The sequence below is a fragment of the Seriola aureovittata genome, chromosome 9, assembly GCF_021018895.1.
Source record: "Seriola aureovittata isolate HTS-2021-v1 ecotype China chromosome 9, ASM2101889v1, whole genome shotgun sequence".
In the NCBI taxonomy this organism is placed as follows: Eukaryota; Metazoa; Chordata; class Actinopteri; order Carangiformes; family Carangidae; genus Seriola; species Seriola aureovittata.
In genome coordinates this window covers 21859678-22148035 of record NC_079372.1, presented here as the reverse complement: position 1 = coordinate 22148035, position 288358 = coordinate 21859678, and the positions used below count along the sequence as shown (strand labels likewise).

The following is a 288358-nucleotide window of genomic DNA, read 5'->3' as shown; positions in this document are numbered from 1 at the left end:
AACATTGGAGTCAGTCACCTCTGTTTGCTCCATGAACTCTGACCTCTGAGTGTAGAGCCTCACCTTCACAGAGTCGACTCCCCTCCCAGGGGAGTCGGAGCAAAGTCACATCAATTAGACAGCTCTGGTTGTTAATTAGCTGGTTAATGCGTCACAGGGACAGGAGGAGGAGGAGGATAGAAACACATTTTCACTGGCTCGTCTTTCTCTTTCCCATCAACTGGAAGACTCATTCAGCCATGTGCATCCTTTGACAAAGCTTACACTGATGTCATGAGAGGACAAAAATGCCTGCATCCAAAAAAAACACTAATTATTATTTTTCACTTTCACTGAGTTATTTTTTTAATCAACATCCATCCTCGTAATAAAGATATATATATACACATATATACATAGGGTTGAAATCCTGTAAACAAATGGATGGATAGATCTTCTAGCCTACTGTAACTCATATACAGAAATGTACTGCTCCTATGAGTGTAATATATTATATTCCATAGAGTTTGAAGGTGTGAGTGTGATGGTTGTGTGAGTGGGTGGTTGGGTGAAAGTGTGTATTTGTGTTAGAGAGAGAGAGAGAGAGCGAGAGAGACATGAGGTGGGCTTTGTGATCTACATTACAATAAAATGTCTATCTCTCTAAATGTACGTGCACACACACACACACACCCACGTACACACCACACACCCACACCATTTTAGTTGCATACATTTATTCCAATGACCCATAACACAGCAGCAATGTCTCTAGTGGACAACAGTGAAAATAGCATGTATTTGCTCCATTGGACAAATATGACAGAAGGAAAAATGTAAAAACTACAATTTTGGAGCCAGGACTTCAGAATAAAATCCTGATAAAAAAGAAGACATGACCTTATGCTGCAGTGGCAGCAGGATCAAATTTGCAGTTTTAATCGTTTCAATGCAATATTTTTGTCCATACCGTCCAGAGTCTAACTATTGAAGTGAAAACAGTGTGTCAACAGTGTTTTTCAACTTTCTGCTGTATGACACTGTGTGACCACACCAACCAAAGAAACCCCAGCGAGTGAAACTAGTTTGCAAAATTTGCTATTTGCAAAATTTGCTATATTGCTGTGTTAATAATATTGCTATGTTAATAATATGTTTTGCATCATTATCATGATGCAAACCATTTTCCCTGTTTTAAGCTACAACCCACTCTATTTGCTGCGTGATGAGATTAGCTTAGCTAGCTGGCAGCAGTCTGTGCTGTACAGGCTTGTAGGATGGTTACGTTGCACTCAGCTGCTGCCTGTTCAAAATACAGAACAAATCACCTTCAGGGACCATGGCAGTGCTGCTGGTGGTCCCTGGTGGTCCCTGTTTCTTTAGCAGTGTCAGTCCAGGTCATAGGTGAAGGTTCCCATCATGCTGTCATCCCTGAGTGACTCACTGGAGTCTGCTGATTGCCTGGCAACTGCTCAGGGCCAATAAATAGTCATATCCATAAACCCACATAAAATGGCAAGTTGTCACCCTTACACTTTGGTTTTTGTATGAAGTAAGCAAATAAGATACAAACAGGTATATGTGTGACTTTTAGGGGTGCTGGTAGGAGGACGTTGGTACCACTGGACAGACTAGCTGCCCCCCCCTGTTTCCAGTCTGTGTGCTGAAATAAGATAACAAGCTGCTGGCTCCATCTTCATATTCAGGGTAGAGACATGAGAGTGATATCATTTTATCATCTAACTCTGCCAAAAAGCCAATAAGCTTTTTTTTTTTCCAAAAATGTCAAACTATTCCTTCAAGTACTGACCACATTGGCTTAAATTTTGTTATAACATTTTGGCATATTTAAAATCCCAAGAGGATGATTTTGTGTTTTGTAAATAAGAACTATCAAATCTAAGAGACGCACTTAATGAACAGATTCACACCGAGGAGATACTCAGGGCAACCTATGCAGTTATTTCCACAGCTGGTAAGGGCTTTACTTCATATGAAGCATATGATGCCTGCCCCTCTGTTTCTCTGGCTGTCTCTTTTGCCTCTGTCCATATCAGTCTAGCACACTGTTGTAGTAGTTATGGGCTAAAACCCTTACAATTTGTGTACAGCAGAGACAAATCTGTGATGCTAATTCAAGAACTAACCACAACAACTAGCTCTGGAGACCAGTGATCCTCACTGGAGTTACACTAATGTGTGTCTTATGGTAGATATACTGCACTTTTCTAATCTTAAACTAGTGGAGTAGTATAGTTCAGTATCTTGCCCAAGGACACTTTAACATGTGGACTGCTGGAACTGGGGATCCATCCACTGACCTTCCGATTAGTGAACGATATGTTAAACCTCCTAAGCCACAGCCTCACTAGTACTCTGTGATATAGTCTCACTGGTTTCTCTCCTTTTCTTTTGCTCTCTCGCTAGATTACATGAAAAATGTTCTTTTCACTATGCAGCAAAATGTCTAATTAGTCTATCTCTTCTGGCCTTGAGCTTTTGTATCCCCTTCTCCCCCCATTTCTTCTTCATCTTCTCCCTCTTTTTCCCTACGCACCCCGTCTCAGGAGACCATCAAGCCTCATCTGTGGCTCAGCCCAAATCCACAGAGTAATGTCTTCATTCCAAAAAAAAAACTCTGCGTATATCCTCTAAAAATTAGGCCTGGAAGTGATTACACCACCATGGTGTGTGGTTAACACCTATTGTTTTCTAGTCCTGTTCATCAAAGGGGACAGCACCAGTTGTTTCTAATGTGACCGCACTTCAAGAAGCAATTTGTTCGCAATTAGCAGCCAGACCAGCAATGATGATGTGATTGTTAGACTGAGAGGAAATCTTTTCTTGCTGCTTTGGTGCTTTTGCATCGATCTAACTGCAGAACTGGCTTGATATCACAGCGTCTTTCATTGGCAAAGGCAGCACAAACAATACATGTCTATGCTGCTGCCCAGTATCTGACAGCTGTGTAAACTCATGTGCATGAATACACAAACGCATGCTAGCATGCCTAAATACACACAAATATGCACAAATGCATGCACATATACGCACAATGATAATTCATTCTCTCAACCACACACACACACACACACACACACACACACACAGACAGACATCTTTTTTTTTTATCACAAAAGGATTTTATCCATGAGAACCTACTATAAACAATTTGACTGCAGCTTTTGTCAGGGCATGACTGCTGGTGTCTAAATATGCAGTCAGATGAGACAAGCACACTGTGCTGTTCTTTATCTGCTGCAAACAATGAGAGAGATGGTTCCCCATTTTAAACCACAGGATCTTCACTTTAATCTTCTGTGAACAATCTTAGTTTATTTTGAAAAAAGAAGCTAAAGAAAGCACATAAGCAGCAACAGAACAGCAAGTTTTAACCAGTAAAGCTGGACCTAAACAATGTTTGTTGAGTTTTATTGGTATCGCTCTAGGCATTTGCTGTCTGTGAAAAAAAAAAAAAAGAAATCACATGGTACGCACCAAAATCATTGCTGAGATCTCGGAACATTTTTAACTAATTTTTGAATAGCTGCAAAGGTTCAAGAAACTCAAGTGGTTGTTTTATATTTCTTCTACACGAGAGAATGGAGATTTTAGCCTGATAGTGGAGCTGAGTGGGAAAATGTGCGGTTAGTAATCATGAATTTAAAATGTATAATCCTCAGTTTTCAACCCCTACTAAATATTTACAAGCAGTGGACAAAGCTTTGCCCAACAACCGACTTCATATTCCTAGATATCATCCTCTGGGGACCATGATTATCCATGGTAGATTTTATGGAGGATTTCACTGCATGGAAAATATCTACAGAGAATTTCATGGAAATCTGGACAGTAATTGTTGAGATATCTTGCAGTGTACAACAGCCTGACATAATCGACAAAGGGGCAACAATGACTAAAGGGATACTATACTGTATAGTACTAGTACCACTATAATAAAAGAGAACTCAGAACTCATGAGAAAAGCTTATAACCCAGTTAAATCAACAATGAAGACTTTGTGTTTACCTCCTCCCACATGTAAGGCCTCTCACCCCCTCACTGCCCTTTACCTGTGTGTGTGAGAGACCTCAGTGTCTATATGTAGGCTATAGGAGGCAAACACACATCTCAGCTTTAGCCAAACGTCTCTATTCCCAGTTTACAGACATCCCACACTGATAAAACTTTGGATAAAACGTTATTTTTTGCTATGCTATGCTATGCAATGTCATGTTTTGTTTTGCTTTGCTATGTTATGTTAATGTGTTGTTAATGAGTAAATGTAAACGTAAAAACACATACAACTGTTTTCACAGGCAGAGTAGCGCTCCTCATGTTGAGTAAACTGACCTTTACATCTACTGTAAAACTGATGAGTTTCATAAAAGTTTGTCCTCCAATTTGTTTGCCTACCTATCTGCCCCTTCCTCTTTTCTATGCTGATCTTTCTCTCCCACCATTTCCCTATCTACCTCTACCTTAACACGGACTGTCCCTGGTCAAGCCTGGCCTTGTGGAGGCTCAGATAACGCTGAGAGGCCCTCTCAGTGTTTATCACAACAGCCTGAGCTCTATCTGCTGCAGCACAGGCTAAGGCAAAACGGATTCTTATCTCCACTTTAGTGATAACATGAAGGACTAACTGGACACAAATTATACAAACTGTTAAACATGGGTGAATTGTCAGCCAGTTTAAAATAGAGATGTTAGTAACCCAAGTTTTTATTTGCTCTCATTTAAAAAAAAAAAGAAAAAATTTACCAGTCCCTATCTTTGACAGTGGGCTGCAATTTAAAGCTGTTTTATTCAAATTTCTTATCTTAACAATGGGTCAAATAACTAGTGTTGCTCATACCTAACCAAACATAACGCCACAGGGAATTATCACTGCCTCTGCAGCTCCCATCAGTCCTCCAGAGCTTTTGGATTCTTTTAGCTCCTTGTTTTGGATTTACACCCCAGAGATTTACTGTTTTGGTTCTTTCATCAATAGCAAGAACCAGTTCAGTGAAAAAGCTCCACCATAATAACACCACTGCACATTAGCTGCCTGCCAGAGTACGATACTCGCTGGTGAACATGGTGAAGCATTTAGCAGCTAAAGATCCATAGAAATAAAGGAGAGTGCATACTTGCCTTCCATTCATTGGGTGGACATAAACATACCTAACAGTTACTATCATCAGTTAGCTGAAAGGCAAAAGTTAAGCTAACAACATTCATCTAGCTAACAACATCTACAGTGTCTGTGTGAAGTAAATGTTTTGTAATATTTAAACTTACAGAAAAGTAGTATAAATAAATGTTTCAGCACCTCTGGACTGTTGTAATTGCCTCTTTTGGGCAGGGGGTCAGACTAAGACACAGAATTGAAAGCCTGCTTAATGATAATGATAATATGGTAGGGTTATGATTGACTGTGGTTATCAGCTATAACCACAGTCAATCATAACCCTCACCTTCAAAAGGTATGATTCAAGATTTAAGCATAGCAATCTAACATTGTGGTTACCTCAGTCTCTTCAGTAGGATTTTAAGCTCTGTGATGTTGAATAATGGATACTTCACACTTAAGTGCTGCATGGAATTTGTAATTGACCTCCTAAATTTTTGAACAAGGTCTACTTATTCTTTATTACTTTGACTTTGACCATTTTCAGCCCAAACACTCAAGTTTTTTCAATCAAAATTTTATTTTTGTCAGAGTAAAAGTATCTGAAACATCATTTACACCTAAACCTTTACATTGACTTATTACTGCTGTTACCACACAGTATTATCAGTCTTAATGTATTCCTTTTTTCCACACAAAAGAGCCTACTGAAACTGGCTCTTTGTCCTTTTGCAAAAGGCTTCTCGACAAGTCAGACTGCACCTGATGCCTAGAAGTTTTCCACATGAAGCCACAGCCTCGTGGTTATGTCACCATCTGATGTAGAGCGAACGGGTTCTCCACTCACTCTGCGATCAGAGGAGAAAACTGTTTCGAGGCATGTAAAATAGAAGCTGGAGGAAATGTGTGAAAATAAAAAAAGGTGGCTGCTGGACCTGCGCTAGTTACACGAGACATGGAATACAGATGTATTCCCACTCGTAACGTTCCTCTCCAGACATGTTTTAAACTATGTTAAATAGTTTAATAGATCAGGCCTTGTGCCCTGCCCACCACTGCTTGCTCTAGGTGGACAGGTGAAAGAGCAGAGAGTATCAAGATGGTTAGAGGAGGAAACATCGGAGAGACTCAGCCACATGTTTGAGCCTCAGTCAGACTCAGACTCAGATGAGGAGTCTTTCGCCGACTAAGGCGTAGCAGAATGCTTAGTGTAGTTAGCATCTTTTATTTGTATGTACTGCCAAGGTTTCTGGTTTATTTAGTCCCCTATCCGCACAAATTGGCAGGATTGGTTCCTTAGTTTTTATGACGTATGAAACCCTTGTATCTGCTGATTGAATGTGTTTTATGAGACTGTCATTGGTTCACTGCAGTTCCAAGGTGGAAATACTGAGTCATGGTGTTGACTGGTTATTTTGCTTTGCTGTACGTCTGTTATTACATAAAAACACCATAGGTACATGTTAACAAGGTTAAAAACCTGATTTTCATTGAAGGTGGGTCTTTAAGAAAAGAGGAATCTATTTCATGTGATTGAAAAAAGTCAAAACTTATAATTTATTGTTATCCAAGTATGTAGTGAATTTCATGTTCATATTGCAGCGCTGTTCAGAAATATGGCTACATCAATTCATTTTGATTTTATTTTTAACCATAAAATATTCTACATTATGTGCTTTATTCTTAGTGTTGCCTAATCTCAACCACACTTTGGTATATCCATTGTGTTAACTATATCTATACTGAAGTTACCATAAGTTGTTATTAGAAAAAGCTGAAGAACATTAGCAGTGAAGGTATTCAGCATTCTAAGGTGACTGGGATGACTATCTATCATTATCATCATCGTCAACAAGTCCTCCAAACTGAATGACTCTTGCCTTCTGCTCTTGTGTCCATATCATTAGTCATTTACTTCCAAAACTGCTACAAATCAACATTATGTAAAGTTCATATATGAATCACAATGCACCATGCAGGGGGAGGTGATCATCTTCTTGATGTTGTTCACAGCCTGCTCAGTTCTAAACCTCAGTGTCCTCCATTTCTCCACACCCACCTCTGGCTCATTTGCCTGTTTACTGCCTCACTGACCTTTTTTTTACAGGTGAGTCCCTTTTGCTCTCCATCAGCACTGCTCAGCTACACACTCAATAATCTCTCTCTCTCTCTTCCCCCTCTCTCTTTACTAGTACCTCATGTCAGTGGCCTTCTTATTTTGAAAAGACTTGCTATTAAGAAATCAATCCCATCTACATGCAGCCTACAAGCACCACAGTGGCCTCTCTTTGAGACAGATAGGGAGGCCTGCTCCTATAAATCAGCATAGCTGAGATATTTGTGGCCAACTTGGGGGAAGATTTATGCTGGCTGGATATTGGAGAGCGTCTATCAGGCTCTCACAGAAGGGCTGAGGGCTGCTGGGGGTGGGGAGGTGAAGGTAGACAGAGGAGGGTCTTGAATGGAGGAGGGGATGGAAGGAGGATCTTTGTCATCAGGGACGGAGAATGTTAGATGTAAAATGAGAGAGGGGACGACTTTAAATGCTCCACACACCCACAGGAATCCTGAGTGGGGAGTCAGCTGAGATGTGAAGTGCCAGGGAGGTGTAGCAGGCAGAGAGATGGATGGGGAGAGGGTTGCAGTAGGGTAAAGGTGGTGCCAGGTTGTAACAGAGAGCCATGAATTAACTCTGGCTGTCAAATACGGATAACCTGAGAACAACCCCACACACATCATCCAGCTGCCAGATCCAGGACATCATCAAGGATGTCAGTTCACTAAATCCTACAGTAAGATACGGCCAACTCTCTGCACCTCATATTATTGACCAACCACACTTTATAAAGTAAGTAATTATCTTAAGACCAAGTAGAGGTACTACATGTGATAACTTACAACTCACTCAAAACATTTTAGCTAAGACTGTATATTTTGTCAATCTTTGCTTCATCTTTGTTCTCCATATTGACCACACAAATTAGAAAGTTACTAACAGATCAATTTTTCCATACTTTGCCTCATCCCTGAGCCAGTTGTAAGGTCTAAGGGGAGTTAGCTACAAGCTAGCTAGGTGTTGCTCACACATCACTTGTCAAGGGGTCATTTAAAGACACCTTATCAAACCTCACAATATCGGTTTCACACGAAAAGGTTGATAAGAGTATCCTACATCCTGGATAACATCAAGGCCAAAAGCTTTTACTGGCTGACATACATTAGCACTGAAACTGCTATGAAACTCTGGCAAGGTACAACACTGTTACGAGCTGTACACGTTGCTCTTCTTCAGGGCCTTTTGGACAAGATGCTGTAGCTGTACGTATGTTGTTCCATTAAGGAGTTGAGCTTAAAGTAAATGTTTATTAAGAAGGTTAATCTCTTGACCTTAACCAGTTAGAAAAACATTAAAACTGGTAGTGGAATGCACATTAAGTGTGATATCAAGTAAAGCTGCTGTAATCATTGTGTTTATATATCCAATATAATCTAATCACATCCACCTTCCAGAACCAGAGATTAGGTTAGCGCCAAAAACATTGTGAAGAGAAGCCTTTAAGTTCCAGACATGTTTTAAACTATGGAAAAAAATACTCCTCAATGATTAATATTTTGTTTAACATGCTTTTCCCACATAAGAGTAAAAAAAAGAAAAAAGATTTAAAGCGCATCTATGCTTACTTCCTCATTGAGAAATTCTGTGCCCTGCCCAAGGTTCACTGCAGTTCCAAGGTGCAACTACTCAGTCATGCATGGTGTGATTGTTTCACTAATGATATGTCTTGTACTATATAAAAAAACACCATATACACATGTTAACAAGGTTAAAAACTTGATTTTCACCAGAGGGGGTCTTTAAGGCCCCCAGTGTTTGTAACTTTCCAAAACAGATAATCTGACAGTTGCAAGATTGTCCATGTTTAATTTAGACAGTATGAAGTCAGACTGGGGGTGAACGTCTTACATTTATCTCACAACTCGTTCTGTCATGTTTCATGTTCACAATCATCTCATGAATACCTCTGATGAGAGACTGTCTGAGGAGGCTTTAAACTCTGCTCCTCAGTGCAGCTATTCTGAACAGATATAAACTCTTTTGCCTTTGAACGTGACCTCACATCATACGATCTAGTTTATTTAAAACATGCTGAGACCTTTACCCTTACTTTACCTCTGCCTGTCCTCTTTGCTATGATGAAGTCTAAGAACCATGCGGGGGGCTTTATCCACAGACTATAACACTACTTTCACACCAAACATGCAAATGCATTCTAAACAGAGAAAGGTCGTCATTTTCAAAGACGAGTGCAGCATTCACACCCACTTCACACCATGATTGGCCAGCTGTGCGGAGGTGAGAAAGTTAGCAGGGTTTGAACTTGAACATTAAGTCCTCTTCTTTTTCATTCTCAACACAAGTAAGAAATGTAACAAGCAGAGCTGCGCTCAAGCATTGATTGCATGAATAACAGGAAGTATTTTGTACTGGCAAGGAGCCACACAGCTGCAACATTCTCAGGTTTTTCTCTAACAAACAGTGAACTGAATGGGACACATCAGGACAATGCTCTTGCTTTTTTATCTTCTAGTTCTGGGAAGACTGTCTGGGAATCAGGCTCTGAGGTATTGTTCCTGTAATGCAGACATGGCACATACAGACAAAAGCCCCAGCAACCATCTCAGCCTATAAAATGTCACACCTATACACCTATACTGTCCTGTGGGCTTTATGTCTACGATGGACGTCAAGAAGTCTGGGGTGTCAGGTGTTCAACCTACATACTAGAACAATGCAGTAAGACAATGCTCAGGAACATCTTGTATTTGTCATGGTTTCAATCAAATCCGGTGCCAGAATCATGTCAGTGTGTCACTTTTATCAAAGGGAAGGGGAACACAAGCTATATGAGAAATAATTAGATACTTGTCCTCTCTGCGTGAAGGGATTTTTCACTTCAAAATATATTCCAATCCACAAACATTTAACGTGGAGGGAGAACCAATGACAGCTTGAGGAGCCAGCGAGGGATAGAGTAATCATATTTGGGAATATCAAATTAAACTCATCTTTTTAGCTGACCCCATGTGTTTGACTTGAAAGTGAGTAGCATTCACTGGAGAGCGCACTCATCGCCAGACAGCCAGCGATTCCATATGCTGCAGTACTCCATCTAATTACACTGCAGTGCTGAGGTGCACTTAAATTCAATCCAAGACTAGCAGTGAATAAATGTAACAAGAGCAGATAACAACGTAATGAATTTCAGAAAGAAAAACAAGGCAACATGTAACATTGTGCCAACTAGAAACGATAGAGTCCTACTTTACACCATTCAGCAGCACAAGTTGTATTGGCTGGTTGTACAAAAATCCTCACAGGGAAGTGACAGTAAAGGAGGTAAATTTCTACTTTAAAGAGTAAAAATACTCTCAAATTCTGCTAGAAGCCTCTTCACCAGCATATTTAAACAATAACCAGAGGGGTGAAGGAGCATCTGGTGGAGGCATGGCCTCATGGCTATGTGGTGGGAAAACAGGAAGCAGCTGATACCAAAAGTCTCAGTTTGCCCATCCAGACTATAACGCAACCCTGGAGCTCTCAAACTAAAATAGGGTCAACAGCGTTTTCCAAAGTCTCCATTTTAGGGCCACGAAAACTCCAGAGTAGTGTGGACGCTGGGCGTAAACATTGCAAAAGTGATGCTTTTCAAAACTTAAACACATAGATGTGGCTGTAGCCTCAGTTTAGCATGGACAGAGATATAGAGCTGGCAGTCTGAGCTTACCAGCCATGAGAAGCTTCTGTCGGACTCTGTGTCTCAGCTGGAAATGCAGAGATTCTGTTATGAAAGGAATCCTTGAAAACTTTGCAGCAATTCTCATCCCATCTCTTACCGAAAGTCTTTTCTAAATACGGTGACTATGACCTCTACCTAACCTTGATTTCTGTTCATATCAAGCGTGCAGCAGGATGTAGTACTGGTTAGTCACTTTAGTAAATAAAAAAACGGCAAGGATCATTGTGTGGGATGAACCTTAATTAGTTATCGATATCATCATTTCATTATCTTGTCACTTTACTGTACCTGTTCACCAGGTCACTACACCAAGCTGTCGCTAAACTTGAGCTGAGGCTACATGTGGAAACATGCTACTATCTTACTGGTTCGTCAACTGGGTACACTACCTACATAAGTGCAGTATGTGAAGAAAATGGTGCGTCTTGTGACAGGGTTTGAGATTTGTGTCTCCCTATTTGACTAAGCAGGGAGCAAGACGCATAGACAACAGCAGAGAATAGGAGCAAACATTAAAAAAAATTTCAGTGAGGACTGTTGTGAAAGATGGAGACAGAGGGAGAAGGAATGAGGAGAAGCATGTGAAAGATAAGGAGAGGTTGACATGCAGGGAGAGAAGTTGAAGAGAAAAGACGTGGGGGTCGACAGAGAGGAAAACTCTGCCTTTGAACTTTTCAAGGTCGACTCCTTTCATCTGCGTATTGAGCCACTGCAGTAGGTTTGCATGGCTTCTAAACACCCACAACTCCTCCGGTCAAGCGTGCAGAGAGGGGGCCAAGTCCCAGTTTGGGAAGCGGGTCTGTTGATGCCCAGAGGCATAGAGTCTCCTTCACCACTGTTTCTAGAAGACAAGGGCCGCGCATTAATCATGTGCAATGTGATAGTCCCACCCCTCCCCCTGGAAAGAGACTGTGACAGAAGGTCCTCTCTCTATAGCAACTAAACACACCTGTACTGCTGTAGGTGGAAAGAAGGTTCAGACTTGTTGTGTGTGGTCAAATGAAAAAGATGGGACAGGAGCAGATGTAGCATGCTAACACTGACTGAGAAATGCGATGCGCTATAAGTAGCCAGTGGCTAGTCTGCTAGTTAACCTAACTGATCTTCCAAGTTCAAACCAGTCCTAGTAGCCTGCAGCCATGCTAACACTAACCAGCCTGATGACCTTCCAAGATCATGAGAGCCACAATCATAAGGAAAAACACAGTGGTGCTGTAACACTAATGTAGGCGCTGTCTACTCAAATCTTTTCTTAATTTTATTTTTGTATCTTACTCACTGATTCATAGAAGTCAAAGAAAGGGAGAAAGTGAAATTATAACCAATGGTAAAAATAAAAACCTCAGAAACAAACACAGCATTTTCACATTATTTATCAACAGTGAATCGTAGCGTTTTGAAGGCTACTAACTAATGATGTCATCCAGCTGATAGAGGCGTCAGATCGAAAACATTTATATGTTCACCTTTCTACAGTGCATGAGCAATTTCATCTAATTTGAAGGACTTGCATTGAGGACACACGAGGTAGTGTCCTCAGTATTGCACAGGGGAATAGACCTTTTTCTCAGCAGACATTTTCATTTGTCATGGCAGGAAAAGCACAGGTGAAACAAATTTCATTAACGACGGCTCAGTTCCGTCAAGTGTCGCGATAAACCGTGACAGTGAGCCGGCAGGCACAACCCCAGGACCCTGGAACTAGCTCACACACTGTATATGTTGACAGTTATACCTGTGCTGCTCCTGCTATGACATGCCAAAATGTCTGAAGTGGTGTCAGAAAGCTCTATTTTGGGGTTTTAACAGCCAGAGAAAGAATTTGCATTCTACAGTAAGAGACAAATGCCTGAGTTTATAAATATATTTATATTTAAACCATGTATCTAAATTATTTAGATAATAAAGCATGAGTTATATTGGACCTGAACGCAAAAAACGGGAAAAAAAAATAAAATGTCACAGGCTTGTTTTAGAAAAGCAAAACTGATACTGATCTTTTACTATCATACTTTCAGTTGAGGCAGCAGGAAGTAGATTAGTGATGGGCTGGGCGTGTCTTCATGTCCCTCAATGTGTAGAGAACATTTGATTCCAGCGCCCTTGAGTTAGCTTCAGTGTCTGTGTGTGGGTGGAGTGAGACTGTCCAGTTCGTAACTTTCACTGATCAAGTGTCTGTTGAAAGGCATCAGAGGAGCAGTGAGTGGGTGAGCCAACACGTGTCCACCACTGCTAGAACCTGGTCAACTTACCACAGCCGCTCTCCAAACCTACTTACTGCTCGCTCTCTCCAACACTGATACTGCACGACATCGCCTACACACAGACACACAGAGAAACCGACACACACAGAATTTGGCCTGCAAACAGCAAACACACAGTTTGAGGTTCTGCGCACACACACACACACACACACACACACACACACACACACACACACACAGGCAAAGTTTACTTCAGCGTACACACAGGCATCATCCATGAAGGAGTGGGGAAAGCAGGAGAACAGGACAACACATAGCGCACATTAATAATGAGTTAACTCTGAGACCGCACAACTCTGCACATTAATAATTCTCCACACAACAAAGGCAGAGGGGGCCCTATAACAGACCCCAAGGTCAGAGTCCAGTGTGTGTGTGAGTTTGTGTGCAGGCATGCTTCTGCTGTATGCTACACCGATTATGTGCTCTATCCCTCCGTACATCAGTTTGGAATCTGTATCTACAACAGACACATACGCACTTTGTCCAACCCACGTGAGCTACTTATCAATGAGAAGACAGCGTTGTCGGCGTGACTGTCCTTCTGAGCCACATTATTGGTCATAAAGTGAACAAAACAAGTCATATGTGTGGTGTAGTATTGCAGGCAGTTATGTTTCACTGTGTGAGACCGAGCAGTGTGGAGCAAATGGCTGATGTACCATATATGTATTATCTCCATGTAGTGTCCATGCCCTGCCCACCAACACTGCTTACTCTAGGTTGACAGGTGAAAGAGCAGAGAGTATCAAGATGGTTAGAGGAGGAAACATTGGAGAGACTCAGCCACATGTTCGAGCCTCAGTCAGACCCTGGCCCTCTTGTGACCAAAATAGGTGACTGGCACATGTATAAGAACAGTTAGCGTAGTTAGCATTTTTTTTATTTGTTTATGCTGTTTTTTAGCTTGTATGTCTTTATTTTATTTAAACTAAAATCATTGAGGGTAAAGCCCTCATTTACAATGATCTCTTAAATAAAAATGCCAGTTAAAAAAAGGAACATTAAATTAAAACAAATAAGAACCAATTAAAACAAGTACAAACAGAAGTTAAAAGGTCAGAGATTAAAAATTAATGAACCAGAGGTACAAATTCATTTTTAAAGTGCTTTGTTGTGGGTTCCAGTTGGATGGAGCAGAAAAGCCAAAAGCAGTTCTTCCAAGCTCAGTGTGAACTCGAGGGACATGGAGCATGATCCAGTCATTACTCCTGGTGTAGTGTGGTTCAGTGAACCAAACTAACACAAAAGTAAAATATGACAGCAGTTTTTCAAGAAGAATAAATAAATAAATATACAAATCCCACCTCTCTGAGAGAGAGGACCATCCAACCTTTTCATACAAGATACAATGATGAGTATTATAGGCATCGCCAGTAATGAACCAAAGAGCAGAGTGGTAGACAGCATCAAGGGGTTTTACAGTTTCAGCTGAAGCATGTCTGTACAAGATGTCACCATAATCTAAAAGAGAAAAGTTGCCTCACTAAGAGTTTTTCTACAGTGTAATGGAAAGCAGAATTTATTCTCACCAGTATTGCAACATGATTTTTGAAGGATAACTTTTCATCAATCCAGATGCCAAGGTATTTGTAAACTCTTTCAATATTATTATTGCCACTTTTAATGGTGATGATGAGGTTATTAAAATCAATATTTCTGGCTCTGGAGAAAAGCATATATTGAGATTTGTCTGCATTTAAAACTAATTTGTTTATCGAGAGCAACTTCTAAATCATTAAAACAGAGCTGGAGAGATTCCATAGCAGACTGTATAGTATCCACAATGCAATACAAAATAATATCATCAGCATAAAGATGGATATTACAACCAGCTGCAGAAGAAAATCATTTATGTTTAAAGTAAAAAGAACAGGTACAAGGACTGAGCCTTGAGGGTTTGCCAGTACGCCTGGCAAGAGCCCAGGCTTTATTCCTTTACTCAATGCTGAGATTTCAGCAGAGAACCAGGTGGTTGACCTGTTCCACACCCTATGCTTTTTAAAGGATGCATGCTTATCAACTATAGAATTAAAACAGTTTGCAAAAGTGATAAAGAGTGAAAGCAACATCAGGGATTTTAGTAGCATCATGAATGTCACTTTCTAAAAGATCTGATAGGAAGGCTTGCTCAACAAAATGTTTACTAGTTTTGTACTCAGATGGTAATTTAAATTTCATGACAATGATGTGAAATAAAAAATTGTCACAAAAATAAAAAATAATAAATATTTCCATAGGAAACCAAATCTTTTCATGGAATCTCTATTGCAGTAAACACACAAAAAAAATGCAAAACAAAAACAGACAGGACCTAACTCAGACTCTAGTAAAAAGCCAATAAGCTGGAAAATGCTGCAGTGTCACATGGCCGCTCTGAATGCAGTTTCTAAGCAGGCGCTAAAATCAATGTCCCTGCTAACAAACACTGCAGGTAGGCAACAGAGGACAAGGGCTGTCAGCTGTCCTTTCATGCTGCATATTCACTCAATACATTGTATGTACAGTTTGCTGTACAGGTGTATTGAGGCTGCTGCTTCCTTTCTCAAACAGAAAACAAAATCGCTACAATCTTCAAATTATTCGTCTCGTCTGCTCATAAAGCAGTCACAGATATGAGTCCCCCAAGGGGAGCTGACGTGAGCAGACTGAGGGCGCATGTCTTCGAATTGATTTTTAATCCCGTTTGCTTCAGTGTGGATCATCAGTGCAAACATTACAGGAAGTAGAATGTGAAAAATATGAGCCATCTATTCATCTGTCTCATATTAAGGTCATTTTATCTTAATGGACTGGGACCTGCATGCGTGCCTCTCATTTGCATGAATTTCCATTATGAGAAAGGATGGCCTGATTGCATGTGTATCTCTCAATTATCAAATCAATTAGTCAGTGAGGCTTATGACCTGTTACTGATCTTAAGAGGACTTACATAATGGCTCGTAACACACTGTGTGCAATAACTGTTATGATTCAAGTGCAGCAGGTATATAGTAATTATTCATGAAACATGAGGAAGCCATTACTGTACATGCTGGACAGGTGCTTAACTCACAGGAGCATCAGATGGACATGCCTTTAGCTGTTTCTATGGTGTGCTTTACCATGGCTATTTGGCCGTCTGGTTAATTAATTCAGCTGGACATGGTGATAATGACCTATTATTTTACATTACACAGAAATTAAATTAAAAAGGGACAACTAAACCTTCAAGACAGCATTTATTCCCAGGTCAAATTTTTTCCCCCATCTGGGGAGTCAGCTGCTTTGGATTTCTGTGATGGTTGGTTGGGGTCCGCCAGTCCTGGAGAGGAAGGTAGAAAAATATGTATGTGTTCGATCTGCGCCCCAGCGATTTGCATCAGAACTGGGGTCAGGGATTTAGGTGTATTATGCTCATAGCAGCTAATGTATCCTAATGCAGTCCAAAACTACTGCCACAAAAACTGATGTTCTGTTCACTTAACTCACCCGCTCTCTCTGAAACTGTCAAAAAAAAATTGTAAGCCTCATTGTAATGTTAGATATCTGAGGGCAGGTTAGGCATAATATTGTGTGATCTGTGACTCCAGTCAGACTTGAGTAAAGTCATGTGACTCGATTCTCCATCTCAGCAGTAACAACCAATGACTCTGGCTGCCAGAGACTCATCGATTTCTCCTGCACCGCCCCAGATGCTGCTGGTCCCTGTCCTTCAGATGCTCCATGGTGGGGCCGGGGGCCACTCAGCAGCCTGGGGTGGCCTGCTGTCAAAGCCAATGCTCACACTATCTGACGAATTTTCCTGTCACTTTAATTATGCAGCCATTCACTCAGTGACTCACTCAGTGTCTCAGTGTGTCCAGGGTTTACAGTTAGAGGACTGTGCTGACGGAACATAAACATGAGGGTTATCAGTCAGAGTTACGGGTTGTTAGATATGCTGGTTTACCAGTGAATGAAAGGCAGATATTGCTCTCTTTGTAGTGTTATTAGGGTGTGGCTACACTGGTTCATTGTTCCTAGATATGAATGTTTGTTCTTACATGTTTGACTGATGATGATGATGATGATGATATGGAATGGCCGTCTGCTATGGATAAGTGTCGGATGGAAAAAAATTGATACTGAAGTTTTTACCTACTAGTCATACTCAATGTGTAATAATGAAACTACTGTTCCACCCATGGGGTGCTACCACTATCTGTTTTGAAATTTTCATCTAGCATGAAAATGTACATGACAATGAACATGTAGTGTATGCCTTAGATTATAATGCACTGTGGAGTACAAGGTTCAAATTATAGTGGGGATTGGGTGGGGGGGTCTGATCCCCCTGATTAAGACTTGGACCCCCCCCAAAAGAGGTAAAATCAACAGTTAGGGGAGTTCAAACAGTTATATATCTTTCTAACCCGTGTAAATGTTAAATACAATTAACAATATATATCCCATATTCATGCCTGAAAGAATCTTGTAATACGATTTCAGACACCCCTATATTGGACCATAACATTCCTTAACCGTGACGTTAGTTGAACGTCTCCTCTGCCTGCCTCACTCCATCAGTGGCGCCATCCTCAGGTTTCTGTTCCTGTGCGTTGCACAGACATTGTAGGTAAATGTAAGTAGCAGTATCTAACTCTCTAGTTAGTTTAACACACTTTACTTTCTTACGTTCAGAGTTTCTGAATTAGATTGTGTCAAGTATCTACGGATGAATGCTAATGTTAGCTAGTTTCTAATTTTTGCCATAAGTTACAGTTTAGCTAATTGATGTTAGCTAGCTGACAGCCTGCTCTTTCCTTTTCCATGCTGGCTCGGCATTTCATGACTAATATAAAATGTTGTTCAATTTTAGTGAACACTGGTGCTCAGTCATGGTCAGTGAGATAGTGGATTGTTGAGTGACTGTTGTAGAGATATGTTTTGACACCAATATAGTTTATTATTTCATTTTAATAGTCTTTTGTGTGGCTGTGGTAGTTTAGTTAGCCTTTTATCTTTTTGATATTAGCTATAAAAAGCATCCCCTTTGTTTTCTCCCAGGAATTCAGGTTTTCTTTCCTTTTTGGGTCATTGAACAATATTAAAATACATGTGTGTTGAAGCTTAAGTAATTGTAGTAGCAGTGGTGGGAAGGAATTAAGTACATTTACTCTAAGTACTGTAGTTAAGTACAATTGGGTGGTAATTTTACTGTACTTGAGTATTTTTTATTTTATGCTGCTTTATACTTCCACTCCACTACATTTGAGTGGGAAACATTGTCCTTTCTGCCCCACTACATTTATTTGACGGCTTTAGTTAAACAACCAAGATACTGTAAAGAGTGTAATACAGTTCACTGAAGCATGCGCATGCACTGTAATGGGTTCTCTTTTACCCTGGAGAAAAAAGTGATTCCCTTGATTGTCATTGTATAATTCATACTCTGGTGGTGTATATGAAAGAAAAGGTACCTGTGTATTTAAAAACATAAGGTAAGAAGTCAGCTAACCCTAACTCTAATCCAAGGTGCATTTCACTAAGAAAGATTCAGTCACCAAGTTTAAAATTCTGTGAAGGGCCACTAATACTGGTGGAAGCTAAAGATTACGCTGCTGATAAAACTGAATATACAGTCTGTACTTTAATTAATTTCACTTTTAGATTATGGGTCAATTTAATTCAGGTACTACTGAACATGATTCTTCCCAACGGTGACAACTAAGTGAATTTTCTGGATTTGCTACAGTTCTGATTTATGCCACTGAATGACCTCGTCTTCACAGCAGCCGAGGCTCATGGGTATCGTGGTATTAAGAGCCAACTGCCGTGCCAAACTGACCGAAAAACTTTATTTCTTACCGTCAGCTCTTGCTCTTCAATATTTAATATTAGTTTAGAGACTGTTCTTCACTTCACCCTAAAACTGATTTGTTTCTAATACAAGAGCTTGACAGGATTTGACAGCTAAGTTTGTAGTGTCTCGACAAAGTAATGTAAAAGTAAATTGTGGTTGGTTAGGAGAGTTTATTTTCCATTTTAAGGTTAAAGATCAAAACTGCAGCTGAAGAACATAATTATATGAATAAACTTAACCATTCAGAGATTATATTCCTCGGGACCTTTGCTGGACCTTTAATGCATATTGAAAGCACTTACCTTGCTTGCCTTTCAGTGAAACTGACTGCTGCTCAACAGGGCATAAGTCAAATGGACGCATGTTATTTTTCATTTTTGAAGAATGTACATTTTTATAGATTGTTCAAACAAATTTCAGACCTATAGGGCCACATTTCACATGGCTTATTATTATGTATGATTCCACCTGGCAAGACAAAACAAAGAACTATGATAGCTGTTTCTGACTGCTAATGCTTCTGTGGATGTGTGTGTGGGCAGAAGCCATGCACTGCAGGCTATGGTAGTACTGTAACTAAAAGTTGGCAGCACTCCAGGTGGATGGAGGCTGAGCGACGCCTCGGCGCGCTGAAATATTGATTCAGAAAGCTGAAGCACCCGCGGGCCACAGGCTGCATTTGGACAATACATGTAGAAGAGTGTTAAAGTTCAATTCCTGCATCTGTGAATAGCGTTACATGACTGTAACATCTGACTGAAGAAAGGTTTGGTTGAGTGCCACCTTAAGACTGCTTTTACGTAGGCCTCCTCCCTTTTCAGTTCCAACTCTGTCAGGGGAGATTAAGGTGTGATGTTCTACTGACATCTTTATACACACGTCATTCACACAGAGCCGTGTGGAGCCTCACTGTCAGCCATTTTCTCTAGCTTGATGCCTTCACTAGACACAATACAGAAATTGGAAATACAGATCCCACTTTAACATGTAACTTCCCTGAAAATCAAAAGTATTTTTAACATTTCTCTTCATGTATATATTAACGAAATGAGATAAAATGGTTTCTCAATTGCAGGTGTATTTTTGAACTTTGCATAGAGTTAGCTAGCTGTTTCCCCCTGTTTCCAGTCTTTATGCTAAGCTAGGATAACTACATTCTGAGGTTCTTGCACATCATGTCATCTTATTCTAAGAAAGAAAGCAAAACAGCACACTTCCCACAATGTTCACTCTTCTTTTAAAGGACTATTCACCCAAATCCGATCTACCCTACATCCAGTGGCGTACCTGTGCAGACACTTTCATTTTGTTTTTGTAGACTTTGATTTGTCCCGGTTTTTAAATTGTTGCCTCCTCCTCGGTACAACAGAGATGATTGGAACTGAAGAAATATATTTTAAAAAGTCAACAGTCACATCTGTTTCCAACATCTAGTGGGGATTCAGACTGAAAATAGCCCAGCGTTGAAATTGCGCATGCCGTGTTTGTGGGGACGTGTTTTTAGTCCTGGTAAGACATGAAATACAATCTTTGAAGTCCAGCTGGAGTAACAGATTCATGGGTTTAAAGGCTTATCAGACGCCAAAACACTGCACAGTGGTTTGTAATAGTCACAGACAGGATTTCACAATTCTCACGGGGGCAGCTATTTTATCTTATGTCGCAATGATCATGAGGTAGGTAATTACAATGTAATCAACCATACAGCCTTTTTTCTTTAACTTTTCCTGTTTGTTTATTGTTTATAGTTTTGTCTTTCATTTTTGCTAGACGACCCTGCAGTTTGTACCAGACTCAGCTGCGTTGGCACCGACCCTATCCATTAACACAGTATATGTTGTTAATTTATGTATTTGGCAGGTCACATTGATACTGATTCATATCAGTAAAACGTTCACAGACAACGTGTTTGTTTTCTGCCAAAATCTCTGATCTTTCACTTCAGTATCCACTTGTAGTGAAGACAGCTTTATTGAACTGTTTTATGGTTCTGTTCAGACTCTCACAGCTCTTGTTTATTTACATTTGACCCAAACCACCATCTTTCCTTTTGTTGCCGAAACCGCAGACGAGCCTCTGGATGTAATCCTGTTCTCTGGTGTTACAGTCATGAGCGTCGTACTCCCACCATCCACCCAAACCATGTCAGGCAAATCTGCTGCTATTAATAAATGACGCACTTCATTCACTCAAAAAATATGTTGCCTCTGTAGTTAATCCAGCCAGCAAAGACGTTTCACAAAACATTTGCTGGTTCTGCATTTGAATGCAGCCTTGCTCTATAATGCATTAATCTACAGTATTTCTTCAAGATAAAGTAGTTCCATGCAATGACACTACTAGTAATAACCCCATCTGTTTCTTATATATATTCATTCATTCATTAGCCATACTGCTTATTCCTCTGGGGTTGCTGGGGGGCTCTAATGGAAAACAAAGGTCTCAGAGCCTTCAAGGGGAAGGGGAAGCCTTCAAAAATTACTAAATGTTCAGAATTGATTATCCTAAAATTGTTGATTTATCAAATAATAGTTTCAGCCCTGTTCTCTGGAGTTTAAGTCAGTGAACATAATTCGTACACAAAGTCAGAAATCTCAAAACCTGCACAAATAAAGCCAAAACTATCTGCATGTTTAGAAACCAATGAGAGCTAAGAGAGAAAAGGTGCTTTTTTAAGCTGCTCCCACTTGAAGAATTCATTCAGTGTGGATTTCAGAGGACAGTTTGTCTAAATGCAGTTTCAGTTCAGCAGCAAGATAATTATGTGGAAACAATTCAGACTGTGATTCAGATCAGAGGGAGCAGGATTTGTCAGATACAGTGAATGGAAGGTTAATTAGAGAGTGTGTTGTTCATGTGTGTTCATGTGCCGCTGTGTGTCTGCTTGTTGAGTGTGTGTGCGTGTGTGTGTGTGTGTGTGTGTGTGTGTGTGTTTGTCACCCAGGTATTACTCATGTTGTGAGGACTTACATCTGTTTATACATTATGGGGACTTTTCTTCCTTACAGGGACACACAGCAAGTCCCCATAATGTAATTTACTAAATTTATTTATTCAAATTTAACCTGAAGACATGTTTTAAGGTTAAGATTAGGTCAGGTTTTGGTTTTGGTTTTGGTTTAAGTAAGGCAAGTAGTTATAGTTAAGGTTAGAGTAAGTCTCCAGGAAATGAATATAAGTCAATGTAATGTCCTCTGAAGTCATAGAGACATGACTGTGTGGGGGGGGGGGGGGGGGGGGGGGGGGGGGGGGGGGGGGGGGGGGCCTGTGACTGACGTGCTCTCACTATGGCTCCAGAAATGTTTCTCTACCTCACTAGGGGAGGTGTGAGCGGGGCTGTCTGTGTCTTTCAGTGGGAAAGCCTTACTGCTTCTACGTGGTAGCCCGTGTAGCACTTTGCGCCCTGTGTGTGATGCGTTCATTTCAAACTGAATAGCAAGGTCCTCCAAGTCTTACTCCTGTGTGTTGGAGCTTATACGCCCCACAGGAGATGCGGTATGTAAATGACAAGAGCTCAGTAAAGAATTGGCAGGCGACACCGTGGTGCCACAACAGCTTCATTTGCGGGCGAGACGAAGGCGCCGGCCCGTGCTCATATTCCTCCATCTCCTCTGAGACAGCAGAGACTGGGTGGGAGGAGGAGGGAGGCAGCCGGCCCGTCGTGTCCCGCTCGTCCTACTTCTCCTTTCGTCACCCTTCCCCCCTTCCTCTCATCCTCCTTTTTTTTTTTCTCCTTGTGTCTTACACCTACGCCAACCATGTTATGTCTCTTCCTGCAAAAGCTCCATGCTGTCTTCTCTGCATGTAAACAAATGCACACAACCAAAGTACATTACAAGAGCTGTACTACATACACGTGACAAGAGCCCGCTGTGCTGCTCTCCCCGCTGACGGGCACGTCACGCCAGCTCAGCCTCATCAGACCAACACTGAAGCATCCCGTCACCCTCCCTCAACTACTGTCAATTACAACCCCCACTCCGCACCCACTGGATGCGATGTGGTGCCCAGCATGGCCGGTCACCCCACGTTGAAAGTGAGCTGAAGCTGTCTTGTTTTCCTTTCTTTATTCTCTTTTCTAAATTCATTTTTTTCTTTTTTTCTCAGCTGCAGCCCCAGGTAATTCCCAAGTTTCTTTTTGTTTTGTTTCTTTTTGAAGTCTCCTGTTTACAGGGTTTACTTGGATCACTGCGACAGCCACATCTCAAGGGAAATCCACCGTACGCTAACCCTGTTTGAAAGAGCACAGGGTGTGGAGGGCTGTTAGCCTCTCCTACCCACAGTGAGAAACTGTGGCCTACATATTTCTCACCCCTGCAGTTAGGATTTTTGTCACTATACCCCAGATGAGGCATACGGCCTTTGTGAGTCACCCACAGGTGCCCACAGTCTTAATGAAATCGTGCCCACACAGGCCTTGATGAAAGCTGCCCACTGCCAGAGGCATCCTGTTCCTCCGTCATGTTCTGTGATGGCACACCCCTACCACCATCCACAAAGCCTCTGCTGTGGAGCTCTTCAAACACTTGCGTTCACATCCTTGACTGCTTTTAGCTGTTGTGGTAATGATTCATAAGCCAGAGACCCAGGATGCCCTCGCAACAGACATGTCCTGAGTGGTTCATACAATCTTGGGAGTGTTTTCTGTTTTGGTTCTCTTCATTTGGACTCAATGAGCCGCAGGACAGCCACACTGAGACATCTGAAGATGTTTCTCTTGAGCTGAAATTTGGTCACTCCACACTCAACAAAACATGTCACATCATAATGCATATTTATACCACAGACGGCAAAGCACACTTTGCACCCAAAAAAATAGAAATGAACAGCAATAAAATGTTTTTTGTTTTTTTTTTACCAGTGCACCCTGTCAAAGGTTCAAACATACATCTACCAACACCTCTAAATCTCAACATCCTTTTTTATTCATAATCAAACAGAAAGGTAAAAATTACAATTTATGCCTTTAGACTAAGTGTCATGTGCAGTGTCTCTGGCTGTAGTGCAGATTACTTGATGGGACTGGTGCGTGCATCAAACCTGACAACCTTACTGTAACAAGACTTCAGGAGGCTGCACACAGTCACTGCACCCAGCTGTTGTCCACCAAGAAGAAATAGTTCCAGCAGGCTGCTCTGCAAAACCACAAATTGTTGCTTTTACATTTCTGTTTTAGTACAAAAGAATCAAACAAGTTACAATTTGGGCTTGCGTGGTGTTGGTGGGTTCTTACTTTGGACAAAGCCAGGCTAAGCCCCCCCCCCCCCCCCCCCCCCCCCCCCACACACACACACACACACACACACACACACACACACACACACACACACCTAGCTTTTACACTGGCATAGGCTAATCATGTCTATGAGGGAAGTTTTTACTACTCTGGAAAGCAGCTATGATTTTGTGCTCCATCATTTGGAAGTTGGAAGAAGATTGAGAAAGAAATATACCAGGAATGTGTCCTTGCATGGATTTGACTGGCCAATGCAGCATCAAGTTCAGTCTGGACACAACCTAATGGTGGCTTCACACCAAACAACTTTTCAAGTGATTTTACTGTCAGATAAATTTCCAGCGTCAGAAATCATGAGTTTTGCTACAATTGCAACGCGCTTCTGTCATCTCAATTGTTTGGTGTACTTTTAAAAGGCTTCTCTAAGTCCTCTAGTGTAGGGTGGCCATAAAAGGTTAGCTCGAAGATGATTTTTTAAAAAAAAAAAACATATTTTACTTTTAACCTCAGCACTATGTATTTTTTTGGTGTGTTTAAGTTAAGGTTTGTCTGAAGATATCTGTATCCACATCAATGTAGCAAAGCATTTGGTTAACACTAGAAAAACCCAGCAGTAACATCAAATTATGAGAAAATCCTGACAAAAGTCCACATCCCTGGTTTTCAGGAGATGTTTTTATGGCTATAGAAGGGACATGGCATATTTGGCCGACTCATCAGGGAAGATTTGCCTCAAGGCAACATTGAAGGAACACTTTAGTGGCAATATTTTCACACAGCTACTGACAGTTTTTTTCTTTTTTCCTTGGGAAATTTTTATGGGACACACTGAATCACCAAATTAGTGAAGCATTTTCATTTGACCTTGTAAGCAAACTGTGCCAATGCCACCCATGATTAAATGTGTGAGTCATTTTCAAGAAGCATGCTTTCAGTGGTCAGTCAAGAGTTGGTCTCTCTGTGTTAAACTGACAGCAGGGTGTCAGGCAGCTCAGCTCAGTTCACCTGGAGGAGTTTGCAGTGTTGCGTGAATGGACACTATACCACAGGTTTACACTGTGTGTGACTTTGACAATAAGTAGATATGATCATGGCTTTAGGTTTGAAATCAGATATGATCCTCCCATTATTTTGGATGGATACCTTTTGTAAATCACATCAGTCCTACACAAGTGTAAATCAATTTCATAGCCCAACACAGACATGTATAATGAGCTGCCATGTGTTTATTATCACAGGTCCAAGCACCACAGCTCATTGACCCGACTCTCTGTCAGGATACTTCTTCTCCCACACTTCTCTGACCTTCTGAACTCCACATCGATTTTTATTGACATCATTTTGAGGTGCACCTGTCGCAATTCTACATATCAACCCTGGGCAGTTTTTGAGAATGTATTGTTTTCACAAATATACCAGTGTTCATGCTGCATCTGCTTGTTTGCTGTTGATGGACACTTTTGTCCCACAGGACACTGAGCATCATAAAGACGAGCAGCTCCTAAACTTTCTTTGTACACTGTTTGGCAAGTTACTTGAAGATTGTCTGGTGTTGTGGAATATCGTCCACGTCAGGAGGAGGTTGTGGGGGATGGATGGGTCAACACAGCACAGGAGAGCGGTGTTCGATTCCCATGTGGAACCAGGAGTTTGTGATGCTTCTTTTATCCATGACCGTTCGACAAAGTTAACCGCGCTGTTATTATTGTAACCATGACAACAAAGATTGTGTAATTTTAACCAAGTAGGGCTACCTTTAACCCAATTCATGCTCTTTTCCCAAACCTAACCAAGCTATGACTGTTTATTATTGTAACCATGGCAACAAAGGTTCGGTACGCCACTGTCAGTACAGTCCGTGTGTTTATTATTGTAACCATAACAACCAAGGTCTGGTACGCCTGCCACCATAGGGGCGCTATTTCAGGAGACACTCGTCGTAGCTGAGGGTTGCAAAAAACGACCTATATGGTTGTTCAGATTGGAGGACTGGTTGGAGAGCGTTTGCTGGTTAGATTTCTGTCTGATTTGATCCTGATTTGTTGTGAAGTCATGCCGACGACAGCGACAACAAGCTCACAAGATCAACACAGCTGCATGAGCCAAACACAAAACCTCAGTGACTGATCTGAAATCTCAGGCTCAGATGTTTGACCAACAACAATGATGTTTCATGAAAACTGCTTGTTTTCTGTTTAATTATGGTGATCTTTTAACCACAAGCCTTGTAAGAGTTCAGCCTTAGTGTGAACCAGAAGGGGAGGTACAATTCTTCCATAAAGTCCTCATTCACTATGAGGTCTGGAATCAGTTTATTTACCTGGAATTCAGCAAAAGATGGTTAAAAAGAAAACGTAGTGAAATGACTGAAATGAGAATAATTTGAAGGGATTGGGTTTGTTTTGGGGGGGTCACTGACATGTTGACGAATCAGCGACATAATATTAGACTGAACAGACAAAACGAGAGGAGGAAAAGATTTCAAATAGGTTTCTTTCTCTTAGAAAGTAAAGTAAATATAGCAGTAATTAGGGTATTCTCATTTAAAATGTGAGAGCTTGACCTGATGGAGCCTCTACAGAGGGTCACAGAGTCACAAAAAATGAAACGCTGTCTTTCCCTTAGGGGTGTGAGTGTGGTCAGCAAATTTCAGACATCCCAGTCACAGACAAACAAAGAAATGGACAGAAGCCGTGAGCTAACCTCAGAGCAGAGGCTGTGAGCACCATGAATCTGTGGTCATTTTCAGGGTGAAAATAGTCGCAAATTTCTCCTGCTAATGGCTTCAATCTAAAAACATTATACATTATATTTATACAGTATAGTACTACTAAGTGGTTTGTCCTGGGGAGGTGGTGGGGCTGGTGGGATGCCATGAAAGTTCAGAATTTTGAAAGCAGAAAAGCAAGCTTCTTATCTTGTGTCTTGTGTGTGTGATGAAGTTTAGGAAGGATTTACACTCCTTCTAAACTGCATGTCCAATGGTCCGAAAGGTGTTGGGAACCCCCTCTTCCTACACCGTCAGATTAGAGGGCACTTCTGTAACTCTATGAAACGGAGAATCCGACATTCATGCTCACTTCATGCTGGGATTGGCCAGCTGTGCGGAGTGAGAGAGGATTAGCTTGTAAAGGCGTAAGGAGAAATTCATTTCTCTCTGTCCCAATATTTCACTGGATCCTTAATCCGTCCAATTATTGGAGAGAAATAAGATCAAAGTGTTGCCAAACTGGAGAAGTGAATGCATCGCTAATACAACCAAGGCACTCACAAGCAAACTGTCAATCAGTGGTATAGACCACAAACTCTGAAAATGCATTCTCTCAGAGGTCTTACGCAGTCGCTCCATAATTTGAACCATCACCAAAAACAGTCACACGGTGCAGACGAGAAGCAAGGCTTCACACGTCAACAGTTATATGTAAAGGATACAGGCGTCACGCGTCACTGTTCTGGTTCACTCTTACTGCTCTCAGACCACATACCACATCCACAGTACTAGGAAAATGATCTCCGTCCAGAAGACCATTTTAGCTCTGTATCACAAATAATCTCCGTCCATATTATTAACACTTGAAAACGCCTATCAGATGACCATTCATGTACAATGGGCATGCGCAAGTCTGTGTTTATTGTGTCTATTCTACAGCTGGTTAGTTGTAGAAAATACTATGAACGAGGAACAGCAAAGGCAGTTGTAACATTAAAATGCAGAATTTAACTGCACAACAGCTGCAAGCAAAGACAACAAGGTCAATAACACTTGTAATTCATTATCCATGCTGCATTCACCACTGGTAGTCATGACTGATAACACCCAATCATGAAGCGACTTTGAGTGTCCACGTCATCGTTTCCAAAGATCTCAGTTTCTGACCGTCCAGACTACAACACAACCTAAGGCGTGGAATGCAGCATTTCCAAAAGTCTCGGTTTTAGGGGCTTGAAAACCTAGAAGTGTGGATGTAGCTTTACACAGGCAGCTGTTTTTACAAAGAAAAAACTAGTCCCTCGGTCCACTACCTGCTCAGCCACAAACAGAGACCAGCTGGTGAACACAGTCCCTCAGGAGTTGGTTTGCAAGGTCACCATATCGACTTAAAAAGTAATGATATGTCAATGTTGTGCTCAGATCTTGTTTCTGCTGCCCCCACGTGGCCAAAAATCAGTTACAGGTTTATGCTTGTGATAAAAAGCTGCGGTGTTGAAGTCTTAAAGTTTAATTTTACATTACATTCTGTTAAGCTGGCTGGTGAGACAGCCAGCTTTGGAAAACAGAGTAAAGAATGCACAGCAAAACACAAAAATGATCCGATGATCCTATATTAATCAGGATTTCAGCTGTTGTCAGTGTTGAATTTAACTGTAGGACAAACAAGCAAAGTCTGTATTAGGATTCACATCCCCCCCATCCATCCATCCATCCCCTCTGCAGACGTCAGGCTAGAGCTGCTTCACTTCTGGATCCAGAGTGATTTATCCTTGGCTGGGGAAACCCATCTTATTGGCTTCCTCCCAGCCACGTCCTGCAGGGCTTACTGCGATGGCAGCTGATGTGATGCACAGAGCTGCTGGATTGACAGGCAGAGTTTCTGAGACGCTGATCATTTTTGTCAAGCGGAGATGGTAAAATGCTGCAAAGACCCATAAATATTGAAGCTGCCTAGGGGCCGATGACCTGTACCGGCTGATTGTGGCCTTTCAGGCAAGGCAAGTGCGTGTTGTGTGTGTGTGTGTGTGTGTGTGTGTGTGTTGTGTGTGTGTGTGTGTGTGTGTGTGTGTGTGTGTGTTGGAGAGAGATGAGTCCATTAGGCTGCAGGGAAGTGTCCATTCAGAAGGTGAAAGGGGGAGGGGGGGGGTCAAGTCTGCTGTGTTTGGTGAGTTGTTTCGTAGATGGAATAATAAACAGAATCAACACATGCCTCATATTCAACCCCTTATATTACACTAAATTACAAATAAGATGCAAAATGACTGTGTGCTGTCAGCGTCCATCATACCAGCACAACACATTCACCATTAGAAACAATACAATACACAAAATCTTTCCTAATAATGTTTGTCCTTTATTTATGGATTTAACATACAGCCACTGGAAAATTGCATAGAAGCCATCAGATAAAACCTAATGTTGTTCATAAGGTTTTTAAGACTTCCTGCGTTTCAAAACTATCAGCACTTTATTAGGAACACCATGCTAACACTGGGTAGGTCCTCCCTCTGCTCTCAAACACCCTCAGTTCTTCATGTCATTGATTCCACCAGATGTTGGAAACTTTCCTTTGAGACTTTGCATCACATGATTTCTGCAGATTTGTCAGCTGCACACTCATGCTGCCAATCTCCTGTTCTACCACATCCCAAAGCTGTTCTATTGGATTCAGGTCTGGAGACTGAGGAGGTCACTGAAGTTCACTGAACTCGCTGTCATGTTCATGAAGCCAGTTTGAGACGACTTTTGCTTTGTGACATGGAGCATCAAGGTTGGACGTGTTGTTCATTCTGATGCTTTTCTGCTTTCCGCAGTTGTAAAGAGTGGTTATCTGAGTTACTGTAGCCTGTCAGCTCCGACCAGTCTGACCATTCTCCTCTGACCTCTCTCATCAACAATGTGTTTCCTCCACTGAGCTGCTGCTCACCGGATGTGATCAGCAGTTTCCGAAATACTCAAACCAGTCCGTCTGCCACCAACAATCATGTCACAGTCAAAGTCACTGAGATCACATCTTTTTTTTTTCCTCATTCTGATGTTTGATGTGAACATGAACTGAAGCTCCTGACTTGTCACAGGATTGAATAATTGGATAATTGCATGAATAAGCAGGTGCACAGGTGTTCCTAATAAAGTGCTTGGGGAGTAACATTCAGGAGCATTTTTCAACTACAATGTAAAACACTTTTCTTAAGATGTAAAAAATGCATTCAAATGTAAAAGACATACGAGACAATATGATAAGATTCATATGAAAAAGATTTTCATACAAACTTAATGATACAAACACGCTGAAATGAAATGAAACAGATTAAACAGAAGAAGAAAAGAACGATATGAGTCATATATGAATAAATACCCCTGAACCTGATTTAGGATAAAGGAGTGTGAAACAGAATTTATTATTTCAACGATTTAAAAGAATTTATGACCCTGATGACAATAAGCAGACCTGTCTCAGACCAGCTGAGAGGTCTGGATGGTTCAGAATGTAGCAGAGCAGAAATGTATTTTGGCCCTGAACCATTTAGTGCTTTATAAATCAGCAGTATGACACAGAGGACATGTGAGCTCAGAACTGGATTGATGTGAATCCACTCTCCTGGTCTTGGTGTTGACTCTGGTAATAGTGTTCTGAATCGGGTGGAGCCGTCTGATCGACTTCTCACAGAGATCTGCAAAGACACCATGACAGGAGCTGAACCTACCGAAGATAAAGGAAGTTCAGACGTGTCATTTTATTATTGCTCTATTTTCACGGTGGCACTAAGCTTACCTTTTAATTGTCTTAATTTTGGTCTGACTCTATATATAACTTATTGTCATGGTCAGTCATTCCTATCAAGATAATAAGATTGTACTCACCACGGAGATCAGGTAACTTGGCAACATCAGACAATCAGACCCCAGATGTGTGTTGGTATCAGTCAACAAACCCAGGGTCAGGGATTTGAGATTTTAACGTGATTTTAAGATGCAATGTGCTCATGACATAAATTATTGGTTAAATAGGACAACTTTTCACTGAACTTCTAAGGTTTCTACTGAGATGTTGACACCATTGTTTACATCCATTTATAGAGTGAAAGTCTATGAACTATTGGGAGTCATAGACCTCGACACTCGTGATTGAGGGGAAAGGTAACCAAAGGTTAAATAAGACAGTTTAGGTAAGCTAAATATCCTTCAGCTAGAATGTTCATTTGTTGATAGAAAACTGCAAAATATATCCCAGAATTCACTGGGTAATGACTGTGAGGTGGATCCAACAACAATACAACAATAACAGCTTAGCTAATGTTAGCTCACATCCTCTGAGGACCATGAATGTCTGCACAAAATTCCCATCGTGTCAACAGTTTACCTTTACTGCACCTATTTTTCACTTTCTACACAATATAAAATGTATATAGAACTGAAGGACGTTAATGAACTGATCTGTTTGGAGTCGTCCTGCTTTATGACACATTGTTTAACTGGTATAACATTTACTCTGACTGGTTTTTCTTGGCTTTTAAAATTTCTCTCTGTTTCTCTCTGTTATTTTCTAGTAGTAAACAGTGATGTGGCAGTGGCTGGGGGCTGGGGATGGATGGGTAGGAGGAAGTTCTACTGGGAGAAAATAGCTCAGAGCAGATTATTCAAAAAGAAAAAAAAAGAGAAATGAACATGAACTTAGTTCAATATTCAAAACTGTGAACCTGAACCAGTTCATTTTAATCTCTATGAACTGAAATTGGAGCTAGCTCTTATGAAGTCAATTAGTGAATAAAACCCTGTATTACAGTAACATGCAGTTTTATATCAGGATATTGACATATTTACTGATATTTACTGATATGCTAAATAAGGCAAATCATCACAAAAATGATTAATGAATGAAATAATCAGACAGAAATGTCCTTTTTGCCTAATACAGCAAAGTAAACACCTGACAACTATTTAATCATGTTAGAGAAATTATATTGAAAATGCTCACTGATTTTCAACATGATCCTCAATGGTCTAATGCATCCAGAGATATCAAAGGGATAAATATAAGTATGGCACAAACAGACAGTGGACAGATTATTATCTCAAGGTACACATAGTTATTTCACTCAGCTCTCATAATTAAGAACGTAAAAATGAGCCTATGAAGACAGAAAATCATCAGGATATGCACACTAACAGTAAAGCAGTGTGTAGTATACAGAAACTTCATTTGCTGAAATTTTCATTCAACTTTGCGGAAAATATTTCAGCCATTTATTGTGTTGTTGTGTTGGATTACATTAGACTGTGGGGTGTTACATTACGCTGTGTGTGCGTTATTTTGGCCACCCATTTACATATAACAAACATGCATCTTTCCCACTTCAAAATATGGTCAAAAGAAGTGCAAGCATATCTGAAAGCGCCTGTCCAACCGTTCATAAAAAAAAAAAATACTTAAGATGTACTGAATGAATTAAACATGACTTAGTAATTGACTGTACATTATAAAACAGCAGGAGCAACGGAGGCAGAGTAAGACTAAGAGAGCTGCAGAGAGACTCCAGAGACTAATGAGCTAACTGCAGGGCGTTCTTCCTCATGTGACTGCTGTAATTGGGTCAGTCAATAGCCCTGTGTGGTGCTGCTGCTGCTGCTGCTGCTGCTGTAGAGGAGCGGAGAGTCTGTCTGACAGGCCAGCCCACACCACGCTGACGTTGTGGGCCACAGTAGCAGCAGCCAGAGAGCTTCCTCCACTCACTGTGCAGGTGGAGCCATGATCAGGCGCCGGGGGAGGAGTTTAAATAAAGGTCCCATATTTGACACTTTTCCTGTGTTTTATTTGAAGTGTTGAACCATAAGAAGATATTAATGGTTTGAAGAATCAAAAACGGTCTCAGTGTCGCTGGAGCGCTAGTAACAACAGGTCGGTGAGCCAATCAGAAGAGAGGTTTCTGAGTTTGAGAAACTTAGGACGCCATTTTAATAGAAGCCGATCAGCATATGAACATTTTCATTGTTAATAAATTAGCATTTAGCAGTAGCCTTGTCTTGAGGAAGCCTCTGACTGAAACAGGGTAGACTAGCTGTAGCTTCTCAGTGGGACATGTTTCTGTGGGTTGAGTCACTGCTGTTATTTTTTGGTTTCTAGCGTCGTCTTCCGTTTTAAAATTTATACTTTACATATTCATAATGGCAGAGGCTATATTCCAGATACTTTTGTCTTTGTTTTAATATGGAATTTAATTTAAGGCAGGGTTTGAAGGTCTGACAGCTAACCTATGCTGTGCACACACTAATGAATGTTTACATCAAATGCTGTCAGGCTGAGTGGGCGTTAACTTCAGACCTAGCGTACATTCCTTTCTAGTTAAGTGTTTGCAGCTCATCTTTTCCATTTCACTGTTTTCACAGTAATTGTGGAGGTTTCTGCAGCAGCTGCTCTAAACCATATCTGTGTATATAAACCGGATGAGAGGGTGAAACCAGAAGAATGTTTAGTGTTGTTTTGGTTGGCTGTAAAGAGGCCGCTGCACTGACAAAGCTCTGCTTTGTTTTACCTGAAAGTAGTTGCATGTGTTTCATTTGTTTATCATGTATATTATTCTGATAGGACTCATTTCTTTTTGTTTTGTCATTGTTGCAGTATGTTCATTTTCTTTTATATTTAGTTAAGTTTTTCTTGTTTTTATGAATTAATTATTAATTATTCTGAGAATTCTGAAAAACAGAAAATGTATGCGATCAAATCAACAAATTAAACAGATGACAGGTTTTGTTGTTTCTAGTAATACATGTCTAGTTCTTGACTCAAGATGAATCCACTGTACAAATAGATTTTAACTTTTTACTCTCATCTTCATGAATCAATTTATGTCTCAGGAAATCCGAAATCAGCTCCCCTGTTTGTCTGCATGAGGACTCACATATCACCCATATGATACACATATGATTATTAATCATCAGAAGAGATGATCTGTCCCGACAGCAGGACACCACCCCCTCCCTGAATTCATCAGTGACATGAATTAGGAGGAAAACGCTCCGTCTGCAGTATTTACAGGATAATTAGGGTTTGGATTGTTTACCCAACAGGCAGTAATAAGGAGAAACTGGGTCAGTCAATCTGGACAAACAACTTTATTTCTGGTAATGCATCTATACACTGTACATTCAGTCACTGTAGTATATAAGCATAGCTATTTTCAAACATAATCTCATAAAGTCCTTTACTTTACAATATAGTCCGTGTCGTGAGAGAAGGGGACGGGTGTCGTCGGAGGAGAGATGAGGGAAAAAGGCGTGAAAAGATGAGGGAAACAAGGAGATAGATGAATAAGCCAAGGTTTTTTTTCATACTGTATATGTGGTATTAATAAATGGGAAAGCTTACATTTACCTCTTACATAAAAATATTTCTAGAATTGTAAGGTTTATATAGTATTAGCAGCAGCACAGGGCTAAAAAGATACATGAGGATTAGGGGGGAAACAATCTGCAAGTGGCATTGTGTGTGTGTGTGTGGTGTGTGTGTGTGTGTGTGTTTGTGTGTGTGTGTGTGTGTGCGTGTGTGTGTGTGTGTGTGCGTGTGTGTGTCTGTCTGTGTGTGTCTGTGTGTGTGTGTGTGTGTGTGTGTGTGTGTCTGTCTGTGTGTTTGTGTGTGTGTGTGTGTGTGCGTGTGTGTGTCTGTCTGTGTGTGTATGTGTCTGTGTGTATGTGTCTGTGTGTGTTTGTGCGACCCATACTGTAGGTCTGTTATCTGATACTGAACAAACTGTTAAAAATATATATGAACTGGTGAAAAAAGTCATTCAATATAAAGACTCTACAGTAAAAAAAAAAATGAAAGAAATGGATTAACATGTTTATGTAGGGAATATTCTCTTACGCACTGCATCATTAACTGTTTTTGAAACATTTCAGTTAAAACACAAATTCAAAAAAAAAAAAAAACAGAAACAAAAACAAGACAAGCTATTGTAAGAAAAGATTTCTTTTTGAAAAAGGAAACACCATGTACATATATTATACAATATTGTAAATGAAAAAAATATTTACATTTGAAAATTCTTATTCAAATCTTCACACTGGCTAGTATTTGTCTATTAATATGGACTGTTATTGCTGCTTTACTGTCCATTATATAGTAAAATGATTCTCCTTTAGAAAACAAGATGTTGTTAAACTGCTTTTTTCTTTTTTACGCGCGGGAGAGTGAAGAGCCAGTGTCGTTGTTGTCTCCCTTCTTTTGTAGAAAACCACGAGTAAAGTAAACTACACAGAGGCTATCAACTCTTTTTGAGTGTAAAAACAACTACAAAATGTACCAATTTTTAGGTCTGCCAAAGTCACAGACGCAGTGTCAGCCATGGCGGATAAGAAACGGGCTCGTCAACATAATGCCCTCTTTATTATCCTCGACACGTCCGCCTCGGGACAAGTCAGCAAAACTGGGAATAAACAATTAAGTCTTTATGTACAACCCAAAGTAACAATTCACCGAAGCAAGTGGGTTTTCAAGATCTTCTATAAAAATTGTTTGAACATGCATATCATTGATTTCAAATAAAGGAGGGAAAAAAAAAGCACTCATTCAGAAAAAAAAAGCCTTAAGCATCTAGCGTTTGTTTAATTGTTCTCTGCATTGAAAAAGAAATTGAGTCTGTAAACTGGTTGGTTTTAGGAACACTGATAAAAACAGCTGCTGAGCTGCTGAACCTGCACACAGGTAGACGATGAGAGGCCCCGCCCCTACAGCTTCATCATCAGTTCTCCTACTCTGGAAACCTTTCGCCCATGTCCAGGCACTTGAGGTTGTCCAGCATTGCATTTTATTTTATTTTTTCTCTCTTTTTTTTTTTTGTCGTCTTTTGCTTTTTGCAAGTGTGAAGTTTTCTTTTTTCTTAAGAACAATATACGGTTTGTTGCATTTTTTTTTTTTTACTTACTTCTTCCTCTTCTAAATAAGACAAATTGCTTTATGTTGCATAACACAATAAAACCCTTACATGTACAGTATCAATGCCCAATAACTGACTATATGTATGGCAAACTTTCTCAAATTTCATGCATAAAGAAAATATGAGTTTTCTATTGAAAAAAAGTGAACATAACAGACAAGCAATAAAATATCTCCACGTTTAAAAACAACATCAACAACCAAAGAAAAATTAGCATTAACACAATGTACATTCTGATTGCATTGTACCCGCTGTGTGACGGCAGAGTCGCGCTCTCCGCCTTCTGAATAAAATCAGATTTTAATCTTCCAACTTTTTGTTCAGAGGCCTGTAAAAAAAAAAAAAATCACCTCGATGATGTGCAGTGTGTCATTAGCGAAGTTTGAACCGGGTGTCATTATATTACAACAACGGGGAGAATTTGTTGCCAGAACCTTTGTAACAATCCCAGACTGCATCAGCAAGCAACAGGTAGAGCCTTTTTTTCTTTCCATTTATTTACAATACTTTGCCTTAAGAAAACAGAGCAACAGCATTTATTCGAGATGCATATAATCAATAAAATGCTCACTGAATTTATATGGTAGCAGTCGTGTATAAGATGATGTTTTCAAAGTAAGATTGAAGACAATAGTGGGAGTACAATGCATTATAACAGTATTTTTGTTATGACAAAGTGCGATTCATTATTGTAAAGTAAAAAAAAAACAAAAAACAAAAACAAAACATATATTTATATTTACATTAATTTAATTAAAATGAACATTTTGTGGTTCTTGCCAAAGTTGCCCCATCCAGTCCACTATGATTTCATACATGATGGTTCTGGAGTCAGCTGGAGTAAAAACAAGGCCACGCACATCTGGAGGATTTTATCTTTAGAAGATAAAGACATCCGGGTTTTGACCCAAACGCTTAAAAACACATATGGCAGCCAGTGTGAGTGTGTGCGTGTGTTTGTGTGTGAGCAACACTTGAGATGGAGATTGCTGGATATTGTTATTGATCATCCGACAAAAGTGCTCACTAAAACGGTACAGCATGTTTTTATGTCCAGCGTCCAATCCAGAGAGAGAAGAGTGAGAAAGATTTCGACCCCGCTCTGAGAAATAAATGATTTTTATAAAACAACAGGAGGAGGAGAAGATGGGTCACTCAAGCTCCTCCCCCTCAGTGGACTGCGATGGCTTCCTGAAAAACCGACAAAACCACGGTGGCACTGTGGAGAGTTCATCTGCTTGTTTTGTTCATCTTCTCATTTATTTGTATCTTTTATATTTTCCGACTCCAAGAGCACAGAGAAACAAAGAAACTGTCTTTCTTTTTGTTGTTACAGTTTTTTTTTTTTTGTTTGGTTTTTTTTTTTTTTTTTTTTAACATATCGCTATGTAGTCTCTTAAATAGCTTATAATGTCTTCAAAACCCTCCTTGTCCTCATCATCATGGCGAGGGACGGCGATGGAGACGTTTTTGGGAACTGTATGTTAAGTGTGAGCCCTGCTCTTCCTGGACCGTCACAACACCTCAACAGCTGTGTAACTCTAATAGAATATGATCATCTTTCAGCATTTATTATCACAGACGTCTGTCCAAAAGTCTCACTTTATTTTCTTGTCAGAGAAAATACAGGCACAACCACATTTTGTGCTATACATCTGCTTTTTCTTTCATTCTCGTGATGCCGTCTGAAGTTCTGTGAGTCTGGAAGGTGCCAGTCAGTGCTTGATTCAGAAACACATGCTTCCTTGCTGCACAATTGTATTTTGCTGTTTCCATTCACTTCACTTTTCATGGGCGTGATGGAGGATACAGGTCCTTGTTTCTTGTCTGTCTCTGGTCCGAAGGTGAGAGTCTTGTATTTTTGTGATCTGGAGGGCGAGCGTGATGGACAGTGGTGCGATGGGGCCCGGCCCGGGACTCCTGGGTGCTGGGTTCTCTGGTCTGAGTTGGGCAAATGATGTTGGGGGATCATGGCGACAGGGTTTGAATGATTGGGGAGGTGAGTTCAGCTGCTGGGTTAGTTCTCAGCCAGCATGTCCTTGGGCGTCCCGTCCTTGTCGCTGCTGGATTTGGGCCAGAGTTGCTGCTGTAGCTCCTTCACCACCCTCTCCAGGTGCTCCCTGGCCTCCCGCTCCTGCAGCAGGTCGGCTCTAAGCTGCTCGCGGTCGGCCTCGGCGTGCTGCAGCTTCATCTGGAGGTCCTCGATCTGGAAAACACATGGCAGGAAAGACCTGTCATCATACAGCAGAACAGATCTGACTCCGGACTTAACCAACCACTGAGCCTGTTCTATACAACCGTGCTGTATATCGCAATATTAGGGCTGGACAGTATGAAGATATTCACTTTTGAATATCACCAAAGCCTGATGTTAACGCTCTCCAGCTGCAAACAAAATGCCTTATTCCTGCGCTTCAGAATTCACACCCTGGTGGTGCAGTTGTCTGGGAGGCCAGCTTCATCAGTGTGGATGTGGTCTGAGTCGGAGTGTCTCCGCCTTCTTGGTCTGGTTTCCCAACCAATTGGGCTTAAACACTGTTTAACAAGTTAACAAATGATATTTCTGTAAAATTAGATTAGAATTACTGTGGAATTTGTATAAATGATCAAATTCTCTGCCGTTGGATCCCAGGATTTCCGCAGCTACAAGAAAACCCAGTGTCAGTTTGAATTTGAATGCAACTGTGTGATCACAATATAATCACCAAACTATTGTCTTAGTCCAGACAAAGGCCAAAAATTGCAAGATTGAGAACAAAAAATTTGTTTCTGCAGGAAACAATCAATCATATGTCCAGTCATATTTATCTCACTGCACTAATTTGAACAAATTTTACTTCTATCTATGTTGATACAATTTAGTGGCATTTATAGCAGAATGATCTTTGAGAGCACAATGATACTGGAAGTGTCTGAAAACTTTCCTGTCCTGGGCTGCAGCAACATAAACGCCTAAAACATCTTGTCTTAGTGACAGCCGTCCAAGGACAATTGCAGTCTCTGCAGGGAGGCACACAGATGCAGCTGGAGAGCATAACCTCCCTCTTGTTTTGTCTAATCTGCATTTCCCATGGTGCCTGGGGGAAGTCGACGTCTCTTCCTGTTTCCTTTCGTTGGAGGACTTATCGTACGTCTGTGCACTTGGCGCTACACCCATTTATTTTTGACTGGGGAAGAGGAAATGTGTTTTTTTTCTTGCCTTCTCCTCTGCTGACCTTGAGAGTGTGTGAGAGAGTGAAACACTGCAATTACTCTGAGGGTGTTGTCTAGACGTTCTGCCACCACATTTGCACACATTGTTAGTCTGGTCTGCCTACATGCTTGGCCTTGTTTGGCTTCATTTATACCCTTGTTCCACATTTCTCCAATGTATTATCAAGAGATTTTAATCTTATCTTTAAAGAGTTTAAACCCAAAGTGTGACCAAGGGACAGATTCTTCCAATCCTTCACCCTCACTGACCTGTGCCGAGTATTTTGCGCGAAGACGTCCAGCCTCGCAGCCCTTGTCGCAGACCCTCAGCTGCCGGGCCTGCTCCAGCTCCCGCTTCAGACGGATCCGTGACTCGTTGGCTTCCTTCATCTTCTTCTCGCTCTCGGCTCGCAGGCGCTCGATTTCCTTCCTCAGGTTTCGCTTCGCCTCGGTCGCCTCCCGAAGCTTCTCCTTCTTGGCCACTCGCAAGAACTCCAATTCCTGGGAAGATGAGAGTGTAGAGGTTAGCATAGAGGCAAGGCACCTATCTATCTGGGCTTTAAATGGTAAATTGACGGCACTTAAATTGTGCTTTTCCAGTCTTATAGACAATTTAAAGCACTTCACCCTACAGTGCTTTTGCTGCACACATTTGTTCACAGATATTTTTTAATATAACTTGAATGTATCATTGATAAAACTGTCCCTAAAGTGTCACACGGTGCTTATGCAACCGCTCTCCACACCAGTGGATGCATCTGTCACATGTCTGTTTCACTGTTGACACCCAAGCGCAGGCTGCAGTGTCCATGTCAGTGTTTACATTAAGCCAAGTCAGGGTTTAGGGCAACGTGTGGGCTGACAGAACTTAGGTTTCCTTCCTCTGAATCACTGAGAGAGTGTGAGTTTGAGTGTGAGTGTGAGTGTCGGTGCGTTCGTGCGTTCGTGCGTTCGTGCGTGTGTGCGTGCGTGTGTGTGTTGTGGTGACACACCCATAGTCTTCTCATGGGAACCCAGCAGTTTGGACAAACATGTCTGTCATCAAGCTTTGTTAGTTCCCTCAAAAAGAGTTAAAAGACACAATCCCATCACACCCTTTACTCTGCTGAGGCTTTACATAAGAACTCAGTGGATACCATCAGGGTTAGCTCAACTCAACACAGCAGGAGTTACACCAGCAGGTTGTTTTAAAGTGAGACCACTGTTCATTCAGCTGGGAGGTCAGCTGCTTGCTTCTGCACACTGACGGAAAGTGAAAGTGGAGTGCTGTCGTGCAGGAATCAGTTTTTCTTTGCTCAGGATGCAGTTTTTGTGTTCCTCACCCACACACACACTCCTTCGTCTGCACTTTCTTGTTCTCGGTCCAAGACCAAAAATAAAAATGGAAGTCTGGCCTTTTCCCTTTGCAGCAACATCCGCTGTCATTGTTATCACTTGCCAACTCATGCTAAGCTTTGCGGACAGTAATAATGACTCCAAATCCACTTCTGCATTTCTATGTGTTTGCTCAAGTAATTTCCTTAGTGCACCAACTCTGAAAAGTTTCTGTCAAGTCTGGTTTCATAAAAAAAAAAAAAAAAAAAGTTGGAGGAAGCATTAGGGTTGTGTGAATTGTCACGGACTGAGAAACCTAATTCTCTCAGCCAACAGTGACACATACCATGGTGCAGTCATTAAAATAAAATCATATACTTTGTTGATACAGCCTGTCAGTGAGAGAATAGAAACACTTGATTGTTGGTTGTAGATCACTATGGGTAACACCGGAAACATTTATAAGTCAGTGTTTGTATGATTATCTGTGTGTGCTGTTCAGTTATTGTACAAATAGACAACCACAGCTTCTCTATAGAGTTACACTGACGCATTTGGTGGGTTGGTGGCCTTGAATGACGCAGAGGTTAGTTTAGGTAAAGCAGCTCCTATGTTTGGTATGATAATTGAAAATACATTACAATCCCTTTTTAAATTGGCCATATTGTATAAAGAGTCAGTATTTGTGCACAGCTCTACTAACCACATCCTGGACCAAGCTCTGTACTTAACGCGCACGAATGAAGCTGATATCAATGTTACTCGTTTAACATGAGGAAAGATGAACACGCGTCATATTATTCTCGCAGTCACGTGAATGGGAGTGTACCTGTTGGAGGTTGCGTTTGGCCTGCAGGGCCGATCCCAGCTTCTCCTCCTGCTTCACCCTCATCTTAACAATCTCGTGCAGAAACTTCTCCTTTGACTCTTTGGAGTCGAGACCGTTGTCCAGCGCCTGCCTCAGGCTCTCCAGCTCCGACTCCAGCCCCAGCTCTGGAGGGGTGATGGGGGCTGCGACGGGCGCGATGGGTGCAATGGCCGCAGCTGAGGGGACAGTGGCCTCGGCTGACGTGACAGTGCAAATGGGCCCTTGGGCGCATGGCGAGCCCAAGTCCTTGGCTGAGCTGCTGGATGAGGTGAAAGACGGTGACGACAGGGAGGACAGGGACGAAGTGACTGTTGGGAGAGACGACAGACGAGAGACTTGGTTGATCTTGTCAAATCAGGACTTCATTTAGGAAGACAGTTGAGATCTATGGATCTAGTTGCTGGTATTGAGTTCTTTACTTACGTTCGTCCCGGCTCTCCACTTCGATCTCCACCTCAGAGTCCTTGTCATCCTGAGGCAGCGGCAGCTTGCTGGCAGTGAAGGACGGAGGGCAGGGGGCCTCTGATGGCGGCGGCTGGAGCTCCCCTGTGGCTCTTCTCTTTCGAGGCCTGGAGTTGGCTCCTTCACCCGGGGGTTCACCTCCACTTGGGTGGGAGGTGCTGGGTACTGACGGGGACATGGGACCCACCTTCCCCAGGGGTAGTGGTGTGAGGGCAACATTGGGGGCCACGCCATTCTCCAGACTCTTGTAGTTGTAGAAGCTGAGAGGAAACCAGACCGTTTAATTGCTCGTCTCATGATGTTTACATGAAATAATCCAAATCAAGACTACTTCATTTACAGGAGCTGCATTCAGGCAAGTAAACACAGCCAGGACCATATTGTATGGTCCGATCTGGACAGTCTATGCCAACCAGGGTAGAGAAACATTCAGATAAAGTGCCTGCAGCTCATTCCTCCCACTTTATGAGAAACTGGGCCAGATTAACTGTGATATGGTGCAGCCTGCACTGGCATCACCATGGCAAGTGGGTGCCCACATTATGAGTGTGTGTCAAATGTGTGTGAATGGTGGAGTGTGGGAGGCTGTGGTACAGTCAGACTTGACCTCTGTGACACCAGCCCACCCAGACAAGTGAGAGTGTGTGCTGGGAATTCATCAGATCCAGCGAAACAAAACAGCAATATATCATCACTCGCAGTAAAAAGCTCCTCTTAGAGTCCAGATATATCACTGTTTGTAATTAATTTTTTTTCTAAGTCAGTTAAGTGCTGTTTGGTGAGAGTATCTTCCATTTTGGATCTGGTTGTCCTGTGCTGTGCTGGGCTCACCTGTCTCTCAGCAGGGCCAGGGGGTGACTGGAGGGCTCCTTATCACCAGCAGAGATGTGGGGGGACCAGGGCCTGAAAGCTGACGGCCTCTGCCGGGGTTGAATGCAGTTAAGCCCCTGGAAAAAAAACAGATGATACTTTAAATCACAAATAATAAGAAATGAAATACCACAATGAACGCATTGCATGGATTAAAAAGTCTAGAGGTTTGATACCTAGAATAGGGTTAGCCTAACCCATGACGTCCGTGTTCTAATAATTATGATAATTATTCTTTTCTCTGCATTTAGTTGTTGAATTTCAGTGTAAAACTGGAACCACAAAGACGTTCTGGCGACTGAGATACTTTAGAATCACTGCAGATGTTTCCTCCTGAAGTTCGGTGTCACAGCTGCCTTTGACCTCGGGTATCCACTTGTAGAATATCTCAGGACTTTCAGTACTGTCTCACTGGAGAGGGGTCAGTATGAAGACGTTCTAAGTTTACCTCCATGGTAGATTTTTTTTTTTTAGGGAATATCGATCTTCACAGGCGACACCCATCATTATATTGTGGTTATATTCTGTTTCACTGCTCCCTCGCACTTCGCTCCATCTCAGTAAGCGACTCCTTCAAGCTCATCGCGTCTACAGTTACGCCCTATGTTAGCACGTCTCACCAAAGTCTAAATTTAAGCGCTACCCTCATCTGAAAACCTCTGTATAGCATTACATGACATCTCATCTCAGGCACCAATGCGTCATCATCATTACCCACATCTCCTTCCTGAGTTTAGCGGCACTGACCTTATTGGAGGCGGACAGGGACTGTAGCCAGTCGTGCTGCTTCTCTTTGTCGGCCAGCGGGGACTGCGATGGGAAGTCGTCATGTTTGGACTTTTTGATCGGGGTGGGATCTGAGGGCTGGAAGAAAAGAAGGACATTTGTTTTAAGTTTTAAAAATGCAGGACAGATCATACAAGTGAGATCTGGTTGTGTTTCATTCAGCGAAAATCTGTTCTATGTCAAACAAGTTTGAAAGTGTAAACACCGCCAGGTTGATTGATTTTCCCACGTGATATGAACGCACCGCAGGTTTCCCAGTTGGCTGCTGGCTGTCGGCTGTCGTGCTAAAATGTCAATGAACTGAAAATGCACCCACTGGTGTCAGACAGACCAATAACTGTGTGTGTGTGTGTGTGTGTGTGTGTGTGTGTGTGTGTGTGTGTGTGTGTATTTGTATGTGTGTGTGTGTATGTGTGTGTACTATGAGATGCCTGATAGGGGAGTGCCAGCAGAGGTGTCTGATAGCTGGAAGTGTGAGTGTGTTTAAATTTAGGTGTGGTGTTGACTCGGTGTGAAGTTGTGTGTCTTTCTGTGGCTCTGGAAGTTGCTACAGGCTTACTCTCTCTCTCTCTCTCTCTCACACACACACGCACACATACACACACACACAATCATGTTTGCTTGTGGGCAGCCAAGAGAGGAGGCAAGAGGTGACTGGGGCAGTGTCTGTCTGTCTGTCTGTCTGTGTGTGTTCTGTGTGTGTGTGTGTGCGTGTGTGTGTGTGTGTATCTGTCTGTCACACACAGATACACCCACACATACAGACAAGTAGGGGTTTGTTTCTCTTTCCCCCATTAGGCTGGCTCTGTGGCCATGACCTCAGCCTCTCCAAGCTGTGGCTGTCACTAGCTGCCACACACACACACACACACACACACACACACACACACACACACAGACACACACACACACACACACACACACACACACACACACACAAGGGCAATTGCAATGCATTTCTGATTGAACAAAGCGTGTGTGTGCAGCTTTCCAAGAAAATCCAAATCGAACACTTTTCTTGTCGGAGGATTTGTAATGTTTCCTGAAGCAGGTGGAGGACAGATGATGCAGATAATGAAACCCAGCAGGGAATGAATTATTATGAGTTAACTACACAGAGATTGTATGACTGTGTATGGCTCTGATGTGGGCATGTAAATAAAAATAAAACTGTTCTTTTTACAGAGAAAATTAAACCTCTTATATTTGGATTTTAAACACTAAAGTAGTTTCTACCGAAGGATTTAAATTCTTCTAGACTTTATGATCTGACAGATACTTTGTTCAAAAGAATCCCACCTCAAATATGAAATTTTGTGAGCTGTATAAAAGCCGCTTCCTTTTGAGATAAATCTTTTTAAAACCTGTGGAGGAAAGCTACATGAGTCTGTACTGACTTGAGCATCAGCTGCTGTTCAGTTCTGCTGTTATCATACATGTTTTTATCAGTGTGCAGAGATCCCGTGTTGGAGTGGAGGTCACACACATGCAACCCAGATCTGAGCCTGTCAAACCAACAATATTTCTAGAGGGGATATATTCACTCACTCACACCGCTCGCTCTCTCTCTCTCTCTCTCTCTCTCTCTCTCTCTCTCTCTCTCTCTCTCTCTCTGCTTCACTCTGTGGTGCTGTCTCGCTCTCATGTTCTCTCTCTGAGGATCTCCCTCAGGAATCTACAGTGAACTGCTGCAGTGTGAAAGAGTGGGCAGAACACACTGACACACGCATGCACACACATATACACACACATCACCCCCTGCGTGGTGTCAACAGGTGGTCATTGGTAATGGGGTTAGGTGCTCTCCCTCTCTCCACCACGCTGGCAGTATGTCATGCTCTGCTACGTGTGTGTGTGTGTGTGTGTGTGTGTGTGTGGTGTGTGTGTGTGTGTGTGTGTGTAACTAGAGCTGCTCTCACAGGAAAGCAGCGTGGCTAGACAAACAAATATGACTGAGGTCTGCTGACGTGACAGCTGCCCTCCATCCACCTGGCAGTGTCACAGTTTCATGTGCAACTCCATGACCATCATTGCCTTTCCCTAACAACGCCAAGGAGCCTCCATGGTCTGTAGGACTCGTCTGAAACCTTCATGTTGTATTTCTTAAAGGCCTCATATTGTATAAAGTGAGGCTTCCATGTCTGTTTTGACCATAAAGCAGGTCTAGGTTCTATATTAATATAATAATATGTGAAAGTATCAAAGAGCTCAGTCCAAAGAGAAACGCACACAGGCTGTTTTCAGAAACGGAGCCTTAAAAAGAGCCGTCAGGACTTCTGTAACTTTGTGATGTCACAACAAAGCAGTCACCGCTCTCCTTCATGCCCCAAGCCCGGTCCACTGGATCCTCCAGCCAACCTGGCAGGATTTGCTTTCTCTGAGTATTTACCTGAAATCTGCAATATTTTTATTCAAATGCTCAGAAAACAGTGAGCCAATCAGAAGAGAGGATCAGAGCCTCTCTTACTGACCCGTTGTTACTATTGCTCCAGAGAGAAGCCTTAGACAGGCGATATAAAACTACATCAATATGGTTTTTGGTTAAAACTACAAATATATCTTCTTATGGATCAATACTTACTAAAACACAGGAAACGTGTCAAATATGGGACCTTTTTAAGGCTTTCATCTCAGGACCATGTTTTTGGTCCCCTTAAAGGCGTCCTTAAAATGTGGAAATGAAATTTATGGATTTCTAGATGTTTCATTTCAAATAAAGGAGATTAGAGGTTAGCCCTCGTTTGAAGAGCTATTTTCATTTTTTTTTTTTTTTACAAATAACCACATCAGAGGAGGTTATTTGTGAAAAGACACATGCTCCAAAGATCAAAGTGAAACATGCTGTCTTGTTTTTCTCATTTGTGTCATGTAGTTTTCTGTGCAGAGTCAGACTATATCTGAGTAATGAGCTGTTTATCTCAGACACAGTTTTTCTAAACACTTCTATGGAAAAAAGGGTTGAAACGTCCAAACATTTATGTCCACTACAAACACCTAATGCAACTCATATAGTACATTTAGTTGTCTATTTTTGCATGCGATTTGGACGATTTTAAGCTTAGGGTAAATATAAATAGGTAAATAGGTTGATTTACCAGATTTCAAAGACATCCACACAATAACTGTCGGAATATTTTAGTCCAGACTGGAGTGATTGAGCAGCCAATTTATTGACCAACTGACCGACTGACTGACTGACTGACTGGACGACATGATTTACTGCGCTGTAACTAAAACACAGTAAGCAGAAGCTGTGCACATGTTGTACATTATTGTTTTTTTTACATTTCAAAACCCCTTTCTTTGTAATGAGAGGATGGTTTTTAATTGCTGTATGTAGTAAAGAGACTGTGTACAATACCAAACTGTAGTACAGAGGAGTCCTGACTGTGGTTGGTAGGCTTGTGTGTTATCTAAAGATGAAGAGATATGTCCTACATAACAGGGCAGCAATGCAGGGCTAGAGGCAAGAGGCTAGTCTCTGCGATTCAGCCCAGAGAGTGGCTGATCATTCACACACACACACACACACACACACACACACACAGCACTGCCTCTGGGCAGAGTGTCTGTGCCACGTGCCAGTCCTCGTCTCGTGGATTACCAGTTGCCAACGCCGCGGCTCTCCATCAGGGCGAGCTCTGGCCCCGGTAATCTTGGACGGAGAAGAGCGTCGGGGGGTCAGCAAAATTGGCAGCTGAGCTCTTTGGGCTCAGCGGTGGGGGCTTCAGGGAGGGAGAAATCTGCATGTCTCGATTACTGAACAGTGGGACTGTGAGACATGAGGCAAACAGACAGCCGGGGTGGGAATTCCTGTTTTTAAAAAAAAGCGTCTCGGTGATGTCTGTGGTGCTGGTTCTCAGGGGATCCAGTGTAAAAACATAGACTGGTGTGATTTCACTATAATTTGATTCACTTAAAATGATCCCAGTAGAGTGAATGATATCTTCCTATGTGGGATTAAACATTATCAAACAGGGTCTGTGGCTGAGGGACACACACATACACACTCAGACCCCGACCGATACACTTCTCATGGAAACTTGACAGTGCTCTCTGACTTACAGCAGGCCTGCTGCAAGTGACAGAACGGGGCTAACTTCAAAGACACACAAAAATATGTGTGTGTGTGTGTGTGTGTGTGTGTGTGTGTGTGCGTGTGTGTGTGTGTGCGTGTGCAAACATCCACGCACTTTGCAGCCCACCCTCTTCATGATCCAGGGTGGATTACGCAGCATAGACAGGATGTCACACTTCTAAGATAAGGCCTTCCGATTAGGTGAGGTGTGTGTCAGACGTGCTCAGACTGCTGCGCCGTCTATGTATGTACTCAGCTGCAACGCCTCACACTGAGAACATGACACCTCATAATATCTACGCAGCAGCATTACACTGGTGTCGGGGGGGGGGCTGGCCTTTTATTAAAAGACAGATATCATTTTATGATTATTTTTCATGCTTCCAGAGAAAAGTAGTACAGCCCCAAGAGCAAAAAATATTGGTGCTGCACCTTTGAAGCATGTATCTGTCAAATGCCGATTTACGGCCCCTTACTTCACACACGGCGGTCAGGAATATCCCCTGCATGAGAAACTCACAAATCCTCCAGTCATGGGGCAACAAAGGTGGAAACAACGAGAGCGTTGGGCTTATCTCAGCTGCCGTAGGGGGACCCCACGCAGGGGCTCATGTGTGAGCACGTGTCTGGGCAAGTGTATGTGTGTGTGCGTATATGTCTATGGCTGTGTGTATGTGAGTGTGTATGTGTGGCAGAGACAGGATGGGTGGGGTGATAACAGTCTTCTCGGTTGAGGACTGTCTGTGCTGTTTGAAACTCTCATGGTTTCGGCATACTTCCTCTGTCTGCAGGCCACTGCTGTTTGTCACTGACTGAATGCTATGAATAGCACTTTTTTATCACAATACAGTGAAGGATTTCGTCAGACTCGTAACTTAGCAAAAACCATTTTTGCCGCCCTGAATCACTCTTTTTGAAAGGTTCTTTACCTCTAGCGCTCTAATCCCTCTGCAGTGGACTTTCATAAAGGAAAAAAAGCTTGTTTTCTAAATGCCCCCCCCCCATGTCTTCCATGTTAAGGAGATTCAAATGAATATGTGTTGAGACAACAAAGCTGCAATCAGAGAAATATTTCACCAAGAACTGAGGACAAAATCTGTGGATATGTGTGGTTGAGAGAAAACTTACTGGGGAAGTGAAACTTGTGATTAAAACTGACTTTGTTACATTTTCACTGTGTTGACCTTTAGGCAGTTTAATTACATTTTTCCCCCTAAAGTTGCGGACGTACAGAAATGCTCTTAAAGACCCTAGTGGTCCCACGATGGGGAAGCGGTGCTATAAAAAAAAAAAAGCCTTGAAGGAATGTATGAAATGTTCCAAATCATCCTGTTGTACCTTTTCTGAACATATCAGAGGCGTTGTTTCTGTTAGCGAGTACGCTGAGGAAGCAAAGGGCCACAAATGAGTCAGTCAGCACAGAGTTCATGTGGAGGATGTGGAAGTCCCGCAACCTGAACAACCATTCAACCCTCTGATACAACCTCGTAGGAATATCTCCTGAAACACCGCACCTACGGCGGCAGGCGTACCGGACCTTGGTTGTCATGGTTCCAATAATGAACATGCGGACTGTACCCAGAGCATCGTACCTATCTTCGTCACCATGGTTACTATAATAACAGTCATTGCTCGTTTAGGTTAAGGAAAAGTTTGTGATTTAGGTTAAAATAAGTACTTCCTCAACATTAGACAATCTTTGTTGTCATGGTTACAATAGAAAACGTGAGAATAGAAACAACATATACTGCCACTTTCACATGGGAACCGAACACCGCTCTCCTGTGTCATATTCCAGTGTTTTGTTGACCCATCCATCCACCACATCCTCCTCCTGATGTGGACTTTATCGCTCTCTGTATTACGTCATCGCACTTTCCATTGCTCCTGTCATAATTACCACGGCTGCTAGATTTCGCCTAACAACAAAATGTAACTATGGGTCATAGTAACCTGCTGCACAGATGACCTATGGGCTCATTTTATACAGGAGCAGATCAATCTCCATCCAGGGAATTGGTGGAAGAAGAAAATGGCAGATTATAGATTAAAGAAGAATCCTTTGTTACATAAAGACCCAAATGGGAAACGCAGCTACAACTACTTTCTATTTCAAGTCCAACTTAATTTGACTTAAACAAAGTCAAGAAGGCAACAAATATGGAGGAAAGGTTGTTCTTGTTGTTACGGGCCTTATGGTTTACACAATCACTCTCTGAAAACTTGATTTCCAAGCTGAGGTGAAACTCGCCTTAGGAAAGTTTAGATGTGAGAACGATGTAGACATCTCATGCTGTTGAAAACGGGAGTGCCCCCCCCAAAAAAAAGCCACCAAATCCTATCGGCTTTAACTCGAGCTGCTCTTGTGACAGAACGCTGAATCTGTTTCTTGATACAATCTGTCAGTTCCGTCTCCTTGTTATTTTTTTTCTGCCACACCCTCCCTACTCCTTGTCCTCCTCCTCCTCCTCCTGCTGTCTGCCCCCGAACCCTCCGCCCAACTCGTCTATCTGTTTGAGAGCGTTTCCTGTGTCATAGATTACCGGATGTCCTCTACAAACAAGCAAGATTCCAGTCGCAGAGAAAAAAAAAGCAAGCAAAAGAAGTTAGACAGAGACTGCAAGAAGCATCATGGGTAAACAAAGTGCCTGCAACTGAAAACTCTCATGGAACAAGATGGCTGTCATAAACCAAATGAGAGCATAACACCAAGAAGAAAACTTTTTTTTTTGATTAACTGTGTTCTTCAGGTTCAGTTTGGCGTTCACCAAGAAGCAGTTATCTCCCTAACGATCTCATGGCTTGCCTCTAAGAAGACTTTCGCTTCTATAAGCAAAATAAACTGCCAGCTGGGGAAGACTGTGAAATGTAGCTGAAAGCTCTGGAAAGAAGATTTCTTTTTGTTAAAGCTGCTCAGAAGTGACATGATAAATTGTTAAAAAAAAAAAAAGAAAAGAAAAGAAAGAAAACTTTTTCAGTGCCGTGTAAATCTTGGAAACACCACTTGTCACTGCAAGAAATCATTTCTGCTTTGACCGCACAATGCGACAGTGTCAACACCGCATGGCTGTCAGAGACCAGCAGCAGTGTAGTGGTATGGTGCTAAACAGGTTGCCTAACCCAACTCCCCCCCAGACTAGGCCAAGATGAAAGGGCAAACAACGTGTTTTCTTTGCTGTTTCTTTGCTCAGGAGGGCGAGCGGAGCCGCACCCTGCCTGTGACCTGACTTTAGCCTCTCTGCATGTCTTGCTGGGGCCCATAGTGGTGGAAAAGGGAGGGGCCCCTTCCTGGAGGCAAAGTGAGAGCTTAGCTCACCTCATACAAAACAGTCACAAAAACCCCCCACACATATGCTGGGAAACAAACAGGTGTCAGACAGCATGTCATTCCACTGCTTATGCAAAAAAAAAAAACAGGCTGACTGACTGGGGACGCTCAGGTTCAAGGCTGAATTCATTAGCTGTTGGCCTTGCAGCAAACAAACAAGCTGAAGCACTTTAGTTTCCCCCTGAGGTCTGAGCAGTGAATTGTTGTGAGCAGTGTTGGGAAGGTGAGCTGTTGAATTTACCACCTGTCTATGCTAATTTCTCAAGTCAGAATGACACTCGCTCCTGTGTGTGTGTGTGTGTGTGTGTGTGTGTGTGAGAGAGAGAGACGGACATACGGGATAAAAATACACCGAGCACCGTGGCTGCTCGCTCAAGTGAGATTCCTCGACTGTGCGTTTGTGGGTTACACACACGCAGAGCTCCAATTCTGGCAACTAGTTCATCCCACCATCGTCTCCTTGGCTGAGAAGTCACAGAGAACAATGGGTGCTCTGTCTTCAGTCAAGTAAATAGCAAAGAAAACACTTTACATAGTTACAGTCAAACCATTGCAGCACTGCACTGCAAAAAGATCAAATTAATGTTATTATTCAAGAGCCTCAGTCTTGCTGAGGCAGAGTTCTGACTTCAAGATAAACTGGTTTGCTGACTGCACTGATCTAATATTCACTTTGATTTAGTGATGAGAAATTTCTCCCATGCTCAGCACATAAGTAACTGTATTTATTCACTTCAAGTTTGGAATTATAAGCGAGTATTAACTTGTTGAGCTTGTTGAGAACAGTGTTAAGACTCGCAGGCAAAGACACCTGCCGGGCAACAGCACAGCACAGGACTGATTGTGCGTGTGTGTGTGTGTGTGTGTGTGTGTGTGTGTGTGTGTGTGTGTGTGTGTGTGTGTGTGTGTGTGTGTGTGTGTGTGTGTGTGTGTGTGTGTGTGTGTGTGTGGCAGATGTTCAGACTATCAGGTAGCTGTATTCAGAGAGGAGGCCCCAGCAGTACCTGCCTGTACCACCTCCCCTCACATAAACCCATCATTTATCCCATTAGAAGGGAAGCTTCTCCTGCATTCCCCTGCTACTTGAAAGAAAAACAAAAAGACACTGTGTTTCCACAGTCCTAGTAAAAAAAAAAAAAAAAAACAGCTTGTATTGATACTGCTGCTCCGACTAAACATGCCAGTTCTCCTGTCACCTCCCAGTGTTTTCCTGGGGGGACAGTGTAATGCTCAGTTCCTTTCTTATTTCAACATTTACATTGGAGGATTTTTTTATTTCCCAGAAAGTTTTATGGCATCTGGGTCTGCTGTTGTTCCTGAGGTCTCCACTTCCAGGAAGAGTCCGGAGAGGCTGGTAGACAAAACACAGGAGAAGCCTCCCGGAGCCGCTGTCACCAGCCAGGCTAAAAGTTAAAGACTTGAAACAACTGATAAAAAAAACAACTGCCAGGAAACATAACCTGTCAATATGTGATGAAATGTGTCTTTGATTGGGTCAAAAGGGTGTAAAAAATATCTATGCTCTAGAGCTTTACATCGAATGAAAGAGATGTGTCTCCAACTGGAATGTGCCTGAGCATCTGAGCACTCTTAAAACTCTTTCCAGCAATGGTGAATAGTGAGTGTTTGTTTCCTATATTTAAACATCAGGCCATAAAAGGAAGTACAGGTGACAGGTGGGTATGGAACATTAAAGTGAAAGTGATAGAGTGCCACAGGGATGATGTATTTTTATGGGCTAACCAGGATGTTAGCATCACGCTGGTTCTCTCAACAAAAGGTCAATAGGGTTTTTTTCTTTTGGATTACTGCAGAAAATAAACTCTGAAGAACTAAAATGCTATCTTATTTCTGGGTTTTAGGATTCATTCCTGTGGAACTCTATGCTAAATTAGCTTAGCAACCACCATTACAAGTCCTCACTAGGGAGCTATGCTATGCTACACAATGCTGTTGTCACAACTGAGAAGACAAGAGGCTAAATAAGTTCCTGGGTCTCAAAAGGAAAGGAGGGCCCTTTCCCAAACACATCGGTGAATATAGAGGGAAGGATTGAGAGGTGAAGAAGGGAAGAAAAAAGAACAGAAACAAGAGAAGAATAAACAGTCTGTGGCAAGGGATCAAGTCTGAGCACAGAGCGACAGTCAGACACACAAACAGAGGATTTCTCAGATAAAACTGCTGCTTATCAAAAAAGGAAGTGAAGACAGGCAGCCTTGTTTTTAGCTCCCCCACCATCTGACGGCTCTTACACGCTTCCATTAGCCACAGAATTTTAACAATTCAAGTCCGAACATGGAAATCATCAAAAGTGTTGTTTCACAAGTTTCACGTGACAGCAGTGATATGCACGGAAAAACAAAGTGTAAGTAAGAGTAATGAGAGAGAAGACAACGAATGACTCCTCTCGTACCGCAGGCCTTCACACTGCTGCCTGGAGGCCATGCAGAACAGTTCTGAATACACATACACATGGGGACACACACACATGAACACACACACACACACAAAGAGAAGGAAAGGGAAGAGATTGGGAGCTTTGGGAAGGGAGCAGGGTCTCCATTTCCTTTCGCCAAATTTGCTTTGGCAACTCTTTCCGTGGGAATGGTGAGAGAGTAGCTCCCCTCAGCCGGAGAGAGCCAGGGATCGGCCCACCAAGTAGACGGAAAGCTCAGAAACGTAAAATGGAGAACGAAGGGGGGAGGGTGGGAGGTGGGGGTAAGTAAATACAGCTGGACTTTTCCATGGCTTTTCCTTTTCCATCCCTTTCTTGGCTTTTGCTGTTTTTATACGGATCATATGCAACTAACATTTATAACAAGCTATACTGACAACTTACTACTATACTGACCCTCCGCATATCTGGCCTGCGATGTGCTTTATCTTTAAATTTGACTATTTTCAGTAGAGGCCAATACCAACATTTAGGAGTGATGATAGTGTATAGGAAAATTATTTAAATTTTGCAGTGTAAAATAAACTTTGTCAGGGCTGTCTGTCTCTGAGCTTCTCTTCTGATTGGCCGACTGTTTACTCAGTGATCAAATAAAATATATATCAGATTTCAGGTAAACACTCAGAGAAACCAAATCCTGCAAGGTTGGATACTTTGTCCAGGTAGGCGGGGGTTGGGGCATGACTGAGTGCAGTGTGCTTTGTTGTGACATCACAAAGTTACGGAGGGCCTGACAGCTCGTTTTAAGGCTCACTTTTTGAATACAGGCTGTGTGCGTTTCTCTGGGGACTGAGTGCTTTGATACTTTCACAGTATAAATATAGAACCTAGACCTGCTTTATAATCAAAAAACATATGGAAAACTCACTTTATATAATATGGAACCTATAAAAGTTCCTCAAATTAGACCTTAAAATAACATAACTATACACCAACACAAATGTATGATCAGCTAATATCAACCTCATCATACAGCATGTTCATGTATTCTTATAACATGGCCGCTTCTGTTTATGTCCGCAACTTTGCTTTTAGACCGGGCCGGTCTCGAAATCGTCAAAAGACGCCAAGAAAAGAATTTAATGTCCCCTTTATGATCTTAGACAACAAATGTTTAAGAGCCATCTAAAAGCAGGATAACTCAATTTGCTCCATTTTTAAAGTTGTTCTAATCCCTGCTTATACACTAATGGACATTTCCCATTGATCTGTGTGTGTGTGTGTGTGTGTGTGTGTGTGTGTGTGTGTGTGTGTGTGTGTGTTCAGTCTCATGTACAGACGTCTGAATGCTTACTAGTTAATAATATTAGATGACAACCTAAACCGTTACACTAACTGGTGCTGATGAAAACCATTTCCTTCAGCCATACTGTATTTCTGTTTGTGGTTAAAAATCAAAGACCTGCTGTTCAGTTTATACAATTCTCACAGTTTTATTATCTAACGCTTTTCATAATTTGGGTTGATTGGTAAAGTCTGTGATGAGCCAGAATTGTGTTTGGCATCAGAGCTGTGGAATAGCAGAGGAGAGAAGAAAATTCCTGCATTTACAGCCTCGTAAACGACGCTTTCTGCGTGGAGGAAGGTCGTAGGGAGGCGCGAGTGAGGAGGAATCTGCTGATGGCTCTTTTCCTTGCATTGGTGCAAAAAGCCGCCCTGTTTAAAAGGAGGCCAGATGTGAATTATGGGTAACAAGGGGAGCAGTGTGTCTGTGTGTGCGCAGGGTCGGGGGAATGCGGGGCATAGGGCAGATTTCTGCTTGGAGTGTAACGTGCCCTGAGGTTGAGGTTGCTTGTGAAAGGGTTAAGTCGCATGGCTGAGCAAATACATAAATAGCACTGGGGGGTGTGTGTGTGGGCATGGCGGCTGCTGCCAGCTGGCATGGAGGGCATACACACACACACACACACACACACACACACACAGACACACACACACACACACACTGGCAGTTTGATTTCTAAGTATTACTTATGGGGCACTGGAACACCAGCAGGCATTTCGGGTACCCCGGTCCAGCCTGCACTGCAGCAGATGCTTTAACATGTGACAAACTCGCTAAGAGTGCTGTGCAAACACACGCGCACGCAGCCACACACACATACGTGTATGTTTCCACACTTGTTTTAAGTCACACTAACTTATGCGCACGTACACACAAATGCAAACACACCAAAAAAAAAAAAAAAAAAAGCAGACCCGCCTGCTCTCACACATCAAAGGAGCTCCCAGCAGCAGAGCGGAGCTGCAGACACAGGCCTCATCCCATAATGATAAATCACATCCCAACACCTAAAACAAACTCTCAACCCTTCTTAACTGCACTAAGATGGACACCCCAAACAAAACAGATGACTAGGTGCTCCCTGACACCCTCATCCTTTGAACACACACTCTCTTCCTGCATGATGTTTTCACTAATCTCAGAGGATTAACAGGTTTAGGGTCTCTGGAATGATGTCAGGTTGTAATTTTGAAATCTGACATGAAGAGTTTGTTGTGTTCCCTACTTGTATCTATCTATCTACCCATTGACATTTGTCGTTTTTAGTAACAGGCCTGGGTGGACTTCCTAAAATGGGACGGGACAGTGGATAATAAGGGTTTGCCATGTTGTGCGTGCATCATGTGTCCTTGTGATCATGTGCACTGGCAGTTTGCTGTGCATGGATCCTCCTGTCAGAGAGGAGGATGAGGGGGATTTAACTGAGGGTGGGGGCTTCAGTCAAATCCCCTCTCATCTTACAGGCATCATTACGCCCGCTAAAGCCTCATCCCTGGAGCCCTCCACTACCAGGGGCCGGGACAGACCACCAATTACAGTCTTAACCTCTCTCTTGCCCTTTCTGTCTCTATCTCACTGACACCTACAGCTGGAGGAAAGGGGGGGGGGGGGTTGATAAAGATGCGGCTTCATAAAAGCTGCCGACATTACATACATTATCTGCTGAGCTGGAGTAAGACGTAGTGTTTCCCCTACATGCAGCCGTCTGTGGTTCACCGCCACAGTTTCACCATGGCGACAATGCATCATAAACAATGAAAATTCCATTATGACATCTTAAACTTTTATTGCAACGCTCCATTGAGTGATTCATGAATAAAGAAGCAGCACCGCTGTCACTGATATGGTGGTGAAGAGTAGTTTGACAAGACAGACAGGTAAACTGTAACAAGTGAATTACTCAGGGCTGTAGTATTCGAGTCCAGCCTTGTTCTTTTGTTGTCTCACTCATCTTGTTTTTCTCTTAGGCCTCATTAAAATGATATTAATACTGTCTGTTGAGTATATAAGAGATGGCAGCAGCTCATCATCATATGAATGCTGAATAATGTGCTGGGGATTAACTGGTTCCATAGTGCAAAGGACCTGTAAGCCTTGATTTTCAGTTCAGTCAAAGCTTGCAGGACACAGCTACAATACACTGTAAATAAAAAGGCTCATGGGATGATAATGCACAGTGGTCTGCTGTGACTCAGTAGCTGTAAATGAATTGTTGATAACATAAACAAGCCTCCAGCACTAGAGACAGCGAAGGTGATATGATGCTTTAGAGGATAATGGAAGGTGTGAATCTAACAATGTGTGAGGGTCCTCTTACAACCACGTCCACGCAAGTGCACCTGCAGGAGTGGCGGGCCGCAGTGAACAATGCAGGTCACTGACTCAGAATGAATGACTCAATATATGTGTGACTATCTGGTTCAGCCACACGCGTCTATGTTTACAGCTCGTGTTCAAGGTTAACACAGTGAGTGGATGAAGGGAGAATTTGTTTTATTTCTAATGTATGAAGTGGAACTTGTTTCCACATTCCACCTCACCGCGCATGTCTGCTGCAGTGACAGGAGTTTGCACAAGTAAATCCACCACTTTTCCTTTTGCAGCTCAACTCTGTAACGCTGGATGTGTTTTGCCCGAAGCATGCTCTGGTCAAGACGTGTGGGATGGAGTGATCGGGGAAGGATGCGGAGGGATTAGGACTCTTTGAGGGTCTGACACCAGAGGAGGTCAGCAATGATAGTTAAGCCCTATGGCCATTATCTGTTCAATCCCTTTGATTAAAAACCACAGCTCCTCGCATATAAGAAAGTTATTTCCCCCTGTGCATCTTGACCAAGGGCCAGCAGGGTTAAAGCTTTGAACCCATGTAATCTACATGGGAAACTCATGGCAAACCACCGGGTGTAAGTGTTTGTAACAGACGCTGCAAGAGTGATTGTTTCTAGGATTAGTTCGTTGGTCTTCGCTTTTGGTGTTCACACTGGAAAAACTTCCTGAGTACGTTTGAGGAACGGTCATTCTAAATCAATTCTCAGTGGTTGTTCTCTCCACTTGAATCCAGTGGTGACAGCTGAGTTTGTAAGATTTTGTCTGTGCATAAGTAGCTTCTATCCAAAAATATCAGAAGTGATAAGATCAGTTGTAGAAAGTAAAGCTTGTAAAGATTACAAGCTCCCCTTCAGCCATGTTGTTTCTCAGCAATTCCTCCTACTGCTGGTCTGGTGACCAACCCCTCGCTATACTCAAAACAACTAGTCTTTGAGAGATCACAGCTCACACGGCCAGAGGCTACACTCCTTTTCCTTCCTGTCTGTGGGATGGGATTAGGTCAGGCTGATTCAAACACCATGACTAGCCACTGTCACTCTCCTCACCAGGCCCTGCCGCCTGGGCCTGCCTGCTGCTTTTTAAGACAAACCACTGAACACACTGGGTCTTCATAAGCAGTCAGAAGCTCCCTGTATGCTGCACAAAACAGTGGCTGTGTCTCCTGATGGCCATGTTTGTTGTAGTAGGGCAGTAAGTGGGCCAAGCACTAATGCATTTGCAGACATGGCGGGTCAATACAAGCACCATGCTGAGCCCATCATCTAAGATGGAGAAACAAGCTCTTACACATGCTGGCTGCTTTGATGCAAGCTGTGGTCTTCAAGTGTTATTATGTGGAGAGACAGAGAAAAACAAGTGTGTGTGTGTGTGTGGGGGGGGGGTGGGGGTGGAAAAGAAAATCAGGTGCTGTCTATTTCTCTTGATCATCTTTGAGATGTTTCTCCATCTTGATTCAAGTCCACCCAAATGCAATCGATTGCAGGTTCCAAAGAACACAGTCGCCTCCATAAATCTTAATTGGAAGAAGTCTTGAACAACCAGGACTCTTGCAAACGGAGCAATCTGGGGAGAAGGGTCTTGGTAAGAGAGGTGCCCAAGAACCCGGTGGTCATAATGTGTGAGCTCCAGAGATCCTGTGTGGAGATGGGAGAACTCACTCCACTGATCTGGGCTTTTATGGCAGAGTGTCCAGACGAGGCTGCTCCTCAGTGAAAGTTTTCAAAATAGCAGCTTAAGGACTCTGGGACTGTGAGAAACAAGCACAAAACCCTGTGAAAAGTACTGCAGGTTCAGTATGCAGACCCCTGCTTAAGAGTGGCAGCGGTGCTACAGACAGCCCCTTCCGGTTCCCTTCACATTCAGAGCACTACGCAGTCAAGCAGCTGTCAGAGCAGCCACTGCCAGCCTGCTGACCTGCCTGTGACAAGCAGCTATAACACAGTAAATACTGTTGTATCATCAGAGCAGACGTGAGTGGCATCAGGATTAGCATTAGCAGCATTTGCATCAGTTAAAAGCTCTTGCAATTAGAGTATCTGTCAAGTGAATACACCTGAGCGTGGCCGGTGATTGCTTTCCCTTCACTCAGACAGTCTAATGGTATGGAGATGAGAGGGTTCATGTATTTTGTTTTTACCACTGCTGGTCCACTTTCAGTTGCTAATACTGCATCTGAGCATGTGATGTTTTAACAGCATTTTACATCTCACTTCCAGACCACTGAAAAAAGATAGAGAGGCTGAACTTACCCAAAACAAACAAGTATGTAAATGGAAGCCTGTCAGACAGGAAGTTAGCAATCCCAGGGGAGAAGTGTTTCAGCAAGAGATATCAGGTCGCGTTCTGCTACAGCTAAGTGTTGCTTGGAGACCTTTAAGAAAGAGACACCAGGCAGCCATGTTCCTGTAATGCTTCAGCAGGAGTAGGTGGCTATTACAAGTCATTAAACTGCAGACTAACACTTCAAAAATATCCCACAGGGGACAGGGCAGAGAGCGCGAGGTGCTCCGTCCACCGCTACATCTGTGAAGGTGTTTTAAGCGAAAAAAAACAAGCGAAGTCCCCAAACTGTCACATGCATTTTTTTTCCGAGGCGAGAGACTCTCCATTGAGAGTCATGACACACTCGACTAAGGTAAGAGAAAATGGTTGCCACTGCACATGTGCTGCATGCACCTAAGACACATCTCAATGTCTGCAGGGCTCAGTCTGCTGCTGGCTTACTCGAGCAGAGGAGGCATAATGGTCTGGGTTGTTAGTGAGCACTCCAGTTGTGCTGTGATGGGAATGTTTTCGACAGCTTTCAGACACTTGGCACTAATGATGTTCTGCATGCCCTGTGGCCAGCTGGGAGTTTTTTTTTTCTTCTTCTTCTCCCTCCAATAAGTGTGTTGAACAATTTCACCAGCAGCCACACGAACACATAGAAACATGCCAACTCAGCCACATCACTGCTGATTGGGTTTATACAAGTTAAAATAGTAACACACTAAATAGAAAAAAAAGTCAATCTAAAAATTTGCATTCGAAGGCCCCATATTGTATAAAGTGAGATTTCCATGTCTGTTTTGATTATAAAACAGGTCTGAGTTCTTTATTAATAGTGGGAAAGTATCAGAGCTCAGTCCACAGAGAAATGCAATTTCGCAGTTCCAGCTAGAAAGGTCTAGTGGATCTTTCCTGAGAAAGGCCAACCATGACTCTACTGAAATCTAGCAGTGAATCCAATCTGTGTCATGTTGAAGTAAGGTAGCCAATGATAGGTGAAAGCCTCGTTAGAGCCAGTCAGACAGAGAGTACAGGAGGAATGAATCAATGAGCACCAGAGGCTCCCTGAGGGCCCGCATAGTGGAGGGGACAGTTATTGTAAATCAATTGTCGGCCAATTCATTTCCATTGATAGCATCAAAATAATGACATGCCGTAATAAAATGGTAATCAGGGCCTTTAGCTGCAGGCGGCGGAGAGTCGTTTGGCAATCTGAGCTGCAGGGAAAGTGGCAGTGGCCCACATTCGCCGCTCTTGCATTGCTGAACATGTGTGCGTTCATTCATGTGTATGCATTGGCAGTATCTGCTCGACAGAACGTGTCATTTGTTTTTGTTGTGGCTGGATAAGTGCGTGTGTCATGGAGGGTATCTCACAGTGTGGCGGCGTGCATGAGGAGCATCTCACGTGCAGCACAAACCTCTGATTTAATCCCCGAGATATGCTGCCCCAACGACAGCAGCAGATGGCTCGGTGAGCAGATTAAAATCTCAACAGCTATAACCTCGCACCAACCCAAACAGACGCACTTTAAGTAAGTAAGAGGAGCTGAGACAATTACCGCATATTTCCACGCAGAGCTATGGGGGAAAAAGACAGAATGATGGTCAGATGATTTTGTTTGGCTCTTAAGGAACCACAGACACCCTAAACTCCCTCCAATCAATGGCATAGGGAAGCGATATTAAAACCGTGGGTCACAGCTGAGGTCAGACCTCATGAATCAGCATAATTAAATGAGATGAGGGAGCGAGGGGAGACAGTAATAAACTGGAGATCTGGTTTGGTCAGAATGTTCAGACAACTGCTCCTTCAGCCCTTCTTTATTGTTGTGGTGGGTAATGAAATGTGGGGCAGATTAAGGTGAACTAGTAGCCATGTTCCACTGCTGGAACTTAACAACGCATAACCAAGGCTTTCCGCAAATTGAACGTTCAAAGTGTAAGGCTTTGGCACCAGCAATTTTTCTTTTCCAAAATATTCCACAAAACCAGCTTGTTTCTAAAAACGCAAAAGCTGCTGCCAGACTGAGCGCCCACTTCCACCCATAAACCACGCACACACGCAATCGATGTGCCAGCCTCCCCAGAGCCAACCACCACCATCTTGGCAGAGATTTCACAGCACCGGATGATACCACTCAATGCCAGTCATCATCCCAGCTCACCTGTGATCTGAGTCAAACTTTTTTATCCTCAAATATGGACTGTCACCCATCCAAACACACCAAGATCTTCAGCATTATGAGGCCCCACAATTCAGCTGGGAAAACATTTATTCAGCCGACAATGTGGCATAAAGCTGTGTCTTGTGGCCTTGCCTGGGCGTACCTTGAGAGTTAATAATATACTGACAAGGTTGGATTTATCAGTTTGCCAATATAGGCAACTCACACACAAAAATCGGCGCAAAAATCATCAAATACTAACTTACTTTGGACCCTTTTACACAACCTGTTCAAAGCAGGAACGTTGCACCTTTATTCCGAATCACTGTTCTGTATAAAAGGTACAAAGCAGAACGGGAGGGGCGTTGTTGTTCCACCTTTATGTTGTGCTACACATCAAGCCTCTGATTCCTGAACGGCAGCATGCTATTTAAATATCACACATGGCAGTGGCATCATTGTGTAAACAAGCAAAGGCGGCTAATGAGGGGTCTTCTTAACGGCAATACAGTGGGATCTCTGTTTAAAATGGGTCAAACCATATGGACAATAGGCTGATTAAATCAGATAAATGGAGTGGTAAACTGGGGAATGGAGGAAGTGTTGAATGATACTGCTGTAGACTGCAGTTGTGTGAGAGTAAAAAGGACTGCAGTCCCATTGAAGTCGTCCAAAGGGCTGGTTGGGCAGGGTGAAGTTGGGGTCGCGTTGCCCGATTAGAGGGGACAGTGGTGTCTGTTGCAGGGGTTCACTAAGAGGTGAGCAAGCAGACCCTTGCCATAAACAAGTCTGAAGTTTATAGCCACTATTTGGGTTTGTTGTTCCGCCGCATTCTGGCCCTGACGGCTCAGTGGTGGGGGGTGGGCAGAGACACAACAGAGACAAGCAAAGCGAAGACGCCGTAAAAAACAAAGGTAAATTTACTAAAAACCATGTGGCTCACAGGGAGACCGAGTGGCCACTAAAATGTGGGGTCATTGAAAGAGCAGCTTCAGGTCAAACTCTCCAGGTCAGTCTTGCTGCCATCTTGGTTTTTAGTTCTTGCTCTGGCTACACATGCACAAACACCTCCAGCAAAACAAGAACAGGCGCTGTGAAGGAACAAGAGAAGCTTCTAGAGGAGGAATAAAAAAGAAACACGACGGGAAGGGAAAAGAAAAGGGAAGAAAAACAAATGACAGGATGTTGCGGTTATATGTGTGTGTGTGTATGTGTGTGTGTGTGTGTGTGTGTGTGTGTGCGTGTGTGTGTGTTTGGATGTGGGGGTAGCAGTTCTTTCCTCACTAGAATATGTCTTAATTAAAAAGGATTGGTTTTATAGTAAGTGTGAGCCTGAGGGGAGCTGGCTACACTGCTAACATATTCTGAAACGAACCAGCAATGAGGGGAGCGACGTGGTGTCGGACACTCTCAGTTCGTTTCTTATGGCAGAACTTTTATACTGTGCAGTGGCGCAGGGTTCTCAAACAGAGAACCAAATAAGACCATAGCTGTTGAGGCGACCGCCATTTACAGAGCAAAATGAACCCTGTTTTTCTTGAGGCTTCATCAGCAGCTGATGAAAGTTAAATAAAAGCCAGTTTGGAGGCTGATGAACCTGGAAACAACTTGATGTATGTTCTTCAGCTCTTGTTGTTGCCACAGCAAAGTGGAAAACCCTCTGTGTGTGTATGTGTGTGTGTGTCTACACTGGGCCTGCCTCCAGCTTCTGTCTAAGGGGGCTGGAACGGCAGATCGGCTGCTGTCTCATCAATCAAGGTTTGTTTAGTGGGATGTGTTGGGATGTGTTAACTGCCGTGCCTTCCTCGGATACAGCTTCACTCACACACACAGACACACACCTGGGCCAGCAGCCATGCCCTTGTGACCAGCAGACAGCTCTGAAGTTACAGTCGATTAGTTTGAGAAAAGTCCCCTGGAGTGTCTCAGGCCTGGAAACGCCACATGACTGACCATCTCACCGACCGGTTTACTGCCTGACTATACGTCTAACAGCTTAAAGGTCCCATATTGTATAAAGTGAGATTTCCATGTCTTCTTTGATTATAAAGCAGGTCTAGGTTCTATATTAATACTGTCACAACAAAACAGTCACTGCCATCAGCCATACCCCAAGCCCCGCCCACCTGGACCCACCAGCCAACCTTGCAGGATTTGGTTTCTCTGAGTGTTTACCTGAAATTTGCTATATTTTTATTAGATCACTCAGAAAAAAGTCAGCCAATCACAGAAGAGGCTCAGAACATCTCTTCTGATTGGCTCACCGACGTGTTGTTACTAGAGCTTCAGAGATAAGCCTTAGAGAGGAGATGTAAAAACTACATTTAGATGGTTTTTTGATTCTTAAAACCACAAATATATCTTCATGTGGGTCAACACTTCATACAAGAAGTGCATACAAAAAAGATCATTTCTGGAACTAGTGCATATTTGGCATTTGTGCTTGATAAATGACTATAACAAAGGCATCAATCAGGCTCTCGAAATTTATGTTAATTTATTTTCTGCATATCAGTCATTTAATTTTATTATGATGAAGAATGAAAAACAATGTATTACTACTTCTTAGAGGGTTTTACTCTCACAACAACGCCAGAGAAAAGTATATGAATATACTGTGTGTGGTAGAATAAACAGAATAAAAAAACATCAATATCAGTGTAAAGCAAAGTCAGTCGAGGTCTGCTGTGTCACTGGGGTCAAGGCATTCATCCGTGGATGTAGTAAACACTTCTAGCTCACCGGCAGTGAACGATGGAGGTAGCCAATCACACAGGAGAACCAGAGCCGTCACCGTGGCAACTGGTAAACCCATGGCTTTTGTAGAGAAGTGTAGACTAAACTGTTGATACAGAGTCAAAGCAGACCCCGGTGTGACTGATCCTATGTGACCTGAGTCACCTGACACACACATACATGCGCGTGTGCGGGTGTGCGCACACACATATAAACACACATACACAGAGGGTGCCCACAGCGGAGAGCAGGGATCACCACGACCTGCCAGAGACAAGCTGTACACTGTTGTTGTTTTTTCGGTCAGAGTGACATCTGTTTGCCCATGGATTTGGCTCAATTTTTGGTGTGTTAATGTGTGCGTGTGAAAGTGTGTGTGTGTGTGTGTGAATGCGTGTGTGCGTGCGTGGGAGAGTGCTGACTGCACACACACACACTAACAGCATGAGTGGAAGGGCAAAGAGACTGCGAGTGACTCACCTCACCTCGCCTGTTTGTAGAAAGGCAATACTAGGCATGAGAAGTGTGAATGTGTGTGTGTGTGTGTGTGTGTGTGTGTGTGTATATGTGTGTGTGCATGTGTGCGTGCGTGCGTGTGTGTGCGTGCGTGTGTGTGAGCCAACGTGCATTTCTGTAGCACTGTGTGCCAATATGTGCTGACTACCTTACTTCTGGACTCAGTAACTGTGTCTGAGCCAACACACACACACACACACACAAAAACATGTGTGTGCTGGCACAGTTTGTGTGTGGGAGTTCTGTTACTGCAGGTGAGCTGCATACCATGAGCTAAGCTGCAGATAGATGGACTGATAACAGACGAGCAGGTACGGGCATGAGACACACACACAGACACAGACACACACACAGATGTGAAATGATGAACAAAGAGACTCAATGCAGCTGCGTGTACAGCAGACTGACAAAAAAAAAAAGAGCGTCTTGATTTAGTCTAAACATTTTTGAACACCTGCAGACACACACACACACACACACACACACACACCAATCAAGGAAATGGCAGAGTAGTAGCAGCAGCCTTGCACTCACAGCTGACCTTTCACTCACTTCAATCTGTTAAATAAAATGAACCCCATCAATCCGACTTTGACACTGCTAACATACCTCATCTCTCATTCACACACACACACACACACACACTGCACACACACGCACTATCAATCACATGTCAGCATGCGCTAATGCACCTCATCTTTCATTCATGGAGAGGAAGCGGCATGAATAAGCAACAGCTCTGTTCATGCTGAAATGTGGGATTAGCACTGTTAACTGAACTGAAGCTCGCTCTGTCTCTGAATGGACTTCAGGCAGGAGAGCGAAGCAATTACAGCACAGTGTCTGTGTGATGCTGCATGTGTTAGCGTCAATGGTTTTACCAATGTGACAGGTTGATGCTACACTGAACGGCTGTGGCCAGGGACAGGTATCTTTCTGATGCAAGTGTAAAACCTGAATTTTGGTACGGATACAAACACACAAACACTCTTTGAGGAACATAGATGTTTTGGGTTTTTTTTCCAAAATATGTCTCAGCCCATATTTGGCCTCTGTATTGTTATGGGGTCGGATGTGGGCCGCCAATATTTTCAAGTGTGCTATGAGAAAAGGTTGTGAACTGTGCTGGTCTATGAAATGTTGTTCATTTTATAGTTATTTTATCCTGAAAATAAGCCTTAGCTGTAAATCTAAAAATCACCCCTAATTGCTTAATTTGGTGATTTTTACAGACAAATCAACCAAGCACACCCCATGTGTTTAGTAAGACTGTGAAATGTATATTAAAGCACCTGAACAAAATAGTAAAGAGACCTTGAGTTAAGGTGTTTTTGTTGTTGTTGTTGACCAGTACACAAGCTGTGTACTTTCAACATCCGGTGAGCTGTGTCCTGCTTTACCTAACCTTCCTCTATTATGCTAAGAGCAGCTCATCGTGCACTCATGTTATTTGCACACTTTAGAAGGACCTATAATGAGCCAAAAGAACTGAAATGGAATTCATCTGATTCACCCTCTCCATTAAGTGAATAATTTCAATTTTGCATAATGCACTATTGAGTCTTGAGTGCAGTGGCTCATGTAAATGCCTACGAGCTCTCAAACTTTGCTCTGCAGCTTGATTTTGTATGAGCCTTTAGAGAGTCGAGTTTGTCAAACCCTCTTGTTTCTTTGTTTTAGAAAGGTGCAACTTCAGAGACGGGACTTTTCTGAGCTGCCAGTTTATTTCTATTTGACTCAGTTTTTTCACTGAGTGTCGAAAGAGGCTGTTGCTGCTCTGCCTTTGCTCCTTTTTTTTTTTTTGCTCTGCAGCACATATACTTTCTGTCTGTTGTGTCTTGCTCTCTGTGATTCCACACCCTCCGAATTCTTGGAATCAAGTTTCCCTCGTTACCCCGCCGCCGCCCCTCTCCCTGTCCTTGCACATGCTTTTTTATTTTTTTATTTCTTGTACTACTTGGAGTCTGGCATGGCCTGTGTTTTTCACCATAGAAACCGACATAACAGACCAACACAGCCAAGCTCGGGCTCAGCAAACAGAGACCAAATAAAATCCATCATTCAGTCGGTGTGTGCGAAAGCCTTTTTTCTTTCCTCCCCTCTCTCTCTTCGTGAGGCACTCACGCCTTATTTTAGAGCGGTTCCAGCAGGACGAGGAGGGTGGGGGGGCTAGAACAAAGTTTTGAACATAGACGTCATTCGGCAAGTCGCCTGCTAAAGGCAATAAGCATTTCAATCTGCAAGAATAATAATCCAGAAACCCTATAATAATGTTTCCAAAACTGGCAAATGGAATAATATGCCAGACAATACATCTTTAGAAGAGCCCTGTAAGACTGTTACTCATGACAACATCACCTGGTGAGACATGACATGATGTGCTCAACACATATAATGTAATTTGATCATCAAATTATTCATATCAGCTGCCACACAGTGATTTTACACAAATCTTTTGCTCTGACAACAGTGTGCAGCGATGCACCTTCCCAGCACATAAACACAACTAAACCTACCAATTTGATCCCATTCTTATGATGTAATCCCCTAAAATGTTGGATATTTGTTTTAGTTATGTAAGCACCCTCGGCCCCTCCAAACCCTCCACTGGGTCTGCCAGATGGAACAAATGACGAATCTCAGACGTTTGGCGTTTCCTGGCCAGAGAAGCAGGGGGAAGGCTGACTTCCAAGCCATTTCCTAAGACGCAAATTGTTCAATGAAACCCACACATATCAGAGAGCGTCTGAATCGGTGGAAAACAGCAGCAAAAGAAGCAACTTGCACAGCTCGACCTTCTTTTCTCTCTCACTGCAAAGTGGGGACGCACATGCAGTGATGCCACTGTAACCATCAAATGATTGCAGGCTTGGTTTCCCAAACCAACTTTAAGACGGTATTTTCATCAATGCGCAATTGAAGTGAATTTAAAGGTCCCATATTCAATAAAGTGAGATTTCCATGTCTCTTTTTTGATTATGAAGCAGGTCTAGGTTCTATATTAATACTGTGAAAGTATCAAAGCCTCAGTCCACAGAGAAATGCACACAGCCTGTATTCAGAAACGAAGCCTTAAATCGAGCCGCCAGGATTTCTGTAACTTTGTGATGTCACAACAAAGCAGTCTTCGCCCTCAGCCATGCCCCAAGCCCCGCCCATTCAGACCCCCCATCCAACCTTGCAGGATGTGGTTTATTTGAGTGTTAATCTGCTATATTTTTATTCAATCACTGAGGAAACAGTCAGCCAATCAGAAGAGAGGGTCAGAGCCTCTCTTCTGATTGGCTGACTGACCTGCCAGAGAGAAGGCTGAGAGAGGAGATGTAAAAATACATTGAGATGGTTTTGGTTCTTAAAACCACCAATATATCTTCTTATGGATCAACACTTTAAATGAAACAGTGGAAAAGTGGAAAACATGTAACCTTTGAAAACAAAAACGAAGAAACAAAGGCGATGTCTGTGCAGGATGTTTTTGAAATTTTTAGCATTGACAAATTGATTTCCAAATAACCAACCAACAGAATAAGTAGCTGATGGTCACTAGGCAGTGTGTCCTGAAGCTGATAGAGATACGCATCATAAACACATCAAAAAAATAAGACCATTAACTAAAATCTGAACCATGGATGGATTTGCTGCAACTCTCCCGCCATTGGGAAAGCTCTGGCAACCTACATTCTGAATGCCAGGTCTCATAAATAATGTGATTTTTCTTTATCTGAAATGCACACATTCATTAGGGAGGGCATACATTACATACACACACACACATACACACACGGTCACTGTCAGCTGACACTGGCCAGCACCAGGCCAATCGACCAGCCGTCTGTTTCTCTGGACAATCAGCCCCGCTGCCCTGAGCAAACCCCCACGGCCCTCTGGGATATCTAGGCTGAGAGAGAGAGAGAGAGAGAGAGAGAAGAGAGAGGGAAAGGGAGGGAGGGCGAGCACCGGTGGTAGCTATGGGAAAAGTGTACGTGACACACAGACAAGAGCCAGAGAGTCAGACTGTGGCAGAAGACGTCACAGACTCTCTATCAGCTGTCTCTGGACTCTGTCAACTGTCTGTTACTGTCTCTCTCTCTCTCTCTCGCTCTCTCTCTCTCTCTCTCTCTCGCTCTCTCTCTCTTTACACATCCTTTAACCTCAATCACTCAAGTGTTTTGTCCTGTCTGTCCCTGTCAATTTAAAACCCTGCACCATGACAGAGACCCTGCTGATACTATTATGTGCTATGAAACCTATAAACACAAAAAATAGGAGCCAAAACTTGAAAATATTATTGTTTTTTATGTATGTTTTTAGCCTTTGCGTTCTTTATCTATATATTTCATCTTAAGAAACATCACATCTGGACTTACTAAGAGGACGTTTTACCAGATTCCTCAATGATCTGAGGCTTTTCTTCCTGTTAAGTACAAGGTCTTTTCTCTTGTCCAGACGCCTCCCACCCTCCTCATTTCCCCATCCTCTGCAACCATGACACAGTTACATAATTGCATTTGGTAAACTATGTAACACCCCCACCACCTCCTCCTCTTCCTTCTCCCCCCACTCAACCCCCCTCCAATCTCAAATCGCACTCATCTGTTATGTCTGAGGCCGAGGAGACAAGGTTTCCAGACAGACTTATCACGGTCTGTTTTGTTACTGCGCTGTGGAACACACAGTTACTTTCATCTGCTCCCTCAGAAGAAAAAAACTAATTCCTCTCAATCACAGATTGAATTTGCGGGCCGTCGTTTCAATGCTGAGAAACTCCAGATAAAACTGCCCCGGCTGTAATCTCCATTTTATCAGTTTAGCACAATGCTACACAACTTTTGGTATCGGTTGCATGTGTGTTTGTGTGCGTTCTTCCCTCAGTGAGCTCATTGTTTTTTGGGGCAAATGAGGCTTTATCAGTGCTGGGGACTTGGCTGGCTTTTTGCTGCGGGTACAAATGCTAATGCTAATGTTCACAGCATGGCTGACTTCATAAAGGATGGTCCACTTGAAGAACTGATGGATTTAAAAACAAAAAAAATGTGTCAACGCACATTTGGGAACGGCTGAGCCAGATTTCCTTTTTAATAAACACAGTAGAGCTTAAATGATTAATCATTTAATTTGTTGATCAACAGAAAATTCTGATGATTGCAGAAACCGCTAGCATAAAGCTACAATCGTATTTTCTATATTCCCTCTCCACCATTTAGCTCCTCTCATCCCAACCAGTCACCTCTGGTTCACAGTGGGAACTGTTGGGTTTTTCTCTATAATATTGTAAGGGTCAAGGCCTGACCCTGTAAAGTCCATCCATCCATTTTCATCCGCATATCCGAGGTCGGGTTGCAGTGACAGCGGTTCAAGCAAAGTAGTTCAGACATCCCTCTCCCCAGCAACATTTTCCAGCTCCTCCTGGGGGATCCCAAGGCGTTCCCTGGCCAGATGAAATATATAATTTCTCCAGCGTGTTCTGGGTCTACCTCGAGGCCTCCTTCCAGTTGGGTGTGCCTGGAAGACCTCCATTGGAGGGCGCCCAGGAGACATCCCAACCAGATGCCCTAACCACTTCAACTGGTTCCTTTCGACACAGAAGGGGCAGCAACTCTACTCAGAGCTCCCTCCATTTATACCCACGATTTCATTCTTTCTGTCACTTCCCAAAGGTCATGACCTTAGGTACCTTAGGTTCCACCCAGTGAGGGAACAAACAGTTAACTGTTCCTGACCTCTTTTGTCCACTTTGACAATGAGTTCTGGAGGTTGCAGCAATGATGCCAAAAACTTTTGGGGGCTTATCTGCCCACTGGGACACCTCAGAAGGTTGTGAACAGAGGGGAAAGAGCTTAAGTTGGAGAGTCTTTCTCTTACAGGGCTGGAGAAATAAAAGTGTTGTGTCCACAGTCAAGAATGTACCAGTTGGAACTGGCAGGCCTGGAGATTTTCCACTGGCTCTACTTCCCTGAGAGGTCTCCCTCTTTCCTTTCTCGTGCTCTGTCCCAAATGCTCTTTTTTCTCTTCATTCTACAGTCTCATCATTTTATCTCCCCCAAGACAACATGTGAAGATAAGCCTTTCATATACACACTAAACAAAACAGAGTAAGGAGAGAGGGGAAAAGGGAATAGGATGTATGAAGCCAGTGTGGTAGCAACAAGAGGAAATGGCCATTTCCTCCACTTCCCTATTTCCTTTATTTTGTCCAATCATGAGGGAGGGAGATTACAGTTCTGCACCAGAGAGGAGAAAGTAGGAAGACAAAAAAAACACAGAGGCAGAACATATAAGAAGGACAGGAGAAAGGGGTAGGGGGAAGAAAGGCACAAGAAAAATAAAAAATGCATCAAGTGCTGAAGCAGGCAGGAAGCCGCCTGTGGGCTTAAGTGCAGGGAAATTAACATCAAACTGTCTTTAACTCCACTGCTCGCCACAAACAAGGGCCCAGCCTCTCCCTCTACAGCCCATAAAAAATACATTTAAAGGAAGGGAAACTTGCACGTCTCGTCACTGCCATCGAGGTGAAACCACGCACCGCTTTGAATTTCACAGAGAATACATTAATACAAGGCCAAAGTTTACCGGTGTTGGAGCAGGAAGCTGTAACAGGCCGTCGTGCTCACAACTGCAGATAAGCGCCACGGACTGCAATTAGACGTGGTGAGTTAGAACGAAGCTGAGGTGCTAATGGCCCAAGACTAATGAGGGCACTTAAGTCAATTAGGGGGGAGTACAACTATCATCCCTCAACTGGCTTCATCACTCCAGTCGTCTAGTTTTATGTTCACTCCCCTGCAAAGCCAACAGCTCTTAGTTATTTAACTGGATTAGTCATGAAAAATGACTTCCAACACAGTGTGTAGGACTGTGTTCCAGTGATAAAGAAGTGTGTGTGTGTGTGTGTGTGTGTGTGTGTGTGTGTGTGTGTGTGTGTGTGAGTGTGTGAGTGATTGTGTGTGATGGTATCAAAAAGGTTGTGTAAGAAGCCTATCGACCACTGCCATCACACTGCAACACTGCTCCATATTTGTCGCTTCACTCGCAACCACCATATGACCACACGCACTCAGCCTAGGTTTGTGTAACCATAGTTGGATGTAAAAGTATGTGTGTGTGTGTGTGTGTGTGTGTGTGTGTGTCTGTGCGTGGGGGCTGAAGTCCCCCAATGTGATCTGACCCAATCCCTCCTAGGCGCTGTTGAGGTGGGGTGGGGGGGCTTAAGTAGGCAACCCAACACTGGCGAGTCTGCATTGGCTGCAGCGAGCAGTGACGCCGATCGATTTCATTGCGTAGATTAGATTTGGGGAGTGCACTGGGATAGGGTTGATGGTGCTCTGAGTGGGGGGGTGGCAATCATCAGGCGCCTAGTTGGTCTTTTGGAGTCTGCCAGGGCCAACACACACACACATGCACACATAGAGGCCAGGGGGGGCAATATCAGGCTGGCTGGGGGTGCAGTTAGGCAGCTGTTAGCGTTTCAGAAAAGATTAGCACCAGGTTCAACTGTAAACAATGAGCTCATTCTCTCTGCTAGAGTGCCGCGCAACACACCACATCTGTTTTGGAACAAGCAGTCTTATTCAAGGCCCACACTGAGGTAATCCACACCACCGCTGTAAAAATCAAACTGGGAAAAGCACTTGAGAGGGAAGTCATGTAATGTCCTGCAATGCCATGAATGGTATTTCTAATATGCGTTACTACAGACGACTGAAGAAAAGATTGATATTAATAAAGACTATGTATGATAATCATCATGGTGAGATAATCATCATGATGATACGAGAATAGCCTCAGTCAACTTCAGGGTGTAAACAAGCTTCTTACCGGAACATCCACCACAAGGTTTTGGTGGCTTTCAGTGAGTCTGAGCCTCAGTTCTGACGGTTAGATACATTAAAACTGTGCACAACAATGATAGGCTTTTTTTTTTTTTTTTTAAATGAACCAATTTGTTAATGCCAGGGAATGATTTTGGTGGTTAAAACAGTATTAATATAGAGCCTGCTTTAAAATCTCACTTTATACAATATGGGACCTTTAAGTTTCCCACAGCAGCTCAGAGCATGTGTGGGGCGTGCGAGGAAGACAGCTGCAGCATCCACTGGACATACACAGAGGCTGATCCAGACAGTGGTAAAGGCTGTAATGTGGGAGTTAACCTTCACCACGCATGAATTAAATTTTATTTGTATGAACACACATTATCTCAAAGCGCTTTAAAGAGTCAGGGCAAGACCTGACAAGATTATAGAGAGAAAAACGACAGTTGCCACCATGAGCAGCACTTGGTGACAGTGGATAGGAAAAACTTCCTTTAACAGGAAGAAACCTCCATGCATATTTGAAAAAACATGAGTTTATTTATATTTTTGTCTCTAACTTTCAACTTTTCAACTGAAACAACAGACTGAGAGAAGAGTAGGCGCAGCGGTGTTGGTGGAGCGCAAAAATAAAAACAAGTGTAAAAGCTACTTCTTTCTCCTCAGTTTTTAGTCATGTGGTCCATGGTGTGTGTGTGTGTGTGTGTGTGTGTGTGTGTGTGTGTGTGTGTGTGTGTGTGCGCGCGCGCACACATGCGTGCGTGGCTGGCATGAGGGTCAAACAGACAAGTGGAACAGGTGGCACCCAGGTGGGTGCTGCCGGGTTGGTGGCTGAGGATTGGTGGGCGCTGCCCTTTCACGATCCACGTGCCATCTGCCTCGGCCGACAGTGACTGCGTCCCGGTGACACGGAGGCAGCAGAGGGACGGAGGACGGAAAATACAGAAAACCTACAGATCATTTGCTCATTTTCATCGCCACCGCCATCCACCGCGTTCTCACTGCAGAAACAGCTCTGACTGACTTGGCTCCGGTTCCTGTAGTAAACCACACCGCTCTTACACTGGTGTGGTATCATGCCAGCAGTGCCTATATTAACAGTGGCAATAAATTTATTGTGTAAACCCTTGATTTGAGTCCAGTTTTTTTTTTTTGTGTCAACTTACACAAACCTACATCTGTTTTGCAGCGTGGAGTAAAGTGGAGGGATTCGACCCGTCTCCAGAGACTCGATGTCACACTCTGCCAATTTAATTTGGCAAACTAATTTATGGAATAGTTAATTGCAACACTGCTCTATTTAACAGTCAAATGAGCTCTGGAAGATGTCCTCGGTCTTGTGACCTTAGAAATGTCATATATTTTAATCAGAGCTGGGAAGTGGCTTGAGCAATAGTTCACCGTGTGCACTGTCCTCTGTGATAAAATCCAACTTTACATTGAGTTTCGCCTAATGTGGTTTCTTCTTCTGTAGCTTTTCATCTTCCACATCAGCAACGGATGATTGAGGGGGTCAGCGTGTCCGTGCGTCTGCTACACCTGGCTTTCTTGTTATAAAAAGGGACACTGGGAGAAATAAAACGGGGGCTTGTTGCGGTGCTTAAATCCATCTCAGCTTTCTCTATCTTCCTCCCATCGGAATGAGAGGGGTATGGGGGGAGTCGTATGAGCTATTTACGAGGAAGGTCACACTGAGAGGGCATGGCAACGAGCCAGCAGTCTCTCTCCTCCTCCTCCTCCTCCTCCCTCCCCTCGTCTTTCTTTTATCCTCTCCACTCCACCTCTCCTCTAGTAACTCTCTGAATGCTAAAACTGACTCTTTTATTTTGAGACTGAACCTGTAGGTGGATATTTTGCTGCAGTTTTTAGCATCTTCCAATGTGGGAATCGTTATAACTAAATTTACAAATATTAGAATATCATTAGTTTAGTTTTCTCTCTAACTGGAAAAAAAATCTCTGGACAACATTTGGATCACAGACACTGCTATATACGTAATGATTGTTGAACAGCAGCCACTGTGGCCACATGTGGCAACTATAGGATGTCAGTACATTGGATTTTCTTACATTTCCCATTTGCTTTAAAAATATCATCATGAAGTGAGAGCAAGTGGAGTGAGAACACAAGCAGGAAATTATGCCAGCTGTCAAAGTAATGTCATTTTTTTTAAACTTATTTCGGGGGGTGCAGCTCACTCTTTCATCCCCAAGTGCAGTGTAGCCACAGTGTTTCTGATATTTACAGTGTTTGTGTTCTGAAAGACGGAAAAGGAGTGAAAATTAGCATGTTCACAGGGGTGTGTTTACATCACTGCCAATCAGAGCCGGAGCTGATTAATACTCGTATCATTTGACCTGGGTGTGAATGCAGATTGAACAACAAAATCTAAAGACCCAGCAGCAGATCCATCATGTTACAGGTTGAAAACCCAAAAATCAATCTTCACAGCTCCACATTTTTGCCCTGATCTGAAACAGACTCATGGGAAACCTCCACAAACTTAAATCTAACAGGGATCCAGACACACAGACAGTATCAAGAATCAGGTCTTGAATACCAGGAACTGAGCGGACCTCTGAAGAAATAAGTGCAACAGTCAAACTGTTGCTGTGTCTTCATCAGATCAAATATTTCGGGGCTGAAAGATGCGTTTAATAGTCATCATTTTCTCACCAGGTGGCTATTGTTCTTAAAAAGAAGTACGTCCCCACAGCTGTTCGAGAACAACCCCTTCTCCCTTCTAGTAACAAGTCAGTTTAACTCAGTCCCTTCTTTGCTCGTTCTGTCCCTGTCTCTCTCTGCTGTCAGTTAGGGATGGAGGGATGGATAGATGGAGGGATGGAGGGAGTCTGGTCAGGAGCTCAATAATAACTTTTAGCAGTCTAGCCAGGAGGCTGGAGGCCCAGACTGCAGCTGTTCCATCCTCCCGCCTTCCCTCCCCTCTGCACTAATACCCATCTTTCTCTCTCTCTCTCTCTTCCTCTCTCTGAGCTGCGCAGCTCCTCTTCCTCCCTCTCTCACTAGTTTAATTAGTGCAACCCACAAACTAGAAACAGGGGTGTGTGTTCTCCAGATATTCACGGCCAATAAATGGGCTTTAATTAAAGCTCCAATATCATCTGCTAATGGAGAATGTGAAACAGATATTTTATCAATCAGATCAATGCTGCTCTTGTTGTATCACTTAACCTGCACAAATTGATTATGCTACTCCTCATATTGCTGCATCCAAATGTGTTGGGATTTTAAAGGGTCAGTTCACCCAGTTAATGAATTAACCCAGTGTGAGAATGTTTAACATCTGGGTGAAAGAACCTTTCTGCTGCTTCAGAAGATATTGAACACCTTCCACTGCTGGCGCAAAATATCGGTCCACACTTTCACTTGAACCCCAATGTGTTATCTCTCTCTCCTCAGGTCTTTGTACCTCCAAGGCTCAGCACCACCACCAGTGATCCCCACCCACCCCCATTCACACACTTGAAAACTCAAGAGAGCACTCCAGTAGGAGTAGGCAGTAGCAGAAGAGGGTTAGATTGGGTGTGAAATACGTTCTGCGACTTTCAAACAAGGAAAAAAAAAAAAAAAGCGCCATGGCATCGCTGGCGGTGCGGGCGAGCGAGAGCACCTAGTGGAGGGCTCTCCCTTTGATGTTTAATTTAGAGAGGGAGGAAGGGAGGGAGAGGCTGAAAGGGTGGGGGTGGGTTGGGGGGTGATGCAGGGAGAGACAGTGGAAGTGTTGAGTGTGCTGAAACTCCACTGTTTTCCATCAAAGGCTTTGGGTTTCCTCTCCTTTTCATTTATTCACCAACAGTGATGGAGGAGATTGCAGGCTGGGATACAGTAGTTGAGAGAAAAGGCTCGGGGATGGTGAATAAAGAAGGAGGAGGGAGAAGGAAGGACAGAAGGAAAGAAGGAAGGAAAGAAGGAAGGAAGGAAGGAAGGGAAAAGGAGCAGGAGGAAGCAGGGAAAGTGAAATGATGTTCTGGAAAGTGAAGGAGGTTCTGGTGGAGCAAGATCTGGCTCACAGAAGCAGTTTTCTCCACCATTTCCCCTCTCCTCCTCCTCCTCACTCTGTCTCCCCTCCTCCCCCTCTCCACGTCTCCTTCCCTTCTCCTCTGCTGGGGAGTCCTTCCCTCTTTCTGCTCACTGAGTGAAAAGTGGAGCTGTGTGCCAGGCGGAGGAAGCAATTAAAAATTAATGGAAGCTGAGTGATAGAGAAACCTGCAAGGGCGTGCCGCCCGCCACACACACACACGTGCGCGCACGCACGTCTGCTGTGCACGGACACAGTTTCCCTCCTCTTTTCCTCTCCCTTCCTCCATCTCTCTTCGCCTCTTTCTGCTTCGATGTGTCTGTGCTGGAGCGACGAGGTGACTTGGAAACACCGAACACATCAGAGGCCAAACCAAGACACCTGCTGTCCGATGGAAGCTCCGGTGATTTGTACAGAATTTCATGTGAAATCAGGCACATTTCTTCATGATAAATATGAAGTTTTATATCCAGTCTGGGCCTAAGGTATGTTGATGTGCACAGCTTTTGGTTGGTGTTTGCTTCTTCTACTTTGCGCTCTGATGTGGTGCTGAATGGCGGCTTTGCAGTCAAAACAAAGCGCTGCTTCTGGTTTGGATCGTGGCTTGAACTTGTCAACATTTTCAACAGCTTTGTTGACCGCTCCCCAGAACATAACACCACCCGGAACGCCTGCAGCTGGTCAATATGTGATTGGCTGCCTTCATGCATCATTGGGTTGTGTGTTTATTACTTAGCTGTGGACTGACAGAGGCGATCGCCCACTGCAGGGAATTCAAGACAAAATGAGATGGACCATGTTGGCTGATATTCTCCAATTCAGACCCTGGCAACAGACATGCTCGTGGTTCTGTTTACACTGCACTGGGGGGTGTTGCACGTGTGCAAATTTCCACAAGTTGTATGCATGGTTTCTTGCAGGTGACAACATTTACGTCACACCGACCTCCAAGGCTGAATGGTATCCATCATGCCTTTCTCTTCATTCTTTGGTTAAGCTGACCTCAGTGAACATGTCCTTATACTAATGTGCCTGTGGTGCAATAGAAGTTTCATTAGGTCCTTACTGTGCTGCAATTTATTAGATATTTGTGGTTGTAACTTTTACAGGCTGCTTATTAATCATAAAGCTGGCTAAGTACTCCAATAATAATCACATTTACAAGGAAAGCAGAACTAAATTTGGCCACATGTGCGCAGCCCGAAAATATCAGATATTCATGTAGGTAACCTTGGTCTGCAATACTGCGGCTGTGGTTTTTATGTTGTATGTTCCCTCTTTCTTTTCTTTCTCTGTTGACTCTTGTGTGTGTCAGTTGTAAGCTGCTATGGTCACAGACGACAAGCAAGTGCATCAGTAGTGCAAAGCTGGTCGTCTTATTTCTCAACGGCACCTCATCTCCCTTCCTCTCTGGTCCTGCTTGTCAACTCAGTGAAGGACGTGACCTCTCACCCCTGTCCTGGGACAGCCCCTCCTATCTTCAGCGGCGCCGAGTGACCATGCTATCATGCTTATTTGCATTCTGAAAAGTAGTATGTAGACCATGCTATGCTGTACAGACAGAGACCCACCCACCCTGACCCTTGACTTCAACACCCTCCTCCCTCCCCAGGTCTCCCCCGCATCCCACAGATGAGCTGATGCGTTCTCTAGAGGTGGATGACTGGCCGTTTGTACTGAGAGGGGGAAGCGAGAAGAACATCCTCCTCTTTTGTGGAGCAGGACGAGGGTTTGAACCTTAAAGACGCCTGTACAACATGAGTGCAGAGTGTCTGTGGTATCTGTGGTGGAGGTGGCTAAAGCCGCCTCCACCACAGATAGTATTCGTACTCAGCCTTCTGAATTTGAAAAAAAATGTGATGCTATGTCGTGTAGCAAAAAGTTGAACCTGGTTTAACGTTTGCGGCAATGCAACATGACATCATCCAACAAGTCACCGCATTGACCAGTCACACACGTGCAAGGATATTCCTCCACCTGGACTTCGCCTGGAGGTATCTCACTGTCTCACTGGTACATGACAACAACAACACTCCCACCAACGCAGCCGGTTGCGATGTTTTAACAATCGCGGGACAAACTCCATCTGTCAGACAGTGAAACCTCTTTAAAAAAAGGCTCATGAAAAGGACAAACTCGTGTTTCAACGTCAAAATAAACTTTTACTCTCAACTTTTTTTTTTAAAGAGATGGTCAGTGGAAGCTAAAATGGGTAAAAGGTACCAGAGTACAAAACATAAAATTGCACAGTAGTTACTTAACTGTTGGCAAACCCGCAGAGCTCTGTGGCTTTGAGGAGCTCTGTGGAGCAGGTTGATACTTCACTGAGACATGGTAGCGGGCACAGATGTGAAAGAAAAAGCTGTGAGATATGGGGTTGAACAAAGCAAAGCCTTGTTGTGTGCACACTTAATAGTTAGTAGGTCACAGCATGCACTGCTGCTATGTGGAAGATAGCAGAAACATGTGGTTACACCCTGCTCCATCTCACAGAGGCCTGTGGTAGGCGGCCATTTTGGTTAAACCCATGTCGGTCTGCGCTGGGGGTTTCACTACCGCACCCTTCTCCTCCCCCTTCCTCCTCCACATTGCAGCTCCTCCCTCCTAAAACTACCAGACAAAATCTCACTTTACAAAGCATGTTACATTTAGGTGAGCGGAGCTTTAGCTGCTGCTACTGCTGCTGATGCTGCTGCTGCTGCTGCTGCCACTGTAAAATCACAATTACGCAGCACATGTAACATGACGAACCCGGACAGACGGCGTGTTTTACTGCAGCTGTAGTGTAAAGCTATCATCGTGTGAAAGACTTGCAGTTTGTTATCAAGGTGAAAGTGGACAGCCGCTGCTGCATCTAACACCGTGTTGTGAGTGAAGAGATAGAACGTATGAAAACCACAGACAGTGACACTCACCTGTAGATGAAGAACAGGAGCAGGAACAGAACCACCGAGCCATGAAAAGGAGAGAAAAGAGAAACGTTAGTCACATCATCTTCAGGCGTTCAGCATAAAATCATTGCACAATGGTCGCAAAATGGTCTTTTAGGGGGATGGACTTTGTACCTATGGGGCCTCTTCAGGTCTGGGGCCCCACTGTGCGACCACTTTGGTATTCGGAACATGAAAAATATTTAAGATCTTCTCGTATAAAGCAATCAGAATATCATACTTTACGTTGTTATGGGCAGAGCTTTCAGAGTTTATTTGAGTTTATTTGCATCAGCGCACAAATACACATGTGAAAGGTGATGGGTTTTTTTTGTTGTTTTTTTCTTCCCTCTCTTTTCATCCTCCCATCTCAAGTCAGGCGGCTTCCTCTCTCAGTAGAGGTTTTATATTTTTCCTGCACTTGGCTTAAGTGACATGGCGGAGGGGGCCTGTGAAATTCCAGACAGCCTCATTAAAGCACAGTAATTGCTTTGCGAACAGCAGCTCATAAAAAAGGCCCCGCTGCCCCATCTCTTCCTATAAAAGGCAAGGCAGTAGGGGGAGTCGGGGGTATGGGGTGGGGTCGGGTGAACTGTAGGGGTGTAGGACAATGGGGGACCCCGACTCTGGAGGTGTTGATGGAGAAGGTGGGGGTGTGTTTAGAGCAATGACACCTCAGGTTACCTTCCTTCCATCTTTTAATGTGAATACATGCTGAGTTATCAGTTTATTATTATGGCCAGGTGGATCAATACCACATTAGTCGTCTATGGCAAGAAAAAACGTTCAACTCTGGGCACCTTCACTCCAGAAATGTCAGTATTGGTTGTGTTATCAGGCTCTTTTAACCCCACCCCACCCCACCCACCAAGTCCCCACACAAGCAGATACCTACACATGTGTGAGCACCAATGATTAATCATGAGTGCAGGCTCCCACACAGACCGGCTACTAACATCTAAAACACAACACACACAACTAAATATCCTCTCCTCTCTGACCCCCAGCACAATATGCCCTACTTGTACTTCTCTCTATTATTTTTTTCTGGATTTCCCTCTAACACACAGCCACAGGCCTGTGGGCGAAAAAAGGCAGTTTTCTTCATTGCACCACCTAATGAGGTAATAAGGGTGAAACTTCACCAAATGTGTTTGTTTTTCACACCCGAACCCTGCTAATTGCCTTCTCCAGCAAACCCCAGTTTGCATAATGATGTCAGTTGACAAACCATTCTTCCCATGCTAATAATGACTAAAGCCATGTCAATGCTGTGTCAGCTAAATTTGGAAATGCATCTTTTGCTCTCGCTGTGTTGTTTCCATATTTTACACTTCTCTGGCGTTGATCCATAAGAAGATATATTTGTGGTTTTGAGAACCAAAAACTTCTAAATGTAGTTTTACATCTCCTCTCTCAGGCTTCTCTCTGGAGCTCTAGCAACAACAGGTCGCTGATTGTTTTCTGAGCGATCGAATAAAAATATAGCAGATTTCGGGTAAAACACTCAGAGAAATCAAATCCTGCGAGGTTTGATGGTGGGTCCAGCTGAGGCAGAGCTTGGGGCATGTCTGTGAGCGGAAACTGCTTTGTTATGACGTCAAAAAAGTCCTGCTCGTTTTAAGGCTGAGTTTCTGAATACAGGCTGTGTGCATTTCTCTGTGGATTGAGCACTTTGATAACTTAACAGAATGAATGTATAACCTAGACCTGCTTTATAATCAAAACAGACACGGAAATCTATCTTTATGCAATATGGGACCTTTAAAGAGGCACTCTTGAGTGAAAAAGATGAAAAACACCTTGCAAAAAAAGTTCTGATCAACCGATTTGAGTTTAAAACCTGTTTCAAATCCAGACGAGACATCTCTCTGTGGTGGTACAATGCAGAATTCACATCATTTTACACTTCATTTTCAAAGCATGGCTGGGTGAGAACTGCTTTTTCTAAGGTTTGATGAAAAAATGTGTCTAGGAAAGAAAAACAACAGAAAAATGAGGGTAGTTGAAATTTTATAATGGAGAAATCCCTCAGTGGGTCTCACTTTCACATGCTGATTAATCACTTAAGAAGATTGTGCCCCCCTCCCCCCTCCTGTAGCCCCACTCACTTCCCCAGCGCTGATGCTCATAACAGGATTGGTCTGGCTAATGTCTCTCCGCTTAACATATTTCAAGCCTTGGCTGAGAAGTGGCACGTTTTCATCTCAAAAGGCAGATGAATCGCAAAGACAAAAGACAGATGATAGTTCTTGACTTTCTCTTCTCCGGAGGGGGGGGGGGTGCCTCCCCCTAATTCACTTGGTTTTCCTCTCCACATAGTTTACTCTGTGTAGTCAGAGCTCGCTAGCAGGGGGTCCCCACTTTCTCTGCAACTAAAGGGATTATGTGTAATTGGGACAAAAGCACTGTCCTCAAGCTTTTTCCAACCGGGGGCCTCCTTCTTTAACGGGCCGCTAACTACAGTCAGATCCTCTGCGGGCGTCTTATCAATTTTGACTAGTCAAATTTGTTCTGCTCGAAGTACTTTTGAATTCCAGTTGCAGGGGAAAAATGTACTCTAAGAAGCTTGCAGACTAATTTCATACACACACGTTTTTTTTTTTAAAATGCACAAATCTAAAATGCTCTGAATGTGGCAACCCCAACAGCATTTTCCTGAGGCACTACTTCTGCAGAGATTCCCTCAGTGGTTTTGTGTTTGAGTTTAAGAATACATGTCAGAGTGGGGAACCATTTCAATTATCTGTGACCTTTCCACTGTCCCGGCTGTTATTTCTGCCTTGTCTAGTTCTGGTGGCGCTGAGAATGCTAACATGTTTCCTTTCTCACTCTCTTATCTGACATGTCTGCGAGGCCACTGAGACCAGTGTGGAAGGCTTGGGAAGTGTCAGAGGATCAGAAGAAGATGCAAGAGAATTCCTTTTTCTTTCCCATGAAACAGTTCTTCACTGTTGTCAGCTGACGTCACCCAGAGTAAAAGAGAAACTGGATGTGTGTTGAATATTGCAGCAACACCCTCCATGTAACCTTCAGTGTGCACTCTGCTGCAAGAAATCAATAAGTCATGAAGGAGAGCTGGCCATTTGGCAGGTTACTACCATTGTGAAGATGCTTAGGTCAGTTGCGCTGACAACCTGCTGACAATTGTTGCAGCTCTTAGCACCAACAGTTAGCGCTTCCTGCTGCAAAACCCTCCCCATGTATACACAAAGAAAAGAACAGTCAACAAACCGTAAGGTGAAACAAAAGCATGTCAAAGGCCAATATCTGACCTTATCCTGTTCTGAGGAAGAAATAAACTGAAGTCCTTGAGTAAAAGGTGAGGAGCGAGGAGCAAAACAGAAGTCCTAGACCCTCTCCCACCTAGGCTCACCCCCAGAGAGAGCCCCATTAAATGGTGCAAAAGTCAGGCTTGCTGGGCTGTCTTTATGGCTGCCAGATGGCACGAGAGGGGCCTGTGCTGCCTGTGAACTCGCTTCCACCCCTGTAAAACAGTGACCAGTTGACCCTGGAGCCATATAAACGTAAAGTCTAAGACAACAAGGCTCCAACCACCAAGATACGTCACTCCAGTCGAGTCACCTGAGGAAGCCAGCTTGTTGTTTACACTTGCCCCCCACACCCCCACCCCCCTCCCTCTGGCATTTGATTTCCGGTCCACAGAGTTCAGCTTATGAGCATAAAATGGTGGTGCAGAGGAAAGATCTTGATGGCTGCTCTTCTAATCATAAGGAGTAGTTGTAGCCTTGGAATCTGATTGTAAGGACAGTTGCCAGGTTTTTGCATCGTGCAAATTTGTGACTTTCACCATTGTTCTGCTTTTAGTAGAGAAGTCGTTCATCCTGCAGTGTCAAGATGCTCATGTAGCCGTGTAGTCAGGTAATAAGAAAGAACCACACTGTTGGGTTTGCTCCGTAGTACGAGCCCTAATCACACTGATTGATAAGGAAGTGTATTCCACAGTCTGGCCTCAGAGGGCTCATTTCTAGGTGTCACAGAAGGTTCACGACCTAACCCTAACCCTTCATGACCTCCCTACGAAGCAGCCAAAGCCACCTCTTGACTGACTTTACGGTCTGGACCACTGTAAAAATAGAAAAAAAGAAGGTGGGGGGGGCGCAGGGAGGTGATCACGTCTGGCCTTTAAAATGCAGCTTCACTCTACAAACACTATCTTGAGAAGTAATCAAGGGAGGGACACTTAAGGGCTTAATTGCACCAAATGTCCTTTAATGACCAGAAGTCACAGCCCCGTCTTTATGTCTTTCAGTTTTAACGGCGGGAGGACCGAGGCCACAGAGAGGTCAGGGAGGGGTCAGGTTGAATAACAGGCCAACAGAAAGTTTGGGCTGCATCCAGGGCAGCCAACAGCAGTTCAGCCCACTTGGGTAGGGACTGAGGAACTTAGAAAGAAGCTGTTGTGGCTTCTGAGAAAGGAGTTTGTTCTAGAAGAGGAGGTGTGGAGGCCAGAGTATTCAAGGCCAAGGGTATGTCGAGGAAAAAAAAAACAATAGTAGTGTTTAGAAAATGGATTCCTTTGCAGTGCGAGCAAATGAGGAAACTGTGGTTTGAGGATGGTGTCAGGCAATGCTGTTGGGTAAGTTATCATCTGGCTGCAGAGGGTTTAGCATAAGTAAAGGTGACAGGGAATCCACCACACTGACAGACACCACCGATCGCTAGACGAACTGAAACCGCGATCAGGATGAGCCTTTACGTCGATGGTAGTCCGGTTTTTGTCGTCACACTCTCCTTTGTCCATTCTGTTCTCCCCATTTCCCTCCTTTCTTCTCACATCTGGAAAGCAGAACTGGTTTCCCTGCCATTCCCCGTGCATCTACACACACACACACACACACACACTGACGTCATGCAGACCATTCTGCTTGATGGGAAGCATATGAGCTGAGAAAGGAACATTGGAGGAAGGGGGTGTTGTCACCAGAACACACAAGTTATCTGCCAGAACTCTACAAAAACTCACTTTTTCCAGGACTTTTTTTCTTACATACAAAGCTGCTGCTGTCGCTGCTGCTGCTGCTGCTGCTTTAAGATGACCAGACATCAGATTCTCCCCATATTGATTGCAATGTAATCCCAGACTCTAAACCCAGTAGATACAAGTGTTTGTTCCCTTGGTTTCAACTACAGATTCTCCTATAAATATGACCGAGTCTGATACCTCTACCAATCGGTCCGTCCAATCCATGGTGGGTGACAATGATTGTACTTAGTGGCTTCTAATAAAAGGCCAGCAATCTTATTAATTTGGCTAGAAGTCACTAGTTTAAGAAGCAGGAACTACTTGCTCTGCATGTGGAACTTCAGATCAGAGTTATTTTTGCACCCCTCCTCTTGCAAAACAGTGCAGGGGGGATGTTGACGAACTCCTCCTGGCTCTGGCAGGACGATGTGTTGCCTGCCTCCCCACCATTCACTGGCTAACTCTTTCCATAGCTGCAACAGTTATCAGCGCCAAGACAAACCCCCTTGTGCTGCTCTCCGGTGCAGCTCTCCTCTGTTTGGTTGTTTGCCACCACCACCACCAGCACTATCATCACTAGGTCTCCATGGTTGCTATGAATAGGAGGGAAAAAAAGCACCAAGGAAGAAGAAAATAATATAATTAGAAGTGGTCTGCGCCTGATCTTTTATTGATTTAATATGATTCTTTATTGTTAAAAGTTGTTAAGAATCTGGTATTAACTTCACCTCTTAAAGGTCCCATATTGTAAAAAGTCAAGTATCACCAACCTGAATATAATATAGGATCTTTAAATGTCATGTATTATCTATTATTTCTGCCATTTTATTAGAGATAAACTCAGTTGTCATGTGAAGTTCAATTGTAATATAATAATTGCTTGATGATAGTTTTGTTTTCCAACAGTATGACAAAAATGCGCCATGTTACAACTGATTCTAATCTTTTTTTTTGTTGCATGTTTCTCTTTCCCTCCTCCTTCCTCTCATGTATCTCTGATCTCTCTCAGCACTGTAACACCAGACTGACGCCACCTGCCACCAGGAAAAAGGTGAGAAGGCTTGAAACGATCAGTCACGCAAACACACACAGCCTACCACACGGCCCACTCTCATGTGCACCAGCATTAAGCATAAGTGCTGTGCATCCAAACAAGAACAAGGGTGGTAAACAACAGCACCCACTCGCACAATAGTGAGAACAAAACAGCAAAAACAAGAATCCGATTAAAGTAGCGAGCAGGGCAAGGTGGCGCTTGGAAATGAATTGTGCGTACTTTGCAGTTGGTATATAAGCCCTTTCGTGCTGAGGAGCGATTACCTAGTTTGCAGTGCTGGTAATCTGAAAAGCAGCTTGGAGGGAGTTTTTAAAGACGCAGCAGCGGTGGCAGCCTGTCCTCTCTCCCCCCCTGTCCGACACGGGCCGGCTTCTCACAAGGCTGCTATAAAGAACCACATAGAGGTGCAGCTCACTGAATTTACAGATCCAATACGAGCACAATGTGCTTTGAGAAGTAGGTCAGCCGATACAAGTAGGTCCCCCGTACGCATAATGAGCCTCCCACAAAAAGCGCATCAGTAGTGTTCACACTGAACCTCCCAGTCATAAAGTAAAAAGATAAGAATGTGAAATGATAATGTTGTGAGCTTTTCAGGTGTTGTTTCCACTGCAGACAGCACCAAGTGACTATTCTGAGCTCCAGCAGGGCATACCCAGAGGACAGAGAGCAGGCACTGCTCTATTTTTGAGGCTGCTGACCTTCCGTCTCTTTTCTCCTCAGGATAGTAAAGACGAGTCCGGAAATGACACCAGACTCCCTGTAAGCTGCCTGTGACTCCGAGGAGAACTGGAGAGGGGACTGAGGAGATGAGTGCGCTTCGAACAAACCAGGCAGCATGACGTTAATTTGAATGACAGCTTGATAGAGAAGTACAGACATACCTGGCCAATTACTGCAAAACACTGTCAGATCGTCCGTCAAAAAGCCACAAAGATCATTGGATGCAGACAGAGGCTCAGGGCCTCTCGTCTGATTGGCTGACTGTTTTCTGAGTGATGCAACAAAAATATATCAGATTTCAGGTAAACACTCAGAGAAAGCAAATCCTGCCAGGTTGGATGGTGAGTCCAAGTGGCCTTGGCTTGGGGAATGGCAGACGGCAGTGAATGCTTTGTTGTGACATCACAAAGTTCCAGAAGTCCTGACGGCTCGTTTTAAGGCTCAGTTTCTAAATACAGGATGTGTGCATTTCTCTGTGGACTGAGCACTTTGATACTTTCACAGTATTAATTTGGAACCTAGACCTGCTTTATAATACAACAAGACATGGACATCCCACTTTCATACAGTACAGTACTTTTAAAGGTTGTGGCATGCACTTTGTATGAAGCACTTATTACTATACCAATATTTTTTTGCCGCAGCTACAAATGGATTCGTTTTTGTACACCATGCAGAGGGCCTTACAGTTTTTTCACCTAGTACTGCCACCAGCGTTTGAATTTGCAAAACAACCTTAAAGAACATTATTTTTTACAGTGTTGAGGTTATTTATGGACTCACAAAAACCCCTCTAATGAGTCTATTTGTGTTGTGCACCTTAATAAAAATGATACGATGACGGAAAAAAAAAACCTTGCAGGATTATATAGCATGCATACATATGCCTTAATAACCCTTACATAAGACTACCAAACAATTGCGTTGCTTGCCCCTCTGGATTTTTGTGTCCAGACCAGAAGAAAAGAGAGGAAAGAGAGGGAGAGAAAGGAGGGATTAGTGGGAGGGAGCGAGGCTGAGGCCCACATCTGGTTAATTGGGGATGACAGGGCCTTGGATCATCCCTCCCAACAACAGGACCTCTGAAAGATGGAGTGTGCGAGGGTGGAGAGGGGGGTGTACCTGTGACCCTATGGAGTGTGTAATGAGAATAGGCTCAGCTTGAAAAAAATAGCTGATAAAGGACAATGCTGGTGTTTTTTTTTTTAATCCACTTGCAAAGACTTGAAACTGTGTTGAGAGAGTGCACACCTTGTGTGTGTGTGTGTGTCTGTGTGTGTGTGTATGTGTGTGTCTGTGTGTGTGTGTGTCTGTGTGTGTATGTGTCTGTGTGTGTGTGTTCGTGTGTATGTGTGTGTCTGTGTGTGTATGTGTGTGTGTATGTGTGTGTCTGTGTGTGTGTATGTGTGGACAGGGGTTACAGTTTACAATGCTAGAAATCTTGTATGTGTCAAAGTGAACAACAGCATCGTTTACATCTCCAGGTTTCATCATCATGGTGTGTGTGTGTGTGTGTGTGTGTGTGTGTGTGTGTGTGTGTGTGTGTGTGTGTGTGCACGTGTGCATGTGCGCTTCAGTGCACTGAAAATTTACTGCCGGTGCAGGATAGTACACTCACATGCACGAATGCCATCTTTCCACCTGCCCAGTGAAACATAACTCGAAGCAAAGTATTCAGGCCCTCTGCTCCACGCTGGCAGGGCTCCAGCAGCAGGCTGGTGTGTTACACTGGGTCTTAGAGACTCCACAATGATGATGATGAACATAGTTCTGCAGCAAGCAATGCAATTTACAGGAAACATATTTTATCATGTTAACATCTGGCACGCATTAGCATGTTTTTTTTTTTTTTAAAGGAGCAGATGCAATAATATTGTGGTTTAATGTCTTAAATGGTAAAAGATGATTTCCCATTTAATCCTAAACTTTAACCCAGATATGTAAATTGTCATTCCCCTCCCAGTGAGCAGCGTGGAGGCAGACAGAGCCACTCTCATTCTGTCTGCCGTAAAGCCGCTGTGAAATTGTTCAGTTCAGTTCTACTGAGGTAAGCATGCTGGGAGCCTGTGGGACCCTGTGTGTGTGTGTGGGAGAGTGTGTGTGTGTGTGTGTGTGTGTGTGTGTGTGTGTGTGTGTGTGTGTGTGTGTGTGTGTGTGTGCACGTGCACAAAACAGTGTGTTCACGAGGACCGTGCAGCATGGGCAGTGAGGCACACTGTAATGCGGGGGGAAAGGAGAGAGAAAAAGAGAGAGTGAGAGAAGAATGGATAAGAGAGAGAGAGGAGCAGAGCGAGCAGGCGCGAGAGCGAGAGAGGGATGGATGGATGGATGGGAAAGAGAACGAGAGAAAGAGAACAGAGAGACGCTCTGGTCAGGCACGCGATGCTTGGCTGGAATCAGGTCAGGCCCACATGAGGCCTCCCTCGCACACACACTCTCAACAAAAAGGGTTCCACACAGCAGCAGAGAACACTCCTGCAGGGTCGTACTACATTACGTGGTTCTGTAGAGAACCTTTTAAAGCAGCACTTCACAACATTCTGCTAACACATCCTCCGCTGTCTGCTGACCCCGAGTCAGTTAAGATTAGATAGACTGGAACAGGGCGCGGTATGAAGGCTCAGTCATTCTAGAGTACAGACAAAAATGTGTGCATAACATTGACTATTATAAAGTGTCATTATGTTGATATAATGAATTAATATTAAATGCAAAAATGTCATACCGCAATCACAATATGATTTGTTTTGCATACCGTTCTTTTAAGCAAGCAAGGTTAGAAGTTTCCTCCTGCTTCTAGTCTCTGTGCTAAGTTAGGCACAGAGATGAAAAAGACATTGGTTCTTGTAAGAGGAGCATTTATTAAACTATACAGGCACAGGGCAGCAACTGATGATGCTAGATGTGTTACAGAACTGTGTCTCATGTTGTGTCTTGTTAGCTAGCAGGCTGAGATCACAAGGCTGGTCAGGCTTAAGGTCCAATGACAATATTTTTGCGAGTGAAATAGGTCCAAAATAAAAAACAGAGAAATCCTCACATTTGCGAAACTGGAACTGATATTTTTGCTTGATTGTAACGATTAATTGTTGATTAAAAACTGCTTTCACGTCATTTTTTGTGGTTTCAAAATGATGCAGAGCACATTTTATAGGATGTTCTGTTTTTTCAGTGGTGAACAAAGAGCTGTGTCAGTGTGTATCTCCACTAGCTTAGTTTCCGTACTGTAAACACACAGTTCAGCCACATCCATCTGGACAGGTTTTGTTTCCTGGATGTCTCTGCTGCACCTAAACTGAATAAGCAAATGAAATGTGAATTACTTGATTGTGTCTGAAATGTTTACTCCGTCTACACTGGCTGCCTCACAGAAAGTCAGGGCCATGTGTTAAAGGGACTCTCACACTTTGGAGCAGCTCAGACGTAAGGTGAGGAAATGTGACACTCCACACTGTGTGTGGAGCTAAAAGTAGATGACACCTTGCTCTCACACACAAACCCGTACACATATATAGACAGTACTACTACCCCAAACATGTTTGAAAGTGGATCCTTGCATGCACCTTTGGGCCCTCCACATTACCACCTCTTGACCTCTGCACAGGCTAATTACTGGCCCCATCGCTCTACGGTCTCCTGACAAGAATGTGTCGTGCTGACCGCTAACCTAACTGGCTACTGCTTTAATTAAAGCCGTCTTCAGGAACTGACCTGTCAGCCCGCCACCCCCACCTTCCATCTCCAGCTCACTCTTTGACAGTTGACCCCGAGCTGCCATATTGCCTTAACGGAAACACGAGCTAGCGACTGGCGGGTGATCGGCAACCGGAGAGCAGGTAGTGTCTTAGTCTAAACTCATCAACATCACACGATCTGCCTTCAATGACAATAATGTGATTTATTTTGTGGTTGATATTGGTTGTAATGTGGCATTAATAGCCTTTGTTTGCTTTCCACAGTAACTTGTACAGTTACTATTTCAGTTGCTAATAATCTGTGATTAATGGTTTTGATTTGGGAAAAATGGGAATTTTTGACATTCTAGAAACTAAACAGTTGATTTATCAAAAAGTAATAATCAATCGGTTAAAGCTAGCATAATACTTAATTATGAAATAAACATGTCTCCTACTGAGGTCAATGTGTTAACTGTTTTGCTACCCTGAGCTACTGCTGCTAGTCATACCAGACCAAGTAAAACTGTGGCAACAAACAAAACCTGTGAGTGAACTGAATTGAAAAAGGGTGTGTTTAGTTTCAACTTCTCATTTGTAAGAAAATGATAAACTGCAGCTCTGTGTGAAATGAAGCATTCGTAGTATTACTTTTCTTTTCCAAGCAGCAGCGTCCGGCTGCAGTCGTGCTACTAGTAGCAGCAGCTTTCATTGAATCATGTGAAACCTTTTGTTGTGGTCCACCACTGCTCTCTGGTTTGTTGGTCATCATGTTCTCGCCCTGAACCACTAATATGAAAAACTCAACTGCCTCTGGGTGGAATTTATCTCACTGCTGCAGCTTTAAGAAATGAATGAGTGTTAAGATCGTTTTTAAAGAAACGTGTTGGGTTAGTGTTGATTTTTATCCAGTGGGAATGTAAAAATAAAATGTATAAAAGCTTCTTTCGGAGGTTTGTCTGGTGCTACAGTGAAGCAACTTTGCCATGTGCGTGTGTGCATGTCTCCGTGTGTGAGTCATGTTAACACGCAGCAGCAACAACAGCACCCAAAGCCCAGCCCACCAGCCAGCCAGCCAGGAAGCAGTCTTTGCCCGTTCCGATTTAGTCCAGGAAGACTGCATTTGCTTAGCAACCACATTACCGCTCCAATCACAGCAGCAGCATTTGGGATAATGTAGGGCCAGAGCGCTATGCTGTGCTGTGCTGTGCTGTGCTGTACTGTGCTGTGCTGTGTGGAGGCGGTGCATTAGACTCACAAGCATGCACACACACACACACACGCACACACGCACACACACACACACTATTCTGATGCCTCTCTCACTTAATGCTGCAGCTCTTTCCAAGCATAAAAGGAAGAGGGAGAGTAGTTTTTTTCATACAAGACTGCCTTGATGCTCGAGCTCCTGCTTAGCCCACTTTGAGAGAGAGAGAGAGAGAGAGAGAGAGACACTGTCTGGCACCTTGAAACACACACTGAAGTAAATCCATTATCGCTTTTCCCCTCCCTCTCTCTTTACGCCACAGAGGTGTCTGACTGTCTGCGGCTCCCCATCAGACTAATAGACTGAAATAGAAATTTCCGTGGTAGCTGCTGCTGGTGATGGCTGTGTCCACACACACAAACACACTGAACACACTCACTATATAACACATTTTAAACCATCCTCTCTTGGACCTCAGTGCTATTTCTGTAATGAAGCGTGAGTCTCTGAACTTCAAGTTGAGCCAAATTAACACTGTGAAAGGGACTTTGTACAACACGCCCAGCAGTCAACAATTAGGTGGCCCACGCTGTGTGTGTGTGTGTGTGTGTGTGTAGCAGGTACTGAGGCATATCTATGATGCTGTAAAGAGTCAGGGTGGAGTACTCAGGTCAGCGCAGTGGGTAGCTCCATTATCAAGGGCAGAAAATAACATTCATGCGGCTGCCAACTATGTTTTTACTATCACAGACGGCTGCTGAGGTCTCAAGACGAGGCTCAAAGTTCAGTAGTGCTACTGTAAGGAAACACACACACTCGGGTTAACAGAGTCATAGTGGCGTGCAGACTGTGTCTGGCTGTTTATGACTGTCAGAGGCAGTGATAGTCATCAGAGTTTGTTATTTCTTTCAAAACACTGTCCCTATTTGTCACTGTCTCCGCTTTAAACGACATTTGCTGTGGAGCACAATTACCAGAGGACCTCATGTGATGGAGGAATCTCACCACACACACACACGTACACACACACAGAAAACCAAGTCTGTGTCTCAACTCAGATTTAGGACCAAATCCTAATAATTATTGCTGGTTGTAAAACACACTTTAAACAGCTAATCAATACCTAAAAGAGATATCAAAGCTCTCATTAAAAAATTCCACAACAGGCTCTATCAAAAAAAAAAATCACTCAAGGAAATACACACATACAATACGTACAGACGCTGACTGACAGGACAGTAATTTTAGATTACCACTATATTTGGTATTTGTAGAGCTGGGTACAGTGTTACACTACAATAATGTTGTTTCTATACCAGTACAAAAACATTACTTTCTTCAGTACCTCACTTTAATAAATATAAATATATTACATGACAAGAATCACAACATCTCCAATGATAAATTTTGTCTAAAAACAATCAGCTTTTCGAGCACGTCACGAGGATAGTGATGAAATCGATTGGTTAAAAGATAGAAATTTACTGGATACAATTCTGCTAATCGATAAATCGCAAAAATAATTTATCAATAAAATTCCTAAAACACTGACTAGTTCCAGTTTGTCAAACATCAGGTTATTTTCATGTTTTAGATCATTTCAAGTTTGGGACTGTTGGTCGGACTGAACATCTTATGGGCGTCTAACAGTTTTTTAACTTTGTGCAGACTAAATGTTTAATTGAAGTCAACAGATTATTTTGAAGTCAATAATGATTATTTGCAACCTTCCTTGACAATTTTTGACACTCCTTGAGGCTGGAAAACCAACCCTATGAATTCATGGAGAATTTTATAGGTTAATACAACATTAACAAGTATCATCCCATGCAAATGGCGCATTCACTGACTGCGAAATGCTTTCAGAGATGAACGTGAGCATTTGCAGAGCCTTCACAGCTTAGTGCACGAGAAAGAGGAATGAAGGGAAGCCGACCACGTGGGGCTTTTTTAGCACAAATGGAAAACTTCCTTCCTCTGTTTTTCTCCGGCTTATTCACCAGGTTTTATTTGTAACCTCCAATTCTGGCAGCTCCTCCAGTTGGACGCTGCGTGTAGTGCTGCAGGAAGCGCCCCCCCCCCTGGCTGGGACACTGCTGTTAGTTTTGTTTTTGGAGGTGTTTTTTTTTTTTTTGCTGCTCGGGGTATATCTTTGTGAGGGCAGAGCACAAAGAGGCCCTTTGGTTTAGTGCAGGGTGCTGGGCAGCCTCAAATCGAGCTGGCTGGCTAGCACATACTGGCGCTTTCCACTCCAGAGCCGGACATTTTGTTCCACTGTTGAACTCTGGGAGAGGCTAAGTGAGTGAAAGAGACATAGGGAGAAAGAGAGAGTGAGAGGCTTCACTCTGGAGCCAAATCACATGGTTTCCAGCGGTGAGGGAGGAGGGCTGAAGTGAGGGGAGAGAGTCTGGAGTTTAGTTTGACACATACAGGTTTTGGACGTCTGGTCTGATACTGGAGACAAGCTGCCTTCAAAGGTCCCATTTTGGTCATAGCCAGAATGGGGAAAAAAGGCAATCATTTATAAAGATACCAGGACAGACAGTGTAGACATTTGGGTGTGTTACGTCAGGAGCTCTTAAGATGCATCCGACAGCAGGGCGGAGACGCCACAGGAAGCCAGTGCGGTGTCGAAACCAGAAGTCTAAGTTGCTGCCTCTGCGGTAGGAGCTCAGACTGACAGTCTGCAGGGTTGTTGTGACTGACAGCCGACACACTTCTCACCCTGGCTGTACTCAGAAAAGGGGAAGTACGAGAGAGTGCACTGCAGCAGGTGAACATGTGACACCACATGGGTTCACTTGTTCAGTGTTCAGTTGTGTGTGCATTTACTGTGTTTTCATTTTGTACAAAAAAAGGCCCCATCCCTGCGCTTCTGGCTGTTGTCCACCGACAGTCACCCCACATGGGTCACATGATGAAGGGGGAGGGGGCTTCCATTGGAGCAAACTCTGGTATCAGCAACCTCTCTGACCCCCAGTGATGAACTGTTGGCCAGACAAGGAACAACATCCCCCAGTTTGCCCCCAGTAGCAAACATTTACACAATCACAGAGGTGGTCGCTCACGGACGTGGATGTTTTTGCCGGAGCTAAGACCAATATATGGAGTTTTATTCTGGTTTCATTCAGGAACTTTGAAAGACATGACAACACTGGAAAGAATATTTTTCCAGTTAACTACTAACTTGCTCACATTAGCGCCAAAGAGAAGGTGAACTGAGATAAAAAAGCAGCTCAACAAATGAGGATGAAATTGAGTCCAGGCGAAGCTGTGAGCTGAGAGGAAAGAGAGTTGTGTGTCGTTTCCTGTCCTCCAGCTCATCCCTCTCTCTTTCTCTCTCTTTCTCTCCCCCTCTATCTTACTCCCAGCCAGGTTGGTTTCTCCTCTGGCAGAGGGAAGGCTAATGGACACATTAGCCGCCGGCTTGTCCCTCCGCGGCGATTAGGTGGCTGTGAGGTCATCCCTTCACTTCTGCTCCCATCCAGATCAGGGATCTATCATTTCATTACTGCCATTGGGGAGGTGGGGGAAAGGCCGAAGCGTCCATCACCCCTCCATTCATCTATCCCTCCTTTGATTCATCCATCTATCCATTTCACTGCTGCTTCTTTACGGAGCTAAAATCAACCACGGAGGAGAGTTTAGCAAAATGTGGCGAGAGTAAAAGATTAAACTGTCAGCTGAGATCAGATATCAAGGGTGACAATAGAACCAATGGGTCCTAACTGTAATTATTTTACATCTTCTAATTGGGATCATTTCAACTTGACTGAATCACAGTGAAATTATTATCTATTTTGTTTGTGGGATATCACTGCTATGCTGACGATGCCGAACTCTCGCTGTTCTTCCTTCCAGACATGATTAGGGTAAGGCATGCCGTTCCCTCCACAAAAAGCTAATGGGATTTTTACATAATCTTTTGGATTACGTAAAATCTTAAAGAAACCAGGACTAGGGTATTTACTGACATCATTTAAGTCGTAGAATAAAATGTGAAAATGTCCTGAGCTTGTGTTAACCACAGACCTTATTTCAGTCATCTAACTAAAAACCCAGAGACTTCGGGATAAGGGAACAGGAAGTGCTAAAATGCTAACTAATTTCCAGATTTCAGGACTAATTCCTGCGACACTCTATTGTCTGAGTATGAATCTAAGCCTCCTTCACTGATATCTCATAATGGATAATGGACGCCACCTTCAACTTGGCCTCTCTAAGACTGAACTGCTGATTCCAGACAGTAAATCTGTTCACAACATACATTACCAAACTCGTTTCTGTCTTCAAGAGTCTTCTGACTTTAAGACCTTCCTCTCCCAAGAGTACTTACTTACCCAATATGCTCTCTCTCTCTCTCTCTCTCTCTCTCTCTCTTTCTCTCTTTCTTTCTCTGTCTTTCCAGCTCTTTCTCCATTTAACTTTTACTTCATGCACCTGCAAACTTTGTGGCACTGTGGAGTGTTTAAGCATTCATTCTCAAAAGCTTTGCCTTGATCTGCTGCGGCTTGGAATGTACCTCAATCAAGTGTCTGCCAAATGAATAAATGTAAATGTAAATGTAAAGTCCTTTCAGGATCTCCTTGAACAGTTTCAAAGAGCCCCAGAACCCCATTGACAACATGTTTAAAGCGTTTAAGTTTTTTAAGATGGTAGTTAACTGACTCAACACCATTCATTTGATTCATTGGGATAGTGACAACCAACAGCTCATGATTTGATGATGTGAAGGACATCCAGGCATTTTACTACCTTTCTCCTTTATTTTAAGGCTCAGGAACAGAGTCTGATCCTGCTGTTGTGAGTTGCTCTGAATAAAAGCTCTTCTTACATGCATACAGTGTGAAATCACACCAGGTGTGTGTGTGTGAGAGAGAGATAGAGAGAGAGAGAGAGAGAGAGAGAGAGAGAGGGGAAAAGAACATGTGTGCATTCTCAGCTGTGGATGCATGTCTGCTGGACCTGAGATGTATTGATTACTGCAGGAAGTGGAATCTGATGTTTCACAGCGCTTCCTGAGCTGGATGGCTACACCGCGGATGGTGAAAGCAGTGAGAGGCGGGGGTCTGGCAGGGTAGGGGAAGGGGTTTGACACAGGGGAAGTAACCAGTTCAAGAAAACATGAAAGGTCGAGAGAGAAAGAATGAAAAGACAGAGAGACATAACACCGCTGGCTCTGTCCTTGGGCTGAGACTAAACACTGGCCCCCCGTCTTGGCTTCTTCTCGGAACGCCAACTCTGCTGTGTGGTAAATCAAGTGAACCCTCAACGCACTCCTCAGGCTCAGACCCGCTGTCTTGTACCACCATATATCCTGATAGAGTCTAAATCTAGATAAGAGGGACCGCAGTACACACCTCAACCAGGCTGTAAAAAGCAAATATATCTGGGCCGACCACTTGTGATTGGATCTAACCTACTTGTTCGCATTCGATTGTATCTATGAGAAATGTAACCACTTCTGAAAGAGAAAAACAAATAGGCCTACTCATTTACATTCGGCCACGCTGCCAGAGAGGATGTGGCAGATATTCTATACCTCACCTTGATTATGATCTTCATAATGTCCTAGGTTTTCTCAGAGTGTCAATCTACTCTATGGAAAGAGTGTTATTATAATGTGCATAAAAACGGTTATTTTCAGTCAAGTGTCATGTAGCTGACTACTTTAGTTATTACTTAAGTTTATGTACTCGACTAAGAAACATCTAATACTGATAGTCGTATGGAATAACCAGTATTTTCGGGATATGCTTTATGGAGACACTCTTTCCATATTGTTGCAGTGTTTTTGCATTTGTTCAGGAAAAGTGAACCTTGAATAAAATTGTGAATTGTCAACAAGCTTGAAAGGGCCTAAGATGTCCTTTATGCACAGGCAAATAGTTGCTTTCAGACATGCACTGCAACACTGAACTTATCAAGACATTGCCCGGAGAAGCTGTATGAGGGAAATCAATTGGACCTGACATTAAACGGGCTTTACCACGCAACGACACTGTCCGTAGAATTCCCAGCGAGCGAGGTGGCGTATTGGTTTTAATCCTGCCTCCTGCACGCCCTACCCAGACGCCAGCCCCCTCCTAAACTAGGGCTGAACAATTAATAGAAATATTAACAAAATTAAAATATGGACAAGTGCAATATCCAAACTGATTTCTTTTGCATATCGTTCAGCCGTCACCTAAACCAAACCAAACGGGAGTATTTCCAGTAGTTGAAAATGCGTCTAACAACCTCCTTTATGTGAGAAATCGGCTTTAGAATTAAATCAGTTCAATGCGGGCTGCATTTGCGGTCAAGCTGAAATATCAGCAAATCAAGTAAGAAAAAAAAGGGGGTTACGTTCAACACAAACAAACATCTTTGTATGAATCATGATAAAACAGGTGTAAATAGCGAATTCTGATGGTCTGACTCTGTAGACCTGAGGCTGGAGGCAGTCTCAGTCCTAGACAGTGGTTCTATATGGGAGGCATAATCGCCGGTGCAATAACGGCGGTGGGAAAAGTGTGACTGCTGTGCAAACCACAAGTGCTTACACACACACAAACACGCACGCACACACATCTGGCTTATTCCTTTGCAGAGCCATGCAGAGGACCAGCAGCCATGCCTGGAGAGAGGGAACTGAGGGAAGAGTGTGTTCGAGGGAGGGAGGGTGGGGAAGCAATGGGAGTGGAGGTGGCGTGGCAAGGTTCAGCTGCAGTGTGTGTGTGTGTGTGTGTGTGTGTGTGTGTGTGTGTGTGTGAGAAGATAATTAAACAGGTCAGACAGATGAGCCCAGTGAGAAGGCTAGAGGTCACATGGGATAAGTCAGCTTGTCCAACCCCCCTCCCCACACATGCACATATACACACACACACACACACACACTGACAGCAGACATATATAAATGGCTAGGGATTTTATATAAACAGATGTCCTACTGAGCTTCTTTGAAGGACAATGCTGAGAATAACGTCTTTGTGCTCACAGTGGGTCGGAGGTGGTTACACACTCCACACATTACCTTGTCTTGGAGATCTACAATTACATTAATTATAATCCAGGGGCTTCAAGAGGCCTATTGTCTTCTCTGCTGGAGTAGAAGGAGTGTGTGTGCATGTGTGTGGGATGTGAAATCAATTGCTTGATTTTGGGTTGGGGGGGGGGTAGTCGGAGCCCAGTGGAGGCTCAGACTGAGACCTGAGAAGCAGGCGTCTCTGCCATGAGGAGGGATCCCCTTTCAGTATATTGTTTTATTTAGCATCTGCATGGCCACTTCATTTGCCAGAGTGCAGCTGGGATGGATTAATTCAGGAGATTGGTGACTTGGAGGGGAGGAATGGCCCAGCTAGTCTAGAGGAAGGATGTTAACCACATTATAAGCCTTTGTTTCCAACACTTCATTCCTGAGGAGTAAACTGAGCCTACTGAGCTCTACCCCTTCACTGCCAATACCAAGAGAGGCCCTGGTTTGCTAAAACATACACACACACGCCTTCCACCTCGACTTCCTGACAAGCTGTAGCTGAGGTGTGGCCGCAGTTCACCGACTGTGTTTCTGTTTCTGCACAGGCAGCCTAAAAGAAAGCCATCGAGCTCCACTCAGCCAGTCGTAGTTGCCCCCCAGTTTAACCCTTGCTCTTCGGTCTGCACCAACCCACTGCACTCTGCCCCATCACTAACTGGTTTCACTTCTAACCCAAATGTCACACTCACTCACCCTCCAAACTTGTGTGTTTGTCACACACACACCACTAACACCAAATCCTCTTTCGGTTGTGTGTTTCAATTGTGGCACACCTGGCCTCACACCACTTCTTATAAACGACCGTTGTGATAAACAGAGAAAGGTTATAATGGTCAATCAAAGATCAGAGCAGAGTTGTTTTGTTGGATCAATAGGGCAGCTCAATCAACCTCCTGATTAATCCAGTTTAAGATTAACCCGTCCCACACAGCAAGACATAACTGTGAGTCAGAGCGGACTAAACAAAAGTAAACATCAGAGGTGTGTGTGGACTTTACTGCCAGGAAGATACACCTTTTCCAAGAAGAGACGTGCACGAGACTGCTCTGAATCTAGTCAAAACTTTGCTTTCCAACAATAAACCCTGCAAAAGCCTGTGAAGGAGTACACACAGCCTGCAGCTTCTGGTATATTCCTCTCAAAAGTCTTCAGTTTTGAAACAGAATTTTCTGAAGGCATGTTCATAATCCTCAAAAAAAATCCTGTCGGTTTAAATATATTCCCTCAAGTCTGCAATGAAGTAGAAATGTAAGGCACCAAACAAGATCTACTATAATTCCCTGACCCGAAATTATTTTATTATTATTTTGGACCAAACTGTACTTATTTTCAGAGCAGGACTGAACAATATGTTCTTTTTATATTTGAAAATTGGGGATATCCCAGCAAACTCTCAGACAGTCCCTCCTCCTCGGGTGTAAATGACAGAGAGATGGTGGTTAGAGAGAAGTCGCTGCTGATCTCCTTAAATCGTACCATATGATTGTAATCTAAAGTTTAATTGTGCCACTTTTATGTGTATTATGAGGATGTCAATTATACTTGGGATTGTTTATACATGTTAATAAAAAGCAGACAGTGTGGTGCGTGGCTACCTCATGTCTTTGTGCTGGACAGAAGCACACATGATGCTTCCAGGAAAGATGAGCTAAAACTCACAATTAAGAGGATGGAGGGGTGGGTGGGTGTGTGTGTGTGTGTGGGGGGGGTGGTAAACAATGAGCTCTAGTCCATGACTCAGGCGCTTTGGGAACACTGATCATCCCACAGTGGAGGGGGTGGAGGGATGTCACCTACTATCTGTCCCACAATCACAGATCCACAGCTGATACCCACCACAAAAGAGGTGACAATGGCTAGCCAGTGGACAGCAACCATCCCCCTCCCCACCCCAGACACCACTACCACCACCTCCCCGGACCCTCACAACAATACCTCTCAGAGCTCCTGGGAGCTGCCCTTCCACATGGCTGAGGCCAAGCCAGTATGACCTCCAGTGCCCCCCCCCCTCCAACCTTTGAAAAGGATGCTTCCCAGGACCCAGCCTGCCTTCACAACAGAACATAGACCTCTGCCTTTGGACCAAATGCTTGTTCACCATTATTTCAAATGGGGCACTGGAGTATTTAATGCCCCTTGCAAACAACAATTGTGTTCAGAAGGAAAAAGGAGAAAGGCTTGTGAACTAGACTGGACCTCAATGGCGAGGGCAGCCCTATAAACGCAAATGTCACTGACTGACTGGGTGAAGTTACACCATTGGTTGGCTGGCTGGGTTACCACATTGGCCATTGCTCTTTCATAATTAATTGTTGCAAACAGTTTCTGTTACGTCATCAGGGGACGTTTACAGGCAGCGTTGCCAACTTAGCACCTTTGTTGCTAGATTTACTGATTTTTTTAGACCAATTTTTTTTTTTCAAAAAGGCACCGAAGACAGATCTAGCGACTTTTGGACAAACCTTAGCTAGAACAGCTAAGTGTATAAATAAGAATAGTAATGTAATATGCTAATTAGCATATTGCATTACTATTCTTTCCAGTAGCTTAAGCTACTTTCCACTGACAGTAGTTCTTTACAGCGGTTGCACAACAGTTTTCAACTACATCTTGAATTTCCAACATTGACCACACATGGTTCAGCTATAAACTAGGCTACACAAAACAAAGCTGATCATGAACCCAAACGTTTCTTCTGCCCCAGGTTTCCAAAAACAGAATTCTGAGTTCTAAGAAATGTGATTTTTAGGATCAATAATAAAGGATATATGAAAAAATCACTTTCTGCACCAGGAGACAATTTTATTTTTCTAGGTGGTCAATTTGTGTAAAAATTAAGCTTTGCTGCTGTGCTTTTTAGAAATAAAAATCCCTATTTCTGACTGTTATTACCATCCCATCCATTTGACAGAGATCTTGCAGAGCTGCTGAGTTGACTTGGCAGCTTCCTCCTCAGAGGTCTCACTCTAGTTCAATCAGAAATCAGATTAACGCAGGTTATTAGCTCAAATATCTTCATGTATCTGCTTCTCTGTCTCTGCCTCCCAAACTTTGAGATGATTATTAAGGAGATGCCCTTCAGAGAAAACAGTCAACACATGGATTGTTGTTCCAACAGTCTGAGATAGACCACTTGCTTCTGACATGACACTATGGGAGGATATTTTAAGCCAAGCCTGGTGGATGTTGTGTTACACGCTGGCTGTACGGCTGACAAGTCTGTGTATATGTGTACGTGTGCACGTGTGTGTGTATTTGCACACGATTCTGTCTGCTTCTGTATTCATTATAAGAATGAGGAGGCATTGCGGGGGTGGGATCTGGATGTTGTGTAGATGATGTCCATGCTCATGTATGCATGTAGTTTGTGTGTGTGCCTGTGCACGCACATGGTGTGGGGCAGGGGTGGAGCTGGGGGGGGGGGGGGGGGGGCATCACTGTGGGAGCCAGGCAGATGGGGATGGAAATGAGTAGGCAGTGAGCTCATGCTAATCTCCTCCTACAGCTCCTACAGCTGATCCAGGCACAAAACAAGCATGCACACGCACATACACTCACATACTCTATACCCACACAACTGCAAATCATATGCTCGAGCAGCCCCATGTACAATCACACACCAAATGAGGCGGAGGATACCTCTGCTATTCAAATGTTCCCATGTGTCTCACGTGCACATTTTGCGAGGTAAGCCCGAAATCTTAAATGCATCTGAGCGTAGCTTTTATCACACAAACATTCATTTCATTACATTGTGTTGTCCATGGATAATTTGTTGGATTGTAGAGTGTGTGTGTGTGTCTAGCTGCCTTCGTCAGACAGCCATCTGCCCCCTGGGAGTTGCACAGCAGCACGCGATTGGCAGACTGTGCTTCAAGAGAGGCAAGGGGTAAGGTCGGTCACCTCTTTATTTGGGGTAGGAAAGGTCGTGTGGTGCTGGCTGCTCTTCCAAACATATGAGTGCAAAGAGAGAAAATTGGTGGGGGGTGGGGCAACTCCAGAGGACAACAGTCAAAGCGTGCTCCTGGGCTGACGCAGCACAAAGTAAACCCCCCATCCCACCATCCCAGCTTGCAATTAAAACTGTCCTGGCCGTGCTTTCCAGGTTTAAACCCAAATCTTTAAAATCAACCAGTGCCGTTTCTCCTGCTGTTCACTGCCAAACATTTACATGCACCATTAATTATTACATCTTTACTTCTTTTCCCATTAACAACATTTCTGGGGCTGAAAGTTCTGATAGCAGAGACAGAGCAAGACAAAATTAGGACTTTTCTAAGTAAAGCGTGTCTCACATGGATATCAGATGCAAGTCAGACACTGTATCTCTCTCAACACTTCATAAAGACGTGTGGAAAAAATCTCACTTTCAGCCTCATGATGCAATGCAAGCCTTCACGTCAAAACAAACAAAAAGAATAACTCTCAGATATGACTTGAATGTTTATCATGCGTGCAATCCATACACAAATGGTGGAGGAGCCGCCCCTTCCAGATCCACATTGTAAACTCGCCAACTGAAAACAGCTGTGGCATGTAGGTGAGTAAACATCTATGCATCTCGGTTAAACCCTAAACCGAAACCTAGTAGGGCTTAAAGGTCCTACATTGTCATATTGTATCAAGTGAGATTTCCATGTGTTCTTTGATTATAAAGCAGTTCTCAGTTCTATATTAATGCTATGAAAGTATCAAAGCACTTTGTGAAGTCACAACATACCAGACTAGCCATGCCCCAAGCCCAGCCCACCTTGCAACCTTGCAGAATTTGCAGGATTTGGTTTCTCTGTGTTGAGTGTTTACCTGAAATCTGCAATATTTTTTATTTAATCACTCAGACAACAAGTCACCACCCTGTTGACGAACAGTTATTGTAGCTCCAGAGACAAGCCTGTGAGAGGAGATGTAAAACTACATTGAGATGCTTTTTGAATCTTAAAACACAAATATATCTTCTTATGGATATCAATTCTTCAAATAAAAAATAAGAAAAGTGCCAAATATGGGACCTTTAAATCTTGTATTCAGTAGCACTTCATTTATATTATTGTAATGTGTAGGTGGTGGAATGAAAGCAGTTGCAACTGTACTTAACAAAACTGTCTAAACATTTCAAATTTTGAACAGTGATAGTCTGTGTGTAGCTTGAAGCATTTTGCCGCTTAGGAGAGACAAAAATACAAATGAAGTGCGACACTGGCCTCACATCTGAGAACCGCTGCTACAGAAGCCGTGTGGCAGGTTAAAGGAGGCGAAAGGTTAGAGGTTGGTGCTTGGGGATGTGTAGTTAAAGCAAAAGCTGGACTTACAGTGCCATGTGTGATGATGAATATTTCAAGGACCCTCTCATTAAATAAACACACCGGACCTCGCTGCCTATGGTAACCCTATCATCAATATTGAATGCCCACACAAAAATTGACACTGTCGTTCACAAGCCAGTGGCCAGGCCAGACATCGAATCGCACCATCTGACTGAGGAGGGAGCTTCTATTCCACGCAACACCTGGAGGAGGTCACCGGGTTCCTCCTTCCGTGCCACTCTTACAATAATCCCAAAGAGACACGCTCAAGGTCCCTTCATAGACTTAAGAATAGCCACCGCGAGCTGAGTGTGCTTGTTAGTTTCACGCTTTATTGGGAGACTGTGAATATTATGACAGGGAGGAAATACTTTATCTCCACACATGCTCTCGGCTCCTCAAACGCATTTGCTCTGAGCTTTGCGTGCGCTGCTTTCACAGATAACTTGCATGCATGGTTGCCTACAACCACAGCAACATGGACTACTGCTCGGGAACCTTTTCTTTCCTCCATCTTCTTTGAATGGATAGTCGGGTAGGTGGGAGGTATTGTGGAGAGACCCTAGAGAGCCTTGTTTTCCTTTCCCTGCCCCTTGTCTCATCCTCCACACAAAGACTGACTACAGCAGCCCCGTCCGAGCAAGGTATAGTAATACACCGTCCGGCCCCCCCACCACCACCACCACCACCCCCACCCAGGCATTTCATGAAGCGCTCGGCCAGTCGCTTCGTCCATTTGTCACATGAAGACGCTGCTGATGGATGAAGAACCCAGTGGGCCAGGGGAGACGGGGGATGGGAGCGCAGCAGAGGGGGTGGAGGGCAGACAATGGCTGGCATGAGGGCTTAAACTTCTCTTTTTCTTGGTCTCCTTTAGTCCTTCTCTCCTCCTGAGAGAGGATTGTGCTATTTGTGAAAGATATCGGTAATGTCCAGGTTTTTGAACTCGAGAGAAGCTGAATTTAATCTCTGACATACTTTTTGCTACATAAAAATAGCGTTGGGATCAAATTCTGCATCTAGCGCCAATGTGATTCCTGAGTTTCATTATCAATACTATTTTCAGTTCCTTACTTTGAAGGATACGAACATGTTTTTCGAGATCAGATCAAAGTGGGCTCCTGTGCAAACCAATGACAGCTCCTTGAATGGTTTATAAAGTCTAGCAACATTGGTTTGTATAGAAAATCTAAAGTTATCATGGGGGATTTTGAATGCTGTTTTAAACACACACACACAAGGTGGCCATGGCTTGGTCTGTCGAATGACAGTAAAGTCAGAAACCCACAGCAAACAACCACAAATACATACAGAGCAGCTTTCTAGATGCTTTCATCCATTGTGCACAATCAAGCAGCAACTGGGAAAATCCCCTTTTGTTCACAGAATTTTAAAGGCTTTGAAATAAACAGCTTCTGGCAGGGAGACATTCTGTATGGGAAGAATCACTGCACTTAATTCATTTTCCACCACTACTTCAATGGCAGCCTTTTGAAAACATTTTCCAGACAAAACAACAAGCTATATAACCTGCTCTGCCACTCTCTCTCTCCCTGTCTCTCATGTTTGTTACAGTGCTTTCCTGCCTATGGCCGAGACAGATGTTTAAAGGCACATCAAAACCACTGTACAGACCTTTCATCGCACGACACAATTGTTCCTCAAAAGTTTTTCATCGAGGAGCCTCAGAGCAAAGTCGCTCCTCGCTGAATGTCTGCTCCAGAGAGGGAGAAAAGAGCAAAGTAAATGTTTGCAGCTGATTTCCTGCAGCATGAAAGGCAGCGTCTGTGCAAAGTAATTAGCAAAATTTTCAACTCACCTACTGACTGAACACCTTCATTTTAAAGGTCCCACATTTTACACTTCTCCAATGCTTAATTGAAGCGTTGATATGTGAACCAAAAACCATTCAAATGTAGTTTTACATCTCCTCTCTCAGGCTTCTGTCTGGAGCTCTACTTTCACCGTATTAATATAGAACCTGCTTATGATCAAAAAGACGTGGAAATCTCACTTTATAAAGTGTTGTTTATACATCATTCAGGCTGAGAGTCACAGGCCAAATCATTAAAAGACATTTTTCTCATAATGTAGTCCTTGCCTTCACATCCACCCAAGATATAAGACACAATTTATCTCAGAATCAACTAGCCAGTGAAGTTTCTGTGTCAGGCTGTCACTTTGGTTTGATTCAACTCAAGAAGTGATGGATTTTTCAATCACACTCGACATAAAGACGCTTACATGTCAATAGAGCATTGATCTCCCTGACCCTCAGTCATGCCTCACAGCATGGACTGACTGTCCTTCATTAGATTCCCAGACTGGCAGCACGGTCAGGCAAAATAACTCATTATACACACCTAATTCAATCAGTGGCTTCCTCCTTTTCAAAGCATAGAATACAAATTCTAAATTCTACTATTTGACAGGCAAAACAGAGAAACATCAACACAGAAAACACATGCTTCCTCAGGACAAAATCAAACTCTGCAGCAGACCTTATGCAACTGTCACAATTTGCCAAACACTCGTAAAAAAAAAAAAAAAAAGGGGGAATAAAAATATTCCCTCAGCTGCCTTTGCAGAGCACAACCACCAGCTGTTGTCCTGTCCACTGTGTGGACATGGCTGGCTGTCAGCAGGCTTATCCAACACTGCGCCTTGCATATGAAACAGGACATGGGCCTATATCCCCTTGGGGAGTTTACTTCCTCTGAGCCCCCGCCACCACCACTGCCCCACCTCCCTCCTGAAACAAGCTGCCCCTTTTGCTGGAGGCCAGATATCCTGAGCAGCAGTGAGCGCATCTCAGGGGTGGGGGTGGCTGCAGTAAAAGGGGAAGTTTGAGCTCCTGCGCATTAGAGAATGGCAGCCGAATATTTAAACACCACAAATGACAAATGTTTTGACTCCCTTTTTTCCATTTTCAAGGTTTAATAGTTGTGTTATAACACCGGTCAGCTCTTTGTACAGTGAGCCATAGGATAAAGCATGGAAACAGTGTGCAGGAATGTGCTGGGAGTCAGCAGCACACTAACATATGTGTTGCATAAATACAAAATGGCTTCTACTCTGCGTTATTGTTCTGACTTGATTATTTATACAGGTCTGTCTCTAAACAAATCACTTTCCAGCACGTCAGAATGAAAATGAAACATTGGCAAAGAGCAAATCTGGATTTTCAACTGCAAGCAGCAGGGTCACTGTTGACTGTAGGGATATGCATGAAATGTTTCAGTGTTTTCATGCAACAGCTGTGGAAAGCATGTTCACCTCTCCACAGGCGTGTACTGTAAGCAAAGACTAACTCTGCCCTCTAACAAATGAGAATCCATCAATAAAAAAACATCTTGTATCCAATCCAAAGACTTCAACAAAGAGAAGCTGTTTTATATGTAAAACTGAGAAGACTGTACTGGATCCTCGCCATTTAGGAAGGCACCAAAAAAAGAAAGTCTGATGTAAACTTGCTGGTTTTGAACCAAGCGTGACTCAAGCTCGAGCTGGCTCAACGACAAGCACCGCCCCTCCAACCGCCCGCCCCACAATTCTCTTTCTCATATCTCCCTTAAACAGACGGATTGTGTAGAAATCACATCATCTTGAGGGCAAATTATAAAGTTAGCAACATACTAAATCTGCAGCCACAATCCTTATCTAAACATCCTGATGCGGAAAGCCACTGATTATGTGTGCCACCCACATGTGCACCAGCCAGAAACCAAAAGACTTGAAGCCCAGGGCTGGCATGAGCAACTTGGAGAAGTGCTCCACACCCAGCGTATAAATTAATTTAAACAATTCAATAGTTAACTGCATTTGCTGTTCACAATCAGCACTGTGGCTCACATCCTTTCAGATAAGAGCAGAGAATGAACTTTTACTGCAAATTCATGCTTCTTCTACAAACACACACAAGCAGTAAGAAAAAAGTGAAAAGTTGTTTTTACTCAAACAGTGTGTGATTCAGATATATGCCAGTGTGCATCTCAGGAGGAGGCTCTCAAAAGAGCGTCTGCAAGGAGGGAAGTGCGGCAATATCACTTCCTGTGTCTGTCTGCATGTGAGACTGCTGCTAACACTTTTGTAGCACGCTTATTAATATTCACAGAGTTCCTTGGCTGACAGCACACAGACGATGGCATTTTCTTGTGCGCTGAGAGGTAGAAGCCAGCGCGACGCAGTCTAGCACTTTGCCTCGCATCCTCCAAGAACCCTTTGCCTGGGCTGTGCTAAAATGTGCTGACAACAGGGAGCTATGTTGCTATAAGTTTAGCAATATTCCTCAACTCCTACCCAGCATGCATTCCCTCATTAGCGTTTCTTGAAACAGGGTACTTGAGGGGAAAAGAAGGAGGAGTCGAATTAAAAAGCAGGGTAGAGGCTCAAATGAGCCTCGGGCTTAACACTTGGGTGCCCTGTCGGCACTTATAAAAATAGAAGAGGCCCCTGAAAGTGGGGGTCCTAGAGGTGTGCCCACTCAAGTCTGAATGAAAGTGTGTGCCAAGAGTGGGTATTCACCATGCATGGCAGGACTCTGGCACTCTTCGGGACTTCAAGGGTTTCTCTGATTTCTCTTTCTTTAGCAGATTCCCCCTGAAAGAAGCCTCAGTGGGGGCTGGAGGGAAGCTGCTTGTAAACACTTTTGCAGTTGCTTTCTGTGCCTCATCAACTAGTCTGCTGCCCCCCGAAGTCCCCTCTGGTTTCAATTAGATTGGAGTAAAAAGTAGGTAAGAGGGGCAGGATGAGTGCGAGTGCGTGTATGTCAGAGGTGGGTGGCTGGCCTGGGGTAAAGTGGATGATTTTGGGGGGGAGGAGGTCCCGATGTTTGCTGAATGCTCTCCTTTGTTGGGATCATATTATGTTTCCACCACAATACTTCTAAACCCTGCTTCATCAACTCCATTCATGTGTAACAGTTCATGCAAATGGCCACACTAGCCTTTTTTTTCTAGAGGTGGGGGGGTGGGATTCTTTTTAACAGTCTACCACCCAACTACCCTCTCTGCAAACTCCTGCCTGCACACCAAAGCTCAGATTATAATCCCTTCATACATCTTTACAGTCAGTTAGCCCAAAAAGCAAAGCTAGGGGGGCGCATTGAAAACCACATTCAAAAAAATAAAACCACAGGAAACATGCAGCGCTGAAACCTGCGCAGACGCTCCAATTCTTATTCTTTGTTTAAATCTCGTTTTACTTTTCTTTCTTTTTTTTTTTTTTTTTTTACAGAGAATGTGGTTACAACCAGAGAAAAAGAATGACAAGCCTGCAAAACCGAGAGTAGGTGCCGATTAAACCCACTTACAAATCTTACATTTACTGTGACACATGAGGTTCCACAAACACAAACACACAAGAAATGTTGTCAAAATAACAACAATCTCACTGCTGACCGAGTGTATCCCTCCCAGTGGGAACACACACACACTGAAAGAACAGCATGAAATGTAGACGGAGCAGGAGATAACTTCTATCCCACTGAAGTGTGTGTGGCCCTGTGCAGACCTGGTATTAACATCCGTCTCGGGTGATCCGACCACAAGTGGACAGCTCCATGTTCAGATGTGAACGCACCCGAGACGCATTTGAGATCCGATCACTCAGACCACATTCGGAGGTGGTCTGGGCCACATGTGTTCACATTCATTTAGCAGTGTGAACGCGAACTCGTCCTGGGCCACATTGAAGGACCTCCTACTCCACTGACGTCCTCTGCCACAGTCTGATTAGTCCCGCCACAGTTTCATAATGAACGGAAAACATTTTACTATTTCAAATGGCTAAAACTTTGTTTCACTGTAAGAGCTGTGCGCAGCGCATTTATTCGCTCAGCACCTCCGTGCCCCACTCGCGCTCTCTCTCTCTCACACACACACACAAACACATTGACAACAGACCCGCCTGTCGATAACCTGCAATAACTTATACCTGTTTATTTGCATATAAAGCGGGGAAGTGAGGTCCGATCACAAGTGGTCAATGGAGACGCATTTTAAAGCCAGGTGTGAACTGACTTACTTCGAGCTGACCACTTGTGATCGGATCACTGAAGACGCATGTTAATACCAGGTCATAACAGAGCATTTATGTGTGTGTGTGTGTGTGTGTTACCTCTTTGGGGCAGTTTCCGGTATAAACACTGACCTTGCCGGGACCTGAGGGGTTAGGGTTGGGCTGTCCACAATAAATGGAAGTCAGTGCAATGTCTGTCCTAACAACTTGTGTTTGTGTGTAAGTGTAAAAATTGATCTTTTAATCTGAAGTGTGGAAGAAGAATTATTTCCCCCCTTACACCTCATGTTTAATCTCTTTCAGCCGGTTGTGGTGAATGAGGTTGTATTTACAGTGCAGGCCAATAAAAGTGAGTCTGAGGGGTGTTTCACAGGCAAATAATGGCTTTATTGCCACCAGAGGCGTTTTGTTGTCACTGCTGGATGAGGCCCAATTAGTAACAATATGGCAATGATGACCAAATACTGAATGGTTTCTCTACAGGAGGGGGTCACTGACCGCTGGATATGACACATGAGAGATCCATGTGATACGATTTTGACTGATGAATTTTAAGAATGTGTAGGTAACCCTTCTTTAACTGGGACAAATTTCACTTTTGGGAACCCTCTCTAGGGTTCCCAACAGGGATTCCCAGAACCACATGCGGAGAAGCAAAACTATGAAACCAACATCTACAACACAGCCTCTATCTGGAGAAATTGTAAGTGATATCCAGCTCCACGCTGAGTTACAGCACAATGACCAACTCACCCTGGATGAAGCTTTCCTCTTGTACTTGTTGGCGAAATCAAATTTCTCCTTGATCTCGTCCAGGAGCTGCTCCAGACGGGCCTTCTCCTCTTTCCCCGTGTAATCCTGGCCCAGGAGGATGTACGCCCTCCAGTTTGCCGAGTCGAAGCCCCAGTGGCAAGTCCTGTTCTCCTGCGCCTTGTGACTGTGCACCACGAACTTGTGGGTCGGATACATTAGTCTGCAGTCCATGCACTGGATGCACGCTGCGTTGGGGCTAGTGTACAGCTCCGGCACGAACAAGCCCTTGCACTTACCGAAGCACTCGTGGTAGACTTTGAAGCTCCCCTCGGTGAGCTCCAGCTCCAGCGAGCCTCCGCTCAGCTCCTTCTTGCACCGCGGCGGGTAGGCGCCTCCGTAGATCAGGGCGTTGCAGAGCCGCTCAGCGTCCGTCTTGGTGATGAGGCCGCAGGACGGCGCCGAGAAGGGCAGGATCCCCATGACTTTGAGGATCTCCAGCTGGTCCGCCGTGCACCGGGAGCAGTAGATGTGCAGCTCGTCGCACACGGAGTTGATCTGTTGCAGGGTGAAGTCCCGCAGCACCGTGTTGAGGATCTGCGGCAGGCACAGTCGCTTCTCCCCGCCGACCACGAAGCACGAGATGGTCTCGCCTTCCAGCACAGTCTCGCACCTCTCCGTGGAGCGGTCCGACGGGATGAACAGCGGGCCCGGCATTACCGGTGGCGGCAGATGCTGCAGAACCGGCTCCGGCTCCTTACCGTCCTTCTTGAAGAGGAGCTCATGTTGCCACCGGGCAGAGAAAGCCGCCGGTCCGCCCAGAGAGCTCATAGAGCTGAGGTGAAACTGCTTGAGAGTTTGTTGCAGTCCCGGATGAGGCTGGAAGCTTTGCCGACTTACAGTCTCCATGTTTTTCCTGCAACTTTAGAAGCGTAAATCCTCCTCGTCGTCGACCGGTTATCACGAATATCTATCCGTCTCTGAACCTGGTAAATCCACGGTGTGCCAGAATTGACCGAAATGTCGAAGCGCTTCATCAAACATCCAGTAAAAAGTCCCAGACGGCGAGTTTACAATTTTATTCCTGCCACTACTGAGTGAACACCGGCCAGTCGCTCCCTGCAGCGGGTCGCCGACTGTCCATATCCGACGAACACGGCTCTCCAAACTCCACAGAAGCGAAAAGTTCCTTCTGTCGAATTCCTCAACAAATCGGGAGAAAATGAAACAAAAGTGCGCGTTATGAGTCGATACAGCTCGATAAAAAAAATCCTTATTTGAGTCTCTTTCCGCTGTCGAGGACTGCTGCAATCCACTCCGTCTGCCCCCGCAGTTCACTCTGACTGTATGGAGATGAGAAGTCTGAGAGCCAGCCTGCTTGCTCTCTCTCTCTCTCTCTCTCTCTCTCTCTCTCTCTCTCTCTCTCTCTCTCTCTCTCTCTCTCTCTCTACCCCCGTCTATGGCTCTCTCTCCCCCGCGCTGTGTTTAGGTCTCTCGCTCTCTCTAACGCGCCCCTCTCCCTCCCCCCCTCCCTCTGTGTTTGTGTGTCTGGCTCAGTCATTGAATCCCAGCCAGGAATGTGAGTGACTCTGCAGGCAGGCTGGGCTCTTCCAGGAACAAGCCGTCACCCCCCTCTCTCTCTCTCTCTCACACACACACACACACACTACCCTGCAGAGAAGAAGAAAAAGTCAGAGGGGAAGACTGCGTTCATTTTAAACTTTCTTACAGTCATTTCTGCAGTGGTGGCAAGTAACTAAATACATGAAATTTGTCCTTTTACTCCATCAGAACACAGAGGGAAATCTACATTTATTATTTATTTGACAGCCATAGTTGAAAACCTTACTGAGGCTACAGCATCTACAGTATATAAAACTGTTAGAATAACCGAATGGTTTAGGCTAAACGTTAAGGCACCAGTGATAATAACACATATATAATCATATAATGGCATAAAATGGGTCATTCTGTCTAATGAGTATTTTTACTTTAATACTTGAGCACATTTCTGCAAAAAATGAATGAAGGACTGTAATTAGCTGTCAGTGAGCAGCCTATTAATGTTTTATTTTTTTAATTTATTCTTTTACATTGAACTAATACCACTACACTTTGGCAATAGGCTACTTTGGTAATTTTTAAAACATTATGTTGGTTAAAAGGCAATGAGTAACTGAAGCTGTGTTCATGTTATGTGAAGTTACAAGCCATTAAGTGGTATTTACTTGTGATAGAATACATATTCTTCTCATTGACATTTTTCCATATGTGGCTGAAGATGTGTTGACGTCGACGTCAGAAACGTGGTCATTCACGACCCGAAACTTGGAGGTGAGCGGAATTTCCACACAGGGAGGCCATATTTACCAATCTTTCCCATGGGCTTTGAATGTTGCAGAAGGATAGGGTTTGAAAGAGAGGGAGAGAGAGAGAAAGAGAGGGAGAGGATGGGTGGTGTTTTGCGAGACAGGACAAATTTAGCTTTGGAAGGGGAAACGCAAATTGCACGACTGACTGCGGTTTATTTATTTTCCCTTCTGCTTGAATGTGTCAAAACTGTTTGGCAAGTGGCGGCGAATAAACAAGTTTCATGTGTTGGCGACCTTGAGAGACAATCCTGCTAATGAAATGACGCGAGAAGATTTCTGTTGTTTTTGTTTTTCACAGATCAGCTAGTAGAAGATGGTAGTAGGCGGTCAAATCACCAGCACAGTCAACAAAAATAAATATGTATTTTATTTATTTTAACTTTTACTCATAGAAATTGTAAATTATTTTCTTTTTTTGCAGAATAGTAGTAATAGTTTCATAGCTCAAACAGTTGCAGAGCTTTATATTTTCAGTTGGATGTACATTATTAAAAGAAGGCTATGCTTGATTGATCATGCTTTGTTCAAGGATGAGTAGGCTACATCTTCAGTTTCTTACATTATGTAAAACTGTAACAGCCCACTTGTTTCTAAGGTTGACTTGTGTACAAGAAGACACAACTCTGACACATTATCTCAAAATCACATTTTAAGAAGAAGTAAAGCTGATGTAATAACCACACTAGTGCTTCAGGAGCCCCAGGAGGTCATGTGTCCAGACCAAGTTCAACTCCAGCAGTGAGGAAGCAGTTTGCTGTTCCTGTGGCGTCCCCTAGCCAAACACTGCTGTAACTGCAACACAATGGCAGGGGCCAAGATTTGGATGACTCTTCCACTATCAGGCCAGCAGAGAGTCTGGGGGTCAAATTTAGTAATACATTTGTGAATGCACATATGAAAATACAGTAGGCCTATACTCCTCTTAAATAGAAATTCAACAGAAAACACTGAGAAAAATGGGATTTCCAAGCAAGTCAATAATAATACTCAAAAAGAAAAGCGTGGAAAGTGCGGTGAGTGGGTTTGATTCATCATGTCTGCTGATGTTGCTTTTATGTTTGATTATCTAGCTGGGTGCACTGAGTTTTACCAACAGACAGTTTAGGGTGGGGGCACTCAGTGGCATATGTGACCCCTCAGAAGCACATGTAGTGAGGGTGAATAATGGAACAGGACTGGATCATGGAAGTCCTTGAGGAGTGGGGTCAGAGTGAACCATGCCTACCATGTTGTTGTCCTAAGGAGTGGTTAATGTTCTGCGAACTTACAAGTGTCAACAAAGTCAAAATAAAGTCATGGTATATGAAGGCAACAATTTGTAAAAAAAAAAAAAAAAAAGTGGTGTAGTAAGGCATAAACATGTCATAGTATACTTAGGCATAAAAATGTCGAAAAATGTCATAGTATAGTAAGGCATGAAAATCAAAAAAAAATGTATTAAGGCGTCATAAGGCATAAGAATGTGAAAAAACTTCATAGTATAGTAAGGCATAGCAATACCATATTATATTAATAGTATATTAAGTTATAGAAATGTAGAAAAAAAAGTATATATTAGTAGTATAGTAGTATAAGTAGTATAGTAAGATATAAGAATGCCATATTATATTAAGGCATAAATCATGGTATAATAAGGCATAAAAACGTCATACTATAATATGGCATAAAATTGTCAAATAATGTCATGTTATAATAAGGCATAAAAATGTCATAGTATAGTTTGGCATAAAAATGTCAAAAAACGTCATAGTATAGTATGGCATAAATTTGTCAAAAAACATCATAGTATAGTATGGCATGATAATATAAAAAAAAATCATAGTATATTAAGTCATAAAACACCACAGTATAGTAAAGCATAAAATTGTCAAAAAAACGTCATAGTATGGCATGAAAATATCAAAAAGAGCCATATTATATTAAGGCATTAACACCACAGTATAGTGAGACATCAAAATGTCATTGTATAGTAAAGCATAAAATATCAAAAAACGTCATAGTATAGTATGGCATAAAACATCAAAAAACGTCATTGTATAGTATGGCATGAAAATATCAAAAAGATATCATAGTATATAATGGTAAAAACAAATGTCAAAAAACATCATAGTATAGTATGGCATAAAATTTTCAAAAGAAGATCACAGTATAGTATGACATTAAATTGTCAAAAAAAACTTCATAGTATAGTATGGCAGAACATTTTCAAAAAAACGTAATTGTATAGTATGGCATAAAACGTCAAAAAATATCATAGTGTAGTATTGCATAAAATTTTCAAAAAAACGTCAAAGAATATTATGGTATAAAAATGTCAAAAAACGTCATAGGATAGTATTGCATAAAAATGTCACATTACGTCATATTATAGTATGGCATAAAACTTTCAAAAAAAAATCATAGTATAGCATGACATAAAATTGTCAGAAAATTTCATAGTATATTATGGCATGAAAATATCAAAAAACGTCATATTATATTAAGGCATTAACACCACATTATATTGAGACATCAAAATGTCATAGTATAGTAAAGCATAAAAATGTCAAAAAACGTCATAGGATAGTAAAGCATAAAATTGTCAAAAAAAACGTCATAGTATAGTATGGCATAAAATTTTCAAAAAAACTTCATAGTATAGTATGGCATAAAATTGTCAAAAAACATCATAGTATAGTATGGAATGCAAATATCATGAAACATCATAGTATACTGAGACATAAAAAACCACAGTATAGTAAAGCATGAAATTGTCAAAAAAAACTTCATAGTATAATATAGCATAAAAATGTCAACAAACGTCATAGTACAGTATGGCATGGAAGTGTCAAAAAACGTCATAGTATAGTATGGCATGAAAATATCAAAAAACGTCATATTATATTAAGGCATTAACACCACAGTATAGTGAGACATCAAAATGTCATAGTATAGTAAAGCATAAAAATGTTAAAAAACATCATAGTATAGTATGGCATAAATTTGTCAAAAAACATCATAGTATAGTATGGCATGATAATATCAAAAAACATCATAGTATATTAAGTCATAAAACACCACAGTATAGTAAAGCATAAAATTGTCAAAAAACGTTATAGTATAGTATGGCATAAAAATGTCAAAAAAAGTCATAGTATGGTATGGCATGAAAATATCAAAAAACGGCATATTATATTAAGGCATTAACACCACAGTATAGTGAGACATCAAAATGTCATTGTATAGTAAGGCATAAAATATCAAAAAAAAACGTCATAGTATAGTATGGCATAAAACGTCAAAAAACGTCATAGTATAATATGGCATGAAAATATCAAAAAAATATCATAGTATATAATGGTAAAGAAAAATGTCAAAAAACATCATAGTATAGTGTGGCATAAAATTTTCAAGAGAAGATCACAGTATAGTATGACATAAAATTGTCAAAAAATGTCATAGTATAGTATGGCATGAAAATATCAAAAAGACGTCATATTTTATATATTTTAAGGCATCAAACACCACAGTTTAGTGAGACATCGAAATGTCATAGTATAGAAAAGCAAAAAGATGTCAAAAAATGTCAATGTATAGTATGGCATGCAAATATCATAAAACATCATAGTATATTAAGGCATAAAACACCACAGTATAGTAAATCATGAAATTGTCAAAAAAAACTTCATAGTATAATATAGCATAAAAATGTCAAAAAATGTCATAGGTATGGCATAAAATTTTCAAAGAAACGTCACAGTATAGTATGGCATGAAAATTGTCAAAAGATGTCATAGTATAGTATGGCATGAAAATATCAAAAGACGTAATATCATATTAAGGCATCAAACACCACAGTATAGTGAGACATCAAAATGTCATAAAATTTTCAAAAAAGGTCATAGTATAGTATGGCATAAAATTGTTAAAATACGTCATTGTAAGGGATAAAAAGTCATTACAGTTACCAATAAAGGTAATATATTTATTTATGGACTGTAGTGTCCTCAGAGAACCCACAGAGTTCCAGGGGTAATATGCAATTTCCCTTCAGAAATGCCCCAGACCAGCCTTGAACCCACAACCCTCTGATTGGGAGGTGGTAGCTCTAACCACTGACCCTCAGAAAAAGCTTGTTGTTGTGCTCTCGTATGTGAGATATAAAAAAGATATAGTATTTAAGGCATAAAACAACACAGTATAGTAAAGCATAAAATTTTCAAAAGAACATCATAGTATAGTATGGCATAAAAATGTCGAAAAACGGCATAGTACAGTAAAGCATAAAACACCACAGTATAGTAGAGCATAAAATTTTCAAGAAAACGTCATAGTATAGTATGGCATAAAAACGTCAAAAAACGTCATAGTATAGTATGGCATAGAACGTCAAAAAACGTCATAATATAATATGGCATGAAAATGTCAAAAAAAGGTCATAGTATATGAACGCATGAAAATATCAATAAACATCATAGTATATTAAGACATAAAACATCACTGTATAGTAAAGCATGAAATTGTCAAAAAAAACATCATTGTATAGTATGGCATAAAACATCAAAAAACGTCATAGTATAGTATGGCATGAAATTGTCAAAAAACGTCATTGTATAGTATGGCATAAAACATCAAAAAACGTCATAGCATAGGATGGCATAAAGCGTCAAAAAAGGCCATGATATACTGTGGCATCAAATTTTAAAAAAAACGTCATAATATAGTGTGTCATAAATTTTTCAAAAAACGTATTAGTATAGTTTAGTGTAAAATTGTCAAAAAAAACATCATAGTATTGTATGGCATAAAACGTCAAAAAAGTCCAATCATTATATAGCGTAAAATTGTAAAAAAAACTGTCGTAGCTTAGGATGGCATAAAAACGTCAGAAAAAAACGTCACAGTATAGTAAGGCATAAAAAGTCATAAGAGTCATCAATGAACGTAATATGTATAGACTATATTGTCCTCAGAAAACCCATGGCATTCCGGGGGTAATATGCAGTTACCCTTCAGAAAAGCCCCAGACTAGCCTTGAACCCACAATCCTCTGGTTGAGAGGTGACAGCTCTAACCCCTGACCCACAGAGGAAGTGCATCTTCCTCCTCTCGTATGTGACGTATAAAAACGATAAAGTATTTTAAGGCAGAAAAAGTCAAACTAAAGCAAGGCATAGAAATGTCAAAAAGAGGTCATAGTATAGTATGGCATAAAACATCAAAAAAACGTCATTATATAATAGTGTGGCATAAAATTTTCAAAAAAACGTCATAGTATAGTATGGCATAAAAATGTCAAAAATGTCATAATATAGTATGGCATTAAACGTCAAAAAACGTCATAGTATAGTATGGCATAAAGCGTCAAAAAAGGTCATAGTATAGTGTGGCATAAAATTTTAAAAAAAACATCATAGTATAGTATGGCATAAATCGTCAAAAAACGACATTGTATAGTATGGCAAAAAACGTCATAGTATAGTGTGGCAAAAAATTGTCAAAAAACGTCATAGTATAGTATGGCATAAAACGTCAAAAAAGTCCAATCATTGTATAGCGTAAAATTGTCAAAAAACGTCATAGTATAGTGTGGCATAAATTTTTGAAAAAAAAGGTCATAGTATAGTATGACATAAAACGTCAAAAAACGACATTGTATAGTATGGCATGAAACGTCATAGTATAGTGTGGCATGAAACGTCAAAAAACGTCATAGTATAGTATGGCATAAAATTGTCAAAAAACGTCATAGGATAGTGTGGCATAAAATTTTCAAAAAAAAGGTCATAGTATAGTATGGCATAAAACGTCAAAAAACGACATTGTATAGTATGGCATGAAACGTCATAGTATAGTGTGGCATAAAACGTCAAAAAACGTCATAGTATACTATGGCATGAAATTGTCAAAAAACGTCATAGTATAGTATGGCATAAAACGTCAAAAAAGTCCATCATTATATAGCGTAAAATTGTCAAAAAAACCGTCATAGCGTAGGATGGCATAAAAACGTAAAAAAACCGTCATAGTATAGTGAGGCATCAAATTAAAAAAAAAAAACGTCATAGTATAGTATGGCAGAAAAATGTCAAAAACGTCATAGTATAGTATGGCATAAAATTTTCAAAAAACGTCATAGTATAGTGTGGCATGAAATTTTCAAAAAAACATCATAGTATAGTATGACATAAAAATGTCAAAAAACGTCATAGTATAGTGTGGCATAAAATTGTCAAAAAACGTCATAGTATAGTGAGGCATCAAATTTAAAAAAAAAACTTGATAGTATAGTATGGCATAAAAATGTCAAAAACGTCATAGTATAGTATAGCGTAAAATTGTCAAAAAACGTCATAGCATAGGATGGCATAAAGCATCAAAAAACGTCATAGTATAGTGAGGCGTCAAATTTAAAAGAAAACGTCATATTATAGTATGGCATAAAAATGTCAAAAACGTCATAGTATAGTATGGCAAAAAACGTCAAAAAAAGTCATAGTATAGTATGGGATAAAATGTTATAGTATAGTGTGGCATAAAACGTCAAAAAACGTCATAGTATATTATGGCATGAAATTGTCAAAAAACTTCATAGTATAGTGTGGCATAAATTTTTCAAAGAAAATGTCATAGTATAGTGTGGCATAAAACATCAAAAAACGTCATAGTATAGTATGGCATGAAATTGTCACAAAACGTCATAGTATAGTGTGGCATAAATTTTTCAAAGAAAATGTCATAGTATAGTATGGCATAAAAGGTCAAAAAACGACATTGTATAGTATGGCATGAAACGTCATATTATAGTGTGGCATAAAACATCAAAAAACGTCATAGTATAGTGTGGCATGAAACGTCAAAAAACGTCATAGTATAGTATGGCATAAAAATGTCAAAAACGTCATAGTATAGTATGGCATGAAATTGTCAAAAAACGTCATAGTATAGTGTGGCATAAAATGTCAAAAAACGTCATAGTATAGTATGGCATGAAATTGTCAAAAAACGTCATAGTATAGTGTGGCATAAATTTTTCAAAAAAACGTCATAGTATAGTATGGCATAAAAATGTCAAAAAACGTCATAGTATAGTATGGCATAAAACGTCAAAAAATGTCCATCATTATATAGCGTAAAATTGTCAAAAAAAACGTCATAGCGTAGGATGGCATAAAAACGTAAAAAAACCGTCATAGTATAGTGAGGCATCAAATTTAAAAAAAAAATGTCATAGTATAGTATGGCATAAAAATGTCAAAAACGTCATAGTATAGTATGGCATAAAATTTTCAAAAAACGTCTTAGTATAGTGTGGCATAAATTTTTCAAAAAACGTCATAGTATAGTATGGCATAAAACGTCAAAAAACGTCATAGTATAGTATGGCATAAAATTGTAAAAAAAAGTCATAGTATAGTATGGCATAAAATTGTCAAAAAACGTCATAGTATAGTGTGGCATGAAACGTCAAAAAACGTCATAGTAAAGTATGGCATAAAACGTCAAAAAACATCATAGTAAAGTATGGCATAAAATTGTCAAAAAACGTCATAGTATAGTATGGCATAAAATTGTCAAAAAACGTCATAGTATAGTGTGGCATAAAATTTTCAAAAAAAAGGTCATAGTATAGTATGGCATAAAACGTCAAAAAACGACATTGTATAGTATGGCATAAAACGTCATAGTATAGTGTGGCATAAAACGTCAAAAAACGTCATAGTATAGTATGGCATGAAATTGTCAAAAAACGTCATAGTATAGTGTGGCATAAATTTTTCAAAAAAACGTCATAGTATAGTATGGCATAAAAATGTCAAAAACGTCATAGTATAGTATGGCATAAAACGTCAAAAAAAGTCATAGTATAGTATGGCATAAAAATGTCAAAAACGTCATAGTATAGTATGGCATAAAAATGTCAAAAACGTCATAGTATAGTATGGCATGAAATTGTCAAAAAACGTCATAGTATAGTGTGGCATAAATTTTTCAAAAAAACGTCATAGTATAGTATGGCATAAAAATGTCAAAAACGTCATTGTATAGTATGGCATAAAACGTCAAAAAAAGTCATAGTATAGTATGGCATAAAAATGTCAAAAACGTCATAGTATAGTATGGCATAAAAATGTCAAAAACGTCATAGTATAGTATGGCATAAAATTTTCAAAAAACGTCATAGTATAGTGTGGCATGAAATTTTCAAAAAAACATCATAGTATAGTATGACATAAAAATGTCAAAAAACGTCATAGTATAGTGTGGCATAAAATTGTCAAAAAACGTCATAGTATAGTGAGGCATCAAATTTAAAAAAAAAACTTGATAGTATAGTATGGCATAAAAATGTCAAAAACGTCATAGTTTAGTATGGCAAAAAACGTCAAAAAACGTCATAGTATTGTATGGCATAAAACGTCAAAAAAAGTCATAGTATAGTATGGCATAAAAATGTCAAAAACGTCATAGTATAGTATAGCGTAAAATTGTCAAAAAACGTCATAGCATAGGATGGCATAAAGCATCAAAAAACGTCATAGTATAGTGACGCGTCAAATTTAAAAGAAAACGTCATAGTATAGTATGGCATAAAAATGTCAAAAACGTCATAGTATAGTATGGCAAAAAACGTCAAAAAAAGTCATAGTATAGTATGGGATAAAATGTTATAGTATAGTGTGGCATAAAACGTCAAAAAACGTCATAGTATATTATGGCATGAAATTGTCAAAAAACGTCATAGTATTGTATGGCATAAAACGTCAAAAAAAGTCATAGTATAGTATGGCATAAAAATGTCAAAAACGTCATAGTATAGTATGGCATAAAATTGTCAAAAAAAGTCATAGTATAGTGTGGCATAAATTTTTCAAAAAAACGTCATAGTATAGTATGGCATAAAAATGTCAAAAAACGTCATAGTATAGTGTGGCATCAAATTTAAAAAAAAAACGTCATCGTATAGTATAGCATAAAAACGTCAAAAAACGTCATCGTATAGTATAGCATAAAAACGTCAAAAAACGTCATAGTATAGTGTGGCATGAAACGTCAAAAAACGTCATAGTATAGTATGGCATAAAATTTTTCAAAAAAACGTCATAGTATAGTATGGCATATAATTGTCAAAAAACGTCATAGTATAGTCTGGCATAAAATTAAAAAAAAAAATGTCATCGTATAGTATGGCATAAATCGTCAAAAAACGACATTGTATAGTATGGCATGAAACGTCATAGTATAGTGTGGCATAAAACGTCAAAAAACGTCATAGTATAGTATGGCATGAAATTGTCAAAAAACGTCATAGTATAGTGTGGCATAAATTTTTCAAAAAAACGTCATAGTATAGTATGGCATAAAAATGTCAAAAACGTCATAGTATAGTATGGCAAAAAACGTCAAAAAACGTCATAGTATTGTATGGTATAAAACTTCAAAAAAAGTCATAGCATAGTATGGCATAAAAATGTCAAAAAACGCCATAGTATAGTATGGCATGAAATTGTCAAAAAACGACATTGTATAGTATGGCATGAAACGTCATAGTATAGTGTGGCATAAAACGTCAAAAAACGTCATAGTATAGTGTGGCATAAATTTTTCAAAAAAACGTCATAGTATAGTATGGCATGAAATTGTCAAAAAACGTCATAGTATAGTGTGGCATAAATTTTTTTAAAAAACCTCATAGTATAGTATGGCATAAAAATGTCAAAAAACGTCATAGTATAGTATGGCATAAAATGTCAAAAAAGTCCAATCATTATTTAGCGTAAAATTGTCAAAAAAAAACGTCATAGCGTAGGATGGCATAAAAACGTAAAAAAAAACGTCACAGTATAGTAAGGCATAAAAAGTCATAAGAGTCATCAATCAACGTAATATGTATGGACTGTATTGTCCTCAGAGAATCCATGGCGTTACAGGGGTAATATGTAGTTTCCCTTCAGAAAGGCCCCAGACCAGCCTTGAACCCACAATCCTCTGGTTGAGAGGTGACAGCTCTAACCCCTGACCCACAGAGAAAGCTCATCATCCTGCTCTCGTATGTGACGTATAAAAAGGATAAAGTATTTTAAAGCAGAAAAAGTCAAACTATAGCAAGGCATAAAAATGTCAAAAAAAGGTCATAGTATAGTATGGCATAAAACGTCAAAAAAACGTCATAGTATAGTATGGCATTAAATTGTCAAAAAACGTCATAGTATAGTATGGCATAAAATTGTCAAAAAACGTCATAGTATAGTATGGCATGAAACGTCATAGTATAGTATGGCATAAAAATGTCAAAAACATCATAGTATAGTATGGCAAAAAACGTCAAAAAACGTCATAGTATAGTATGGCATAAATTTTTCAAAAAAACGTCATAGTATAGTATGGCATAAAATTGTCAAAAAACTTCATAGTATAGTGTGGCATAAATTTTTCAAAGAAAATGTCATAGTATAGTGTGGCATAAAACATCAAAAAACGTCATAGTATAGTATGGCATGAAATTGTCAAAAAACGTCATAGTATAGTGTGGCATAAATTTTTTTAAAAAAAGGTCATAGTATAGTATGACATAAAAGGTCAAAAAACGACATTGTATAGTATGGCATGAAACGTCATAGTATAGTGTGGCATGAAACGTCAAAGAACGTCATAGTATAGTATGGCATAAAATTGTCAAAAAACGTCATAGTATAGTGAGGCATCAAATTTAAAAAAAAAACATCATAGTATAGTATAGCATAAAAATGTCAAAAACGTCATAGTATAGTATGGCATTAAACGTCAAAAAAACGTCATAGTATAGTGTGGCATAAAATTTTCAAAAAAACATCATAGTATAGTATGGCATAAAATTGTCAAAAAACGACATAGTATAGTATGGCATAAAATTGTCAAAAAACTTCATAGTATAGTGTGGCATAAATTTTTCAAAGAAAATGTCATAGTATAGTATGGCATAAAACGTCAAAAAACAACATTGTATAGTATGGCATGAAACGTCATAGTATAGTGTGGCATAAAACATCAAAAAACATCATAGTATAGTATGGCATGAAATTGTCACAAAACGTCATAGTATAGTGTGGCATAAATTTTTAAAAAAAAAGGTCATAGTATAGTATGACATAAAAGGTCAAAAAACGACATTGTATAGTATGGCATGAAACGTCATAGTATAGTGTGGCATGAAACGTCAAAAAACGTCATAGTATAGTATGGCATAAAATTGTCAAAAAACGTCATAGTATAGTCTGGCATAAAATTTTCAAAAAAAATGTTATAGTATAGTATGGCATAAATCGTCAAAAAACGACATTGTATAGTATGGCATGAAACTTCATAGTATAGTGTGGCATAAAACGTCAAAAAACGTCATAGTATAGTGTGGCATAAAACGTCAAAAAACGTCATAGTATAGTGTGGCATGAAATTGTCAAAAAACGTCATAGTATAGTGTGGCATACATTTTTCAAAAAAACGTCATAGTATAGTATGGCATAAAAATGTCAAAAAACGTCATAGTATAGTATGGCATAAAACTTCAAAAAAGTCCAATCATTATATAGCGTAAAATTGTCAAAAAAAACCGTCGTAGCGTAGGATGGCATAAAAACGTAAAAAAAAACGTCACAGTATAGTAAGGCATAAAAAGTCATAAGAGTCATCAATCAACGTAATATGTATGGACTGTATTGTCCTCAGAGAATCCATGGCATTACAGGGGTAATATGTAGTTTCCCTTCAGAAAGGCCCCAGACCAGCCTTGAACCCACATTCCTCTGGTTGAGAAGTGACAGCTCTAACCCCTGACCCACAGAGAAAGCTCATCATCCTGCTCTCGTATGTGACGTATAAAAAGGATAAAGTATTTTAAAGCAGAAAAAGTCAAACTATAGCAAGGCATAAAAATGTCAAAAAAAGGTCATAGTATAGTATGGCATAAAACGTCAAAAAAACGTCATAGTATAGTATGGCATTAAATTGTCAAAAAACGTCATAGTATAGTATGGCATAAAATTGTCAAAAAACGTCATAGTATAGTATGACATAAAACGTCAAAAAACGACATTGTATAGTATGGCATGAAACGTCATAGTATAGTATGGCATAAAAATGTCAAAAACATCATAGTATAGTATGGCAAAAAACGTCAAAAAACGTCATAGTATAGTATGGCATAAATTTTTCAAAAAAACGTCATAGTATAGTATGGCATAAAATTGTCAAAAAACTTCATAGTATAGTGTGGCATAAATTTTTCAAAGAAAATGTCATAGTATAGTGTGGCATAAAACATCAAAAAACGTCATAGTATAGTATGGCATGAAATTGTCAAAAAACGTCATAGTATAGTGTGGCATAAATTTTTTAAAAAAAAGGTCATAGTATAGTATGACATAAAAGGTCAAAAAACGACATTGTATAGTATGGCATGAAACGTCATAGTATAGTGTGGCATGAAACGTCAAAGAACGTCATAGTATAGTATGGCATAAAATTGTCAAAAAACGTCAAAGTATAGTGAGGCATCAAATTTAAAAAAAAAACATCATAGTATAGTATAGCATAAAAATATCAAAAACGTCATAGTATAGTATGGCATTAAACGTCAAAAAAACGTCATAGTATAGTGTGGCATAAAATTTTCAAAAAAACATCATAGTATAGTATGGCATAAAATTGTCAAAAAACGACATAGTATAGTATGGCATAAAATTGTCAAAAAACTTCATAGTATAGTGTGGCATAAATTTTTCAAAGAAAATGTCATAGTATAGTATGGCATAAAACGTCAAAAAACAACATTGTATAGTATGGCATGAAACGTCATAGTATAGTGTGGCATAAAACATCAAAAAACATCATAGTATAGTATGGCATGAAATTGTCACAAAACGTCATAGTATAGTGTGGCATAAATTTTTTAAAAAAAAGGTCATAGTATAGTATGACATAAAAGGTCAAAAAACGACATTGTATAGTATGGCATGAAACGTCATAGTATAGTGTGGCATGAAACGTCAAAAAACGTCATAGTATAGTATGGCATAAAATTGTCAAAAAACGTCATAGTATAGTCTGGCATAAAATTTTCAAAAAAAATGTTATAGTATAGTATGGCATAAATCGTCAAAAAACGACATTGTATAGTATGGCATGAAACTTCATAGTATAGTGTGGCATAAAACGTCAAAAAACGTCATAGTATAGTGTGGCATAAAACGTCAAAAAACGTCATAGTATAGTGTGGCATGAAATTGTCAAAAAACGTCATAGTATAGTGTGGCATAAATTTTTCAAAAAAACGTCATAGTATAGTATGGCATAAAAATGTCAAAAAACGTCATAGTATAGTATGGCATAAAACTTCAAAAAAGTCCAATCATTATATAGCGTAAAATTGTCAAAAAAAACCGTCATAGCGTAGGATGGCATAAAAACGTAAAAAAAAACGTCACAGTATAGTAAGGCATAAAAAGTCATAAGAGTCATCAATCAACGTAATATGTATGGACTGTATTGTCCTCAGAGAATCCATGGCATTACAGGGGTAATATGTAGTTTCCCTTCAGAAAGGCCCCAGACCAGCCTTGAACCCACATTCCTCTGGTTGAGAAGTGACAGCTCTAACCCCTGACCCACAGAGAAAGCTCATCTTCCTGCTCTCGTATGTGACGTATAAAAAGGATAAAGTATTTTAAAGCAGAAAAAGTCAAACTATAGCAAGGCATAAAAATGTCAAAAAAAGGTCATAGTATAGTATGGCATAAAACGTCAAAAAAACGTCATACTATAGTATGGCATAAAAATGTCAAAAACGTCATAGTATAGTGTGGCATGAAACGTCAAAAAACGTCATAGTATAGTATGGCATTAAATTGTCAAAAAACGTCATAGTATAGTATGGCATAAAATTGTCAAAAAACGTCATAGTATAGTATGACATAAAACGTCAAAAAACGACATTGTATAGTATGGCATGAAACGTCATAGTATAGTATGGCATAAAAATGTCAAAAACATCATAGTATAGTATGGCAAAAAACGTCAAAAAACGTCATAGTATAGTATGGCATAAATTTTTCAAAAAAACGTCATAGTATAGTATGGCATGAAATTGTCAAAAAACGTCATAGTATAGTGTGGCATAAATTTTTCAAAAAAACGTCATAGTATAGTATGGCATAAAAATGTCAAAAAACGTCATAGCGTAGGTTGGCATAAAAACGTAAAAAAAAAGTCACAGTATAGTAAAGCATAAAAAGTCATAAGAGTCATCAATCAACGTAATATGTATGGACTGTATTGTCCTCAAAGAACCCATGGCAATACAGGGGCAATATGCAGTTTCCCTTCAGAAAGTCCCCAGACCAGCCTTGAACCCACAATCCTCTGGATGAGAGGTGACAGCTCTAACCCCTGACCCACAGAGAAAGCTCATCATCCTGCTCTCGTATGTGACGTATAAAAAAGATAAAGTATTTTAAAGCAGAAAAAGTCAAACTATAGCAAGGCATAAAAATGTCAAAAACGTCATACTATAGTATGGCATAAAAATGTCAAAAAATGTCATAGTATAGTATGGCATAAAATTGTCAAAAAACGTCATAGTATAGTGTGGCATAAATTTTTCAAAAAAAAGGTCATAGTATAGTATGGCATAAAACGTCAAAGAACGACATTGTATAGTATGGCATGAAACGTCATAGTATAGTGTGGCATGAAACGTCAAAAAACGTCATAATATAGTATGGCATAAAATTGTCAAAAAACGTCATAGTATGGTCTGGCATAAAATTTTCAAAAAAAATGTTATATTATAGTATGGCATAAATTGTCAAAAAACGACATTGTATAGTATGGCATGAAACGTCATAGTATAGTGTGGCATAAAAAGTCAAAAAACGTCATAGTATAGTATGGCATGAAATTGTCAAAAAACGTCATAGTATAGTGTGGCATAAATTTTTCAAAAAAACGTCATAGTATAGTATGGCATAAAAATGTCAAAAACGTCATAGTATAGTATGGCATAAAACGTCAAAAAACGTCATAGTATAGTGTGGCATAAAACGTCAAAAAACGTCATAGTATAGTATGGCATGAAATTGTCAAAAAACGTCATAGTATAGTGTGGCATAAATTTTTCAAAAAAACGTCATAGTATAGTATGGCATAAAAATGTCAAAAAACGTCATAGTATAGTATGGCATAAAACGTCAAAAAAGTCCAATCATTATATAGCGTAAAATTGTCAAAAAAAAACGTCATAGCGTAGGATGGCATAAAAACGTAAAAAAAAAAACGTCACAGTATAGTAAGGCATAAAAAGTCATAAGAGTCATCAATCAACGTAATATGTATGGACTGTATTGTCCTCAGAGAACCCATGGCATTACAGGGGTAATATGTAGTTTCCCTTCAGAAAGGCCCCAGACCAGCCTTGAACCCACAATCCTCTGGTTGAGAGGTGACAGCTCTAACCCCTGACCCACAGAGAAAGCTCATCATCCTTCTCTCGTATGTGACGTATAAAAAGGATAAAGTATTTTAAAGCAGAAAAAGTCAAACTATAGCAAGGCATAAAAATGTCAAAAAAAGGTCATAGTATAGTATGGCATAAAACGTCAAAAAAACGTCAATGTATAGTGTGGCATAAAATTTCAAAAAAACGTCATACTATAGTATGGCATAAAAATGTCAAAAACGTCATAGTATAGTGTGGCATGAAACGTCAAAAAAACTTCATAGTATAGTATGGCATAAAATTGTCAAAAAACGTCATAGTACAGTGTGGCATAAAATTTAAAAAAAAAACGTCATAGTATAGTATGGCATAAATCGTCAAAAAACGACATTGTATAGTATGGCATGAAACGTCATAGTATAGTATGGCATAAAACGTCAAAAAACGTCATAGTATAGTATGGCATTAAACATCAAAAAAGCGTCATAGTATAGTGTGGCATAATATTTTCAAAAAAACGTCATAGTAAAGTATGGCATAAAAATGTCAAAAAACGTCATAGTATAGTATGGCATAAAACGTCAAAAAAGTCCAATCATTATATAGCGTAAAATTGTCAAAAAAACCGTCATAGCGTAGGTTGGCATAAAAACGTAAAAAAAAACGTCACAGTATAGTAAAGCATAAAAAGTCATAAGAGTCATCAATCAACGTAATATGTATGGACTGTATTGTCCTCAGAGAACCCATGGCATTACAGGGGTAATATGCAGTTTCCTTTCAGAAAGGCCTCAGACCATCTTTGAACCCACAATTCTCTGGTTGAGAGGTGACAGCTCTAACCCCTGACCCACAGAGAAAGCTCATCATCCTGCTCTCGTATGTGACATATAAAAAAGATAAAGTATTTTAAGGCAGAAAAAGTCAAATTATAGCAAGGCATAAAAATGTCAAAAAAAGGTCATAGTATAGTATGGCATAAAACATCAAAAAAACGTCATAGTATAGTGTGGCATAAAACGTCAAAAAACGTCATATTATAGTATGGCATGAAATTGTCAAAAAACGTCATAGTATAGTGTGGCATAAATTTTTCAAAAAAACGTCATAGTATAGTATGGCAAAAAACGTCAAAAAACGTCACAGTATTGTATGGCATAAAACGTCAAAAAAAGTCATAGTATAGTATGGCATAAAATTGTCAAAAAACGTCATAGTATAGCATGGCATAAAATTGTCAAAAAACATCATAGTATAGTGTGGCATAAATTTTTCAAAAAAACGTCATAGTATAGTATGGCATAAAACATCAAAAAACGTCATTGTATAGTACGGCATGAAACGTCATAGTATAGTATGGCATAAAACTTCAAAAAACGTCATAGTATAGTATGGCATAAAATTGTCAAAACATGTCATAGTATAGTGTGGCAGAAATTTTTCAAAAAAAAGGCCATAGTATAGTATGGCATAAAATGTCAAAAAACGTCATAGTATATTATGGAATAAAATTGTCAAAAAACGTCATGGTATAGTATGGCAAAAAACGTCAAAAAAGTCTAATCATCGTATAGCGTAAAATTGTCCTAAAACGTCATAGCATAGTATGGCACATAGCGTCAAAAAACGTCATAGTATAGTGTGGCATAAAATTTTCAAAAATGTCATTGTATAAAATGGCATAAAACGTCAAAAAACGTCATAGTATAATGGTATAAAATTATCAAAAACATCATAGTATAGTATGGCATGAAATTGTCAAAAAAAACTTCATAATATAGTATGGTATAAAAATGTCAAAAAACGTCATAGTATAGTATGGCATAAAACGTCAAAAAATTCCAATCATTGTATAGCGTAAAATTGTCAAAAAACGTAATAGCATAGGATGGCATAAAGCGTCAAAAAACGTCATAGTATAGTGTGGCATCAAATAAAAAAAAAACGTCATAATATAGTGTGGCATAAATTTTTCAAAAAAATGGTCATAGTATAGTACGGCATAAAACGGGAAAAAACCTCATAGTATAGTATGACGTAAAATTTTCAAAAAAACATCATAATATAGTATGGCATAAAAATGTCAAAAAACGTCATTGTATAGTATGGCATAAAATGTCAAAAAAACGTCAAAATATAGTATGGCATTAAATTTTCAAAAAAAGTTATTGTATAGTTTGACATAAAATATAAAAAAAACGTCATATTATATTAAGGCATCAAACACCACAGTATAGTGAGACATCAAAATGTCATAGTATAGTAAAGCATAAAACCATGAAAAAATGTCATAGTATAGCATGGCATAAAATTGTCAAAAAACATCATAGTATAGTGTGGCATAAATTTTTCAAAAAAACGTCATAGTATAGTATGGCATAAAACATCAAAAAACGTCATTGTATAGTACGGCATGAAACGTCATAGTATAGTATGGCATAAAATTGTCAAAACATGTCATAGTATAGTGTGGCAGAAATTTTTCAAAAAAAAGGCCATAGTATAGTATGGCATAAAATGTCAAAAAACGTCATAGTATATTATGGAATAAAATTGTCAAAAAACGTCATGGTATAGTATGGCAAAAAACGTCTAAAAAGTCTAATCATCGTATAGCGTAAAATTGTCCTAAAACGTCATAGCATAGTATGGCACATAGCGTCAAAAAACGTCATAGTATAATGTGGCATAAAATTTTCAAAAATGTCTTTGTATAAAATGGCATAAAACGTCAAAAAACGTCATAGTATAATGGTATAAAATTATCAAAAACATCATAGTATAGTATGGCATGAAATTGTCAAAAAAAACTTCATAATATAGTATGGTATAAAAATGTCAAAAAACGTCATAGTATAGTATGGCATAAAATGTCAAAAAATTTCAATCATTGTATAGCGTAAAATTGTCAAAAAACGTAATAGCATAGGATGGCATAAAGCGTCAAAAAACGTCATAGTATAGTGTGGCATAAATTTTTCAAAAAAATGGTCATAGTATAGTACGGCATAAAACGGGAAAAAACCTCATAGTATAGTATGACGTAAAATTTTCAAAAAAACATCATAATATAGTATGGCATAAAAATGTCAAAAAACGTCATTGTATAGTATGGCATAAAATGTCAAAAAAACGTCAAAATATAGTATGGCATTAAATTTTCAAAAAAAGTTATTGTATAGTTTGACATAAAATTGTCAATAAACATCATAGTATAGTCTGCCATGAAAATATCAAAAAACATCATAGTATATTAAGGCATAAAACATCATAGTATAGTATAGCATAAAATTTTCAAAAAAAGTCATAGTATAGTATGGCATAAAAATGTCAAAAAACGTCATAGTAAAGTATAGCATAAAACGTCAAAAAACGTCATAGTATAGTATGGCATAAAATTTTCAAAAAAACATTATATCATAATAAGGCATCAAACACCACAGTATAGTGAGACATCAAAATGTCATAGTATAGTAAAGCATAAAATTGTCAAAAAACATCATAGCATAGTAAGGCATGAAAATATCAAAAAACATCATAGTTTATTGAGGAATAAAACACCACAGTATAGTAAAGCATGAAATTGTCAACAAAAACATCATAGTATAGAATGGCATAAAATGTTAAAAAACATAATAGTATAGTATGGCATAAAATTGTCAAAAAACATAGTTGTATAGTATGACATAAAATTGTCAAAAAATGTCATAGTATAGTATGGCATCAAACACCACAGTATAGTGAGACATCAAAATGTCATATTATAATAAAGCATAAGATTGTCAAAAAACGTCATTGTATAGTATGACATAAAATTGTCAAAAAACATCATAGTATGGCAAGAAAATATCAAAAAACGTCATATTATAATAAGGCATCAAACACCACAGTATAGTGAGACATCAAAATATCATAGTATAGAAAGCATAAAAAATGTCAAAAAACGTCATAGTATAGTATGCCATGAAAATATCAAAAAACATCATAGTATATTAAGGCATAAAACACCACAGTATAGTAAGGCATCAAAATGTTGTAGTATAGTAAAGCATAAAATTGTCAAAAAAACGTCATAGTATAGTATGGCATAAAATTGTCAAAAAACATCATAGTATAGTATGGCATGAAAATATCAAAAAACGTCATAGTACAGTAAGACACAAAACACCACAGTATAGTAAGGCATCAAAATGTTGTAGTATAGTAAAGCATAAAACTGTCAAAAAAACGTTACAGTTTAGTATGGCATCCAAATGTCAAAAAACGTTATAGTATAGTATGGTATAAAATTGTTAAAAAACGTCATAGTATAGTATGGCATGAAAATATCAAAAAACATCATAGTATTTTAAGGCATAAAACACCACAGTATAGTAAGGCATCCAAATGTTATAGTATAGTAACACATAAAATTCTCAGAAAAATGTCATAGTATAGTAGGGCATAGAAATATAAAAAAACATCATAGTATTTAAAGGCATAAAATACCACAGTATAGTAAGGCATCCAAACGACATAGTATAATAACACATAAAATTATCAAAAAAAAACATCATAGTATAGTAAGTCATAAAACCATGAAAAAATGTCATAGTATAGTATGGCATGAAAATGTCAAAAAATATCATCGTAAAGTATGGCATAAAATTGTCAAAAAAACGCCATAGTATATTATGGCATAAAAATGTCAAAAAACGTCATAGTATATTAAGGCATAAAACATCATAGTATAGTAAGGCACGAAATGTCAAAAAACGTTTTAGTATATAGTAAGGCTATAAAATGTAAAAAAAAATATTATATTAATCTAAGGCATAAAACATCATATTATACAAAGGCATAAAAATATCACAGTACAGTAAGGCATAAAAATGTTAAAAAAGATCATAGTATAGTAAGGCATAAAAATGTCATAATATAGTAAGGCATAAAAATCTCAAAAAATACCATAGAATAGTGAGGCATAAAAATATCATAATACATCACAATATATTTAGGCAAAAAAATGTAAAAAAAAAAAAAAAAAAAGTCTTAGTATAGCAAGGCATGAAAACGTCGTAAAAAGTCTTAGTTTAGTAAGGCAAAAGAAATGTCAAAAAACGTCAAAGTATGTTAAGGCATAAAACATCATACTCTAGTAAGGCATAAAAATGGCAAAAAACATTGTAGTATACTAAGGCATAAAAAGTTATTGGAGTTGCCAATAAATTAAGTCATTGTGTGAGAGGCATAAAAATGTTATAATACATTAACACATAAAAACGTCATGTTATAGTTAGGCAGAAAACATAAAAACATCATAGTATTACAAGGCATAAAACATCATAAAAATGTTATAGTATAGTAAGGCATAAAATTTCATAAAGAAAACATAGTATACTGAGGCTTAAAAACGTATTAGTACAGTACGGCATCAAACGTTATGAAAACATCATAGTAGAGTAGACAGGCATTAGAGTTGCCAATTAACCTAGTGTGCATTTCTTTGGACTTCAGGAGGAAGTCTCGGAAAAGTACTCGGAAAGAATGCAAACTTTACACAGAGGGGCCCCATGCTGAGGGTTCAAACCCAGATCCTTCTTGCTGTGCGGCAACAGTTCTAACCACTGTATCACTGGGCCACCCCATTAATAAATCATTGTATAGTAAGACATAAAAATAGCATAGTTTACTAAGGCATAACAATGTCATTGTATAGGAAGGCATAAAAAAGTCACTATTCATGGTAACATTTTCATGGGATTTTTCAACAGAAATTAAACTCATACTTTGATATATCCACCATTTTATGCTTACTCCTGCTAGCAACCTGACTACTAGCCAACAGAAGACAGAAGCCAGGGTTAACTTGCTCAATAACGTTAGCTAACATGGTTAAATAACACCATGCCTAAATCATAGGCATGGTAGCATTATATATATATATAATATATCTGAGACGTAGCCTCTTGTAGGGCACATTGGAATGAACTAATATGACTTCACTCAAAATATAGTCTAAACAAGTTCCCTCAAATATTGGTAGGGACAATTCCCTACCATCCATATGCAAACCTATGCCGTTTCTTGATAAACAACAACCAGGTGCAGTGACTGTGTGCAGCTTCCTCACATCTTGTTATGATGGTGAGGTTGCCAGGTTTGGTGCCACAAAACCTGCTAACTGACCATAGTCATCTGGTTATGTAGCTGGAGACGCTGCACTGAAGTGTTAGTCACTAACTTAGGGGAGTTGGTGGGTAATCTTTTCAAACAAGCTACCGCCAGTCTTTATGCTAAGCTAGGCTACTCACATCCTTACTCCACCTGAGATTCCATGAGAATAATATAATTCTCCTCATCTTACTCTGGAAAAACGTCTAAGCACAATTTAAATCAACTTTATGTGCACATTATATTACTATAACCCAATAGTGTATTGAGTAGATCCCCATGAAGAAATAGCATGCAGTGGTCAGTGATGGTGCCAGTGCTGGAGCCACAGGGCTGGGCTTTGTCCCATTCGGTGGGCAGATAGAGATCAGAGACCAGAGCCTCTGCTGGGCCTATCAGTCTGGCACAAAGCCATTCTTTCAGCCAGCACTGAGCTGACAGTGTGGGCCTACAGTACCACACTGACATAATCTATCACTGTCTGTGTGTGTACATTAAGTGGTAATTGAGACAAGTGAGATACAAAGCTTGTGCTTCCTTCAGGCTTCTCATCCTATCAAGGCCAAAGCTGCTAGACAGTATGGAGTGTATGCCAAGCCTAATTTTCAATGATTCACAATGTTGCCAGCATGCAGTGCTTGTCCTCTTGCTCTCCTCTTCTTTCTCCTCATCAGCTCATCTGTGCTCATCATTTACTTGCAGTCTTTTTTTTTCTTTTCTTTTTTTGCCGTTTGCTCTGCTTGAGCTTTTGAAATTCTTCTCTTGTCTCAAACATGAAGGTCCTCATTGTTGCTATGTTCAGATAATGTCCATTTCACAGCTAGGACAGGAACTCAAGGCACTTTGTCTGTTTTCACATCTCCAAACTCTGGGCCAGTTGTGGCATAAAGTGTTGTCAAATTTTCTCTTTGGGACAGTTACAAAAATTTTCAGACACATCTCTGAAATCCCTCTTTCCAAAATGTTTTGTTTCAGTCCCTGTTAACTGTAAAACAGCCGCTAGAAGAAACAACACGATCAGTAACACTTGTTATCCATGTTGCTTTCACCACTGGTAGTCGAGACTCAATGTGTTGATGAGACCCAACCAGGGAGCGGCCGTGGGTGTCTACATCACCGTTTCCAAAGGTCTCCATTTCTGCTTGTCCAGACTATATTGCGGGGCCAGTAGCGTTTCCAAAAGTCTCAGTCTTAGAGTCTACAGTTAGAGTAGACTAGCCAACAAATTTTGTTTGTTGAGTGTTTGAGAGTGTATAAATAACCTGATCTGCTAAACCCTTTGAGTCTGAACCTCTGTTTTAGAGCAGCAAGGTTGGACTGGAGAGGTTCTGGGTACACATGGTCAAAATTACAACATGCTAACAGTGAATTTTCACTCTGGATGGAAGTCAGTATGTGGTCTCTCTCCTATGTTCCAAAAAAAAACCCAAGTACATCATCATCAAGTGTTAATTAGTCAGTTTTAGATGTATTCTTTCACCTTAGGTAGAGCAAGTTGAAGACCTGCTTTCAGGCTTCTTGCTACACTAACCTAATTATCATTAATTATATTTTTGGGCATTTTGCCTTTAATTCAACAGTTGCAGTGAGAGAGAAAGAGGAAAGTCAGGGAGAGAGAGTGTGGGGGGTGACATGCAACAAAGAGCCGTGGGTCAGACTTGAACCCCTGCAGTTAGGACTAAGCCTTCATGGTACGCCCTCTGCTAACCACATCTCGACTCCAGTTTATTATATAAGGATAAAGAGTTTTAGCCCCATACAGGGTTCTGGTGTGGACAGAGGGACGCAAAACAACATGAAGACAAGTTTGTGGAAAACCCAGGGCATGTTTCCCAAACTCTGCAACATCTGGTCCGAGCAATACAGCCTAAGTACCAAGATCCATTTACATAACAACAACATCAGGAGCACGTCAGGTGGAGGCAGATCATGGATAGATCTTCCCAAAGGTCGCACTGAGATGGACCAGGCAGAAGAACATGACTTGGAACAGAGCTGTGAGACGTAGGCAAGATGAACAGGACCTGGGGGGAGGATCAACATGTTACAGAGGGTAGGAAACAATGGAGGAAGCTCAGAGGATGAAGAGAATTAAGTAGGTAAATAAGTAACTGGTTTGACCCAGAGAACAGCAAAGTTTTCACTTAAAGGCCAGTCTTCTAACTGGCTACAGTTATCACCTGAATGGTTTTGGGTGTATGTTCTCAACACACCATGGAGAAGCTGACTGGTGGTATAACTTCCCAAACACTCTGGTGTTTTTTTTTTTTTTGTTCTACTTAAATGGTTAAGGCTGCTGCTGCCTCACTTGTATTCTCGTCATCATCTTCACCATCTCCATGGTAGCAGAGCACAACACAGCATCACGTGGGATGGGTGACATAACGTTTCTTTCCAGGCGCCGGATTGCTTTTTCCCAGAGTAGCACTATGTACCACAGGCCTGGCCCACTGCTCTGCTTTTGTATTTCTTCCCATCTGCGGTTGAGGTAGAACAAACTGATTGGCCAATGTCAGCATTTCAGCAGCAGTCCTTCTGGAATACTCATCTAACAGGGCACTGTTTCCAAAAAAGAAAAAAACAATGCTCTCACCTTATTTCAAAGTGGCAGGTTTTCCCATAGTGCTGTTTTCCATTCTTTTAAATAATGTTCTCCACTTTCCTTTCTTTTCTTTTCCTTCCGTTCAGTCCAGCTTTCCCTTGTCTTTTTCCATTGCATAATTGTAGCCACTCTCCGTTGGTCCCTCTCTTCTGGCCAAAAGCTTAAAAGGCTCAGAAAGTCCCACCATTATTATGACTTCAACTTTCCACTTTATGTGTGTCCTAGCCGAGGGAACAAAGTATTATCATTACAGTTAGCATTCTTGCATGATGTAACCTGCTTCAGTGTGCACTGAGTAGAAATCCTTATGCAAGAGTGACATAATATAAGTCTATTAAAACTGAGAGTTGATGATTATGTGATACGATCAAACAGTGGATCATAAGAAGCTCCTTATCATGTTGTTTCATTTGGAGAGAATCCTACACTTCGATGAACTCCACCATCCATCCATTTTCCTGGCGTTACTGTAGTTTGTTTATTTTATTTCCTTTCCCTGATTTGAATTAAGGACTTGGCTTGTTTTGCACATTGCAATGTTTATTTTATCTGCTAACCAGTTGTTTTGTGGAGGAAACAGTGAAAAAAAAAAAGTTTTTCTCTTCTAAACACTGGATTCAGGCTTTGTTTACATCACGTTCCAAATTAAACTATTGTTAGTTTTCAATAGCACTTTTAAGGAAATCTACACAGCAGTAATTTACAGTTCCCTCCTGTGTTTTTAGAACAAATTGATCTGGGGGCCAAATTCTTATTAAGGCCACAGAAAATCTTGGCCCAGCCCCTTCAAAATTAGCCAGCAGTCATTTTCCATTTGTGATGAGCTGTTATGGAAAAAGGAGGGACTTGAATTACCTGAATATAACAGTATTTTTTAAGTTTAAGTTTTTTTTTTTTTTTTTTTTTTTTTTTTAAAGCTTTCTAATATCTGTTGCTGATTTAAATTCACATCTTTAGGACTTTAAGGCTAAGTCTGTAAATTAAGATTAATTAGTGGCTTAGCAACATTGTCATTCACAGTTACTTGGTCAGCATCAAAAAAAGATCTTAAACCAATGTCAGTTTACTTGCTTTTACTGAAGCTTTGAACCACCTTTCATTGTCTTGTTTAGTTGATTTATTTTGTTCTGTTTTTAAAGAAGATAATGAGATTTCCATTACTTGTAAATGAAGTAGAAAAAATCAGTGGATCTTTCCTTTTTGTGTGTATTTTTTTTATTTTTAGTTGATTAAATACCTGTAGTCATCCAGCAGCAGGTATAGTGCATTGCACTCACAATCTATAATTATAAATAATTATATAATTATACAGCTGTGGTGTAATTGTGCAAATTTGTCCAAATGAAAATTTAGACACATAGTAATAATGAAATCACTTTTTTTTTTTTGTAGTTTAGCATACTGTAAATGACCCCCAACTGCACAGGTTTAACTGTCTTTTCCTAAATAGCTTTGTGCACATCAATGAGCACTTCCAAGAATTTCAGGGGTCTTTTAAAAGACAGAGGGGGGTGTGGGCAGGCAGGGCTGGGATCACTTTTTCAGATATATGGATTTGGGGGCCACCCAGGCTAGAACAAGTAATGCAACATTTAGCTTCATCAAAGATGGAGTTTACCTATAGTAGTCTAAATAATGTGAAATTTATTAAAAAACAGAAATGGATAAATACATGAGTAAAACGTACTAAATGTAACAGAAAAATTCTATTTAAATAGACATCGGCCATTGATGTCTTTGTTTGTTTCCTTATCCATTTATTTCTATAGGCATCCTTATGATAAGCTATTGACACTGGGTCAGTCAATCACAGGCACATATGTTTGGTGTTTTCACATGATTGGTTGATCACTGTCATGGTGCAACTTGATTGGACTGAGAGTGCTACAAGCAGGAAGAGGTGTACTCCCTTACCTGTCACATCCAGTCCAGCTGAACACAGGTGTACAGGTGTTCTTACTGAAACAAGTTATTTACATATTTTGGGGAAGTAAACAATAAAGCAGAGTGTCTACAGGCCTAAACTATCTTCACATTTCCACATGAGCCTGTTCATGAAGAGTATGGTGTGTGCGTGTGCGCGCATGCTTGGGGAATCCCCGCAGAAAAGGACTTCAGTCTGATTGGATGGAATCAAGTGACGTAGGATTTCAGGAACAAGGAAGTCCCAGTTACTCAGGCTAGCGCGAAATTTCGAAGCTGTTAGAGCGATTAAACGACATGGCTGAAAATTACCGTAAGTCCAAACTTAAACGAAAGAAATCCTCTGTCGAAAAGCTGAATCTGGAGGTGTCCTCCAGGGACACAGTGAAGACGGGCCGTTTGACAGTGTTCTCCGGTGACAAGACAGCAGACACCGATGGGTGGGTGCGCTTTTTATAGCGTCAACTTTCATGTAGGGTTAGCGGTGAAGTTTATGGATAAAAACATCAAAGCTCAAAATATAGCCGCAGATTATGTAATACATAAAGCCTATTCTATATATTTTTTTTTCATACACAGTCCCTGCTCCCCCGCGTTATTCAGTGACTTTTATAAAGCATTTGCCCGGTGAGAATACGGAGCGCCAAACGATAAAAAGAACCTCATTTAAAATCATAACTCTTTAACATTTTCTTGCTTATCCGCTGAAGTACATCGCATATAAAAGATAGGTGGAGATGTTTTACGAACAAGTGGCTGCCACTTGAAAATTCGGTTTATTCGTTAATAAAGTGTAGTTGTTCTATTAAACACAAAGTTCAACTTTTAAACCTGCCTCACGATGACGGTTCTCCACGCTGTGTGGTGTTTTGGTTTGGACCAAACTCAGCGGAGCCAAAACAGAAACTTAGGAATAGTGTTTTAGGTTGCAGTCAGCAGATCTGATGTTGACTTGAGCTTTTACTTCTCCCTACTGAGGAAAGCTCAGACCAAATGCTGATAATAAAGGACGACAAAAGCAAATGAGTGGTCAAAACCAGGTCCTCATTGAAAATAAATAAATAAATGCTTAAAGCACAGTTTGCCGGAAATAGTATGTAATAGTCAGATTTAACTTGGAAATTTGTATGATTGATTTCAAGCAAATTAGGATTTCATCTGTTGTTTTTATCTTGAAAATGTAAACTAAGCCTGAACGATGTGCAAAAAATAAAAATAAATAAAAACGTGTATGTTCCTTTACATCTGGAGAATTTGACTTACAGGCTGAGGCATCTCTGTAGCACCACAGTGCTCCGTTTATAATGGTATGTTGTGACACATTTTACCTTTATCTTAAAATTGCAGCTCCTGAAATTTGGATATTGCAATTTCGATAATATTTTTTGATTAATCGTTCAGCCTCAATGTACACCATTACAATTCTGTTTTGTTTGTTTGAATTTTTTTTTTTTTATGTCAGAGCTCACAGGAGATTCTTACACACCTTTAAACACATTAGCCTCCCACTGCACCACGAAGCTCCAGATTTACAATCAAGGACATACACAAGTACCAAAGAAAGGGAACATCATAGGCATAAAAAAAGGGTTGGATGTATTACAGGGCTGGCATATTATGCACGTAATGAAGTCGTAACTAGTGTAAGGCTAAATGCAAGCTGGAGCAAAGAGATGAGAGATTTTAGGAAACTTTTAAACCCAATAGAAACACACGTGGGAGCACACTGGTAGATGTCAAAGTAAAAACACAGGAGAGAAGGCAGATGTGGGGCAGACACAGTACATTAAATGAATTACACAAAATTTCACAGAATCTGTGATGGAGGAGAAACATGGAGAAAGTGGGCACTTGTATATCACATCATTTAACACAACTGATTAAAAAAATTCATATTCTTGTTTCTAAAAATCCAGGTGCATTATAGTTTTCACTATTTTAATACACAGGGTAGGCTCATTTACATTTATGTATCTCTGTTATTTACACAAGCAGACACTGTGTGCTAGATCAAAGAGCTGTTTCATAAATAATTTGATTGACAGATGAAAAATGCATACAAAATAATTCAAAAATGGAAAACATCATCACCATATCCTGCTCTCCCCTATTGGCTGTTGGAAGATTAAATCTATTTTTTAAACTCTAATATTCAACACATTTCTCATGATGTGTGATATTCAGAAACAGGCTCCGTGCGAGCTTAAAGAAACAGAAACAGACTGATCTTGTGGTGGTTGTGTGTAATATGTGGTGTACAGGTCAGTGGTTCCTGCAGCAGCATGGTGGAATAGACAGCCGCTGGCTGCTGTGGAGAGTCTGTGGGCGTTCACACTGAAGTCTGCTCTGCCGTACCTGGAGAACCAGCACTGGGACCTGGTTCCTGATCTTCCACATCCATCTACAGCGGTGCGTTACCATCGAGTGTACCTCATTACACCGTTCCTGTAGTGATGAAACTGACAACAAGACTCACATCAGAGACACACATCAACACACGAAGTTACACATCTTCAAAGTTCAGATGTTCAGAGACATTCTCACTGTAGTGATCTCCTTCAGACTGAGAGGTGTAGATTAGGCCTCCAGTTCTGTTTAGTTAAGCAATATCACACGAGAGGGAGTGATGTCGTTCTGAATATCAGCACGGCTGTGAGTCGGTCATACCTGTGAAGCCACAGGCCCGTACCGAAGACAGTCACAGCTGTGCTCTCGTGTGATATTGCTTAACTTTTTTTAGATGTATTGCAACTTCAATCCAATCATCTGTCTTAAGTTGTAGAAACGGTCTCTCTTAAATTCAGATGTTGCTGCCACTGACTCTTCCATCTGAATTTCTTTCACTGACATTTTAGAGGCCTACAGCACTAAAGCCAGATGAACAGCAGTGGTGTGACCTCAAAGAAGAGGTCGCTCCCTTCCCTGAACCCTCAACTTTGTCAAGTCCCGATCCTGTCAGGCTCAGCTCCTCTGAGCAGGACCTCCCAGCGAAGACCGAACCAGCACCACCCACCTCTGACAGACAGCTGTCCTCTCACAGCAGGCAAAGTCATGATGGAAAAACAGCGTCTCTTCAAGCCCTCACCAAAAGACGACGGCCGTCCCTCCACAGCTGGGAGGAGGCGGTATCATCAGCAGGATGCTCAAGAGCCAGAGGAGAAGAGGGGATGAAAGGAGGAGAGGAAGAAGAAGAGGCTGGACCAGTCAACAGAAAGCATCTCACAGACCAGGTGAAGGTTTCTGACAGTCGAGTGTCTCTGCAGAAGGAGGGTGGAAATAAAGAGGAGGTGGTGAAGGATAAAGAGGAAGAGGAGGTACAGGGGAGTGTCAGAGGAGATGGACGAGTAGCAGGAGGAGGAGAAAGAAGGCTGCAGAGCTGTCCCATGTGCCTTCTGGTGTTTCCTGTGGGGTAAGAGATGCAACACAGTTTCTGTTTTTCAACTAAAACTGCACTTATGTGAAAATTCTCTCTCTTCCATCGACATCTCTGTCCTGAGAGTTTCAGTCCTATTCACCAGCTCATTGTTCAGCTGCCTTTCATTTCTAGCTGTTTCCATGAATGTTGTTCTCCTGCTGCCCTGACTGTGGTAGAAATTTAAAAGAAGCAGTCGCACAAACATCTCTGAACTGCACCCGTGCTCATTCTCTCCTGCACAGCCCAGAAAAAACATTTCTAACACGTTTTAGTTTCTATCCTATTTTCCTTTCCTTTATTCCGCTCCTTCATTTATGTGCTAGATTGGTTTGTTGACTTCCAACTCCTTTAAGGTTATTAGTAATTTATTGATTTACAATTTGGGATCAATGGAAAATGCAAACAAATATAAATTCATCTAAATGAATTAATAATAAAAACTAATTCAGGTGCATTCACTTGGTCACTGGTTCGTTTAGACTGGTGTGAAAACTGTTGATTCAGTTCTAGTCTGGACTAAACAACCGGACTGAGACATGACGTGAGATTTTAGAGATGATTTCTAGATGAACTACATTAAAAGACTGATCAGGATCTGGGCCAAAAAAAACTTGAACTCCACCCCTCGTGGAGACAGTCAGAAGCACACTCACCGGGTCGAAAAGTCACTTTGGTGCTGTGGAGTGATGAGGACGAGGGGAAGCAAGCCAGCTCTGTCAGTGTGTGAATAATCCTCTCCTTGTGCTGCTGTCGGTCTGGTCCTGGTCTGACCTGGTGGCTCTTGAGCTGGACTCTGTGTATGTTGGCCTGGGCTGCTGGACCAGGCTGTGCTCACTCTGCAGGTCTGCGGCAGAAACAATGATCACCTCTGTAAGAGTGGACACAGCGGAGCTGAACTCTGCTGCTCTTACTCTTCGTCCTCCACTCATATTCCTCTCATGTGCAACGCCTCTGTTATAGTATTAATCATTCATTTCATTTCATTATTGTTTATTTGTTTTCTACCATCAAGTATTGTAAAGACTTTAAATGTGTTTACCTGAAATCTGCTATATTTTTTATTAGAACGCTCAGAAAACAGTCAGCCAATCAGAAGAGAGGATCAGAGCGTCTCTTTTGATTGGCTCACCGACCTGTTGTTACTAGATGTAAAACTACATTGAAATGGTTTTTGGTTCTTAGAACCACAAATATATCTTCTAATGGATCAACACTTCAAATAAAACATGGGTAAGGTGTCAAATATGGGACCTTTAAACAACATTCGGGTGAAGCTTGAAATGATTTGTTTTTCATTTCAAAGGCCTAATAAACAGGATTAACAGTATATGTCAATAAACTAAGTTTTCTAAGTAGCAAAAACCCTACACATACGGTATGTATCAGCATGTAAAAGTGTGTGTTCACCGTCAGTAGCAGTAGTGGATCTCCTTGTTCATGTCACTCCAGGTTCACCCAGATGGACTGTGACGGCCACCTGGCCCAGTGTCTGTCGGAGATGAATGTGGACATGACCTGGTGAGTCCACAGGATGCTGCGTTGGCTGCTGTCCAGGAGCTGCAAGCGGCCCAGATGCCCCACACTCTCCAGGATCATACTGTATGGAGGACACACCCAGAGAGCAGCTCGTACAGTGAGGATCATTTACACTGGCTGTCCACTGAGAGAGGCCCTGGTGGTGGGAAGAACATTCCTGTTAGGGAAGAGGGTTAGTTTTGAGCTTTGAGAATTTTACACGCGGCGTATTCTGAAAGCTCTAGTCACAATGACTCTGATGACTCCTCTCAGACGACCCTGCTGTCGTTTCAAATTACCCTCTTTAGACACTAGATCCCAAGTCTGGCTCCACTCGAGTCCATCCACTTGGCCGCAGGCGCCTTTGATTCCAGCTGGTCGAGAGGATCTCCAAACTGAGATGACAGACGAACTTGCCTCCTCCTCTGGCAGATGAAAGACCAAACTTGAACCAGTGCACATCCTCCTCACAGAGCTGCTTTGATAAAAATCTATTACACTGATTGATAGAGGATTATTATTTTCTTAGAATTGGAAAGCTGCACAGAAATAACAACTGACTCATTTTAAACCTAAAAGGTTACACAACCTGCCTTGTGTTTGTGTGCAGATAATAAGAATATAATAATAAATGTTAATCAGGGAGCTTTAGAGATGCCGTTCCAGTCATTATGCTAAGCTAGGCTAACCATGAGATTGATATTGACCTTCACATGTTCATATGTTGCACGTTTGAATTACTTGAAATGCATTAAAAACCATTTGAACTAACAGTGTTTTCTGTTTGTTGGCTCTGAGTCAACTCCACCTCGGTGAAAACAAGCTCTGGCTCGTCACACAAACATTGTAGTTATTACAGTTTCTGGAAAAAAAAACATTCACATATCGTTAACAATTTCTCTTTTCACTCTAAAAATATATTCAAAATCATTTTTCTGTCTTTCTCCAAATGTGCTCAGCAAGATGTGCACTGTAGATGATAATCATGCACATGGGGCAGTAAATAAATGAGTACTCTCGCCTTCATACAGGCGCTGTGGAATGCGACTGAGCTGATGAAATCCACTAAAGACTCCACTGCAGCGTTTTAATATTAATTTCTCGTAAACAGTTCAAGTTTATTTTCTCTGTATCAACTAAACTGTACAGAAAATGGTTTTAGTTGATGAATACTGGTTAATTGCCTTTTCCAGTCTCCCAGTATGAAAAGAGTAAGTACTGATCAGAGGATGTGAGGACGTGTGAGGCCAGCTCCCAGGCAACACACACACACAAAACTGTAGCATCTGCAAAGATTTTTCTGCCGTCGTCTGCAAAAAGGAAAGACTCAATTCACGGAAAACCAGTATCATTTTTAATAATTACACATATTTACAAAGATGCGGTGAAGCAAAATGAAGCGTATCCCACCAGCAGTATGTTAAAACAAAAACCATGGACTAATTCAGTTTTAGAGAAAGAATCTGTTCGTCTCAGGTGTCTGAACGGCCTTCACTGTTCTGTATTGTGGTTTCAAGGACTCCCAGTTCATCCATTGGTCCCGTAAGAAAAAAAGAAGTAATGCATCACCTGGTGTGCGAAAAGATCGACGAAACATGACATTAATAAAATGCTGCAGAGGAAGTGGAGTTTAGGGGGTTGGAGGACGAAGCTTCCTTGGATGTTGAAGTGATTTCCAGCTTCTTCAAGTGTGTGTATGTGTGTGTGTGTGTGTGTGTGTGTGTGTGTTTGTGTGTGTGTGCGTGCGCGCATTGTGGTGGACTAATTGGTGACTGTGGAACTGCTTCATTATCTCTCCTCTCTCTGTTCCTTGCCTGCAGCTAATTGAGACCCTTTGACTCAGGATCATCTCATAAATCCTATTATGTGGTTATCAAATTAGCACGGGTCAGATTTCATCAAATAACTCCCACCCAATAGAGAGCTTCCCTTGAAAGTGCACAGACGTAGAGATCAACACGCAGCTTGTATGAGAGGCGGGGAGTTTAATCCGTGCTCAGAGTTGATATTCACAGATGTGCTGTGTCTTTTAACAGCACAAGGATCCTACATTTGTTTAAAAAGATGCTGCTTGCTGTGTAGGAATGTGGCAGTACATGAAGTTAAACAGCCTCAAACTTCCCTGTATACAAATAAACTCATGGCTTCTTATTGTTGTTGTCTCTGCACCGGCGTCTGGGGAAATGAAAACTATGGTTAGAAAACCTTTGATGAATCAGAACTGAGCCTCCAAACCAGTGATGTTAGAGAGCTGACCACTATGTGTCGGGCTGACTTTACACTGGGCAGCTGTCAGCTCAGGTGACAAAAGCCCATTCTTGATCAGGGCTGAGTATTAACTCAAACTGTTCATTGCTGATGCTCCAGTTTCAAAACCAGTGCTGTTTGTTGATACCTTTAAAAACAAGTTTAACCCTCATGCTAAATAACTAAACTTTGTAAAAGAATTATGTCTAAATAAAATATAGTCTGACGTGAGAAATGTTCCTGACGTAGCTCAAGGCGTGTGACCAGACTAAGAATCTGGGAGCGGTTGCACAAAACACCACAAGTTTTCTACTCAAGTATAGCTGAGGGAAATGCACAGAATCTTTTAAAAAGGTTTCCTTAGTTAAGGAAAAACATTAAGGCATTTGCAGCAGTGAAAAAGATTTTACAGTGGTACAACTCTACTGTTTCCATGGAGACTGTTGATTTGATGCCATTAGCTTTTGTGATCCCTGTTAATCACTTTTGGGAAGCCAGTCACATTAAAGAAGTGCACCAGTATCTCATCCTCCTGTTGTTCTGATGGGAACGTCACTACTGTGTTCAACAGACATTAGAGCGTTTGAAATACACCGTAGATCTGTGGGCATGAAACATCTCGACTATACCTGACCGGAAAGATCTTATGGTATAAAACCGTAGAACAACCTTTAAGCTGCGAAAGGTAGAGATGGTCAGACAAATCATAAACTGACCTCCTCATCGTTAAAGGCGTCTCCTGGTCGCAGAACAATTTTCTTGAGATGCGTTCATTTTTTTCATTTATCGCATAAAGCTGGCCATCTTGCAGTTAAGATAGAGTCAGTTTAACTGACTTGAAGTGATTCCTACAGTATAAGAGCAAAATAAGGAGAAAACCTTAAATACTTAGAAGACATAAGGGTGTTTTGTGCAACTGTTCTTATTTTAAGGAAACTTTAACTCAGACTTTTGTTTTGTGCAATCGGCCCTCTGATCTGAAGCATTTGGCGTCAACTTTTGATGTATGTCCGTTTTCAGTGCTACAGATACATTTCAGTTGGTACCGAGTTCTGTTAATCGGCCAGCAGGGGTAGATACAGTCCAGACACACAGCTGATGCACCTGAGGTTCTGTTTGAACTACATTGCGTAAACAGATATAGTCACGTTTGTCAGCATGCACAGTCCGTCACACATTTTGAAATGAACACATTAGCTCTGTGCAGACATGGACAGGTATGAAATAATTTTAGTGCTTGAGTGCTGGGGAGAGTTATTGCATCATTTTCCTGGACCTGCGGCCTGGCTAGTTCAGTTCATGTGGTGAAGTGTAAGAACAGTTTATAAGTCCAGACCCGGTCTGGAGCAGCGTACCTGGGTCAACAGCAAAACACTCAGTTTGGATTTTGATTAATTTTCAGCATGAGTCAGTCACACACATCTGTCGGTGGTTAGAAGGGTGAGGCTCATCAGAAACCTGTATCTGAGCTGCTGCCAGCACCTCTCCACATGAATATGTTGCTTTAGTACACTTTAAGTTGAATTACTTCATTCACTTGAATACAATATGACACATGAAGGTGACGTGACTCGGGTTGTAATTCGCAATTATTATTATCAATAATCTATCAATGCTTTTTGAGTTAAGTGTTAAATCTTTAAAATGTCTAAAAATGCTCTAGGTGAAATGACTTCTTCAATTTGAGGTGAAGAAATATCGATAAACAAATGTGTGAAGTATCAGAATTAAAAGAAGTAGCGACACAGCGTACTACAAATGAAATATATGAAACTAAGTGCTTTGTTTTCCTGTGAGTAAAATAATAATGATCCAGTCCAAATGAAACAGCAGATCTTCTCTGTGATTTACATCCTGTGCCTTTAAGGAAGAATAAGTACCATCACAGGAAAGTTTTATATTCTTGATTCTAAAAAAGGTGTGGTTGTTATTATTCAACACCACTGCTGACAAAATGCTGTCTGCCCTTTGCACCTTTGTCACCAGGGCAACATTGTGTGTCAGTACCCCTGTCAGTTGAGCTGTCCATCAAACATCAGCCCGCCCACTCAGAGGCTAAAGGAGCATTTCGGATGGATCTCTGAAAACCTTATTTTTCATTTAATATGACTGTTGGTTGCAAACAGAGACTGTTTCTGTCGTTTCATCTGGACTTTTATCACTAAAGGAACAATCTTACGCTTTAAGTGGCACTCAGCTGTAGTTGCACCATGTAAAGCCAGCCTCAATGCGGGGATGGAAACACACAATGAGCCCAAAATAGAAATGGAGACACGTTTCCACAAAGCAGAACAACCAACCGGTCACATGAGACTGTCGACCGGCCGCAGATGGTCACGCAGTGGCAGCTGGTGTGGAAGAATCCGAGCTCGGCCAGCAAGCCTGTGCACACTGTGGAGGCCAGAGCCAATGAACTGCTTTCACTCTCAGCTGAAGTCCTGATATAATGTTTTTTTAAAGCTGCCAGACTGTAATTGGCAGAAAGCACACCGTGGCCTTTTTCTACACCTTTATACAAGGTTTTTATCCTAAATACAGGACAGTGTGGACACTGTCTGCTGGATGACATTTCAAAATGATAGTTTGGCTTTGGAAAAACTCGATGAGCAGGACACAATCTTCACTATTAAATATCTGAACATCAAACTTTATCTTTGAGCATTTTGTCTCTTACTGCCACCAATTTCAATGATTTCTGATGCTGGCTGAGATGCTGCTCTTGTGAATCTATAGACCAGTCATAAATAATCAGTTCTACACTGACTATTTGAGTTGATTCGTTAAAAATGAAAAGATTCACTCGTGTATCAGGACTGAGGCAGGTTACTGTGCTCCACATGTATAGATTCCCCTCAAAATTTGAACAGTTTGGACCAACCCTGGCAGAGTCTGGCCATGGCTTCAGTTGGTCTGATTTAATGATGGGTGAAGAAATGTTCACTAAGAGATAAGTGCATTCAGAGACAAGGTAATTAATTTGATCTTTGAGGCACTTCTTAAATAAAAAGCCGTCTCCCACTCAGCTATTTTTTTCCCCCATTGTTTGTGAAAATCATAAAAGATAACAAAAAGAAGTTTGTGATTACAGATGAAAATGTGCCACTTGCATCAATAAAAAGGCATCGTCAATTTTGGATTCACTACCTACAATATAATACACAATAATAACTTATTTTTTTCCTTTGTCATTGTACATTCTTGTTTCGTGTGAGGCGTCGCCCCCTCCCCCCTACAAGATAGAAAGAAATTTTTAAAAAAAAGAAAAAGAAAAAAAGTGCACATAAAATTTCAAGTTCCTCAGCAGAACTGTCATATTCATCCAGGGATGCGAGTCGGGTTGAAATAATGTGTTCATGATGGCAGGCACAGAATTAACAACAGCTCTCTGTTCAAATTACAAAGCCAGTCATGCTTTGACATGAGGATGGACATTCTGACGGGAGAAAGGAATGAAGCCGAGGGAGAAAAAGAAAAAGAAGAGGGGAAGACGATGTAAGGACAGGGAATGGTCTTGTAGTTCAGTGTCTTCAGTTTCCTTGTAGATACCAAGAAAGAAGAGTGTGGTACCCCGACAAAACAATCTGAATCGTCCAGGAGGGAAACTCTCCCATTCTCCTGTTTGCTTTGCCTTGTTGACAGATCCAGAGAGGGAGTTCATCCTCCATGTTGTCCTTTACTCCTCCTCCTGCTTGCCTTTCAGAGTTGGCTTGCGAGTGGTTTTTGGCTGAGACGGCAGCTTGGACAGACAGTAGGTGGGCGAAGGAGGAAGCTCGTCTCTCCTTCATACAGACTCTTCTGTGGATAGCAGCAGGGGGTTGATGTATTCAAATCCCTCAAATTCTGACTGGTCTATTCTCTTGATGACGTCCCTGAGGAAGGGGAGACGAAGAGAAGAATCAGAGGTGTTGTTTCATCACAAACCCAGAGCACAATGGCATCCGCAGCAACACCCCAGATCAGGTTCTGAACAAAGGCGGGGACAGATTTGAGTTTCACAGCAGCAACAGAAAGAGACACTCTCCCTGCAGCTCTGCTTCATGTTTTTTTTAATCAAACCGACCCAACTTTTTCTGCCCATTTCAGTACCTCAACCCACAATACCTGCCAGGACCAAGCACTCATCTAAAACCTGGTAATGTTATGTACTGGGGACTGTCGGTATCCCTTTATGACTATAGGGTTGAGAGCAGAAAAACTTAATTTATTACAAAATTTTAAGACATTGACAAAGACGGACGCCCTGGTACTTCACCTGGTAGAGCGCATAGCAAATCGGAGTCTTTACCGTAGGGTTACATGCTTAAAGGACCAGCAATTAAAATGGTGAGTTCTCACTGTATTCACTTTATTCCAATGGATTTACTCATGGGGGAAAGTCATTCATTATCCATACTGCTTATCCTTATAGGGTTGCGGAAGGGGCTGGAGCCAATCCAATAGGGTGGGGAACACCCAACATACAGACAAACAACCATCACATCTACAGGCAATTTAGAATCGCCAATTAACCTGCATGTCTTTGGACTGCAGGAGGAACCCTGAGTACCTGAAGGAAACCTGCATAGCTGGCTGGAAGGTTTGAACCCAGAACCTTCTTGCTGTCAGGCGACAGTGCTAACCACTGCACCACCATACCGCCCACTGTTGACTAAACAAAGAGAAAATAGAGGGAAGCTCTGGGAGTAGTCACTATGTCACCAAGTTTCTAGAACCAAGACACACACATTAAAGACGCACAGATTAATTTTACTGTATAGATTTGAGTCTGACCTCGCCTTAGCATCGATACTGGCTGTAAATCAGATTGTGGAGCCCCTATAACTGCTATTCATCATGCTTCCAGGAAGTGTGTACCGCTACCTCTGTAGCTTTCAGTGATGCAGGTCATTGCTCCTTATTTTGACAACAAGCTTCTCGCTCCATCTTCAATGGAAACCGCTCAGAAATATATCAAACTACTTGTGCCCAATGTGTCATGGAAAGGATTGAGTTTTGGAATGGTAATTGAGGTACGTGTATGACAGGTTGAAACTCAACAAGAAATCAAGTCATTCCCTTCAAAAGCTGAATGTATTTGTCATAAAAATGTGTATTTCCATTGGATGTAGACCTGGATATCACAACTAAAGTTACTGTACTCTCTGCTTTTGGGAAAGTGCCTGGTGACGTGTGACTAGAATTGGGATTATGTTTTTTTCTGGTTATCTAACAGCGGCTTGAACAGACTTGTGGTGAGTTTTTCTTGGAGATGACATCTTGAGGACAATAAAACAACAGCAGCACAACACCTTTCTGCAGTCTGCATTTCTGCTTTTAATCCTTTAAAAACGTCCCATTTTGATTAAAGTGAGACTTCCATGATTTCCATTCCGTATATTAATAATGTGAATGTATCAAAGCGCACAGTCCACAGAAAAATGCACACAGCCTGTATTCAGAAACTGAGCCGTAAAATGAGCCGTAAAACAAGCAGTCATGCCCTATGACGCAGAGCCTCTCTTCTGATTGGCTCACCGACCTGTTATTAGCCGAACTGTTATTAGCTCCAGAGAGAAGATGTAAAACTACATTGAGATGGTTTTTGGTACTTAAAACCACATATATGTCTTCTTATGGAAATTAACACTTTAAATAAAACACAGGAAAGGTGTAAAATATGGGACCTTTAAGGATGCAAATAGCCATTGTTTAGGTATTTATACTGCTATATAAAAGGTTTACAGTGCAAGTTGGTCGCTTCCTTTTTAAATATCTTTAAAATGATTAAAAATAGCTTTAAAAATACATTTAATTAAAGTCATTGTTTTTAGTTGTAAAACCTACTGCTACTGTTCTGCAAAAATATCTAAACCTCAGCTAAACCTTCAGCTGGAAACCACCTGATGAGCTCTTCATCAGCTTCTCTGAGCATAAATCCTTCAAACTCTGTGAAATGTCATGTCTTTGTGCATGATGTAAAATGAGACAGAAGGAACATTGTGTAGACTAATCAGTGGAGAACTCAAACTGCTTTTTTGTTTCCTGACTATGTTGCTTCCATTGACAAAATGTATAATCACAGGTAAATGGAGCGGAACCCCATAACTAGTGGGCTCAGAGTGGCTGGGTAAAAATAAATGTACTCCCTTAGCAACACTGCTGGCTGCTTCTCCTGCAGCAACAGGCTGTTTACTCATCTGTCTCTCTCTCGCTCTGTGTGTGTGTGTGTGTGTGTGTGTGTGTGTGTGTGTGTGTGTGTTTGTGTGTGTGTGTGTGTGATGAGGAACTGAAGCCCAAAAAGGAGGCCTCTCGCTGGGAAAGGCTGAGAGGCTTTCTCCCTGCAGACACTGAGCAGAGGGCTTTGAAGTTAAAACAATAGGTGTGTTCACTGGACTTTCCCCTGCTGTACCAGGTGGGTGGGGGTCTCACTTTAGGGGCCACCAGCAGTGTCTAACAGGTTGCAGATCCCACCCACATAGAGCGCCGTTGCAAGTGAATAAAATGGTACACCGTCAGTTTGCCGACCAGCATACTGATGAAGCGAATCTTTCTCCTCCATCTGATCTCATGTGAAGTGCTCTCACTGTCGGAACAGGTCAACCACCAATACAACAATTACATTTAGAAAATGGTGTTTTTTCTATTTTGGAGTTTTGGAGAGTGTAGAGAGGCAGAGAGAGAGAGAGAGACCACAGAGAGGGACACATAAAAGAGAGGAGAGAAGGTTTGGGAGGTGACCAAAACAAACAGTGTGTTCAACCAACGTAAATGTTGCTTCTTTTTTTTTTTTCCCCTGGGCTTGGACAACTTGAAAGCATTACCAGATACAGACTGAAGAGGAAAGAACGAGGAAGGGACAGAGGAGGAGGGAATGAAGTGGGAGAGACAGAACAAGCATCAGGCTGAAAAACATGAGGATACCTGAAGAGCATTTCAACTGGTTTTTGAAAAGAACATCTGGTGCCATAAATGAACAGTGTAGAAAACCACCTGACCAAAACCACCAAGACTTACGGTTTCTGACCTGTAGACTGTTATTTGTTGGAAAGAAAAAAGGAGAAAATAAATTGGTTAATCAATTAATTGATGACCCAAATTACAGGATCTATGCTGCTAAAATGAGCAACAGGTTCATTAGAAAGACTAGAGCGGTGTTGTCGTCCTAACCATCAAATTCAAGCCCCTGAAAACAACCATCAAGGACCAAGGCTAGAGAGGACTAAAATATGATTCCCTAGGCCCTGGCTGAGGCTGCCATTTTCTAAGACAGGGAGCTGGCATAGCAAAACTAAAGCCTCCCCCTCCCTCTCCACTCACCACGCTGGCAATGGCCCCCAGCAATCCTGGCTTTTAATGTTGCAATGTAAATCTCTAACACAGAGGGTTTACCCTTCTCTCCCTACACGACTCTCACTTCTCTTTCTTCTTGTGCCAAGCCCATCACGAGTGGGAGAGAGGGGAGACTGGAGAGCTTTTTTGCATCACCTCCTCCTAGCGGGAGTGGGCGACGTCAGCCCCTCTCCTTGGTAACAGAGGGAAAAGAAAGGGATGGGGAGATAAAGTGCGAGACGAAGGGAGGAGGCGTGCGTCTTCTTTTGATGTGCCGTGGTGTTTGATGCCAGGTTGATATCTCCACTACTGAACTGGCATTGTGCTCCCCACCCCATTCTCCCACTCGCCTCCTCTCTCCTTTCAGTGTAAAACCCAAACTCCTCCACACTTGCCTCCCCAAAAGTCTGTCAGGGACTCCCGTTGTTAAACCCTGTCACAAATGAGCTGGTACGAGCTTCAGAGCCATCTCGCTGCAGCCCCTTAATGAGCTGCGAGTCTCACCCACTCTGAGGCTGGTTTGAAGATCAGCATCTAGTGAGCACCACCTTCACATGGAGGGAGAGCCACAGTAGCTTCCCAAAGACATCTGTCATGGGTGCAGAGCATGATGGGCATTTAATAAGGCTCCAATTAACACCAGGGAGCTCCTGTTGCTCCGTGCCCTGCCATTTCATAATGGTGTAGTTATTGCTGCACATGTTCCTGAGTCGCACATGCAGGGGAAAGCCACGATGGTGCCTCTGTCAGTCTTCACCCAGCTGGTGGAGTACTGAACTGATGGTGATGATACCACCGACAGCTTGAATGTCACATTTTATTTTGGAGAGAATCCTAACTCTGCTCGAGTTGAAGTCCAGAGTGAGAGGTGGTAACGCTAACACTAACAACAAGGCTGTGAGCAGCAGAACTGCTTTGCCTCAGCAGGATCTATTGTTCTCCTGTGGAGAGATACTCTGTGATACGTACCCTAACCCTGTCTGGATCTTAAGTCTTCATTATGCTTCAACTAAGTGCTTGTGAGATCGTCCAACAGTGTCTGAAAGGGGGGGCTGCTTGTTTTTTATACCTTCCCGAAACACTCAATCATGCTCAACTTAAAACCGGCCAAGAAGCAAAGGTAAGGCAGATTGGACTTCTCTCTCATGTTGTCTGTTTTTATACTTGTTCACAATCAAGTGCAACACTGAACACTCAGTGTGGAAAACGTATAATCATGTTGAGACTACAGAGACCAGGTTCTTGGAGAGAAATCACTGATTTGAAGCCCTGCCCAGTGTGGGCAATCAAATCAGGTACAAACACCTTCAGATGTGGTCAGATCACATGTCATATGACCCAGGTTTGTTTTCCATGTTCACTGAATCCTTCAAGCTGTGCTGCTGCACTCAGATGAGACACTCATCTGGTCAGCTGACAGACAGAGATTGCTTCAGCCCATAATTGAGGGCGTGGCCGCTCTGAGTGACAGGTTGTGAGTGTATGCTTGCCACAAACTGGAGTGTCAGCTCCACACATGCCCCACCTCTTTGCCCATTTTTGGAATAGCTGGGAATTAGGTTAGCAGCAATTAGTCAAGCAGTGTCAAGATGGCAACAGCAGGGCAGCCCACTCTGAGCTTCAAAACTGCTCCTCAGAAACATGTGGGTGACATCATGGAAGCTACATCCATCCATTTACAATCTATGGTTTTCCTCCAGTGGCCTGTACATGATCTTTCATTGATGAAAATGATGAAGAATATAATCAGGTTTTTAATAATCAGGTTCTTACCTTTTGTCTTATGGAGTGAATTATCATTCCATATTTTCCCATGTATAGGACTTTATTGAGGATGATTGGCTACAATCCTTTTTAATAACCTTAATACTAAATGTTAATAAGGGTCCAGATTCCTTTAAGTGGGGAGGTGCATGTTGTACTTCATTTTCAGTTTAGCTTCTTTTGAACAGTGTGGCTGTTGGGAGGCTAAAATCAGTCCAATAAAAGCTTTGCAGGAAAAATATAAATGTTGGAGCCTGAAAAATCAATCCAGCATGGATTTAAATGAAAATGTTGTCTAACATGGGCCCGGTAATATCTATTGGCAGGGCCGGCTAATGCCTTATGGAATCCATTTTGTGACTGCACAAAGAGAAAACAGGCTGCGCTTGTGTTTTCGTGCAGCGGATGCAGACGGTCTGCAGCAGCGGAGCCTGCGCTGTGTCTGTTGTTGTGCCAGATCTCTTCAGCTTTCTCTCTTAAACGAGGGCTCCTGTCAGATCCTGAAAGCTACATGTTTGCATTAATCAAAACAATGTCCCTGATGGATAAAGACGTCAATGTTGGGAACTCGCAGGGGGGGGTGGGGTTTGTTCTTCTTTATTGGATGCAGAAGTCTTCTGGGAAGATGGCACATTACCCACTGTTTGTGTGAAAATGTTCTTTTTCGCACTCGGTTTGATCATGACAGGATCTACTGATCACATGTACACCTTTAACACCTGCCAAGTATAATCATTCATGTCTTGTCGCAGTCTGATGCTCTGTTTTATTCACTGATTCTGACACAATTCAAAAGAGAAGATTTAATTTGCAAGGCAGAAAATACACTGAACAAAAATATAAACGCAACACTTGTTGCACTTGTTTTTGATCCCATTTTTCATGAGGTGAAATGAAAGATCTAAGACTTTTCTGAGACACATTTTCTTCACAGGTGTGTTTAAATGTGTTAGTGAGCCAAGATCATCCATCCACTTGACAGGTGTGGCATATCATGATACTGATTACAGAGCATGATTACTGCACAGGTGTGCCCTGAGCTGGTCACAACAAAAGGTAAGTAATTTATTAGGCACTGAGCTGTGGATTTCACATGACCTGCTACAGATCTGCACTTTTGGAGGGAGGGTCGTGGATCAGGAAACGTGTGACCGTCATTTGCCTAATGCAGTGCAACACATCTCCTTTGTACAATGTGGAGGTGCTGTGTTTATATTTTTGTTCAGTATAGAAGACAGTACTGAAGAAAGAAGGAAAAGAAATGAGCAGAGGTCAAATCGAAATGTATTCTTGCAAAGAAATCAATGTCTTTTTGACTATTTTGATGCAGTGATGGCATTATTATTTTTATTCCACTGGGTGTAAACCTTTGGGATAGACTAACGATGTCAGTGCTGTAATATGGTTTGTCCAATGTGTGTGTGGCTGAGGACTGGATCAATTCAATGTCAACAGCCCAGACAGTTATATTTACACCACTGTAGACTTAGCTGTTTACTGTTGCTCATTGCTCAGCCCCATCTGCTCAAAGTGCTGAGGTTACAAGACCATCACCACATCTGGACCCATGACACAGAGACCGCTGACACTAGCTGGCCCCTCTCTTTTCTATAACATGGGACGAACAGAGCTGTGAGAGTGCGGGAGCTGATGACTCAGCAGGTGCTGAATGGAAATCAGGCTGGAAAATTTTGTCAGTACAGTGAGTATTATAGTAATATTCATGTGAAATAACTTCAGCAAACAGATCATCATATATAAGTGTGTATCTTTCTCTTGACTAACACATGTGAAAGAGGGAAGAGGGCTCTAAATCATTCACATAAAGTTGACTTTAGATGGCAGTGATGTGACTGGAGAAGCTGTACTCACTCATCATCTGGCGTTAGCTGCACTGGTTCATTAGTAAACTGCGTGTCGAAGTTTTCGAGGCCGTAGTCATCAGAGATTTGAGGTTTGAAGGGTGGCGTCACCTCTTTCTTCTCCAGCTGAGGAAAAACAAACACATCAAATATATTGTGTATAACAACTGTTTTTACTCAGTGAGGGAGAACGGAGATCATGTATAAAAAAACATCATACGCTCCAAAGTCTGTAAACTTGTTTTTACAATTGCAGGCAACTGATTTCCTTGTTACTCCCAAATAAAACTTACTCCCCAGCTTCTTTGGAGCATTTCCTTCTTTTTTGTAAACAGATGATTTCTTTTACTTTGATGTTTATAAGCTGCTTGAATTTTGCAACAGTCCCTGTAAATACACAACATGATCACATTTTACAGACGTTACGTTCTCTGGACAAAGAATTTGATTTGTTAAATTTGATCCTAAATACAATGTAATCTTCAAGTTGTGAACGTCTGTATGACAAAATTAAATCTATTTATCTTAGTTTGAGCAGTTTTACGAGTAAATGCTTGTACACATGGTCGCACGGAACTAACATTTGTGCAGCACGTCTTCCATGATAAACACAATCATCAGCATTGACATAGAGTCGCTATTGGAGGGTTTCGTAACCCACTTCCACCCCCCCGTTATTTGGTTTGGGTAGGCACTTCATGTGGCGGGCCCTCCATGCGAACATGCAAACACATTGTTGCTCTTGGTTTTTATATAAGTACTCTGAGACAAAGTCAAATGTTTAATTTGATAAATGGTGTTATTGACTCATCTGACCTACTAACCGTAAGGAAAGGAAGGGAACCTCATACACAGTGAGCCCATAACAAACAGTGTGATATACAGTACATCAGGCCCTGTGGCTCTTCTCCATATGCTCCTATCTGCTACGGTAAGAGATGAGCACCTTGTTGCTGTGTTTCTCGGTGGCAACGAAGACAGACAGGACTGGGGAGTGGAGAGAAAAACAACAGAATGGAAAGGGTTGAGGCAGCAGAATAATTGTGCCCGAGTGATTCAGCCAGGAGAGTTTTTGTCTGGTTTGTTTCCATGGTTTCACATCGGTCCCTCATCCTGTTAAAATGTGCACTGAGGACATTTTCTGAGAACACAATGAAGTCAGATGGGCACAGAAAGACCACAGGTACACAGCTCTGCTCTCCATGATGTTTCCTCAATCTAAGAATGTGCTACTTTAGTAGTAGCAGTAGCTCAGAGGAAGCTTAAAATAGAGCTAAATCAATAAGGTTTTTGATAGCTGATCTGTGTGCTGTCTGATTGTGTGTGTCATGTATATAAAACTGTTTAGTGATTCCTCCAGAATCTGGAGAAAAGATATTCCATTCCATTTAATAATAGAATAGCAATACATGATAAAAAGGATCCATACATACATACAGGTATGTACGTGCTGAAATCCCAATGTTCCATTATAGTGAAATTATTTAGAAAATGTCAACAGTAATAGTTGTGTGTGTATGTGTTTGTGTGTGCGTGTAGCCTGCCCACAAATAAGACAGAAGCTTCATGTTTGTGTGTCTGCTCTCATGCGCTTGTCAAACCTTTTCTTCTCTGTTGAAAACGACTGAAAATAATCAGACATGATGGACAGTACTTAGGATCAATATGTTATGGTTTTTATGGTAATCATCTTCATCATCACACCATTCCCAGTGCAGACACAAAAAACCTTTTTTTGTTTTGTTAAAACAAGGCAAACATGGAGTTATATTTTGTATGTGGATAATGTGGTAATTTTAAGATGCTAAGAATGGGGAAATATGTTACTATGAAGTAATAATAGCAAAACATTTTCAATATAAGGTTGAATTGGCTTTTTTATTCCCCTTTTTTTTCTTGTCAAAAACCTCGCACCCACATTACCCACAATGCATCTTGACCGCCAACAGTTGAGTCAGATGCTGTGTCTCGATTCATATACTTCCATACTTACACTTACTTAGAGCATCAGTATGTTCACATTGACCAGTATGGCAACATGCAGTGCACTAGAAGTACCCAGATGACACACTCCAATCTCTTCCTCAACAGTCGCCATCTTGGCTACGTAGCGGAAGGGTAGGGATGCATGTTTTGGAGGAGGACACATGATCCGATTTGAGACACACCAAGAGATTCATGTGAGTTCTGCATCAAACTTCATTCCTTTAGTCACCAAGAGCTGTCTCCAGTGGCTGGAAACAACGCTAATGTTAGCTCTTGATTTGCTTCTATTTCTATCGCTTCATTTCTTCTACTAAAATTAGCATGCTAACCAGCTAGCCCCAGCCAGGCTGGCTCGACTTTCTGATACTGAGTCACTGTATAATACGGCCTCTGAGCGCTGCGCCCTCTTGTATTGTAAACAACTCAAGTCAAAATTATTTACATAGCTCCAAATCACCACATAAGTTATCTCAAGGCACTTTTCATATAGAGCTTATCTAGGCCGTACTCTTTATAATATTGATTCAGAAACCCAACAGTTCCCACCATCAGCAAACACTTGGTAGCAGTGGCAAAGAAAAATGTCCTTTTAAGAGGCAAAAACTTCGAGCAGAACCGAACTCAGAGTGGGCGACCATCTGCCTCGACCGGTTGGGTTGAGAAAGAGAGAGAGAGAGAGAGAGAGAGAGAGAGAGCAGGGGGAAGGACCACCAAACGCTGTGATGGCTGAAATTGTTGGCAAGCGACCATTACCACCACCCACCTGACAAGAATTCAGATTCAGGGGGAGAGAACGTACAAATAGCGGGTGGCAGATTAATGAGAAAATGTTTATATGAATCAAATGTTCAGGTGCTTTATTTTGAAACGCATTGACAAACAACCTGTTTTGTTGTTTAGGTGTGAACACTGTTGAGAAATCTATTACACACACCACGTTAGCCAGTTGTTTCCTGATTGTGTGTGCGTGTGTGTGCGTGTGTGTGCGTGTGTGTGCGTGTGTGTGCGTCCGTGTGCGTGTGCTTAGGTCCTACAAAGCTCCTGGTTCTCCTGCTGGTTTTTGCGGCAGTTCCTCTGCTTCATTAGTGTTATTGGTTCAAAGCTCTTTGTGAGAACAGCTTCAAATAAACAAACAACACAAACAACTCACTTTTTCCCTTTGTATCTCTTCGTCTCATTCCCTCATCACCAAATTGGCCCACCTTCCCCCAAACTCTCTCTCTCTCTCTCTTTCTGTTTGCTAATTTCTTTTTCAACTTTTTCAGTGCCTACCTACACTCCTCTGTCAGTTTCACCCCCTCACATCCTGTCTCCATCTTCCTCCTCTCCGTTTGTCTCTGTCTTACTCATTGTCAATTCTTTTATCTTTTTCACATCCCTCTCCTCTCTCCTCCTACTTTCCCCAGTCTCTCTGATGTGTTGTTGGGCAGGCTGAAGCTCTGTGTGGTGGTAATGAAGTGCACTGAAGGCCAGAAACGAGCCCCGCACCTTTACACACACGCGCGCACATACACACACACACACACAGGAAGTGCCCCTGAGGCCAGAGGGGCACATGAAAGAGGTAAGTGAGGCGCCAGGCCGATACAGGAGAGCCATGGGTTCTCAGATCACAGCACCTGTCAGAGTATGTGTGTGTGCGTGTGTGTGCGTGTGTTCGTGTGTGCGTGTGTGTGCGTGTGTGTGCTTGTGTGTGCGTGTGTGTGCATTCCAGTGGCATCAATGCTTTCAGGACAGGATTGGACGCTGTGACAGTCAGCCTGATCTGAGGCCTGCGTTAATGTGACTGGAGACGTACCACAGTCAACAGATGTGGAGCCATACATCACACACTTACATACACACTCACACTATATCACTTAATCACACATTCTGTGCTTTCTCTTTGTCTCCACGTTGTGGTATTAGAAGCACATCTCCATAAGAACAAGGAGATCAACATCAGAGAGGCCAACTACCTGCACTGCACCTGCCGCTTCTTCTGCTGTCGGACAGTGAATGCCTCTCAAAGAAACACGCTGATGTTTACGTACGCAGCGAGCTTCAGTGGACAAACAGACAGCTGGAATCAAACCTGGTGCTGTGTGAACAGGTTTTGTGATTGCTGGGATACGGAAACACGGTGACGCTGTGACAACGAAGTGAGACGGAGCAAGAAACACGAGCAGCCAGACAATCAGACTAGGTTGTAAACAAGCAGCAGTTCAGACAGATTACCAACCAGAAAAATGTGTGCTCGCACTGAAAGAAATTCAGGGGCTCCAGCAGCACAGGACAAATATGAGCACACATAAATAGAGGAAGTAAAAAACTTATTCTTAAAAATAGAAACTATATAAGAGCAATTAAATTAAAAGGCAAGCAATATGCAAACAAGTTTATATAACGTGCTCGAGATTCATGAAAAAGTTCAAAAGCATGAAACAGTATTAGGCCGGGAACAAACTGGCTGCGTAGGGCAGTGTGTTCCATGGTGAAACAAGTACTGGCTTTTCCATACGTGCAGAAGTGAGTTCTCTCTTCTCTCACTCTGGAGAGATGCAAACTTCACAAGCAAAAATAAACCTGACGGGCGATAGCGGCAGAGAAAAGATAAAAATCATGGCAAACCAAAGAAAACAGAACATGTGGTCACTGTTCGACAGGTGAAGTTGACACAGAGATACACTTCCTCCTAAAACGTAACATATTCAAAGAAATAAGGAACATTCACTTGAACCAATTCAGGTCTGTAATCCCAAATTTCAATGACTTGAGGGACACACACACAAATAATAGACTGTAAATATGTAATTAATATACACATTTATATCGATCTTGGTGTTTGCTGCATTTTGTATTTTGTACTTTTGGAAATTGTATTTTGATGCTTTGGTAATATTGTTTTTCTGAAACTGTCAATAAAGCACCTTTGAATTGAAAAGAACCCGAGTGAGATGCTGCGGCCACACATCTGGTGGACGTCGGCACAACCAGGACACAGCTGGAACATGACACGGCCACATCCAGTAAACATAAGAGGTCAGCCTGCACACTTCAAATATGAAGCTCAAATCAGTCACAAGACACGAATACAGACAACTGTGCTGTGGAGGAGAAACTTTCTGCTGTTCAACAACATGATCCACAACATGGATATATAGGTGAGCTTCAGTGAAAAATAATTAATAATAGTGAAATCAGTACTACTCGTTTCCAAATGATCGACTTCTTCTCCATGTTCATCAACCTGACAGTTCTCTGGCAGTAAAGAACTGTGCATTTGGAGAGAGAATAAAAGAGGACAGCAGGTAAATGATATTCAAATGTGTCATCTCTTCAGAGAGAAAACTCGACGCTCCCTCAGGAACTGTCTGATGAATATTAATACGTGGTAACAACAGTAGCGGCATGCCAGGCCTGTCAGGTCTGGAGACAGGTTTCTAGTTTGAGGGCAGAGAGCGTCGCTTCTCCACCTCTCACAGCTTTGTCAACTTGTTTTCCCTCTGCGCAACATGGGAGCTTTGTCGCTGGGCTCAGGATTTCTCTTTGCTTTGATATCTTTCCCCAGTTTGCCTTTGGTGTGTACTTCACAGGCGCAGTGGCAGCACTCATTAACACACTCTGACAATTGTTTTCCTCCTCTTTTATACCACTATACTACCTGCTATCTCACCTAATTGTCCCATGAGGGACATGGTAACAATGAGGACATAAAAATGGCCTTAATTAATCTTAAATTAGCATTTGCACTAATGTCTGATGAAGTTACATATTAATGGTGCAGTTTCAACAACGAAGCAATTTTCATATTGGGAAAATTTTAATTAGAATTCAGAAAAAAAGAGCTCTATTTGAATTCAATTTTTTATGGATTAAAATACATAAATTAGCATCACAGCTGTAAATTATATTTCTAATATTAATATTTGCCAATACAATAAACAATGCCAGAGGAATAGACGCAACCAGAATTTGATTATATTATCTGAAAAAAAACCAACTCCAACAGTTAATATAATAATTACTTTACATTTAAATGATAATACAGGGATGATATTTTTGTAGGCCAACCAGGAAGTTGTGTCACCCTGGTTCCCTCCACAAAAAGCCAGTGGGATTTTTACTGTTGTGGCTTATAGGTGAATTTTTCTTCTTAAAAGCCAGGAAAATAATTTAAACTAAAAAGTAAGTATTAAAAGAATTAAATCACAGTACGACGGGTCAGAATGAACTTTTCAAAACTATATACTGTACATTGATCAGCCACAACATTAAAACCTTCAAAATGACCATTACGTTGAATCAACACCTCTCTGAAACAGCTGAAAGAGAAGTTACTTATAGGACTGTTGGATGAGACTACACTCGTCTTAGCTAGGTGTTCCTAATGAACTGCCAACTGAGTGTAGTTTGGTGCCGTAAAGACCCTTAATATTGTACGGCTTCTTTCATGTCGGTTTCAAATAATTTTGTGCGTCAACCTCAACACACACACACACACACACATACATACACACACACACACACACACACACACACACACACACACACATTGACTTGCAATGCTTCAGTTGATGTGAAAATGTGTGTGTGTGATTAGAAATTCACTTTAATTTGCCTTGCAGCTCCACAGAAGGGGGGGGGGTACTTCACTGCATGCAGCAGTAGTCTACGCACAATGTCTATAACTATATCATCCATTTTTTATCGAATAGACAAACGCACACACAAAGGGCTCCACCTCGCTCATGTGCCTGCTCAAATCGTAAATAGGAGGGTGTGCTGTGTGTGTTGCTGAGGCTCTTGAAGTTTACAGCAGACACATACGATCAAGCCTGACAAAGGCAGTTCACAATATAGAATGACAGCTGTGCAGTGTTCTCCGAGCTGATTGGCATCAGATGTGGGCGTGCCGTGTTTATTCTGTGTCTGTTGTTGTTACATTAGTTCTAAATGAACTGACAAGTTGTAAGAGTCAAACCCCAGATCGCCTGTCAGCCGCTGTCTGTCATGAAGCAACGCTCACCCGGATCTCACCGATGACGAACTGTATTCTGGAAGTGTAAGTGGAACATATGGCGGATCACCTTCCACCTCGTAGTTTATCCGTATGAAATGAGTCATGAGACAATAGGGATGTCATATCACGCCATAGCTGTCCCTTCAACCGTCGATGCTTTAATCCTCTAATACTCTGGAAGTGGCAACCGCATTTTTTCATCTTGTCTCTTTTTGAGGTATTTTCAAACCTATGTTTGGTTTATTCCAGTTAATCGGTTCATGAGTCGGTAGTGCCTTTCCCTCTGGTTCTTTTTACACAGAAGATAATTCAAGCTAGTGATGGGTGAACTGGCAAAAAGAAGAATCGCAATCCACGATCTGAATGAACAAATATGTTCTACTTGATTCAGATCTGGAGACTGGGGAAGCCACTGAAGTTCAAGTTTGAGATGACGTTTGGAGCATTATCCTGCTGGAAATAGCCATTAGCAAATGGTAAACTGTGGCCAAAGAGGGATGCATATGGTCCTCAACAATACTCAGACAGACTGTGGTTTTCAAACCGTCACTCATTGGTATTAAGGGCCCAAAGTGTGTTAAGAAAACATTCCCCACACCATTACACCGCCACCAACCTGGACAGATGACATAAGGCAGGCTGGGTTCATGGATTCATGCTCTACCATCTGCTGCCTCAGCAGAAATCCTGATTCATCAGACCAGAGTATGTTTTTCCGGTCTTCAACCGTCCAGTGTTGGTGAGTCTGTGTCCGCTGCAGCCTCAGATTTCTATTCTTGGCTGCCAGGAGTGGAAGCTGACGTGGTCTTCTGCTGCTGTAGCTCATCCACCTCAAAGTGGGACTTTGCTCACCACAGTTGTAAAGAGTGGTTATGGTAGCCTTTCTGTCAGCTCCAGCCAGTCAGTCCATTCTCCTCTGACCTCTCTCATCAACAAGGTGTTTCTTCCACTGAGCTGCAGCTCACTGGTTGGTTTTTATTTTCAGCTCCTTTCAGAGTAAAAACTCGAGGGGTGTGAAAATCCCCCAAAATACTAAACCAGCCTGTCTGACACCAACAATCATGCTACGGTCAAAGTCACTGAAATCACACTTTCCTCATGCTGATGTTTGATGTGAACATGAACCGAAGCTCCTGACCTGGATCTTCAGGTGTTTATGTATTGAACTGCTGCCACATGATTGGATAATGGCATGAATAAGCAGGTGTACAGCTGTTTCTAATAAAGCGCTCGGGGAGCGTAAAATGTAGGTGATTCATTCTGACAGAGACGGGGGAACGGGGGATCCTGTTTTAACATTCAGGAGCGTATCAGTTCACAGACGACGGAGGTCATTGAATGAGATTTTGCATTTTTAATTTACTGACTAAAACTGAAAGGAATTCCTTTGTTGTTTTAATTAAGGTTATTTCTGATTTAGTTTTCATCTTGTTTTTGTCATTGAGAAAAACATTTTTCTCATAGTTTTTGTCGACAAACTTAACACTGGCTGAGTGTTGGGATGATGTGTTTTTGTTTAAGGATCATATTTTTTAGCAAACGGTTGTTGTCATATCAGACCATCTACTATGTCTGTGTCATCAATATACTTCTACATATAAAAGTTTTTGGACATTTTGAAAGATTATGGAAGAAACACACAAGTGAATGAACGATAGCAGGATGTTTTTTCCTGTCCTCAGTCAGCTCTTACCTGGTCCCAGTCTATACTGCGGAAAAATGTATGTGACTTGATATCTGTGAAGCCTGTCTGGACCTGGCAGCCCAGCCGCTCCTTGGGATCCTGTTGGAACCAAAACAGCTGGTCAGGAACATTAACAGAAGCAACTGCATTTCAACAACATTTTAACAACGTGAAATTATTCTTGTAATTTGGCATGTAGGTGTAGACAGTGCAGGTTGATTCTACTTCATATGGGCAGTAATAAAAGCTTATTATATTTCAGATGTTACACAGCTCCTCAGAGAATGAAGCAACTGCCCTATTCACATGTACAATTAAAAAAGATCAATACATGTGGACAATTAGTGATAATGTTGGCTCCACATGTTTCTTCCTGCGCTGCATGTGTTACCCCCTCTAACTGCTTCACTTGCACTCTGCTTTTTTAATCACAACAATTATGGTGATGACTTACAGAAGCTAAGTGCATGTGAAAAGCCACAGGGCTATCTGAATAAAAAAAGAAATACCCGCCTGCATCAAAGCTACACTAACATGTCACACACATCGAAACCTGTAGCAAAAACATGAAACTGGCTGAAATACATGAACACACACTGTTCTGTGAATGAACACACAGAAAAAATGTGTTCATGTTGATTATAAACACATATATTTAAAAAGGATCATAGCATTTCTTAAAGGGTTGCACCAGTGTTTCAACAAGTTATAGTTAATTTCCTAAAAGTCATATGTGCTGAAATGTAGATATTCAGAGTTTTTAATTGTTGTTTTCCACCCTGTCTCAGGCTCTCCGCCCCAATCCCACTGGTTCCTGCTGAAGAGGGAAAACACCTCACAAATACAAATATATAGTTTCATTTAAAAAAAACAAAAAAAACAAAAAGCCTCAGTAATTTCCTGAAACAGCTGGACACTGCAGCTGTTAACCAACATTACTCAAACAGGAAACAGTGCATTCGTTGGGGACTATTTTCAATGGCGGATTAATCCAGAGTTGGTGCTCTAGTGAATATTTGCAGCAGCAGGAAAGTGTGTGTGAGTTTGAGTCAGGATAAACTACAGTGTGTGTGTGTTCATGGTAAAGGAGGAACATGTCACCCAGTGATAACAGTGTGACTCACTGATGTGTTTTTGGAGACAACAGTGGAGCTTCAGAGGAATAAGATGGTAAATGGCCTGCATTTACATGGTGCTTTTATCCAAAGTGTTTTACAGTTTGATCAGTTCATTGTTGGTCTTGATCTTTTCATGGGATATGTTGACTATAAGAAAAACACAGAATATCACCAGACTGATAATTTCATCCATCACAGAGAATACTGTCTAGAGATAATCTGTTTCAGCATTTTGTTAAATATGCTTATTTGTTTTCTTTCTGGGAGTGAGATGCCTAAATTGATATGTACACACAGGATGTGTAGTTTGCCCAGTATAGCATAAAGACTGGAAGCAGGGGGGAAACTTACAACAACGTCTACCTCTCACCAATTCAGTTACATGCTGGAAATAATTTTCTACTTTGGCACAGTGACTTCTGGGAGTAACAGTAATGTTTCACAGAAAACCAGTGGAGACGTTGCACATAGGCACTGGCAGATGGATAACCTCCTTGTTTTTATGCTCAGTGCTATGCTAAGCTTGGCTAATTGCGTTGTGGCTCTAGCTATTTACCGACAACACGGACGGGAGGTTCATAGTGATCTTTTTATCTCACTCTTTGAAAGGAGGCAAATAAGAGTATTTCCCAAAATGTTGAATTATTCCTGAAAGTCCTGAAATTTTTCTCATCTCAGCGATTAGGGTTCGATATCGTCATGTCCGTACTTCTGTTTTTAAACTCATCTCATCATAAACTCAAACCTATTTCATTAAGTGACCAACAGCGAGTTTCGGCCCCCGAGGCTGCAGCACAGACTGTGTGGCTGAAACATGCAAATCCTGCCACAGATTGTTTCTACAGTTTATTCTGTATTTCTCTCTGTATACTAGTTTTACTATTGCAACACAGGAATAAACAGACTCTGGCAGTCTGAGCCAAATAAAGAGGCCTTCCCTGGCTTGGCAATGATCCCACACGTGATGATTTGACTGAGCAACAGTGCAAACAGACAGAGAGAGAGAGAGAGCGAGAGAGAGAGAGAGAGAGAGAGAGAGAGAGGCTGATTGGGAGTGGACGGCTCTCACCTTGTTTAGAAAGCCCTTGAGCACGCTGGCAGCTTTCACCGACAGAGACCTTGGGATGCGAATGGGCTTCTCAAGAATAACTGTTGGCAAAAAGAGAAGGAAGAAAAGCAACAAAAAAGATAAAGAGAGAGAGGGGGAGAGAGAGAGAAAGAATGAAAAGGACAATCGTGAGTAGGGAGGAGGATGATTCACGGTCCAACCTGCCTGTGGGTGCCCGTGTCTGCTGTGTGGGAGTCAAAGGGAGGGAGAAGATGCAGAGGACACTGTTCTGTTCTTTCACTCACTTTTGATGGTCTACACACAACCTTGAGACTCCCACAGCTCAACGATGTCACACGAAGGAGAACAAAAACACTCTGAAAACTCATTTTTCCCTCAAAACCTAAATCCAAGGATGCAGCGCTGCTTCACACATTAGTGCTTCACATTGAGGTGACCAGGGTTTCTCTTTTTCAATCTCAGTTCATGGTCATGTGACCACTGTGTGTTCTTACATCTATGTGGTTATTTTCCATCAAACGTTTCAGGGTAAGACAAGTGGCTGTTGCGCCAAAAAACGCCAGAACAAACCCAGAAATGTCAAATATACGATTTAGATCCAGTTCATTAATTATAAAAACACATAAAACTAAGAACTGTACAACAAGCTTCATTCAAGCTATTAGTTCACATTTTATTTGAGGAGAACTGCTTTAGAAACAGGGGACAGGGACAAGCTGACCTAGTGCCATCTCTTCTCTCTCTTCTTCTCAAAGAGCGACCCCTGGTGGTCTGCGAGTAAATTTGGTAAAATATCATGTTTTAAATTTAGTATCTCTCAAACTGTCTGCGAGTGACCACAAAGCCTACTAGTAAGTGGTCTATAAGTGTTGTTTTCAGGATTAAATCTATTCATATGTAAATTAAAACATTATTATTTGAATTGGCTGTTTTGCAGTGTAGTTTGACTTCAGCCATGTAATCGACTCATGTAGCTACACCAGTTCACAGATTATGTTACGATTTTAAATGTGGATGAAGCCAACTGTACGTTCACACCGGAAAGCGAAGTTGGTGGGCGCTAAAAAAAGACAGCTAGCAAGTTTGTTTGGGATCCTTGGTCCTTCAAACTGTATTTAAAGCAGACAGACATGTCAGCTGGTATCTTTGCGCCATCTGACCACAAGTAGGGTATAAGCTAACTGCAAAGAACTGCAAGAAATCTTTGAAATTAGCAACGTTAACGCTACCGAAGTGGTCAACACTGTGGTGCTGGTTAGCAAGCCATTTCCTCCCTCCTGTTGTCTAGAGCGGAGCACTTCTAAACTGTTATTGGTTGCTGCAGAACAAGACTGCTCGCCGGCAAGAGACACTGGCTCACATAGAAAATGAATGATTTTGACGTTCTCGCCACTTTTGGTCTGAACGTACAGTTATGGTTAACCTGCCCGTGGATACTATATAAATGTAATAAACAGCCTTAATTGTAATTCAACATAATTCTTCTTTTTACTTTAATCCATCCCACCTCTGAGACCTAAACCCGCTCGGTCCCTTTAATCTCATTAAAAACACATCCGATCAGGTGAAATTACACCCAAAACAGAAACGTGGTGATGCTCAACAAGCTCCTCTCTAGTGCTCTACGTCATCGCAGCTGAATTACTATTGGCTGTTGGTACAAACTGGTGAGACGAGAAGGCAGTCTGATGTTATTCTAACCAGGTCTAATCGATCCATTGGTGTGGCTGTTGTTACCAACCTGACCCAAGACTTTGAGATGTGTTGAAAGATCTGGACAAAGCTAGTAGATTCAAACAGTTGATAAAGTGACAGTTTAAATCAGTTGCTTCCATTATATTTCAGTTATTAAAACCTTGTGGCTGGTTTCGCCTCTGAATCTTATGTTTGCCAGTCTCTCTCTCTCTCTCTCTCTGTCTGTCTAAAGCCTTGGGACTGGCATGTGGAGCCCTGATACCCAAAGCAGGGCTTAGCACAGGGTCTAGCAAGATGGCATATGGCTGGGTGGCTCCTATAGCGACAGGGTTGGTTTCCGTTGGCAGGCACTCATCCAGAAACCTGGTGCTCTACCGGTGAGACCGCCAGGAGGATGGTGCTAGTGGCAGATGCTAGCCACGGAGCCACGCGATGCTCCTGACAGTCACAGCAGAGACGTTATGCGTCACACGAGGCTTCTGTAGTATGGAGGAATGTCTGTCATGGAGGACTGTGTGGGTGTGAGGGAAGGGGGAGTGGGTGAGGGGGTGAGCTATGTATGATTACCATATGGATTGAGGAAACACATATGTATAATAGTAGGACAGATACTGGATACAGCCACGTTGAAATCATCTCATTTATGTGGTTTAGGTTGTCACAGTGATGTTGTGAGGTTGTCACACACAATCAAAAAGACACATCCACACTAATGTCATAAATGACCCTGATTCATGTTTGCTTCAGCATCTTACAGAATTAAGTAAATGTGCATGGGTGTCATTTCTTGGCTGCCTTCTTTCTAACACCCAGATCCATAAAAATTATTTACATGTAAATTTTGCAGAATTATAATTTGCTCATCATTTGACACCTGGAGCAGACAGAAGAATTAGATGAAGCAAATGGACTGTACTTATATAATGCTTTTCTAGTCTTTTCGATCACTCACACCACAGTGCATCTTCTACGCTTTTCTATCACACACACTCACACACCGATGATACATTAGCAAATCAGGGTTCAGTATCTTGCCCCAAGGAGCCGAGAATCAAACCACGACTTTACAATTAGAGGACAACCTGATCTACCTCCTGAGCCACAGCCGCTCCAGTACAGCAGTCGGAGCAAATCCAAGGAGCGGAGATGCACATTAATGCTGGGAAATATGAAAGTGGCGAACATGCAATCAAGCGTCAAGCCAAGATAATACATGTCTTATTGTCGACGATACGTGTTTTCGTTTTTTTTCAGCAGGATGGTTTCTACTAAACACAACTTTGACAGTTTTGATTGCATTTACTTTCTACTGAAGACACAACTGTCAAACAGAGCCATCTGTGGACACCACCCCATCCGTACCCAACCCCCCAACTCCATGGCACAGTGGTCCCCCCTCCTCACAAATGTATTATCTTTGCATTAAGAAGATATTAGAACATGCAGTAAAACTGGCTTTTTGGCTGGGGAAAGTAACAATGACAGAAACTGATTATTTAAGAGACACAGGCCAGTCTGTGCTTCACAAAAAATGTAGCAGCACATTAAAAAAATACCCATATGTAAGCATGAGTCCAGACTGAGGTCATTCTCCCTCAGTTCATTTTGCTATGTGAGGCTTTCCAAGTACCAGTAACCGCTGGCTTTAGATGTCTACATCCATCTCCTTATACTATTAAAATCATCACATAAAAAGTTCCAGCAACAGGAAATGTGCTCATAAAACAGTAAGTTCTGGGTGATATTTCCTGATACTCTAATCCTAACAGTTACTTTGCAGTTTGACTGATGGAGGACGGAGACCTGTGTTATCAGCTGCCTCAGTGTGGTTATTTGGCGACGTATCGGTTCAAATGAAAATGCTGTTAGCTGCCAACTAATGTAGAAATGCTGAACTGTTCCTCTCATGCATCCTAAATCTCATCTGTAAGAGAGGCTGTGATGTACTGCCAGATTTTCCACAGTTCATGAGGGGTGGGGGAGCAGCCATTACAGCATGTGTAAGCAGCAGTGCATCATTACATGAGTTCTCAAATATTAACCCATTTCTCACACAAAACAAACTGTAACAGCATAATGTCAATTTTTAGTCAAGTTCCATGTGGATACAGCCAGCTGTCACAGTCTGGTCATGCTTTAAGACATTAAAACCAGAGTGGTTTTTAGCCAGGTCACTGTGCATATTTTCACTCATCTAATGGGCTTTGAAGAGTTTAATTAGTAGAATTTCCTCTGACTATGTGATCTGTCAAATGAATTTGCACCACACAAATCACTAAACTGGATTTCCAATGAGGAAATAAGGTGGAGATTTGTGAATTTACAAAAAGAAAAAAAGAAAATAACACAGGAAAAACATTTTTATCAACAGGAAATGTATGTTTTCCAGCTGTTAATTCCCTTACCAGGCTTTATACTCACTAATGTGATATATGACAATGTCATGTATGAACAAGTAAACTGCTAACTAAAACAAATTAACATTTGAGAGAAATAAAATTAGCCCTGCTTTCTGAGATTCTTCCATTTTAATGAAGCATGCTGTGCCCATCTAAGCCTGGATTTACACAGACATAAATCCTTTACAGCCTGGAGCTGATTGTTATTCCATTACATGGAGTCTATTTTACCTACTCTCAGAATATCAGTTATGCGTCACAAAGGGTTAAATTAACATGTGTTTGTTTAAATGGCACCAAACATGTGCTCTCAATATTCATATTTGATTTCCCACTACTCCTCTATACTCCCAATCCCTTTAACCATAGAGAATGGAGTTAGGAGCTGGGTACATTCCTGCTGAAGGAACAGGGACAGATGTGGGACAACATGAAGAGAGGATTAAAAAAAAACTGTCGGCAGGAATTTTCTCAATAAAAAGCTCTTTTTAAAGTGAAAATTTGCTTTTAGTTAATACCTGTCAGAACTACAGTCACTGACAACTTTCAACATTTAGAATGATTAAAGTATTTACTGTTTCTTGTCTTTACATTTTGTAGAAAGCATTCACATAAGTGTTGTGGCCATGACATTCAGTTGGTCATTCCACCACTGTTGTTCAAAGTGAAATATCTTGACAGACATTGGATGGATTTCCCCCCAGAGGATGAACTCTAATGACTCATGAGACACTAGCGCCACCAGCAGGTTAGTGTTTTTTTTCTTTAGTTAAGGGTTAAATGTCTCAACAACTATTTGATGTGTTGCCATGAAATCTGATGAACATTCATGTCCCTTTTGGATGAAGCGTGTAATCAAATAGCTCCACTTTGTCTTTAGAGCTAACTAGCAAATGTTAGCATGCTGACTAAGATGGTGAACATGGTAAACATTATACTGTACCTGCTAAACATCAGCATGAGAACTTTTCTGATGTTAGTGTTTAGCCCTGAATACAAAGTAACAAAGCTGCTTGTGTGGATGTAACATCTTGTTTGCCTTGCCAGCAGAATGGCCTAAGGTTAGCAATGCCTGCATGTTGGTCGATCAGTCTATTTGTCAGCCCAATACTGGTTCAGAGCCAGGTTTGCTATGGGATTTGGTACTTAAGGTGCCCTGAGGATGACTATGATGTGGTGACCCTCTAATAGTTCATCTAACGTCATCAGGTCAACATTTCCTTTGAAAATAGTTCCTTTGTACGCTTACAGAGTGGTCTTTTAAATCTGTGGTCTCTATATGATTCAACCTTTTGAAAAACATTTTGCTAGCCAAGTTGACCTTTCCTGTGGAGGACACTCGCGGGTAATTGAAATTTTCAATTTCCACTGGGCAGATGCTTACAAAATTTAAAAAAAGCACATTCCTTCTACGCCAAAGAAAAAACCTTTTCAATGTGGTCACTTGTTTAAAACCCCTGATAGCTTTTTGAAAATTACGGTTTTGGTACTGTTGCTTTTATGATACGGAACAATCCAGACAGCTACTTGTTGGTAAACCACATGCAAAATTGTTCACTAAAAAGAAAAAGAATTAAATTCCTCTCTCTCACCTTGAAAGAGGTACTCCTCTGTGTTCATGTCAGGATTGTCAGTGATGATGTCAAATGGAGACCTCCCAGCCATCATCTCAAACATCAGCACACCCAGAGCCCACCAGTCCACACTGAAGCCTGAGAGGGTGGGAACGATAAGACATTCAGATATTTATTCAGATGAGTGTGTGGCATGAAAAGACATTTGGCAGGACTGCTTTCCAAACTTCTCCCATCACACCAGAATAAATCACAATCTCAGGCTGGTCATTGTTGGAAATTGTCTGCGTGAATGTGTGCTGCTTTGCATCTTGGCCCACCAAAGCCCAGTCTTTGTTTTTTCATGAATCTTTTGACTATTGGGAACCCTTAAACCAAAGATATGGTTGTTGGCATCAGTGTTTAGACATGAACTGATCCCACCCGGCACGACTCCCGTGCTCACCGTAATCCTCTCCTCTGAGGATCTCAGGTGCGATGTAGTTGGGAGTTCCACAGAAAGTACTGGTGGTGTCACCTGGTCTGATCCCTTCCTGGGTAGAAGAAGAAGAAAAGGAAACAAGTGCAAGGGAGAGTACAGCGGTTGCAGAGATGGAAGAGTGTGGAAGATATGATGAGTACAAGAACATGAATGGTGGAAAAAAAAAAAAAAAAACACAGAGGCCCTGTTAATACTCCCAGTCGATTCTGATGTACTGCATTATTGATAACCCTACGCCAGCAGTCCACAGTCTACTGGAAAAATCAATCCATCTCTTACCTTGCACATGCCGTAGTCTGTGAGCTTGATGTGTCCCTCGTGGTCCAAGAGAACGTTGTCCAGCTTCAGATCGCGATATATGATGCCCTTTTCATGTAGGAAGTTCAGAGCGATACAGATTTCAGCAGCATAAAATCTGTGAAGAAGCAGGGAGAAATGAGGCGTCAGACCTATCCTCTACCGCCTCCACCAGGCCAAATATTCCCACCTGTACACCAGGAAATATCAATATCAACAGCCACTCGTAGCTGTACATGATGTTTTGTCAAAGTCACAATGGAAATTTTCAGACCTAATAACATATTTGTAATATTTCCTGCACAGCACATACATGAAATGAGCATTCTCCCATTAATGTAAAAGCACAATATAATAATGTAAATGTACAAAATTAATAACCATCAATCTAACAATCTATGAATGTTCATCTGAGTACATATAGTACATGCCAGAGAAGTGAAATGAACCCACTTGATTCTATTACAGGTCCCATATTGTATTAAGTGAGATTTCCATGTCTTTTTTAATTATAAAGCAGGTCTAGGTTCTACATTAATACTGGGAAAGTATCAAAGCGCTCAGTCAACAGAGAAACGCACACAGCCTGTATTCAGAAACTGAGCCTTATAATGAGCCGTCAGGACTTCTGTAACTTTGTGATGTCACATCAAAGCAGTCACCATATTTAGCCACGCTCCAAACCCAGACCCACCATCCAACCTTGCAGGATTTGGTTTCTCTGAGTGTTTACCTGAAATCTGCTATATTTTTTTATATTTTTCCTCCTCTGATAAGCTCACTGAACTGTAGATGCTAGAGCTCCAGAGAGAAGCCTGAAAGGGGAGATGTAAAACTACATTGAGATAATTTTTGGTTCTTAAAACTACAAATATATGTCCTTATGGATCAACACTTAAAATAAAACTTTGAGACCTTTAATTTTGTTAATTTAATTTGTGCATGACAATGTTAGCCCCACTACTAGCAAAGCTCGAAGAACAGCAAGATTCTCCAGTATGTTGTTCATTCTATCCAACACATACATATTGAGGATTTAATGAACAATGCAGGATCTAGGGGGCACTTATGTAACTTTTATTAAATGTTGGGAAACTGTCAGCACACTGTCACTGTGCTTCGACGTAATTTCCCTGTATTTGGTTTGTTATAAAGCAAACAAAATACAGAAATACAAAAATATATAATGAACATGCAACACATTTGTTTACGTCTAGTTTATCAATGAGTTCTGACGTTTAAAGGACTTTAAATCAGTATATTTAAGTTATCAAGATTATTTATTCTGATCCTGTGAAAATATTTAAAGTCAACATTACTCTTTACATACTAATGCTTTAACAGTGACTAGATGTACTGTGTGCCTCTTCGGTGAGTCAGTAGCATGTTTCCTCTCCATGTGTAGGTAGTGTGTATTCTGTCTCTGGGAGATAAGCCTTCATTAACACTGATGAGCCTCTCTCTCCGTCTGCCTGTTGTAAATCCACGATTGTCAAACACTGAGGGAAAGACTGTCGTGAAGCAATGTTTGACAGAGAAATCACAAATCCCACATTGCTCCCCCACGTTTTCACTGTGACAGCCCTCATTGTACAGCGTTGTTTCGTTGCTGGCATCAGACTGATAGAAGCTGCGTCCTATCGGCAGCACCATCCGTCGCCCACCGGCCCGCCTCCCCCACTGCACGGGGGAATGCAGCAGGGCTCTCTCTAAGAGCACTGCTCATGAATATGTACAATCATTATGAGTGATTAACATGCTGCTTTGCATATGTACAGCCACTGTCTCCAGAATACAGATTGCAGGGGCCGATTGGGGCCCAACAGTGCCTCTCTAAATTACCCAGCCTTTGATCCTGCATTTATCAGAGCCGCAGTTGGAGTGCCCTGCAAGTAGACTGGCACAATGAATTATGGGTGCTCATTATATTTCTCAGAGTTGGGAAAAAAAGAGTGTTAAGTTGGGTTTTGGCAGCATTGCCACATCCATGCTGCTAAAGGTTCCCATTAAGCCTAGGTTTGTGAGGAGTACTTAGAGGAAGTATGCTGTTGAGGAACAGTTTAGACTGAGTGCAAAGAAGGTGAATATAAAAGCATCTTCAGAGATGCACACCCACTACAGCTGTCCCACACTAAAAAACAACATGCTTTCAAACTGATGCTTTTTGTTCTAACTGAAAGACAACAACTACAGTGCACACACTCTGCCCTTCACATAACACTGTCACGTGAAGTACAGAGGAACCACCTGGAGGAAGTTCAGTCAGTCTGCCCAAATAGCATGGATGTGTTTCCTGTGTAGCCGGCTGACTCTGCCATGTCAACTCAACCAAGACCCAGTTATAAATTCACCCTCTTGTCTGTCATGCCCTGGTCATGCAGCCAATTCCTGGAGGCCTCACTGCAGTACCTCAACTTAGTCCTGCTATCTTTAAAACAGTCTGAACATTTGAGAACAGCACTCCACTTCAGTTACATTTAAAGGATCGGTGTGTAATATTTAGTGACATCTAGTGGTGAGGTAGCAGATTGTAACCTACTGGATACCCTGCCCCTCAACCCTCCCTTTCCAAGCATGCAAAAGAAAATACGGTGGACTTCAGGCCATGTGACAAGGCAAAAGATCCCGTCTAGAACCAGTGTTTGGTTTGTTCATTCTAGGCTACTGTAGAAACATGTGCAACATGGCTTCCATGGAAGATGACCAGCTCTTCATGTAGATACGAAGGGTTCATTCTAAGCAAATGAACCTACAATGATTCTTAGTTTCAGCTGCTTATACACTAATGAAAACATAATTATTAATATTATATTCAATTCCGCCTCCCTCAAATCCTATACACTGGTCCTTTAAAAATGCTACTTATACATGCACCTCTGGTATGAGTTAAGATCCTTTCCATGTGAAAGTAACACAGTTAAAGACTATCTACTTAAATACAGATGCTTGAATTCTGGACTGGGACTTTTTAATCATGTATGTAAACAGATGTGCTAATATCTGGATATTTACCTCGCATGTTCTTCTGGGAGCTTCCTTTGTCGTTGCATATGAAACATCAAGTCCCCGCCATTCACATATTCAATCACCAGAAATAACCTGGACACCAGAGCATAATGGGAAAATGCATCAGTATACAGGGAATCTTTTAAAAATGTTAACACTAAAGAGTTTTGAAAAATTTTAAAAATACACACATACGCAGACAAAAAAGGTCTTCAGTATAGTAGATATAAAATGGGACATGTGCTTTGTCTGTTTATGTCTCTTTGATTTAAATGGATCTGTTCCTTGAGAATTATTCTGTATCTTTAAATATGATTCTACCAACAAAAATGTCTCTAATGAATGCTACAGAATGAGTGCTAGAGGGAATTATGGGTTGGTTCTTGTTAAGTTATTGAGTTATGGCCTTAACATGTTTTGTAAGGTCAAAGTGAACTTGACCTTTGACATTTGATGATCAAATTCTAATCAGTCAATCTTTGTGTCCAAACGAATGTTTGTGCCAAATTTGAAGAAATTCCCTCAAAGTATAACTGAGATATCACATTTATGAGAGTGGGACGAATGGACAGACAGACAACCTCAAAATATAATGCCTCTGTCTCGCTATGTCTACTGAATGTCTAGTATTGTTCACTATTTCATATGGCTGTTTTATATAATAGTTTTTGGACATGCTTTTGAGAAGATTGCAGCACGTCTCTGCAGCAGCACATTGGCTAAAAATATCTAAAATGGAGAATAGAACACTCTGCACACTTCCAAGGCAAGTATTTCATAATGAAGCCAAGCTTTTGATGAAGAGACCTTCATCAAGGCAAATGTTTGACAAAGAAACTTACAATGACATCAAACAGAGCACACCTGTGTTTTTCCATGCATGTAAAAACCGAGGGTAAAGCAATGTAGAAGCCATCAGAAGATCAGAATAATACTTCTATATACTATACTTATAAGTATAGGATATAAGGGGAAGAAACATTGTTGAAACTGTTGAAGTGCACAAAATATGGCCTTAAAGCATATTAAAGGTCCCATATTGTATAAAGTGAGATGTCCATATCTTTTTTGATTATAAAGCAGGTCTAGGTTCTATGTGAAAGAATCAAAGCGCTCAGTCCACAGAGAAATACACACAGACTGTGTTCAGAAACTGAGCCTTGAAACGAGCCGTCAGGACGTCTGTTACTTAGTGATGTTATAATGAAGCAGTGACCACCCTCAGCCACGCCTTAAGCCCAGCCCACCTGGACCCACCATCCAACCGAGTGCTTACGTGAAATCGGCCATTCATAAAACAGTCAGCCAATCAGAAAACAGGCTCAGAGTCAGAGTGGTTTATGATTCTTAAAACCAAAAATATATCTTCTTACGGATCAACACACAGGGAAAGTGTAAAATATGGGACTTATAATATAATCCATCATAGCAAAGTGCTGCTACAATCCACATTTTAACAGGATGTTCTAAGCTCTTAGATTCATCATGCCCTGATGAAGTACAAGTAACTGAAAGCATCACAGTAGTTTTAGGGCAGTGGAGCTCCATGAGACAGAGGCATAGGATGTCAGGCTTCTGTTACACAAACAATAGTTAACAAGAGACATTCATTTCCATGGGATTTGTTGATGATAATAAACTCATAAAAAATACACCAACCTCATGCATTAATGAAGTGCAGACCCTCATCAAACTAATATGTTACATTACTGTAAATTTCTGTCACGTGCTGTGAGCTGTGTGAGAAGTAAAGTGCGAGCTCTCACAGAGTTTCACCCTTTTCAGGCTCTTACCGACTTTCTGTCTGGAAACAGGAGTGCAGGCCTACTAAGAAGGGATTGGTGGACGCCTGCTCAAACACATGCTTCTCTGTCTGCACCCAGTCGATATCCTGGTGAGATGAGGCGAGACAGACGGAGACAGAGATGGCATGAAGGAAAGATAATGTATTAACAATCAATTTGTCTGATCAATACACTTCCACAGACAGATAGAGAGAGACCACAGCGCAGATAAAGAATGCAGTTACTCCAGACAACACTCCTCTCACTCAAGATTATCCTCAGACTGTTTTGCTGCATAAACACCAAGCCTGTCTTGAAAACCACCAGTGAGTGTTTGACGAAATGACATACAGACAGAGCTGCTCTTTTATAACCTTAATGTGTTCTAAGTGTAGAAGGACAACCTTGAAGTAAACCCAAAAGCAAAATCCACATTTGTCGAGGCATTTGACTAAATGTTTGGACACAGTCAAATACAGTAGTGGTATTACACTAGTATTACATTAATGGTAAGACCTGAGCACCTCACCTTTAGGTTTGGAGCTGGACACCTACTTGTCTTACTTCCTGAGTCTCTCGGCACAGTGTGTGATCACACACTCACTCACTTGCCTGTTTGAGTTTTTTGTTGTGATTAAAATTGTAATGTTTGATATAAAACATCAGCTCAACCTCAGTGTGATGATTGCTTTAAACAAGTTGGATTTTTCCTGCAAAGGTGTAACTGGGACTGTATATCATATGTTATTGGATTATTATTAATACAAATAGATTAATATGCAAATAAGTAAAGTAAGAGTATTATTTAACAAATTATATCAAAGAGGGGTTTCTAGATTTCTAGTGAGAATCCTGGTTTTCTGGAAATTCAGTATCTGGTCTGTTCCATGTGAATATCTTGGCTTCCCCAGCAAAAAGGGAATCATTTATTTCATTTAAATTCCATCCATCAATAACACAATGACAGAATGTGTGACTGTTTTGGTCATGGGTTTCAAACACTTCAAGGAAGTCCATGTGTCAGTATAAAGGTCCTTGATGTGTAAAAGTTTGAGAACCACTGCTCTAGATGCCTAAATGTAAATGTCTGATTATTGTTGTTTGTTTTGTTTTTGTGTGGATTTCTTTTTTTCCTCTTTTCCTTGAGCTGTGTCCTTAATAATGAATGAATGAATAAAGTTTATTCCTATATCTCCTTTCCAAATCAGATGTCACAAAGCACAAAGAGTAATACGTAAAATACAGATATTTATAAACCTACAGTATCTTTATTCAGAAATCCGTTCTCTGGAATATCCAGAGTGTATCATTATTATGAGTCCTCTGTGGTTTTAATTGCTCATACTTCAGTTGCAGAGAGCTGTTCAAGTTTAGCCTGAGGTGAGGATGTTTGATGCTGATTTAAAGTGTCATTAAGTTGAAGATGGTTTATGTTTTATGTAAGCTAAAACAGAGAGTGTCTGAATTCTGAGCTCCCCATGCTGCGCTCCGACACCGTATGCTTAATTTATAGCACCACAATAGAGACCCCATATTGTGAACATGATATCAAATTCCTTCTGGTCAACTCATTACTAATTAAGGAATTTATAATTATGCAGAATTCACCATCACAACACATCTCCTGTTGGTCATTTCATCTCCTTTAATAGTTTGTAGTCAGCTCTTACAAGCTTCCTTTGATGTGAGGCATTAGACTACTGCAAAGATGAATTATTAAATTAATGTACACGAATATAGCCATTAAAAATGAAAATGGGATGTTCACTCAAAACACTGATAGAATACAATGATTTCCTCAAATCTTTTATGGAATCAGTTTTGTTTTGTTCATAGAAAATTTGGTTTTTAACACTGGATTTAAGTATCAAGTGTTTCTCTGTGGAAACCAAAAAAAGATGATGATGATGAAGCCTGCGACATCATCTATGTCGTCCTGAGTTAGTTGTGCAGATGCTGGATGATGCAGTTCCCCTGGACAGTGTGGATACATGAGTCCATGGGTCCGTGTTTTTTTTAAGGAGTTATATGTTGAGCAACAGCACCATCTAGTGGCAGTATACGCTTCAGCTCTCTTCTTTTATCAGGTCCTATTCATCTCCGTACAATCGCTCTCATGCAACTTTGTCTTTGATTCTTTTAATGTGTACACAAAGCACATTGTGACGAGTTCAGTAAATGAACTGTGCAGGATAAACACACTCTCCTTTCCTTTATACTATAATAGTGAACGATCAGAGGTGCAGCAGCCTTCACGTAATTTCACAAGAGGTACAGATGATTAAAATGCCCAAGATCACATACTTCAGTTCTGTTATTTCATTATTTTTTCTCAATAAACTTTTTTATGGTGTTGCTTTTCTTCAGTGTCCAATAATAAAAGATGATTTGAATTCTTTCCCAAAGTGTCCTTGCAAAATGAAATAATGGAACGGAAGCGCGGCCTGACTAATTTGGGATGAATAGTATGACCATCGAGGACACACTGAGTCTGAAGATGTCTTACAGAAGTTGTGTTAACTTAAGTTCACAGACTTTTGCTTTCCAACTTATGAGTTTTGAATTATTTGGTTCAGAAATACAACTCGCAGCACCTCTTTAAAGCTCATTAACATGTTGCTCAATAGTTTAATCTGTACACAAACAGGAATGTGAAAAATTCATTTTTTTAACATTTGGATGCAGTGACTGTGTGCAGCATTCAGAGAGAGAGGGGAGGGGGAGGGAAGGGGTGCAGGAGGAAAGAGAGCAGATACAATACATTCACTGCATCCAGCAGTGCTAGGTGGAAGGATACACTGCTGCTTGACAAGAAATAGTTCCAGCATGTAACTCCCCCTAAAACTGTAAATTATTGCTGTACATTTCTGTTTGTGTGCAAATTAAACTAATGCAATGCAACATGTTCATCAGGGAGCTGTAAAGGTGTTAGTACGTGCAGGCTAGCTATTTCCCCCTATTTCATTGGAGGAGGCATGTGAAAATGTTTAATTGTAATTTGGGTGAATTCACCCTTTAAGAGACTAAACATGGAAGTGTTGTAATAGTTTTTCTCCATGAACACTTCCAAATAAATTGTTTCTTAAACCATGGAAATAAGGACACACTGCGCTCTTCCAGCTGCACTCACATTAATAATAAATATATAATGTGAATGATGTGTGTGTCTGTGTATTTCCTGCTGTAAGAGCATGATGCAGTCTCTTCCTCTTTAAAATGAAGTTCACGTCATGTTCATCTGGCGATTCATCACTCCAAAAAAGATACCCGGATTTTATCATCTCCTGTGAGTCACCCACTCACTGACTCCTGCTTCCTCCTCAGCCTTTTTTTTCAATTTATGAGCTCTCTGCCACGTTTGTGTCATTTCCAACCCTAGTTTGCCCCCCCCCCACCCCATTCTTTTTCCTCTTTCCTTTCAGAAGCTCCAACTAGTTTCTGACTCAGTCTTTTTCACTCATTCCTGCTTTCCATCTCCCCAAACATCTTTCACTGTTATATTTCCATCCTCCTTCCACCAACCTCTGCCCTTCACATTATACCTCGATCCTTCCTTTCCTCACTGATCGCTGCACTTAGACCTGTTAAATAGCCCCAGCAGTTCTCAATCCGTGCCACCCCCGCCCCAGAGCTGCTGCTTTTCATTCTGTCCGGCTGATCAGGGGCTGCCTCCTTGAGATGCAAGGTCAAAGCAATTAAATAGACGATGTAATCCAAAACCAGCAATCCTTTAAGTCTAAGAGCGTGTACTGAAAGCGTGATTCAAAAGGTATTTAAAATTCATCTCCTCACCTATAAAACACATTAGACTCACTGATTTCCCTTTCACCCATCTTGAATCAGTGCAGAAGCCCTACACATCATCACCTTTTGTGTCTTGAAACGAGTTCCACCCCCCAGTGCAACTTTCAGTTTCACTTGGAAATAAGGTGGTTTTGATAATGTGGAAGAAAACTGTCTGATCGTTTAGCTGCTCCTGTTTCTTCACCTGTTGGACTTTGTTGTAGTAATGTACTTGTGTTTGCAGAACTAAGCCATTACTTTGGCGAGTACAATGTTATTGTAATAGAAATAATGGAAAAATGTCATTTAAAAAATAAAACCCAGAATTATCTTCTGGTGAGACAGCACTCAAAGATTCCTCAGGTTCAGTCTAACCGCTGACCTGAGTGAAGCGGCTTCCACTTTCTCTTCCTTTAATGTTGTAGATGAGCCATGGTCTCACACAGTGACCACTTACACTAAGTGTCTGTATTGTCTGTCCATTTCAAATGAAGCCTAGTTGTGATCTTTTATCTTGTTTATCTCATTTAAATGAGAAAAATAAAGACATATTGGCAAATGCCGCTCTGAGACAGGAGCAGAGATGGTTCATGTTTAGTGTGGTAACAAGTGTATCCACGATCTGGTCCGTCTGTCAGCATCAAGCAGCTCTAAGTACCTTGCGTGTAGCTATGTCCCTGTTTCATCAGTGCCTCACCTCGTCATCGTGGACGAGCTCCTTCTTCACCACCTTCATGGCGTAAACTTGCTCGTTCTTCTTTAGCCGAACCAGCAGGACCTTGGCGTAGCTGCCACGCCCGATCACCCGGATCAAGTCAAAGTCACCCAGCCCAAGAGCCAGGCCCTGGGACAGCTTGATGCCGTCAATGCCGTCCACTACTGCTTTGATGTCCTGCAGGGGGAAGAGGAGTGTGTTGATACAGTCAAAATAAATATGAACCTTAAGAGTTTTAGTTTGAATTAGACTGAATTTATTTTAGGCAGAAGAATGATCACACATAAAAATACTTTTTAAATAATTTCAAACACAAAATGATTTATGGCTTTTTCCAAATATGTGATGTGTGTATGATATTCAAAGGATGATTATTTTATCAACTCTAAGAAACTTCAGATTATTATCTATTATATGAATGATGAAATAAATTCCATAGTGGTGTTTGTTGTTGTTGTAGTGTTGTATCTGTTTAAAATTGTTTGGAAAGTATGAATTGAAAGCCAACTAGGGCCAAGAGTTAACAATTAGCCACAGCTATAAACCCTCTGTGCAACACATCAGTGTCATGCTCTGTATTGGAACTATGTTAAATAGCATCTTCTCTATTAAATGAATAGATAAAATAAAAAAAACCTTCTCACCTCTGTATCTGCATCTTCTGTTTTATCCACTGTACAGTTGTGCGGTAAAAAAGGTACTGCAAAAAACAGATACACACAGTAATTGAATTATGAGACACTTGCAATGGAACAGAACTGAACCTGCACTTATTGCTTTAACATGTTGTTCATCTCCTGGCCAGCAGAGGGAGGTAGAGGACACAATAAAGTCTGGCCATCCACAGGAAACACCAAACTAGGTCAATCCGCATGGGGTCCCAGAACATCTCATAGCAGGGACCCCCAAACAGTCCAGCACATCAGTCCTCAGTCTCCTATAATAGGATTTAAGGCTCTGTTCTATGGGATCCCATCAGAGAGCAGTAATGTGGTTAGATAACAGTGGAGAGTCAGTGTTACATAAGCAATGATAGTGAATGTGAGCTTAAGCTACCAGGGTCTACAGTGAATCTTTTCAACAAAGTTCTATTATTCATTAGTCTGAGACTCCAGGATTTACATCAAGAGTCCCTGACGGCTCCTTGATCCCACTCTGGTAGCCATGCACTGCTGTATATACTGTACTGTGCATGGAGTTTACAGTACACACAGTGTCTTCAAATGTACAACTACGGAAAAAAATACTGCCATAACTCTTCACTCTAAAGTCACAGGAGCTGTGTTAAGTCACGTATGCCTGTGTGTTTGCTGCTGTGATACAGGTGTCACTGTCGTGCTACTTCAATGTGAAGAGCAGATTGTGGATTGCGGATGTAAATGGCCACCGAGTCAGAGATGTCTGTGCCGTTTGGACAGTTTCACAACAATAAAGTCTGACTTATTTCAATCCTAAAAAGTTAGCAACACTATCCCCAGGCTGACTCTGAACTAAAAGCCATGTTTTCATGGTGATAGTCGTACTTACTGACTCCCGGCTCCATGTAACAAAAAAGAAGGAAAAGATCGCTCATAATAAGTGGTTTGCTGAAAATGCTGTGGTGTGTGCATGATAGATCTGAGACATTACAAAAAACTGGAGCCAATAACATGGCTGCTGTCAACTCCCTTGTTCAAAAAATAAGAAAGAAAGTGTCTTACTTCCATCTGTGTCCTCTGTATCATCTGGTGGAAGGTCCACCTCTTCACTCTTAGCATCTGAAGGGGGCTCCTGCGATGGCATGACTGGATCCTGAAGAAAGAAGTCAAAAAATCCACTTAAATATCCCCTAACACATTCCCCCCAATACCCGCTGAAATATCCACTCAGGCTTTTACACTCCTGGAAGAGCTTATAATGAATCATGTTTGCAAGGACGAAGGAGAAGTCTGCTCTAAGCTAATGTAGAGAAACGCTGTTGCTCCGAGACTCTAATGACAAAGTGTTAGTTTTACTGGAGAAAGAATTCATCTTATCGAGCTGCAAAGTCACTTATCAGGCGCTGAAGATACCGAGCTGAAGCTGTGATCACTTCACCCAGTACCAGAGCAAGGATTGTATTGACTGCATTGATTTCCTTGTCAGGTTTGAATTCTGGATGTTTGTGTTTTGCCTTGTGGTCAGATGGATTGATTGCATGGAGCACACTGATTTGCTGTCACTAAACTTGAAGTCTCATTTCAATAGAATGGGAGAAAAGAACAGGAGAACGAGCTGCAGAAAGACAGGAGACGTTCAAAGACTTGTGCTTGAACACATTGATCTCTTTGATTTTTCAGCAGCTTACAGCACGTACTCAGGGGAACAATTACACATTTCCTAATTATTCGTTAATACAGCTGTGTGCTGCCAGTGACTGTGAGATGCGGGTCACAGAGACACTAAGGAGGTTAAATGATGTAAATCAAAGTGCAAACTATTTTTCAGACTAAACTAAAAAGTACAGTGAGCAACACTCAGTGCAGCGTGGGCGCTTTAGGGTTCTGGCCACAGAAAACTGTACAAAACTGAGCAGGTGTTGAAATGTAATTAATGTTTTTCGTGCACAGAGGGTGAGCTACACTCATTTCCCTTCAGTAAAACTTTACATGAAGATCACTTCACTTCACTTAAGTAGTAAGAGCAGAACAGATTTTATGTCTGCCTCTGAAAAGAAGTAGAAGAGTCTGATTTTCAGTTACCTGAACAACCCTGAGCCCACTGCAGGATTATTTCAGTTTATTACAACGCAGTTTATAGACTCACTTCAGGCTTCAGCTCTGACCTGCTGAACTTGCGCACAAAGTTTCAGGTGTTCACACTTTGGAGTTTATCTCTGTATGAAGTGGTTAATCTGGTTAAACTCATAGTCATATTTTCTTTCCTATCTTTACTCAACACCGTGATCTTTCACTAATTCTTCATTTCACATTCAGATTTTGCTTTCTTTCAAAACACTTTCCTCTCTGTCAAATAGTCTCTGTTTATGTGCACAAAAGCATTTGCCTGCACTCAGATACTGCTGCTCATTCTCGGATATTTTGCGAAATGACTCAAATGTTAAAATCACCCAACCAGGTATGACATTGACCGATTAAATCGTCACTGTCTCCCTGCAGGTGCGCTCCCTTTCTGGCTGTTACTGTTTAACCAGCTTCGAGGACAAGTCAGGCCAAGGACCTCGGGTCAGTACTTCATTTTAACCGAGCTGTCACTCTCTTCAGATTTAATGGGTATCCATAATAATATGCTTGGCTTTCAAATGTGAATTTCGCTTGATTATGTGAACACTGTTGCTAGGCAACAAACAACAAAAAGGACGCCGGGGTGTTTCTAACCCTTAAACTGAAGTGCGGGATGTTTGTGCAGCAACAGTGTATCTGAATGCAGGTGAGCAGGATTTCTATAGGAGAGAGAGAGGGCAGGGTTAACTTTACACAGTCTGAGGATGAGATGAAGGGTTAATGAAAGACCACACTCTTGAATAAAGACAGGAAAGAGACTTCATAAGCCTGTGCTTCTTTCTCATTTCTATAGCAACTGTAATGTTCAATAACTAACAGTGATGATGACCAGAACTATGAATATAAGGCCAAAATGATGCTTTAAACCCAAATAAATGGTTGTCTAAAATGAAATATAAAGGAGAGTCATGAAAATGTATAGTATATATATGTGAGACATGTTTTTACCACATAATACTCTCCCGCTGGGGGAATCAAATCTTCCATCCTTCACGTGGACTATATGTAAGCTTGATTTAAGAGGCTGTGTTGGTGTTGCTGTGACAGGCTGACGCTGTGCTTCCCGCTGCTCGGGACATGATGAGATACTCACCATAAGCCTTTGGCAGGTCTGAGGGATGAGTCTGTGACAGCGCTTATGGACCAGCAGTTTGCAGTTGATACACTTGTAGCCCTGCCTGCCCAGCCCCCATATCCTTTCACTACAGTGGCCACAGTAGGCTTTCTGTAAGACAGGACACACACGGAAAGGTTAGTCTTTAACTCGCACACACAATCACTGTTGATTCGTCAAGGGTTAATTAAGAGGGAGCATTGAGAGATATACGGTGGAAGGATGTGATGGACAAGCTGTGACAGTGTTGAAGCTCAAAACATCACATATCATCATGGCCTTATAAAGTTGATCCAGTGAACGTGATAGCTTAATCAGTTTCTATTTCACAGACGTGCACATTTATATTCTGCACTACCTCTATGACGTGGAACATTTACTGCTGAGCAGGTGATTTGTTTCTATTTAATTATTGATGCCGGTTTCTATTCTGTTTTTTTACCTTTTGTGTTCTTGTTTCTGATTTTTGATTCTTTGTTTCTTATATTGTGGTAGGTGGAGGGTTTTATGTGTATCATGTAAGCAACTGGATGCCTGCATGTCCTTCTGGAATCATAAAGTACCTACCTGCTTACCTTCACTCACACATCCAGCAGAGACAGAGCAACAGTAACATTCATTTGGAGTCATGTTTATGGCCACCTGACAAATGTAAATACACTTTGAGGACAACTTGCAAAACGCAGCCTCCACATTCATTTGAATGGAGCAGGTCTGGTGATACAGAGGGGTCAAACTAAAACAACTCTATTAACAAGTTCACTTATCAAAAATAAACAGGTATTGTTTTGGTAATGACCTGTTCTGCACTGACAAAGACTTTGAATTACACTGTTTTAAAAGTTAATTTGATTGATTCATTCATTCAGATAGTACCAACTGAACACTGTCTGTATTTCATATGGCAGCCCCTAAGGACAAAGCTCATAATGGAGAAAAAGCACAAACATTAAGAAGAATGTGCTCCAAATACAAAAACGCTGGGCTCAATAATCAGAGATGTACACACAGACTTTTTCAGGGGAAGAAATCTAACACAGTGACAGTGAGTGTAGTAAAAGATAAACCTATTTTCCAATTTGTAATATACGGTATATTAAAAATGTAATATAGACCACATTGCCTCTGTTCATTTTCATGTACATATATTAGTTCTTACTGAAATGTGGTGATGTATCTGCGAACATAAGAACCCAGAGTCCACAGAGGCAGTGCTGCTGTGAAACTGTCTGGTAAAACATAAAAAGTATTCATTATGTTTTCAGCCTCAAACAAACCAGCAGCAACAGATTATTATATTTCAACTCTGAGACTACATTTTATCTTCCACAAGGAATTATAACATATTTCAAAACACTACAGACAACAGAGGCGGCGAGAAAGAGACTGTTCTCCTCGGGATGACGGTGCTCATTGAGTCACCTTGGGATTCAGACTGCAAAGCGCCAGTCTCACCCGGCAGGGGGTCCTAACAAGCTACACTACACTACACTAAACTGAACATATCTATTTTTATGTTTACATTTCAGTTGTTACTGTATCCTACTATCCTGTATTCACTATATTATTGTGTGTGGTGAAGGGCCCGGGCTCCTCCCTTTCCTCACATACATCTATAGTAAAGCTGAGACTTACTGAAGTTCACTCTGTTACATAACGTGGTCTCCAGACTGTTTGTTCTTTGATTGGTTCTTTCTTTGAGGTTATTTTTTTAGCTCATCTCTTACATGGCTATATTAGTACCAGAGGATGTTTTGTTTGCAACTGAACGTCCCTGGACATCAAAAAATATGTCGCTAAAATGTTTCACTGGAGACCGAACACTTAAGATGCAGCGTGTGTACTTCGGTGCATCGGCTACATTCATTCACAGGCTGTATATGCTGACAGTGTAAAGAACAAAGAGTCCTAGTCAGGGCTCTGTTGCCATGGAAATGCAGCGAGACTTCAAAGGCTTCCCTCAGTCTTTCTAATCTAACTCTACATAGAGGTTAAGGCGAACATTTATAAATTAATCACACTTTTGCTGCGTTCCCAGTTCCCTTCCACACACACACTCTCACACCACCTGAAAATAATAAGTAATGTGAGGTAAAAAGAGCTGCTGAGGATGCCTGTCACTGCATCAAGCTTTGGACAGGCTTGAAAACACCAGGGAGTGCTATTAGCTATGCCTTTTATTCCTCAGCTTAGAAGACATCCAGGCGCATGCTGCTTTACCCTGAGTTTCAGGTTACAGATTGCAATCGAATCAAGTCAGACTGACGTCTTTAAGCTTCTCCTTTTATGACTATCAGAGATCTACAGCAGCAGCTTTGCAACTGTGTAAACAGTAAGTCTAGAACCATGCTAACAGCTCTGTGAGGCTGCACTCAGGCAAAGTGGTGCTTTGAGTTAAAACACTCACATGTGATGTCACAGTGATATTTAGCATGCATAATGTCCAAGTTTAACAAATCACAGACAACACTGTTTTCTAGTTTTGTTAAAGCAGTGATTCACAGGAGTCTGGAAAGAACCAGGGGCTCTGAGTGACCGGGAGACAGTGTTTCACTCAGCTAAAGTCGTTAATTGCCCAGGGGCCCCCACCTATCAGCATTCATTACCATTATGTAATAAATAATCTGATACAAACTAAAAATGTAGAGTTACAAATGTTTACATTAGTAGCATTTTCAAAATATAGATCATGAAGAACCATTAAAACCTAAAAAAAAAAAAACTAAATTACGTCAGATCGTAAATAACCCACATTATAAGGCCAGTGCTCATCAACACACAAGCCCCTTCAGGGATGTTTCCTACTGAGCGGTGTTGGTAACTTAACGATTGTATGTGCAGGCTTTACTAAAAATAGTTTGCAACACTGCTTCTGAGACGTCGTTGCAAATCGTTCATTGGTTGTTTAAGAGGAAGGGAGATGCATTTTGAGACATTGCTGTGGAGTTAAGTTTGTCAGCCCCTCGGGGCCCCTTAACAGCCACAAAAAAACTAAAACATTCAACGCCATAAGAACCATCAACAGTGGAGGTATATTAACTTGATGCTCTGACTGGGATCAGAGCAGTTGAGTCCGTCAGTGACGTCCGTGACGGAGCTGGATCTCCACACTGCTTGATGCTAAAATGTAAATTTAATCCCTGAATCCCAGAGTCTGCTCCAATGTGGAATTTCATTAACTTCATGATTTACCACATTTTCATCTAGAGCTGTCTACATAACCTGACATGAAGCGATATTCCAGCCTGACCAGTGCAAAAGACTTCACCACATTTTAGGGTAAACAGGAATAATGTAATTCAGTCACTGGAACCAGCAGAGATGAGGAGTATGTTCTTCTTCCATCTCTGTTTGTCATGTGGAAGCACTTCCTGTGTCTCAGATCAGATAATACAGTCACTCGGTAGCCAAGATTAAACTAAACCTTTTGACCATTTTGAGTGCACCATCCACGTATTTCTAGTGCACTTCATGTTGTCATGCTCAAAATATTAGGTGTAAGTAGGGAAGTGTGTGAGTTGAGTCTTGAAAGGCTTGGGAATAAAGGTACAAGTGTGACATTCCACCTGGCCTCTGTTAAGTGTCTTTCTGTCACCTGTCACTTTCTCAGTGTGTATGTAAGTGTGTATGTATGACCTGGTCTTCCCCCATTTCAGCTGTCAAAACGTGAAGTCTACTGTGTGTGTCCTGTCCTGCCTGCCGTCCCTGTGTTCACTGTTTCCCTGTTCGTGTGACTGTGCATGTCTGCCTGCTCCTCACTGGATTTGTTTCCCTGATTGGACAGCTCTCTCTGGTTTTGACCTTAGCATCCCTCGCCATCCCATAAGGCTTTTTGTTCCTCCTCACTGTAAATACACCACTGAAGTGCATCAGCTCTGCCTCAGGTTCTGCGTTTGGGTTCTGTCCTGTGTTTTTTGGTTGCCCTGCTTGCACTGGTCGTGACAACGAGATGATGATGAAAAGCTTTTATCGATTGACAGCCTTCCCTTCAGCCCAGCAGGGAGCATCACAGATCATACGAGTGCCTGGAAGCTGACTGGAATAATATTCTGAGAAGTGATGTTTGATTCATCTGTGACAAAGAAAGTGAACTGACCGATGACATCTGCAGTAACCAGTGCAGTGAAATCGGGTCATTACAGCAGATACAACAAAAACAGCCCCAAGTTCAACCATATTTATTTCCATCATAACCGAATGCAGTATCCACAGAATCAGAGACAAGACAGGCAGCAGGGTGTAAAGGTTAGAGGCTCCATCGCTAATCATGAAACTAGGAGAAATAATATGTAACCTTTTCTCAACATCATAATCCCCTTTTAAACAGATATCCCACTACATGGCCGTTATGAAGAGCACTCATTAACCGCCTTTGCTTGTTTACACTGAACCAAACACAGTCGTCATAGTGCGGCTACAGTGTGAGACTTTGGAAAACATGTTCAGGAATCAGAGGTGTGACATGTAAGACAAAAGCATTTGGCGTCTGTCCCTCCATGGCGACTCTCCCTTTCCACAGACATCGATCCTGCTCCATGACTGCCTCCACTACCGGTTTAATACCAGAACAACACTAAGAAGCAATTCAACTAAAACATTACCACAATGTGACATATTCTTCTTCTGTGTCATTTTACAAAATATCTACTTCACATCGACAGTAAAACACATGGTCACATGGAATCAGGAATGATTTTACCATCATTTTTTTTTTTTCCTATTACAGTATGACTGAATGGATATTTAAAAAAATACAAATAGAATACTCACTGTTTTCTAATCAATTATCTTTGTTCTACATTTGAACTTAAGGCAGGAAATCCCAGTTCCAAAGAAAAGAAACAATGTGTTCTCAGGAAGTAAAAACAGCAGCTGAGTCTGAGGCCCAATCCCAATGTCCCTCCTGGGGGACGTCACCTGGTAAGCGATTGAGTGTGAGAGGCTGCGAGGGCTCAAAATGGTATAAAGAGGAATGGGAAAGCACTTTCTCTGTCACATATCAAGTTACCCCGACGACGTCAAAGCATGTTGCATACAATTGTGGGTTCGGGACTTTTGATTATAAACATAATGGTGATGTTGGATAAGAGCTGTTGAAAATAGATTTGGAAATTCATCATCATACTCTGAATCTTGCTTGATATCTTGCTCTGAATCACCAGTGACCTGTGCGTTTATTAGTGTTTGTTCCATTCATGCTTGTTTATTAACCGTTCTTCTCCTATCTTCTTTTTTTCCGTTTCATGGTGGTTGTTTATCAATCTTTTAATCAACCAATGTCTGTAGAGTTCCTGGTTCAAGATTTTTACAAAACGTCCTTTCAATCCATCCAATAATTGTTGAGATATTTCAGTCTGGACCAAAGAGGAGCACCTACCAACATTGCCGTCTCTAGACCCACACTGCTACTGTAGCTAGAAATAATTATAGTAATTTTCAACCAATCAAATTAATTCAAAACATAAACCTAATGTCTGATCCCTGCAGTAGCTTTATGTGGGTAAAGCCCAATGCTTGTTCTCCCTGCTGTGAACCCCAACAACTCTCTCCCCCACCCAACCACATCGTTGCGGGGCTAAGTCATGGCAAGGGCTTCAAAAAAGCCTAAACTGGCCAAAGGTGCACCGTGTTATTTTAACATTTTTAAACCTAATGTGGATCCAGACGGGAAGTTTCTGCCAGACAAACAGGAAAAAAACATGACATTTAAAGATAACTGTGTAAACGTGTTTCCTGAGCGTCACTGGAGATTGATTTTGATGCGCATCCACTTCACCTCAGCTCTTATTCTGATAACACATCTCTAGTCAGTGGTGGAAATGATTCCCTCTCAGCTCTCGGCAGCCTGCACGAACCAATGAGACTTCTTGTTTGAATTTCCTTGTCTCGTACTATGAGAGGCTGGTGTCAGTCATCTCCCTAATGGAGCGCTTGTGGAGGCAAACAGCCAGTGGGGACGACTGTATTCTGTTTCATCACGTGGGAGACAGGGGCTAAAGAGACCCCATTATGTCTGATGGGAGGGGATCCACAAAGCAGCTTTCTCCACTGCAACGTCAGGGGGAGATGGAGCGGGACCGAGTGGAGGGAGGAGAGAGATGGAGACAAACATGTAGAGAGAGATAGAGTGAGAGAAGGGAGGAGAAACCTGACCTACTTCTCCTCGGCTTATTTATATGCAGAGGACAACATAGTGAACCAACCAGAGTCTGAGGAGCTGGCATAGCAACAACAGTCAGAAAAATCCCTGTCTGAAAACCAACTGGTTAACAATACCAACACGAAATGCTAAATTGTGAATTTATGTGAAGACGTCTATTGAAATAATCTGTAATAATCTATTTTATAAATCTAATGATTAGTTTATACATTAAAAAAAAAAATCAGAAAATACTATAATTTCTCCCTGAACTTGTATTTTAAAGAAAAGCCTGGTGTTATTCTATATTTTCTTATTGACAAGTCTGCCTGTGTCTGCCTTTCTGACTTTCCTACCCTGTCTGTGACACTCACTGGTTCCTAATGAGGATTTACATGTTTAACAAGAGTTGCATTGCACTGCATGCTAATATCAGCATGTTAACATGTTTAGCATGAAAAATACAAACATGCTGATGTTTAGAAGGTGTAATGTTCATGTCACCATCTTAGTTCAGCTACTTGGTCATAAACTTAAGTATTATTGACCCGATGGATCATTACTCCATCCAATAGGGGAAAATGAATATCTGTCAGTCTGTTTTTTTTTTGTTAAGTTATTTTTTTGGCCATTTTATGCCTTTATTTGAAAGAGACAGACAAGAAATGCAGGGAGAGAGTAGATGATTGACATGCAGCAAATGGTCTGGCCGGCTGGGAGTTGAGCCAGGGACTCATTTGAGCCCATGTGGTAAGTGCCCTATCCATTCGGCCATCAGGTCGCCCCCCTCCAACTGTAGTCACCACTGAGAAGAGGGATGAGATGGGATGCAATGATTTCTTAAATATTTAAACAAACCTCCACCCAGTGTTTTAGCAGCTCATCCCTAACAATGAGTGGGATGTACAACATGAACCACAGTCTACAGTGTCCATCTCCTCGCTGTGGCTGTGTCTCAAATCACTCTCTGTTTACCACATAGTGCACTGTGTCCAGACTGTCACATTTTATTCACTTAAATGGGGAAGTGATCTCAGGCTTTTGGACCCCACTTTATGTGACGTTAATTGAATAAGTCAGGCCCCACAGTGCTTCAGTAGTAATGACACCATCATGTGGAAGCAAAGTATGACTCAGCAAGATGCTGGGGCACTGAGCTTATCCATTCTCTGGTTTAGATATTAAGACTATGGCACCCATGGGACATGTTTCGTCCCAAGAGTTGTTTTCATAACCAGGAAGACTCTATCAGTGATAATATATTTTTCTTTAAAACTTCCCTCTTGTATCTTACATTGGTGCCGTCTTTAAAATCTTAGTATGCCACCGACAGGAATTATGTCTATGTCACGATCCGCCCCTCACTTCCCCTCTGCCCCCTGTCCCATCTCCCCAGACCTGCCATTATTCATCTGCCCACTGTTGTTTTCCTGTTTCCATACACACCTGTTTCTTATCTTCAAGCACCTGCACACTCACACACCTCTCTCAGTTACCTCATCACCCAAGCCAGTATTCAAACCTGCCATTGTCACCAGTTCATGTTTACTTTCCCTTGTTGTCTGCTCCTGCCTGCCTGTCTACCTGCCTGTCTACCTGCCCCTCTGCTCGTCATCCTGTCCGCTTTAAGCCTTATTTAACCAATTAAACCTGGTTAATCATGACCTGTATGACTGAGGATCTTATGACATCTTTACCTATTAAACTTCCATCATCACTGAACTGGTCCTCCTGCCATGGACCCAGAAGATGAACTGCAGGATTTGTCCTATAATCACATGTGCCTCTATGGTGAGTGGAAACGGGAGTCTAGTAGGAAGTACAAAGAGGCTGCTTTGAAGATGCAGCCGTTGCCTAAGAGCTCCTGAAGTGGATGGCTTAAGGACTTTCTGAACAACCCTGATTCTCCGCTTGCCTCTCAGTCGGCTAGCCTCCTTTCTTTTGCTGGGAGATATCTAGAGGTTGGAGTGCCTAGAAGAAAGCTTTGGTCTAGTAGATGTCAGTCCCCTATGCTGCCCAGTGCCACAGAGCCTCCACTGCACAGCGCTATGATCAAGGGCAGCCCCTGGTGACACACTGCCAGACCTCCCAGACCTTCAGTCGGCCAAGCCGGCTCCCAACGGCAGATCATCATCATCCGCCCGCCTGCTAATCAACCCGTGAGCCTGTAAGTCTTATTTTATCTATTTATTATGATTCTGTTTTCAACAACCTTGACAGTGAAAGTGTTGAACTAGACTGAACCGAACGCTGTACTACACACCTCTTAGGAGGAGCTGATTTTAAAATGAACTGACAGAAGCTGGATTCTTACGCCCTACAATGAATATGAAGCTGCCTCTCCTCGTAGGTGTTCCTGTCACTTCTTATTTATCTGACAGCTGTCTCAGCTTAAATGTTCAACCATTTAACAAGGGACAAAATCATCATACAACAATACGGCACGATGTGCTTCACAAAAGCAGTTCAACAGCACGAGAACCTGATCTTCTTTCTTCCCCTTCAGAGGAAACCCATTAGGTACTTAACGCCAGTTTGAAAAAAGCATTAACGTCTTTCTTCGTCTGACTTCCACAGTGGACATACAGTATTATGGAATAAAAACACTTAACGCTTAAGTCCTTCTCTCAGACGAGCTGGCAGCGTGAGCAGGTGCAGCCTTTTAACATCTCGGCAGGGAAATGATGAGAGCCCACATGTGCATTCAGGTGTGTGTGTGTGTGTGTGTGAGTGTGTGTGTGTAGCATGGAGCTGAGAGAGACAACTGCTAAACAAGCCATAACTAGGACACCATGAATTATGCATCAATATCCAGATAGCTTAGCTGGAGCGGTGACTTGATTACCTGTCATATATAATTTAACTGCAGTATGTTTATGACAGACTCTACTGTAAACTCCACAGAGAAGCAGAAAGACACTCATGCACAGGTTTAGAAGCACACACAGATATGGGTACAGAAAAAGCCAGTTGTTTATGAGGAGTTTATCAAATAATAGTAAATGACTATTTCCTGGAGTAGAAATAATCATCAGTGTTGCCCTGTGATTTAACTGAACTGACTGAAGCATTATTCAGGCATCAGCATGTGTGCTCCCTAGTCAGGAGTGTGTGACACTCACCCTGTTAAAGCGCTTGGCCTGGAAGAGGTGTCCGTTGACTCGGTAGAGTTTCCTCCATCTTCTGGCCCCGCGGCGATAGATCGATTCTAGGAGAGAGAGTAAACAGTTGTAGAGTAGCAGCATGGTGAGGGGGTGAGGGACTGATGGGGGGGGGTGGGGGGTGAGGGTGGGGGGGTGCTGCACTACCACATGCACACACACTTACAGACACCCTTAAAGTGCTTGACCCCCCCCCCCCCCCCCGTTCAGTCCACTCTCTTTTTTCACCCTCCCTCTTCATCTTCCTCCCTCTTTCCCTTTCTTCATCCCTCCTTTTCTTTCACTCCTGGTGATGAATGAACTCCATAACGCCTTTTGTTCAGACTAGACTGTGAAGGTGCAGCCGTAGCTATTTATAATAAGAGCACGTAGTCAGCTATTAATACACTGCATGGCATAAACAAGTGACTAGCAGTGTGCTGAATCTGGGAGGTTCTGTCACTATTTTAAAATGATGAGGAAACTTTATACACTCTTACGGAAGCTTTACTTGGATTCAGCAATATTACATTATTTATCTTCATCAGGGATGGGATTGTGATAATTCAATGTGGTGCTAGATTTTTTTTAATTTTATTTTTATTACAATTCTTTGGATATAAAGAGATGATTAAAGAAGACAAGAAGAATGATTACCTGACCATTTTTTAGTTTTAGTTTTTTTAGTTGAGTGTGCGGTTCTGCTAGTGGTGATGTTCCAGTTTCTGTTTTGGTCTGGTATTCTCTTTGGACCTAGTCTGGGTTTATAAATCCTCCTGGATCTGCCTCAGTTCTTCTGGGTTTAGCCTCATATTTGCTAAAAGTTTCTCTGCAAACTTTGATTCTCACCTTCCACTTGTAATTCGGGATTCAATCAAACAGTAAAGGATGCAAGTTTGTTGTCATACATCTCCTCCTTTGTGAAACTGATGTTGTGATGTGATCTGACAAGAAGCTTGAATCTAAAATCATTCTCGCCATGTACTATGAGCTGCCAAATTTACCAGTCACCAAATAAAAGACAGTCATCATATACCCTGAAGTGCATAAACATTATGACCACCCCTGGCAAATATGCTGTTGGTGCCACCAAAAGAACTGCGAACCGATGAGGCCTGGACTCTCCCTCTGCAGGACCTCTGTAGGTGCCCTGTGGTACCTCGCACCAAACCATTTGCAGGCAGGGTCTGTGAGGGGGATCGTAATTGTTGCAACACCCTGTGACTTGGGTAGACTCACCACTGCTGAGCGGGAACCCTGCTGTTTCAGAGACTCTCCGACTCCGGCATCTGGCCATGAAGGTTTGTCCTCTGTCACAGTCGCTCAGGTCTTTATCCCCTCCCACATCCTACACAGTGACTACGAGAACCGACTGCTCGCTTAGAGCCTAATATATGTTGTAACAAGATAATCAATGCTATTCACTTTCTCTGTGAGTGGTCATAATGTCTTGGCCCATCAGTGTACTGCACTGCAACTAGATGTTTAACAAAACATGCCCACAGTCCAGCGCCCCTGTCAAACGCCATAATGAGCACAATTACTGTTTGTTTAACCATTATGCATCATGTCTGTTGTTTATATTACTTAGTCATGGTTCAGACAAGTGTGCAGATGAACTCTAAAATCAAAGTGTCAGGGTAATCAGTGATTACTGTGGGAAATTATTATAGACAACCATTATATTTCTATTAGCAGCAGGAAATTTGGATTTCGGGGTGTTACGTAAGACAGAGTTGAAAGAAGAACAATTTCATTTGGTGCACTACCACACAGCAAAACAGCAGTGGAAATCAAAAGCAGTTGGGTGACTTCCTGCTGAATTCTGGGCATATTCTATATCCTACATCTAATACCCTATATCTAACCTATATTCTATATTTTTCATATTATCAACTAATCCTGTGAAAAGGCCCAAATCAACAATCAATGTATCCTACTGACAAACATTGTGTGTCTGTGTCCTAGGCTTGATGTACAACACTGTACATTTTTATCCGTCAAAACAATAACCATCAGGAGGCGTCTGATTGGTCCCAGATTCATTCTGCAGCAGGAAAACGAGCCCACAGATGGTCTGGTCTCCACAGAGCCCTGAACTCAACATCATGGAGCCAGTCGCTCATGAAGACAGACTGAATCCACAGATGAACTGTGGCAGGTTCTCAACCTGACTGACAAGTACCTGAGGAACTGTGTACAGGTTAACTGAGGAGGACTGCTGCTGTTTTGTTTACTGCAGTTTGTATGTAGTGAACTGATAAATAAAAACTACTTATGGCAATATTTTTGAAAGGATCCTCAAAACACACACCGTCCTGCTGCCAGAAATACTCAGTAGAGGAGGCGTCGTGTGGCGTAGTGGTCTAAGCAGGCGCCCCATGTGTAGAGGCTACAGTCCTCGCTGCAGTTGGCCCCGGTTCGAGTCCCGCATCGGACGGCCTTTACTGCATGTCATTCCCCCTCTCTCTGCCTCCTCATTTCCTGTCTCTCTCCACTATCCTGTCCAATAAAGGCACAACAGCCCAAAAACATATCTTTAAAAAAAAAAGAAATACTCAGTAGAGCACTAAATCTGAATTCACCCGCCACTGAAAACAGTCCCCAGCACATGCTCTATTCCTCCTTTTTGACAATTTAAGAAAATAATTCTCAGACTTTACCTTCTCATGCTTATTTTCACAGGCTGACACAGTGCTGACAAGTAAACTTGTAAAACTGGTGCAGTGTCCCTTTAAAGGCCATAAAGTGGCGTGCAACACCTTTTCAGTGTTGACTGAAAAATCAGCAATACAAATCATACAGATCAATAAATTATCAGCATGAAGGGAACTGGTTGGCTGAACCACATCAGGCGCTGCCCTCCTGACTCCCTCTGATTATTCAGTAGCTACTCTCACAGAGTGGCCCGCCCCCTGTCTGCACCGGTTTTCCAGTCTGGTTGGTTGCTCCAGTGATGGGTGCGGCTGCGATATACTCTTCGACTCACTCATTTTTTTTGCCTCTGTTGCTATGGTAGCCACAGCCCACCATATACTGGCTATTATTGGTTGGTTGTGAGGATGTCGGGATGATATTGTCTGCAAATAAGAGTATATCTTAACAGCGATAACCCTTCTCCTCTTCTGAGAAATGACTCTACCACTGCACACAAGCTGAACATACTGTACATCAGATTTACTGTTTATCTCTTGAGCACTGGGTGCAGAGCTGTGCTTAAATTTGCATGCCCCGTGGTGAACTCTTGTTCCAGATGGTTTTAACACAAATGGGTCCTCACACCATCTTGAACATTTAAGCTAAGAATCAGCATCCTTGTCTATTGTCTGCAATGTGCAACACTTACATTATTCAAGGCAATATATATATATATATATATATCTGTCGCTTTAGTTTGGCAAGCAACACTGACAAGCAGATTTAGTCTGGTCCCAGCCAACGTTTAAGTTGTGTTCATCTCTGTATGCAAATCAGCAGCCATAGAGAATGGGATTTAAACACTGTACCAGACACTTGGTACATGAGGTACTGACTGGGATTAAAGGGCAGCACTGCAGCAAAACTCCTGTCACAATGGTAGTGTATGGTAGCATAGAGACTTCTGCAGCCTTGAAAATCTATGCATTCTGCCTTTTTTTTTTGCATGGCGATGAATGTTTTTGTGATTCTTGTATCTCTGAGTCGGGGCAGCGGAGATCAGAGAGAAAGCGAAGCAAAGGGGAGACACAAAGAGGCCCTGCTCTTCAGGGTCTCATCTGTGAACTCCCTCTAATCCTGTTAACTCGAGGCCTCTGAAGGAGAGTGCCGCCTGCCTCAGAGATTCACTACACTGTGTTTCCATAGTTACCCAATATTTCTTCCTCCGCGCCCATACTGTTGGCTGAGTGAGGGAGTTGGGAACGACACAATGCGCTGGTAAGTCTCTGAACCTACACGTCATGTTACACGTTCTCGGTGCCCACATCAGATGCTAAACACAGTGTATGGGATTAAATAATTGATGTGCAACAGATGTTTTGTTGCAGCTCTTAGCTCAGTGTCTTCAATCAGAGTGCTGATGAATAAATGACTGGTTACACAGAAGAAATGTAAATGGAAAGTGTTTCCTCTTAAAGACCTCCACCAATAAAAATCAAGTGTTTAACCTTGTTGACATGTCCATATGTTTTTTTTTAAATATATAATACAAGACATATTATGAGTGAAATAAGCAATCAACACCGTGACTGTTATTTCAACCTTGGAATTGCAGTGAACCAAGGACAAGAACTAAGGTTTCATACGTCACAAACCTAAGGAACCGACCCTGTAAACTTGCTGAGATGGAGGGCGGGGCAAAATAAACCTAAAACCAGTCAGGTCAGAGAGCGAGAGTTTGTATTAGCACAACCATTAACACTGTGTCAGCTGGAGCCAGTTACAAGCTCAGGAAGTAAGAGTAGATGTGCTTTTTTTTCTTTTTTTTTTGCCATACAAATCATCAGTCTCTGGGTTTAAGTGGTGATTATACTGTTAGTAATCTATCTGTCTCTGATGTACAAACACATTTTGACATTTTTTATTGGAAGCATCATGGCCAGTATAAACTATTCCATAGAGAACACTTTAGCAATTGAAAGCAGGACAAACATTCGAAACTTAATACTCAAATACTCAAACTAATTACTACATGTATAAAATAATTCAGAAAGAGACTAATTCAATCCACACTGGAAAACAAATGAATGGATGATTAACATCTATACTTTAAATGTTTGTTTGTATGTCAGTAATATTCATAAATGACATTAGATTAGATAAAATTAGATTAGTTTAGATAAGATTACACTAAATGACATCAACATGTAAAAAAAAAAGTGTTGCTCTGTGATCATTATAACGTTGTGAAAACATATGTTCTCCTTCTGCTTCTTCCTGTGAATGTTGAGGTTCTACTTGTGCCAGAGTTGGAACAGTTGTTGCTCAGATGGTTGTTGGACATTTTTTCACTGCTTTTAAGTGGGTGGGGCCCAGTAGAGAAGATGTGATGTCATATGTTTTCATGCACCAATCAGAGTTTAGCAACATTTGAAGCAAGATGTGATGATAGCTGGGAGGTTGTTTGCTTATGTTAACAGCATTGTTAGACAGGAACACACCCACACGGTCCTGATGGAGCTGATTAGCTGAGATTTTGACCAGTAAGCTACGTAATGAATAAGGATGTTTTTTTCTAAACTTTAGCCCTGCTTGTTGCTCATTCATTCCTAAATATTTAATATTATAGAGAAATAAATTAGGATTTTAAACCAATTAGTCATCCTGCTTGTCAACATGTCATGGATTATAATGAGCAGATTCAGATCTGATCATCATCACATGACAAAAATGTGCAAGACAGAAAGTAAAACCTTTTCTTGCTGCTCTTTTGACCATGTCCACTCTTTAATTGGTGGAGAACAATCCTTCAAGTGTTGGTGCTCTTTCTTCTGTCTGGTTTGTTCATGTTGATCTTGCACAGAACTGAGTCTAATCAACCTTGAGTATATTTGGTTTGGGTCTGACTGTCTCCAGTTTATTTCCTTTTTGGGTAAATTTTCTTTGGATCTGTTTCAGATCAGGACTAAATCTTTGAACCTCTATAAACACGTTTTTAAAAAATTTAAAAACTGAATGTGTCAAGGATTTAACTTTCAGATACTGCTATCTGCATGTTAAAAATGTTTTCATTTCTGACTGATTTAATTGAATTTCTGAACACTACCCATATTCTAAGTCTGAGTTAAGTCTGCATTAGCTTCAAAGAAAAAAAACAAATTTTTAACTAACAAGAACAGCCTGAGTGTGAAGTGTGAATTCACACATTAAATAAGGCTCAAGTGAGGAAGAGTGTTGCTGCAGGAGAGTGCAGGTGATGTTAAACCTGAGGTGAAACCAGAAGCGATTGTGTGATGACCAGTCATTTCTCCTCAAAGACACCTACTGCTGCGAGTCGTCATGACGCTGTAAATACTGCCACAGTATTGGCTCAATATCAGTCAGTGTCAACCACAACTAAAGATAAATACATCAGAGGGATTTCCCAGCCTCATCTATCCCTTCATGCTTTACCCACAGATAACAGCAGCCTCTTAAATCCCCTCTGGTTATAACAGATGTTATTTCTTACTGCATCTAATTAAAAAGCAGTGTCTGGATCAGTTCTCATTTACATCTTGCTAGGACCGTCCCGGCAGCCTGAAGGCGATGCGAACTAGAAATGCCGCCACTGCTTCAGACTTGCTGCAACACACCGCTTGCACTTGACTAGCAGACCTTCAAACAGCTGACCTATTACAACATTCCCCTCTGAAATAGCACGAGTGTTGCATTGCCCCATTTTTATGCCAAGGTGCCAGAATGAGAGTAAGAAAGACACGGAGTGAAGGAACAAAGCAGGCAAAGCAAGTCAAAGCACTTTTTTAAACTATGAATCAAAACACAATACTACACCTCCGGATGCAAAGGCCAACGCGCACAGTCCCGCCATTTTGTCCGTGGAAGGTATAAAGAAGAGCAGACGGCCTGCTGGTGTGGGAGCTGTGTAGCAGGAGGACAGGGTGGTACTACCAAATCCCTTCAGGACAGGACATTTACAAGGGCTTGACTCATTTCCAGACATTGTTCCTCTTACTCACAGGGAAGTAGCAGCATACAAGTTGCTACCAACAACACCCGCCCCCTGCCTCAATTACCCCTCAGAAAAAAAGAAAAAAAAGAAGAGGAAAGCACAAGGCCTCAGGACTGGGAGTACACTGTACTGTATGTTTTCAACGATCAGCAGCAATCAGCAGCGTGTGACTGCACGTATCCCTCTGTCTACGGCACTTGTCAACTTTTGCAAAGTGTCAAGTTATTTTCTGGACACTCTGTTCCTGCTGCCAACTGTTGAGAGTCATTACATAAAGCAAGGTTATTACAGGCCTTCACTTCCAAAGGAGCTGAGAGGCATCAATGAAACAACCCTGAGGCTTTTCTCAGACACAATTAGACCTCTGTGATAGATGATGCTCAACAGAGGCATGACTAACTTTGTTAGTTTTACTTTTAATTAAAGCGTTTATTCAATTGTCCTTTTAATCAGTGTGTTCCAGATAAAAGGGGGAGAGGACGGACGTTGCAAAGTGCATGAAAATTATAAAACAAGTCCAATTTAAAAGTAGGGATCACTGAAATTAGATCCGGATTTAGGAGTCGTGTAGAGCTTTATGAGGACCGTAGGGGTTTTGTGAAAGTGACAGGGTAGGAGGTAAACACGGACGTACTGTACGACAGGCACACAATCAGTGTGTGTGGGATTCCCTGGGCTGCAGATAAGTCAGTGTCACATGGTGATGAGTCAGCCGCTCTAGGTGACACCATTGCAACAGCTCCATCACGTCTTACACCTACATCCATGTCAGTGGATGCTAACGTCTCTCATCCCTTCTGACCTGTGTGATGTGTCTCCTTCCAGAGGGGGAATTTACTGTTTGGCCATAAAGAGCATGAATACAATACTTTAATCTCACAACACAAAATATCGACTAAAGACAAGAGGAGAACATTCAAAGACAAGATAGGAAATCCCTCAGTCAGAGTCAATGAACCTGAATAACCTCATTAATGGCATCAAGGTGAGAACTGATCACTATCAGAAAAAAAAAATCAGTATGATACTGAAAAATGTGGTGGTGTCAGTGTTACAAGACTCTTGTTATCAATACCTACATTCTTTAGTTATTATTAGTAGTAGTGACCTCAAGTGTTAACAGTAATACGTGGGTTGTAGTTTTATCTTTTCTTTATATAAAATCAGCATTTTCCTACAAGAAATAAATAATAATTACAAAAATTATCAAAATAATAATAATAATTTCACCAGAAATGCAGAACCCTGCACATCCCTACTCTTTTTGATTATTGTATGGTTTAAGCTGCTGGTGTGAGCCACATATTCTGAAATGAACCCAAATCAAAGGCTAAAGTAAAGTAGGCCACCACTGAAGATCCTAGTGTCACAACGACATCAACCAAACACTATATTGATGCTTTTTCTGTCCGTTCATTTATTTTATCTGTTAATTTTTAACTCTCAGACTTTCCATTTGGCTACGTCACATGCTCACAGTGTTACATGAAGAAAAACAATGAACCTTTCACTTTTCCAACCTTCTTTACTTCTATTTTCTCATATGAAGTTGTTCTAAACTGTCCTCACCGTCTGTGGGTTCTAATTTACTGATCATCATCTGTCCTCCTGCAGCTCATTGTCCACGTCCCTCTCTTACAGTGTGTGATAGTCCTCACAGAGCAGGTAATGTCATCAGCTTTCAGGACTGCACCTGTGCTCAACTGTGACTATCTCCAATCCTCTGGTGACGCCTCTCTAAATAACCTGCTTTATATGTTTAGGTGCTTGATTCAAAGAGCAACACTTCAACATGCAGTGTGTTACTGCTGATACGGTGATGATAGTTTTGATGGTTTTTCTCGTGTATAATCAGACATCAGTATTTATATAGAGCTGATTTATAGCAGGTTAAGTCTTGCTCACACTGCCATTAGATTTCTGTGTGCACTCGTAGTGAGCTGGTTATGAATACTGCAGGTCACCATGTTTTCATGTTTTTGCTGGGTTTTTTTATGGGTGCATCAGGAGGGCAGGTAGTTTGATGAAGTAGTCTTGGAGCACGCCGTGACCTGATCATCTAATATTTAGGTCCACACACCAAAGAAAATCTAGGACCTAGCTTTTGGGCAGGTACGGAAACTGTTTTAAAAGTCTGTCAGCGCACTGGTCAACCAATCCTGACCATCTGAATACTAACTGACAACAGTAAACACATGGCGAGCCTAACTGAGGTACTGGGGAACTGAGATCTTAGCATCCCATCAGCATATCTACAAAGCAACTGTTTCCATTTCTGCTCATGTTCTCCAAACACACTCATGGACCACTAAATAAAAGCTGTGCATTGATCTGGAGAAGCCAGTCTCATCAGTGTGGTTATATAATCTATGCAACATCTGCAGTAGCTTATGAACCCATGAAACATACGGACACATACAACATAAACAGAAAAGTGATGATATGGAAGCATCTGGAACATTTCTACCTGCCTCAAACAACCAGAGTACGTCAGAAAACAATCTTACTTCTTAAAGATTTCAAACCTCATTAACATCTATTAAACGTTGCTGTTTGAGATAACAGATGACAGTTTTAAACGTTGTGATTGTCGATAGTTTAGGAGAAATGCGACAAAGCTTCCAGAACTGCCGGCATGTTTTTCTTTTAGTTTGGAAATCAGAAGACCAAAAGAAAGAGAGTACATCGAGTCCATCCACTAAAATCTGAGAGAAGGCAGTATGATCAATCATCCACTGAAGAGTCTCAGGATAATTCCTCCATGTCTATTCCTTCAGTAAGAGAGGAGAAAACTGTGCAATGACTCTGAGAGGTCGGTCTTTTACAGTTCGATTATCTGGCTGAATGTGGTGATTTACTGCCTCTTCTGTCTCCATCTCATGTCAAACTGACAGGTGGATTAGTTTAAAACAGCCTCCAATCACTGTAAGTGACAGTTGACCTTATACAAAGACTATCCAGATATAATATATTGTACATGTTTGATCTGCAAAACAAGTCACAACTGATTTTCTGTTCTTTTTTTTGTTTGTTTCTCCTTTGGTTTTTGTGTCTTTAGTCTGTGTGCATCTGCACTGATGCAACTAATAATTGCTTTCATTATTGATGAATCTATTGACTTCTTTTTCAAATGTTAGAAAGAATTTTTTTTTCATTTTATTTATTTTTCATTTTATTTAAGTACTGAATTGAGGGTTACATGAAACAGAAAATTCACATTCCACGCAATTCTCCACATCTTTGAGGCTGTAGCCAAACATTTAGTACTTTTAATTGTGTTTGATGAAAAGCGCAACACTAGTGTTTCTCCGCAGCGCTTGAACTACCATCGAGGACACTGAGGTCACGTCTTTAAGGTTTCTCTCTGAATACTTTACATCCTGCAGTAAAGAAACACAGATGATTTCAGTATTTCTACACCAACAAAAATAAAAGGATGCAGGGTTTCTCAGCAGAATTAGACTCCAGCAGTGTTGAGTAGGTTTTGAAACAGCATGTAGACCTTCACCTTGGGAAAACATCCACCCAGTGGAGTGAATAAATAAAATAAGAGAAATCCAAATAGTAAAAGTGTTGTGAGACTTCTGTGAAAACGTCTGTGTTGTGGGTTCATGACCTCAGTGTTTCTATGGCGTGTTTCTCCTGATTTTAAACTTATCACAGGTTTCTACACGAAACCAGCAGCTCATGTTATTGATTGAAGAGTAAAGCTGAAGTGATGGCTCAGTTTATTGACTGATGGAAATCACAATGAGTCATCAGCTGCTTTCAGCTGAGGATTTGCTGCTTTGTGTTGTATGACTATAAATTCAGTCTCTTTGGATTTTGGACTGTTGGTCGGACAAAACAAGACGTTTGACATTTAACTCAAGGTCGTCTTACTAGTTTTTTACTGGACACTTTTACCACATCACATCAGCTTGGATGTGATGTGGTAAAAATGTCAAAAAAAAAAAAACTAAACAGTGAATTTTTTTAACTTTTGATTTTTTGAATTTCAAAACACTTTTTTTAACTACTATTAAGCAATGCACAATGAACGTATAATTTGTCGTCTTATTGTCTACCTGGTTGTGTATTTGAATGCATATCTAAATGCATTTAAATATGCACTGATCATTGTTCATAAAAATACATGTCTGCTTGTTTATATGAATATACTGTATATCTGAATATATATTTAAATAATTGAAATTTTGTATCTGCAACATTTCTATTTGGAAATAATCATAATTCAGGCCTCATTCACTGCTTTAGATTTGAAGTTTATATTTATTGCTGTTGTCTAGATCCATGTAATCTAAAAATAATACGTACTAAGCTTATCAAGTGCAGTTAGTATATTATTTTAATCTCTGAATGGCTCCTATAATTGAGTTTTCAAACACAATTCACTCTCTCCATCAGCTGTTATGATTTTAAATAACTCATTTGCATGATTGCAGCAATAAATATGTAGAGTCGTGTTGCTTCAGACTCCTGGGAGTGGTTAACAGAAGCCAGACTATCCTTAAATCAACAGGGACATACAGTATCTTGACTATAACATTGTTACTACTCACTTGTCCAGGGAGACAGATAGACTGTGGGTCGTAAATAGGTTATTTAGATCCTAATCATTCGCTGCTGTGGTACTGAGAACAACCAAGAGGCACAAGTTGTCAGGGTTGACAGTCTGCAGATGACAGAGCGGAGCCTCACATGCTCCCAGCGAGGAAAGAAAAGGGGATATTCAATTTAGATGCAGCTGCTGATGTGAAGACGAAACACACACACACACACTCTGTCTAATAGTTACTGAGGAGTCTAATTGACCTTGTGGAAAATGGATCTAGTTCAAGCTCTCTTTGCATATAAACCACAGGACGCATGCAACAAGACAGTGGAGCAGTTTTGCATGATTAGTATAAAAAAGAAGAAACACGCTTCAGCAGAGTAACCTATTTCCTTAACCAGCTGATACTTAATGATGTCATCGCTGGCAAAGAAAGGCAAAGCAGCTCACTTCAACTTAACTCACTTCCAGTGCAACCTCTCTGCTGAGCCTGACATGCTCTGTGGCTGACTGTCTGTCGCTGCACAGACCTCAGGTGACCTAACGTTGTCCGGATCCCGGCGGCAGAGCCGTCCATGCTGACCCAGGATCCCCTACCTTTGAGTCGAAGGTAGAAAAGCAGCGTGAGTAGCATCCCTCCAGCTGAACGGTACCGCTCCCTCGCCTTCACACCCTGGATCTCATGGTAGTCTCCCGTACATCCTCCACCACTCCTCTCCTCATCCTGTCTTCCTCCTCCTCCTCCTCCTGCTCTCACCAAACAGCTTCGCTTGTGTCTCTGTGTCACTCTCTCCTCCCTCCCCTCCCTTCCCTCCTTATTTGCTTTCACTCCCCTCCAGGCTGCTTCTCTTCATCTTTCTGTCACACTAAACACACACTACTGATAGTACACATCACAGAGGGATTATGCAAACATGCGCAAATTACAAAATACGCTTTAAAAAATAAATTTCTTCATGTGCACGTCTGAACAGGGATCACGCCACATGACTGAGGTTTGTCACAGGAACCCATCGTCTGCTTTGTGTTGCAGTTACACCATGTTGCCCACAAGATGGCAGAAGTGGCTCTGAATCCGAAAGCAGCATCTTCTGCACACAACACATTTGAACCTAAATTTAAACCTTGAGGACTATTTTTAGTGTCAGTTCTATGCCTATTGGAGTACATTGTGGATGACAGCTACACTGTCCTCAACACCTGTATCTGGATGGACTCAACATACTCCATCAAACTGAGAGGAAGTTTGCTGCTCCACTAATATTCCAACCTGTGATGCTCTTACAGCACACTGCACATCTCCTGGACAGAAAACTGGGCAGATGTCTGTGTGTCGCGCCCCAAAAAGGAATGAATGAATGATTCCTAATTAATCACAGTTTAAATTAAATCATACAACTGTTAACCTTAGCTCCACAAGTCTTACAGGATCCGTGATCGCTAACCTATATGACGTTATCCTTGCTGTTAAAACCCAAACTTCCTCTTTCTAAAAAACACATTAAGGCACTGGCTACATCAAATGAATCTGTTCTTTTTATTGACCAGGCCTGGAATGTTAAACATGTTTATTGGCTTATTGCAGATGTGTTGTTATGGGTGTATCCGTCAAAACAAGGTGTGGTCACCCCTGTTGTTATTTGTGTGACACCTGGGCCCGGTATTCACCAGCCAATAAAATCTAGGTCCGGTTACTCTCTCTCTCTCTCTCTCTCTCTCTCTCTCTCTCTCTCTCTCTCTCTCTCTCTCTCTCTCTCTCTCTCTCTCTCTCTCTCTCTCTCTCTCTCTCTCCTCTCTCTCTCTCTCTCTCTCTCCTCTCTCTCTCTCTCTCTCTCTCTCTCTCTCTCTCTCTCCCTCCCTCCCTCCCTCCCTCCCTCCCTCCCTCCCTCCCTCTCTCTGCAAGCAGCCTGTTGGCGCACCACACACCCTCTCCGCCCGCACTTCATCCACCTCACACTGATCTTACTGACGTTCACGCTCCACGCTTTGTGATTTTTTTTGGGGGTTAAAATGTATTTCAGGGATTTCTGTTAAATAAATAAGTAATGCTAATCTATAAAATGGTATGTGGCCCTCCCTGTCATGGCTGTAAGAGCCAGGCTGTGACCCTAGGTTTGAGGTCATTTATAACCAGTGTCTCTATTACACAGCCTGTCCACCAGAGAGCACTCACAAGTAAAAGGTCCTGCTCAGTATCCTGGTCACAACTCTTTAAAAACACAAACATAAGCTATGCTATGTGATTATGTAAAACATTAATACTATCATCTGATATATCATCAGATTTTTAAAACTCTTAAATAACAATATCAGCATCAGCCTCAAAAATCTAGCAAAGTATTCATAGGAAAATCAGAAAACTAAAACCAGAAGATGCTCCTTCAGTAAAGTTCAGGCCTTAGATGACGTGATGATCAAATCCTGTAAATTCCACCATGAAAACTGATTGTTTTCGGACAGGCACGCCCAGAGCTCTCTCCCGCTCTCCCAGCGCCAAACACAGACTTGGACAAATTTATGTCTATCCTTGCCCGCCAGTGTTGCAATACCGGGGAGGTTGTGCAAGCATTTTCTGCATTCCTTCACAGTGAGGGTGGAAGGCTATTCTCTAGGCTGGACCCACAGCTTTATCAAAGCAACTTTCAACACCTTTTAACTTTATCAGCGCTACCAGGAGCAGGTGGTGTAGCGCAGCCACTCGCTCACTGTGAATCGACACTGTGGCTGGGAGCAGTGTCGTGCATCGGAAAAACACAGGCTGACTGGTTTTAAAGAGGTTCTCCACTGGGAGGAACTGAGTGATTGGAAGTGGAGATACAACATTCCCTTTACTCTATGTGGTTATTGGCACTCACTCAGTCCTTTCAGCTACACCAGCTAACTTCACTCAAACAAACATCTTCCTCTTTAAGGCACCACTGCGGCTTGTTTTTACATTCTTGATAGTAGTAATAGTGTTTTACAGAGGTTTTAAAATATCAAGCTTCTCACATTTAATATCTTTTTTTTTTTTACTGCAATAGTATCACTGCCATGATCAAACAGTTTGAGACACTACTTTTTTCTCCAAATTCTGAACCCTTTTCCTCCTGGATCCTCTGGATCCTTTAGTATGAGACATTCATCTCAATTCAGTTCAATAAAACTTTATTTGTACCTGTGGGGCAAATGTATTCAGACATTCTATGTTACTATATTTTCTATATAAGCTATAAATATCTATATAGCTTTTTTTCTTTAAAGGTCCCATTATTGTATAAAGTGAGTTTTCCATTTCTTTTGACTATAAAGCAGGTCTAGATTCCATATTGATATGCACACAGGTTTTGAGCCTCTCTTCTGATTGGCTCACCAACCTGTTGTTACTGGAGCTCCAGAGAGAAGCCTGAGAGAGGAGATGTAAAACTACACTGAGATGGTTTTTGGTTCTTAAAACCACACGTATATATTCTTATGGATATCAACACTTCAAGTGACTGCATCATGCATTAGTTGTCTTGCTATTTCATGTCATGTCCAAAATTATTTGGGGAGGGTTTCTCACACTATCATAACTCTTGACCTACAGGTGAGGCTTATAAATACCTCCTGTTAGAAGCTTGGGGACAGTCACCACTCGCAGTGCTAGTTGACTGCACTATTGTACCTGACAAGCTAACCGCTACACACTAGCCAGCTGTGACATAACAGCCTAGGTCAGTCGCAATAGCTCCCCAAATTAAGTGGGTGCTAGCTAGCTCTGTCACTAACCGCACAAAAATCTCCAGCCAGTTTATTCAAAAGACGCACTTGTTCCACTGACTCCTGCCTCGCGTCTGTCTGCAGACCATGCCTCTTTTGTGCCGTTTATGGCCCAGCACAGCAGGGTTATTTATCACACAGCTGATATGATTGCTTCCTCTATTTGTCAAGACAGCTATTGATCAACTGCACAAATATGCATGACCACAAAGAATATATATATGTATATAATTACATGTTTTCACCAATATTGTACAGTTTTGCAAATGATTTGTCAGCTCACTTGCAATACCTTCGCGGTGCACCAGTGGGCCCTGGCCCACAAGTCGGGAACCACTGATCTAGTCACTGAAACCATGCACCTTCACTGGATATCAAAGGTTGACTTTGTAGCTTGTACTGAAATGTAACAATGGTGCTCCACACTCAGCCAACTTAGCCAGAATAACACACACAACAACCCACAGTGCTAGACCCAATATATTAAAGTTTGGCTAAGTCCTAATGACCCAACTAAATCCTAGTTTTCCTGCTCATGATAGAGTTTCAGCTCCTTTGTCTATAAACCATTCACAGGCCATTGTGCTGTATTACTGTATTATGTAAGATTGCAGGGCTTTGCACAAAATGCTTTGACTTCAGAATATCAAAAACAACAAAGAATATCAGGGTGACCTGGTCAGGCATGTGGCGCACTGAGCAGAGGAATGCAGACTAAAAGACAAATGCAAGAGAGTGGGGTTAAAAACAGAGATGAGAGGAAGAAAGCAGAGGAGATTGACAGATGAGGAGGGGTTATAATATAAGAAAGAGAGGACAGTCAGACAAAGGGGAAAAGCCGGGGAGAGGCCTCTGAAATGAGGACAACAACTCTGCCACAGACAGTTAACAGCACTCAAACACGAGTCAGCTCAACGTAGCAGCTTAGTGGTCCTTCTCTCTCTGCTCGGCATGTAGCCACACCGAGGCTAGCGTGAGCGGCGGCATTGTTGTGTGGCTGGTTTGTGCCAGCGTAAGTGGTTGCCCAGTGGGAGCATTATGCAAGGGACCCTAGCCCTTTGTGGATTAGCCTTCTGAACAGATGTGCTCCGGGCTAACGCTATTCACTGCAGAGGTTCAATAGTGGGACATGCCAACCACTCCAAATCCAGCTGCACAACAGAATGAGGTCAGCAGCAGAGGTAGAGAAGAGACGAGTGGCTTTAAGGCTGTGCTGAGTACTGAACACTTCTAAATATTGTTATGGAACAAACAAAAACTGTTTTATTTCTTGTTGCAATCGTGCTGCTAGTTGTAAGGATGCTTGGGTGTCGGGTTGCTCATGTGACAGTAAACAGTACTGATATCTGTCTAGATCAAGCAACAACTAATGCTGGATATCAAACCTCTGATGCAGAATGAAAAGTAAAGTGTGAGCTCTAAAATCAACTAATGAAGCCAATCTAAAAGAGCTATACCTTGCATTTCCTCCTGTGGCCACAGATGTTGGCTCCAAGAAAACATCAGTATTAGATAACAAAGTTAATCTTTTTTTTTTATTTCACGAAAGCGTAAGGTCCAAATATTTCACTTTTTTATCGTGTGTCTCTATAGTATCTCCTCAATGGAATGATTCTCACAATGAAATATAATGTCAGGTGTTGGTTTGATTGACAGCTTGTCACAGCCATGTGGGCTGCCATCACAACAGCCACTTCAGTTCCACTCAGACTTCCTCCAAGATTTAGATTTTGGCCTCAAAAGCTCAACTCCAGCAGGGATGGGCACTGACTAGCCAAATAATGGCCACTGCTGACAACTGACTACAAGTCTGCAACCAACTAACCACAATGAGACTGGAGCTGTTCTTTGTGTGTTTTGCTTGTTACTGAATCAACCAATTCAGGTGTTAACATCAGAGTCTACACAGCAAGTGGTCCTGCTGGAACTTGCTGTCCCCTCTGAAGACAAAATCGAAGAGGCTGATGAGCAGAAAAGGGCAAAATATGTGAACCTGGTGTCAGAGTGCTGGACAAAAGGCTGGACACTGTGCTGTGAGCCAGTCAAGGTTGGGTGCTGTGGTGCAGTGAACACTAACACTCCATGGAGTGAGACGACTGCAGCGCATAAAGGGGGGGGTGGGGGTGGATGAGCACGCCACTTGGACATAAGTCAGAGGCTAATCACTCTAGGCTGGGTCGGCCAGGTGAGGGTGTCTGATGATCCCCCGAAGCACCCGCTGACCCTGGGTTCATCACTGAAGACGTGTCCAAGTAGGACCAGAAGGAGTATTTTAGAACTAATGTCTTCTAAGATTAGTGTTTTACCCTGATCTGGTCCCTCTGGTACAGAAACACGACCACCTTCCTAACAGTCCTGCGGGAAATCAGACCTATTTTTGTAGGTAACATGTTTCCTCTCATCTCAACTCATCTCTGAGTCACTGTCTTTGTTGTGAGAAGAGGAAAAAAAAAAACAGCTCTCTTTCAATTTTGCATGAACCGTTCAACACACTGTAAGCTCATAAGCTCTTCCCAGAGAGTCCTCTGCTGGACGGGCTAACCCATCAGATGTGTCAGAGAGGAAAAAAGCTTCTGATATAAATTAACTGCAATCCATAAAGCCAACCAGCAGAGGGGTTGTCTTTATATAAAACGCCCCAGTTCTCAAAGCTCTAATCGTTTCTTTCCTGCGGATTTGGGGGACAGGGATTGGTCTCGGAGGCACAGGTTAAAGAGAGTTTGAATCATCGGTCCTTAAGTAAAACATTTCTTCATCTGAAGGTTGATATGACCCACATTCAAGTTGGATAAGACAACTGCCATGTTACTTAAAGGTTTAGTTCCAACCCAGTTAGTAAAAATAGGAGGAGAGGAGAGAAGGCTCTGCTCCCAGAGGACTGCTGACTTTGTCGAGGCTGGGCTTTTCCAGAAACCAAGTCACTCTCACAAAAGAAGAATAAGAATAGTTCAGGTCAGATTCTAATGTAATGTGAAGTCATATCAAGCGTGAATAACACCAATCAATACATCTGCAAAAGAAATCTGGATTACACGTACTTATAAAGACCTGTACAAAGCTAAGATAAGTGGTCTGAAAGAGGACATAAACAATGGGACCTGCTGCCCCTCTCTCTGAGTGGAAGGATCAATACCATCAGGATGAATGTTTACATAAACCTCTTTATCTGTTTCCTATATTTCTGACCAAATTCTTCTTAAGCTCCATAGACAAGCTTATATCAACCTTTGTCTGGAACAAAACAGTCCCACGTATACAGAAAAGCATACTGCAGAGGCCTCGCCTCCATGGCGGTACAACACGCCCTAATTTTTTTTTGTTTTATTAATGGGCGGCCGACATCAGGGCGTTCACATTCTGGATGAGTGACTTAGATAACTCACATACCCCTAAATGGTTCATTTTGTAGGCGTACCTCCTTACCAGCGTTACTGTGTACTGAACCTCCACGACTAAAGCCCGTTTCTTATTATACCACAAACCCTGCTGTGACACATTCAGTGAGAATTTGGAACCAGTTCAGGAAGGTCTTTTTCTCTCTTGAAGTGTCTTACACTGCACATACTGTTTACTGTAGGTAAAATGAAGTTGGCTCCAGTGGGAATGTACTGTAAGTAAAGAGGTGCTACCAAATCTGACCTGCATCAGTGGTTGATTTGGGTTTATATCAGCACCAACATCTGTCACTGAGGGAACAAATTAAGAACAAAGCTGTTCTTTGAGGAAAAATCAAACACGCATACATGAAGATGTTCTCAATTATGTGCGATTCATTATGAGTGGACAGCAGAAAGTTCTAATGACTCAGTCTCGGGCTACGAGCTCAGATCTGTGTTTTTCTGTTCATCCTCCTCTGCTAATATCTAATGATATACAGTATGATCCAAAAGAAGACACAATAGCACAGTTAATGGTACACTAGCGCAATAAAAAAAAAAAAGAAAAAAGATCTGAAGCAGTGGAAGTTTGCATTTGGTTCTACTTTGACAGAGCAACCACAGAATGCTTGGAAAGGCCCAAGGAGCTGGAAACTGCCAGAAACACAGTCTGGCATCTCTTAGTGCCCAGAGGATGTGTTAGACAGTCACTGAACTAAGTAATGTTTTCACTGCCTGCAGCATAAAAACATTTAGTTGTGAAGCTGAAAGAGTTTCAAATAAATACCCATCGACCAGCAGTTATTTAGGCAGGTGCTGACGTCGGCATCCAGCAGCAGTAGTGTGAAACAGCACTGGAGAATTTTTCTACAAACTACAAAAGAATCTGCCATCAGGGAAACTTGAATGATGAGAAATTAACATTTAAATTCCACACATAGTGGCTTGAAGTAGACAAAGATTATTTTCCATTCTTGCATTGCCTATAGTCATTAACAGGTCAACGGGGATATACAAAGCAGAACTCTCACTGTTGGTTTGACTGCTGGCTGAGTTGAATCTCCTCTCATCAACTCCTATAGGCATCTGTTTACAAAAAAGGGAGCTCTGATCAACCTGCTGTAAACTAACTGTCCAGCACTAAACAGCAGACAGACGCAGCCGGAGCATTTAGCAGCTAAGGAGCCAGGTATTTTCCTCAGGAGTTGTTGGAGACTGAACCAGAAGGTTCTTATTATTGTGTTATTGATTGCTTGAACACACTGTGGTTCGGGGTGGGCGATCTGGCCACAAAGATCATATAACAATCTCCTTAGATATGATCACGATCCACAGTCAGAATCACGAGTCTCCCCGCAGACCTTGTTGTGCATATGTTCACTTCAACTCAAAGGCCCAACTCACAAATCGTTGCATACAGTTTCCACTTCTTTCGGATGTTTGTCCGCTCACTGCTATTCTTCTGTTTACAAATTGTGTCGCAACCAATTACACCTTAGCTTAGATGGAGTATTTGTCTGGCTGTTAGACCTTTTTGTGTGTGTTATATGTAGCTGCAGCGGTGGTGACGGTGGTTCTTCTTCTGCTCAGGTGCAGAACTGGTGCATGTGACGCTACACTGATCTTAGTCAGTACTGCCGTCACCAGCTACAGTTAGCGGGCTAGCTGTTTAACCGTTAACAATGGGCTGGTTAGCAGCTACTGAACTTTTAAAATGAAAAATCTAAATATAGAAACGTTTAATGAGGCAACCTGTGCAATTAATCTGAAGTAGATCATATGCCAAAGTAAGATACTCCGGGATATAAGATCGTCTGATCGCCCACCACTAACTGTAGGTGCCTCTGACAGTTAAAATGTGTAGCTCACCAGCACACAGCTTACTGACAGCACTTACGGTGCTGCCAAGCAACAACAAGATGCCTTTCAGTGCAACAAATGTTCCACTGAAATCAGAATCAGAGCAGCGGGGGGAAGCTTTATGTTGAGTGCACTGTTTCATTCCACGACTCCCAAGCTTTTATGTGATAACTGAACTAGAGCTGAAACGATTAGTAAACAATTAGTCAATTAACTAGGCAGAAAATTAATTGGCTTATTTAGATAATAAATATGACTGATTCATACTTGTTCTGTTGTTTGACAATAAAAACAGAAAAACATTTAAATGAGAACAGCTTTATTGTGAATTCAGCTGTATTAAAATACTGTATACGTGAGCACAGAGAGGAGGAGAGAGGCAAACAGATAAAGAGCTGAAACCAGCTGACACCAGGCAGAATGAAAATAGCCTATGATGTGGTTCATCCATAAACTAGGGTTTGACCTAGTCTTGTTTTCTAATTTTAATGTCATCCAGCCACTTCCACAACACCCACCACCTCATTTTTACTTTTACACTCTAATTTTACTTTCAGCATGTATGTATGGTCACTTTGAGCATGTCAACACATCCCAGTATTATTAATTTAATATGATATGGAACAATCCTAGACCAAAGTGTGGTCAAGGGGGACTGTTTGCCTGATGGTGGCAGTACATGAAAGGTCAAGGGGTCACCAAAATCATTACAAGTCTTCCTTTGGGGGCTGTGACTATACAGACAAAATCCCACAGCAATCTGGCCGATAGCTGTTGAGATATCTTGCTCTGGACTAAGGCGTTGGATGGACAGATATTGCCATCACTTGGTCCTGCTTTGAAGGAAAGTGTTTTCATCTGTGTTATGAAAACGTAAGAAAAAGAATCCATCTGACTACTCAAGCCACTGAATGACCCTTTTGACCCCGCAGGCGTATCAGCAAACACTCTGCAAAACGATCTTCCTTGACAGTTCAGTTCAGTGCAGAGATTTTTCAGTATTGGTCCAGCTAATCCAAAACCTACAAAGTCCTTTGTGCCGTGCATCCACAGGCCATCTCAAGGAAAAAAGGAATCTAACCTTTCTCCAATCTTGTGCACTTCTTAAAATTAATGAAGGGGTTTAGAAATAGAAAGGATATATGGCAGAGGCAAGGCTGTAACCTGTCAAGCAGTGAGTTACTCACAAAGCAGCCTGTTCATGGACTTTTTAAATGGAAACCACGTAGGTCGAACTCCCCCCCATTGAAGATCACACTGTAATGTCAAATTCCTGCTTCTTCTACATCTTCAACAGACTGAAATTAATTTGGGCTCAGCTGTACTTCATTATGGTTCATTATTGTCTTGGAGAGAGATTTTCAACTCTTGAAGATGAGAACATCACATCAGCAAAGACAAGTAAGAATATAAAAAGGCCTGGCTAAACCTGTGTAATAATAGTGTCAATGCATCAGACGTATAGCAGTGATTCCTCACAGAGGCCAGAAAGTGGTTTTTTTCATCAACTCGTGCGGGAGCCTGTCTCGTATTGACTCGCAGGCCCACACAGCACACACAGCTCACTAAGACAACATAATGAGAAGTCAGTCCATTGCTTCTTGAAGCTGAGAGCTCAGAGCAATCACTCCTGGGAAATCAGGGATTCCTCAGTGGGCAAGAGACCAAGGATGATGTCCTGCTGCCGGGGTTAGGGTTGGCTTTGATGTCTCCTGCAGTCACGGCATTATGTAATCAGTGTACAAACAGGGACAGACACAAAATAAGTGTTGTGAACTACATAAACACACAGATAGTGATGTGAAAACAAAGAGACGACCAGTTTCTACAGCTAATTTCTTGACTCCTTCACAGTATGTGTATGCTCCGATAAAAACTATTGTCTCCATGTCAGACAACATATTATCTATGGCAGTCACAAGTTACACGATGTTCTGATGCTCGTACACAGCGTCAAACCTACAGTGTGCTCCTGTTAATGAATCATAATGCTAGCATTCTTTGTTAAACCTGCTCAACAACAACATGCTGTTCTGTTTACAATAATCCAGCTGAACTCTCACTCTGAGAAACCCAAACTATCTCAGCTATGCTAATATTAGCTGGGACACTGAGGAATGTAGTGTTTGCCCAAGGTCAAGCTCCACCTAATCATTTAGATTATTCTGAGATTTAATAAAAACAGGAGTGTAGTGAGCAGTACAAGATGTCAACTTATTTTAAGCTGCACTACTCTTACATTCAAAATGGATCAACTGTCTTTATATAAAGGTGAAATGTGTGACTTGTAGTGACAAAGGCACAGAGAATTATCACTAATCTCTGCAGTTGTCCTCAGTTCTTTCGCCTCTTTTAGCTCCTTGTTTTGATATAAAACCAGAGATAAAAACAGAGGGGATTTCCTGTGTACTCTGGGTATTCATCACCATATTAACAATTTTATAAAGTGATTTATGTACCTGACAGCATGAGCACTGAATTGTAAAGTAACACTGATGAAGAGACTGTATTTGATGTGGCTTAGTTGCAACTGGCTGATACCTGCTTAATAAGTTTGGTATTTTTGCTGGATCACTGCTTAGTCTTAAATGCATCAAAATAATAAGATTATATTTTTGCCACTCATGAACATTCCTATGCGGCCTCACACCAGACGACTCTCCAAGCGATTTCACTGTCACAGACAAACTTCCATGTCAGAATAAAATCAGTTTTGCTAGAGTTGTGGTGCCTTCCCCTCATCTCAATTGTTTGGTGTAAGGTGTTCGTCCGAGCTGTCTTAAGTTGTTAGCTTCTCCAGCACCAAACAGGAAGCAGCAAACTGAGCTTATTGTGAGCATGGAGGCGACATCAGGGAGAGAATGTGGGTGTTAGTAATAATAATAATGATGTACAATTTTAAAGAGAAGAAAAGTTTTTTTTTTTCTGGTAAATGTCCACCAGGAGCATGATGGGAAATAATCTGAAAGGAATCTAGTCATAGCTTTGCAAATAGTGACCCTGCAGATCCCCAGTCTTTACAAAATGTTTTCGTATGTGAACATGTCAGGAATCCTCCCAGCTCCATCCACAAGCAGGCAATGAAGACAACAGTTGTTTTTGTTTTGTGTTGCATTTTGTATTTCCTTATTTATACAATAAATAATTGATCACAAAAAAATCTTATAGTTCATTCATTTTCTACCGCTTATCCTCTAGTAGGGTCGCGGGGGGGGCTGGAGCCTATCCCAGCATCTTTTCGGGCGAGAGGCGGGGTACACCCTGGACAGGTCGCCAGTCCATCGCAGAGCAAACACATAGAGACAGACAACCGCCACACCTATGGTCAATTTAGAGTATCCAATTAGCCTAGTCCCCATTTTGCATGTCTTTGGACTGTGGGAGGAAGCCGGAGTACCCGGAGAGAACCCACACAGGCACGGGGAGAACATGCAAACTCCACACAGAAAGATCCCACGACCGAGCCGGGACTCGAACCCGGAACCTTCTTGCTGTGAGGCGACAGCGCTAACCACTGCACCGCCGTGCAGCCAAAATCTGGCTGGCAGGTATAAGTGTTAAGACAGCAAATATACGTATTTCCCAAAATGCTGCTCCTGTACATTGGTGATGTTTGTAGAAGCAATGTTACACTGTATCCAGCCGATGGTATTCATCACCAAAGTTTAAATGCCATTATTTTCTTATCATAAATCGCTACTTACTTGTTTGTTTGGGAGAGAATTGTACATTAAGTGGAAGTGATAGATTATTTTTAGTTCTGTCACTGTTTGCATGCCAACACATGAAAACCAACACAGTCCCACTGGATTTGGCAAAATTTCCAGAGAAATTAAATGGGTCAGTGAGCGAGACTGGATGGGAAAACCCCTAGAGTGAAAGTTCACTGTAGCTATAGGTGCATCATAATCAAAGCTGTATTACCTCACTGTGTGCTGCTCTCTCAACATCTCATGCTCTGCTGAGGCTTCATCTGATTTATCACATCATACACAGCCACTTTACACTCCTCTCCCTCTCTGTGTGTGCCTCTCTCTTCTGCACACATGAGCAAACTGCAGTCACCAAACAATCATACTCATCTGCATGGCAACTGGATCATCCAAGCCATTACAGCCTGAGGGGGAAGTCAATTGAGTGGTATGTCATCAGAGATGTGATAAACAGTGTTGAGAGACTGGGAGTCTGTGTTGGACTGGGCCGATGTGTGTGTGTGTGTGTGTGTGTGTGTGTGTGTGTGTGTGTGTGTGTGTGTGTGTGTGTGTGTGTGTGTGTGTGTGTGTGTGTGTGTGTGTGTGTGTGTGTGTGTCGTGTTGACAGCTCAGTACCTGTCAACAGCTGTGACAATACACAGGAAATGGGTTGCATTTCGACAGCATCCACTGCAATGCCAGATGTACAAAAATGAGAATAATATTTACTGCAGAGCGTCACATCCCTCTGCCAGTGAGGACCTGCAAACCCTCATGTGGGTGTAAGCAGCACCACAACGAGTCATTACAATTCCTTCTTTACATAAGCAGACACAGCTCACTCAACGGAAACATTACAGCTACGAGGGGAGACAAAGTGGAACGATTTTCCAATTGGTCTTCATTTCTGTTCATTACTATTTTCAATGCCGCACATGATGGTCTGAAACTCCTAGAGGATACTGCTGAGGTCTGTGTAGCACAGATGGAAGCTTACTCACTGAGCACTTTATTAGGAACACCATACTCATACTGGATAGTTAAAAACAGCCTCAGTTCTTCATAGCATGGATTTAACAAGATGTTGAAATGTCTGTATCACATGATTTCTGCAGATTTCTACCACATCCCAAAGCTGTTCTACTGGATTCAGGTCTCACGCCAACTTGAGACGACTTTTACTTTGTGACATGGAACATTATCCTGCTGGAAGTAGCCATTAGAAGATGGTAAACTGTGACCATAGAGGGATGCACATGGTCAGCAACAATACTCAGATATGCGGCATTCAAACCATGAGTGATTGGTATTCAGGGCCTAAAATGAGTCAAGAGGACATTCCCCACACCCTTACACCAACACCAGCCTGGACTGACACAAGATCGTGGATGTTTGTATCGTGGTCTCGGTCTCAGAAACCGCCATTACACACAAACTTGAATTCTCAGTAGTCATTACTACAACATTAAATGAATACTCAACAGTTATAATTGCATTGTCCCATGAGTACTCAGCACACATGCGTCGGACCACACCCATTTTCAATCTCAGCCTTCATTTCGATCTCAACTATACACCTGTAAAGTTTCGTGACAGCGTCTTGCACAGCTGTGACGCTGAACACCTGCCAAAGTACTGAAAACCACCTCTGTGGTAGTTCCTGCTACAGTAGGTGTCTCCAGGACCACATCTTGCCATAATGACTCACACACACACCAACTCACAAAACCAGCCCTGCTGTCATGGCTGATAACAAGACATGTTCTACGTTACCTAGCTCCTGAAAGATTTCAAATTTTATAATACTAATTATTAACTCTACGATGCTATGGTCTGCTTTGGGGAGTGTTTTTGGGAAGAATAAGTGATTTGCAGTGGACTAAACATTTTATATTACTATATGATAAATATTTGTGCTTTGACAACGCTCGCAGCATTAGCCCCAAAACCTCTTATATTTCGACCAAAAAAGAATCTTTACTCAAAGTCCACTTACAAGCTTTTTCCAGAGCTTTGAAGTCACTCTTCCACTAAAGGAGAGCTCAAAGGACACAAAGCTATTTATATCTAAGGTCTTCACGCCTAAGTAAAAATCTTATCTCTTGCCTATCTGCCCAAATTTAGACAGAGTATCACAATTAAATTTAATACAGCAACTAACAGACACCATGCTACAAAGGTAGAATTTAATTCAGCTTTTTAAGATAATTAAATAAACTTTATGAGGAAACATGTAATCATTATCCTTTTGCTTATAACCAACAGTAATTAAAAAAGAAAAAAGAAAATCCAAGAGCAACTAGTAAAATATTTTACTTGTGTGTTTCAGTGGAACGGCCCATTAAAAGACAGCTTTTAGTCAACATATAGTCCGAACACAAACCCAGTGCTGTCTCAGGAGAGAGCCTCTGTCATCCACGATGCATCATTCCGGTCAGTATAGAAACCAATGTGTTAAAGGCAGAACAATGGCACTCTGCTGTGCCACCGTCAGCGCTCCACTAACAAGGCTACCATTGACAGCTTCAAAACTATGTTAGCTCTGTATTGGAAGCTATGCTGCTGCAGAAATAAACCTATCGAGGTCCAGATGACCTCACAGGATATAACCATAGGGGTGCAGGAAATGCCCTGACCAGGATGGGCTTATTAAGGCTGCTACTGAAATTCTTACAGATGCTAAATGTATTATCAAGGTTTCCATGTCTTTGAAATGTGTTGTTTTTCCTGCAACAATTGCTGTGAGCGAGATTAAGAACAGTCTGATTCAAGATTCTCCCTATTTTTAATAGATCTAGATAAATACAGCCAACTATTGATAGAAAATGACATCAGTTATTTGCAAATCGAATACATCCTCACAGAGCTGGCTAGCTTCTGCATTCAGATCAATGCTAGAAAGCTTCCCAGCTGCTTGGTTATCAGCAGCAGGGAGAACATGTGGGTGTGCTGCAGTGCAGCAGGGAGGCCTGACACATTACAAAACCACTGTTGCTATTTCTGGAGCGTGAGATGCTTATAAGTCAAGAGGTGTGCTGAGCATTATGGGTGTGGAGTCTGAATGCATGTCCAGCTGCTCTCATTAGTGGTAACCACAAATGACACATGGCATATGACATTCTCATTCCTTCTAAATGAGCAGTTGACTCGCTAGGGGCAATTAGTCAAGGTGAGGGAAATAATGTGTGACATATCTGCTAAGTTCTGAAAGGTATCTCCTGCTGCTGATACAGGACTTCACCATGAGCTGATGGATCTCACAACAGCTATGGTTTCTAATAATCTCTAGACTAGTTATGTTGAGACTGAATGATTTAATCATAACGTTATCAAATAAGTTTTGCCTTGATGTCTCTATTCAAGGGAAGATTTACAAATTCTAAGTCAAACCCGCAAGTCCAAAACTTTGTTTCTAGAACTAGTCGTTTTTTACATTTTGCCAAAAATGAAATGCTATTTAAAAAAATTAACTCTGATTCACCAAAAATACTGAACCCTAAAGTAACACGGTCATTAGCTGGAAAGAAGCTTGACCAAAGTAAGAGTTCAAACCATGTTGTGCTTGACATTTAGTAAAACTTTTACAGATGCAACTTACAATGTAACTGGAAGAAAAGTTGTGTTTGAAGGAATGTGACCTGACGTGAACGACCATGAGTTACACTTATTGACATGACACATAGATGATACAAAAATAATTTAATCAGCAGTGAGTCATGACAACAGTGATGAGTCAAACTCTTTCTATTCCTGTTGTATGAGGTTATTTTAGACAGCCAGAACTAAAATTACTTGTTTAATCCAATGGAGTTTTGTAGATTGTTCAGTTATTTGTTTGTCACAAAGTAGTGGAGCAGCTTATATACAGAGCAGCTACAGCCACAAATAGAGGCTAATTCTTTGGGGAACACTGGAATCAAATCGTAAATACAGAGCAGGAGGAGGCATTGCAACCGAGCCAAGATAAGGCAGAAGAACTTGTTAGTAAAAGGACCGTACCGTATGGTTATTTTAAACCATTTCTTAATTGAATTCAAAGAAAAATTACTGTATTGTGCTATAAACTGTCACGCTGATATAAAATTACATATACTGTGACATAAAATTTTGGCCATATCGCCCTTCCCTGTTGACGGAGGCAGGGGTCATGAACTTGACCCCTGCCTCCATCAACGAGCCAGATGCTGTGCAGGTACAAGATGTGCGAGATGTAAAAGCGGCACACCAAGCCCCCCACAACCGCCAGTGAACTGCAGTGCAGACCTCCACCCCCATAGCAGGAAGAAAAGGGAAGACAGCAATAACCTCCCTAAGGGAGGCCAAAGACAAAGTTGTTCTGCAGCCTCCTGGATTATTAAACCTGATGTCTCACAAAGAGAAACATGTGCTTGTAAGATCCACAACAACTAAGATGAAGAGGCTTCACCAGCTTGGCATCTTGCAACCTCATCTACAACTCAGACATTACATGTGTTGTATGCATGTTGTATTTGTTTTTCTATTGTTTTTGGTGATTAGTTGCAGTAATGAGATTTTTCAAGCACTTGTTTGATGAAATAGGAATAAAAATGTCATGGACTGTCAATATATGTCATGAAATTAATAGTCCAGATTACCTAAGACCTTGTTTTTATGTTTTAAAAGAAAATAACCTTATTTATGTCCTTTTTAAATGTTTCATGTTTGAAATCTTTCAAACATCAGAATAGCCCTCACACCGAGGGTCTCATCTCACTGGACAAAGACCTAGAGGCATAAATACATGACTGGTTTGATCCAGTCTATTAACATTCTCCCTCTGTGCCCCCCCACCCCTCCCTCTTTGTCTTTCAGTCGTGCCCGGCGTGTCCCAGACTAAAGTAAGTCATCACTGCTGCACTGGCTTCCACACTTTGACAGCTGAGTCTTGTGATGCGTGAAGGACCTCCATGCTGACTCGTGTCTCTCGCTCGCTCTCTCTCTCTCTGCCTTCTTTCAGTCCCCCAACAGAGCTTAACAGTGCACCACGCACTCAACAGCACCAGTCCTTACTTACCTAGCTGTGTAAAAAAACACCCACCCACAGCCAGGCGTAGACACACTGTTAGATTTAAAAAGACACCTGAATTTCAAACAGGATGTAAAACCAGTGGTTTGTTTCCATTAGAAGACATAGATGAAGGCTTATTATCCAAAATATTTCAGTTTCGTGATGACTCTAATATCTTCAGTGTAATGTGATTCATCAATCATGTTGATTTTTATTTCTATTAGAGCTGCCTTTTCCTCCTTTTGGGAGATCTGTAGAAATCACAGCAGACTCTTTTTGCCTTTATTTGACAGCTGACAGTAGAGACAGGGGGTGGGGGGGTGGACGACATGCGACAATGATCCCCATTAGGAATTGAACTGAGGATGCTGCAGTTGTATGACCTTAGAGCTCTAGGCCACAGCCTACACCACTTGCTTGTAGTTTTGGGAATCATTCTAACATGTATATTTTTTACCAGTGTCACATGTCCCATTGTCACTGGTGCTTTTCCACTGAACTGAAGCTACACAGATGCTGTACTGAAAACTCAACAGTCAAGCAGACAGTCTGTCACACAGACAAAGCTGGGCATTAGTTTTAAGACCCTCATCCTTTCCCTGCTATCATGACATGTTTTGACTCCTATTTGTCATAAAAGCTAAGCTCTGACAGCTGGAGTCAGACCAGGAGCTGGTGAAACACTGACATGCTACCAGCCAACAGTGGAGGTAAAACCCAGGCCAGCAGGAACAGCACTGCGCTGGACACAGATTCAGCTCAGTGGCCACAGCAGAAACTGGAGGTCACGTGACAGATTCTGACCCAGAAGGAATGTCACATATACAGCCATTACTGAACAAAAAGATGAAAAACAGCAGCACACACACTCAGGTCCGGTGTAAAGCCTTATCAGGATATTTCTCTGCCGTTCATGTGCGGCCAGCTAGCTCAGCCAGAGGAGGACACTCATGCTCATGTGCAATTGGCTCAAAAATGTGGAAGCCTGAAGAACATTTTCAGCTCAGTGCTCAGTGAGCACCTGAACATCCAGGCTATACACCTGACATGGCCTGGTAGTTACTCGAAGTGACGTTAACTTCCATCAGCTGGAGGTAAGAGTGCAAACATCAGGGATTAATGAAGCCACTATTTGGAATTAGTGGTAGTAGTAGGTGTGCCATGGCAGTGGAAACTTAGCTTCATGTTAAAGACCCCCTCAAATGAAAATCAAGCTTTTAACTTTGTTAACATGTCCATATCTTGTTTTTTATATAATACGAGACAAGAATACAAGATATAATACCCCACCTTGAACTGCAACGAACCAATGACAGTCTCACAAAAACAGATTCAGACAGCCGGGGTTTCATTCGTCACAAACCTAAGGAACCAATCCTGTCAACTTGCAGGGACAGATCCTCAATACAGCTGTTGCTTCATGTCCTTTCTATCGACTTGTTAGAGCTTGTGTACAGAGGATTTCAATTTTTTTTTTTTTTTAGTCAAGTATTACTTGTGCTAAGGGCGCCATGTTGGCCCAGGGATTAAGGTGTCGACCATCAACCACAGCAAACCCAGTTTGTGTCCGGCTGTGCACCTTAGTTGCATGTTATTCCAATTTCTCTCTCCCCTCCTTTCCTGTCACCTCTCTACTGTTGGCAAACTTATTAAGACAACAGAAAATTGATTTTAATTCTGTTCTGCCAACAGTCACACATTATAGAGAAAGTAAAGACATCCGTCTTTTTTTTATATAGACACTAATATAGTTACAAATGAGCAACACAGAGAATGTATGGTTAAACCAAGGTGATCTAACCCGTGTGATGCAGTGTTTACATCAAGTCAAGCAAAATTCACCCCTCCTGTGTTTCTGAACAACAGTACAGAGCAGATCTGCTGCCCTCAGAAGTTCTCTTAACACCATGATTTCAAATTTCAACACGTGAGAACTTGGGCCAACAATCTAAAGAATGTCATTTAATTTTAATTTCACAGTTTTTCAGTGCGTTCGTTCACAGAGATTTAGCTTTCCTTCTCAGGACAGATCTTCGATTCCGAGCACAATACACACTTATGCACAGCATGTTCTCGCAACGGGCACAAGAAACTTCAATTTTGAAGAGCTTTACACTTTGTTAAGAATAAGTAACAGAAATCACTAACACACTGCCAGAAGGAAGGAACCCTGTATTCTGGTTGCATTTTAACCAGACTTACAATGATCTGGATGTGAATTATTGATATACATGTACATAATATATACTATAAATTATGAACTAATTTCTCTAATAGGGATGTGGACAGAAGGCAGATGATGAGTATCAGTTTGTTAATTCTACACAACATAAATAAAATCCATAAAGAAGTTCCAGTTCACACTGAGAGAAGATTTGGATCGAGTATAATAAAACAAAGCATTCACAACTTGTTACCCATTGTCGGCATATCATTAAACAGACTTTAAGGGTCTGCCATGTTAAATAAAGAAGATGGCTTTGGCCCTAAACAGTCATTAAATGGTATTGGGTATATGGGAGCTGCTGTTGCTATGCTGAAGTAACTGGACCAATCCTCAGCCTACAGTATATTTCAACTCATGCTCTGCTAGGTCAGCGCAACATACACTGGGCTAAAACCATCTCCCTGGATTACTGCACTTAGTAAGTGTATAAAACAATTTTTAGATTTAGTTCAGATTTAAATTGACTCTAATCAGTTATAATGTTCTCAAAGATAACACTCCACAAAAACTCCCTTTGACCTTCATGGTGATATGGAGGGAATCAAGAAACATTTACGTAGGCAGAACGTGCTCAAAGGCTTAATTTAAAGAAGGATGAGGAAAGTGGAGAATGACTTTATTCGCCACTTGTTTTGTTCACATCTGGTAGTGCTGGATTTCCTCTACGGTTCCTCTAAAGATAAATACTTGAAGCCACGACACTTGCGGGTACCACCCATGTCCTCAGTGACATGTCTTATACCAGTGGGTCCTTCATCATTACAAGAAATGTTGCAGCTTGCAGGCAGAAATATTTACCTGAGGACTTAGCATAATGGTTCATGTGAGGTACATTAACAACAAACATGTTGAGTGTTCTCCACAAGCCTTTTGTTTTTACATGTCAAAATTAATTTACTCATCATGGGGAGTGACATCATTTGAGGAATCTTGGGTTGGACTGGGAGACTACATTACAACCTGAACTGTGAAGTTTGAAAGACATGGGTATTTAAATGGTAAATGGTGAATGGACTGCACTTTATACAGCTATTCTAGTCTTAGAAATCACCAGAAACGCTTTAGAACACGTGCCACATTCACCCATGCACACACACGTTCATACATCAAACCACCGAACTTCCGATTAGTGGACGACCCGCTCTCCCTGCTGACGCTATCAGGTTGTGAAGGAAGCTACCTGTATTCTGTCAAATGAATGCAAAACCAAGGAGAGAGGGACATCATGAAACCAAAGAATATATAAATTTCTCCCTTTCTGATTTTTTTTCTCAATGGAGACCACAGGACACAGGATTTACAGAGCAGATATGCACGCTGTAAATACATGTTTTTTGTCTGCTACTTAAGTATATTATCCATATACCCCTGGCCAATGTGCCCAATTAATTTTTCGACATGATTTGTATATATCCACTGGAGGCTACAAGGTTCAGTACACCCTAAAATATGAAAGTGTTTCAATACTGTGCTCAAAGAGAACTGGGATTAAAATAGCTGTGATTTTGAATAATCAAAATCAAAAGAAATTCAAGTGTAAACGTGCTCAGCAAACGTAATGGTAAACTGTTTAAAGTAGTTGCTGTGGTGGAGTTCAAGGAGAAGATCAGGAGGTAATTAAGACTGAGGTGTTCTTCAAATAAACTATATTGCTCAATTTTCAGCCAAAAAAGTGATGGAGATAGTTGTGTAAAGAATGAAAACAGAGAGCTTGATGAGGTTTCAGATGCTGTTGGACAATCTTTCACTGATCCCTTTAGGATTCCTCTTGTTGGGATAATGTATATCCACAGTAATTTCAGTCAGATAACAACAAAATCAGACTATGACTATCAAAACCAAAGTTTTAATAGTAGTTATTCTGATACCTCCGGTGTCTGCCTGTCCAACACTAGCAACCTGCTCTAGTGACATGCAGACAGACACACAGACAGATGGACATCTGACCAACAGTGCCTTTCTTGGGTCCAACTGTTGGAGGAGCATCAAATACTCCACCATAATTTAAATGGTCCCAGAAGTGAAAGGCAAACAGGCAACAGCTCCTAACAGTGATCAAGTGTTTTAAAATGAATTGCTCTTGTTGTCACACTTGATACTTATGTCTCACAATGTCGACAGCTGTGATCAATATGCTACCATAAAAAACAAATAACAGACTTCTCCTTTAATGTCACAGAGGAAGTTATTGGTCTCTGGCTCAGCAATGCCTGTGGCGCCACTGCTCATACTGTAGCTGTAGCTACTGCATAATGGACAAGTTACATTAAAGAGACCAGAGGTGTTAAGCTAGGAAGCTGTGCGACATTACGTCCCTAAACAAGGCAGCCGTTCTTGCCTGGAAGCTACTATAGTTTGCACTGTGTTGTTGCTGGAAGCCTGTTGTATTTTCATCCTCAGGGTTGGTCACAGTTTCATTGCAGTGATTAATTCCTGTTAGTACGTTACATAACACTACTGTTACAGATGCAGCTGATGAACTGGTCCCACTTTATGTTCAGCATGTAACAGTAAAGTAATGCTGCACTGCTGCACTGATGTGATGCAGTCACTTGTCTATAAGACACCATTAACCTCAATTGATTCTATTCTATTTTAGCACCCCATTGTATAAAAATGGTTTCAATGCTAATGACTCTGTATTTGAGTTGAATATCAGGGGGGAAAAAAAGCAAACAACTCTTTGTATAATATACATAAAAGCCACGTTTGGTGGAACACTTGTTTTTATAAAGCACTGAAATAGAGGATGTGTTTATTTTTTGGGACTCTTTGGTTGTGGCACAATTTATAAATAGAAGACAGCATTGTGGATGAAAACTAGCAGCGTGCGGACAAACATCCAAAAAAAGTGTGAAAGTGGCGGAAAGAATCATAGCTTCTGGTCAATTGGTAAGAGGATGCAGAGATATGTGGGTCGCGCTTTTGAGTTGAAGTGACAGGTCTTGTTTCCAGGCAACCATGCACAATTACTCATGTGATCACGAGTTAAACTAAATCTGAGTAGAGACTCGTGATGAAGATCGTGGATCATGATTCGACCTGAAAAGATTGTGGTATGATCTTTTTTGCCAGATCGCCCACCCCTAGTTACCGTCTATGGGCAATACCACAGCTCCTGATGCACTGAACAGACTGTATACAGACTGTAGAAACAGATGAACATAGAGCTGTGATATCCCCTGTTGGTTTCAAAGTGACTTTTTTAAAGTCTTGGGTTTCCCTCAGGATTTGAGATGTAGTGAGCAAGCTACTTGCTGGTTTTCTTGTTTAGATTATGTCTCCTTGTGTTTCAGATTATATGGTGGTTGGTTTTTTTGGTAATTGTCCCAGTATACACCCTAACTTGGTAGAGTCAACCTACCCCCATGAAGATTAACTCCACCCAGCCACTGCATCACCAACAGCGGGTGGGAGTCCATAAATAAGCACACCCTCTCTTTGGCCCTCTTTCGATTTCTAAGACACTAGTGTACACTGTTGGCTCTTGCATCATAGATCCCATAGTGGATCTGTGTGGGTGTCAGGGAACCAAGACAAGAAAAGGCAAAGTCCAAATGAACAGCATGAGTGTGTAACTGCCACCCAAGACGCCATCAAAAAGCCACTTGTTTCCCTGAATAGTGAGTGTGAGTAAATGAGTGCAGGGACTATGAAAGGAAGAAGAAATCATTATCGTGGGGTCAGGGGAGTTTTTATGTTACTCCTTGAAGTCTCCTCTGACTCCTCAGTATTTACTGCTTTTCTGATACAACTGACAAAAGGGAACATTGTCTGACTCAGTTCCCAGTGCCAGAATAATTTCTCTTTTTTCTGGAGCTCCGCACTCACCTGCAGCCTATGAATGAGGTCATCTGCTAGTCTTAACGACAACTTGGGTCTTAGTTCTACAGTTGTCACCACATTTTTCTATAAGTTATGATAACATTGTGATCACCAAAGTTACTGCTGAGGTCTGGGAACATGGCATCATTGCTACAACAAAGTCTGATAGAGGAATCACATGATCAGACAGGTGGTAAACAAACCGACAGTTTATTACATTTTATGTGTTATGGGTAGATTGTGTCATTATTCCCTGTTTGTTTGTCCCCAGTTTGTGTTTCGCCTTCTTTGTGTGTGTATGTGTTTATGTGTTTATGTGTGTCTGGCTGGGCGTGGCTACCCAGTTCCTTCTCCCACCGTTCCACCTGAACACCTGCTTCTCATCAACTCCCCCAAGCTGCAGCAGTATTTAAACCCCCGGCTCATCCCTCCACTCTTCACCAGTTCGTTCAGTTTCCCGTGCAGTACAAAACCAAATTCTAGTATATTCTTTCCGTGTTCATGATCCTACTTCTGTTTACCTGGGGTTAGCTGCTGCCACAGTCACCTGCCACATTCATCTCTGTCGTTGTTTCCTGTTCCTCACTACAAACTCCAGTGAAAATATTACTGGCGACTCTTGTAGCCAAAGTTTGTCCAAAAAGTCACAAGATTTGTCACTAGGTGCATTTAAAAATAAATAAATAAATAAATAAATAAATAAAACTAATGACAAAAGCACCAAAACGTTTGCAACATTGCAACTTTACAGGCTGTAAATGCCCCTTAATACATTTTGAAAGAGCAACGGCCAGTTCTTAAGTCTTAGTCAGATCCTACACCTCCCATAATGCAACTGAATAGCATCTCATTAGAGCTTCCATGTTACTCGTTCCTTTCAAACTCCATGGCCCTGGTTTGTAACCCAGGCTTTGCTTAAAAACTTGTAATCCCCAAGCACAACCTGAGGTAACCATAACCCAGATGACATCATCAGGGTATGTCATATTAATTGTTTTATGGAAACAACGAATGACATTAACAAAGATTTTTGATAAGCATTCCTTTTATTTACTTATTGATGGGGGGGTTTGAACCCACATCTGACAGAGGCAATCAGATTATATCTTTCAATTGAGGCATCCCAGAGATTACATCACTGGCTACAACTTAAAGCAAGTAATGAGTATACTGAAATTGGATTTTCAAAGTAGCTTCCCTCCATCGCTGGTTCCAAGCCAGGCCTGATGAGTTTATGTAATCCCACGGTTTGCCAGTATTGAGCGCACCAAGTGTGCTCCCTATTGAAATGCATTGTGGTAATAAAGCATGAGGACGACCTGGGGTCATGTTTTAACAGGGCTAAATTGCAACGACAATCATTGCATTTTTGTGCTTGGGTTTCTTGAACTAACATTGCATAACAATCACACAAATTCATGCTAATCAACAGAAGCAACCACCCTCATCACTAATTGCAAATGCAAACTGTTTCAGTTCTAAGACTAATCCCTCGAGGCTGGAAGCGTTGTGTCCCAATGCCCATTTATAATTGGAGCTTTATCTGATGTGATCAGTGATTGTGGGATGGAAAACCCTCTCTCTTGTTTGATGGCAAGAACACTTTGTCTTGACAGAGGCCATTCTGTTAGACACGCAATACACTCTATTCTTGTGTGTTTACATGCTGTGAGGATGGGAGCTGATATATGCGGTGTGTAATGGTATTGGGCGGGAACTATGAGCAGCAGAGCACTACGATAGTCGAATGAGAGGAAAACAGACGTAGCACCCCCATTAGATCAGAAACTCACACTGGCACATGTACCAGCCAGATATTGAAGGCAACAGCCCACTGAGTCTGGTGGTCTCCAGTTAACCAGTTTAACCACTTACAGACTGGCTAGAGCTCCATAATGCAGTCCCAAAGGAACCTCTCACTCGTGTAGCAGACAACCAGAGGAGAGCTGCAGCTGCTGATATGAATTGATACACAGCCACATCCACTAACAAGAGGAAATGGGAGCAGATGTATCATTATGTAGCATTAGGTAACAACGACTGCATTGCAAACTGAGTTGTTCAACCGAGCATTATCCATAAAGTGCTATTAATAGGTCAGTGACCAGTCAGCAAAACTGACACGCAGGACAGTAACTTCAAACCAGACACACACACACACACACACACACACACAGCCACAGTCCCACACAGGCTCATAAATAGTTGGAAACAGCGTAGGGATCAATACACAGGATGACTCAGATTGCACAGAGCATGGCCACTACAGCCCCAAATGCTCCCAAACCAGATATAACCTCTGAGATGTAATACTCCAGCTCTGTATTCACCTGCCAGCACCGCAGAGAGCAGACCAAGGACAGAGAGGCTGGATGCCGAAGTGCCTCGTCATTTTAGGCAAAGAAACGTTAAAAGTAAACATGTCTGAGCGATTACTACCAGGCCAGCATCAGAGAATACACCGGAGCAATTAACACAGTGTCTGTGACAATGAATCATGGGAGAGCCTTGGAGGATGAGCACTCAGCCTGGCTAGCTTTCCAGACGGACACTGGCCTTATTTCCATGAAGTACAAGTAGGAGTAGACATAATAAGACAAACAGCTTCATCAAATCACATGAACTTTCTTTATTATTCCACAATAGATGGTAATGGTCACAAGAACAGTTGTGGATTGGATGGCCACAGCTAATCTGATTGTTGTAAGTGGACTCACAGAAATAGCAACTGCAAAATTGGCATATTTCTTCAATCGATGTGAAATATATTATACTAACTGCTCTAAGCAACCGCTACTACAGCATCTGTGTTAACTAAAAATGGTATTGGCAGGACTCAGACGCCATTCACTACTGACTGGTTATGGCAAAACAAAACAAAATAACCCCGTCCAAGCAGAAATCAGCTATGATTTCTGAATGAAATTTAATACACTGGCAATTCAGTCTGATGATCAGACTAACTAGCTCTAAGCACTTCACTACCCACAATCCTCAGCAGTTACTAGTCAAATACCCTTTTTACACCAAAATTATAGCAGGTATAAGCAGGGTTTTTAAACGCGGGTAAACCTGCTAAATAAGGCAACTGACTCCTTTTACACTGTCAGCCGAGTTTGCCTGAGAGGACTCACACAAGTGCAGGGCAGGGAGCAATGTCATCACATGCAGTTAGAGAGCACACACACACACACAGACGCAGGGGAGAAAGAGTGAGCTGCTAGCTGCCGTGCAGACTGGTGGAGCCTCCATGTGAGACGCTTCGATTGGTAATTGTGTGTTTTTGAAACTTATTTCAGGGCTATGCTCGCTCTTTCATCCCCGAGCGCAGTGTAGCTGCATTGTTTCTGGCTTAACAGCACCATGCTGGGCAGGTGACAGGTGTCAGTTTACAGTGTTTGTGCTCTGAAAGACATAACAGCTCAGAAAAGGGGCAAAAATGTGTGTGTTCGCCCGGGTGTTGTGTTTACATCGATACCGATCAGAGCCAATAAATGCTCAGGTCTACTGCAGAGTCATTCAACCCGGGTTTGAATTCACTGATCGATTGTACTCTTTTCCGTTGTCGACAAAAGCCCGATGTTAGCAGGTCGTAGCGGGTTTTGTGAATTGAAGACACAAACAGAGCTGCAGCAAATTCAAAACACTTTGTTGTTTCAAGAGGGAAAATCCCTGCACAAAGAAAGCTTTAGTCCCGCCTGGACAAACTGTCTTTGACTTTTTGTCATCATCATGATTAAATTGGTCCCTCTGAAATTTAGTATTGCATTTCCATAAAAGGGTCTGGCTAAAATCACTGAATCCTACATATCCCATAATGCAACTCGATAGACCCTTCTTGCATGGTAAACATCCAGGCCTTTTAATGTTCATGCCCACAATTAAATCAAAATAATAACAAAATGAAAGCAATTCTAGAACACGTGTTGTCTCCAAGCCCAAGCTGAGATAACCCTGATGACATCAGCAGGGTTATTTCCTGAGCAGTAATAAACATGACAAGTAAATTGATATTGGTGTGTAAAATTTACCCTTAAGGCTTTCACAACACATACACAGCTGCGCTAGACTTCCATTTCTTTCTCTTACATAGAGAGGGTGGAAAAGAAGAAGAAGAAAGAGGTTTTGGTATTTTTATACTCTTTGTTCCCTGAGCCTCTACTCTGTAGAAACGAGCACAGCCACCGGGCAAGCAATCCTATGAACCCTCCACACACACACACACACACATACACATACACACCCACGCACACCGATATATATACATACTCTGTGTCCTGACTGACAGAGATGGAGAGAAATTTTGGTTTGTCTGCCATATGTACAATTTGGCTGCATAAAGAGGTTTTTGAAGGTCAGTCTTAACGTTGACATTGTTGGAATAAAACAGCCATCACCACTATTTTATCATGATATTCAGTTTTTAACCCATTTTCATGGGGCTAAAGATAAAAGGTTCTCTGACAGAAAGGTATTCTCGCCAGGATGGATAAACCTCTGAAACAGCATTTAGACCATCAGAGTCAATTTAGGTTAAAGGATTCCAATAGAACCTGTGTAACAGTGTTCTAATGTGCAATCAACCTGCATTACAGCCATTACGCCAGACATAGATGCCACTCACTACAACATATCTGAATTTCAGACCAGCACTAGCCTGATATTAATGGTTAAATCATACACCATCATAACAATGCAACCGTTAACACACAGACAAACACGCATGCACATCAACACCGTGTCGCACTCGTTGGCAGGTGCAGCCTCTGAGCGGACTGCCAAACAGACAGCCTTCCAGGGCTACGATACAGTGAAGGAAGCCAGCCAGCAGCAGGCACCAGCCATGTTAGCAAAGCTAGCAGGTTGCATGCACACAATACCTGCCTGCAATGCGTGACACGACAAGCGACAAGGCATGAATCAATCACACATGGTAATCATGAAGGCAGATAGATTTCCCACACACACACACACACACACACACACACACACACACACACACTCTCACACAAACAAGAATCCAGGCAAGGACACACTCGCCCAAATCCATTGTCTCTGGGTTTGGTATTGAAATACAGACGGATTAATGAAAAGATGGATGGAGGGATGGATGGATGGTTGGATGGATAGATGGATGGATGGATGGATGGATGGAAGTATGCAGAGATAGATAGCTCACCGGTTTGCCTTCTTCCTTTCTCTCCACCTCTTTCAGCACATTATCCAGGCTAAGTGTGCGTGTGTGTATGTGTACATGTGTGTGTGTGTGTATGTGTATATGTGTATGTGCGGTGAGCCGGCGAGGATACACACTGCTACATCCCCTCCTCTCCCTCTCTCTGACGATCCCTCCCTCTTTCTCTCTCCTCTCTGGGATTTATTTAATTATTTCCTCCCTCCTTCCTTCCCTCCCTGCCTCTCTCACTCGCCCTTTCTTCCTCTCTCTCTCTCTCCTCACAGCTGATAGAGTCGCCTTGCTTTTCTCAAGGCTGTTTAATTCTCTCTCTCTGTCTGCTTCTCCCGTCTGCTTCTAGAATGTGTTATCCTCGATGAAGTCCTTCCTCTCTGGTTTTTTGCTGTGGCAGGCTGAGCCAAAAATAGAAGAATAAAGACAAAAAAAAATGGAGTGCCTGCTTTGTATATTAAGAGCTGATATCTGCATGGTACAATGCTCCCTCCCTCTCTCTCCCTGTCTCTCACTTTCACACTATGTCCCTCACCCGCCTCTATGTCTTGTGTGATGCAGCAGCGCTGCAGGCTCCTCCCTGGAGAGACAGCGGTGCCACACAGCTGAGAGAAAAGCGAGGGGGATGCTGGGAAAAAGTGGTGGCAGTGGGAGGGGAAGGAGGAGGGTGGGGCTGTGGGGGATGGGTGGGGCTTGGTGCTGGTGATGGGGGAGGGGGGGAGGGGGTTCTGCCAGAGAATCCAGTGCAAGGCAGGGCAGCCTCCATCCACTGTGCGCATCATCCAGGATTTCAACACTTCCATCTCCTCCCACCCTCCATCATCCTCTCTTCACACAGAGGGGGTCTGTTCAGTCTGCACACACAGACACACACACACACAAACACACACACACACACACACACACACACACACACACACACACACACACACACACACACACACACACACACTTACACACTTTAAGCCTGAAACAAACAAAAAAAAAAAAGATGCTTCCGACCTCTGTCAGTTTCTCTGTTTATTTTGGTAACATAAATTTACCATAAAATATCAGACCATAACCAAGCAGACCGGTTACCACCTATACTGGGAATTAATTGGACTGCAGGACAGAACAAAGACAGATGATGTCCCTCTGCAAACAGAGCTGTAGGTGTCAGACTGTGACGGCTGGTAACGGGGGGAGTGATAAGATAATGGAAAAATAATTGCCAACTTGTTTTTAGGGAAGGCAGTGTTGGCCCACTACTTTCCATATTTCCATTAAATGTGGCACAGATACCCAGGGTCCCCAGAGGATAATCCTAATGAATCTGGTGCCTCCCTGGCTGTTCTACTACAACCACCGTGACACTGATTCACAAAGAAAGGCCGACTACTGGATGGGTTGCCATGGAATCCGGTACATGGTGGACAGCATTGGTGATCCTCTGACTTTTGATATGGTGCCAACATCAGGTCAGAATTTCAGTTACCTGCTAAACTAATGACATCAGCCACAAATGTTTAGTGCTTATAAGTAAATGTTAACATGATAAACGAAGATGGTGAACAAAGTAAAGATTATACCTGCCTAACATTTGACTCATAACATTATCAGTGTGAGCATGCTAGCATGCTGATTTTAGCATTTAGTTCAAAGTCCTGCTGCACAGCTTCACAGAGTTTTGTTACAAACCCCTTCATCTTGTTACACTGAGTTCACCACGACTGCTACAATCAAAAACAAACACACAGCTGCCCGTGTGGCTGTAGACCAGAGGTCATGAATAGGCGCACCATTGTCCGGATTCGCACCCAGTCGCCATCCTATCCAGACCCGGACGAGTAACCCATACATTATTGAGAATTATAATATTGAGAGGTAACCTACCTCATATCCCTTCTCAAATCAGAGCTAACAGCAATGTGACAGTACAATAACAGCTCAACAAGTCAGAGGATAAATTACAGGCTAAACTCTGCTGGACACAAATATGACAAGATGTATTACTGTAAAGAAAACTAAACACATACTCTACACAATTACCTTATTACTGAATATATCTTGGGCTTCTACTTTTGATTGAAGTATGACATCACACAGTCTCACTGTTATATATTCATTTGTGTTCTTCTGGGCCTAAAATGTTTATCATTATTATTTTGCTCACTTTTTTGGAACCTAACCAGTCCCGCACAGTTCCTCAACAAACACTAGAAATGAATGAGAAAGCCTTCCTCCTCTACTCATCCTCCTTCTTTACTCCCTCCTCCTCTTCCTCTCTGAAAACAACAGCTCTATCCTCCCTCCTCTTTCCACTCATGTACATCAACAGCAAGCAAATGAGGTTTAAATGGGAGAAAACACAGCAGGAAGCCACAATTATTATTGTCACATGTAGAATATTGCATATTATTCCAGGGCACAAAAAGCAAAGCACACACAGACACACTATCCCAGTGTGTCTGTGTGTGTGAGAGACTGTGTGTATCCTTTATTACCTACCTACAGTATGACAGTCACACTCTGCTCTTCGCACAGTAAACCAGTGGTCTGCCTCAGGGCAAAAGCACAGGGCTGCCTTCCCATCAAACACACACACACACAAACACACACACACACACACACACACACACACACACACACACACACACACACACACACACACACACACACACTTACACACTTTAAGCCTGAAACAAACAAAAAAAAAAAAGATGCTTCCGACCTCTGTCAGTTTCTCTGTTTATTTTGGTAACATAAATTTACCATAAAATATCAGACCATAACCAAGCAGACCGGTTGCCACCTATACTGGGAATTAATTGGACTGCAGGACAGAACAAAGACAGATGATGTCCCTCTGCAAACAGAGCTGTAGGTGTCAGACTGTGACGGCTGGTAACGGGGGGAGTGATAAGATAATGGAAAAATAATTGCCAACTTGTTTTTAGGGAAGGCAGTGTTGGCCCACTACTTTCCATATTTCCATTAAATGTGGCACAGATACCCAGGGTCCCCAGAGGATAATCCTAATGAATCTGGTGCCTCCCTGGCTGTTCTACTACAACCACCGTGACACTGATTCACAAAGAAAGGCCGACTACTGGATGGGTTGCCATGGAATCCGGTACATGGTGGACAGCATTGGTGATCCTCTGACTTTTGATATGGTGCCAACATCAGGTCAGAATTTCAGTTACCTGCTAAACTAATGACATCAGCCACAAATGTTTAGTGCTTATAAGTAAATGTTAACATGATAAACGAAGATGGTGAACAAAGTAAAGATTATACCTGCCTAACATTTGACTCATAACATTATCAGTGTGAGCATGCTAGCATGCTGATTTTAGCATTTAGTTCAAAGTCCTGCTGCACAGCTTCACAGAGTTTTGTTACAAACCCCTTCATCTTGTTACACTGAGTTCACCACGACTGCTACAATCAAAAACAAACACACAGCTGCCCGTGTGGCTGTAGACCAGAGGTCATGAATAGGCGCACCATTGTCCGGATTCGCACCCAGTCGCCATCCTATCCAGACCCGGACGAGTAACCCATACATTATTGAGAATTATAATATTGAGAGGTAACCTACCTCATATCCCTTCTCAAATCAGAGCTAACAGCAATGTGACAGTACAATAACAGCTCAACAAGTCAGAGGATAAATTACAGGCTAAACTCTGCTGGACACAAATATGACAAGATGTATTACTGTAAAGAAAACTAAACACATACTCTACACAATTACCTTATTACTGAATATATCTTGGGCTTCTACTTTTGATTGAAGTATGACATCACACAGTCTCACTGTTATATATTCATTTGTGTTCTTCTGGGCCTAAAATGTTTATCATTATTATTTTGCTCACTTTTTTGGAACCTAACCAGTCCCGCACAGTTCCTCAACAAACACTAGAAATGAATGAGAAAGCCTTCCTCCTCTACTCATCCTCCTTCTTTACTCCCTCCTCCTCTTCCTCTCTGAAAACAACAGCTCTATCCTCCCTCCTCTTTCCACTCATGTACATCAACAGCAAGCAAATGAGGTTTAAATGGGAGAAAACACAGCAGGAAGCCACAATTATTATTGTCACATGTAGAATATTGCATATTATTCCAGGGCACAAAAAGCAAAGCACACACAGACACACTATCCCAGTGTGTCTGTGTGTGTGAGAGACTGTGTGTATCCTTTATTACCTACCTACAGTATGACAGTCACACTCTGCTCTTCGCACAGTAAACCAGTGGTCTGCCTCAGGGCAAAAGCACAGGGCTGCCTTCCCATCAAACACACACACACACACACACACACACACACACACACTGCAGTCCACAAGCTGCTGAAACATGCTGACAGTCAGCAGTTGACAGTCAGGGAGTGCAGCAAACAACATGGGAGTACATGAGAGAGAGAGCAGCAGTAACTAGTAACTGGTAACGTTAACACAGCAATGGCTCAACTTATATTACAGTTCAAGAACAATCTTTAGGCTTTTTTAGGTAGAATACACCATGTATGGATGTCACAAAGAATCCTGAAAGATCTCAGATAAGGACCCCGCATTTAACACATGGAGGTGTCAATCAATTAAGGACAGTTTGACCACTACAGGCCAAACTAGCATGAAATTTGATGTAGATATTCATGGTTCACAGAGGATGAACCTTAAGGTTTGGTGACATCTTATCTCTTCTGTTTTCCAACTATAAGTCCAAAGTTTCCCTTTGTACACTTGAAATATTTGACGCTCATGGATGGTTTCAATCTGTCCATTAGATATGAATATTTCTTAGTCATTCTCCCAGAGGATGTAAAATGGGTTGTGCTGGGAGTTGGAAGCATTGTGACTACTGACTTGCAAAAAGTTCATGCACTTTATTCAACAGCAGCATTTCTGTGGAACTTCTGAAACCCGGACAGAGCAGTGCTATATAAAACTGGATGGTCCATCACAGCTAATATGAATCCTCTATTTTTGGACTTTTTGGTTCTTCAGTATCTCAAAGGTCAGCACTGTCAAGATGGTTTGCAATTGGTCAGCGGACTGAATTCGTATGTCTAAGTTCACCAAGGTTGAAGACTCCATCAGTGAATCCACTTACTGCAGCGATTCCTTTGCAAACTGTCCAATTTGCACACAACATATTGTATACTCTAATAGAAGGACAGCATTTAATTGGGTGAGCACAGTCATGCTCCCAAGAGCTCAAACCCATCAATTTTAATGACCACGCATCCTTTCCTCTACCAAGCCATTTGAATGAGTGGGTATTTCATGTCATGTAATTAAAGAAGTCGTTTAACTTCCAGGAAAAAAATCCAGGAATATAATCAGTTTATTTTGGATTTCTTTAATAGATGAAAATTTGATAGAAAATAATTATACAAAGAATCAATAACTGATCTGTATGAATACGTATATGCCACCAGGATGCCCCACAGCTTTGATGAAACTTTCAAACATTTAGTTTATATGAGCTTTAATTAAACATGATTATAAGTGAGTGATAGAGATGAAATCACTGACTATGATCCATTAATGAGTTTAAAATTAAGTGCAATTTTAGCATTTTGTAGTTTATTGAAACTTCCTCATTTTGTCAATTATTTGTGATATTTTTGCATCTCAATACACTTTGTAGCTGCAGTTTCATTCTGCTCATATATTTTGTATTGAACAAAATGTGATGTAATGGTCACAAATCTTAGAAAAAATGTGCAGATGTCTAGGTTTTAAAAAGAGTAAAAAAGAGGATATTAATCTTTAATCATCACTGACTGAGGGCTGGTACTTAGTTGAGCCTTCTAGAGCTAACTAGAGTCTAACATCTTTCCAAAGAGATCCAAAGGGCTCTTACACCACCTCAATTTAGTCCTTACACCAGGTTTCTACACAGGTGCTTAACCTGGTTTAATGGGATCTTGTGTATCCATGAGCACATAAAACTAGGGGTCTCACTGTAATTGGGAGACCTAGAGAGGGATGAAGAGTGAAAGCAGAGCTGATTTACTCACTGTCTTCTCCAGGGCAGGGCAGACCAGGCCGCTCTGGGATACTGGGGAAAACTGCAAAAGACAGACAGTAAAAGGAAACTGATCATTAAAATCTGTTGTTTTTCTTCACCTGTCACCAAGCAGAGGCGTGAGAGAAAAATGCACGGACTGTGCAAATGAAAACATTAAGGGTCTTATGAAAATGTTGTGTCACAAGAATAAAATTGAACAACAGAAATTAACTGACATAAAAAAGTTTTAAGATGCAGGAACACAATGTTGATGTCTGTGACTAGTAGACAGCTTTTTCCAGATATGCACTCCAGATGATGAACACCTTGAATTATACATGAATACAAAGTCGCACAAACTCTTTAACTTAATATCCTCAACATAAAGTCAAGTTATCTCCAGTCAAAAGCCAAAATAAACAGTTAAATAAATTTTGTGGAGTGTCTTGTCTTTCCTTAATTGTTAAGGTGTTTACGAAGGTACTGTAGGTACCTTTCCTGTGGTGTTTAAGTCCCCTTAAGATTTCCATTGTGATTCTTCTGTTGATAATTATAAAATGAAGAGCCACCTCACCATGCAGCGGCAGTCCAGACTTCTTGGTCCGATTGTAAATACGAAATGCTTCCTCCAGCTCCATCTGAGACGAGATGGTACACGGGTCCCCTTCACACATTCAAACACAAACACATTTTCATCAATATCACCACTGCAACTATAAGTCTATAAAGCGCTTAGTTGTTCAATTGAAAATTTGATGCTTTTAATTGTGTTAAGATTACTTAATTGGATCTCTCTCTCTCTCTCTCTCTCTCTCTCTCTCATACTACTGCATGTCATTGGTCATGGAAGCAAATTTGTGAGTGTGGACAGCTGGATATGAGGACTTGAAGTCATTCCAGTGTGCAGTGTGATGTGGCAGTGATGCTTTACACTGGCCAGGAGCGCAGAAAATGGGCGTTGGGCCAGAGTTTAGCAGTAGCACATAAAGGGCACAGAAGATGCCTTCAGGACGAGACAGAGCACGCAGACTGATGTACAGAGTTTGAGTGTGAGGCACACCCACCTTCATCATCGATCCACTTGAGCGTGATGGGCTGCTGCTTGGCAACGCTGCACATCATTCTCACCTCCTCACACAACTCCACAAAGGTTACCGTGGCAGCCAAGTCTGTGATCAACATGTCCCTGAATGCACACACACAGAAAATGTCAAGATTGAGTCACTTTGTCTAAGTGAAGCAGAGATCAAGAGATCCCTCAGGGGGTTCAAGGAGTCAACAACAAAATGGGAAACTCTTCACCATTCACCATTATTGAATTCAAAATACATTTTTCCTGTGCTCTGATACTGCAGGTTACAGACAAGGAGGGTCACTCCTCAGTTATCGGTTGGTTAGTTCAGCTGTTATTTGACAATGTATTCACAGAGTATTCGGATGCGCAGACAGGTTTGATAGAGAAAAGGATAGAGGAAACTGTTAGCTGGGTTTGTAGCACAGTTAATGGCATTTTGACTGGAGGACACTCGGCACTGTCTGTTGTGCAGCATTTACTGTTGGCTCCAGTCAGTCTCAGCTGCTTACCAGCTTGCGCTGAAGTTAACTGGAGCGTTCAGAATAGATTATGCAGGTGTTGAATGGTGCCATCCAGGCTTGGACAAATGGACAAAATTATAAGTGGTACTACTTATAATGGTGTACCATCTGATGATGAAGAGAGAGACAGTGGTACAGCTGGGCAATTAACCAAAAAAGTATCAAAATCTGCATTTAGAACCTCTCAACAATTTAATCTCGCTCATGTCGGTTTATTCAGTTAATACTTTCCACAATGCATGCGTCCATGAACTGTCCCCTCAAAAAAATACTGCCTCATGTTCAGATACCTGCCTCCACCCAATCCCCGTTCAATTTGTCCATTTAGTCCGCATTCACTCAGAGCAAAGTCTATAATATGAACGACACAAGCGCAAACACTGAGCCTCATGCTACATCCAAACAAATACATTTTAGTTTTAAAATGTATCCATTTTGAAAGAGTTATGTTTACACATGCCGTTGTTAATGGTAAAACAGCTAGCAAGCTAACTAAAGCTGGCGATGGCAGTCCTTGTTCTGCTCTTGGTGAAGCGCCACATGCACCAGTTCTCCACCTCAGCAGAACAAGAACCAACTTTAGTCCAAGATGGTGGAGTTGTGCAGAGTAGCAGCGAGCAGACTAATGTCCAAAAGAAGTGTCAATGCGGCTGAAAGATTTGAATCACAACTTCCAGTCAGGACTTTCACAATAAAATCAGGGCGCAAACAAGATTCAGATCATGATTCAGATTGTGGACTGTGATTCTACCCAAAAAGATTGTCATATGATCTTTTGGCCAGATCGCCCACCCCAAATATAAATAGTAGCAATAGTAAAAAGTAGTAACAAGTACAGTAGCAGTACAGGTTATAGTGGTAGTAGTTGTAACACTAGAAAGATCTGAATAGCTACAGTACTGCAATAACCTCTCCACAAAATGTACACATTCCACAATATTTTGTTCCCACTTTCTGTTCAGCTGCTTTAAGGGTAGATCCAGCATATGATGGCTAAGACAGGGTATCGGTAAAAAAAAATGTCATTACTTGTTCTGATAGAATATCTGAGTTTCAGTACTGATAACAAATCAATACTTTTGAATATTGATGCAAACTCTAGGGACCTGGCAGTTTTTTATACTCAGTGCTATGGACACATTCTGATTGGTACCAATTGGAACTGATGTTCAATATCCTGCCCTGCTCAAGACAGACTAGAGGTTTGTCCTCATCAACCAAGTGAAGGACGAGTTTAGGAGCCACTGTGCTCTGGTTGTTACAATAAATCACAAATCATACAAAATCACCAGGAAGACAAAGTTTACCCAAACAAGTGAGAAGGCTTTATTATTTATCTATTTAATATCATAAACAAAGACTTTGTATTAATAAGGTGTAAACTGAGCAGCAGGGACAGACTCTGGTTTAAATCAGTGGCCATGAATGATTTCTTTGACCTGAAACTGAAAAAACAGAGTGGCTGAATTTCATATCAGAGCTGGCCTTCAAGTACCCTTATCAGTGTAGAGAAGTTGCGTGCATGTTCAGTTTCAACATCAACCCTCACTGCTCTGCTGCTGGCTGAATACGATACTGTGGGCCTTGTATTCACATACAACAGTGCAGCCACTCTCAGCTTATAATGGAGACAGGAGCCAAACACACCGATAGATACGTGTGTGTTTTATGCCGTAAACAAATATCATCACCTAAAACCTTTAAAAAGGAATAGGAGCTACAGTGACTGAATCCATGTGCATGTGTCTGACAGGTTTCTGGGTGTGTGTGGCCAAGTGTTTATGGCAAGTGTTTGTTGGACTCTGACAAGGTGGAGCAGAGACAGCTTGCTTCCCAGCAGGCATTGCTCCACACAGTCAACACCCACACAAGTCAATGTGGAATGACACACACACACACACACACACACACACACACACACACACAGAAAGAAGGGTTATGCCTATATATATATATATATATATATATATATATATATATATATACACTGTATATGCTTGCCAATATTTCCTCATATTGGTCCAGTATTTGTCTTGTAATCAAATTAGATGCGGTTGAGTCAACTCTGATATGATGAATATGAGTATTAGAGATCATACTGTATAATTATTTTTAATTTTATCACTTATGCTTTTTATACTGTTCACATTTAATGAGTGCTACACTACCTTAAACCTTAAAGACACTTGTGAGACATTGTGATATAATTAAACATATACTGTATGGTGAGTAACATGGGTAGTCAAATATTTCTGTCACCTCTAGCTCAAATACTGGACAACCCACTGTGTGTTGATTCCTTCGTAGCACAAACTGTGTTACTGGGTTTTCCACCTACTACAACTGTGCAACCCATCAAACAAACATTAGTCTGTTCCCCACAAGTTCTGAGGGTGAGGCTCTGTGAAAGGCTCTAACAGTTATGATAGTGGATGATTGTGGCATCTGTTGATATTTATCTGTGATTGTGGGGTATGTTAAGACTGCCCTCAGAAGACTTGGTATTACTGTTAGACTAAAGGAGTATTCTGTAATATTTACTGTCTGTCACTAGTACGTGTTAACTATGCTGGACGTCATCAAATAACCCACTAATCACTGCAGCTCTAAACGATACTAAAACTTTGCACTGTCTGCTCAGTATATGCAACTACAGTTTGCTTATATGCAACTACAGTAGTTTGCATATATGCAACTACAGTTTTTAACCAAAGATGTTGTGTACAGCCAGGTATTTACTGATGACCAACACTCTGACCTGAATGGTAAAAAGGGGTTGGATACAGGAGGGTTGTGTCTACAAATTATAGAAAAACTAACCAGATCTGCCTGAGTTTAATGGGGCCACATCACCCCCACCCCCACCCCCCACCCCCCCACCCCCACCCCCCCAGTCTCTGTGTACACACACACTCCCCTCTAAAAATATATTTGAGGATATAACCAAACTAAGAGCTAAGAAGCAGTTCTGACCCAATTCAGAGTTTTCAGTAAGTTCTACATCAGTATACTGCTACCTGATAAGCAACACTCCTCTGAGTAGTACAGCCAAAGGACGGACGGACAGACAGAGGGACGGACGGACGGATAAATTATAGAACATTCTCATTTTAAAACCTTTTCTCACAAAGTTTAAAAGAGCTGAATACAACTCATCGCAATGTTATTTTGAGCTATGTGGTCCTTCGTGCTAAGTAGATTAATAAACCATTAAACAAGGTGGCTTTTCATTCTCAGGCCACAACATTTTGGTCTGTTTAACCGTTTCTGATCTCTTGATTATGAGATGCCAGTGTACGCCAGGTCCAGTGTATTGTGGACCTTGTTACTGTTAATCCAGCAGGGATCTAGAAGGCATTCCACAACATTATTTATTCATGCACTTATGCATGGCAGTGTCAACTAGCTAGTTCTGAGATGTTGATCTGCAGGATTAGATTATTATTTATATTTGATCAATTTTTAAATTTATCTATCAACTAACATGCCCAAAAATAGTACTACAAACAGAGTGGCTTCAGAAAGTATTCATACCCCTTCACTTTGTGAATGCTTTGTGTTGGAGATTTAATTGAAAATGGATAAAATTCCCCAACTTCAAAATGATTGAAAATCAAAAAGTGAACTCTCTCATTTACAGAGGTATTCAGTGAACCCACTCTGAATACTTTCTGAAGCCACTGTAAATCACCAGGCCACCATTATTGGCTGATATTAACATACCACACATATATAGTATCATATTATATCTGTATCCCAGGAGATAATAATATGAAGGCGTGGCCCCTCGCAGACATCGTAGACCACGCAGACCAAACCGAAATGAGACGGTCTTGCTGACGGATGATTCCTGCTTTGCGTCACCAGTTGCGCCCACCATTACCGTTGCGTCACACCTAGCAACTTTCACAACATTTAACTTTTTTCCACAAAAACTGGAGGTTTTAGGGCCCCTTGGTTTTTTAACAGTTGTAACATTAGCTGTTTAACTAAGCTGAAACCCAGTGCTTACATTTAAAAGCGTAATCATCGGAGACTACGCCCACTACCGCACTCACTATTATGTCTAGGCAGCTGGGCCCAAATTCTCAAATCAGTATCAAGTATTTTGACTATTTAGTTAGTTTCATGGCATTACATTATCGTGTCTGTCACTTTGGTGTCTGGGCATTTTCCCTTATTCATAACATTTAATAAATTATTAACTGAGTAATCATAAATGATGGTGAGTTGCAGCCCTACAGATAACACTGAACCTCCCTGACCTACTGCCGCCCGCCTGGGATGCTTCATGTCCATGATACTCTGTTGTTGTTTGTATAGATTATGAGGTGCACAAAACCTGGTCTGACTGTTTGCCTCCTCTTGTTATTTTATCCATATGTGATGGGAAGGACCCAAATTATATAAACATCGATAAAAATGAAAATCCAATGAACAAAACATCCTGAAATTACACCAACACTGTAATATATTCAGAGAATTACTGTGATACAAGCACAAATCTGAAAAGCATAGGTATGAACGTCAAGTGGAAAGGAAACCAGACAAATGCAATCAATAGTACAAGGGCTGTCTAACATGATGAGCCTTGAGGCCATGTGTAAAGCCAAGCCACCTGCATTGTTAACTGTGGAATGAACAATGCAGCTCTCACTGATCTCAAGGTACACTTGGGCTTTTATAATGTAAAAACTCAGAAAAACCAACTACCAAGGATCCAGCCTACAACATGTCTTATAAGTTGGCAAGAAAACTTAAAACAACACATGAAAGTGTGCAGTTGCTGCAGGGTTGTGAACCAGGTGTAATGGTGACGCACAAATATTATTATTTTCCAGACTGATAAAAATCTCTACTCTTGGAGTCTTTGGAGTTAAAGAACAATAGACTTATGTTGTTTGTCCAAGTTGAACTTATCATGAAAGATGACATAATTTCATAGTTAAGACAAGAGATGAGGCAGCATAAAAAGAATCAGACCGACAGAGTGTTTAGACACTGTAGAGAGGTGCCATGATTTAAGTCCACAAAGAGGGCAGGCCAGTCCACTCAATAATATATGATCCAGTCACGAGCGACAGGTTTACAGTCACTAAATATTATGTTCAGTGATTCACAGTGAAACTGAGGCAGAAACACTGGAAGGAGGAATAAGAATATAAACATAGTTGAGCTCCAAGGATCTCCAATAAAGTTATTTTACTACTTTAACTTACATCATTGCATTTTTGTCATGGTTTGGAGCAAGGTTCTGTTGTCATTCAAGATGGTTGGTTGGTCCTCTCTATCGGGCAGACCTATTCTTTTTTACAAAGCCCTTATTGGGAAATCACCATCTTACCTTACATCTCTCTTGATCAGATCAGTTGATTCACACCAAACTGGGTCACATGACTAATTAAAGTCTAATTAGACTGATTAAATGTCTAATGTGGATTTAGTGTCTAATTAGACATTTGGATCTAAAGCTCCAGACACAAGGAATCAACTACAGAGCACTTTAAAAAACAGATAGCCTTATAAGTTATTCATATTTTAGAAACAATATTTTAAACCTTCCCAAAACAGAATGCAATGGTTATGTTTCAATCTTGGCATTTTATATGTTTTAAATTTTCCTTGTGTGTTATTTTTATTACAGTTTTGTAATGTTTATTGTTGTTTATTTGTTTAAATTGAAATGAAATTTTTTTTGGACCATCTGTTAAAGAATTGTTCTTATAATGTTTTTGTGTACATTCAGGTCTCTCTTGAAAATGAGATTTCTACTTCAATGAGATTCACCTGAATAAATAAGAGTGAATATAAATATATTGGCTGTGCCTCAATCACAGCAAAAAAGTTTCATTTCATCAACTCAAGAGAAAATTTGCATACATAACTCATACTAAAGTAAAGAATCAAAGATAGTGGGTTACAGAGCAGAAAGGCACATTAACACATATGAGTATGGGAAACAGTTAGAAATGAGATGTCAATCAACTTGTTGATGCTACTACAACCATATATCTTATGAGGTAGTAAAATAAAAATGAAGTAAAATATTCACTACAAATATTACATTTTCTTATCAGGGTGGGGAAGCCTTCAAAACTTAACACAATTCAGCCATTTATTTTTATTTTCATTAATTATATTATACCTAGGTGGGTTTGACATTGCTCAGGTACACAGGAGTGACTGACCTAGCTTAAACCCAGGTACCTTGCTGAAAAGTCAAGCAGACGAGGCAACACATTGACCTGTAACATCACCACATAGCTGAAGTCTCAAAACCACAGGTGTTTTCCCCGTATCATCGTTACCTGCCAGCTGACTGGTGTCTACTTATTCCCTCCGGACAGCTACTTACCCACAGTAGTGTGCTTTAATTTTCACCAACTCCGTGCCCAGGTCCATTATGGATCCGTTTGACGCTAGCATATGCATTGTGCAGTTTGGTTTACCTCCCAACGAGCCAAACGTTAACGGGACAGGCCTGAACTCGCCGTATCACCCGGTCAAGTCGAAAAAATAAAAGTTTACATAACACGAGCAGGAGTAACTTTTCATCCGACACTGTCGAAAGAAAACTTGTCGAGCTGTTTTAAAGTTTCTTTCGTAAAGACACCATAGAGGCTTTGCTGGCGGAGGAGTTGTCAAAGTGGTTCGTGTAACGTCACAATTTCCGGTTGTACGTTTCAAAATAAAAAACACTAACAAATGTAATGAGAGTAGTACTTTTATTTTGAAATTAAAATCTCTTCAGCCCTGATCGCGTGAAGGCAAACTCACTGGCTAACTTGACACAGTTTCTTGTAGCTCACTATGGTTACCGTAATCCAAATTCACCTGTTTTATGGGGCTTCTCGACTGCCCCAGTAAAAGAAGTCCAGTATGTATGTACGGATGTATAGACAGTGTATGGTAGTGAATTATTAACGTATTGAAAGTTGAATAATGGTATTTTTCCTCTGTAGTTTCCCTTCTGCCACAGTTGGTCTGCCTAAGGTATGAATACTTAATTAAACCTTCGTGGTATGTCCTTGTCATAGTCCAGCATTAGAGGTAGTCTCCTTCATTCCCTGAAATAATTTACTGTTAATGTCCACAAGATTTCGTATTAATGTATTTTTAAATTGTTTTTATTTTTTATTTTTTGTGATTTAAGATCATTTTTAGTGAGTAAAGTTTTCACGTGTGATGCAAGAGTTTTTATCAGAGGAAAGGCCCATGAAGAACAACTCAACCGAAGCTAACAGAATAAACATATTTCATTGATACAAGGTGGCTATGGCCTCAACCATAATGCAGTTGTTGAGCGCCACCTGCTGGTTAATTAGTAAACGACTTCAAGAAGACATTAGGGGGATGAAGTGTGGAAAATTAGGTTGGACTTTAAACAAATCACAAAAAATAATTATAATTCATCTTTACAGTAAAAAAAAAAAGGCAATAAAAACCAACTATTATTGCACTACATACAGAGGTGGACAAAGCACAACTCCATTACTTAAGTTAATGTAGATACTTTTGGTCAAATATTACTCCAATATAAGTGAATTTTTCAGTCACATGTTTACATGAGTTTAAGTAACTTGCTGCTGTTAATTTGCTTTAAAAAAAAAGTACACTTTCTTATGTCTTATGTTTCTTATGCATTTACAGAACCTAATGACTCAGATACAACCTACTGAATGACTGACTTACTGAACCTGTAGAATAAAACGCTTGTAGATTATGCTACAAAGCCTGTAGAAATGGAGATAAAAACACAACTTAATCAACAGCCAACTACCGCAAGCTGTCTGTTTAAAAGTCTGGAATTAAACAAACGTTGCATATCTCGACATGCTTTCTCAAGTTGCACTGCAAATTTTTGGGGGCAGCGTTGAAGGTTGGCCGTGGTATTTTCAGCATTTAACAACATTAAAAACAAAATGAATCTTTCTGTTTTTCTAAAACAGCAGACATGGACTTAAGATAAGGCCGTGGTGCTCTAGTGAACAATCCTCAGCCTCTTCTTTATCTAATGTAGAGCCATCATAAGGACACTGCCAGGTTCAAACTGAACTGTTCAAAAAAGCAGCAGCACAACATGACTAACAGTGTAGGAGTTGGTTGGGATTGTTTTGTCTCCTGTGATGAACACAGTGTATGGAGGCTCATCAGCCTCCTGTGCTCAGAAATATGGAGGAATAAAAAGATGTCTCGTGGACTTCAGGTTTGTATGACGACAGAAATGAAGACATGGATAGGCCGACCCATGCAGGGTCATTAAAACATTCCCTTGACAATAAAGCCATAAAAGAATCTCAACATCTACTCTATGTCCATAATGGGATAATACCTGGAGCTGAGGTGTTCCAGGTCTGTTTGCCATTCCGCAGATAAGATAAAGGAAATGTTAGCATGGCTGCATGGCTGCCCCCCCCCCCCCCCAGCCACTGGGGGGGGGGGGGGGGGGGGGGCTCAAAAATAAGTATTTAGTTAACCTTAACTCTAAAGTGACCACAGTCACAGTCTATCTAGCTAGACCTCACACCATTTGAACACTGACTTCGAGCCCATACACAGTCTGTCAAACCCTTTGACCCAGTAGGTGTTAGCTAAAGCTGAATTGAGCTTGCATGGTCAGCTACCAGGCGAATTTATCTGGCATACTCTTTTACTTTAAACTAGCTCATTAAGCAGGAGACATACAGTAGGTCCGGTGCCTTTTCAGTTTGCTAAGTAGGTTAACCAGTTTATTCAATGTTCAGTCAAATATAGCTGTGTTGAATTCAGCAGATTCTCATCCTAAACTGTAATGTTCATGCTTACAGATGAGTGATGTGCCTCATCACCTCCATGACCACAACTACTGGAGGAGAGAGCCCAGCAGGAGCCAGAGCAGCACCAACACCAACAGGGTAAAACACCCAACTTTCCCACCTGGGATAAAATGTTCATTAGGGCTGAACAATTAATCAAAATATTATCGAAATCGAAATATGGGCAAGTGCAAGATACAAATCGCAGGAACTGCAATTTTTTTGATAAAGGTAAAATGTGTCACAACAGACCATAAATGAAGCACTGTGGTGTTACAGAGATGGCCCGGCCTACAAATCAAATTCGAGAGGGAACATGCTTGGTTGGTATAAGCCCCAACAGTAACACATCATCATTATTTAACAATTTGACAATGAAATGCACAAATGACCTGAAATCAGATGAAATCGTGACTCATGATTTTTCGGTATATCATTCAGCCCTAATGGTCTTTTAGGGTTGAAGGAAAATCATCACTGTGGTGTTATGTTTGTGATTCTGGGACAAAGATGACATGACAAGTAACAGGTTACAACAGCCTTTTTTGGGTTTGGTTTGTAATAGTTGGGCGGCCCTGTAGGCACCTCAGCTTTTCTACAGGTGGGTGTGTATAGGATCTCAAGAAAAGACAAAGACAATATATGGTCAATGAATTTGTTTTACCTGTGTACAATACATTCCCATGTTGCATCAGTGACCTTTTGACCCTTTTGTTTCACATTTGAATTTGATTATGGACAAATTACAACTACAGAGGTTGAACTGTTCAAGATTAAAAGGAAAAATGCCTGTAATTCATCAGTTGTTATTTGTCCGTCTGAAATTCAAATCTAGTTATGTAGAGGCAGACATTACAAATCGATTTGCATAGCACTATTCATACATACAATGTAACACAAAGTGCTTTACAGAATAGCAAAGCTAAGATGAACATAGAACAATAAAGACAAAATAATAAAATATTACATATTAAAGCACTGGACATATATTCAGGTGAATCAAACCATAAATGAAAGTAAGATATTAAAAATCACATAAAAAAGACAAAGTAGTAAAGATAAAATTATAAAATGCAAAAAGTGAGAAGATGTTTGGAAGAGAATAAAACCAAAAATAAAAGTAGAAATGAAATAAATGAAAGTAAAGTATTAAAAGGAAACAGTCCAGAAAATAATCAGAGAAATATTATGTAGGGTGGCAAAGAAAATACCAATCTCTGGTCACAAGCCGAACAAGTGTTTCTGACAAACACAATAAAAGAGGTGTAAACAAAAAGGAATGATTTCTTGATGCAGCGCCGCAGACAACATCGTTACTCGAGCCTCCTTCTTTGACCTTCACCCGGGTTTCTGAGCAACTGTTGGACAAGAGAAGTGAAAGACTGCTTTAGTTCTTTGTTATGGAATCCCAGTGGAAACTCATTTCAATGATCTAAGTGACTAAAAACATACAAAGAAATGTTGCACTGATGTAAAAATAAATCTATGTAAATGAATCAATAAAAGAATTTACAATGGAGGAAGAAATGTAGGAAAGAAAGCTTGAGAAGATTTCACAAACTAAAGTGATTATTTTATTAAAATAAAGCTGTAATCACTGCAAGAATAAATTTGTAATATTTTGAGGAAAAATTTGTTGTACTGTCTTTTGAGATAAAGTTGTCATTTTATAAGTCACTCTTTTACAAAGATGCGTCAGGTGGACGATCTATTAACTTGTAGCATTTGAACATTAATTTCGTGGCAACAAAACAAGCTGCAAGTTTTCATTCTATCTAACATTTACAAATTATGGTGTCTTCATTTTTTATTTATTCTTCTTTAGGATATTCTTCCTTGTGAACAACTCGACTCTCACTTTCTTATGACTGGTATAAAGGTCCGTCAATGAAAAGTACTGTTTATATTATTAAACACATTCTGGCTGCCTTTCATATTGTTACCAGAGTCCACTGACGTTCAAAATATGTCCCATTATAGACTCATACATCATGTAGCTGATTTCATTTAAATATCCTAAAATCTACGATGACAAGATGCTGATTATTGAGAGTCATCAGCTGTTGTTTGACACGTAAACATCGCTACAACACTAATCATAATCATAATCCGGTCACACTATCGGAGCGTGATATACTTTATGCTTTTAGAGTCATTCTTTAACAAGCAGTGACCTACATTGTCCACGCTGTGCAGTTCACACCATCCTGTGAAAAATAGCCTGGCTGACAGTCTTCACACACTGTATCAGTTCTGCTGGTTCCTTTGAGAAAGATGCAAAACTCAGGTTCATCACACAACAACCCAACATCCAGTGAAAATCCATCATTTATCAGACCGGGAAAATCAGAGGCTTCACTGTCAGACTAGTCACACTTTCATTTTTCTTACCAGGTTCTTTTATCCTCTGACCAGGTGCACAGTGTGTGTGTTTCTCTGCCAAACTACATCCTGTATCGTTGGCCAGACTCGTGCAGAAATACCCACTTAAAACATCACAAACTGTGTCGGTTGTTACCGTACACTTCTGCTGGGCAAAGAGACCTTGAGCTAAAAAAAAAAAAATAATAAACATCATTATTGTTGTTATTTTATGTTTAAACTTAGATCAGTGTTTCTTAAACTTTTTAAGACCAAGTATCAAAGTGCTCAGTCTACAGAGAAATGCACACAGCCTGTATTCACACACTGAGCCGTCAAACGACGATGATGGTATTTTAAGAAATTTACTCTCTAACCACAAGGGGTCACTTGTGGACCACTGGTGGCCTGCGGATCACTCTTTGTGAAAGAATGATTTAGATAATTATCATTATTAAAACATACAGCAATTGATTTGCCTTCTAATTAAAGAACATACTTTTAATTAGTTAAATATCTTAATTTTACTAAACACTTTTCATCTGACGGTACCTGGGACACAGGAGGTGCAGGGGAAACACTTATTCAGGCCATTGGGTTGATTCATAAAAGTCCCATTGTTACAGAGGCTGCAACGTGTGCCTGACTGTAGTGTACAGTCTCTTTGAACAACTGCACCTGTCAAAGACAACATAACATTCATGTCAATAATATGTCAATATCACCTCAAGATCACAGGCCTGTACCATGACTTGAGTTAAGTGGGTTATCCAGCTAACTTTGGGCTGATCACTAGTTTTCCTATATCAGGAAGCTTTTGTCTTCTTGTTTGTTTGTCTTGAGTCTGATGGAGATGATGAGCGCCTGATACGGCTCAATATCGCTCAGCATTGATGGGAGTAAGTTGTATTTTTTATTTTTTTTAATAAATGAAAAGACTATGTCCATTTTCAAATCTAAAAACCTTACCTAAAAACCTACAAAGTAAGGAGTGCATGTAGGGTGCAATGTAGAGTGGTGGGCAGTACTATGACATTTTGCAAAAGAGTGAAGCTAAAACTGTTAAACTTTGTTTCACCTATATAGTAAAAATCTACATAAAAAGTAAATGTGATTCCTGTTATGCTGTGTATTTGGTGGAGCTGAAAAAAACTGAACTGTGACCCCAACTACACAGGGATTTTTGTAAGACATCAGAAGCCAAAAAGATTGTAAACCACTGGTTTCCACTTCAATGTGCTGTATTTTAAAAGCTTGTTATATAATGAACTGTGAGAAATCTTCATCTTAAAAGCAACTACAAACTAAAACTGCTTAAGTACAGTACTTGAGTAAATGTATTTAGTTACTTTCCCCACTGGTCTTTACAGACCACTGTGTATGCTGTCTAGTAGTGGCTACAAAAACATTTTTGTGTAACATTGTAAAAACCCAAGTTCAGAATTGACCAAGGAAAGCAGAAAGAAAATGGGCAAAAGACTGTTTAGTTTACAAAATTGGACAGCTTCTATTAAAGGAATGAGTAATAAGCAAAGCCGGGGTAGCTGGCTGGGTGTGATCAACTTAACAAGGTACAATGCTGTACATTCAATGTGCCACTTTGTACCATGTCTGCATCCTCGCCTGAAATTACTTATGCGATCACTTTCACACTCATTTACCAACATGTGCAGAATGGAGCATTACGGTACACCCACATATGAACGTGTGATGAGAAGATGGAAGATGTGCAACTCAAAGCAGGTGTAGCTTGCAGAAAAGGAACCCATAGGTAAGAGACTGAAACTAAAATGTGTTATTTTTTTTGTGGTTGTGCAGTCTGCACTTGCAATCACAGGTTCATATTTCATCGTTTCCTGTTAATGTGCTTTCAATTTTAGCTGTTACTGGCCTGTGAACTGCTTCAATGGGTTATAAGATAATATAGCTTTAGGTCTCTCTTGTCCTATTGATGAGTGTTAGTTGATTGTTAAATGAAAAGAAAGTCCTGACAGAGACAGGCTTGTTGTCGTCTGTGCTACAATTACTGCAGCATGACCAGTCTGACCTGTAATGATTTCCATACAGTCCCTACATCACTTGCACGTGTGTTTAATTACTGAATAACGACAGCAAAACTCGAGTCCCATAATTTCCGACGGCACCTGAAGCAGCCTACAACTTATTAACCAGTTTCCAGAAGTTTCATTTATTTTCCCATCAGCTGTGACAGGAAACAACAAATGTTTATAACAAACAGGAAACAGACAACAGGCTACAATAACTTAGTCTGCAATCATGTCTCAGACATTTAAGTTTTATCTTCCACGAAGCATTTAATGACGTTACAGTCATCTTAATAAAGAACAAGATGGAAACATAAGATGTTATTGGGAACATGGTTGTTTTCAGTCGCTCATGTTTTACTGCCTCATAACGTCTTTCCTCCAGAGGTTTGAGGGGGATTGTTGTTGAGATGATAAAACGTAGATGAGATGACATTAGTCAACATTAGTGTGGGTCGGACATTTCCCCTAGAACTGGGCCGTGACTTCAGGCTCACAGTCAAAATGGAGACTTTAGTTTCGTTTTGACTTGTTTACAGTTTCCTACCTTGGTGACACATCGGACAGCACTGTCCGTCTCGTGTCGTGTACTCCTCTGCTCGGCAGCATAATCCTGGTACCGTGAAGACAGCCACATAACCTGCTGGAAACACAGTGTTTGAGTCTGCTCAACACTTCATATAGCACAAACAGCTAAGCTAACGTTAGCTTCATCTTATGACGTAATAAAGAATGAGCCTCTCCGTGACATTTACCAAAGAGGAGCGACGTCGACAACTTAATGCCACGACAACACATTGCTTCATACAGTCTGGAGACAATTAGTTCACAGATCTTTACACAAACTGCTCAGAACAGGATTCACTAATGTTTCTACAGGAAAAGAAAAATGCCTGTTTTTTTTCTTTTTTTTTTTTTTACAAACTTTATTCCATTCATTTCTTTTTAAGGAACAAACACCTGTAAGTACGTAACATGTTCAAGGTGCACATGATAAACATTTAGCAAAGGTATATACAGAGGATACACATAATACACATAATAAAAACACAGATCTAAATAAAGGGCATAAAGATTTAAAAGATTTAAAATAGCAGAAGCTGTTCATGGTTTTTCTTTTAGAGCGTGTTAAATTGATTTGAATTAATACATTAATTGAACTCTAAAAACAAAGCGTGGTTTTAAACTGTAAATTTACGTTAATGCATATAGAATTTGACCTTTATAATAAGATTCATCATGTACACGTGTTAGTCAGTGTATTATTTTCCAGGAAACAGAACAATACATTCTTCTACAGTAAAATAAAACTTTCATCAATATTTTCATTAATGAAAGTTCAGAGGTTTTGCCAGAAATTCTCTATAATTGGGCAATAAAACAAATTAAATGCACAACAATTTCTGGATGTCCATAACAGAAGCTAGAATTCACATTAGGGTCACTCATGATCAGGCTTTCTTCCACACCATATCATTTTACAAATTGATCCCAATATGAAATCACATATGGTAATGTAGTAATTTATAATGATTTAAAGTCGGACTAAACCATATCGCAACAAACCTCCGTCCCATCACACCTGCTGAGGACATCACACACGCACGCACGCACGCACGCACGCACACACAAACACACACACACAGGTGGTGTGAAAATTCGTACATTAATTTGAGACGGTATCTAAACTATCATGTGGAGATTTGCTCTCAAAGTGTCTCTTTTCTAGTTTCTATACCTTTAAACTAAAACATGTCACTGCCTGAAGCAGCATCAACCAGCAGCTCTTTGACCCACGGCATATGTGGGCTTTTATTAGCCTGCAAACTTCTTCTAAATCAAAGAGACTTTACTTTTGCTGGTTCCATGTATTTACAGGCAACTGACAGACTTTACTGTCTTATCAAGAGACTGTATTACTTATTACTGTCTTAGTAAAAATATGAATGCAAAAGTAGGCCATGTTTATTCATATAAACCTGTACAAAGTTAAAAAATATATATACATATTGGATACAGAAACCTGTATATACAGTATGTACACTGTGTGAGAAACAGAGGACATGAAGATACAAACGAAGTGTCTGTTGTAGCAACGAGCCGCTCAGCCATTGAAAAGCAGATGATCAACTTTCTCTTTTAAGAGCCCTGAGAAGAGCAATGTGTTCTTACTTAAGCCTGTGATGTGCCATCATCAACACAAACATCAGTTACTACATTGGACATATCCACCTGCTTTGTATCCATGTTCATGAGACATTTGAATTTGGTCCCCAGTCCATTATTACACAAGACCCTCTTCATAAGGATCCATAAGGATGTGTCCTGAGTCAAAAGGCCGCTCTCCTCCACGCAGTTGATCTCTTTTGAGCTCCAGTGTAAGTAAATAAACTGTTTATTCATCATCATTCCCAAATGAAAACGTCTACTGTGAAGAAAATTTAGAATTAGGCTGAAAAAAGCCATTTGTCCCATGATGCTGCAGTAAAGGACACGTTCAATATCCCAGGCTTACTTTTGTCTGTGTGAGATCATGATCCAGACTGTAGACCAGCAGCTCTGTAGAGGCTGGGCTCAGTTTCTTTGAGGTTTTATTTCTGTATCCTGCAAAGACAATGTGCCAGCACCCGACTGGATTATAACTGGGTTCTACAGCACATTTACTCTGCAGTGAACACACTGCACATCTGATTATCTCCAGGTTGTTTCTTCTGCTGAGGAGAGAAATACATTCACTTAAAGCAGAAACCTCTTGGACAGTGGTTCAGACTTCACAGAGTGAAGTCAGGAGGGACTGTAAAGAAGAAAACACTCCTGTCTTACCTTCTGTTCATAATGGTCCCATTGTTTCTGCTTCTTCTCCATGATCCTTTCTCTTTGGTGAAATATTAATAAACAGATGAAATAATTGAATTACTGAGATAAACCAAGTATTGTCATTTACCACAGTGCATATCTACATACACACAGTTTCACTAAGAGAGTAACAAACATACCTCTGTGGGAGTGCGTCCATTTCTGTTTAGAGCTATAATAAAAACAATGAAAAACGTCTTAATCAACAACGTCATGACTTGGCAGAAAGTATCATCATCCATTAAACCATGATAACATTTTCTTTGACTGCACACAGATCTTACCTGCTAGATGTTTTCTTATCTTCCAGACAACAAGAACTACAACGAGGCCAATCACTAAAAGAAGCACTACAGCGCAGATCACAATTACTGTCACATTTAAACTCTTTTCTTCACATTCAGCATCACTTGCAGCAGTTCCTGGTTTTATCAGCTGAAGGTTTTCTGATTCACATCTGGAACGATAGAAAGACGTTTTTACTTCATAAATGTATAGAAACTTCAAAGTCACTGCAGTTGTGAGAAACCAGATGTGTCTATGTCTGATGTGAAGGTTCACTTACCGTGTGTGTGGTTGACAAGATGTAAATGTCCCATCTGAAAATGTTGCATCTCTGCAGTCAGAGCACACAGTGTCTTTTGAGGCTGTTCCTGTACAAGAACAAATGATGCACATGTTGAAAGTAGTTACTAGTGTACACATCATATGATGACAGGGTCAGTGTGATATGACATCACTACATTTCATCAGACTGTCTGATTTCCACTCAGCTGATTTTTATTATATTTGAGATTTTTGAATCCAACACTTGAAAATCAAAACATTCAATAATAGTTTTCTTTGTTTCAGTTCCAAAAATGACAATTCATCCTTTAATATTTGAGGTTTGATGAAATGTTGTAGTGCAGCTCTTTTCTCATAAGAGCAGAACAAGATGGATTTTAATTCACTATAAAGGAGAAATCACATCAGCTTCATAAACAAAGCAGCTACTGTTTGACACGACACTGAAACTATCCAAATGTTATTAGCTTCAGTGCTTCATGCAAATATTTAAGCATCAGATATTTATGCTAATATGTTCATGCCAGTGAACAACTACATCATCAGTAAGTTACATAAACTGCAACTTTTGTCCTCCGGACAGAGGAGCTGTTGTGGTCTGCTGCTGTAAGGACTGAGTCTGGACTCTTTGTGTTTGCAGTTGTGTTTATTTCCATTTTATTTTGAAATATGTGATTTCCTGTCCCACCCTAATGTGTTTCACCTGTGTCTCTGCCTCCCTTGTGTATTTAAATCTCCTGAAGTATTAATCTGTTCTGTGCCCAGCTTTTCCCTCGTGCTGCAAACATTTGGATTTCCTGTTTGTTGCCATTCCTGGGTATCTTCCTGTTTGTTTCCCTGAGTTTGGATCACCGGTCTTCAGCTCCGGTCTGTTGTGTGCGATTCTCCTGACATGTTGCTAAAACATGTCCGTCTGCTTCTGTTTTGGCACCATGTCCTATCTGATCAGTGGTTTGGGCGGCAGCAGGCAGATATCAGTGAGCAGGGGACACCAACAGCTGCCAGACCATCAGCATCAAGAAGCAAGAGTCTGGTGTAGCTGTGTCTTGGCAGATTGGTAGATTGTGGCTCAGAGAATAAAATCCAATGTTTCAAAGCTGCTACCAGCATTTTCAATGGCCTCAAACAAACAGAGAAGGTCAGGCATGTCTTTTTTGAAAACGACAAAACAGTCACCACCCTCAGGATTTGGTTTCTCCAAGTGTTTTCTGTTATAAATTGGCCATATTTTTACTTACTAGTTTTTTGTTCGGCCTCTCCAACTATATTTTCAGTTTTTAATCTTTTTACCACTACTTTGAACATTATCACTGGCACTGTGTTGGTCTGCCCAGAGGGTCCAATGGTTCCACACAAAATCCAGCTGGAGCATTTGTCTGAATTTGAGCGTCTGTTCAGCTCATTTCAGCGCTGACTAACCATCGGCACTATGGGTGAGATTTACCAAGCCACAGCAGTAAGCTACAGCCTGAGGTTGGCCTGGCTGTGTGGAATAAGAAACCAAGTCTCCAGAGAGAAGCCTGAGAGAGGAGATGTGAAACTACATTGATTTTTTGGTTCTTAAAAGCAAAAATATATCTTCTTATTGATATCAACACTTCAGGTAAAACTGTAAAACATTGGACCTTAAAACTAATCTACAGTATGATTTTAAAGTCAGAACAAGAAAACCAACCTTTTTGACTGATGTATTGTCCTGGTTGACATCTTGTGTGTTTCTCTGCTGCCACACAGCTGTTCTTTGTCAAGTCAGTACAGTAGAATCCTTCCTGTGCTTCACAAACTGCATCTGATGTTGTTGTACATGAACTCTTTATCCTCAGACCAGAACCTGTCAACACATACAGAGGTTATGGAGATACAAAACTTCTATTCTGTTTCACTACTAGGGAACGAGTTTCCCCCAATCTATGAATTCATTTTATTGCAGCAGGAAAAGGGAGAGATGGAGGGTAGTATTCTGCAAGGAGAGATCAATTAAATCATTACTGCAAGTCCTACTGATAAAATGATTCAAACTCAATGAGTCTGCATCTTCACAGTGACACTGTCAAACCAATCTTAGACAGTTGTCTCAGGTCTTGCAGTAATATTACTACCTACTGATTTTGATCAGGTTCAGACACAAGTTTCTATTAACAAAGAGAAGATATTAACAGAAATCTACCTGGATCACAGTTTGTAGAGCGATAACATTGTTTAAGTCCAGTGGGATGATTCATGAAGGTTCCTTCTATGCAGGGCTGACAGGAAGTAGTCCTGGACTCTGTGCAATCTTTTACAACTCGACCTCCTGTTAAAAAGAAAACCAACAATTTAATTTCATGCAGTATTTTTCTATAGAATGAAAATGTGTTAATCTTGAAGGTAAAGTTAATCAAAGTGACACTGATGTCTACGACAGTTTCATTCTTATTACAAACATCAGATGAATCCAAATTTAAAAACTAAATCCAGCCCAGTTCTTCACTGATACGTTTCACTTTCACATGAACAACACCAACCCCAGGAGACAGACTGACTCCACTGTTCTACACACAAGTGGTTGATTCTGGTGAGTGTGGTTGACACCTGGCAGCACAACAAAGTCTCTAAATGTAACTAACAGTGAAATGTCCCTTAATCATTCAGTTGGATCTTACCAGGTGGACACTTAGGACAGCATTCATTTCCTATCTGATACTCTGCTGGATGACATGTCAGGGTATTTCCTCTGAAGACTCTGATCGTAAGAATCTGTGAAGATAAGAAAGTTTTTGTATTAGTGAAGCCTGGTTGTTCAGACCTGGCAATAACATGCACCTCCACGTGTCTCGAGTGACACTTGTGATCGGATCTCACTTCTCTTCTTTACATGCAAATAAAAACACTACTGTATAACACAAACAACAAAGTTGTAATTATAGATGATCACGTCTTCAATTGTTTTAAATATAAACAGTTTCAAAGCTGCTGACCTGTGTTCAAAGTTAAATGCTTCACAATACACTGTAAAACAGCTACAGGAAGTTCATAAATATCTGATCTTTGTTCTTAATGATTTACATTTACTAATTTAGCAGATGCTTTCATCCAAAGCGACTCACAAGTGAGAGACATCACTAAAGCGTCAGTGCAGTAGGAGACCTTGGTGTAAGCAAGTACCAAGTGCTACATCTATTTAATAAGTGCAAGGAGATCAAGTAAAGAAGTGATGAGTCTTCAAGAGATTCTTGAAGATAAATAATCATTATCATGAACTATTTTAAACGCCAACATACTGAGGATTTGTTCATGTGTATTTATCACTTGTTAGATGTTTGTTACTCACTGTTAAATTGAGGAGAGCTCTCATAAGGATACCCTCTATTTCTATTTATGAAGAGCAAAGAAGAAAGGAGCATGGACTCATGTTCAAAAGGCCTGTTCTAGGGAAGGCAAGTAAATGGAAATTAAAGTCCATCAGTTAAACTGGCATTTCTTATCATTTAACCTCCACATGTGATTTACAATATGCAGCTAATGACAGTTGTTGAGTCACATTTGTGTCAGAGGGGAGTATGTGCATAAACTGGGACACAATGCAGAGTTTAAATTCATTTACAGAAACCTGCTGGAGAGTCTGCATCTGTTTAGGTGGAGGCAGACCAGTGATTCACATTTAGATATTTTTATATTACTTTCTTCTTTGACTTAAAACTGCTGATAAATGTGATTTAAAGTGCAGATTACTTGAATTCTGCTGGAATGCTGACCTGCACACACTGAGGAAAACGACTCTCCATAGAGAGTAGTTTGAGAATACAAAGCTGTAATACACTCTTCTGCTCACAAACATCACATGACTCTAAAACAGGAGGTGAAACTTCAAAACAGCTGTTTTTGGCTTCTTATGTCCAATTCCCCTCCCACTCGCCACAGCTGTTCAACTCTTATGTTTTGTCTTCATTACAGTCACAGTGAGAGAGTGACAGTAAAGTTAGACAGAGAGAGAGAGAGGGGTGACAGCAGCAAAGGGCCACGGGTCAGATTCAAACCCGGGGTGCTGCAGTAAGGACTAGTGTGCAACATCACGCTCTACCATGTCAGCAACCTAAGCTCCGCCCCCAGCTTTTTCTCTGGACCCTGAAATGATCATATGAGTGACAGAGAGAGAAAAGAATCAGAAAAGATCAATAATGTTGGACAGGAGCAGCAGTGTGATGTATATTTTACTTCCCAACAAGCTCCCTGTAATCACAATCGCTTTATTCACCAAATGTACACAGGAATTTGACTTGGTGATTAAATTGCAAGAAGCCAGGAACAAGAAAAAACACACAACATAAAAATGTAAGTTAAGAATAAGGCTGTAAGTTACAAGAAATAAGAAATAAAAATAGAGGGATGACAGCAGCACAGTTTAGTGCAGATCAATAAAAACAAATGTTCCTGCAATAAACAACTTTACCAACAAAGATGCAGCTGTGTAATGATTTCTTCTAGAAGTCATCTCAAACAGCAGGTCGGCAGGTTTCAGGGTATGAAGACACCATCTCACTGTGATCTGGGATGAGGTGAGTTTTAATGTCCAAAAGAAGAGAAGAACATCTGGAAACAAAAAGTAAATCATGTAAAAACTGCACTGACCATCAGGTAACCTGGTTACTGTGGATTAGAGTAACCTGGTTAACAGCTGTACATTTCTGCTGGTTACTGGAGCTGTTTCTGTCCAGTTTTAAACAGTCAGATGCAGAAGTGATTTAAAGAAGTTTGAGCCTTTGTTTTACTTTCCTTTATTGAAATAAGAGGATCTGGTGCTGGACTCTGCTCAGGTTTTAAAGTTCATTGCTCTGCTCAAAGTCTGTTTCCAGATCAGCTCAGACTAGTTATCTTATGTAAAAACAAGTTTTACAAGATTGTATGAACCTGATAAGTGGAACATGAAGCATCGTCTTATAAAAGTTCAACTACAAGTGAAACTGAAAGTTTACAGAATTGAAAAACAGCTTCGACCTGTTTTACAGTTGCTCTCTTACTTTGAAAACATTTTTTTTTTTTTTTTTTTTTAAAGTATATTTTTTTGGGCTTTTGTGCCTTTATTGGACAGGATAGTGGAGAGAGACATGAAATGGGGAGGCAGAGAGAGGGGGAATGACATGCAGCAAAGGCCGTCCGATGCGGGACTCGAACCGGGGCCAACTGCAGCAAGGACTGTAGCCTCTACACATGGGGCGCCTGCTTAGACCACTACGCCACACTACGTCCCGAAAACATTATTAACAAAACCAGTTTACACCAAGCTACAACTGAAGGCACTTTATAGTCCTACAACAGGGCGAGGCCTCTGTTTCCTGATCGCTAAGATTTCCTGTTTATTTCAACTGAACCATTCTTTGTTAATATTTATATATTATATAAAGCTTCTGAGCAGTTAGACTGCTCCAGTCTCAGTTTTCTAAATACTGTTGTATAATATATTATAGAACAGTATTTAGAAAACTAGTTCTATAATATATTATAGAACAGTATTTAGAAAACTAGTTCTATAATATATTATAGAGAAAAGCTCCGCTGCAGCGACTGAGGAAGACCTGAACAACAGACGTCACATACAGACCAAATGTGACCGATGAAGAAACAATATTCAGCTGCGCAGTTTCATGAACCAACACATTAACCCTCCGGTCGTGTTCACCTCCCGCCCCTTACTTTAGTGTTCCCGGTCAAAATTGACCGGTCTGTTTTAACTGCTCTTAAATTAGCACAAAAACCATTTTTCACCACCAAATTTTTATTCAACATTCTTTAGCTGTGAACAATGGCTCAAAGTAGTGTTTAACATGAATTTATAGAATTAGACATAAAATAACTGCAGTGAAAATACAAATAGGCACTGAAAATGTATTACAAAATGTACATGTAATGTAAAAAATAAATGGAAAACCAAAGATCCCTCTGCATCCCACAGACTTTTTGTAGCCTCATTGTTTGAGTGATATACTCCTGCTAAAATCAACAGACCTATGTAGGATTGGAGGTCTATCAGGTCGAAATTTCTCTCCAGGTTGGAAGCTGGACTTGATGTCATCCACACGAGATGTAGCATACCGTGTTGGCCCTGACGTCATCTTTAGATTAGATTAGATTAGATTAACTTTATCTATCCCACAATTGGGAAATTCATTTACCACAGCAGAAAATAAACATCTATAGAATAAACATCGGAAATATGGAAATATACAACAAAAATATACCAAATATACAGTAATAATACAATATACACAATACACACGATATGTACATGAAAAAGTGCAAGTTTGCACATAGTCAGGAAGTTGTGGAGTCTGACAGCTGCTGGAATGAAGGACGTTGTGATCTGAGCGTCCCAGCGTGATGTTGATGTTTTCCACTCTCGCTCTACTTCCTCTGTCCTGGGTGGATGAAGACCAGAGCAAGTGTCCACTCTTGGACTGGAATGTCTCCTCAGGTGCCTCTCCCTCTCCATCTGTTGACTGGTCAGTCTCCTCAAAGTCTGGATCAAAATCTGTGTTGCCTTCCACTTCCGAGACATCCTCCTCTGTCTCTGGTTCAGTTTCAGTCCTCAGTCCATCATGTCCAAAAACCTGGACCAGAACCTCTTCGACAGAGAACCGCTTGGTCAGTTGCCTACTCATTGTGCTCAGAGTAAAAGGAGTGCAAGGCAAACATCAAGCTATATATATGGGGTCTGTGTGAAGATGATACATTGATTAGTCTGGAAGGTGCGGTTCACGTGGGGGATAGGCACAAAAGCGCGGGAAATAGATGGGTTCACATAACAGACACCTGTCTAGTCTGTGTGAAGATATGATACGTTGTTTCATCAGGAAGTTGGTTCACGTGGGACGATCGGCACATAAGCGCGGGAAAGAGATGTGTACCCGCAAAAGACATTGTTCAGTCTGAAATGTGTGAGTGAGTGAGTGAGTGAGTGAGTGAGTGAGTGAGTGAGTGAGTAAGTGAGTGAGTGAGTTGGGGTGGTCTGTATGAGGATGTTTTCTGTCTGATGGATGAATATAGTCTGGATACCCATTCATTTCCTATGGCGGTCACTTTTGACCGGGAACACCACAGGTGTAACAAGGTTGATTAAAACACTCAAAATTCAATGAAAGAGGTGATCATCACTTTTATATGTTAAAGTGCATAGTGTGGAGGATATCATAAGGCCTTGAGGCAATCAGATGTAAAACACAATATTTATGAGTGTTTTAAGTTGTAAATCGGTCAGATTTGACCCGAACACGACAGGAAGGTTAATCACTTCCTCCCCTTCCTGCCACCGCATTTCCTCTGGTGCTACACAACAGTGACCCGTCCCCAGGCAGCAGCACGAACCAACCCGCTGTCATTCACAGTATGTGACTGACATTAGTGCTGCCCCATACGAAGGGAAGATGATGGTGTTTGGGCACTAGAAACTTTTTGTTGGATCTTCCAACAAGCAGGTTGGCAGTCTGCAGTGTGTCCTCAAAATGTCATATTTACCTGCAGTCAGTCAGTCGGTGCTTCAGGAGGTTGTTTCAGAGTCATTATGTTCTGTGGAATAATGCGTTTTACTTTTGAATACTTCAGTATTTTTTAAAAGCAAGTACAACTCAAGTAAAAATCTTACAAATCATCACATTTTAAGTTGGTAGGTTTGTTCTAGACATCAGGTAAACCAGTTAATACAACTTATCTTGGACACTCATTGTACTAGATGCTTCAGTGTCGGAGCCCACGCTGCAGGACGAGCAGCACAGGCAGGAGCTGCAGCAGCAAACACACTGGGTGGATAAAATAACAGCATAACCAATGATCCGAGAGGAAAACGTGTATAATCATGCTGCCTGGACATTCCCACAACCAGATATGCAGCAATTCATTCTATAAGCAGGAAACAGACAACAGGCTACAATAACTTAGTCTGCAATCATGTCTCAGACATTTAAGTTTTATCTTTCACGAAGCATTTAATGACGTTACAGTCATCTTAATAAAGAACAAGATGGAAACATAAGATGTTATTGGGAACATGGTTGTTTTCAGTCGCTCATGTTTTACTGCCTCATAACGTCTTTCCTCCAGAGGTTTGAGGGGGATTGTTGTTGAGATGATAAAACGTAGATGAGATGACATTAGTCAACATTAGTGTGGGTCGGACATTTCCCCTAGAACTGGGCCGTGACTTCAGGCTCACAGTCAAAATGGAGACTTTAGTTTCGTTTTGACTTGTTTACAGTTTCCTACCTTGGTGACACATCGGACAGCACTGTCCGTCTCGTGTCGTGTACTCCTCTGCTCGGCAGCACAATCCTGGTACCGTGAAGACAGCCACATAACCTGCTGGAAACACAGTGTTTGAGTCTGGTCAACACTTCATATAGCACAAACAGCTAAGCTAACGTTAGCTTCATCTTATGACGTAATAAAGAATGAGCCTCTCCGTGACATTTACCAAAGACGAGCAACGTCGACAACTTAATGCCACGACAACACATTGCTTCATACAGTCTGGAGACTATTAGTTCACAGATCTTTACACAAACTGCTCAGAACAGGATTCACTAATGTTTCTACAGGAAAAGAAAAATGCCTTTTTTTTTTCTTTTTTTTTTTTTTTACAAACTTTATTCCATTCATTTCTTTTTAAGGAACAAACACCTGTAAGTACGTAACATGTTCAAGGTGCACATGATAAACATTTAGCAAAGGTATATACAGAGGCTACACATAATACACATAATAAAAACACGGATCAAAATAAAGGGCATAAAGATTTAAAAGATTTAAAATAGCAGAAGCTGTTCATGGTTTTTCTTTTAGAGCGTGTTAAATTGATTTGAATTAATACATTAATTGAACTCTAAAAACAAAGCATGGTTTTAAACTGTAAATTTAAATTAATGCTTATAGAATTTGACCTTTATAATAAGATTCATCATGTACACGTGTTAGTCAGTGCATTATTTTCCAGGAAACAAAACAATAAATTTTTCTACAGTAAAATAAAACTTTCATCAATATTTTCATTCATGAAAGTTCAGAGGTTTTGCCAGAAATTCTCTGTAATTGGGCAATAAAACAAATTAAATGCACAACAATTTCTGGATGTCCATAACAGAAGCTAGAATTCACGTTAGGGTCACTCATGATCAGGCTTTCTTCCACACCATATCATTTTACAAATTGATCCCAATATGAAATCACATATAATAATGTAGTAATTTATAATGATTTAAAGTCAGACTAAACCATATCGCAACAAACCTCCGTCCCATCACACCTGCTGAGGACATCACACACACACGCACGCACACGCGCACAAACACACACACACACACACGGTGTGAAGATTCTTACATTAATTTGGGACGGTATCTAAACTATCATGTGGAGATTTGCTCTCAAAGTGTCTCTTTTCTAGTTTCTATACCTTTAAACTAAAACATGTCACTGCCTGAAGCAGCATCAACCAGCAGCTCTTTGACCCACGGCATATGTGGGCTTTTATTAGCCTGCAAACTTCTTCTAAATCAAAGAGACTTTACTTTTGCTGGTTCCATGTATTTAAAGGCAACTGACAGACTTTACTGTCTTATTAAGAGACTGTATTACTTATTACTGTCTTAGTAAAAATATGAATGCAAAAGTAGGCCACGTTTATTCAGATAAACCTGTACAGAGTTTAAAATATATATATACATATTGGATACAGAAACCTGTATATACAGTATGTACACTGTGTGAGAAACAGAGGACATGAAGATACAAACCAAGTGTGTGTTGTAGCAACGAGCCGCTCAGCCGTTGAAAAGCAGATGATCAACTTTCTCTTTTAAGAGCCCTGAGAAGAGCAATGTGTTCTGCGTCGTACTTAAGCCCGTGATGTGCCATCATCAACACAAACATCAGTGACTACATTGGACATATCCACCTGCTTTGTATTCATGTTCATGAGACATTTGAATTTGGTCCCCAGTCCATTATTACACAAGACCCTCTTCATAAGGATCCATAAGGATGTGTCCTGAGTCAAAAGGCCGCTCTCCTCCACGCAGTTGATCTCTTTTGAGCTCCAGTGTAAGTAAATAAACTGTTTATTCATCATCATTCCCAAATGAAAACATCTACTGTGAAGAAAATTTAGAATTAGGCTGAAAAAAGCCATTTGTCCCATGATGCTGCAGTAAAGGACACACTGTCCTCTGTTCCAGCTGTTTGTCCTTATTGATGACAGATAAAGTCCAGTTCCTGATGCATCTGTGAGCTCTGTCCACCAGAGAACATCAGTAAAGTCTGTATCCATAAAGTGTTCAGAGTGTGTGTGTCTGTCCTGCGCTCACTGGCCAATCACATTATGTAATCAACTGTCACTGACACAATGTGTGGCATAATATTATAGTATTATAGTTATAATAATATAAGTTTAATATCCCAGGCTGACTTTGGTCTGTGTGAGATCATGATCCAGACTGTAGACCAGCAGCTCTGTAGAGGCTGGGCTCAGTTTCTTTGAGGTTTTATTTCTGTATCCTGCAAAGACAATGTGCCAGCACCCGACTGGATTATAACTGGGTTCTAGAGCACATTTACTCTGCAGTGAACACACTGCACATCTGATTATTTCGAGGTCGTTTTCTTATACTGAGGAGAGAAATACATTCACTTAAAGCAGAAACCTCTTGGACAGTGGTTCAGACTTCACAGAGTGAAGTCAGGAGGGACTGTAAGGAAGAAAACACTCCTGTCTTACCTTCTTGTCATGTCAGGCTTATCATCTCTGCTGTTTCTCCTCGAGGTGTGTTTTCCTTTTCAGTGAAATATTAATGAACAGATGAAATAATTGAATTACTGAGATAAACCAAGTATTGTCATTTACCACAGTGAATATCTACATACACACAGTCTCACAAAGAGAGTAACAAACATACCTCTGTGGAAATGCGTCCATTTCTTTTTCGAGCTATAATAAAAAATGAAAAACATCTTAATCAACAACATCATGACTTGGCAGAAAGTATCATCATCCATTAAACCATGATAACATTTTCTTTGACTGCACACAGATCTTACCTGCTACATGTTTTCTTCTGTTCCAGACAAAGAGAACTACAACGAGTCCAATCAATAAAATAAGCACTACAGCGCAGATCACAATTACTGTCACTTTTAAACTGTTTCTTTCTCCACATTCAGCATCACTTGCAGCAGTTCCTGCTTTTATCAGCTGAAGGTTTTCTGATTCACATCTGGAACGATAGAAAGACGTTTTTACTTTATAAATGTATAGAAACTTCAAATTCACTGCAGTTGTGAGAAACCAGATGTGTCCATGTCTGATGTGAAGGTTCACTTACTGTGTGTGTGGTTGACAAGATGTAAATGTCCCATCTGAAAATGTTGCATCTCTGCAGTCAGAGCACACAGTGTCTTTGGAGGCTGTTCCTGTACAAGAACAAATGATGCACATGTTGAAAGTAGTTACTAGTGTACACATCATATGATGACAGGGTCAGTGTGATATGACATCATGACATTTCATCAGACTGTCTGATTTCCACTCAGCTGATTTTTATTATATTTGAGATTTTTGAATCCAACACTTGAAAATCAAAACATTCAATAATAGTTTTCTTTGTTTCAGTTCCCAAAATGACAGTTCATCCTTTAATATTTAAAGTTTGATGAAATGTTGTAGTGCAGCTCTTTTCTCATAAGAGCAGAACAAGATGGATTTTAATTCACTATAAAGGAGAAATCACATCAGCTTCATAAACAAACCAGCTACTGTTTGACACAACACTCAAACTATCCAAATGTTATTAGCTTCAGTGCTTCATGCAAATACGTTTTGGCACCATGTCCTATCTGATCAGTGGTTTGGGCGGCAGCAGGCAGATATCAGTGAGCAGGGGACACCAACAGCTACCAGACCATCCGCATCAAGAAGCATGAGTCTGGTGTAGCTGTGTCTTGGCAGATTGGTAGATTGTGGCACAGAGAATAAAATCCAATGTTTCACAGCTGCTACCAGCATTTTCAATGGCCTCAAACAAACAGAGAAGGTCAGGCATGTCTTTTTTGAAAACGACAAAACAGTCACCACCCTCAGGATTTGGTTTCTCCAAGTGTTTCTGCTATAAATCGGCCATATTTTTACTTACTAGTTTTTTGTTCGGCCTCTCCAACTACGTTTTCAGTTTTTAATCTTTTTACCACTACTTTGAACATTATCACTGGCACTGTGTTGGTCTGCCCAGAGGGTCCAATGGTTCCACACAAAATCCAGCTGGAGCATTTGTCTGAATTTGAGCGTCTGTTCAGCTCATTTCAGCGCTGACTAACCATCGGCACTATGGGTGAGATTTACCAAGCCACAGCAGTAAGCTACAGCCTGAGGTTGGCCTGGCTGTGTGGAATAAGAAACCAAGTCTCCAGAGAGAAGCCTGAGAGAGGAGATGTAAAACTACATTGATTTTTTGGTTCTTAAAAGCAAAAATATATCTTCTTATTGATTCAACACTTCAGGTAAAACTGTAAAACATGGGACCTTAAAATTAATTTACAGTATGATTTTAAAGTCAGAACAAGAAAACCAACCTGTTTGACTGATGTATTGTCCTGGTTGACATCTTGTGTGTTTCTCTGCTGCCACACAGCTGTTCTTTGTCAAGTCAGTACAGTAGAATCCTTCCTGTGCTTCACAAACTGCATCTAATATTGTTGTACATGAACTCTTTATCCTCAGACCAGAACCTGTCAACACATACAGAGGTTATGGAGATACAAAACTTCTATTCTGTTTCACTACTAGGGAAAGAGTTTCCCCCAATCTATGAATTCATTTTATTGCAGCAGGAAAAGGGAGAAATGGAGGGTAGTATTCTGCAAGGAGAGATCAATTATATCATTACTGCAAGTCCTACTGATAAAATGATTCAAACTCAATGAGTCTGCATCTTCACAGTGACACTGTCAAACCAATCTTAGACAGTTGTCTCAGGTCTTGCAGTAATATTACTACTTACTGATTTTGATCAGGTTCAGACACAAGTTTCTATTAACAAAGAGAAAATATTAACAGAAATCTACCTGGATCACAGTTTGAGCAGGGAAAACACTGTTTAAGTCCAGTGGGTTGATTCACAAATGTTCCTTCTATGCAGGGCAGACAGGAGGTACTCCTGAACTCTGTGCAATCTGTTTTAACTCTACTTCCTGTTGAAAAGAAAACCAACAATTTAATTTCATGCAGTATTTTTCTATAGAATGAAAATGTGTTAATCTTGAAGGTAAAGTTAATCAAAGTGACACTGATGTCTACGACAGTTTCATTCTTATTACAAACATCAGATGAATCCAAATTTAAAAACTAAATCCAGCCCAGTTCTTCACTGATACGTTTCACTTTCACATGAACAACACCAACCCCAGGAGACAGACTGACTCCACTGTTCTACACACAAGTGGTTGATTCTGGTGAGTGTGGTTGACACCTGGCAGCACAACAAAGTCTCTAAATGTAACTAACAGTGAAATGTCCCTTAATCATTCAGTTGGATCTTACCAGGTGGACACATAGGACAGCATTCATTTCCTGTCTGATACTCTGCTGGATGACATGTCAGGGTATTTCCTCTGAAGACTCTGATCATAAGTATCTGTGAAGATAAGAAAGTTTTTTTATCAGTGAAGCCTGGTTGTTCAGACCTGGCAATAACATGTGTCTCGAGTGACACTTGTGATCAGATCTCACTTCTCTTCTTTACATGCAAATAAAAACACTACTGTATAACAAAAATAACACAGTTGTAATTATAGATGATCACGTCTTCAATTGTTTTAAATATAACCAGTTTCAAAGCTGCTGACCTTTGTTCAAAGTTAAATGCTTCACAATACACTGTAAAACTGCTACAGGAAGTTCATAAATATCTGATCTTTGTTCTTAATGATTTACATTCACTAATTTAGCAGATGCTTTCACCCAAAGCGACTCACAAGTGAGAGACATCACTAAAGCGTCAGTGCAGTAGGAGACCTTGTTGTAAGTAAGTACCAAGTGCTACATCTATTTAATAAGTGCAAGGAGATCAAGTAAAGAAGTGATGAGTCTTCAAGAGATTCTTGAAGATAAATAATCATTATCATGAACTATTTTAACACCAACATACTGAGGATTTGTTCATGTGTATTTATCACTTGTTAGATGTTTGTTACTCACTGTTAAATTGAGGAGAGCTCTCATAAGGATAACCTCTATTTCTATTTATGAAGAGCAAAGAAGAAAGGAGCATGGACTCATGTTCAAAAGGCCTGTTCTAGGGAAGACTGTCATGTGACCCACATGACTCAGTAATGTTATGGGACTAAAAAGGCAGATATGTGGCTCTACTGAATTTATTTTAATCATTATATTTCATTATTGTCCATCATTGACCACACCCTAAATTAAAGTTCCTCAGTTAAACTGGTATTTCTTATCATTTAACCTCCACATGTGATTTAAAATATGCAGCTCGTGACAGTTGTTGAGTCACATTTGTGTCAGAGGGGAGTATGTGCATAAACTGGGACACAATGTAGAGTTTAAATTCATTTACAGAAACCTGCTGGAGAGTCTGCATCTGTTTATGTGGAGGCAGACCAGTGATTCACATTTAGATATTTTTATATTACTTTCTTCTTTGACTTAAAACTGCTGATAAATGTGATTTAAAGTGCAGATTACTTGAATTCTGCTGGAATTCTGACCTGCACACACTGAGGAAAACGACTCTCCATAGAGAGTAGTTTGAGAATACAAAGCTGTAATACAGCTGACTCTTCTGCTCACAAACATCACATGACTCTAAAACAGGAGGTGAAACTTCTGTTGTTTTTGGCTTCTTATGTCCAGTTCCCCTCGCACTCGCCACAGCTGTTCACTCTTATGTTTTGTCTTCATTATAGTCACAGTGAGAGAGTGACAGTAAAGTTAGACAGAGAGAGAGAGAGGGGTGACAGCAGCAAAGGGCCACGGGTCAGATTCAAACCCGGGGTGCTGCAGTAAGGACTAGTTTGCAACATCACGCTCTACCATGTCAGCAACCTAAGCTCCGCCCCCAGCTTTTTCTCTGGACCCCGAAATGATCATATGAGTGACAGAGAGAGAAAAGAGTCAGAAAAGAAAAAGGTTTAAATAATCAATAATGTTGGAGAGGAGCAGCAGTGTGATGTATAATATACTTCCCAACAAGCTCCCTGTAATCACAATCGCTTTATTCACCAAATGTACACAGGAATTTCATTCATTCATTTTCTACCGCTTATCCTCTAGTAGGGTCGCGGGGGGGCTGGAGCCTATCCCAGCATCTTTTCGGGCGAGAGGCGGGGTACACCCTGGACAGGTCGCCAGTCCATCGCAGGGCAAACACCTAGAGACAGACAACCATTCACACTCACAGCCACACCTATGGTCAATTTAGAGTATCCAATCAGCCTAGTCCCCATTTTGCATGTCTTTGGACTGTGGGAGGAAGCCGGAGTACCCGGAGAGAACCCACACTGGCATCTTGCTGTGAGGCGACAGCGCTAACCACTGTACCACCGTGCAGCCTACACAGGAATTTGACTTGGTGATTAAAGTGCAGGAAGCCAGGATCAAGCAAAAACACACAACATAAAATGTAAGTTAAGAATGAAGTTACAAGAAATAAGAAATAAAAATAGAGGGATGACATTAGCACAGTTTAGTGCAGATCAATAAATACAAATGTTCCTGCAATAAACAACTTTACCAACAAAGATGCAGCTGTGTAATGATTTCTTCTAGAAGTCATCTCAAACAGCAGGTCGGCAGGTTTCAGGGTATGAAGACACCATCTCTCTGTGATCTGGGATGAGGTGAGTTTTAACGTCCAAAATAAGAGAAGAACATCTGGAAACAAAAAGTAAATCATGTAAAAACTGCACTGACCAGCAGGTAACCTGGTTACTGTGGAGAAGAGTAACCTGGTTAACAGCTGTACATTTCTGCTGGTTACTGGAGCTGTTTCTGTTCAGTTTTAAACAGTCAGATGCAGAAGTGATTTAAAGAAGTTTGAGCCTTTGTTTTACTTTCCTTTGTTGAAATAAGAGGATCTGGTGCTGGACTCTGCTCAGGTTTTAAAGTTCATTGCTCTGCTCAAAGTCTGTTTCCAGATCAGCTCAGACTAGTTATGGTATGTGAGAACAAGTTTTACAAGATTGTATGAACATGATAAGTGGAACATGAAGCATCGTCTTATAAAAGTTCAACTACAAGTGAAACTGTAAGTTTACAGAACTGAACAACATCTTCGACCTGTTTTACAGTTGCTCTCTTACTTTGAAAACATTATTAACAAAACCAGTTTACACCAAGCTACAACTGAAGGCACTTTATAATCCTACAACAGGGTGAGGCCTCTGTTTCCTGATCGCTAAGATTTCCTGTTTATTTCACCTGAACCATTCTTTGTTAATATTTATGTTTTAGAAGCTTCTTAGCAGTTAAACTGCTCGAGTCTCAGACTTCTATAATATTATAATACTGTTCTATAATATATTATAAAGAAGAGCTCCGCTGCAGCGACTGAGGAAGACCTGAACAACAGACGTCACATACAGACCAAATGTGACCGATGAAGAAACAATATTCAGCTGCGAAGTTTCATGAACCGACACATTAAGAAGCAGCAGGAGTTTTCACTGATACTACAACAATATACTGATCTCAGTTCTTTATCCTGGACTTTAACAAATAACTGATAGAAATTACACAGAAATGACGTGAACTTACCGTCGCTGCTGTGAGACATATCCTCCCACACACTTCCCGGTCACACAGATACGAGCACTTCACGTGGCCTCGGACATATGAGCTTCGCTGGGTTTTTGAAAAGTTAGGAGGCGATATTAAGGACCGTATGAAGGTGCAGATTTCCAGGTACAATGAGACAACAGAAGAAGTCCAATCCAAACAGCTGTGGTTTAGTCCAGTGTTTTAGGTTCATATGAACAGGTGGCAGCTGGTCGAGGCAATGGAGGATGAGAAGAATCGATGCTGGTTTTCATCTAAACAGAAAATATAAACCATGTGTTACAACTACTAACACTTTAACTTTAACATGACAACTCAAGCAAAATACTACAAGGTCTAAAGAACAGAGGAACTCACATTTACACTCAGACAAACATCAGGAGAGAGAGTTCAGGCTGCTGCAGGTTGGTCAAAGAGTTCGAACAAGGACTCAACACTTCAGTCTCACCCTGACACAGCTCCTCCTCTTCCTTCCTTATCACAACTGCAAGATATAAAACCCGCTTTTTTTAACTGTCGTGTCACTGACAATTTTAAATCTCTGTAATAAAAAATCTAAAACAGCACAATATACTCAGATCAAGATTGAGTGTAATGATAAAAGTCCAAAGTGCAGTGAAACAAAGAGGAAGTCTTTGGAAGTTACTATGTCCTAATACTTCTACAGCAGTGGCGATTGCTCTAAGACTGCAAGGGAAGCTCAGCTTCCCCTAAAATGTCAACAAAATAAGTGGTGAAATATGTACTGTTGTGTGAACATTTCATTGACTAAATATGCGCTAGAACTCGTTCATCTTTTGTTCAGAATCAGCTACTTATCAGTAACCGACACGACTTCTTCTCATTCATCCCCGCAGCGCCACAGTGCTTTACACAGTGTAGAGACGCTAGGTAAACCAGTTAATGCAACTTATCTTGGACACTCATTGTACTAGATGCTTCAGTGACGGAGCCCACGCTGCAGGACGAGCAGCACAGGCAGGAGCTGCAGCAGCAAACACATGACAGCATAACCAATGATCCGAGAGGAAAACGTGTATAATCATGCTGCCTGGACATTCCCACAACCAGATATGCAGCAATTCATTCTATAAGCCTATGACTCTCATGCTAACTTTGTGCACGCTGAAGAGGCAAAGATTGTTTATAACACAAACTATGCTCCAGATCATGTGATAGCGTCGACTTTACAGAAGTTACCCTCCAGAGACTGTGAAAGTGACAGCTGTTATTAGCTGTTTATAGATAAACTACAGTTCCCATATTTTCTATAATGAAGGAAAATGTCATCCACTATGTGGCTCACTGATGTATGGACAGTGGTGGACGGCAGTTGGGATGGTACAAAAGATAACTTGGCAGAGTGTAAATACAAGGGAGCTCATGAGTGAATGGGGAGACGGTGAGCAGAAAGGCAGGACAGGCTGGTTACTGCAGGGCAGGTGGTAGGAGCTGGGCCTGAAATGACAAGACAGAGAGTGAAAATGGAAGAGAATGAACTGTGACAGGCTCCATTTCTATTTGCAGTTTGGGTCTTTTGGAGGCTCATATTCCAAAAACCGCTCAGGACCAGACTGCAGTGATTTTGTCATTGATGGCTATGGTCCACATCACAGTTCACAGTTCACCTTTGGCCTTTAAACTAAAAAGAAAATTCACTGAGCATCACAGACATTTCTCTCTAAATTTCTCTCCCTCAGTCTCGAATTCAGGCAAAACATGACTTAAAAAGAAAAAGTGATGAACCTGGCTGGGATGCATTTGTTATTCAATGCTTTTAACTTCAAAAGTCACAGTTGGACATTGAACAACAAGTCCCAGCCAGGTTCATCTCTTATTAGTGTCACCTGGCAACACTTCTGTTATGTTGTGTGTTGCAGCGTATGTGTTATCAAATTGATGATGTTTTCTAAATTTGCATCTCGTTTGTGTCTTTGCAAGTGTTTTCTTAAGTTTCAGTCCGTAACATCAAGTCAGTCTGACAAAACCAAACTTTGCAGTTCAGTTCAGTCCCATCCAAAATGATGTTTACAAATAAAGTTGACAATGACAACAATTTTCCTGATTATGATGCAACAGTAACCACATGACTTACATAACATATATGTAATATATATTGTATGTATGTATCTCTCCGAACCTGTAATTACACACTATATTTCACTGAACAGTTTGAAGGTTTTCTTGTAAAAAGCACTTCAACATGAAACTTTCTGTTTTCAGTTCATTAAACATGAAGGAGAAGTTGGTCAAAAACTTAGAGGTTTGAAACACAAACACTAATATTAAAGTGCATCAACAGCAGAACAAAAGTGTCACAAGCTGTTGGTTTAGAACTTCCTCAGTAGTCAGAACCAGTTTCCTTTTTTCCCTGTTCCGATTATATGTTTCACTTCCTGTATGTTGATGACAGGTCATTTTGTAATAACCACCCTCAAACCTCAGACTACTGTTTTTTATATTTTACTGTGCATCAGGAAAACATTGAAGATCCCTCCAGACATTTTAATTTAAGACGTACAGAAATACTCTGCTTGGAATAATTTGTGTCGGTCCTGGTTTTCCACCAAAAAGTTTAAACCCATCCATCCATCCATCCATCCATCCATTTTCTTCCACTTATCCGTGCTCAGGTCGCGTTGGCAGCAGGCTAAGCACAGGATCACGAGGCGTTCCAGACCGGATGGGATATGTAATCCCTCTAGCGAGTTCTGGGTCTACCCTGGGGTCTCCTCCCAGTTGAACGTTCCAGGAGAACGGCTAAATGAAGGCACCCAGTAGGTGTCCTAATCAAAAGCCTGAAACACCTAAACTGGCTCCTTTTGACGTAAAGGAGCAGCGGCTCTACTCCGGGTGTCCAGGCTCCTCAAGTCTATGGCTGAGCCCATGCAGACACCCTACGGAGGAAACCCGTTTCAGCTATTTGCCATTTCATTCTTTCAGTCACTAGCAGGAGCTCATGACCAAAGGGGAGGGTTGGAATAAAGACTGACTGTTAAATCAAGAGCTTTGTCTTCCAGCTCAGCTTCCTCTTCGCCACGTCTGTCAGTGTCCTGCTACATCCTACCCTCACTCGTGAGCAAGACCATGAGATACTCCTTCACTCGGGGCAACAACACAACAACTCATCCCCAAGTTTGAACATCTTGAAGTTCTTAAGATTACATCTACTCCTTCTGCCTCTTAAACCTCCAGAATTCATGAAAATGCAAATAGTCCATTCTCAGTGAATGTGCACAGGAGGCTTCAACTCTCTCCAACACATGCTGCTTCTATCTGCTCGACTTAATCTCAGACTTGAAATGAGCTGTGAGAAAGTTTCCCTCTTCAGCAGCTGACTGTGAACAGAGCCTCCTAGTGTCAAACTCTGCACATGCACATCCAACACAGTGAAGATCAAACATCCCAGGGAAGTAACAAGAGGACACACCAATGATTCTGATTGGCTTTTTTTTCCTGGAAAGTTTAAACATGGGATATGATGACCAGGCCCCATCGGATTCTTCTCCCCACCCAAAGAAACAAAACCTTTTACTGCAGGCCATAAGCTTTTTATGAATATCAGGTATCTACTGTACAATGATGAAGTCTTGTCAGCCAGTGTGGATATTGAACTGCGTCTATCAACTGTGCAACTGTTAGAGATCGCATCAATCAATTCAAGGAACATGCGTCCATATCAAGCCGGTTAAATTTGAAAAAAGATCTTTTTCTCTCCATTTCAGCCCAACATCAGGACTGAAACAGTGAGGACAGTAGCACGACACTGAACAGAACAGGTGTAACAGGCGGGCACACAGTAACAAGCTGTTACAACAAAACACAGGAAGATGACATAGGAGAGCTGTGTTCGATTCCCACGTGAAAGAAAGTTAATGTTGTTTCTTGTTGTGTGAGCCAAACTGATTGAATGCTGCACGAAGCGGAGGACGTGGGTCAGTTCACGACTTGAAGCGAATGCATCTCCCCCCGCTCCAAATAGAAATTAACTTGAATTCAGTTTCGGTCCGACTGCGCCATCAGGCCGTCTGCATCCCTGTGTCAGGGCAGTCATCCACTTCTCCGGTAATGTACCAAAAAGCTGTTTGCCAACTGTCAAAAGACATCAGAAGAAGAACTTGGTTTTCACGTTGGCACCTGAGGATTTACAGCATCAGGCGTCTAGTGTTGGCAATACAAATACCAGCTGCTGGTCCAGTTCATAGGAGCGTTGTGAAGGATTTTTCACAAATCATGGAGATTCCAACAGACAAATGTCACAATCTTATACAAATTTTGCCTGACAAAACAAGTCAGAAGGTCAGCTGCATGGGCCAAGACTTTGAAATGACACTTCAAGTTGCAGCATCTGACCAGTCTTTCGAAATATCTGCAAGTGAAAGATGAGAAAGGATCAGACCATGAGACCATGAGACCATGAGCCAACAGCCGCAAAGTCCCTCCACCTCAGTCGAACTCACAACATAAATACATAAAACATGAACTCACGTTGTTTTTTTAATTGGCTTTTAAAAGTATTCTCCGTCTGTGGCTCTATATATAGTAATTCATTAGTATGTGAAGTGGCAGTGACTGAGGGCTGAGGATGGATGGGAAGGAGGAAGTTCTACTGTAAAAGAATTATAAAAAAAATTTAAAAAATTCGAAAATTCAAAACTAGCTCAATTTAATGTTTGTGACCTGAGCTGTGAGACATTTCTGGTGAAGTGTAAACTTGCACAACAGTCGTTTGCATCACTCGTAGTCTCAAGTGTCTCTTTAGTACTGGACTCAAACATGTGGAAACTTGATCACTAAATACCAGGAGTGTTGCTAATGTGACACCCCGTCATCTGCTGTGAGTTTTTCTGCAGAGCCCGACTACATTATGGTGTATATGATAGTGAATTTTGTATGAGCACAGCAGCTATAATCTATGATTGATGAATACCATATTGCACCCTTCACATTTGTCTGTACTGTCCAATTAATATCTCACTCATGTTTCTACATGTTAAACTGTGGTAGTGAAGTATACACTGAATATATGCGCACTGATGTCCTTTTCAGTAACACTGGACAGATTCTAATTAAAAGGTCTAGTTATACCACAAGAGCACTGATGTTATCTTGACTTGTTAGCCGAGTGCATGAAATAAAGAATGTACATACAGAATTTATGTTTAATACACTGCACATACTGCACATCTGTATTCTTGATTGGGAAAGAAAAAAGCAAAAATGCATGCAACACTTGATGCTTATGTCAACATGCATATCTGACAGGGAACATTTGCCCTTCTTCTCATAAGATACTAGCTATAAATAAAACCATCATCGTAGTTAACAGTGGGGCAGCTCCCAGTTGTAAAACCACGTCTGGTTTTTGCCCTGTCATGTATTTATTCATTTCTACTTCCTTTTCTGATCATTTCCCATTACCTGACCTTTCTCACCCACCTACATACACCTGTTCCCATTTCCCCATCAGCCCAGCAGAATGAATACTGACCCACTTTCATTCATTCGCTGATTGTCTTTTGTGCTTAAGTCGTAGTGTTACCTGTCTGAACTTTGTAATGACCTCTTCCTGCTTTTTAGACTATTCTTCAGTCTGATGTCTGTTTGGATAAGTTGACCTCACTCTACCTGCCTGGTTTTGGTCTTTTCCTGTTAGTAAACTTGAACTTGAACATTTTTGTAACTTTACCTGTTTTGAACCCAAACGACGCAGGTAAATTTAGACCAAAATAACATTTACTTAATTTTACCCTTTGAAAGTATGAAAAGTTATGAAAATAGACTTTAGTGTGAATCCAATGCGTGCAACTTGTATGTACATTTCCATACGTGGCGGGAGTGAGCGGTGATATCCAATAATGATCAACCCAAAACCCAACAACGCCACTTTGTGAATTTCACCCAAGGTAATATATTAACCTTAGCAACACCAGAGAAGGTATTCAGGTCCATCCTACAAATGCAGCAGGAGACGTGGTTCCAGTAAAATAAATTATGCTTTATTTAATACAATATGAAACAATTGCTTAACGTGATTCAAGCAACATCCACATGTTAACTTAATGGGGAGAAAAAGAAAGGGGGGCCTTATCACAGCTGAGGCTTACCAGTGGAGAGATGGGCCAACGAGGGATGAGAGGGATCCCAGGGAAAGTCATCCCATTCATTATGGAAACACTCATACACTCAGTGGTGGAAAACAAAAAAACCCAGGGGTGCAACGCACAGCACACAGGAAGGAGACTCTGCCACCAGAGGTCACCTGCCCCATCACCTTAGGCTCTCAGCTTCTGAAAGGGACAAAGGGAAACAATCAGTGGGGTTACACCCAAACAAAAATACTAAAGCTACTAAACAACACACACACGCACCAACAAAATCGGCAGTTTAACAAAAGAAAAAGGGCTGATACCCACATCAGTTAATGACCCAGGGGTTAAGAGGTTAAGTCTCAGAAGTAAAGGCAGTTATGACTCAGCAACGTAGCAGCGTTTCCTGTACGTTAGTCTGTGTAGCCGCCGCCACAGCTCCACGCTGAATCAGTTGGGCCCAAACCCTGTCATAAATCAATGTTATTAATTTTAAGAGCCACAGAGAAAAATAAAAAGTGGAGGTAGGGCCGTGATGCTTACAAACCAGGCAGCAGTGAACTATGGGCTCGGCGAGGGAGAGCAGAATATACCGCGCTCATACCGCTGTGGAGACAATAAAACAGCTGTAACTTCACGTGCAGCAACAGAACGCGACAGTGCAAAGAAAAAGAGCACGCACCGACAGCGATGGTAGAGGTAGACTGACTCACAAGAGGTAGAACGCCTGTTATAATACAAATGGACTAGCAATTTGGAGCAGAACTTCGTAGCCACTGCTTCCCTACCTGCGACAGGCGGGAATACAGACCTCCAACGCGGCATCCAGGAAGTGGAATGAGCCTTCAGCATCAGAGAGCCAGAGGGCGTTGATATGGCAACCACTCACCTTTAACATCTGCCCTCAGGCGGTGATAGGCTGATAAGGGCTGAGTGGTCAGAGCAACACGGCCCACTTATACCACACAGAGATGAAACGTCTCATTCTGCTGCACGCACAGTGTTTTAAAGGGACAGTGCAGAAGGGTTGAAACGTACAAAGTCAACACCAATGCAATTTTGAAACTAAATATATTTATATATAACATTACAGTTGCAACAGTAGTTCAGTGTTGTACAGTGCACAAAAACACACAACCATATACCAATTTGTCCAGCTGCATTTGCAAGCTGCATCTATCCTCCGTGCTGGGTCTGGCCACAATTTGTAATCCACATCACATGATATATTTTCTCTTGCCAAATAAGGAGGGAAGAACTTCCTAGACTGACATATCCAACCTTGGACAGAGTCAGCATCTATGTAGCATAGGTACAATTTCACAGTAATGCTGAAGTCGCCATTAGACAGTTGCATACCTGTTCTCATTTCTGAAGGTTTGAATTATGGATGCCACATTGAACAGACTCACGTTGGGTCGGACTCACAAAATCACAAAACCACTCCTCCAAAGTACAAAACACCTTGTACATCCTGCAAAGCTCTGCACTGCAAACTTCTGCACCACATAACACCAGCCAGCTACACACTGTTGTGCTCAGTGAGAAGGACATTAAATTCACGTTTGATACTTTAAATGCATTTAACTGATAATACTTCTGTACTTTTGTGACTTGAGTGTGACTTTAAGAGAAGAACTTTTACTGGTAATAGAATATTTTAACACTTTAATGTTACATTTTCTCTTTTCATTCAATAATGTTTACTGTTCACTTTTACTTTCAAATTATAACCAAATATGTGAATTATCATTATTATTATTATTATTATTATTATTATTATTAATACTATTGATCTCTGCAGTATATTTACCAATTATTACATACCCGGCTCTTCCTGTGTTCGTATATATATATACATTCATCTATTTAAATGCTGAAACTTGTTTTGCCAAGTGAAAAATGACGCTCTCTGTAAAAATAACATTCAGTTAGTAACAATGATCCACATCTGCTCCGTTTCTTAACGTTGAAATAATGATCTCATACTAACTTCTCAACATTGTTGTCCTCTGCATGTGGCCAAATGCTCCTGTATGACCTACTATGCATTTTATGTAACTATTTTCTTTCTAACAAATCTCACATGGAAACATGGGTTATAGGTCCAGGTCCGATTAGGACAGTGTCCCGGTCTGGATCCGGATCACGGTCCGCCTAGTGGTGACCTCTGTTGTATCTAGACTTTTTGATTGTGTTATAAAAAGTTTAAATGTCAAGCCTTTGGCAGTGTTGTTACTATTTGCTGTTTCCTGCATTAAGATATAACCAAATTAAAAAGATTAATCAGTAATAAGTTTGGACTAAATTCTAAAGGAATCAAATGGAAAGTTCCCTACAGAACCTCTTAAAGCTGCTTCCTTCCTCTACAACATCAAAGCGCTAGAAAACTGCGGTGGCCTTAAGAGCTCAACAAAATACAAACATAACACATGCAAACACACAAACACGCTGTAAATTCGGTCCCACAACACAATGGAAGTGTTTCCAGGGGACACTAAAATGTGATGAACCTGGCTGGGACTTGCTGTCCAATGCCCAATGGTGACTTTTTAAGTTAAAAGCACTGGGTAACAAATGTGTCACAGCTGGGTTCACCACTTTCATTTTCTTTTTAAGTTGCAGAGAGAGAGAGAGAAAGAGAGAGAGAATGATATGGCGCACAGGGCCACGGGTTGACCTCGAACCCCCGCTGCGGTTAGAATTACGCCTTCATACCCCAACCCACCGCTACCCTCACACTTGTGTATGCCGGAAACAATTGTGTTCTAGGACTGACTTTACAGTGTGTTTGTGTAGTTGCATGCGTTGTGAGTGTTTGCAGCGCATGTGTTGTCAAATTGATGAATGTCTTTTCTGAATCTGCAGTGTGTTTGTGTCTTTGTTTGTGTTTTCTTAAATTGCAGTGCGTTGAGCTCTCAGGGCCACCGTAGAAAACAGAACCTTAATTAGTTTTGCTGATCACAAAGATTTAGCTGAGTAATTTGATCACTGCTAAATCTGACACAACTGTTGCTGCTGTTAAAATTCAGTTATCTTCGTAACCCAAACCCTCTGACAAAGCTCCGTCAACATTTATGTTTCCTACTGTGCATATTGTAATGTTAAGACTTAAGAACTGTTATATTCTTCAGTGTAACATTTATTTATTCTCATTATCTTGTGAACCCATGACAGATTTTTCAGGGACCACACAGCTGACTGAAAGTGAATCACTGGTTTCCTCATCAGGACAAATCAAAGTGTGGATTGAACATGGCTCCGGTCAGTGCAGGCTGTCAGATTCATACAGTGAACTAACATCATCAGAGCACTTTAAAACTGTGCACTCCTGACCTCTAGTGGCCAGAGTCAGTGCAACATGCTTTCACATGACGCACCTAATGCAGTAAATGGTTTACAGTGATACAAAACACTGTGTTCTTTACAACTTTGTTTATCTTTTTTACTTTTGTTATACAGGCTTCACACGACTCAAGAATAGAAAATATTCAGAAAGCAGCTCATTTTGTCAGAACAGTAGAATTTACAGGCTCTGCAACTGCTTCAAAGTCCAGGACGCTGTAACTGAAAATACATCCACTGTACTGTGAATATGGTGTAAAGTAACTCTGGTGTAAAAACACAGGATTACAATGTCTACATGTTCACACAACGATGGGCTGGGGTGGGTTGTGTCAATGTCAATGTTTCATATTTTTAGTTTTATTGTCTCTTGTGTGGATTATCACCTCTGTTTAAATATTTGTTTATTTATTCATTGTATGAACATGATCCCAGTAATTTCTTTTTTTCACTCTGTCAATTCCAGGTCATTTCAATATTAAATACCTGGTACACTGTAGAAGTATTAGGACATAGTAACTTCCAAAGACTTCCTCTTTGTGACGCTGCACTTTGGACTTTTGTCATTACACTCAATTTTGATCTGAGTGTATTGTGCTGTTTTAGATTTTTTATTACAGAGATTAAACATTGTCAGTGACACATGACAGTCAAAGTGGCGGCAAGAGGAGGAGCTGTGTCAGGGTGAGGCTATACAATGGATTCAGTCATGATGGCAGTTGTTGTTCAGTGTCGTGCTACTGTCCTCACTGTTTCAGTCCTGATGTTGGGCTGAAATGGAGAGAAAAAGATCTTTTTTCAAATTTAACCGGCTTGATATGGACGCATGTTCCTTGAATTGATTGATGCGATCTCTAACAGTTGCACAGTTGGCAGACGCAGTTCAATATCCACACTGGCTGACAAGACTTCATCATTGTACAGTAGATACCTGATATTCATAAAAAGCTTATGGCTTGCTGTAAAAGGTTTTGTTTCTTTGGGTGGGGAGAAGAATCCGATGGGGCCTGGTCATCATATCCCATGTTTAAACTTTCCAGGAAAAAAAAGCCAATCAGAATCATTGGTGTGTCCTCTTGTTACTTCCCTGGGATGTTTGATCTTCACTGTGTTGAAGGATGTGCATGTGCAGAGTTTGACACCAGGAGGCTCTGTTCACAGTCAGCTGCTGAAGAGGGAAACTTTCTCACAGCTCATTTCAAGTCTGAGATTAAGTCGAGCAGATAGAAGCAGCATGTGTTGGAGAGAGTTGAAGCCTCCTGTGCACATTCACTGAGAATGGACTATTTGCATTTTCATGAATTCTGGAGGTTTATGAGGCAGAAGGAGTAGATGTAATCTTAAGAACTTCAAGATGT

At 41.2% G+C, this 288358-nt stretch overlaps 6 protein-coding genes and 2 long non-coding RNA genes across 12 annotated transcripts; 2 read left to right on the top strand and 6 right to left on the bottom strand.

The window, feature by feature from the left end:
- Positions 1–34028: 34028 nt before the first annotated feature.
- skia (v-ski avian sarcoma viral oncogene homolog a) lies at positions 34029–111390 on the bottom strand. The gene is made up of 7 exons (XM_056384037.1): positions 110037–111390; positions 43317–43433; positions 42531–42646; positions 41661–41959; positions 41199–41545; positions 39326–39556; positions 34029–38069 (listed from the first exon to the last, which is right to left on the bottom strand). Exons 1-7 carry the CDS (start codon positions 110940–110942, stop codon positions 37881–37883), a joined length of 2205 nt encoding a protein of 734 aa, XP_056240012.1. The 5' UTR covers positions 110943–111390; the 3' UTR covers positions 34029–37880.
- A 24655-nt stretch (positions 111391–136045) lies between these two features.
- On the top strand, positions 136046–144237 carry si:ch73-70k4.1 (uncharacterized). Its single transcript, XM_056384343.1, has 4 exons — positions 136046–138974; positions 140796–140943; positions 141390–141943; positions 143399–144237. Exons 1-4 carry the CDS (start codon positions 138832–138834, stop codon positions 143469–143471), a joined length of 918 nt encoding a protein of 305 aa, XP_056240318.1. The 5' UTR covers positions 136046–138831; the 3' UTR covers positions 143472–144237.
- On the bottom strand, positions 140862–143329 carry LOC130174502 (uncharacterized). Its single transcript, XR_008828600.1, has 3 exons — positions 142603–143329; positions 141548–141791; positions 140862–140993 (listed from the first exon to the last, which is right to left on the bottom strand). It is a non-coding gene; the product is annotated as an uncharacterized LOC130174502 (long non-coding RNA).
- Positions 144238–144795: 558 nt separating the features above from the next.
- On the bottom strand, positions 144796–250698 carry prkcz (protein kinase C, zeta). The gene is made up of 18 exons (XM_056384340.1): positions 250491–250698; positions 243604–243725; positions 243114–243203; positions 242550–242600; positions 196376–196461; positions 187094–187225; positions 184939–185029; positions 183883–183938; positions 183221–183415; positions 178750–178847; positions 176963–177049; positions 173933–174068; positions 173618–173705; positions 173191–173310; positions 167505–167584; positions 165327–165416; positions 156656–156771; positions 144796–149580 (listed from the first exon to the last, which is right to left on the bottom strand). The coding sequence occupies exons 1-18, from the start codon at positions 250565–250567 to the stop codon at positions 149493–149495; spliced, it is 1803 nt and encodes a 600-aa protein (XP_056240315.1). The 5' UTR covers positions 250568–250698; the 3' UTR covers positions 144796–149492.
- Positions 250699–250807: 109 nt separating this feature from the next.
- On the top strand, positions 250808–253421 carry LOC130174503 (uncharacterized). The gene is made up of 3 exons (XR_008828601.1): positions 250808–251016; positions 251098–251128; positions 252943–253421. It is a non-coding gene; the product is annotated as an uncharacterized LOC130174503 (long non-coding RNA).
- A 150-nt stretch (positions 253422–253571) lies between these two features.
- Positions 253572–271324, bottom strand: si:ch211-261n11.8 (tumor necrosis factor receptor superfamily member 14). Of its 4 annotated transcripts, none has more exons than XM_056384345.1 (6): positions 269200–271324; positions 257884–257979; positions 255844–255969; positions 255322–255480; positions 255109–255193; positions 253572–254288 (listed from the first exon to the last, which is right to left on the bottom strand). In XM_056384345.1, the coding sequence occupies exons 1-6, from the start codon at positions 269240–269242 to the stop codon at positions 254117–254119; spliced, it is 681 nt and encodes a 226-aa protein (XP_056240320.1). In that variant the 5' UTR covers positions 269243–271324; the 3' UTR covers positions 253572–254116. The 4 variants fall into 4 exon arrangements, with proteins under 4 accessions (XP_056240320.1, XP_056240323.1, XP_056240319.1 ...); XM_056384348.1 differs by having other exon boundaries at positions 257884–257976; XM_056384344.1 differs by lacking the exon at positions 269200–271324 and adding an exon at positions 258092–259127.
- On the bottom strand, positions 259284–272189 carry LOC130174498 (tumor necrosis factor receptor superfamily member 14-like). 2 transcript variants are annotated; one of them, XM_056384341.1, is made up of 15 exons: positions 272102–272189; positions 271818–271993; positions 271676–271707; positions 271498–271552; positions 268992–269087; positions 265268–265328; positions 265189–265224; positions 263402–263495; positions 262927–263052; positions 262435–262590; positions 260758–260845; positions 260477–260649; positions 260333–260364; positions 260160–260211; positions 259284–260050 (listed from the first exon to the last, which is right to left on the bottom strand). In XM_056384341.1, exons 2-14 carry the CDS (start codon positions 271934–271936, stop codon positions 260167–260169), a joined length of 1113 nt encoding a protein of 370 aa, XP_056240316.1. In that variant the 5' UTR covers positions 271937–271993; positions 272102–272189; the 3' UTR covers positions 259284–260050; positions 260160–260166. The 2 variants fall into 2 exon arrangements, with proteins under 2 accessions (XP_056240316.1, XP_056240317.1); XM_056384342.1 differs by having other exon boundaries at positions 259284–260047.
- Positions 272190–272575: 386 nt separating this feature from the next.
- LOC130174501 (tumor necrosis factor receptor superfamily member 14-like) lies at positions 272576–278050 on the bottom strand. Its single transcript, XM_056384349.1, has 7 exons — positions 277924–278050; positions 277546–277820; positions 276524–276663; positions 274312–274405; positions 273837–273962; positions 273345–273500; positions 272576–273190 (listed from the first exon to the last, which is right to left on the bottom strand). Exons 2-7 carry the CDS (start codon positions 277562–277564, stop codon positions 273132–273134), a joined length of 594 nt encoding a protein of 197 aa, XP_056240324.1. The 5' UTR covers positions 277565–277820; positions 277924–278050; the 3' UTR covers positions 272576–273131.
- Between the last annotated feature and the right edge of the window lie 10308 nt (positions 278051–288358).

Excerpts from the sequence above, each read along its gene's own strand:
- skia (XM_056384037.1), bottom strand. The coding sequence starts at position 110,942 with ATGGAGACTGTAAGTCGGCAAAGCTTCCAGCCTCATCCGGGACTGCAA. Across the intron at positions 41,546-41,660 it reads AGTGGAGAGCCGGGACGAAC|TCACTTCGTCCCTGTCCTCC; the intron begins GTAAGTAAAGAA and ends CTCTCCCAACAG. Across the intron at positions 38,070-39,325 it reads GCGCAAAATACTCGGCACAG|ATCGAGGACCTCCAGATGAA; the intron begins GTCAGTGAGGGT and ends TGTGTTTTCCAG.
- si:ch73-70k4.1 (XM_056384343.1), top strand. The coding sequence starts at position 138,832 with ATGGCTGAAAATTACCGTAAGTCCAAACTTAAACGAAAGAAATCCTCT. Across the intron at positions 140,944-141,389 it reads TTCCACATCCATCTACAGCG|AGGCCTACAGCACTAAAGCC; the intron begins GTGCGTTACCAT and ends CTGACATTTTAG. Across the intron at positions 141,944-143,398 it reads CTTCTGGTGTTTCCTGTGGG|GTTCACCCAGATGGACTGTG; the intron begins GTAAGAGATGCA and ends ATGTCACTCCAG.
- prkcz (XM_056384340.1), bottom strand. The coding sequence starts at position 250,567 with ATGCATATGCTAGCGTCAAACGGATCCATAATGGACCTGGGCACGGAG. Across the intron at positions 185,030-187,093 it reads AGACCTGCCAAAGGCTTATG|GATCCAGTCATGCCATCGCA; the intron begins GTGAGTATCTCA and ends TTCTTTCTTCAG. Across the intron at positions 183,939-184,938 it reads TACAGAGGACACAGATGGAA|TACCTTTTTTACCGCACAAC; the intron begins GTAAGACACTTT and ends TGTTTTTTGCAG.
- si:ch211-261n11.8 (XM_056384345.1), bottom strand. The coding sequence starts at position 269,242 with ATGTGTTGTCGTGGCATTAAGTTGTCGACGTTGCTCGTCTTTG. Across the intron at positions 255,481-255,843 it reads CTGCACCTCCTGTGTCCCAG|CTCAAGGTCTCTTTGCCCAG; the intron begins GTACCGTCAGAT and ends TTTTTTTTTTAG. Across the intron at positions 255,194-255,321 it reads TCAGAGGATAAAAGAACCTG|GAACCAGCAGAACTGATACA; the intron begins GTAAGAAAAATG and ends TCTTTCTCAAAG.
- LOC130174498 (XM_056384341.1), bottom strand. The coding sequence starts at position 271,936 with ATGTGGAGAAAGAAACAGTTTAAAAGTGACAGTAATTGTGATCTGCGC. Across the intron at positions 263,053-263,401 it reads CTGTCCTAAGTGTCCACCTG|GAGGTCGAGTTGTAAAAGAT; the intron begins GTAAGATCCAAC and ends TCTTTTTAACAG. Across the intron at positions 260,846-262,434 it reads ACAATACATCAGTCAAAAAG|GAACAGCCTCAAAAGACACT; the intron begins GTTGGTTTTCTT and ends GTTCTTGTACAG.
- LOC130174501 (XM_056384349.1), bottom strand. Across the intron at positions 273,963-274,311 it reads CTGTCCTATGTGTCCACCTG|GAAGTAGAGTTAAAACAGAT; the intron begins GTAAGATCCAAC and ends TCTTTTCAACAG. Across the intron at positions 273,501-273,836 it reads CTGCTCAAACTGTGATCCAG|GTTCTGGTCTGAGGATAAAG; the intron begins GTAGATTTCTGT and ends ATGTGTTGACAG.